Below are 248,445 nucleotides of genomic sequence, written 5' to 3' on the forward strand. Positions count from 1 at the left end.
CGGTCAAATGCAATTTGTAGCGATGCCGACGGGTGGCGTTTGCCGTCGATGTGTGGTATTTTGTAAGCGGTTCCATAGCCACCAACACTTGTCAGGAAATTTGAACCGTCACAGCAACGGGAGGGCCACGATGCAGCCTGTTTTGGGGTGTTCCTTTCCTCCATAGCTTTATTAATTTATACGCGTTGGTGCGCGAAATGATTTAGGAAACATAAAAAATATGAAGGAAGCACGAGAAAATCGGATTGCGTTGGAAGTCCTAATGTTGGATGGACGAACAAAATATCCATCCTGCCGTTGATTGAATTATGAATATTTAATACCATTTTTACATTTTGACAACTGGCTTCTTGATTTTACGTACAAAATCTATTAAATTTAAAAAGATAATTATTATGGGACTGGACGCTATCAAGGTTTATAAGGCTGTGGGCAAAAAGTAAGGACAATTTTGGTTTTGAACTTATTTGTGATTCCGATAGGGACAAGTGTTTTTATTTCTATGTTGGCATCACTATCATCAACATATGTGTCAAATTATACCTCACAGTACTAATTAGTGTTTGCGATATGGGTCCTTTTGTAAACAGTTAACATTGAATTTTTCGATTTCATAATGTCAGTAAAAATTGAATCATCGATCATCGAATTGGATATCATCGATTGGCACCCCGAGATCTTACCGACTTTGTTGGAATATTTTGAGTGATAATTTGGCCCTGTTCCAGTGTACGATGATTTAGCCAATAAAATACCTGTTTGCAGTCTATTCAAATGTGAAGAAGTTTTGTTTCTTCGAAGGGGAAAGTCTTCTAAAATCGCTAGTATGAGGCATCTCAAGCTAGTATATCGCCTCGGCATCTCAAGCTTTGCGATCGAATCACTACTCTCTCCAGCAAATACCGACGACACTCAAAATTTGTCATTCATAATTCCATTATGTAAATGTATTCGTTACAACGATCAGCATCCTCCATTTGCATCGACAAAAACTACGCTTCGAGTGGTGGCCGATTTTTATGTGTTTGCGTGGTGCCCTCCACGGCGAAAGAAAAAATCGCCACCAACGACGGCAACGACCAAAAAATATTGCCACTCGGTGACACTTATCAAATTATTCGCCGTTTTTCATCCTTCCCGTACCCGTACCGCGTACCGAGATCGGGTCCGGGTCCGTGTTGTTTTCCGGGGCTTTATTCGCCATCGGTTGATCGGTGTCCCGCCAGCTGTGTGGGTCGCCGGCAAAGCGTGTTCGTCCTTGGCACGTTGGCCGGAAAATGCACCAGAAAGCGTGAATGGTGCTGGCGGACGGAGCTGGAACTTTCAATTTACGGCGGCGCCTCAGTTTCAACGGCAACATAAGCCACGCAAACCGGGACCAGATGACACCGGCGGGTTTTGGAGGGAGGCGGTGTTTGTGGGTCTCGCTGGCACCAACAGTTGGAAACTCCGGGTGGTGCAATCAAACCACGAGCTCTGCTGCAATGTCCCAGGGATGTGCAACGATCCGCCGAGATAGCCGGGATTGGAACGTTGCTGGAAGCTCGTTAATGTTAAGGAGAGCATAACTGGTTGGTAGCTGACAAGATGCGCTACCACAACGATTGGATAATGGCCAACAGATACTGTTAATAAATGCTTAGGACTGTTAACTATTGATAGTAAGATTCATGAATAAAAATTCCATACTATTTATTACATAAGCGATCATTGCTAAATCTGTAAATTAATGTAAACGACTTTATTGTGACTTTTGCTATGGTGGATTCGCTCGAGCAATTCTCATTCACTTCTACAAACCTATCCACTCGGCGACCGACTCCTGGCGACCGCCGCCGAAAAACCGAAAACTATGGTCGCGTTGGTTTCACTCCAGCAGCCGCCGCAGTTGGAAATTCACGAAATGATGCTAAATTTGTTAGGATCACCGGTACCGTTCCCTCGCCCCGTCTACTACGGGGCCACCACCATCTTCAGCAATCAGACCATCAGACCGATGGCGACGTAGAGGCGCGAAGGTGACCAAAGCGTTGGCCCAAAGTTCTGGCCGAGCTCCCGAGGTCCTGGAGTGCAGTGTGCCACTGTGCCACCATCAGGGGAATCATTCGCAAAACCCGTGGAATCCGCATTCCCAAAACCAAACCTAGTGAGAGGACTGGACTGGGGTTTTTTTCCAGGTTGTGGCCGCTACGCTCGGGAAAGCACCAACGACTCCGCTCAAACACGAACAAGTAATGAACAAACATTTACCCAACATGATAGCACCGGTGGAAAGTCGTGGATGGAAATCGTTCGACGAACCCGATAGCCGTCGTCCTGGCGCATTCCAGAAATTGTGGCACTTTCGGGCATCGATTTCCAACCGGTAACATAAAGTAAAACATCGGACAGTAGTTTAGCACAGTGCCGGCACCATTTTTACCTGAGCGTGCGGAACCTTCTATCGGGTGATTTGTTATCAAACGAAGTGAAGGCACTTTTTTTTCCTTGAGCGATTTTTACAACAAATTGTCAGGAATGATCTTTAAGGGGAACGTCTTACAAATTACTTTATTTTCATTACTATAAATAAATTTGAATATTGCTCTTCCATTTTAAAATGCAACACAGTGTATGTTTAAATAGGACACGTACCGATGAAATCGACCCATTGCTGTGCCAGGTTAGCTACAGGGCTGGCCATTTTTTCGAAGCCTTTAGACTACAACAAGAACGCATCAATGCTGCAGGAAGAGGTGATTAAAAAACGGACGATTGATTGCCCGAAATGGTGGTCACCTGTTTTTGCTATGCTTCTAACTCATACGGCCATGTTGACATGGTGACTACAGTTCAATTGATTCGCTGTTTACTTGCTGCTGGTCGCTGGTTTGGCTCTGGTCAAAAAGCCGCGGACGATCATCGCAAACGGTACAGAGCCACCACACATGGCATCGTCACAACCACTTGTGTGTCATTGTGGCGAGGATTACAGGAGCATTAACATTGTACGACAAGCGCCAGCGCCGGTGACAGCGTCCGTTTTTAGGCGTCATGCTGCAAACAACACTCCCGGCAAGTGGCGTGTAATCGAATTTAATTAAGCGGAAAATATGCGCTATTTATGTTTAGCAAATTTGCAAACAACACTCACTGCGCCACCACCGCCGCCGCGGTGCTGGCCGCAAAACGCACTAAGGAGCAACAAAAAATATGACCCGGCCCGAGCCACCGGTTTTGGGTCGGTTTTAATTAACAGCACAACACCCAGCATCGCTACTAATGAGGTTGGATTTGTAGGAAAAATTAGAGCATCGGAACAATTTAGCGAATCCGATAATTGCACTTTGTGTGACATTGGTGGCGCTTGGTTTGATTGAGCATTATTTGCATTTTCACCGGCGCGGCGAATGCATTAGTTGGACTTAATTTGGTACATGACAGTGTTTGCGAAGTTGTTGCGATCGCGGACATTCAATTAGTGTGCACAACAATGAATAACGATTTATTTCCCGACTATTTTCCGAACACTCTAGGACCTTAAGTTCCAAATTGAAACATTTAATATTAATTCGGACCATAAAAAAAATATTTTCCTTTTTTATTTGAATAACATTTCTATGCACAAATCATCTCATCTGATATACGATCCCAAAGTAGGATACCTCAATTCGAACTATGACAGAGTATTAACTTTAGTATTTGTGAAAGACCTGACTGCATCGCTCTGCCTTATGGACCCTTTGATTGACAGACATTGAAGAAATTAAAAAATGTCCTTCACAGTTTAAGGCCAAAGAGAGAACCAACCCTCTCAAGCATTCAAGTCCAAAGCAGACCCACGAGACTAGGTCCAATGCTGAGTACGATCGCAGCGTTGCATACGTTGTAGTCAAACATCAAGAACATTGTCGAAACGAAAAAATGTGTGGATTTTATGCTCTTTTAGTATTTTCGTAATTGTCGAACTGTTGATCAAACCATAGTACAGATGATCGATCTATAATTAATGAATTAACGAACCTCTGATTAGTAAATGACAGCATAATGCTATGATTGATTGGCGAACGAACTGCTGTAGTTGGCGAATCAGCATCCTGGAGGCTTTTCTCACTATGGATAAACAACCTTCGGTTAAAATTCATGTTCTCCCATTCTGCAGAGCCTAATAAGACCAATATTAGAGAAACCAAACATATACTTATAAGGTTTATGAATATCTGTGCGATCAATGCTATACAGGGTTTTTTATCAACACAAAAAACTCAAGAAAAGTTAAGTTAAGTCAGATGAGCGCCTCAGGATCTACGGCCACAGTCGATTCTGATAAGACAATTTTCAATGGCTTTTTTGCATATTTCGGGACCAAAACTTGGCGAATGTTATTTTTCGAATTCTGCAAAGTTGCAGGCTTGTCAGCATAAACAGGTAGCCGCCAAGTGAAAAGTGTTCCCTCATTTGTAGTAGTAATTCATGTTCTAAAATGACAAACATTCAACTAAAAAATCGACAACCAAAAGGATGACTACGAAATGGATAATCCTGTGTTTCCTTAGCACCACAGAAAGCGGATGCACCAAAGTCATGGCGAAGACGAATCCGTTACCGTTAAAATGCAATAAATTCCGGTACGTGAAGTCGATCGATAGCAGTTCGCACGGTAATTAGCTTCACCCGGCAGGCGCAGCCCCAAACGGATCAGCCGCGAGCTCCGAATCCGAATAGTTTGCTGCTCCAGACTTCATTACACTCGAGCGGCTTATCAGGTGCCGAGCGGAGCGATGCAATAATGTTTTCTTTGCTCACCCCGAAATCCTGGGCAAGAAATTTGAAAGTTTCTTGAAGCACTTTCTCGTTGAGGAAAAGTTTCGACATCAGCAATCAAGCATTGCACTTAAACTTTGCTGCAAAGCGCGGCGCTAGGTGATGGCAATAAAAACCGTACACTAAATCCAGGCGAAAAATTCCCGATGGAAGAGGTTGCGCCCTCCGGTGCGCGAACTCAAAACTTATCGCCGGAAAGAGCAGGGAACGGAACGTAAGAACGCTTGAACTTCTTTCGCTTCCTGTGGCCTGTGTGGGGCCCGGGCAAACCCCCTGGTCGTAAGGTGAAGTGATTCAAAATTCAATTTGCATAAACATTCGATTGCTCGCCTGCGCGCAGCAGCAGCTGAAGGACCGCCTCGCCGAACGAGAAGCGAAAAATTGGCAAATTTTGACTTTATTCTGGCGACTTAAGAAACACCGAATCCGGTAGCTGCCAAACCGGCCGAACTGGCCACAACCCGGAGCCGCGCCACTCCCACTCCCTCCCGCCGATCGACAAGAGCAACTTAATCAACCGTTGTCAGAATGTTGATCTCGTTAGTCCGACGCGCTTCGCGTTTGCGCCAAGCCCGGACAACTGGACTCGGTGGGATCGCCGACGGGTGGAGGGCAGAAAGCGGAACGATCGCTTCGGCTCGATCACCCAGCGGGTGTCGTTCCGGTCCGACGAGCGAAGCGGTCCGCCGAACCGAAGGCATATATTATCCAATTTTGGGAACAAACATAAAATCATTTGAAAGATAAAACAAACGATTGCACCGCGCCACGATGCTATCGCCGCGTGTTCTGTGCGGCCCAGCAACTTGGGGCTCCGACTTCTCGAAGAACCCGAACCCGACAGTGGGGAAGCAAAAATAAAAATAATCAAACAAACGCGGCCAGCTTCTCCCAAACCATGCTGGTACCCAAAACGGACTCGGTCCGGACTTTCTGGTCCGTCTTGACTTCGCTTCGTCTGGGCTTTTTCGTTGGCTTGGAAGACAAACTTTTGGACCGCCCGGTCCAGATAGACCTGTTTTGCTTACCTTCGTGTTCTAGCGCACCGTAGTTGTGGCCAGAAGAAGAATTTCCAGAAACTCGGCACCGCATCATCCTGGGAAGCTAATTCTGTACCATCCCATCCCGAGCTCCCCGAGCTGGCGAGACGCAAGGTCACGGTGGAGAAGGTGCCGTGCTCAACATGGCTTGTTAGAGGTGATTTGTGAAAGGCAAGAGTGGAACATCATCGCGCCTTCGAGGACCTACGGCCCAAACCATAGGAGTCGGCGGCAACCTACCGTGGCCGATACCAGAGTTGTGGCTGGGAAGAAGCAGAAACACCGACAAGCGGCATGCGGCCGGCTCGATAAGCTTACGACTGTTTTGACTGCTCGTCGATGCTATAAAGTCCGAGCCCCCCGTTACTTGACACGGCCCCGGGTTTGGGACGAGAATTCAAATGAGACATTCTTGGACAAATCCCCAGATATGACAGTTTTGTCGATGGCGACAGTGGCGACACGCAAGTTTCACGCGAAGTCTGATGGATTAAGAAATCTGGTTTTGGGTGAGGCCCTTGGGAGCCGGCCACAGAATGTTACTCTATCAGGCGACCGAACGGAAAGTTCAAAGTCGAGTAGTGTCACTTTCGAACACCATTAAACACCGGATCGTACGGTAGCTCGATGTGGTCTCTGCGGTCGGCTCGCCTCTCGTTCGTGTTGGCCAACTTCCGCGGCCTCATTGGGGAAGATAAATCATGCTCAATTTAAAAACGACAATCACAACCGGCTTTCGGTGCCGCGGAACGGGTTCAGTGGTCCGTGGCTTCCACACGCCCCAACACAATCGCGTCAGAACCGCTTGCCGCTAATTATAGCGCCACAAGTGGAAAGGGACCGGGGCCAAGACTTCTAGCCTGCGCACCCGACCGCGTTCGGATTCCATCTGCTGCTGCTCCCTCTGACGAGCATTCCTGAGACGAATGACCACAGAGGAGAAAAAAATCCGGGGTTAACAGAAACGCGCCAAGAATGGCCACAGTGAAATGGGAAGTTGTTGTGTGTGGCCGCGAAGAGGCGAAAAATTGTCTGGGAAATTCTCTCGCCAATCAAGCACAATTATTATCATTTTTGGTCAATTGCTCCGTTGGTGTGGCCTCTTCTGCTGCATCATCGTCATTTAGTTTTCGGGGTCGGCCGGGGTGGTCCCGGTGGTCCGCAGGTGGTTTCTAAATCTTGAGAACGGCAACGGCAAACGGTGCGGGGGATTCGTACTTCCAACGGAGCCAACGGATGTGAAGCCACAATCACGTTGTTAGTGGCAAATTATGCACCAAATTGGACCCAATCGGGGATGGAAGCAATTTCATCAGCGATTAGCAACCTCCGGGTCGGATTGCGGCGGTGCACGGAGCGCAATAGACTCGGCAGCATGTACCGAACGGCTCGGACTTCAGGATTGCTTCCGCCGCCTGTGAGATCCCACATTATTCATTCGCTATAATGAAATAATACTGTTTTTATCGAACACACTGCTCAGCTAGATTAATGCGAATGACTCACCTTCCGATGAAATTGCAACTAATTCCTGACTTAATAATGCCACCACTTCAACGACACCACGAAGACGTTCATTTGTTCTGGCAAACAGCAAGTAATGCCTGAACGATGTGGACCCCCTATTTTCTGGCCACGAGTCGTTCATTACCGTAGATCAAATTTGTTCATATCTATGTCCCACTCCAGAAATCCCGCATATTTGGCCCATCCAGGTCGGGGAAAACCGTGAGGACCCTTCATCGAAGGCATTAATCCTTATCGACGAGACGGAGACCTAGGACTTGACGAAGACCAGGACAGCCCACTGCCGACAACGTTTTTCGATGTTTAATTGACTAACGCCACCCGGGCCAGGATTACTGTCCCGGTTCCTTTGAAGCCGAGGGGCGCCAATGGACCCACGACGGTAGCCGTGACGCTGTCAGCGGCTCAGATAATCACGAAATAATGAAGCCGTTTAACGAACTTCGCCACCGTCGACGCGCTCGTGGCTCATCGGCCTATGGTAACCCCGCCTGGGTAGGTCTGCCCCGTATTCGCACAAGCGTGTCACAATGATGTAGCAGTTTTATCTTCCACGCCCTCAACCGAAACAGCAAAGCCGGGCCGCGGGAGAGAGCAAATCACCCCCCCCCCAACGGTAGCAAATGTCAAATATTGACATCGACCGAGCCGCTCGTTGAAGGATGGTGTAAAAATCCATTTTTGGTCCTTCTTTGCCTTGCCAGGATTTGCCAAATCCGGAACGCTCGGGATGAAGTTTACATCAGCCTCCCGCAAAGTGTGCCGTCTGCTCGTTAGTGGGATTTGTTTAGCACCAAAAGACGTTCGCAAAAGACGAACTCGTGCATATTTTTTTCGTAGTCTCTAGTGTATTCTGTCAGAAGGATGGTGGCCAATGCTGGTGCTCGACAGCGTTGCGTCAAGGACATGAAAAATCATCTTACTGGGGAGGCAGCAAACTTTGTCCCGATAGTGTCCCGCGCCTGAAGTATGATCTCGGTTTCGGCGACTCGTTCGTGATCCGCACCTCAATGGGAAGGAATAACCCAGACTAGCCAGACCAGACCGCTCATAATCCGGGATGATTGGTTCTTGGCGATGTGTCCCCAGCGGGCGGAAATTGAATTTATTGATTTGCTACCGGACATGTCCGGTATATCTAGAAAGGCATCCTATTCAAATGATAGTCCGAAACACTCACTGCGTGATACAGACTCCTCTCCAAGATCTCCACCACTCTACATCTTCTGCAGTCGGCGAAACTCCAAGCCAGCACGAGGCGGACCCTTGGACCTTTGCAACGTAATGTCCTGCCGTGTGAGTAAGATAGTGTTCCTGATTCCATAGTTCAGTACCTGATTCTTGTAATGCTTGCCTGGAAGTCAAGCAATCGCCCATTCCGTTACGGATCGTAGGACCACGGTACCGGTTAGAATCGATCGACCGGCCCCCAGCAACGACCACCACGTGTACGTGCCTCGAAACACTAAATTTTCAAACACGCCCAACCGTTCTAAACAGCAACGACAACGGGTTTTTTCTCCATTCGCGCGGGGAAACTATCTGGGAAATATCTGGGATTTTTTGCCCGTGGCCACTGCACGTGCACGAGCGGTGCGCTTAAATTATAGGATGCTGTCTTACTAAAAATACAGTGCCACCAAGCGAATAAGTAACGGCACGATGCCAGTACAGATATTTCACCCCGAGGCGTGCCACAGTTTCCAAATGAATTGAGACATTCGTGCAAACGTGGCTTTCCGATCCCCACAAAGAGGAAGATGCCATCGTCGTAACTATAAAAATTACCTTTCTGAAACCGTGTGTGGCTCGACTAATTCTCGACTCCAGCAAGAGTATTAAACAAATATGTGTCCCGGTATCTGGCGCAACTTTAAACGAAACACGCCACTTATCGCGCCCCGGGGTCAGCCCGGAATGCATGTACACGGCGGCGCGCGTATCAGGAATTTATAAACTGCCTCCCTCGGACACTCGCTTACGAAAGCTAATTAAGGATTGTTCAACACCGGGCTTGGGGTCCGATAAAAGCACGAACTCTTCTACGGTCAGGCGATGGGCGTGAAAAAACAAAACCATCGTCTAAGAAGTCCGACCGTAAATGGTCCGACCGCTGCAACAGAGTTGCATATTTTAAAGCTCGATCTCTGTTCCGTTCACACCGCAGCAAAGCATGTGGACATGGGGGACACATGGAAACTAGTGGCCGCGATGCCCGGTCAACCGGTCAACCGAGGATCCTTGGCCTTATAGGCGGACCGCAGCAGGCCTATCTTATCACGAAAGCTGTTTCGTGACGCGTTCGTGCATGGGACCGGGATTTGCTGCTACCGGAGTTCCCGCGAGCCACCGAGCGCTAATGCTTATGTCATGCTGTTGGCGACGGTAGGGGAGAAACGGAGAATGCTTATCCTCATTTCCTCATTTATTGCCTCATTTCCAACGATAAATAAATATTGTTGAATGGTAAAATACTATTATCAACTTGGACTTTTACCTAGAAGCAATGATTAGAATTATTATAATTATTTACAGGGCGAAGAATTATTTCAAGAACTTTCGCAATAATACCATATTCTCAATCATTTTCATCTGTGATTTTTGTTGCGGCTTGAATTCTAATGGCGTCATACGTTTAATCAATCTGATCCGCTTAATTCAACATGGAGGACAAAATTTAGAATACCCCAATCCACTAATGAAAGCTCCTGGTTATCATAAAACGTATTTCAACCTGCAATTTTGTGTGTAAAATTAAATAAATCAAATATTGAGCGCCCGTTTTAATCCAGTCTCCCCTTTCCAGGGCATGGAAGGAAAACCTGTGCAAAAGTCTGGCAATACTTTTACCCCGAGTGGGCCACGGAGACAGATACGGGAGTAGAGAGAAGGAAAAAAACGGAAGCAAAAGCTGTATCGTTGTGCAGTGACAGCGAACGAACGAAGCACCATCAAGAATGGGAGCAGCGAAAAAAGTATCTACGGAGAACGCCATGTAGACATTTTCGCAACCCATGCGCAACGGAAGCGACGACGGTTCGTTCCGTGCACGGATCATTGGTGGTTGCCGTCGCAACTCCTGCCCGAGGCCGACCGAAGCGACCCAGTGCATTAAAGATGAGCTATCGGCAATCTGCAACCGACCGGGGCCTGTGCAGGAGACCGTAAGCGAGCAAATAAAGTTATGCCCGGTACACACCCGCAGTACAGGTAGGTAAGTCACGATGCAAACTGCATCGAAATGCATCAACAGTGATGGTCGTAGTTATAGGTGCAGTGTGTGCCTCAGGATTCCTTATCACAGATCTAGAGCCAGCACGAGCCGACCGCGATAGACGCAGTTCAAAATGTTCGAGTCGATTCCCTGGAATGGCGCAACATTAACCGATGGCCCCCCCTCGCTGTAAATGGTGTTTGCTCAGGATATTGAACCTCTTGACACCTGCGACTTGGCACTCTACTTCGTGACGCAGCGCAAACTATATTGTTTGGCATGCCATTTGCCCGCTGCGGACGGCTAGACGGCCTGTTTCGCGACTAAATGCTACAAAAAAAATCCAGCGAATAAAGCGACATCACCGTGCATGCGCAGCATAGAGGTGTTTGGCTCGTAATTAGCTGGTAATTTTCTTTTATCTCTACGTTCCCGTGCTGTGCACGCCAGCCAGACCAGACGACGCGCGACAGAGCGTTTGGAAAATGGGAAAACCCCGTGCGAAACCCCGTATCAAGCAGGTCTCCGCCACGAATCCGGAAGGAGCGGCTGCAATGACGAGGCGGACTTAGCTTTTGGAGCTTTTAGTCACGCTCGACTGACAAGTGGGCTCGGTCGTCACCACGTAAAAGCCACGCTTAGATGTTCCGACCCCGGCCAGCACCGTCGCCACCCCTTCCGGCCTAACCCAAGGGTAAGTAAGCGTCAAAGGGTCAACCACATGCACCCGGCCAGCAGGTGAGGCCGGAAATGCAATTACCTTTTGCCGTTTTCCACGGTGGCGCGAAAAAAATGGAAGCGAAATGAAACGGGAACAGTCTGATCTGATAGAAACGGGATGTCAAAACGAAATGGGATTTTGTGATTTTGATATTCGCAAAAGGACAAGAGTTTTAGATGTTTTGTTAATTGTGGCCATCATTCTTATGGTATTTAATTCTGCATCATGAGGATTGGTACGTAAAATCGAATCTCTAAAATGTGCAACGAAACTTCACTTACCGTTGGGTATCTGGCAATGTATGAACTTATTATGTTTTGTGGCTTCAAGAAATCTAGAAATGCATTATAAGTATGACGAAACTATAAGAAGAAACTATAAGAATAAATTGTCTTACTTCAGTAAAAGTATGACGTAGTCTATAATTCTTCAATTCAAGGAAACAAAGCGCACTATCAACTTCAATATTTACATTTTAACTGTGTTGTCAACGCAAAACTTGTAGCTGATGGCGTTCCTATAGAAACCATTTTATCGATGCCATGTAGACGTATTGTTTAAAATAATGAGCCACGGATATTTTTCTAAACACTTTTATAACCGCGATTTCCAATTATAGATTCCTTAACATTTTACAAAATCTATGCAAACAAATTAGCTTTGCGATTAAATGTGTTGAATTTCAATCTTCCATACAAACGAAATCCGAATTTTATCCACTCAAAAATTCGAAAGCTAATTGTGGGAAGTTCTTTAAAGTTAACTAGTTATAAAAATGACAGGATAAAATTACTCAATGCCACGTGGCATAACATATAATTTAAGTATATTTAAATCGAAACATTTTCATTTCAATAATTTTGATACCTTAGACCAGAGGTCTTAATGTGAAATATCTCTGTACTCTTATGTAATCAGGCAATTTATGTCGAATAAAGTTCCAATTTAAAAAAAGATCCGTATCATCGTTTATCGGGTACGTAATAGAGTTTATCGGGTACGGGTAAAGTAGTTGCCGTTGAAGATAGAATCGACCGATCGAAGATCTGATCGAATAAAACCATATTTGAACTTTGTAAAACCGCTCAAATAAACCAAAAACCAAGATCATTTGGTACCTGGTGGGTTTTTTGTTAGCGACGTGGTGTAATCTCCTATACTCATTGGAAAACCAGCTGACAATAACCCTTTCAACGCTACCGACTGTGAATCGATCTATCAAAAAGAGAACATCTACGAATGTCATAAAAGAATACAATCATTTTACCATACACTATTCTACACTGTAACAACAACGTTGATGGCAGAAAAACTTGGACGAAAATGAAAAAAATGCCAGAAAATTCAACAACAGAAACCAGTTTCATAAGATAGTAAAAATAACGTATTGATCACCATTACTTTCAACAAATTAACAATCATTTCATATCCCCAAAGAAGGATGACCGATCCTTTCTCTACTACCCATACGCCATAAGAAGACTTCCTCCAGATTTAATCAAAAATCAAAGGAACTCAACCATTTTTCAGGACCTTATGCCTAGGGACCGTGAGATAACGTCAGATACTTTAAACAAATTATCGAAGGCTTATTGATTTTTCTTAACATTTGCTGAAACCCGTTCTTGCATTTAATTTATCTCTGGCATTCCTGCCCTGGCCGTTCTGCATCGACTCCTGCGTGCATTTTATCGTCGTTTATCTAAAAACTTGAGCACACACCTAGCACCAACTGTGGACTCTGTTTATCATGCAATTAACACTTCCGAAACCGTTCGTTCCCTGAAGTGTACAAATCCGCTTCGCCCGAAGTGAGCAGTGGGATGGCTATCGTTACTTTCGGCAAAACCGGGGGTGCTTATCGGGTGTTATCATCGTAAAATCTATGCTTCGACATCGAAACCACAAACACACATCACCGGAACCTGGCTGTGAGACCGACAGAGAGAGTGAGGGAGTGAAATAGTTCGAGAAAAGATAGCTCGCATAGTTCACACCAACGCGGCGTCCGCGTCCGAGAGGAGAGCTTCTTGCACCCCGAGAAAAGGATGGCGAAGAATGTCCGAAGGAACGTCAGACACGGGCAGACAGTTGGCAAACGTACGGGAGCTGGTGCCAGGATGGAGCACGGTACGGAACGGCTGGTAAATATTTGCCTTTACATGATGTGCTCTGCTACTTCCGAGAACTACCCCGGTCCGACCCAGAGCTCCGCTGGACAGTGGACACAATTCCGATAAAAGCTTCACGTGCCAGTTTCAGGGACGAACATGGGACCGTAAGGATCGGCGGCCGGCTGAAGATGATCCATCGTGTACGGTTCACTGGTGCAGATCAACTTTTCTCCACAAACACCGCACCCACCGAGGCAGGACAAAGTTCTGCCGGAGCGGAGCGACCACATTCGCCTACCGTGTGGGGTCAGTGGAATGTCCAACGGCCAGCCATCCTTCGCTCGGGCGCCGCCGCTGGATTAGGCCGTACTTACACCCGTTCATCGCTCATCGCGCGTTTGCTCGTCAATTCTCGCCAGTGGTCGAGTTAAATGGATTGGAAATGGGTTCTGCAGTTCATCCCGGACTACAGCCCGTCTTGTGGTTCCGGATGTCCCGTAGCTACGAATCAGGCGATTTGGTATGGGCCCGGGGATCGGTGCGATGGGATGATGAGAGTTGTCACTGGATGAGTGATGGGTATTGCCGTCCTCACATGCTTCCGCCAGAACCATGCTCTGGACTGAGTTGGGTTACGAAACTCTATTTTGACAGCCTAGTTTTTCGACAGTACTTTGTAAGCGTTATTGTCGCCCACTCGACACCACCATCACTTGGACATTGCGGGTCCATCGGGAGCTGCAGTCTATTTGAATGCCACGCCAATGGTTCTTCTATTGAGCGGCCGCCCTTACGTGCTTGACGTTAATGGATTGCGATAAACGAGGGACACACATCGGCGGCAGGCACTGGGCAGACCCTTCAATGACCACCACGAGGAATAGGCATCAATTAAAAGTTGTTGACATTCGTCGGAATTTCGGGCGAGCGCCCTCGATAGTCGCTGTAACTTACCGATGATGAGGGTTCTACGGCTCCAACTTTGCCATCGAGCGTGAGATTATACTTGAGGGTAACCTACTTTCGAACATCCGATGAATTAAATAATAGGAACTACTACTGAAGAGCTTTAGTGCGGTCTCGGAGGCCCATCCGGGTTTTGGTGTTGTAGAAATTATTAGGACTCAATTCCTATTAGGTTATTAGGAATTATTAGGTTTCCTCAATTCCCTATATCCAATACGTGATCATACACATTTCATCAATCCATCGACTGTCAAGAACTCGGATTTATTGGATGGTAAATAAACTTCACTATCGCTAATAGCTTTACGATCTGTGAACGATATGTTTACCGATCGGATACAAAAATGCATTCAATAAGCCCTCCGATAAACTTTCGATAATATGCCCGGTAAATGGCCAGAGTGGCTTTTCTTCAGAAGCAAGGTTATGGAGATACTGCAGGGTTCCATAAAACCGAGCGATAAGACATTATCGCTCAGTCGCTGGGATGGATAGCACCGAAAATAAAAGGCTGTTGAAAGGCAGAGTCGAAGGCAGGTGAGAGGTGCGTGATGTAATAAACGTAAAGTAAGTCACTTCGGCCCTCGTAAAGCGCACCGACCCGACATGCATCGACAAACATGACCACGTGTCCGGTTTCCGGTGCCGTGGGGAACGTGCCGTGCTGACTCATTTCTAAATATGCATTCCAACAACGATCACCCCTTCCTGACCTAATGATTCTAATCGCACCAGATCTCGGGGTGTGCACGCTATATCACACCTATCGCTGATCTCCCCGGCCATTGGACTCAATGGCTCACTGAGGAGAGGCTTTTCACCGTTTCGATATTTGTTTGGATCGAGGTGAGGTTTCTGACGACTCTCGATGATGGATCTTATCTATGGATCGCCTGAGCTTGCATTAATTGTTTCCAAACGCTCATACCGACTTACATGCGGATTATGAGAAAAAACATTAAAATAATAGTGCCTAACAGGGCCTAATAGTACTTCCGGTTGATTAAAGTCTGTTGGCGTGCTGGAGATGGCGGTGGAATGATTAAAAGATATCATTTTTAGTTATAACTGACATCCATTACAGACAGCAGTCAACATGAATCATCTGCTTTCGGCGGCATCATCAATCCTGCAGCTCCATTTTTTAGGTTTTTGAAAAAGTTGTCAAACCGAGCGTGACATTCAGAGGGGTCCATTCAAATTTGGGGTCCCAAGCAGCGAGCAGAGGAGCACAGTTGACAAACGTGGGCAACCTGCAGCAAGTCCCACGAGCTCACTTACAGCAACATGTGCGATTTGTCCCAGGAGCCCTCCTGGGATGGGCACAGGTCTGTCTGTCTGGCATGTGGCCCTCGATGCGACGTTTGGCGACGTAACTCGATACATTGTTTGATCGACTTCCATCACTTCCATGTCATTCGATCTGTTTGGCACGAGCCCGCGTGCAATTTGGTGCATCTGGTCGAAGCCTGGCGGGCGAACCTGACTTCTGTGCGCTCCGCAGCGAAAGTAAACACTAACGCATCATATTTATGGCGGAAAAAACACACTTCCGGCCATCCAGAAAAGGATCTTCCATTTCAGGGCGCATGTTGAACATGGTTTTCGACATGAGCATGAGCAGCATGTTGCTGGCCGATTTGTAATGAGATCCAACTGGCACCGAGACACTTGCGAAAAAAACGCTTTACGCAGCGCAGTAAGATTTACAATCTTTGAAAATTAAAATTAAATCTTTGTGAATTAAAAATTAAATCTAAAATCTTTGATGAATCAATGTTTGAAAGGATTCATTTATTTTTACCGAATTAGATTTTTTTCACATACTTACTATAAATTACAAAGCTTTGCTATTTGCCCGATCAAACACTTAACGCATTCGTTGATGGCTAAAATGATATGGTGACGTTAATACTACTACCGTAAAAGTGTAACTCATCTTCGGTGCTGTCCGTTTCGTTCTAGAAAGGGGTTAACACGTTAACCAACGTCTAGCCAAAGGGTCCTCGGACATTTAAAGGACTGTCATCAGCAAACTCGATCATGGAGGCCACACCCTGACTGATATCAAACTCGTGTCTGATGCTGAGCCATGCGGCGACACTTTAGAAAACAACTTCAAGAGACAACAACCACTCGGAACTCCAGAATCCGGCTTTCCGCCACAAGATAGGGACAGGCACATTTCATCCGATTAGAGCACCCAAACCGTACGAGTTGGGAATAAGAGTCACAGCAGCTACACTTCTGTTGGAAAATTCATCGGAAGTTGGACCCGGCGGGAATTATTCAACAGCGGTTTGTTCTGCGAAACGTGTTTTGTAAATCAATTAAACCAACTTCCGTGCTCTTCAAACCAGATTGTTCTCGGATGCCCGGTGGTCCTTCGGGTGCCAACTTTGGCCGTGTTTTGCACTGTTTACAAGTGAACCATTCAGGACCCCGGGGGCCCACCGGAAGTTGAGGTTTATTTACCCTTACGATAATCGAAACTGAAGAGGGGTTGAGTTGGATCATCCGTTTTTTTTCTGTGAATGAAAGGACGAGTCAACACAATTCTTCAATTTCCACGCGGAACTCGCCTTGAGGCGATCTCTGGAACCGTGTGGCTTAGGGTATTCGTTTTTCCAATCTTCATGGAACCTCTCGTGGAATTCTTTCTTTGCGGTTGGATATTGAGAGCTACGATTGTTTATCGAGGGATTGATATCGCCATGATTGCTCCAAACTTCAAGCGTTCTGAGGATGATGCTGACCAATTAGGAGAGTAACATTCAATTAATCAACCATTTTATTTTACAAGTGACAAGTAAAGCAAACAACAAACATGGTTTTATTTTACAGTGGTCTCCACATTAGTCCACTTTCCTCTGTCATTAGAATTACAAAGGACAGTGTTCAAAGCACGCGCTCTGACTACGCACTTACATATTGTTTGATGTTGTGCATGCTTCACAGGAAACGGAAAGCCCTGGAAAGTAGGTCGCCGAAGTCAAGGCAACGTTTCGCGTCACTTCTCAGAGGTCTCCCAGCATCAACGAGCCGGGACGTAACACAAAGAATACAGATGTTTTGATGTTTTTCAAAATCAAATCCATTCAACCGCGACATTTGCATATATTCCGTCCTGCACCACGACACGTACGATGCACTCTTTGTGGTCGATTGCACCAACCTATGACGTCGTGACGTCGGTCACACCAACCGACCGTAAGTCACAGGACATGTGAAGCGAAGAAAAACATGTCCTCTGAAAAACGGAGATCGTCTCTCCAGCCGCGCCAAAAAGGATTCCCTGCGCCAGATGATGATGCGCCACACACGGAGCTGAAATGATTTACATTTGATGCTCTCTGTTTGCTTGGCCTGTCTCCTGCAGTGCTACTTGGCCTTATTTTTCCAAGCCCTTGCTCCAGCAGCGTTGCCTCGCAGCTTTTCAGTGCTACTTGCAGATCTCCATTGCTTCTATTTGTCTGGAGCGTGGCATCGGCGTAGAAGTTCAACATTTTAACCTCAGGCTCAGGCTCAGGAGGCACACACCCACGCGGTGTGGGGGAACTCTTGAGCTGTAGGGTTTTATTTACTGTTCTCATCTTACGAACCGCCATCGCGGGCAAACCGGATGCCGGATTGTGGCCCAGTTTTTGTGCTTTTTTGCTACCCAGGCGTAGCGCTTAAAGGATAGGGCTTTAATCTTTACACCATCTTAAAAAGCATTAAAAGCAAAGAGACAGAAGAGTGACGCCGATGCGATAAAGTCTACTAAAATGGCAGAGCCGCAGAGCTGTCTGTCTGAGTTAGGGTGATACGAATCTTTGGTGGTGGATTACTAAAAGCGTTCCTGATTTTCTTTGTTAAGAAATTTGGCGTAATTAACAGATTTTATAATCTTCAACGGATGTTTTATGAATGTTCAATAGACGACAGTTCGGCCACTAGAAGTACATTAAGCAATAATAATAAATAAATAGAATTCAAATAAACAGGTCCGAAACTAGGACTTTAAGCCAATCTATAAATATTACACTACTTTTTCTTCTACATTAGGTTCAAGAAGCTGCACCTTGCGTGATAGTACATAAATAAATATATGTCGGAATATAAATATGAATCGGTAGATAATATAGAGAATATATTAATCATGTTGGAAATTTTAAAAATTAAACCCTACCCTTAAAGTTTGGCGAATCGGAAGGGAAACATGTTATTTTTTACAATTTTACAATTAAAACTACAATGACGCAAAACAAGTTACCTTAAAAGTTACATAGTGCCTTCAGCCCAATTCTGCGAAAGCTTCAAACATTAAGTTTTGCTTCCATTCCGTAAATTTAAACTCAAAATGGGAAAAAAAATATTGCATGTTAGAAAAAAATCAACTATAGAAAATGTCCGCGAATGCAATCTATTAAAAGTCCTTCATAAAAAAACCTTCAGCAACGTACATTTCATACTTATTCGATCGAGCTCTAGTAAATTTCAAACTAATGTCAATTAACGCATATTTTATCCTCGGGTTTTCGTATAATTCCCAAACTGTCTAGGCTCCGGAGTACGCTAATGTCGGTACTAAATGCAATTAACATTTTTAGCACTCACGCATTTGTCCAGATGGTTCGGGCATAAAATTTCAATAAAAAAGGCCCTCCATATCCTGCTGTAGCGCAGTGTCGTGACTACGCAGCTGCACTTAGAACCCTCATCGAGGTCTTACTTTCGTTCACCTCACACACCATCCAGCCCGTTAGCCCTACATTATTACGACTCTCACTTTCGGTCGTGACGTGCACAGTTCTCTGTCTCCCAGAAGGCACTGTCACCTTGTGTTTGCTTTGGTGGTGCCCTCATTTTTCTTCACCTTTTACCGCTTTTCCCGAACAAATTAAGAACCGAAAATACCGTGGTGCAGCGCCGGGTGTCAGAGATAGTCGGTACCTCAACCGCAGGGCGGCCGGTCTCGGCACTACGCGAACGTTTAACAAATATTTAAAATTTTAATGAACCGTCTAAAAACAACCGGCGCCTTCGCGTTGGAGGGCGCTTTTTTTGACGTACGTTTTTTTTCTTGGTCCACTTCCGATCCCTCGATTCTCTCTGCTCCGGTGGTCGCGGTTGAAACAAAAACTAACGCACACGAAGAGGAGCTTTTTCCTGCTTGGGTCGTGGCTCAGGACATTGACGGTCTCACGTTGGAAAGTGAACCAAAAAAAAATCGTTGCAATGAGTGAGTGGTTCGCGGTCATAAAAAGACGGAGGAGTGAAGTGAAAATGAGACATACCATAAGATGTCGCCTGGGCCTATCGTCTTACTGGGCAAACACTTCACAGCAGCACGTTCCGTTTCATTTAGCCGACGGTGGCAGCCGAAACTCTGGCAGCTTTTCGGGGGTTATTTCAATCAAGCGCGCCATCACCAGCCACTCGCGTTCCCGGGGACCACGCAGGAAGTCACGGAGGGCGTTAATGTAATCCATCACTACCTTCGTGGGGTGGTTGGGCGTCGAAAACACCAGATGCCAGCGACTCCCAAAGAATCTTCATGAAGTTCCCCAACTTCGCCCACGGCTAAGCATATTGTCTTTCTCCGCAGACCGCAGCCGGTGGCGTCGCGGGTTTTCACCGACACTGCGGGTTTATCAATCATCAAATTCATGTTTATGCTGAGCGTGCGGTAGGTAAGTAACTGTTAAGCCACACCTGGGAAAAAGTGAAAGCCGCGACGCTGGGGTAGCATGATAGCCATTAATTAAGATAACAGATTAGAGATCAGACCGAAAGTGAGCAAAGAAACAGAGGCACCACTCGCGGAACACCACCCCAAAAATCGGGCCACCATCGGGCGCGGGAAAATCATAATCGTCCTGCGGTTTTTAGGGCCAAAGACATACAAATTGTCAATATAGCGCCGCAGCTGCTTTGCTGGCGCCGGAAAATCATGCTTTGTTCCCCGTAATGGCTGGCCATTTGTTATGCGGTTGCGTAAATATGTCGCCCGGGCGTTGTACAAAAAAAAGGCGAAAAAAGCTTTTAGCAAAATATGATCGTTGCGGCTCGAGAAGTGCGACTCGTCCATCGGCCGGAGTAGCTTTCGAGCAGATGATCTTCGCCCGGTAGTGGGCTGGGAGCTGGGAACGACAATTTCCGTATAACATCCGTTTCTGACGGGGCCATGGTTTGCGATTTATTAATGGCCGTTAGCGTGTGGCCGTTTTTCTGGTATGCTCCAGGGCAGCGTGCATTAACTTCGAACGGGGACACAAGAACAGAGTCAGAAGCACCCACAACGGACATAACGGATTGGTTTTATGGTTTACCATTTTTTCGAGCCATTAGGGCTGTGATGTTACAGAAAACAATACGCTAATCATTGGTATGATAGCGTCAATCAATATTGCGGAAACGATTTTTCACGTTTATCGTTAAACAAGGGAAGCACGCAATGCCTAGCCGCGAGAACTGTGCCGGTAATGGCGTAGATTTATTTGAAGTTTGCCATTGGGAAAGGTATTTACAATGTTTTGATAAATCGGCAAATGATTTGAAGTAGAACAGGGTACTGTTATTTTTCCTTAAAAGTTCGCATACAATCAAGCTTCGAATAATTTCGCAATAATGTTTGATTGTATTATTAAAAGTACTTCAACAGATGCTTAAAAATTTATCATATTTCACTGAATTCTTTTGTTAGCCTATTCGCCGTCTTTCGCATAAGAATCTATTGATCGATGCAGTATAGAAAGAGATTTATGGACGAATCCGATGTTTGTAGAACTACTACTGCGGCCTATAACTAAGAGATGCAATAAACTTATGCCAACGTTTTCCCAGCTTTCAAACATGCTACAAAGTCTTCAAGGTCAGTAAGATCTCGGAGTGTCAATCGACGAATGTGGAGCACTAATTATTTGATTTTATTGACGTGTTAATGTCAATGTTGATGGTCGTCCATCAGTTAATGTTGGTGGTCGTCCTGACCGTGCCTTGCCTTCAACGCTTTCCCGAACCTCTTTGAACATTTTGTACCACTCATAAACTCCTGTTTTCTATAGAGTCATTCGATAGAGTTTTAGTCATATAGCACTGTATCTATTTTTGTTCGAAGCTTAGATACAAAATCTATTTCAATTGCAATGCACTAAAATTCAGACCTCAGAGTTTGGTCTGCTATCCACCAATTGGCTTGGTCTATAATCAATGGGTTTCGATTTATTAGCGCATAGTTATGCATCCACAGCATAATTGCCGCAGCCTTCGTGTCTCTCCAGGTGCTTATGTTGCCAACGGCTTGCGCGAAACGATAAACTATTCATCGGTCAAGTTCGAGCGAGGTCAACGTACTTGCCGGCGGAAGGCGGCAACTGTCCATCGAATATTTAACCGCCGTGTCAGATTCACCGTGGCCATTTCCATACCTGTCCCCGACCGACCGACCAACCGAACCGTTTCGCTATTCAACTTCCGGTTCCTATTTTTACCGCTCATTACCGCGGTTGGACCCGCCGCGACCCGCCTGGCAAGCAAACACCGTGACAGACCCGGACGATTCTAGAGCACCCCGCGAAGCGTTAACTTATTGTGGCGCCATTTACGATAGCTACGGTTCCAGGGTTCGGGCTTTCGGTTTGATGTTTCGGTCGGGCTGGAAAAGTTTTTCTTTGAAATACCACAGCGCCGGAAGCGTCGCCGGCGAGAAGCGTTTGTCAAATCAAAGATGGACAGTTTTACAACCACGCTGTGTGGGGGCCATTGGGCTGGGTCGACGACAAAAGCAATTTCCGCCTCAAAACAGCACAGCAACTACGTCCGAGTCTGCACGATTCCGATTCCGAAGAACTGGCAAATTATTCTTCCCGGGCAACCCAACCCGGTGGGAAAAGGCAGCTTCCGTCATCGGCGGAAGAGATTTTCATCGCATCTCATTTGCGGAAGTGTACACTGGATGATGAAATTTGTCAAAACCAGGCATGTTAGTGCGCCGGAGCTCTACGACCCCAAGTTTTCAAAAGGACTAGTTGCTGGTGCTCAAGTTTATACTCGTTATCAAGATGACACTTCATACTTCATAAAATATTTTAACTGTTTTTTGTTTGTTTCATTCGTTTGTGAGTTACAGGGTGTTAACAATGGAGGTCAACAAAGAGAAAATTCGGCACATTTTGCAATTTTTCTTCGATAAATTCAAGCTAGGCCGCTCAAATTGTGCATGGTGTTCATGGTGCCGATACAGAGAGCTAATTACGTGCAATTTTGGTTTCGTCCCGCAGTATCAGTTATTTTTTATGGTAAAGATGCATCTAGCACAGACAGACCCGTCGCCCCGAAAATCAAAGTTGATGGGCATATCAGTACTCGTGGCATCGCACAGGAGTTAAAGTTTAACCGTCAGACAGTTTTAAGCCATTTGCGCAACGTTGGATTCAGAAAGAAGCTCGATATTTGGGTGCGACACCAATTAACCCAAAAAAGATGGATCCAATTTCAATCTGCGAAGGTTTGGCCAAACGAAACGACTGGGTATATGGTGGATCTTGAAAGGAATCGTTTATTATGAGTTGCTTCCGTGTGGCCAAACACTAAATTGAGATCTCTACTGTCATTTACTGCACCGTTCGAAGCTAGCGAGTAGACCAGAAACGGCCAGAATTGGCCAACGGAAGAGGTTTTGTGTTCCACGAGGACTACAAATTGTGACGCACGTCTTTAGTAACTCGCCAGAAATTTCAAAGGTTTGGTTGGAAAGTTTTAATGCATCCGCCGTATAGTCCGGACCTTGCACCAAGCGATTGACACCGTTTTCGCACATTACAAAATTCCTGAGTGATGAAAAACTGAGATCAAAAAAGGATTATGAAAATGGATTGCTCGAGTTTTTCGCCAATAACGACTAAACGTTCTACAAAAGAGTAATTATGAAGGCAATTATGTATTTTAAAAAAGGCGACAAATTTATCAATAAAAGGGTGCCTATTTGACGTAGATCGGACTATTGGAAACCTGTTAAGTTTAGTGTTGAATTTCACCCAAAAATAATGAATTACTATTTTTACAAAGTATTTTAACATTACTATTAAATAACATAATAGTCAAACATAAGCCGGAGAATTCTGCTTCACCTCATTAATCGCGAATCATTTTATCAAGATGCTTCCTCTTCCATGTTCCACTGCCAGCATCGCATAAAAACATCGCATAAAAACATCGCCAAGCCGGCCGGCATCCGAACGCCGCCCGAAGCCGGCGCCGTTCGGGTTCACTTCGGCTTCGCTCAAAAAAAAAAACAAGAAAATCAGAGAGAGAGGAGAGAAAAATAGAAAGAAAGGAGAGATTTTCGTAGGTTGAATCGGGTCGTGTTCGGGAGGGATCGGCTCCTCGTCAGGTTCTTCGTTAGGTTCGAAGGCTCAAAGTTAGGTTCAAAAATCTGCTGGATTCATACAAACAGAAATAGCTAGAAGAAAAATTTAAAAAAATTCCAACTTTGCCGGGATCGGACGCGATTTTGTGCGCGTGCGCTGCGTGACGTCGAAACTCTACGTGTTTTCCGGCAACCCGGTTGGAAAATAGAACGGTTTGCACATTCGTTATTTCAAAAATTCAAGCGTGCGGATGGGTTGTGTTTCGTCCGGTTCCGCTCGCCCGAAGCACGTGTACGAGTCCGAGGAAGTACGAGACGATATTTAGTAAACATTCTTGACGGGACACTATTGCAAATCAAACACTATTGGCTTCCGGGGAAGGATATTTCGCAGAATCAACATTTTCGTCTTTGTTGAGAAACAGTTTTTCGATTTTCGAGCGTTCATCTTGCGTGGTGCGTGCATGTTGTTTTCTTCGTGCTCTTATGCTGTGTTATGCTCCGATGGTTAATTTGCCAATTTGTGGTTCGCGAATCGTCACGATAATAGTGCGTGCACCGGTTTGACGGAGTTGCAGAGCATCTCGGCGGAGATAAAATTAGTGTTTTGAAACGGAGTGGCAACGTGTGCGCCGCTAACCGGCATTCCGTGTGCGAGTTCAAGTGGATGTACCGCGCTTTTTGCGTAACAATTTACAATTGTGCCTGCTCTACTTAAATCCTGTACCGAAAAGCCCAGAAAAGTATGCAAAGGTAACGACACGCTTCCAAGAAACCGTGCTCAACATTCGCCTTCGAGGGCCAACATTTTACCCAATAATTCACCGAGAGCAATTGGTGGTTCGCGTGGAAAGGTGTGCGGTGTGTGCTGCATAACTTCCGTCCACAACAAAGCCCCGCAGCCCACGAAGAGGAACCTCGAAGACGAGAAGGCTCCAACCAACACACAGAGCCTACCGGTCCGCAGTTCACAGTCCGTCCGTATTTACATCTTCCCTTTTGCGGTTGCATCTTGGCGCGGTCTCGTTATTGGCGAAGATCATCGAGAGAAGTGAAGTGATGAAGTGTTAAGTGCGCGGTGCGTGAAGGTGGAAATAAAACCGAGAGAAAAGTCTTGAAGAAACGTGGCCACGGCGGCGGAGTGCGGATGAGATGCGTACGCGGTAACGCGTGACGAAAGGAAAATAAGAGAGAGTGAAAGAAAATAGCGCGCGGAGCTCGACCGGAGAAGAAAAAAACATAACAGTGTGTGGAGTGTAACGGTGTGACGTGTAAGAAGAGGCAGGAAAAAAACGCACGAATCGAAAGAGTTGAAGATCCGGCCGTCAGAATGACGAATTTATGTGTTTACGTTGGATTACTGCTGTCCCTGGTGGTGGCGTCCGGTCTGGCGCATCTAAATCTGTTCCTCAACGTGGTCGAGACGCAGCGATTACTCGGTAAGTTTTCCACCAGCCCCGAGAAGGGGATGGTTGGGTGGGGCCGGGAAAAACAAACTCTCTTCTCTGGCACGCGTCTCCAGGTCTCCCACAGGACTTTCAGGGGTCTGGAATTTGAAGGAATTTATTTTCCCCGTTCGCGGCCGACCGGCCGGTGGAAAGTTGTACCATTTTCGACCGCACCGCACCGAGGGAAATGATTTAAAGAAAACACAATCGGGAGGGAGCTGGTAATGTTCTAATTGTTGAAAGAATGCGCACGGCGACTGCACTGTGGGCGCCGTCTTGGTGGAAAACCGGCTCGACTTTAAACTTTGAAAACAAAACTCTCGGGAAACTGTTGTTGCGCCTGCCCGTCCCGTTGGGGACTCCACCGGCACAACGTGCTGACAGGTCCACGCGGTCCGCGGGACCGGTTTGACGTTTCCAGGTCGCGTGTGCAGTGATTTTACTAGACTCGAAAGCAACAATGTTTTAAAGCGGAACATGAAAATGGTTTCAATTCCCCGGCCAGAGCCAAGAAGCAGGCCGCGTGACCTGGCACGAGGGAACACTTTTAGTCGATGTCGTAGCAAGTCCTCTCTACAGGTTGGGAATATTATTTTCCACATTTCATGTGAAGTGATGCAATTTTCGAATAAGCCCACCTCACAGCCTTGGATTTCTTCTAGTCACAGTCCGACGCCACGCGGGCGATCCTTTCCTAAACGACTTGTCATCGATCAATTTGCAGATCTCCTTTCCCACAGAACCAGACAGCAGCTCAAAACCAGCACAAAAGGAGCACCGGAACAAAACATCCCGCTCCGTAGTAGCAACATCATTAGCCTGGAAAGCACTCCGGTGTGTCATGCTGACGGCACATTTACTCGAATGCTAATCATCGTCCGGCGAGAACCGGCGACGCCTCGCTGATTAGAAACCCACCCCCGAACAGTAGCGCCTTTTTGTGGCCCAATTTTGATCCTTGCACTACTGTGCGCGCGGCGCTCATCAAGTCCTCCGGAACTAATGAATCCTCTGCGCTCCACTTCACGGAATCCGGGTCCCTGTTTTTGGGCGACATATTTTCGTTTCGACTCCTTTCAATAATTTGCTTCGTCCCTGAGGCCATTGTTGGTTTTTTCTGTTGTCTCGCTTCTACCACCGGGCTTGATCAGGCTTCTTCTGGGCCACCAGATTTTGGGCTCTGGGTGTCAGGCTGGTCCTAAAAAAAAGGTGACATTAAACCCCGTAACCGCCCCCGGTTGTAAGCCGATTCCAGACGTTCATTGCGCGCACGGACTTTGGGTTCTTTTATCGCCCACAGGCCTCTCAATCAGTTGGAAAGCCTCGTTTCCTGGACTTCCATATAGGACGACCGAGGACGGATGGAAAATCCCCCGAAGTTGCACAGTTGCTTGAGCGTGTTGAAAAGGAATACCCACAAAAAGAGGCCTTATTTTCCGTCTCGCGCTTACCTGTGGCGCGGATATCTGGCGGGTTCTGCGCCGGGTTGAACCTGCGACGGAACCCCGATCCCTTTTGTGCTACGTGTTATAAATCAATTAAAGGACTTTTCATCGGTCTCGGTAGGATCCCCTCCGTCCCTGCCGAGGGCCGTCCTCCCGGTTACCTGAATTTGTCTTGCTCGGGTTTCAGTGTGTTCCTTTAGCTCCTCTCTACACCTAGGCAGGTAGACCAAATCAAAGCTGTTGGGAGTTCAGCAGAGGGACTTCTCGTGGCAGGTACCGAGGAGCGTTGGAAACTTTCGCCGCACACGAGAGCCAGATATTGACAGGTTAAATATTTACTGTCTTTCCTACGTCGTGCCCAGAGCGCATATGACGATATTCACTTCTCCGGTGCCTGAGGCGTCCGGATCATTATCACCGCGTCACCGATAGCCCTTCCTCATGTGTCAGTGTGTGGGTCTCTGTGAATGGTGGACCCCTTTTTGATACGAAAAGGATCCTTAGCGTTCGTGCGGTAGTGGTGAGTGATGGTCATACCTTTTCTGGACAGCAGGTAACCAAACACACAGTTCCCCGTGATCATCGGCACATTGGGTTTTGTTATTTTTTGCAGCATCCTGTGGGTCCGGTTGGTCCCCTCTGACTTGTGACGCGGGCACAAATCCGTTGAAAATCTGTTTAGTGAAAACATGCCAAAACCAAACTCATAATCATCAACATCCTCTCTATTCGGTACTTTCTTCGTCCCGTGGGAGGCGGGCCTGTCTGGTCCAGGGCATGGGTCAGTACAGCTACCGATGTTCCATTTCTCGGCAGCGCTCATGATTCGCTTTTCGGATAGTTTTGGTCAAACTGTGTCCGGCTTAACTCTTCGCTTTTTTTTTGGGTTTGTTGTAACTTTTGGTCCCGAAAAGTTTATCTTTCGGGGAAGGAAAGAATCCCTATTGTGGTGGACGGCGGAACTCCACAGATTCTAGCTCGCGCATGTAGAGAGCAAATATTTTGATTTGACACGTAAAAAGTTGGCCGGAGTTGGTCTTACCTTTTCCCGTTGGGGCTTGTCCACCAGCGGAGTTGCGGGGATTGTATGTTTGCTTTCTGGTGGCTCGGTCAAATCCCTTTTTATCGCATTCCTCGGGTTTCGATTGGTTTGGTTAGTGTGGTTTAGCCCATCAGAATGGATAATCCTCGCTGTTTTATTGGGCAATCGGGCGATCTGACATCAGGGAAGTAGAAAGTATTTAATGTCCTGCCTGTAAGAGACACAGAGTTGAGGCAACACGTCGAAACAAATGGGCATTCTTTTCAATGATTTCTTATTTAGTGTTGTTAGTACGGCCAGAGTATTACTATTGTTAAGCATCAACTTATAGTTTTGCGTTCAAGTTGATGCTCTGTCAGGGTTCGAACTGACGTATTTCGCCCAGAAACCGATTAATCAGAGCAGCGGGACAGATGATCTACGGACGAGCCCTCATTCTTTTCAATTGTTCTTATCTGATAATACAAGTTGAATATGGTCATTCCGACACCCGAATCACAAGACACTTCTCATGAGGTGTCTGTCCAAATCAAATAACTTCACACCGACTCCAATCGTCGCCGGCATAAAAAAGTTCCAGAATTTGAAAAAAGTCAATGAAGGAAGAACAGTACAAGCCCATTGGCGGCCCTATCAGCATCGAGCTTCCCCAATCGCGCACGCCGGTTCCGAAGAAAGATTTACGTTTCTCGAGAGAAATCTTATCGCAACCCAGAGTCTCAGAGTTCAGTTCCCTTGTTCGTGTTTTTTGTTCTTTTGATTTCTTTTTACAGTAGCACAAACGACTACTGCACGGTGTCTCCGCTATCTCCGTGATTTAACTGCGCGTGTCGAAGGTCTTGGTCCCAAATCCTCCAACGGGACCCGCCACCAGGGGACACAGGCTTCGATTGATGGTTCCATTTTTCATTAATTGCCCCCATCGCGCGGTGGTGCCCTTCAGGAGGCCCCCTTTCCTGGTCATCCCAGAAAAATGTCCGCAGCTATGTGCGGCATGAATTTTAATTTGCGCTCCGCATTTCTCGCGTTTGGTCATTTCACCGAAAAACTCGCCCACCCCGAAATACTTGGAAAGCCTAAAATAACATTACACGCCGCCGGGGCAGCAAAGAGCGGCGGCCATTTTCGCCGAATTAGGATGGCGCGCCAGAAGGACATTTTTCCGACCACGCAAAAGGCGGTGCTGGAATGAGACGCTTGGAGAGGACCCCGAGAGCCGTAAAATTAAAACACACTGGCTGCCCACTTTCCGTGGTCCCCATGTCGTCCTACAGGACGGATCCGTTTTAAGATTGCTTTTTTGATGACCCGCGGGAGCGCGGTGAGTGATGTCCGACAACGTCTTCGAATTCTTGTGGGGGGGGGTTCTAGGCCGCTGGCCAGTGGTGGTGAGAATTGGTTTCCGGTTTTTCTGCTCATTTCCACAGTCCCGCTTTCCATAAATTGACAATGCGCAATGTCTGGTTCCCCCCTATATAGTTGGAGACGCACCTCGCGTTCTCCTCGAACACGTTTTCTTTATCGCGACAATTTATTCGATTCTTCGGGGACCCCGGGCTACAACCGGGCTGTGTTGTCCAGCGTTTCCTTTCGCGCGCTCTGGTTTTAATTCCCTCCCTGGCCAGACACATACACCACGCGTCCGGCAACGGAAGAGACATGATTGAAGCAACATTAAGAATTCAATTCGAGACCGATCGATCGCCAGAAGGTCACCACCGGCCAGCAGCGACATGAATCGCAGCAGCGAGCGGGTGCAATGCGCGACGAGAATGCGCAATTTATGGCGCACAATGTTGTGGTGTATCCACACAGAGCGGTTCCTGTCTTTTCCTGGTCTCCGTCTGGTACCTGGTTTGTCTGGTGTCGCGACCGAAAATGGTAAAAACTTGACAGGAACCCCAGTAAGTGGTGGTGAAAATGAGCAGCTTTTTGTGGGCTTTTGTGGGAGAATATTTATTGGCCACACTCTATTGCCCCATTAAAAACCCATGCGGGCATCCGGGGACGACTCCCTTTTACAGTAGCTAGTTTCTTATCGAGCTAGTTTTGTCGCAAGCGTTTAATATTCTTGCAACATAGTAACGAACACGGGAGTCTTCTGGAAACCACCCTATTGTCTTCCCCAGAGGCCACCCCGCGCAGTGCTGCGTTGTGTCCGCCTGACAGGTTGTGCGAAAAACAAGAAAATTCCCGATTCACAATCATCGGTTAGAGTTTCCACCAATCCCTGGAGAATCAAAAGGCAATGCAATGCCCCGTACCATTGAGCAGTGGATTCAGCTGTCGTACCGGGAAGTCTATTCTTTCCAGCAAAATAATCGACATGAAGAGAACTTCGGGGAAACAATAACGTTGTGCCTCATCACAATCTTGAGAAGGAGGTCCATTGTGCTGAAGGTGTCATAGCTCAACACCATCTCCGCATCGCTATGATCAGCAGGTGCTAGTGACTCGTCACTGTACCAGAAAAAACTGGTGATGAGCCCAGGCAGGTCTGGACGTGCTGGGCCACGTGTTGTGGAAGGCCATTAACAGCCGCGATCAGCTCCCTCCAGCTGGCTCCGTCCGTCATCTTCGTTTCTGCGGTAGCTGATTAAGTCGTTCCCGATTTCGTCGCGGCTAAAGACTTTCCTCGAAGCGACCAAAAAGTGGCGTGTAATACAAATAACCGTAAATTCTTGTCTTACGACGCGGACAATACCGACTACCCGAGAATGCGTGGTGTTCCGGGCTTATCGTAACAAATGTGTGACAGTTTATTCCATAGTCCTCCCACCGAACCCGTTCTCTGTCCCATCCAGCAGCAATTGCGGTTACAATGGGCGGCCTCCCAACTGTCTGAAAATCCATTTCCAATACATCACGTTTCTGGGGAGGGAAGTGTTATAGCGTATCATCATCCAAGCCCCCTTTCGGGTTGTTCGAATGATGTAACGACCTCCGAGAAGAGAGGCGAGAGGGTGTCTACCGGCCCCGCGGGTCCAGATCGCCCGCCTCCCGCTGCCATCTTGAAGCTATTATAACCTCAAAAATATTGCCCAAAAATCGAAACTCCCTCCGCTTTTGGGGCCTGAAGAGAACCTGAGTAAAGAGTTAACCGTTTTGTTTATTCTGGTCCGATATCATCCGGCCAGACTGAGAGAAATGAGCAACGGGCCGGCCGTATGTCATAACCGTTTATTGTGCCCCTCTCCTGTTGACCACCCTTCCTTTCTCGGCGATGAAGTCCTATGGTGTGCGCGCCGTAGACTTCTAGGAGCGGGTTAGTGCGCCCGTCCGCCCCACTCGAAGAAGGGAAGATCCTCTCGTCCACATATCAAACTGTTTATGACTCCATTTCCCGTTCCACACGACTGCCTGCCCTGGTGGGGCGGGAACCCCCAGGGGAGGTGGCCAGATGTGGCGAAAGGCGATGCAGGGGGGCGCTGGGCGGATGAAATGATGTGCCAATAAAACCGAAAAATATTTCCTCTGTGTGACTCTCTGCGTGGACGATACGGCAGGAGAGAGGGGACCTCAGGGCATAGTACCATCACTTGGTTAACACATGGGCGAAAAAGTTCTGGGTCTAAGGGAAAACGCATTGTTTTTAAATTGGCTTTATTCAGCAACGTGATCTCCTTTAAGATTTAATCAATCATTCCAACGCCGCTCCAACATTTCCATATCACTTTTTTAGGTCGATTTATCTTTTGCCACGAAATAGGCCTCAGCTTCATCCCTTGGGACGAGGTTGAGTAATTGCTCTCCACTCTGATGACGAACGTTCACATTTCACTCAAATCGATTTTGTGGAATTTTTTAATGTTTTCTTTTATCACCACCTCATTTGGACTGGACGTCCACTGCGTTCTGCATCATCGGTGCCTCTATCAGACCACGTTTGAAGTCAGCAAACCAACGTTTTATTGTTGTTTCTGATGGAGCAGAGTCCTTAACATCTTCCTTATCATCGCAAAACTTATGAGTAGACATTTTAATTATGACATCAACGGGCAATAAGACCTAGCCCCTTTTATGTGTTAGGCTCACGACTTTTCAACCCACGTGTTAGAGCGTTAGGGGCACGCACGGTAGCTAAGCGAACAATTCGTGCGGGAGACGTGGCAGCCCTGGCACCATTTTAATTATTGTTTTCTCAAGTGGTTTATGAAGTTCGATCAGTTTCACGCCACATTATGACTTCCTTCGCCTACGGGCCGCGACAGGGCCAGATGCATTCCCCGAGTGCGCTAATGGGGCGGTTGGTGGTGTCAAATAGTTGCCTTGCCTGGGGTGTGAAGTCTGTGTTGTAAGTCCACCCGCGTCTTGTTGGACAAACACGAAGGCCCCGGTGGCTGGCCGCTGCAAAACCCGCATCTTTGGGGAAAGGCTACCTCTGAGGGAGATCTTCACCGATACGCCGCATCTTCTCCGTTTTCCGTATTTAGTATGTATCGAACGCAAACACGCATCGAACGATCCACGTGAAGAAAATGGCTTTCTTTGGGGTCGATAACACAAACCAGAGAGAGAGAGAGAGACCCCACGGGGATGTAGTTGGAGGCGAACACAGACGTTGTCGAGTACATTTGTCCAGTTTTCACGGGCCTCTAGGGGAAGCCACCACCAACCGACCAGTGGACACTGCAACCGGCAGCTTCTGGAATCTCCGCCACCACCGGCAGCCAGTTCCTTCGGACACATTCTGGTGTCTTCTTTCTATTCCCAGCCGAGCCGTTTCCCTTTCGGTTAGTTATGGGGAGCATAGGCGCGCGATATGTTTTCTTTACGGTTCGATGCAGAAACGTGTGCCGGAACACATTCTCACGTTTCCCGACCGGCCGACCGACCGACTGCTGGTGAATTGTTGTTTGTTGATACATCAAACTGTTATTTTTTACATCTCCCGTGTCTCCTATGGTGGTCCTCTCTCGTATTGTGAACACCGCAAGAGTTCGTTCGAGAAGCTCACTCTCGAACGTGTAGGGGTTTAATTTTAGACCCTTTAATGTTGGACAATATATTCTCAACACTTTACCCGCACCTGGCTCGGTGTTTTATAACGAAAAAAGGTTTATGAGAATCGGTATCATCGTGGAATAATAATGAGATTTTATTGTTCAAAACCCTCACTGTCGGAATGTGAATTCTCTGGCATATTGTTGGGATCCTCCAGCGGGTGATTGCCCCCCTTTTTTGGGTAGATTTAAACAACATCATAATTCAAAAAGAAATATCGCCGATTATTAGCTACTTTCATCTCTCTTGGGGTGCATTCGAAGGGGCTAAAAAGTCATTCATCGAGCTGCCGCGAAAAAGATATATTGGACCGACCGGGGAAGAGCTGCGCCCCATAATCGGACCCATTATTCCGTTTTTTCGGTATTGTTCCGCCCCAAGAATGGGTTTTCAGAGATGCTGGCATCAACACACTATTGTTTCTGGGCTCCCTGACTCCTCGACTCGGTGGCTCGCTGGCCACAACGCGACCCCTAACCTCTGAAACCCTCACCGGGACGGATATCGCGGGATGTTTCGACCACGAAGAAAAAACATTCCTCGAATATCTGAGATCAGCAGCAGCGCGACCGGGTCCGGGTCAAAACCTTCCGTTCCGAGTCGCCTCGAAATGCCGTGCGATGTGGTGTAAATCATCGCTCGTGCTGGATCCCCACATAAACCTTTTCGTGACCTTTTTTTTATATGCTACACATTTTGGGTTGGTTGGCCAGCAGCAGGGTGATACGGTTTTGGCTCTATCCAATTCCTCGGAGCGATGAAGTCGGAAGCCTTCAGCAGAGCGCTTGTTCGACGATCAGCACAGTAAACACTCTCGTGGAGGAATTTGGGCTCGTTTTTCCACATTTAAATCTGGACTCATTTTCATTTGCTCCGCGCTTCTCTATCCGGCGGACATCTCGCTGACGTGCGTTCGTGAGACAGGTTTCCAAGGAAAACGAGAACCCCGAAGATCTGTTTCGCCCGGGTGGATGCCTCCGTTCGAATGGACATAAAAATTTAATAACACAAAGTCATAAATTAAAATTTTATTGCTTTTAATTGTTTTGTGTTTGCGTGCTCTCTGGGGGCAAAGAGGCAGGAGATGAAGCGGGAGCGAACAGAGGGTTCTTAGAGGACGAAGGAAACCCAACCAGAAAACCCCGTGCCTTGAACCGCTCTGGCATTGCGCTACGATGCTGCGTCTCTTGTTTTCGCTTTCGGTCGGTCACTGAGAGCAAAGTTTTATGCATTTTTATGGTCCAGAGCAGATGGAAAACTAACGTCATTGTTATTCTACTCCCAAAAGGTTCTACTCCTCCGTTTCCCTAGGTCAACCGTCGATCGCCACCACCAGCAGCAGCAAATGCATTCCCGTCGCCATGTTGGGTCCAAGTCTCTTCCGCAAGTCTACGGGGCCGGTTTTCGCTGCTATAGATTTATGTAGGGACGCTATGCTATGTAAACAAAACGCTAAACCCTCGCTTCGCCAGTCTGCTGCGCAATCGTTTTATTTTCTTTAATTTGGACCCGTTTTTATCGTGGTGTTTGCTTTTCGCTTCAACGGGATCCCTCCCGAGGGAGAGAGCATCCGGCGTGGAGGACCCCGGTGGACTCATTGGACTCGTTTCCGATCGTCGTCCGGGCGTTGAGAGTTGTAAAACTTTCAAAATTTTATACACTTCAGCCAATTTATTGGCCACCAGAGCAGAGGCAGGCTGGTTACGCACCATAAATTTTACTACAAACGATCGCTCAAGACGGCCCATTATGACGGGGCATACGATCGGCTTTATTTTAAATGTCGGGTGGTTAGTGGTGCATTGACTTTGGATGCATTTGCAGTGTGGGTGGTGCATTGTTTGGTGCAGTTTGTGAACCATTTCGAAATTATCGTTGCGTGGAGAGAATGGTTAACGAGAAGATGGTGTCGTAAAAGTTGAGGATTTTACGATCTTGGTTCCATTCGAACTAATGGATCTTTTGTGACCCCTTTTGTTTTTACGTTAGAACTGAACGTGAACATGGGGTTCCTTTATGTGCACCCATAAGCATGTTTGCAACGTAAGAGAAATGTAAATTATAAATGTTCAATATATGACTTGAATTCAAATATGGACGATCGAATGATCGAATGATCAAAATTTACAAACAATGCCATACAAATACTTTTTTGAAAAAGAGTTGTCGTGAGTTGATGTAAAATAGAATTAAAATTTTGGTTATTTAATATCGTTTCTAAAAATAATTTCAAAAGTCAGATAAAAAGTTTCAATATGCAATAGGTTTGTTAGCATAATGTTTTAAGTAACACAAATTGAAACCATTTTGATCAGCTTAGAAAATTAAAATAGAATTATTGTAGCCCGTTTTTAGCGAGACTGTTCTTTAATTTAAAACACCCTTCATTTATAGATGGTGCTCGCTGCAACTAAAATGAGATAAAACAGGCGACAAAACTTACACCATTAATCATTATAATCTAATTTTAATTTGCGCGGCCCGTCCCACATTCTCGGTTCGCTGCTGTTGTGTCTATGCTGAAGAATCCCTTCTGATGGTGCTGCGGTGCCCTAATTTCATACCACGAGGACCATAAAACCACCAACTTTGTCGTTTGGAATTGTCAAAAACTAAATTTTTGTATCATGTTCGCGGAATGAGTTTCCAAGCTTATTTCGACGCCATTTTGCTGTGCAACGTGCAACGGCGAATAGATTCAATTATGGAAACATACGGTGGAGCACATGACTTTTAAAACGGAAGTTCTGTAAAGAAGACGACCAGAAGCTGGCCCAAGAATTGCTTTGAAGATTGCATTTTGCGTTGCGCAGCGAACGCGGAAAGTAGTAATCAGTCTACAATTTGTGCTGATTGAACCATTCCCAAATTATTGTCCAATTTCCCTTCCGGTTGCCACGCGAGCAGACGCATTATTTCCTCTTTATGCGCGCGACCCAAGGCACCCTATCATCCTTTTTTTGGTGGTGTCTCTTCTCCCCTAAGATTCAGAAGACCGGAAACCGGCAGATGATAACCTGCTATTTTGTGCATCGCCGAGCTACCGTCTGCACTCCTTTAAAGCGTCAATCAAAGGGGCGTTTCAGTTTCAGCGTGGTTTTTTTTTACTTCACTCCTACTTTGGCGCGACATCGATGACGAAGAAAGTTGCTGCAGACTTCACGAACTCCCCACATCGAACTACGAATCCCTCATGGCGGAAACCCACAGGACGCGAAACGTCAATCCTCTACGCGGGCGACCTGGAGAGCCAGAACGTCTCCAGTCGCATGAATCCGATTCCGAACCCGGGCCCGGAAGATCCAAATCGCTTTACACTCCTAGGAGGGAGGAAGTTTGGTGACCGAGCGCTTCCTTTGCGTGTGTCGCAAGGATTCGGTTACCGGCCGCGCGCATGAAAAGAACCGGAAACACCTCACCCGAGGCATCGCGGGAGCTGCCGGATGAGACACGAATATTGTTGATTCAATTATTCGCCAGTTTTCCCCATTGGCGGAATTCTCCAGATGGCTCCCCGCCACACCATCGACCGGCAGACGACATCTCCGAGGAATTGTGCCTCTGATGAGAGTGTGGATCGCTCGTGTGAAGTCTGATTGAAAATGCCTGACGTGCTTCGGAAGCCAGGGGCCAGCAGGGATTGGATACTTCCGCTACTAGGTGCGGGAATGCTCCAGAGGGATCCCTGCAGCGCGGAGCGGAGTTAAACTGTATTCAAGGAACACGGATCGTAGAAGGGTGCAGTTTGATGCAAATATTGCAAAATTTCATCACAACTTTGTTCCGCACTCTGCGTTTGCTCCTAGCGAGCTTTCGAGACCGGTCCTGGAGGATGCTGCATTCTAATACGATGCTTCCCTAGGATATTAAAAATAGAAAACTCCATGGTGAGTGTGTAGCGTCACACAAACGTCATCCATCAGCTTTCTCTTGTGATCGACAACACCTAGGAAAGAAGGAACGTAATCTAATTTGTAGACCACTTTAGGCGTTGAGATCTTTTCGCTTGAAATGTTCCGGCTCCGTTTAAAGTTCACGTTCATGCTAACGATTGTTATGTTTGTGAACAACCATTTGCTTTAACTTTTCACTCGCGCGAACCGCAAGTTTTGTGAGTAATGACCAACTCCCAGCAGCGCAGATGATGGCAGCTGTCAAAAATGTTTTAGAGTTCTTCGGACGTAGGGCTTCCAATTTATCAACTATTACTGCCGTCTCGAAACATCAAACAGAGGCAATGAAGCAACTGATGGCAATTAACCGACGCCGGGGGTGACGCAGTAATGGGTGGCGATAAAGGCAATATTTTTGCACCCGTGTGACACCGACCTGAGAGAAGTTGCGATGGAATTCGTCGACATTTAAACTTCTGGGCAACCAGCCCAGCCAGTGAAGCCAGTCTATGGAGTGTCGGAGAGACATTTTGTGGCGGACATTAGAAATGCGGTTGATACTACACCAGGGTGTTGAATCCCGGTGGGACTAGTATTCTACTCCCAGTGAGGTCGACTCGCTCGCACCTGCGAACATCTCGCGCTCAGAGTCTCATCGTTACATCATTCGCCGTCGCCACTAGACGTTTCTCGCCTTCCTCAGCACCCACGACATCAACCCGCTGAAGCTGGGCGGCGGTGGAAATTCGATACAGTAGACTGCGTGTTGTGACCTACAATCCATCGGCCCGCCCGGACAGAGAAAGAGCGCTCTCGTTTTCCTCTTTCACAAGCAAAACAATCATCACTCAGCGCCACTTTATGAGCGGGGCTGATTCCATTTGATGTTCCTCCATGGCTGGTCTGCGGCGCGGCGCGACGGATGACGTCTCGTGCCCTGTCCGCAAATTGGTTTTAATTAGGCCGACAAATTTGTCATAAATCCACCGTGTGTTGGCTCCTCGCTCTCGCTAACGGGTTAATGTGGTTTCGTCCCACGACTCTGGTCTTTGGAGGGTGTTTATGGCCAAATAAATCAAATTCTAAAACACCATTCATTACTGTTGCACTGCTGCATCGGTTTGGAGCTACAAATTTTTTTTTCTTTTCCTTCGTTCCAGGTACGTTACACATTATGGTCGCTGAATGGTTCATGGTTGAAACTTGGAGAGATCCCACGCACATGCGGGAGCAGAACAAGTAGCTCTGGTTATGGTAATTCATTTAGCGGCGATTATTTTAAATTATTTCTGCACACGGCGGGAACTAGAGTATCCGGCTCTTAACTCGATCAAGCTCGGGGCGAACCATTCCCGGTCCGGGCTGAAGTGCTGCACACGGATCACGTAATGATTCACCAGCCACCGAGATTGGCCCCCGGAGTTGCTGCTTGGGTGCGTTTTTACTGCGTTCGAGAGCGCAACCAATTCATTAACATAATCAGCTTTGCTGCGCCCGTCGTAGAGTGCGGCCCCTGTGCTGAAGCTGTTGTGGCGCCGTTTGGCGTTATTATTGGAGAAATAAAACAGATTTTGCTGCATCGCGCGAGTACCGCAACAGAGGATTATCGCGACCGAGCGCGCGGTCTCGTTGGCGTTGCGCGTGGAGCACTGCTGCTGAAGTTAATTAGCAGTGCCAACCGCAGCCACTGATATATAGGGTGGTGCATCCAGTGTTTGGAGTCCGAAGATATCGAAACACAAAATATCGATTGGAGCTGTCGCTGTATGGTACGTAGTGTCGTCCAAGTTTTCAACTTCAATTTCGCCCAAGTCTCCGAGTTAAGGCGATTCCTTTTCATTTTCGAAGAAAAATGGGCCGATGATTCCGCAAGACCAAAATCCGTACCAAACAGTCACTCCTTGTGGTGGGTGCATTGGCTTCTCTTGTACGACGTGTGGGTTTTCTGAACCTAAGATACGATCGTTCTGCTTATTAACATAACCGCCTAGGTGGAAACGAGGTTATCGAATTTCGTACAGTTTGTGTTGAAGATTTTTTTTATATTTCTCTATTTTCTGCAAGCTTGTAGCGTCCCATTTCGTAAATTTCAAAGTTTTTACTAAATGTTTGCAATTTTCAGAAGGAAGTTTGATTTTTTTAATAGTCAAGTAATTGGTAGTTTCCAATCCAAACACTAGATGGATCACCCTATATTGGTTCTGGGCAAAACAAAAACCCTACATATCCGATCATGCGAACCAGTCTTGGGATTGCCTTGCACGCACGCGTCAAGTGTTGCGCTTTTGCATACAGCACCCTGCACAACCGATTGACCTGACTGGTAACTGGTTTCCGCCGGCACACAACTGCCCCTGTGGCTCCCACCGATGGTATTGAAGGCATCCTTCAGGTGCGTCGAATAAAATAAAAACAAGATTTTATTAAACGTTAGTTAGAAGCGTGCATAGTAGATCCGTTCCCCGAACTCCCCAGGGTTCGATTTCCATTTTTATCACAACCAAACAACAGCGAAACAGGTTCCGAGTCGTCAACGAGCGATCCGACGTTTAGAGCTTGCCACAGGTCGGCGCCCGGCCGATTGTCACCGAGAAGCTATTTGTTGGCGACAACAACGCACGCTTTTGCTGTGGCTGGTGGCGTTTGTGGCCACGGTGTCCTGTTGCGCGGATTCTACAGTCATTCGACACAGGAAAAGCTCAATAAAAATGGCCCCTACTACATTAGCCAACCCGGGCGGGGGGAATAGCTGAACGCGAGCAGCTGAAGCGCAGTTGTGTTGGCACAACCAATCCTTGGGGTAGTTCTGCACACGTGTGAAGCCGGTGCTACCGTGGGTCGTCCGTTCGTTCGTTAGCTGCACATGCCGCGCCGTTCCAGCCAATAAGTGGACGACGGGCTGGTAACGTGATGCTACCATTTTTATTGCATGATCACATATTTATTCCTCCGTGCAACCTGCGCAGCCGGGCCACAGGACCCCCCGAAGTCCTGTTTCTGAAATAGGGAAATGGGAAAATCTCTTCAACTCTTTTTTTGCCAGGTCCGCGCACCGTCGGCCTGGCAAGGTTCGAAACACGGTCCAGCTGTTGCAGGGAAAAAAACAAGAAGAGTTTCCACTGCTGCCGCATATTGTTTCGACCCCGGGCGGGGCGAGCTGGAGCTGGCGACTAACAATTGCAGCACACAAAACTCATACACATGCACGCGACGGAAGAAAAATCAAAACACAAGCCGTCAGGGGTCGGAACACAACACCTCCAGTGCTGGGGAGTTTCGCCGTTATTGGCGCTGCCGTCGTGCAGGATTCACTTAGTGTGGATAACGTTTTTCAGGGAGGTGTGCTGCAATACCTGGCTGGCGTGAGGTGGTTGTGAACCCAGCCCACCCAGTAAGGGTCTGTGTGTGTTTGTGGATGCCGTGGAAAGTGGTAAACTCAACACTTCTTCTTCGCGCGGCATCCAATGACTTGACCGCTGCTGCTGACGGTGGCTTCCAGAGGTTGCAGGTTAAAGTTTCTCGACGGTAGTGCCATAACAAACAACGTACCCCCCCCAGTGAGGGGGGTCTCTCGGGAGTAGCTCAAGGGACCGAATGCCTCCTATGGCCAGCGTGTTTACCACTTCATCCTGCTGTGTTTCCGGCACAAATCCAGAAACCCCAGCATTTAACACCGACAGTGAATCGGGTGCTGAGATTGGATTAATTCCACAATGAAACGGAGACAAGTCTAGGATCAGTTGAAGTTGATCAGACAAATGAACGTCGGCGATCTGCATCAATTTTTATACCATATCCAAAAATACAAAAGTGTACTTTTCTCAAACAAATCAAATGTTTGTTACATTGAAATGAAATAAATTCTATTTTATTCAAAGTATGGGCCATCCCTTGATTTACATTTCTAATATCTCTCTGCTAAATCGTGGTTCAAATGAATCATTTATTGTCGGTAGGGATCTGCATTAACGGTTTCACCGGTTTTAGGAGCTTGTGGTACACCACACCTTACTGGTTCCATCAGACTTTTGCTGAATCGATCTTTTTGTCTTTTCGCTGAATCGATCTGGTTATGCAGTCGAAGTTGATGATTTTCTCGTAAAGACTCGGGATTTTTTTTCTTTTTAGGGTTCTTAAAATGAATCCACTTTCCATTACCAACCATGATCTGATGGAGAAATGACTTCCTTTTGTATCTGGCGAGCAGAATTTTACATTTGGTTTTTCGGTTTTCCTGCTGTTTTTGTTTAGTTCATTGGCATCCTCCAGGGCATCTTCAAACGTAGGATATGGCGTATTGGGCGTAACATTTAGCTGTTCGACGAATTGTTGTTGAAAAAAGTTTTGTAGTCCAGAGTCCTCGAACTTTTTTGGAGTCCTCCCACACTTTTTGCTTGTTCATTCAAAATCACTATGTTTAAATTTTTTAAACCACCTAAAGCTCTGGGATCTTCCAAAAACAAGCTTCGAAAAGCATTTGATGCGATTCTGTAGCAGTTTTCTTCGCCAGGCAGCAGAAAAGCAATGATTGATCCCCGCAATAGGTTATTTTCAGGCACAAAAGTCGACATGTCTCTAACCTCCTCTTCAAAGGTAAATTGCAAATCAAATTTAATTTTTTTTCGGCATGAAATCATTTGCCTGATGTCAAAATAAGATAATGTTGCCAAAAAAGCATAATTAAGAAAACCAAATGGACAGATAGAGCCATCAGTTTAAGAGTATATTTTTATAGTTTTTGACCTGGCATTAACTTTTGTTTAGTTGCGTTCACACATGGTTCTGGTTTAAGAACACTTGTCTCGAATAGTGATCGCAGCGCTGGTCCACACAAACCCGAGTGCGATTCCCGCCAGTCCACTTCACGTGCCATAGCAGCGGTCAGCTTTAAGCGTTCCTGTTTCTGGCCTACTTTTTGGCCGCCAGAGGACCTTCTTCAAGAAGAACACACAAAAGCAGTCCGCAGGATTATGGAAGGAAACGTTGAACGACGACCCCCCGTCCGTCGACGGACAAAAGAATTAAATGCTCTCCGAACTGTTAAAGGCTGGGAGTGGTCGAATGTCTCCACCGTTAATTTTCGGGCACCGTTTGCCGAGAGAAGGCCAAAGGTCTTTCGGTTTGGCATCGCCTGTTGTGGGGGGACACATCGTAAGTTATGGTTCCGTGGGGGGAGGTCTACGAGAAGCGCTCGGATCACGTGGAGTGTGGTTCTCGATTTTTTTCCTCATCACCTGAGTGGAACCGATTTTCAAGGAGTGGTTGTTAACCACCGTGATGATTGTCGACAACGACCGGCGAAAGAGTTGGCGAATCTCCCGTGCCTTCTGTGGGTGCTCGTAAAAATTCTCGGCCCATCTCCGCATGTTCCCGCTCTTCTTCGGCTTGCTTGTGGCCGAAGGCCATCATATCCTTTCGACGATCGATCGTTCGTTCGTTCGTTCGGTGAACCCGGGAGGGGACCGTTACGGTGTGTCCACCCCCCGCATCCTCACCACACCCCACCCATTACGCGCGGGAAGAGGTTCATTTCGTTTGCGCGATGCACTCCTTCCGGCGATTGCACACGCCACGATCCTGGCCGCTGCCGCCTGCCTGCCGGCGGCCATCGTTGGTGCGTAATTAGCTGGTGATTATTTTGTGTGTTTTACAAAACACACACCCACCGTCGTCGTCGGTCGTCATCGGCATCGGCGGTGGCTCGTTATGGCCAATTGGCAAACCTTCGTGAATCGTGAAAAAAAAAATCCCCAATGAGCCACGGAAATGGTTGGGCCCCTAATGGGAAGGACCGCGAGGGTACGGTTCTTTGGCCGCCGTGCTCTTCGAAGCATTTATGTTTTATTGGTTCCACCCGTTTCTTCGTTCCGTTGGACTCAATTTCCTTTTTCAATGAGGTTTAAGGGCAAAAACCAAGACCCAAGGAAATTAGTTTGGTTAAATTGCAAACGCCCGGAACGACGCAGCAGCGCATACCACCGCAGCTTCGCACACTCTTGTTGGTCTCGCTGTCGTTGCCGAAAAGGTAGGCAACTCATAATTTTCAAGCCTCGTTTTGGTTATTTCCACCTTGTCAAACATAATGATTTGCCGTCGCCACCGTGTTGTGGATGAGAAAGGCAGGACGAAGAAGTGCAAAGCAAACATTATGCTTCAAGGAATTTTTGAAGAGGTTTGCACCACGCCATGTTGGAACTATTAGACTACAGAATTTTTGGCTCCTGTTCTGATTTTTTCTTTTTCTTTTTGATCGACACGAAGCGTGTTATATCTGACCCCCTAACCGTATCTGGTGAGTGAAGATGACAATTCGATTTTTCTAATTTGATTTGTGTCCTAAGACTCCTTCGAAATGGATGTTTTCCGAGATATTTTCTGTTGTAATTCTAACCTAAGTGAAAAGCTTGTCACTCCCAAACTGTAACCATGATGTTATAATTCCAATCTCTTTCTTTTATCAATGTCCTTCTCGGCTTTATTTTATCAATACCCTTCAGCTGACCTTGGATTCGAGTAAAAAAAGTGAACGCATTCCGCGCTTCATACATTACATAGGTAATACACAACTTCAAACAAACTATTTGTTCGTGAAACACTACAAAAATCGCCAAATAATCCTTGTGAAGTCGAGGTCTCGGGTCGGTACATTCCGGGCTTACTTGACTCCTGGTTAAATGCTTTGATCTTTTTGTGATCAGTGCATAATTTGGAGCCAATTCCTAACTTACACATCTCATAATGGCCTCAACTTAGCCTTCAAAGTTTGGTCAATTAAGAAGTGACAAAAGAAGTTTACCAAACATATCAGGGAAATCAATAAAAATAAATCCACATACTTTTTTGGCTATTTTTTGTTTCAAACAAGTTTCATCCTTGACGTTCCCAAATCTGCTTAATTCCTATTGCCGTAAATAGGATTCGTGAAAATTGATTAATTAGAGCACAGCAGAACGGGCAACATGCATGGCACAACTCTCGAACCGATCGAAAGATCAATCAAATTTGGCACCTTCTCCGGTACCTTCTCCGTAGCGACGGCCGGCATATTTTCCTGACTCTCAATACAATGATTTGTTGTTGTGCCGCCAGCAAACGAGGATACGTTTCGTTTTTTGGAACATTTGTTAACACATGACGTGGCGCGCCAGGATTTTTGGGCAAAACCGTGTTTTCGCTTTTGGGCACATTTTTCAATTTATGTAAGTGCCAAACACCGCGCGCGGCGGGACATACTGACGAGCCCCCGAGGACTGTCGAGCGTAATCGATGCGAATAGAGAGCGTGCCCCTCAATACCGGTAGATGTGCCTTGGGGCGCGATCAACTCCACGAGTCCCTTTTATGGCGGTCCCCATTCGGTTGATGCCTTTCCAGTTTTGTTCAGGCAAATGCTTGTACTTGTACGATGAGTTATTTGTAAAACTGGATCCTTGGCCGGGGACTTCGTGAGATCGCCTGAGGCGGCACTATGGCTCCTCCATTCATGCGTCGAAAGATTGTGGCCTCGTAATTTGACACGACCCACAGGTACCTCTCGCGTTGTTGCACTGCAGCTCTCCAGTAAATCCTTATCGCGCGACGGGTGAAGCTCTGGCCACGGTGTCGCCATCGGACATATGGCGTGTCGCGCTTCCACTTTTAGTTTATTGGTAAAAAAGTAGGCCCTCGGTTTGCCGGGCGAGATGAGTCCGATCCTTTTTGGCCGGTGACCACGGATTTGTGGCAGCAGAGACCCCCCGACTGGACGATGGGTTCGTTGGGTCCGCTTTGGTCCCCTTTCATCCGGCGACGACGACCCGTAAAGTCGGCCGCCGTATGTCGTCACCAGTTTGGCTCCAGTTCCACAGTTTTTTTCCCTTATTTTCGTGGTGTTTTCCTTGTTTGCGCTGGGCTTTCTCTCTCCAAGGACGGAGCGGGCGCTAGTGCGTGTCAACCAGTGCTGCGTGCCTTCGCAGGATATCCGGACGCCGACAGGCAGGCTCTCCTGGTGGGCTATGTTACTATGTCGCGCCTCCAGCGCTTATCCTTCGACCGTTCGGAGCCCTGTTTTTACTCGTCGGGCGGAGGTCAGGCGCCTATACGCGCGCCGGACTGTCGTCGGTTCGGTCGTAACCGTTTATCTTTCGTTCCGCCAGCGACCCGCTTTCTGGAACCCAGCAGCTTTACTCGAGCAAGGATAAAAAAGGACTTCTTTTTTTTTGGTTACCGGTTAAAGCAGCGTCCCTTCGATTGATTCATTTGAAAGCACTTTGGTCCAGTGCCGCCTTTTTTTTCGAGTACTGCGACGCGCGTGACGCAAACAAACGAAGCGCGCCGCATCTGCCGAAAGCGAAGAAAAACAGGAAGTCGAAAGGACATTTTTCGAATCCTTTTGCGCAATACGTCAATGTGATGCGAGATACGATTTGCGTAGTGCACTGCTGCTACTGCTGCGGGTCATCGACGACGGTGAACGTCATTCGTTCCTTTTTTTATTTGTATCCTCTTCTACAATGCACAATAGAAGGACCCGGGGATCTTTGCGAACTGCAGCGACTCTAAGGAAGACGAACAAACGTTGAATTGCACAGACCCTTCCACATGCATTATACTATACGTATATTGTGGTGGTTAGTCTGCGGCTTGTGTCCTTTGACTACTTACTTATTCGCTACTGCCGTCATCCGCTCTCGGGCCCATTCGGCGGATAGCGATCGGTTGGAAATTTGTTTCGCGGTTTAGAAAACCCCGTCCGTGTCGTGCTTCTTTAATGTCGTATACCTTCACTTTTATTGCACAGACTCGACGCTGTACGCTTTTTCAGAAGCAAAGTTCAATGTTTTGCCAGATGGAAATTTAATCTCCTTACTCCGATTGGGTGGGTTGGTTCGATATTCTATTTTTATGTTTGCCCACTTGTTTGTTGCTGATGAAAAATTTCTGCTTCAACTTCCGGCCTATTTTTAGACAGAAGTTGTTTGTAATTTCCAAGTCTGCTTTTAAGTGAAGGTCCTGTCGATAGTAATTAGCCAGTTGATCGACCGTGAAGACGTTCCTCATCCTACTAAAAGAGGAAATTTAAAATCATGTAGACTTGACAACATTCCTAGTTTCAAAATGATGATCACTGTTACGTTCTTGGTCAATCGATCATTTCCCTTTTTTAAATAAACATTCTGGAATCAACAAAAATCCTTTTGGATGAAATGTTTTCAGATACCTTATTGAACATGTATTATTTTGATGCAGTCAATAATGTCAAAGTTGATTGAAGTTGACTACAATGAACTGTTAATTTGTGTAATGTTAATGTAAAGGACATACAAAGGCCAGTTCTTCAGTACTAAAACCATTACTTTTGTTTACCAATTTCAAAGACATAGAACGCTTTCCTATGCGCTCTACTTTTGAACTACAAACAAATAAAAACGATCCAAACGGTAATTTGGAAGCCTCGTTTTACATAACACGACGAATCTCCCAAGGCCATGGTCCTTCCCACCCACGGACGGGGTGAAGAAATGTGCAGCGCGCCCACGCAGTGATAAATCCATCAACAGCAATGCCATTACGTGCCAGTAATCTCATCAGTTCACTCCGCCTCGGAGGCTCTCGAAGGTTTTGACGAAGGGCCAGGACAGGCCGGCCTAGACAGGGGCCAAGCTGTGGAATGCACATTCCAAGCCGAGCCTGCGATTTAATGTGGTTTTATAGTGCTGGTTGCCTGCTTTGGCCTTCCTCTACGTTCCCTTCTCCAGAGCGCAATACCCTTATCTTTCACCAGAACCCATTCATCATGAACGAGGGCGGCGCAGCCAAGGATGCGAGGGCCTGGCGTTAATCTTTCAACTCGCACGTCTCGTAAGAGTGACGCCCGCCACCTTGTAACGGCGCGAGACCCCCGTTTTTTTTCAACGGCGGATCCTTTGGCGCTAAAAATGTGACGGCCCTCAGGCGACGATTCACTTGGAAGTACTTTTACGGCTTTTCGAAGGGCCTGCCAAAGCCAGTGTTTCTATTCCCGTTAGACGACGACGACGACGGCGATGAGTTGTTATCTCATCGAGTGACGAAAGATAGAGGCCCATTTTCTCCAGCTTCTTCTCCGAAAGCACCATCGAAAATAAACACAAAAAATGTAGTCAGCCAATATCCCGCAACAGAAATAACATGCCTCTGTAACCGTCGTAGTTTGGGGCCGCAACTTGTGTTGGGCGAACGAAGTAGACACCCGGGGAGCGTTGTCGCCCAAACGGCCGAAATGGAAATGTCTTGTTCCGAAAGGCTTAGAATTGAGTACACTTAAAAATTGGGTCTACTTGGGGACTTCTCAGGCACGCGGAAGCTTTTTCCGGTTGCTTATCATTTTCTTCACCAGATTCCGGGGGACGTCGAGGTGTAAGCCTTTCCGAGAGGAGCTGGTTTTGTGGGACCCACACTTCACACTTATCACAACTTCGGTTGAACAGATTCGGTGCTCCTCAAAAGATCGAAGGAACAGTAACTCCTTACGCCGAGATTAATGCAAACCGAAATCGCTTAATTCTAAAACTAGTTTAATAAATTACTTGAACAATACGCAACCTTCGTATAGATATAAATAAGTAAAAACTAATGAACCGCTTCAAACCACTTTAAAGTGCCACACCGGAGTACGACGTGAAGAGCGGTTCTAGTTTTGAGTTTCGTTTAAAAGAACGGCCAAAATAATTCACCTCACTCGTTCGTACCACAGTCAACCATAATTTGTAGTCTCCCTCGGTCGAAAATAACTCTCCTGTACCACTTTTGCTCTAACACTCTCGTTCTGTGTGCAAAAGTCCGCACAGCGCAGAGTTCGTCCTCCGCCAAAATAGTGCATCCCGCCAGTCAGGGGACCGGAAAACTTCTCTCCGGTCGGTGTGGGGATCTCCCCAACTAAACGGTCCAACTTTTCCACTTTGGTGCATATTTATTTCGGCAATTTTAGGGAAATTATTCTCGCCACCGACGTCACCCAGAGTGTCGCTTATTTTTCTGTATTATTTTATAGTTTGCCCTTTCTCCAACAGAGGCTTCTTGGTCTTGCGCGGAAGGCCTACGGTTGGGTCAAATGTGATATATGTTTATGATAATTGCATTTTTTACCCATCCGCCGCCGCACCGTCCGATAAAAGAGGCGCTAGATCGTTTCCTCCACCACAAAAAAACCGTCTGCTTTCGATTCAATTTCACGATGGAAACAAGTTCTTCAACGCCTAGTTCCTAACTCAAGTGGGAAAGAATTTTCCTTTCCAAGGGGCCATCTGTTCCGCTTCTCGGAAGGATGCGACACACTGCCTTGGGTGCCCTGAACGGGGAAAAAACCGCTGGGAAACTGTGGGTGCGCTGACTGGCGCCGTTTATCGGCGTCGAAATAAATGGCAGCCACTTGACACGCAGCGCGCAACGCCACTACTCACGTTCCCGTTGCGTTCTCTGGCTTGCTGCGGGACTGAACCCGATTTCGGCGTCAAATGCACTTTTGCCGTGTGCGTTTTTTTGAAGGAATGTTCGTTTGAAGTTGTTCTCTCGCTGTTTGGATCCATTTAGGCGACCCCGGAGCAATCATCATCATCGCGTCATCATGATGCCGCATAATAACTTCCCGCCGCGACCCCGGCATCGTTATTTGCTGCGACACTTTAGGAGTTAGTTCGGTCGTGGTGGTCTGTGGTTGCCTTAAATCTCGTGATCCCCCGCTCGGTACGACCCGGCGGGAAGAGGCGGCAGAGAGTCAAGTGGCTCGCGCTCTGTTTCGTTTGTTGAGCTTCTCGAATCTAATATGTCATACATTTCAATGGTACCAATTGAGGAACGACAGACGGTTCCAGTTCCTTTTCTTCAGCGCGCTCCATTCGCTCACGAGGCTAACGCAGAGGCAATTATGAGGGACTCTCTCTGGCGCCTATTGCGTAAGACATGAACGATAGTCGAATGGAAGATGGACTTGAAGCGGATGGAGTGATTCCGTTAACTTCATCGTTATGAATATTGCTTGAGGAAGCGGTTAAAAAATTTACTAAATTAACGCAACGTGAGAACGTGAGAACAACGTCATACAATTGCCTTTCAACTTTCAATCCCATAACAGAGTCGTAGCTTCCCAAATTTCTTTGTCTAAATTAATGTACTGCCGTAGGTTGGGACAACTGTAAGCGGCGCGATGCGTCGCTGACGATTAGGCTATTCGACCCCAGTCACACATTAAGGTCAGCACGGGAAGATCTTCATTGTGGATGTTTCCGCTGTTACTTCAATTCATATCGATCTCCAAACGCGTTGCATGTCTGTCAGGACTTTGCCAATATACTAGGGTGGTCAATAAGTTCGTATAGTCGGTAACAGAGAGCGCTGCTACGAGCCTCATTTTTTATTATATTGCTACAGTCTTCATAAAGGCATGTTAAGTTTCATTTCAATCGGTCACTTAATTTTTTTTTACAAGCCATTTAGTATCGACGCGTCACAGTATTTTTTACGACGGCGGAAATCAAGTATCGTGCAATGATTGAATTTTTTATTTTTGAAAAGTTTAAAAGCAAAGCAAAATTAGGCACGAATGTTGAAAGTATATAAGTGCTCTTCATACAAACTTATTGAACAGCCTAGTAGCTAATTGCACAATGTCAATGGTTCTTTTGGCAACCGAAAGAGACCAGCCAATAAAGCATTCTGAAACTTTCCACTAACACGTCCTATTTAAAAAGCATTTTTTTCGTGCTGAGATAAAAAGTTCTCTGTATAATCTCTACTTTTCTCCGCTACCTTGTATAGAGCCTTTTTTGTCTCCCTGTTACAGCACTGGGTCGCACTTTTCTTGATTGTCCGAGAAAACTCGTAGGCACGTTTTGCGCTGCTTCCGCTACCAGCTCCTTTTATTTGGAGAAACCCCGCCACCGTCGCGGCGAAGAAGGACACCCACCCGTCGGCGCTTGTTCGCGGTCCGTTTTCGCCTTTCGAGAATCGTAAATCAAATGGACACGGAAACGAAGCGGCTAGTGACGAAAGCTGCGAGGCGTCGCTCGTAGAAGAAGTTGTGCAATTTTTTCGCAGCATTCGCTCCCCCGGATGGCCGTGCGCGAAATGCACAGTCTGCAATCAAATAATGGGGGGACTCGGGGGTGGGACAAAAAGTATCCTTTTGCCTCTCTTTGGTCCAGCTGGTGGAGTAAAGTTTTCTGCTCCTGGCGGTGGCGGTGGCAAAGGCGTGCAGCGAAAGTGTCATTCCGTATAATTAGAACGTGGTGACAGCAGAGGATGAGCAGCATGGCCGAGGTGTCCTTATTCATTCGCAGCAGCAGCAGACGCTATGGTCAGTTGCGATAAAATGGTTAACTTATAGCACGAGTCCTCATCAGAGAAGCCGGAACTCTGAGAAAAAATCCAGAGACCAGAACTTTTTTCGTATGCTGCTGCCCGGTAAAAAAGTTGCAGTTTCTAGATCTTTGGACAAAAAATTCCACAGGACATGCTACCTGAAATGAAGAATAATTCAAGCAACTGCGAAAAGTGTTCAGTCCAAGCTGTGTCCTGTCTAGCCACACTGTGGATGTAAGAACAAGAGGGACAAGCATTTCAAATGAGCAGTAAAGTTTCCATCGTGATTACGCACATAGTGTCGGTGTTCCTGGTCGGCTCCGCTGAACATTATCCGCGCGAGAACACGCGGTGCAGGCGAAATGAAGAATAATTCTTCGGGATCTCCGAATTGCAACATGAAACCGGAATGGGGACCGAGGGCGACGGAGGATCATCCCCTTATCCGCGCCAAGCATCACTAGGCACGTTTGGGAGGCTGCTGGAGCACTAACGAAGGGCGATACCACACCGTGCGCTCGTCACATATTACCGGCCAAATGAGGCTCCATTGGCACGATATTTTTTTCGGTTCCTACCAAAGCGCCAAATAGTTCCCCGAGGGAGGAGGAAGAAGTACGAAGGGCAGTATGTGCAGTGTTGTAGCCGCGCTATACAAACTGTCGTCAGGACAGGCACGAAATGTCGTTGCTTAACGAGAGTGCTCTTCGTGCGAGCTGCCGCCTCCGTTGGGCTTCTTTGGCTGGCTGGCTGTGGCCGAATACAACAATTGATGCAAAGCAGAAAGGAAACTATCATCCGTCGTACGGTCGGGGGGCGGTTGGGTGGTTGCTCCTCCGTGGAGACCCGAGATTCACGCGCTCTTCTCTTGAAGCGGTTTCTGTGTCCGGTACTGGTTCTTCCTGGTGACGACAGTGTCGCACCTATATCAGCGGCAGACAATCTTCTGCCTTCTGTTGTTTTTCGCTGGACGCTGGTGGGTTGGTCGTGTTGTGGGATTTTCTTCTTACTCTTCAGACGTTCTTAACCGCGGCATGTTATCTTTGGGTTATTCTCTCTCTGAATTGGTATTATAATTTTGGCTCAACGTAAACCTACTTAACTTATTGTTTATTATCTTATTCCTAGGAATTGAAGAACTGGCATAAAATTACTTTTATTTAACATTATGACAACGATCATGGTACTTAAGTGTCTTCTACCTCTTGTAGGTTTTATTGTTTAAACCACATTCAACCACTAATGTTATCGAAATTTTATTTGTTTAATCCATTTTCATGGTTTTGATTTGATGGTTTATCTTGATTTTTAAATCTTATTTTCTTTCAATTTGAATAATTGTTTTAATTTGTGGTTATATTTGTCGCGTAGAGCTTCTTTATTATTTTCTGTATTGCATCACTTGTTTGAACATAGTTTAATTAATTTTTATGTTCTTCTAGTTTTATTGTTTTTGAGTATCTTTAGTGTTTTGTGTTTTTGATTTTTTTATAGGTGATAGTTTTTCACTTTACATTCTGAGTACCTCTAGGGGGGGAATCTTTCGCGTGACGAACCGTTGTTTTCTTTTGCTACGGCTTCCGACTTTCACGAAAGGTTCGTGTGCCTTTTGCATTGTGTTTTTTTGCTTTTCATTTTCTGTTTGTAATTTTTTGTTTTACCTTGCGGGCCCACCAAACCTTTCGCAAATGCTTGCATACGTACTGTAAACAGCTCATGTTTATGCGTCTTGTTTGTACTTTTCGGTATACACACATCGCGGGAGTCCGTGGCAAGGTTTTTACAGAGAATCCCGCCAAATTCGTGGACATAAATATCCAAACAGTTCGTCGTTATGCACTTTTTGTATTGTGCAAGTTTTGTTGCTGCTGGTGCAGCTGCAGCACACACGGGTGTGGCCTCTTTTTACGCCTCTCTGTCGTGCTTCTTCCGTCCTGGGAGCGTAGCAAGACGCAGATTTAAGAAGAAGCTTCTTGTGGTTCCATGGAACCACGTGAGAGATGCAGCCAATGATGTGTATCGGTTGCGCGAAGGCATGGCAAAATGTCGTGCACCGTCGTCCTGGAGGAAGGAAGAGAGCTCCCAGGTGGGGTTTAGTGTCCTTTCGAGGAACCGCGCTACAAAGCACACGGCGCAACCGAATCGATAAGGCACCGAAAAATACCAAATGCGCTCCGCCCGCTGCACTCTGGGTTGTGTTGTGCATTTTTGGTATTAAGTTTCGGCCATGTTGCGATTTTATCCAAACTTTCGAAAGCAGGGGCGACAACTGAGACAACTTCGGTAAACAACACACCACGAGATCGTGACTCTCTGGACTTGAGGTGGCCGTTGGCATAAAAGAACCCCAATTTAACTCTGTAACCCTTGCGGCTGTAGTTCACGGATTCCCCAATGAATTTCGCAAATATTCCGAGGCCGAACTGTGAATTCTTCCCCTTTTAAACGGTTGGCGAAGCGGAAGCTCTCAACGTGTCTGGGGCACGTTTTCTACTGGCGTGTCAGGATCATCGGACAACCCTTTCCCATATGTTTACTGACCAATATTGGATTTCCAGAAACAATCCGCAAAAATCCACTCACAATCCGTGGTGCGAGGATCAAGTTGTACCAACCAATCCATCAGAGGAGGACTGGTGGCTCAGTGATAAGCGCTGTTCGTGATGTCTGGGAATGGCCACCTATCGAACAGCACCACCCAGAAGAGCGACCACGTGTCTGTCGCACACGGAAACCGCCAGTGATAGTGTACAAATAAACGAATGGCATTCAGCAGGATGCGCTCACTGGGGACGTCCGGCCGGGTGGTTTGTAGTGGCTAGACACAACCCTGAAGAGGCCTTGACAGGTCTCTCCTTCCCCCTTTCTGTCCGATATGCGATATCGATGGTGAAACTCGAAACTCCCAGGCACACCCAGACACACGACCAACGAGAGAGACAGGAGCCGGAGCCACACACTGAGCCGATGATTATTGGGTCGATTGTTGTCAGTGGCACACGACGCCACCGCCGTGTCCTTCTTGCTTTGGCCCCGTGTGTGCCCCCGAGTTCTAAGACAATTGGGAACTACACGTTGTTGTTGTCGTTGTTGTTCCAGGAATTTCCAAAGGCGAAGGCGCAAAGGGTTAATGCGTTTTTCTGGGTCCACCGTGGAGAGGGTTTCGAGTTTCCCGTTGGTCTCTCCTCGAATCATATCGATTTCCAATGTAGTGAAGGTGACTGGCCGCATGTGGAGGCCTTCTCGAAAGCATGCCTGTAACATTCTCCTCTTTTCTCTCTCATTCTAGGTACGTACACTGATGAGGGTATAATTGGCTTCAATGTTTGTTGAAGTATATGGAAAATACTATTTTTGGTAAGATCTTTAGATTAAAATTGTTATCACCCGATAGACGTCTGTTCCAAACCGTGGCAGTTCAACCATTTAAAATTCTTTTCGGTCAACAGGTGACCGGTGCGTATCCTCGAAAGAGGCATCCTTTTTCCATCCTTTCGGTAGTGAGTTTTCATTTCGAGCCTTGCGTGTTGCGTCCAATGAATAATCATTTCCCATTGGCTTTGGTTGGTGGTTGATGTGTGATGTCAGTTTTGACATGTCTACGTCTGTAACGAAATTTACATATCCTCCCTCTCTTACCCTGAAGGCTGAAGATGGGATTTCCCATCTGCGCCCCAAGGTGACACACATCCTCATCCTAATCCTCACTTTATCACTTCATCTCCTCCGGACACCCTTGGATGCCTTGTGTTCTAATCCCAAAAGTGGATTGTAGACCCCTTCCTTCTTATCACACGGTACGCGAACTTGAATCAGAAGCCGTGTTACGTCCCCCGTGGTATCATCTGGTATTCATTATTTTGCTGTCAACGCGTCCTGAAGTTATGCCACTCGAGCGGCGAGCGCGCTGCGTTCATTTACATAGCTCCGGTGGAGTGGAGATCGTATGCAAATGCATCTGTGTTGTTCCAACTGGGTACGTGGAGCCCCTAGGCGCGCAGCACTAGCACCTGGCCGGTCTCGCCTCACTGGAAACCTCACACGTGACAGTCAACACATCTTCTGTAGGCCACAATTTATGCTTCCTGGTTGTTCCGCGGAACGCGCGCGCGTGCCAGTCTCATTTCTCCGAAAACCCTCGAAGGACACTGTGTTCCAATCGCGGAGCATATCCTTCCGGAAACTGTGCTGTGTCGCCCGGGTGTCAAATAATCCCCGATCCGGTCGGTAGGGGTACCATTTTGGGCATTTCGGTCTCGTCTTCGATTGCATGCCACAGGCAATTTCGACCTGAAAATTCGTAAGACGCTAACTTCCGGCAGTCGTCGTCACTGCTGCTCTCCCTCTCGGACTCTTTCTCCTGCAAAGCCGAACCGGAACGGATTTTCATGAAGCATAAATAAAATAAACACAGCCAAACAAACAAACAAACGAACGAACGGCGGCAGACAGAGCATCCTCGGGATGTGACGACCGATGATGGGCCAAACGCCAAGTTTTCTTTGCTCTCTCTCTTCCGGAGGAAGATGACAATTTGTTGTACCGTGACCTTCGCCTTAAGGGCAAAGTTGCTCCTCTACCAAGAAGGCCACGGTTTCGTCCTTGCGCGAAAGACGAAACCGAGGACGAATGTTGTTTGGGTGGTGAGGCTGTCGTTTCTCTTGTCCCAGAATTAGTTTTCTAAAATTTGTTTAAACACGTTCTTGAGGGGAAGGACGCGAGTGTCTAGTGCGTTGCTCGATGCTGCTCCTGGATGCCGTTCCTAGTCGGTAAGACAAACATTCATTGCGCTGTGCTAATTGCATCCCGCCAAGGACCAAACCAACGGACAATCCCCGCCGAGTGCGAAAGAATATTATTTTGGAGACTTTGATGTTTTGAGAAAACAACCCCCCTTTTCCTTGCCAGCTGTGGGCTGCTGTGGTCAAGAACCGGAACCGTGCCGAACATGAATGAGACACCGTCCTTCGGAACCTCATAAATACAATTTAAGCTGTTCCGGATTTCCTCCACCGGTGGTTCGCTTAAGCAGGATATAAATTTTCAGCCCAACAACTGTTTTAAATCTCGCTCCCAGCCAGCCAGCCAAGCTGGCTGCCAGTTCCTTTAACCTTTCTGTGTCTCCGGCGGTGGTTCACTTCTTCGTTGGAGCGAAAGAAGCGAAAGGTCCTAGCGTTAAACAGGAATGCTCATAAATCCATTATCCTAGCGGGAAGCCAGCGACTTCGGAGCGAACTTTTTCACAGCCCAACAGACGGGGCCGCCGGAATAGATCGAGCAAAAGCAGACCCGAAAATGTGTCCCGGAGTCTGTCCGGGGGACGGGTTGTTGCAGTAATTCATAAATCACTCGGTAACCGGTCGAGCAGAAACTCAAACGCTTCCAGTGTAAACCCTTTTTCTCGAGGAACCAGAAGCAGGAGTCTTCGGAGCGTGAGAGACCTCCTTACTTCTTTCTTTGTTGGCATCTCGACGAGCGCGAGACCCTTGTGCGGGAGTCTAATCGGATTTCTTATTGGATTTTGGGGACTCACCTCTTCGCCAATTGTCGCTTTTGGGCAACCACACAGTAAAATATTAACCTAGCGCGCTTCCTGTCAAGTGTGCTCTAGTCTTTTACGCGAACGGAGCAAGGACATGCAGCGTGATTCGATTAAAACCCACTATTTGGTCTGTTCTGTTTGTGGTCTGTAAGCAGGAATCCAATTCCTTACGTTACTTGAAGGAACAGGTACAAATTAGGTATCTTGTCTATGGGGTCTGTGACATTTTTCAGTAAGTCATCGTTAGGTCTACATTTTAAAGAAGAACTGTACCGCTAACTGTGTTGTGCTCTACAAGCAAAAAAAGCGCATGAAGCACTTCAGGGAACGAGGCGAGTATTCCAATCACGTCTGAAAGGCTTTCGATCGACTGACTCGTTCTTGAAGCGTGTGTCAATGTCCCCAGGTCCGATGCCGGTAACTCCTGCTCGCTAGAAGCACCTTAACCAACACAAGCCACACAAAGACTGCAATGCAATAGCTTCTTCCAGTGCTTCATGGCTGGGTGGGCTCTCTAGGTGGCACAGAAAGTGTCTTTGCCAAAAACCAGCACCAGCAGAAGGGAGACCTCGGTCCTCCCATACGGGCGTAATCGGTCCAGAAAAGGCGATAAAAAGAAATACGATACCCGCAAGGACCAAGGCAGGAGGCGAGAGCATCATCGTCGCCGCAGCTCTGGCCCCGAGAGAGAGAGAGAGCGAGGTGGTGGACACACATTGGCCAACATATCGGCTTTCATGTGCCTGATGGCTCGATAGGCTCTACTGGTCTGGCTGGAAACACCCCACCGGGTTCCACAATATCACGACTCTTGTCTCCCGATTGAACGTCCAGATATCACGTAATACGACACACAAATAGCGTCTCGTCGTCGTCGTCGCCCCACCGGGCACCACTTTAAGCCGATCATATCCGACACCTTGGCATATTTTTTTTGTGTTTTTGCACCGCGCCTGTATACGAAAAGAGGCCCCAGACCGGATCCTGAGACGGGCTGGGTCGGATAGGTGTTGCAGTTGACGCGCCGAGCCTTCGGTAGGAGATTTTAGGCATTTTGCGGCAGTCGCCAGCCAGTCAGCCGTACGACCTTCCCCCGGACGAGTGTGCATCGTCGTTCGTTATGCTCCAAATCTCATTCCTTATTCAATCTTGCCGCACGCTGGTGGTGCTCCCGCCGGGGGGCTACTGTTCTGCCTGCTCGCCACCGCATGAGGTTTAATGTTGTTTTTTGCTCCTTGCATCTCCGGGGCGTGCATCGGCGTTCAAGTGTATCGATTGAGACAGCTCTTCTCTGCCACACGTTCTGCTTTGATGCTACTGGTGTTTTATTTTCCCAACAGCAGCCCCCGAAGAATGGGCCTCCTCTCTGGTATCGGGGCAGTTTTTGCCCAGGGAAGTGGCCACGACGCTGCTGCTGCCGATCATCGTGGCTGGCAACCTCTGCAGAGCTGCAGCAGCAGCAGCAGCTGCGTGATCGATTGTGCCGCGTCCCATGCACCGGCGTGTGGTCCTGTGGATTTCTGGCTGCACCTTCGGTGCTCAGAATTTTAATTAAAAAGCAGTTTGCAGTTATGGAAAGCGACTTCCACTTCCTTCCAAAAGTGTGCGAAAGAGAACTAATCTTTGGAAAGGTAGAGCGCAATTCATTTAACCCCGGGTCAACATCTTCCCCGAGCGTCCGGCCAGGCGGACGCAACACAATAAGGTGTGATTGGAAGAAATTGGCCGGCGGTCTCTTTGGAAATGTGTCATTCCATTAAAGAGTTAGCGAGGATCCGTTAGTTTTCTGTTGGGCGACAGCTTAAAGTCTCCAGAGGTGATCGAATATTAATAATGCGATAATTGTTTTTAACAAATTTCGTACAACCTCAAGGCTTTGGCCAGGACCAAGTTGAAAGAGAGGTTTGTGCGAATGTTTATTTGACTACTATTTTGTTGCATTTTTCTCAAACAAAAAATTATCATTTTCCTAGTAGAGTTCGCTTTCAATGTGGAAATACATACATAAGGTTATTTTTGTGCAGATCCGTTTTTACAATGCGAGAGTTTCAAGGCGGCCAAAAGTTTGGGAAGTGGTATTTTTAATGTTTGCCCTTAATGCATTCAACTTCCTTCCGTGGTCCGGTCAAGACCCTTTGGCCGGGTTTGGCTCCGTATCCTTACAACAATACGGCCTCGGAAGGAGATCGTTCCGCCACTCGTTTGCATAATCCCCACATATGGTATCTGGGCCTTGGGTTTCTTGGTTTTCCTTCCCAAGTGTTTTGACCCAAAGTGATTCACTGCCTTTTAAAAGTCTCGTCTTATAGGCAACACACCATCGCACCCCCCGACATCATTGTGTGGGGTGGATGATGATTGCTTATATGTTAATTTCGTCAATTATTAGAATAAACAAAATTCCGCCCAATGCTGCTGTGCAATTCGTTAGCGTGACTTTTGATGGTGTCCCCCCTCCCGTGTTTCGTGTTCCATTTGTAGACGTTGTCGGGTTTGCATTCGAGTCAGTGCATTGGTTCTCGACGGCAGCACACAACATTGACACAACGCCGGCGCGGCACAACAGGGCTAAACAAATCTACATTTCTCCGTATGCAGCGTGAATATATTTCGGACGGGCTTCTGATTTGATTTTCATGGACCCAAATCAGCAGACTAACGACCCGAAGCGGATTTTCGAAGCGACAAACGGAATTTAATGTTTCTGAATTGATGGGATTGACACACTCTGGGGTGGGTGTCGAATTTAAATTTGCGTCTCTTACCTTGGTGGGGCTTTCCAGCCGCCGCCGATGTTGCCATGGCTGGTCCCCCCGGCCTTCGGGAATTTGGAATATTCCAAGGAACCAAAGCGAAGCGAAGGGCACCAAATTACATCAAGACTTTTCGTCGCAACAGCCTCCACCACATACTTGACACGATTAATTATCTAGATTTGCAAGTCAAGTAGAATTGAATTTTTAATTACGCTGTATCTGTGCCATTTTTGGTTTCGTTAGAGTGGCTCAAAACATAGCTTCAAAATTTAAACTCATTTGTGTCGCTCAAATTAAACTAACGATAGGGTTGTAAAAGCAACCAACTAAAACGTGAGCTTGAAATTTGTGAATATATTGATGACATATGATGTACAAGAAAAGAGATAACTAAGATTATCAAATGTAGATGCAAATGCTTTCTCAAGCATTAAGGTGATGATACAAGATGAGATAGATTTATTAATTTTAAGTCATAACCTTGTCACTTCATTTTCAATTGCTGTCGGAATGCTAACAGCGTGTTAGTCAATAGAAAATAATTATTGAAAACCATTCACATTTTGAACAACATTTCGTGGCTCACAATTATTGTTGAGGTAGCGAAGTTATGCCTAGTAGTGAATTTACATTCATTATGTATGCATTTCTATTTTGTTATTCTTCTCGCAAGATTGTTCAGCACATTTTCTCTTCCGATAGGACGATGGGTCTCGAGCGATAGGGCATGCATACATTGCCATATAAGTGCACGCAGCAGCATAATTGTTGTCTGGAAAATGGATACCTGACTGCTGAACATGAACCTATAAAGATGATCCAAAACGATCAACAACCAATATTGCGCAAATCGGGGGAACGAATGATTAGCTGGCTTCCGGAAACTGTAAAGATAACTGTCTTCAAGATGCACTTCATCTTCCTGCACTTGGTTTTTGAATAAATAATTCAAACCGGGTCTGTTGTTTTACGCGCGCGGCGTCATCCACGAAGTCGGTCGCGCAAACGCTGCGTTGCGTTTCGCTGTGTGAGAAGAAAACCGAAGACACGATGCGCGATAAATTATTATGCTACTTTCTTCAAGGCCACTGCTATCCGGATCCGTCGTTCCGTATTTTCTCTCTCTCCACTGAATGTTATCGTTTCATCTGATTGAAAAGCAGCATCTTCTGTTTTCGGTTCGCCACGGCCGCAGCCAGCCCCGCCATAGAAAAGATGCCGAGAACAATGGGGTGGTGGTCCACCCTGGCAATCTCAAGGCGGAGGCGATAAGCAAACCAGGCAGATGAGAGGTGGTCAGTGAAAAAGGCGAATAAAATGTGGAATGTGCTCAATAAGCGACGTTATTGTGTGGCGAAGAATTGCGCGCGCATAAACAACGCTTTCTTTTAATGCTTATCGCGTGGTTATGTTTCGCTCACTTTGTAGGGCGGGGAACGGAAGTGGCCACCTCACAATGGAGTAAATCAAAAATCAAAGATTCTACGCAACTTACACAACAATAGCCCGCTGGCCGCAGCGCAATAATACGAAACGAGCGCGAAGAGAGAGCGGCCATCGATCCATCATCATTCATCGTGCTGTGCAACTGCATCAACTGCACTGTGTGCAGCTGCATCGCTCCAAGGTGCACTTCGGTGCAATTTCTGGGTCCCTGGCGGATGGGGGCAGCCGCCACTGCCTTTGGCTCCATTATTTTGTAACGGATGCTCTCGGCCCTCGGATGGAGGGCGCGCGCGCACTATTCAAACAAGTGATTAGCATTGGTTGATTTTCAAAGCGATTTTCTGCGGTGCTGCTGCTGCTGTTGTGGCGCAATCACCGAAGGTTCGCCCCAAGATGACTGATGGATGGGTGGTAAGAAAACTAACACACCCAGCCAGCCAGCCAGCCAGCAAGTGGAAAGAAAAAACACAAGGGTAATGATTACGGCCGTCTCTCCGGACGAAGATATGATGAGTGCCCCGCTGGCGCGTCGTGCGCCGCTCGAAGTCTCCGAGCCGCCGAGGGTCCTCCGCTCGTCCCTCTAATAGGTGGTTAAGCCTCTCGCGCGTCGTGGAGTCTCCTGAGCTGAGCTTCAAGACACGCGGCGGCTACAACAAACCTGCACCCCGAGCAAGCCAGCGAAAAGCCGAAGCTGCCCGTTTTGTGGAAGATGACTCGCAAGAAGGTTCCGTTAACCTCTCTTCTTTGCCGTGAACCAACCGAGGATTCTGCTCACACCGACAGACAGCAGCAACAGCAGCAGCAGCAGCAGGGCCCTCTCGAGTGATGTTTGTCGATGAGCCGTGGAAAAGATAATGATATAATTGCATGCTTAAATGGGCTTCAAATTGAAAATGCATCGAATCAATGCAAATAAATGCACGGGGGGAATCCCTGTGGAACCACTGGAGCGGTCGGGTCAAGACCGGGACACCACACGCAAGGCAAGGCATTATTCGTGAGACGACCGTCAACATCTCTCCCCATTTGCTGTCCGCGGGGCAGAACAGTTAGTTCCGACGGTGACGACGGAACTCTTGGTAAGGGATGCAGGAACAAAGCGATCAGTCTTCAGCCACTATGTTATTTTGTATATTTTTAAAAATCTTCTAACCAAAAGTAATACAAAAATCCTGTATTCTACTTTTATTTTTCAACGTCCTCAACACTTTACGCCGGGTTACAAAAAGATTTAACTGTTGTAAAAAAGCGGCGATTCTAATACCCATGCTATTTAAATGTTTAATAACTCCGCTATTTGTCAGTCGATTTTGTCAAATGAACAGGGTTTATTTTTTGGCAATTTTTCTTGTATTTGACAACATTTCGGTAATAGACAATGTAATAGCAGCAATGGCTTTCAGTTCTTCAATGGTCTTCGATTGGCTGGCATAAACCTTACTCTTCTAATAGCCCCACAGATAGTAGCCAGAAGAACTTCGAAATTAATAAGCACGCACAGTTTTCACTGTTGAATGATTATTTTCAATGCAGAGAGCAACGATTTCAGTCAGTTTTTTGGCGGAAATTGATTTATGCCTGAGACGGCAGAGACTAACGTTTCAAAATTTGGCTTTTTTGTAAAAATCGACTGAATTCGGGAAGAGTCGGTAATAAAAACAAAAAAAACGGTGTATGCAATCGATTCTGTTCCACTTACCTATTCCCCATTAAATTATGATCAAGTCAACAATAATTTTACACTGTTTAAACGTTAGGCTGGGCACTAAACTGTGAGTTGCTACGAGGCATTGAAGTCTCACACTTCTAGTGAATCTTCGAAATATTGAAAATGTTACTACAGTCCCCTATCGGGGACAGCCTATCTCCCCTATGGTCTCGGACCGGAGACACAACAAGACCGATGACCGGTGCACCCGGAGGATGCGGATCCAGCTCCTCCGAAGACAGAGAGAGAGAAAGAGCACAACCCCATCATTGTCGTTGGCCACAGCTTGTTAGTCGAGCGCGGCGAGCGGCGCTCTGCTCGCGACGAGATGCTTTGTGAGTAATTGCGCACTAATCATCGGGTCTTGGACGACGGAGAGGGGTCGACCGCCGAACCTTCCATCCTACCGTACACCGTTTCCTACGGAAGATGATGGTTGCTGTTGCCATGAAGGTTCTTTTTCGCCCAAGATGCAGATCTCTGGAGGAGGCTTGAGTTGCATCGCACTTGACTGTCCCGTCGCATCCTGCTTTGCTTGCGCACCGTGTTTCCTGTTGCCATTTTTTTACTCCCTACATCGACCCATGATGTCCTCGGTGGTGGTCTCCAAGGCCATTAAATCATTTTGGTTGGCCTTTGGAAAAGAAAAAGGTGCCTTGAAGATACCGTGTGCTGCAGGTCAGGTGATTGCCGTGAAGGTAAAAGAGAGACCCCAAAGAAACAGAAATCCGTTAAAATCGTAAAATTTTGATTAATAAGCGCTTTTTGGAGGGAGAACGTTTCGTGTCGTGACGTTGACAGCGGAAGAGATCTGCAGTCGCGTTATGATGTTTATGACCTCCCGACAGGTCACGTAGATTATATTTACCTTCACATAACCATTTCGCTCCCCATTCTGTGGCAAAACGATACGCCTTAACGTTTATGGCACAAATACCGTGAACCATTTTGGGCCATTTTAAAGCACACCATAGACTACTGCCCTTTTCAGTCCCTACGCTTCGGAACCTGTCCATGGCCTTTCGACACTGACAAGAAGGAATAACATCGTTTTCCGTAAGCTCCTGTCCCCATGCACACTTCAGCCAGCAATGCTTAAGATGCACGAAGCACTCAACGACCTATTCAGCAAAACGACGACGGTGGAGTCTTTTGCATCGGATGTGTCCTTCTTGCTCGTCCTGGTCGCTTCTAGCCCCGACAGCGTCTGACAGCAGCGAGATGTCTAGTCCAAGTGGAGTGCTCCAGACGAGCGGCCGTTATTTTTGTGCCCTCAGAGATATCCCCGTAGAGCTGCGCTTCTGAGATGTGCGCCACCACATTATGGGTGATTAAAATTAGATTACGAAAGTTTGCCCCACCATCTCTCCGGTGTCGGCTTTTGACCCGCACGCTTCCTGGCTCACCTGGCCCCCCGGGGGAAGATTAAGATGCAATGAGAATAGAGCCCCGTGTGTCGTGTGCTCCTGTGACCGTAATAGTAATTATTTGCTAAACTTTTTGGCCACCAACTGACTGGACGCATCGTCAATCTCACCTACCGTGTACGGAACGATACGAAGAGTCGACACTGGCGGCACCGCCAACTACCGTGGAGCTGATGGCATGATACGTCATCCAATTATACGGCCCCGGCACAAGTGCGAAACGTCCTTTGTCTCGAGACTTAATTACTGCTGCTGCGGCTGTGGTCCCCACGACCTAACCCTACTTTCGACCCCCAGAGTACGAGGTGTGCGTCAAGTGTTTGCTGAGTTCTCACATAATGCCTAGGTCAGACCCGCTAGGTTTGGCCTTTGAAGGAAGACCGGACGTGTTGTTGTGTCTAGGCGCGCCACCGGATCGGATCTGCGTTCATTATGCGCTTTTGCTAGCCCCAGCCAGGATCGGATGCGGCGGGACAGCGAATGATAAGCGAATTTTTGTTCCATCTTTCATGCGTTCCCATGTTGAAAGAAGCAAAATTTGCCCTCGTCCTGCGAGAGCTGACACGAGAGTGGAACGTGGCAGACGATTCCAGGATAATGTCAGCTAGCATTGCTGTCGCTTGACACTGGCTGCTAACTCGGAGGCCCTTACTCCACAATTCCTGGCCGTCGTTGCCGGGGATCAATAATAGCAACACTTCACGTTGAGAGAAAGGGGTCTACTCGGTGCGTAGGGTCCTGCTGCCATGTGACATCGCATTAACCGTTCACTCTCGAAATCTCTCGACACTGACACTACCAGTGTACCGAGTGCGCGCGTCCTCTTAGTTGGAGATCCTTATCCAGACACCATCCTCCCGGCCCGGCTAGTCCACTGGATGTAATTTGAGGACCCTTCAACGTTCCCTACACTCACACGGGGCAGAACCCAAATGATGCGTCACACCAGCTGGGCTACATCATGTCCCTTTGTCGACGTGCGCCTTCCTAGAAAATCTGCAAATCAGGGTTTTGTCGTGTCACACTCTCGGCCCACTAGCGACTTGTTGTTAATCGGAGAACGTTACTCAAAGTTCCATGGAGAGCTTGTCTACGATTGGTGGAGGTTCCCAGGAATTGAAAACCGATTTCTCCAGTGCACCCCCAGAGTGACGTTTGTTCAATAACGTTACTTTGTAGCGAAACTGACTACGAAAGTAAACTGGAGGAACATTTATCTACCGTCGAAAACCTACGCGACTTAGTTGGCCGGCCGTCATCGAGCGTTGATGGTGGTCATAATTTACGCCCCAAAGACCTTACGCAAATCCCACGCAAATCGCCATCTGCAAAAAGGGTACACCGTCCGCGACCGACCACGCGGTGTAAGGCCTATTAAAACTGTCGCTTATACTCTGGTCTGGCGTCTGCGGAGTCTCTTCTTTGTGGCAGCGATTTATCTGCACTTCATGGGACTTATTAATCATTGTCCACTCACATGGTACACACGACCCCCACAGATGGCCCCTAGAAATGGAGGACCATATTGAGCTTGGACTCACAACATATTGTGTTGTAGTTAACACAAATCCCCGCTCTCTTTTTGATGTGCACCCCAGCAGGGGACTCTAACCGGAGAACATCCCTGATCTGAGTGGGTTGGATGCAATTTACGCTGACCAAACACAAAATCTCGAACCTAAACGCCACTCTGAGAAACTGAACTGCAGCAGTAGGGGTCTTAATTGAAACAAGTCCCCCCAAGTTCAGCTGCCCAGAGTGGGTTGATGTCTTCCTGAGATTGAGACTGACAGTTTACCGCAGTCCCCGGGACAGCTAATGGAAACAGACGTCAGGCCTTAAAGTTCGATTATAAAGATGGTTTGGGCTGGATAACCTTCGATTGGTGGAAGCGCCGCCCTTTATTCCGTGTGGGCTTAGGCAGGTGATGATCCGCCCCCCGAGGATTGTTTGACACTTCGAAGAATCAATTAAACTGCGGCCGTGGAACCCTTCGGCGCACTGATTTTAATGCTTCACAAAACAAGAGACAAGATTTTGATGGCTGTACCTAAAAAGTTTGACGTTGTCTGACCTTAGGGAAATTCGGGGATTACTTATGAGGGATTTCTGGATGCACCACGATCTTTTTCGGCTAGTTGATCTCTGATCTCCCTCTCGGCGGGGCACACTCAGTCTCTGACCTCTCTTTGGTCGTGAAGGGAAGAAGAAAACCCCCGGCAATCAAACTGCGTTGGTCCGAAAATCGATTCCCCGGGAAGGCGGCGGGAACGATCATCGCTCCACTACTGGACGCGGACCTGGACGTGGACGATCGATCGACCCCCACGAGATATCGCGGGGCGCGTTGTGCTAACGAGGGTCAACCGTAATCGATTTTACGACCTCCATTATTTATCCAGACTTTCCGACAGCGCGCGCTCCGAGTCTCTAGGTCCCCGTTCCCCCTTCCATCTGACGATCGTGCCCCGAGCGGATGCTGATTGATCAGGATGGATGGTTCCGAAGGGCATAACCAAATTTTGATGAACACAACGCTCTCACTGTGCGCCCCAAGATGGCAAGAAGCCATGCGGGAATAAGATTGCCTGCTGCGCCACGCACTGTGGAACCCGAGAAGAACAAATTACTCTCCGGTGTGTCTGGTGCGTAGTTCGATTGCTACCGACTTTCGGACCTTTTGGTTTGTGTAACGACAGGTAATGATTTTTTTGTGGTCCGCACGTTTCTCTCGTTTCGCTTCAACTTTATGAGGCTCAAAGTTTCAATTCTTCTGGATTCTGGCGGCGGCCCCAACTCTCTAAACGAAAGGTAAACGCGCGCTGATGGACACGCCGACCGTACCCAGAGCCAGTTTTTGGGGGTCCTACAAAGAGCGATCCATCGACCGGTTAACAAGCTGTCAAAATGTTATGCCTTTTGTTAAATGCTGTTTCTTGCGACGGCGGCGGGTCGCAACAAGGGCGAAAGTATGAAACGAGAAATGTAGGGAAAAAAAACAACCCGCCACCCATCAGTCTCTATGTCTCTCTCTCTGGCCCATGCTGGGGAGCCCTCAGAAGTTTTGAGGATGCCGCAGGAGAACCCACCCGTTGTTGTGGGGGGTATCCAGAAACTTGTTGAAATAAAATATGAACTTGAAAGCGATTGATGCGTGTGGTGCAAAGGCGAGGGAACTAAATTGTTGAAGAGTGGTTCTTGCCCTCCAGATTGTTGTGTTTCTGCGTGTGTGTTTGTGTGTCCGACGAAGATTTACGCGATGTGTGTTTCTCATTCCTCGCCTTCACCGTGTTTCGGACGCACTTCACTCGACGGGATCCTCTCGAGGATCGGCGTGGCGTGGAGTTCTCGGCCGTGTCAAATATTAGCCACGAGGAGATATTTCCCTACCACTCGGGTTTCTAATTGGACGTGTCCAGCAAAGCGCGCCGCGCGAGGCTATTTGCATTTCGAATCACAATTTGTGCTTGCCTTACACTCGAAATCGTTTCACCCAGAGGCGCACGGGGAGTTCCGAAGAAAAGCGGAACATAAATAGATGGGAAACAAATTTCGGAATGTATGTGGTGTACGTACTCTCTTGACTGCTACTTCTGATGTGGTGGGGTCCATCAGACGACGCAGAGCATTAGAGCATTAGCATCGCGATGAACGGGAACAACAACAGTCCGCCAAAGGCCAATTAGCCCTCTCTCGATCGGAGCATATTTTTCTCTTTTTTGGGGCCACTGAGGGGTCTGCTAAACCGGTGCGCTCGATTTGAAATTAACCGGCAATGAATGTGTGTTGCAGACATTTTTTCGTTTAGGAACACACCTTCAGGTCTATCACATCAAATCATCAATCGATCACAATTTTTTGTTCAAACAATGCACTTCATCAAACTCAAGTTGGTGCAGGCAGCGCAGGAACATAGCAGGAATCGATGCATAATCATGGGCAGTCGATGAAAATGGCCACCCAAAAAAGTGGTTAGAAAAAAATGATCAATGATTTTTCAGCTCGCGAGAAAAACGAGAAAGAAAAAAACATTATTGTGCAAAATAAAAAGGAAAAACTTGAGCGCGCAAATTTTCATTTGACCGTGCGCGCCCGACGATCGCCAGTCAACAATGAAAATAGTTATGCAAAACTTTGTTCGACCTCTCATTGGAGGGCAGCAAAAATCAGGGACTGACTAAAATATAATATTGCTTCGCGCTCGATCATCGTTGTTGTTCGCTGCGTTGGGCTTAATGGCCAGCAGCATAAATCAAGCGCGCAAAACATGCTCCCAAGTCTCGCCCCGTTTGTGTGGAACAATCGAAGCCACTTTTCTCTATTGTACGAACATACACCAAGCGTATCGCGGTCTTCATTGGCGTTTTGAGTTCGGTTTTTTTGTTTTTGCTACACTTCACTGTTCCTCTAATTGGTGCGAATGGTGGTGAGACCAACGAGACGGGGCGTTTGCTGGTATTTATTGTTTCCTCTTCATTAGTGATAAATTTTTGCGAGCTGCAGGCAAAGCACAGCAGCAGCACACCAATGCACTAATAAAACACTTCAATCTCCTGTGCGAACAACTACTAACTCTCTGGCTGGCGATGTGATTGAGAGTTCGAATTTTGAATGCAATCGAACACATAATTATTGGAGGCTTCTCTGCGCCGCGGCAAACATCATCGCATCGCTGCTGATGAAGTGGATAATTACGAGACTGCGAACGGGGTTTTGTGTTTCACTGTTTTGTTACCTCTACAAAGTATCCAAAGAATTGTTTCATTTCAAGTACGCATGCTAACAAAAAATCAATAACATCCTAGTGTAGCTTCAGTTGTGATCTGAAGTTGAAGAATCTCGCCGTCGATCTGCATCCACGTTAGTGTCTTTTAAAGGCCAACTAATTCGCCCCAGCAGCAGATGACGGGATTTAGTTCCTCTCAATTGAAGGTGCGAATGGGGCAAGTTATTTGTGCGTGTTTCATGCGGCGATTTGATGACTTAATTGCCCGCCCCATTGGTGTGTGCGTTCCTGAGGCGAAACGTGTCCTGATAGCCTCATCTGGCACCACCTCTCATTACCGACCGACCGACCGGTCGGGGAGAACCATTCCTGCCGAACGCGTGTGGGGATAACACTAATTTCCCGCACCTTGGACGAGCAAATCGAGCCCCACATCTCAGCAGATCCCGTCCAGTGACGGTCCCGTCACCGTCGTATTTAGTTTGCTTAACTATATATTCGCCTCTGGACGTCGCCTCCTCGCTCTTTTGGGTGGTGGTCGGCGCCTCGAGACATTTACCTAGCACGCGAGAGAACCGTAGGCATGTTTCTGGCATATTGATCTAATTAACTCAAGGACCAAAAGGCCAGAGCAGGTTTCAACGCGTCCAGGAGCGCGTTTGACCAGTAGTGAGTGTCTCAATTGGATCCCTGGGTAAATGTACATCATCAAGACGGCCGCGCGCTGCTGTGGGCAGACAAAGTTAATTACTGGCCCGGTCGCCACACCATGGCGGCCGGCCGGACACAACAATTTGAGTCCGTTTCTTCCGGTCCGAGTGAAATTGATTGATTAGGTTAAAGGCTGGTGGTTACACCTCGGCCGGCGCTGGGCTAAACTGCGTTTGGTTTCTCCCCTCACAGAGAGCTGCTCCTGGCGCGCTTCATAGACATTCTCGTGAGTTATTGGCAATTGCTCAAAACTTGTTCCAAATACTGTGGCCCGAGAATTCCCTGGAAGGAAGTGGCTCAGTAAATTAAATTACATCTCAATGGGCTATCACGAATCATATGGAATTATGGCATTCAAAAGATACATTTGGTTTCGATTACTGCTTCCCCAATCCCAACACGCAGTCAGTTCTCATACCGATACGGACAAGAAGAGTCACGTCACGTCTGCCCAGAAAGTTTGACTGGTTCTAGCCAAGTGCAGAAATCAGTTCTATCTTTTACCCTTTTTTTATATCGGACATTCATTACTAGTATTGAAGCAACGTCTGTTTTGAACATCACTTCTTGGCCAAGTCCGTAGAATGATGGGCATCCATTTGTCGATCGTAGAGTAAATAAACAATCGAGAATGAAAAACCCCGAAATGAATGAGGAGTTCCAATGACGATGGCGACCAGCAGAAGAGAGGAGGTTTGCTTCATAAGTTTTCAAATTCCCCGCGATCCGTTGGACGTCGGACTCGAGTCCTGTTGCGCTTCTTCGGCAAACACTTTTCTTGAGAGTCACCTACCTCCACACCACCTCCTTTTACGTCAGCTGTGACAGCTGGTGGGCGCTTGTAGTGCAACGCCCTTGGCCACGATTCCTTCCTCCTAGTCCAAAGTCCAGCTCTCTGGCCGAGTACGGCAAGTTGCGGCGTAATCGAAGTATTATGGAAATTTGTTTCATTTATGACACTTGAGCCTCGTACAAGTTGCTGTTGCCTGGGGGTGTAACAGGTTCATGTCTCTGACCTCTAGCGCATTGCACATTCTTTCCCCAGTTCTTGACTCCACGCAATGTCCAAACTCGTAGCGATGCGTAGTGTCTGTATGATCATCTCCTCACTACTCCTCGTCACGATGGGCAGCGAGATATGATCGTGACTGGCGCGGTTCGGCACGATCTTCAAAAATATTTCGTAGAGTGCGCCTTTCAAGTGTGCCCGTGCCCTTTCCAATGTGAGTTTCTCTCGGGCTAATGCTGGTAGAGAACGCAGTTATCTGAGCCGAGACTTCTCTCGCCCAGAGCGCAGCCCCAGAAAATATCTTTCTAAGCGCGTGGGCTTCGGTGAAGAAATTAAATCGATAGCAACGGTCCGTCGGGCTGTCAAAACACTTGTCCCGACCTAAATTGGCTGTACGCACAAGCACAGGCCAGCAGCGCCCACAAGTGTGTATTTGGATAGTTTTCGACTTTCGAACACGCCGCCACCATCAGGAGAGGCCAACATGGTGCAGGAGAGCTTGCGTTGAAAAGTGAACCAGATTTGTTGTTTGGTGCGAATGGATTAATTGGCTGGCGTACGATTTCAACATCCTTCTCCGCGGGAGATAACGTGCGCTAGTCTCGGGGAGGATGGCAGCATAAATTACGAGTACATATACATCCCTCTCGGTACATCCCTCTCGGTTCTTGGTGCCCAGCCTCCGGTAATTGACGGCGTTGGGCTCGGATTACGCTGCGTTTGAGTTGGGTACGAGACGAATTATGTGTACACATCAGCAACACGGACGGCGCGGCTGGCCAACGTGGACTTCTGGTAATAGTTTCCAGATGTCTTTAAGATCCCAAATGTGGCTGTTGGCTGTGTTGTTGTGCCAGTGGGTCCTATTGCCCAGAAAACCATGAACATGCTGTGCAGTGGCCTAGCTGTTTGGCTTCACCAAAGCGCCACAGCAGGACTCCAAAGTAAGATTCTTTTTCATGGTTCTAATCGTGGTGGTTGACCCAAATTGAGCTCGTGGGAATGTTTGGGTAACGTCCAACCAAACAGAGTTTCACTTTTTGGGTCAGTATGCTGATTGACTTATGGACCTCTCGAGCTGAGACTCAAATGTTTATCTATTGGAAGGCTAAGCTTTTGAAATAAAGATACTGGGCGTAGCAGAATCGAACCAATTTAGAAACATCTTTGCAACACGTCATTAACCTACAGCCTGAGTCTGATGCACGATTTGACAGATTAATTAAACCTTGGACAAATAAAGGCATTCACGAAAAAACATAAATTGGACTCCCTTATGTTATGGCTACAAGCCTTTTTCGGTTCGCGGGACTCTTCCGTGTGTCGGGCGAAATGATAAATGAAATACGTGAACCGAGAGAATATCACTCGTCTTTTGGGGGTTTTGTTTTTTGATCCTATGTCTGCTGCCGCCAACGCGCAGACATTGATCTCATTCGAATAGCGTTGGCCGTTGGTTCTGCTGACGAAAAAAAAACGGACCAAAAATAAAATCCGTGCGGAACGTGTCAAGATGTTCGCAGAACCCCCAGCCCCAGCCAATTGACCAGAAGGAAGGCAAAATTCACCCCAAGATGGTAATTGATTTACACTGGCCAGGGATTTTGACTCAAACCCCTCGTGATCCGATCTGTCTGTGGGCTTTGAGTTCTTCTTTGATCTCTCCATGCTGAATGCAAATTAAAAAGATTTTCCTTTTCCTTATTCTCTTCTGCTTATTGGTTGTGTTTGAAGTTTTTCAGAGCACACAGAGGTTTGATTTTAGCCAGAATTTACGCGAAAAAGTGATTCATAAAAAGAAAAAATAATCATCTATTTAACTCTTCCGTTATTTACAATAAGAAATTATACGATTCCACTTCGACTTCTACTATCAAACTAAATATTATGTTTTCCTTTTCTGTTTGATTCTCTAAAAAGTTTTCGAGTGACCCTTGTGACATATTTAAATTTCCGAGAAGGATATTAAAAGTAAAAAGAAAGCATTGGTCACACACAGCAAGGAATAAGTGATTCATTTCTTATCTTGTCGTGCCTGTCGTCCTCCGTCTTTTTTCCAAACCGACCTGCTCTCCATTTTTCGCTCTGTTACCTTCCGTAATCAGTGCCCAAGGATCTGGTCAGCGCCTGAAAGCAGCAACCCTAGGACCCCCTTGATCCGGAGAGACGGAGACATATGCGTTCGAAGAATCGAATCTGATCGGGAATCAGCTCGCTTGGGCCCGGCAAACCTCCCGCTGTGTGTCGTCCTGCTGACCGCTCGCTGGCCAGGCCTCGCACGACTTTGACCAAAAACTCGTGAAACCTTCGATGTTCCTAATCTCTCTTTTGTAAGGTTTGCCCTGGCTGCTGGTGGGTACTATATCTCTGCAGCATAAAAAAAACATATCCTCTAAGCAGCGAGCAGCTCGATAACTACCATCACCTCCCGGGGATGTTCCTACGTAATGAAGTTCCGTAGACGTGATCGAGGCGACCTGAGACGACTTTAGTCCGGGCTCTCCGGGAAACCCGCCTGATTATCGGCTCAATCGGTCGGCCAGCGTCCAGACCCGGAGCTTCTCGTCCGCCGATGGTGTGGACGTGCCGACCCGAGACCTTTTCCCAGTGCGCGCCTTTACGTCTCTGCTACCACCTCTGCGTGTCTTTGAATAAATGATGAATCCGCATGAGGTCTTCGGTCAGCGCAGCCCCGCTAGTCCCCCTCTAGTACCAGGCTCTCTCCTTGCCCGAAGTAAACGAAGAAGTAAACTAGAATCTACAAAAGAACCTCTCCCGGCGGTGGTGGGCCCCAGCACCAGTCAACAAAAAAATAATGATTAATTCGAAGATCGAACTAAGTGATTCCTTTCCGGGCCGCACCGGTCCCTCGCGCCGGTGGTGTTGGTTATGCGCGCAACATTAAATTGGTTCGTGTTTTGATCTAAACGATTCGATAAACGGAACACGTCCCGCCAAGTTTCATTTTTCATGTTTTATTTTGCAGACTCTCTCTCGAATCGGTTTTGGTGGCCCTCTGGCGTTTTTTATTTGTTCACCCGCAAAGAGTGTTGTTGCGCGAAGCGGCGGTTGTTGTTGGACCCGAACAAATCATGCTGCCGAACGACGGGATTTTTAATCGAAATTGACTCGCTTTCTACGGCTTCGGAACGAGTTTATTATGCTGGGTGCGATCGGGGATGGTGATCGTGAGAGAAGAGGAAGAGCCGCTCGGGGGATGATAATGATGTTTATTTGTTTTGTCTTATCCGTGTATCCGTCTTATCCTTTGATAAGGTGCTTCCTCCAGCCAGCCAGCCAGCCAGGTCGACTGTTGCGGTCCCGTAGTGACAAAATTAATTTCAAATCCGGAGGCAAATGTGTTCAACATGGCACAAAATTAAACGACAAGACATCGCCTCACAACAGAAAATGTAGAAGCTCCCCAAACCATTAATCGAAAAATAGGTTATTTTTGCTATGATTAATGTCGTTCGTCACCCCTATTCCCGAGGCCCCACGGTTAAGTGAAAGCTGATTGTTATTTAATCAACCCGTTTTTGTTGAATAATCGCCCGATTATTCAAATTTTCACAATCTTTTACAATAAATTTTAAAAGAAACGGAAATGGATGCCTTCAAAATGATAATGAATACAGAAACGGAACACGGAAATAGGAAAATGAAGGAAAATGAAGGAAAATGAGGGAAAATCGTATACATAAAATACAGGAAAAGTTAACATTTGAATATATTTATTTTGTTTTGGTTTTTCGTAACGCTTGCCGACTGACTTCTGACGCGCGCATCACAGCTTCTTGTTTGAAGTTAATGATCCCGGTGTGTATGTGTTCGTTCGTCCGTTTATCTTATAATTACAAGGAATTAATTAGCCAACCAGTCAACGGTTCCTTCCCTCTCGCTCTCGACGGAATGCATAATTATATGATTTTCATTTTTATGTAATTTTCCAAAGAACGAGAGGGCGCGCGACGGCGCACACGACCATGCCTTCCGAGTTTTTACACGCCTGGCTGACGGCCAGTGCGTGTGGTTGTGGACCTGTTTATTAATGTATGTGCTTTTTGTCCGTCCGGTGGAGGGCGTGTTCCGATCGTTTATGGGGCTCGACTAATTTAATTAACGCCCGTTGCGATCGCGCGCGCGGCCCGCGAGCATATTTAAAATAATATCGCGGCCCGTACGATCGCGATAAAATCCGGCCAACCGGAAACGGGGATCCAAACTAGGAATGTTGTGTCTCCAGGGGAGCCGGTTACGGCTCTGTGCACCTATTTTTTTATCACACTAATCTAATAGAGGGATCACCACGCACCGGTGGACGATGTTGAAGTTTTAGGACTTCGATCATTAATAACTCACGCCCGAAGGGAGAGATACTAAGGGCCGCCATGTGAAACGTTGTGCCCCGGGGAGAGGAGGTCCTTAATTACTTGGCTGCCGAATCCTGTGTCGGCTCACCCGTTGACGCGCTTCCTGATGTTTGTTTAGCGAAACTTGTTCGACGGCAGCAGTCGATTTTCATTATTTCATGAGCATCATCATCAGTCCTAGTTTGCCCGATTTTAATGTACCCGGAACGCAAACATCCTTTTCCGCGCTCTGGTTCTCATATCTCCTGCGGTGTATGCACGCCATAGAAACAGGCTAGGCTTATAGGCTAGGCTTGTGAATCATTCCTGTTCGCCGTGACGATAATATGTTTAGAAGATAATTATGGTGCACTTGTTGGGGTTCGCTCGTATGTTGCGTTTATTAAAAGCAACATGCACTCCACGAGCGAAGAGGGGCCACTCGACCGACGATGGGTAAAGTGGAACACACCGCATCTCCTGTTGCCAAAGTTTATTAAGCTTTTAATGTGTGTGCCTAGCCATCTCGTTCGTGCAACCTATGGAAGCGGTTCCAATTCCACACCACGTGGCCCCGGAGCACGGCGCGCGCGATGTCAGGACATTCCAACGGAGGCAATCGATTCCAAACTCATTTAGAGCTCTTCAGAGGAGAGCCACCCGCCGATTGCGAAGTGCTCAGAGAAGGACGACAGACGATCCGTTTCGGGACCGGAAAGAAGCTGGATGCGCTGGGGCTTCCCATTTCGCACCCCGGAGTCGGATTCGTTGAACTAGAAAATAAGTGGCGGCAGAGAGCACCACCGGAAGCCAGAAAAGCCCCTTCAGGGGCGAACCTCTTGTAAAATGAAATTAATTTCTAGTACGCAAAACCCGTCCCGTCGTCCGCCCCATGATTTGGAGAGATGTCCCAGGCGGGGGGAGGATTCGCCGGCGACACCGGACGAGAAAGAGAGTCCTCCACGTTAACTACGTCGGCCGGCCGGCCGGCGGGGGTCTCTCTCCAAAGTTCCATAACTTAGTTATACAATGAAAGTGGTCTCTTCCCGCCGTCCGCCCGTCCTGCGGGAGGGATGCTGCGTTTCCGGCAGGCCACCAAATCGCCCACTCCAAATTTGAGGCGCTCCACAAGGAGCCAGCCAGTCCTTTTCCGATATTCGGCGACAGGACGCGCCTGTCGTCGTCCGTTCGATTCGCCATCAACGCCGTCGGTCGTCCGCCGGTCGGCCCTGCATGAGTTGGTTGTCCATTTAGTTTTCGATGAGTCCCCGATTTACGCCATTTAACATCATTATGGTGCAACATCAGACCGGTGCCCCGGTGCCAGAGCGCGCCATGGCGCAGTGGGAGAGAACTTGTCCGGTTTTTGTCGGAATGATCTCGAATGTGGTTCGGGCGGACGGACTTTCGGTCTCGGCAGAAACGGAGTTTTGTGGGTTGTGAAGTCTAACTAGAAACAAATCGGACACATAACATGCTTCAGCACTTCGAAGCGAAGCGTTCACTGTCAACCGGCGTTTCTGAAAGGGGCCTTTGGAGCTCCGTAGCCGTAACGCGCTTGGGCAGGCGATAATTTTTGTACAATTGTAGTGCTATTGATGTTGAATATTATTTAAGTGTGTATAAAATTGATCTTATTAAAGTAATACAGTAGTAAAATATTATGTATATTCTTTTAAGTACTTCTACCCAATTATGGGGCGTTTCAGTAACGACACATTTTTTTCATTTGGTTATAATAAGAAAACGGATTAACATTTTTCAATGCTTGAACTTTTATTTGAAAGGTAACATTTTTACATGGAAAACAATTTTGTTCAAATGTTCTCCACGATAGTTGTCAATAGTTGCTGGTTTGTTCGCATAACATAAATATCGATTGTGACAGACGCTGTATGGCACGTAGTGCTGTCCGAAGAACCAATCAACCAACGCACCAAACAGTCACTCGTTTTGGGTGCATTGGCTTTTCTTGCACGTTATGTGGATTTTCCGAACCACAATACTGCTTGGAAATAATTTTTTCATATGTCCCAATTTTCTGCAACCAAAATTACATTTTTACACAAATGTCATGAATGAACCTTTTAAAGAAATGTTCAACCATTGAAAAATATTCAGCCGTTTTTTATAACCAAATGGAAAAATTTATCGTTACTGAAACACCCTGTACTAACGAATAGACAGAGTTAGCAAGAAGTAGTTATGATGCCGGTCTTCTACAAATGTTTCACTACTTTCCGGAAAGGTTTCCCATGCTGATGACGCCTATCGAAAGGGGTTTCCATGGATCGCAATTCCATGAAAGTATAGTCTCCAGATTCGCAGCTCAGTGCACGGTCCCGAAACCCGCTACCTAGTGCTGCATATCCGACAAATCAATTTACGGTGCCCCGTCGCCATTCAGTTTTGTTGTTGCCGTATGTTGAATGCGGCTCTGCATTCGCTGCACAAAAGTGACATTTTGGGGAATTGAATGAAAGAATAAAATACCCTCTAGAGTAGGTGGTGGTTGCCGGTTTCGACTAGAAAGCGCGAGTCACATCTGGGAGTAGATTCGCGCAACAAACCGAGCTTTCGATCGCAGACGAGGCTACAGCTGGTTTCGGATGCAGCTGTCAGACCCCCTTTTTTGCTGCCGAACTGCAAATCGAAATGGGAACGGGAAACATCGCTACACCTTATTGATGAAGTCACTAGCCTATCCGTAATGTTTATTTCAAACAACTCTCAAAAAGTGCATTTCACTCATTTTCTTTTTCTGTCTCATTCCAGGTGAGTTTCCGCCTTCGTAGTGTTCCGTTCGACGTGTCTAGTCTGAAGCCCGTTCTTCGAGTCCCCATAAAAACCTCCAAAGGTCTATGACCGGACGGGGATCGTCCTGGCACGACGGTTGGTTAATTAGATTACACCTCATTAACGCGACACCCCGACAAATATTTTCTTCATGCCTCGTATCAAATTACCTGTGTCTTACGGCGTGACTCGGTTCTCATTTCGGGATACTTATGAGGACCCCCAGGATAATCACGGTGCAGGCGACAAGCTGCTTATCGGAGTTGGCACCTACAATTTTTCATAAGTCCGTGTCTGGTTTGGAACCTCTCCGTTAGCGAGAATCCCGATTGTGGGAACAAGAAACTGTATCCGGGAACTTATCCTGCCCTCTCTCAGTAAATGAACGGTTCTTGCGGGTTTGGTGTTGCGTTCACTAGCGAGCACTTTAACCTTATCCTAAGGCTTCCTTCATGTCTGCCTCAGTGACTCTTCAATCCTTCAACCGTTTTGTATAAAATTTGAAAGTGTTTTCAGCACGCGAAACAACACTTCCGAAGACACTCCTATCCGTGTCAATGGGTCTTCTCCAATAGGTCTTCAGAAAGTAGTTGGAATACTTGCCAAAAGTTTAATGATACCAATTTCTCTCGCCGACCCTATCGTTGATCCCCCTGACGGATCGACCAAAAAGGCTTAAACTCGTCAAGTACACGCTAACCAGAAGCCCTTGAGTAACGACAACAGACACATACGCCTTCGGTGGGAGGAACATTTGGGGCAATTTGTTTTCAAATTGGAATAAGTGGCGTTGGAACTTTCCCCTGCATCGTCTAATTACTGTTCGAAGTCGAGGCACGGCACAGCACGGTACTACCAACTGATGTGTAAGGCACGTATAGACCCCATTATTGTTGGAGGTTGAGGAGAAACAATCGAACTCCGCATCTGCTAAGGAGCTGTCTTGCTGTGTGCGCTATCGCTCCATGTACGGCTTCATTTGGGGTTCGCCGGTGATTCCGGCGAAAGAAGAGCTCCTAGGAAAGGACTACGGGGCGGCGGACCGGAGTTAAACAAATGGTTCCTTGATGGCCTTCCCGACCTCGCTCTGTTATTAGCGGGAGCGATTTATACACACATCTGCGTCCTGTGGCGCGTGCGTTGCCTACTTCCGGAGCAAACGCCTGCAGTCCTGCGGATGACGGCGGGCACGGAGTGTTGCGTAAGACGCGCGGTGGTGTGCTATACAGTTAATCAAGAAGCCGTATCTTGTGCTCGCCTCTGTGCTGGTGGGGGTCTTTGGCCCAAACCGGCGGAAGAAAGTCAAACAAACAGCCGGTCGCATCGTCGAGCAAACAAACAAACAAAAGAAATTCATTACGAATTTTCCCATTTCTTCTCGACGCTCGGAGTGTGGGTCTTGCGAGCAACAACGCAATGTGGAAGGCAAAGAGGGACCAAAACTTCCGTTTTACCGGAAACACTCGCACGCACCACAATGGTTCAGTTGCACATCGTCTTTACGACAGGATCGGTCGCTAGCATATTTTGGCTGAGAAGCCGTACCACAGCACATACGACACCGATAAGAAGTCGACACGCATTTCGCGTTATGTCCCGCGACTCGTTTGCTGTCATCCTAGAGCCTCACGATTCCGACGGCGATCATCTTCCGGCGATGATTTATTGGGTGTCTTCGCCGCGATGATGCTGCGGCCTTATTGCCCGTCGCTCGCTTGCTGTCTACGACAAATGCGAGGTAGTCGAGGCCAATTGAAATTCCATCCTGCGCGGTTTCTCGCCTTTGAGGACGACCTGGCACTCGATACCACCGAGTGATGTAAAAGTGACATCGGGGCGGTCCCCAACGAGCAACAGGCTGGCTTAACACAGAGAGTGATGGAAAGCCGTTTGTTTTCGTAAGCATGTAAATTAATCATTTCGTTCTCACACGGGCGCCAGAGTGTGGTTGGTGGAGCCAAAAAGTAACTACAGCAAAGGACGATGTTCAATGTTTGCCTGCTTAAAAGGTTTTACAACAGTTTTTCACAAAAGCCTTAGGCACCTTTCCTATAATTTGTTTTCCAACAATAAAGCGAGAATCCAATATTGAATGGTAACATCAAATATTGTAATACCAATATTGAGTAATATTGAATCTGTCACCTACTTTAATATTTCAATATCTGGACAAAGCAGCTACCCGAATAATGTTTCGAATAAGTTTGATAATTTTCTCTACAGTCTTTAGCTAGAGAAGTTGCAATTTCATATTAGACGAAGTAAAGGGGAAATTCCTTCCTTTTTCTTAATTTAAACTTGAAACTTAACTGCTGGAACCTAAACGCTTGATGTGTACACGATGTGATGTGTAACGCTTGAAGAGTACAGAGCTATTTAATAAGCCTGAAGTACCAAAATGTATGAAATGAAAAATTTTCGAGTTAAATCTATTTAAATTATATGTTTCCCCACGTAGCATTGAGCATTGATTTTGCTTCTATTAAATAATCAAAATAAAATTCTTGTTGCCCTCAACTTTAAAATAAATGGTTCTCATTAATGACGGGCGCCACAGTTAGATATTTGATGTGAAAAAAAAGATTTAAATAGTTCCCTAAGTAATATTTATTGGACCCATCGAAGAAGCGTCTGGCAAAAAATCCCCACGGAAAACCCTCGGTGTGACAATTCATGTGAAAAATCATTTCGTAGCATAAAATAGCATAAAAAGCAAAGTGCAGGTCCCGATCCCCGATCAGCCCTCTTTTCGCTGTGGTTTTCATCGCACGGCACTACTTTCACTTCACTAAGTGGTGCGTGCGCGCGTGCGTTTGTTTACAGACGGTCGCGTCACGTGTGTCACGTGGCGCGAGGTCATAAAATACGCACCAAACAACCCACCTCGTTATATGCTGCAACCTCTCCAATACACCGACGAACGCACCCCAACCCACTCCGTGCGATGCGAAATTAATCGCCGAATGTAGTGTTGGCCACGCCAGGACCTTTCTGCTTCGCACGCCACCACCAATTGTGCAAACAAAACGGAGGCGCTTTTTGGTGCGCCCCGGGCGCTTCTTAATTGCACCGAGCATTATTTGGCGGACGAGGGTTTTTATGTTGCGGATGAGGTCGTAATTTATAAATCTGTCATTTTTTCACGGAGCCAACGCGTATTGTTCCCCCTTTCCCTGTTTACGATTTTGCCTCTGTTACGGGTGTGATGGGAACTAAGGGTAATGTTCGAACGGATCAAAGCAAGAACCCACCCCTATTACACTTCGATCATCAGTGTTGAAGGGATGTTGATTTTGGCAACGGCCAAAATAATCGAAATTCTAAGATGGCCTTAAGACGCTACGTTCTCTCGATTAAACAGGACTCTCGCCAAACGCGGCAACCCAATCAGAAGTATGAAAACAACAACGTAATCACACTATGTCATTTATGCTAATGAAGCAAATGATAACATTGGCCGCTGCTGCTGCCGAAAGGGATGGCTACAGGCCGGTGTGAATCCTTTGGGTAAATACCATCCCAAGGCAAACAGTAGTTATAATCGCACACACGATCTTCGATCGCATTGCTTCGATTGGTGTCGGCTTTTAGTGATTATGCATACAGTTCAACCTCTCCTTCTCTCACTCATGTTCCTTATTTAAAATGAAGTTCGTATTTCTGCTTCTTTATAACCTTCAACAAACTATCAACCCTGGACTGGACTGGACGGTTGGAAAAAAAATGACGCAGAATCCTAACAATTATGTTTGCGAACAGCGCGCTCCACAAAATCGAATCGCGTGGCGCGCGAGGGTCGCCGAAATGGGCTCGTAAATTGTACAAATAAACCTGTTCCAGTGTATAAAGTGTGCATATTTATTTCCCAGCACGAGGTGGCTGTAAAATTTGCTCTCTGGCGCAACGAACAACAACCGCACCACACCGCGACCAACCAACAAAAAAAAACTCTTGGGGACACCTTCCTTCGGGCTGTTGTGACCATCTCGAGTGACCACGAATCGTAAAGTCATTAACGTGGCGTCGAACCGTAACCGGCTGGGTCTTCTGTCCCCAACGGGGTGTCGTCCCGTGTGCCTTCTGCAACTCTTTTACGAGCCCCCAGCCCTATCGTGCCGACAAGAAGCGGCCTGGCCTCTGACTCCTCCCGCGGGTTGTGTGTTTGTTTTGATTTGGTATTTCTTCACGAATCTTCAAAATAATAATGACATTTGTGTTCAATGGTAGCGGGCGCAGCTCTCTATAAAATGTCAATCGCCGATGCGTCCGAGCGGATCTTCAGGAGCGAACGACCAGTGGAACCGCGTCGGACCTGTTTGGTTTTATTCCGTTAAAACCGTCTCACAAAAGTCGTAAAACCGTCTCTCGAACCATGGCACATTAGGACCATGATTTACAGTACACCGGATCCGGCCGTGATCCGGAATGTGAAGAAGAGGTATGGATTTTGGGACGCTGTCCCGGTGAAAGGACCTATGGCGTAGCCGCCTCCCGGTTGATGTATCTCTCGTTTTTATTTTCTGTTTCGATCTGTTGTAAAAATTCTTCGCAACAGGTTTATGGGGCGTGCACCATAAACCCATCGTCGTGTTAAGAGAAAAGGGTTTTTTTTGGGGGTAGCATACAGTTGACAGACAGAGGCTGGTTATCTTTGGCTAGAAGTAGAGCGCCAACCACCGTGAGATGGACCTACTGTGCGCTGGTGATGCCACGACAATTATCCACAATCGGGGCGCAACCCTAGCGTAGCAAGTCAGCATGATTTTAATTGTTGTGGATCATCCGAGGAGCATCTTACGAAATAAGTTGCAAAATTATGCCTGTTTACGATTAATACACGTGAAGAAACATAGTTTCTAATCTAAACGTATGATATTTTTATTTTAATATTCGAAAATCGGACGTTTTCACATGTTTGTTACATTGAAATGGATTTGGGTCCTGTACGTTTGGTCGTTTTTCGATCAATGCATGGTTCAAATTGATCATTTGTTGTCAGTAGCGATCTGAATAACCGGTTTCATCCGGTTTTAGAAGCTTGTTGTATACCACACCGTTTTGGTCCCACCAAAAAGTCTTTTTTCGGAGTTCTTCGACGGTCTTTGGTTAAAAAAGTCAAAAAGACGTTTAAGTCAAAATCGTTATTTTTACATTTTTTAAACCGCTTTAAATTCCAAAAACAAGCCTCAACGAGCATTTGTGGCGATTCTATGTAGCAGTTTTCTTCAGCGGATTGGTGAAAAACAATGATCCCAGCAAAACGTTATTTTCAGGCACAAACCTCGTCAAAGATAAGTAAATTGATGTTTTTTTACATGAAATCATTTGCTTGATGTAAAAATAAGATAATGTTGTCGAAACAGCATAATTAGGAAGACCAAATTAACAGCTAAGAGCCAATGTTTACACAATCCGATTTTCGACTTTTAGACCTCGGTATTCATATTATCGTATTTTCACCATAATTAAAGCTAAGAATGTCGTGACCGAAAAGGCAGTTGTAGCAAATTGGCGTAGAGCACCAATACAAAATGACCGCCTCGTTATTTTTAGTTTATTTTCCCATTTCTGCCTTACCCCAAACACTTGACGCAGCTGCAGACGATGCATAACGATGCAGCATTCAGCAGAGAAATGCTTATTAAATTTTAAAAGTAGATGTTTTTGGCTCCCATGAGCCAACTTGTGTGTGGCTATAAAATCAGGAACTCTCTCAATTGAGGTACCCGGCCCGGCATAACTCTTCGTGCAAGCGGCGGCCCTTCAGATTCGAACGATGATGATGCGGGTCACGCAACCGGAACTGTGTCCGCTTATGAGATTTTTCTGCTCAATGACTTCTGCTGCTGCTGTGTCGTCCATTTACCCGGGTCGAGTTGCTCTTGGGGAGCGCAAACACACCACACGGTAACTTTTATGTTAGTTGTTATTGCGTCCCGCTAGCAGAGAGTGTCCACAGGCCTCTGCTGCTGTCTCGGCTGTGTCTGTTGTATACTATTTGATTATGAGATTTTTAAAGTGGGTCCCAAAAGGACCTTCACTTCTGAGTTTTGTTCCCGGTCTCTGTGCCTATCTTTAAAATCTCACTAGACGGAACTACAGTACTTGCTGGGGAGGTAGCCATCTGGAACGTGGCTGTGCATTGTCAGCGTTTTGGTGATGCTGTTCCGGAGGCGCTATTCGGAGTAGGACCCCAGACTTCGAGAGTCTCTCGACGCCTGGCTGCCGCCCAACCACACCGAGAGGCAATATGCGGTGTCTCCGGGCATCATAAATAACCACACTGCACTTAATAACTTTGCTTATTGTATAGGTATTAGGGTGCGCTCTGGTCTACGGTCTGTCGCTCTCTGTCGGGTCCCCAAGAATATCTTTCATTTCTGCAGGGCCCGCGCGCTACCTCTAACTTTTGTGATAGGAAATTCAAAAATGGACCAGACACTACTTCCTCTCTATCCGTCGCCGTAGCAGCCTTGACACCTCCCTCGGTGTAGGCACGGGCGGGAAAACCACAAACGACCATAGGGCGACCAACCGCAGACTCTACAGCACCACGCGCAACACCCACTTGCCTAGAGGGTGATGTGTCCTGTGGAGCCAAACTCGCAGCTTTTATGGGAGCCCTAGCTGGCAAAATGGAGACACAATCGACACAATTCGCCCGGCCCATCGGATGGTTGGGTTATGGATGGTAACAGCCGAGCCGACCGGGCAGACCACTTTCGCTCCTCATCCTACGCTCCCCGGTCTTGTGGTTGGCGATTATTTGAAGCCATTACTCGGCGCTGCTGCTCCCGGTGTCGCACTATATGGAAGGAAGGATTCGCTGCAATTGTCAGCCAAATGTTGAAATTGGTTTGGTTGGTACTCTTTGAATGCGCCTTCCTCGGGTGGCGTTCGCCGGAACACGAGGTTCGAAAGTCAGACGGACGACTACAATTTATTCCACTTTTCGGAGAACACTTTTCCGCTGAGCCACTGAAGGGAAGCGCGAAAGCGCCATAAAAAACCGTGAAAGTGTTATAAATATTTGAAAAAGACTTGATTGCAGCAGCGGTTTGATAGAGAGCTTTAGAGTATCTGCATTCTAAACGATGGACAATTTTTTCCGGGAAACCCAGTGCCGTCGTCCCAATCGCTAAAAAATCCGGAAAAAGCGGGCCGCATTTTTCATGATCAGCACACCCATTCTCGAGCCTCGTCCGAGAGGGCACGATGAAAGATCTTCCGGTCGTGATATGAAACTCTCTCGGCTGAGCCTGGGCGGCCCGTTTGGCAAAAGGAAAGTAAAGAAAACTAATTTGAAATAAATCACGACTTCAGTAGAGTTTTGGTCGTTCGCTGGTTACTTCCAGGGGTCACATAGAGGATCCCGGATCCGCGACGTTAATAGCATTTGTTTGCTCAATTTTGCTCAGTAGATCCTTTTCGTGGCCACAAGAGGAATGTCCAACTCCAACTAACATCCTCTTTTGCGTTCTGACGTTTCAGTTACTCAGAAAAAAACCTTCATTACTGTCGCTGTTAATTGAATGCATGATTGGAATTAAAATACAAGGAAAAGGGCAGTTTTTTTTTATCAGAAAATAATTTAAAATTGGAGACTCCAATAATTTATTAGTATTTAAGTAGTATTTAGGTTTATTTGATTTAAGTTGATCGTTGATCTTGAATTAGTTAAATTTATCTTTTAAAATGTTTATAAATTGGATAAAAAAATTTAGTGGTAATTTCGCTAACCAAACCATCCTTGATATAGCATCACAAATTGAATTACACAAGCGCTTGAATCCAAAATAAAAACACTGCAAACCATAAGTAACACTGGCCAAATGGTACAAAAACATAAATTCAAACACCAAACGTGGACAAGTTTCATTGCGGGGTTTGTGATCTAAATCTTTGCAAAAAATTGAATAAAAATCCCCAAAAGTCTCGCCTTTGCCAAAACGACGCTACCTACTGGAAAAAACGAACGTACACTAAATTTTAAATGGCGATATAAAATATGAGACACAAGTTCCCAAGGGGGCCCCCGTATTTACGACCTGAACTTCAAGACCAGCTGGGATGCAACCCGAAGTGCAACCCAATTCCTGGGCACCGCCAACCAAAAGACACGGAAGGTGTCTCCGAGCTCTCCTCTTCGGTCGTCTTTCACGCTTCCGGCGGCCAGCAAATTGTGGCCCACTGGCTGGCTGGCTGGCTGGCTGGCTGGCTGGCTGGCTGGCTGGCTGGTGGTGCTCTGGTGGCCAATTGCCCACAACAACTAGTAGCGCACGAACCGCACTCTCGAAGGAGTTCTCTTTCCACAAGTCGTCCCAAAAAACGGACACTCCTACGAAGGTGGGTTGGAGTTTGTGGGATCGGGTCGGACAATATTTATGACTACCACCACCACCAACGACGATGATGATGACGACGACGACGCGGCCGCCGCCGCCGGAGATTGTGCTGGACAACGGACAGCAGCGGTCGCAGCCGCCACAACCCAAGAAAGTCCAAGAAAAGGCACTCGTTAAGAGAAGGGAGGGCACACAAAAAGTGCGATGTCTGGCACAAAACCAAACCGGGAGGAGATGATTGAATAGCGCGCGGTCAGAAGCCCAAGACGCGCCAACGAAGCAAACGGCTGCTGGCTGCTGCTCTGGTGCCGTACGGCCCGAGCAGCGTCTTCTTCGCAGTTTCTCGTCCGGAGAAGGGTCTAAAAACGCAAAAGTAAACGAATCAAGGTCCAGCTTTGCATTGTGGAGAACGCCGGAGCAACAGCACTCTGGGTCAGACCGTCAGACCTTGGACTTCACCGGACTGGGCCGTAGGGAAAGGGTCTACTCGCTCTAGGGAAGAAATATTGGCCATATAAATTCATCATAAATATATCAAAAGTAATCGCGCGCGCAAGAGAACGGAGGACTCAGAGTCGTGTGCGAGGCAGGCAGGAAACGCAACGACAGGAGCAGGAAATAAGAATAATAATTTTTCGACCTCGGCCACCATAACAGAGAGCGGCTCTGGCGGCGTGGTATATGAGATCAAGAAGGGGGAGGCACAGAGCAAAGAATCAGAGTGTTACGACACGTCAAGGATGCAGATGGTTGCCCGCGAATGCATATTTCGAAGGAGGTGTCCGATATGCCAAAAACAGCCGAAATGAGGCAAACCCTCATACTTAGTTTGAGACCTTTAGCGTTCTGTGTGTTCATTGCGGAATTAAACGCTGCGTCCGTACCGGTTGCGAAGGAGAGCATAAGATTGAAAATTTCGAGGCCGCCAGTCCCAAAATAGGAATTACAATAATCTCCTCGAACAATGAATTAATAGAAGGGCAGAGCGATAGTAGTTGAATGGCTCTCTAGGATCTAATAACCTGAGCGCAACGAAACTCAACCTCACACAGCTGGACCCGCCCGATGCTCTCGGTGTCAAATGTCGTAATACAATGCTGGATCTTGTGCGCACAGTATGGCAAAGGCTTCGCAGGAGAAGGTTTCGGTTTTCATAACGGTGTTCCCGTTCACGCCACGAAAGTTACGGGTTCGATCGTGTGTCCATTTCTAAACATTTCACGCTCTCGTACGCTCTCGTGAGTCCATAAATGGCACTGTTTATTAAACTAATTTCAAGCACTAAATTGTTTTGCCCGACATTGGGTGGGCTCCACTGTGTTACTTTGGCCAAAAGGTGTAAATTTTGTGATTAGATGTACATTTTACAGGTTTCCAACAAACGAAAGAGCTTACAATAAAGTGATAATTCGTATGGTAATAGTTTTTGCACAGTGTCTTTTGGTACTGTTTTAGAGACTTTGTTCAACCGTTTGCCGAAATCTTTCTCAACATTTACTTATCTAATCGATTTTCTATGTTTTTGCCTCACGATAGCCCAATATTTGTTAACCAGATGAGGTCGTGAGATACATCTTTGAAAGATTATAATAATTCACCGCAATATTGATGGTTTTTTTTGTACAATTATCGTGTTTCATAAATTGTTGCTTTTTTTATGCATTCCGCATAGTATCCATCTTTTTTTTGCGATCTACGGCAGCACTTTCGGTGTCAAAACGATCACGGACCTTGCCGTGCTACAAGACTGCGTAAAATTCAAGGAAGCTGATTAAAATCTTCTTCGACATTTATTTTGTCGCTTATTTGCACGCAGCCAAATTTGGCTGGCATTATTGTGCCATACAGCTTTTGTGCGCGGGTTTTTTCCTTTTTGACGTTATTATTTAACGCTTTCCAATGTTATGCCATCGCCTGTGCGTTTTTCGTCTTTTTTATTCATGGAGATCAGGCATCGACGACGTTTTCGATGGCAAGTCGTGTATTTTGCCCAATCATCCTGAGCGCTATCTTTGGCTTTGAGTTAGCCGTCAAGCGATCGAGGAAATGTTTAAGAATAACAACGTAGTATCGGACGAGGAATTATGTTTGATTCCATAATTTACTAATGAAAAATGAACGACTTTCGTGCATTTTTTTTTCGCTTCGACTACTTTAGAAAAAAAAAACATGTGTTCCTTTGTACATTTTTGTGATGTTTTGCAATCGTTGAGGTTTTATTATAAGCATTTTGTACTAGAAATATTCTATTAGCATAGTCCATTTACTTTGTTTATCTTTTGCTGTGTCCATCCCTTTTCATAAAACCATTTGGGCATTTTTGAGATACTTACGATCATGGACATGTTTCAACGTTTGAGACGAGATACAAACATGTCGAAGTCCATCGCAATTCAATCGAAAGTCCAAAAAAGGAAAGGAATTTGGGGAAAAGTTGATCGAGGCTGAAACTTAAAAATAGCCACCAGATGACGGGGTGTCCCTCCCCGACTTGGGGTGGCTCCAAAGAGTTACCAAAAGAAAGGAAGCTGCACCACCAGCCAGAATACTTCGACGTCGTCAGCACCAGAAGGTCTTGAGCGCACCGCGGTCGGAGCGGCCGGAGAATTAACTTCGCTTCCGCTAATTACAGCACAGCATAAATCGACCATAATCCGTACCTAACGAGCCGTAACGACCCCGAGCCGCCGTGGTTCCCGCAACCCGCACGCCGCGAATTTTGGGCCCGAAGACGAGGGCTGTGTGTGCCCTCCCCCCCGCCACGCCTTCCTGCTGCTGTTGGTCCGCGGACGTCCGCAGAAGTCAGCGCCGATGATGATGAACAAGCAATGATTTCCGATAATTTCCCTCTTTTTTTTTGCTCCTATGGCCCGAAGTCTTCGATTGGTTTCAGCGGCCTCAGCCCACCCGCAAGCTTTCCACCCTCTTTCTGTCTGTCTGCCGAGCCTAGCCTAGCTGAGAGGAGGCTTCCCGAGTCTAGGCACCCAATCATGTGTAATTACTATCATTTTCGCCCGATTCATGAGTTCTCGCTCGGAACTTCTCGTGGGCTTCCTTTCTTTTCTCTAGTCGCTAGTCCACACGGCACTACGCTACTGTCTGAGCGACGAGCTCCAGTTGCGGCCCGGCCCTACGCCTGCGTGTGGTTAGCCTACTGGCCGTCGTCGTTGACTGGTGGTTGTTGTGCAATCGTTCGTCATTTTCACTGTGGATGAACCACAAACAAACAACGGAATAACGCGCGCGAAGAGGGAAACACGCGGGGAACAAAACAAGCAACAAGGAATTATCCGTAATCATATCATTAGACAGAATTATTCAAAACAAGTTTAAACTTCAACGACTTCGCCCCCCGGATGAAGGGGCGCGCCACCCGGTGGAGAGAGCCCCGGTTGTGGAGGTTGATTCTTCAACTCGCTCGCTGTGTTGTTGGCGAACAGTTGCTGTTCCCGTACGTGGGCGCCCCAGTATCTCCCAACCCAGATTTGCTGCTCCTCGTCTAGAAATATGGTACTCCAGGAAGTGAGCTCGCTTCACGCTACTTCAAGTGGTCCCCCAGATCCGGCTTTCGTCGGATGTGCTGCAGAGGTCGCAAAAGTTCCTAGGCTGCGGCCGGCCCTTCCGTAGGCAAAAAGTTCTGGTCCTACAAGTCGAGAATTGCTATTGCTGCGTAATCACGATGATTGGGCAGAAGTCGGCCCAGACGAGGTAGAGGATTGTCGAAGTTGGAGAATCGCCCAAATACCGTTGTTTGTACATCGACTTGTGGCGAAGACTAATTAGTTACGTTTTCGACGAAAGGTCTGCTCAGGTCTTTACTCTGCAAACATATTGATTTGGGGGTAGCTTTTGAATCGAAGAAATGGTGCTGGTGTCGTAAGAAAGAATAAGTCATAAATTGGCCCGCGATTCGCGAGAAATGGTTATGCTCAATCAACCTAATCTGTATGCCGCGTATATCAGAGATGAAACCGAATCCTGTTCCGCGGCACCACACATTTTGGCATTTAAAGTCTCCATGTCGTGCGAGGTTTCCGAGAAAGCCGTATGGGGGGCCAAGGTGTCAAGGATACGCCGATACGCCATTTCACGAAACCAGTCGGCGGTTATCGATTGCTGGTGATCATCGTCACCACCGCGTCGTGTAGGCTTGGCACTTGGCGGGGAGCAACAGGAAATTGAGACACCCGCTGCAATCCATTACATCTTGATTAAGCTCTGGATCTCCGTGTGGTTGGTTGTTGTCCCTAGCAAAGCCTACCGTAACTCAATCTTCTGCTTCATAGCTCATCGTCACCACCGGGTCGTTGGTCCTCCGGTTGAGGTGAGCCTATTATAAATTCCGCTGCGATCGTTTGCGCGCGATGTTCGTCATTCGACGTAACGACTTTTGCGGCTCGCTCCCGCGTCGCACAGATATCGAATGATCGCTTCGTAAAGATGATGGCTTTGTCCGGCGGATCTGATCTCACCTGGTGGTGGTGGGCCTTTTTCTTGCAATGAAGATGGGCATTTTTGGAGGAACCGCTTTTGGTTGCCAGATCCACAGAGGGTGATACGACTGCGAGCGCGTGTGTGCTTTCCAAAGTGATTTCTGCGCGAGAAGATTTGTTAACGAAAATTTATCGCCTCCGAACGTAAAATTAATTGACACGCTTCCATCTCCAAATCGCGCACCGGACGACGAGGGCATAGGAGAGTGGATGGGCGGTGGAGCTCTCCTACGGTTTCGGATTTATTTTGTTGCTTTCAGTTCCCCCCACAGGGCTCTCTGGGATTTCCCTTTGGACGGTTCCTCGAGTAGGGTTTTGGGCGGCAGGCCTATTTGGGGTGCCTGCCGAGCATCATCGTGGCTCTAGTGTCCAATTTCCTGTGGCAGCGAAACCTAGACAAACCCGCCTTTTTGAAATATGGGATCAAACTTTTACGATATGGTGTGTTTCCGTTTGCCTTCGAAGGCCGTTAATTAGGGACGGTGCTGATCCTATAACAAGGCAACTCCGGAGGTTCGTTCATATGATTCGATTCGGACGTTTTTAAAGTTTTGAAGTATTGTGGGTATACGTTACAATAGTGTTCATGTTAATCTAAAAGAAACTATGCAGTCTTCTCTTTTTCAAATTGAATATCAATCAAGCTTTGCATATTTCAACGATACAGTTGAAAATCCTAGACTCTATTGCTTTACATACGTAAAGTAAACCCAAAACGAAGTCCGACCTAAGAAGAAACAACTTGGCAAAATCCCTTGACAGAGCGTAAGCAAATATAGCAAATCAGGTCCAAGCCAAAGAGGACCAATAAATATTGTAAAAAAATCACAACATCTTCTTCGATATTTTGATGCATTAACCAGCATAACCATCCCGAACACAACCCCCCATGCTCATCTGCAACACTTTTCCATAACACAAAAAAACGGAATCGATCGAAACCACGAAAACCGCCGGTGGGTGGTGGATAGCGTTCTCCGTGGTGGAAATTGGACTATCACAGCTCCAGCATCATCCACTGGGCGATTCGTGTCGATGCCAGCAGCAGCGTGCGGTTTTGCTATGATACACACCAGGAGCAGGAGCAACATCGGACGGAAGGCATGGCGGTGCCGAGGGAACCTCGTTAGGGAGTCAAGAAATAGCGATCAAAATATTGACTTTTATTGCCGTGGTCTCCCTTGCCTCTCCATCGACTGGAGGCTGCTAGACAGAGCTTCCGAGCGTGACTTGGGCGCAGCATCATCACACAAACGCGCTCAGTGGAAATTGATGGACCTCAGGACCCCGACGAGACCCCCTTGGTTTGCTGATGGCCGGTTTCTGATGTTTCTCATTACCATACCGCCGATGGGTGTGGCAAAAAGGGAGCAGCTACCAAATTGATTTCTGGACCGCAAAACCAACACACGATGATGATGATGCTCTCTCTGAAGACCGATGCGGTGTGACCGAATAATCAGCCAGTCAGAAGAGGTCGTCTTATGAGTGCCGTGTCGGTTCCGAATCTCTGGATGGCTGAGAGCTGCTATGTTAAACGGCAATCTTTTGATGCGCCCCGAGACCTTTTGAGGGTCGCCCGACGCGCCGTACGCACATTTCCCACTGAGGGAACTGGCTCTGATGAATGCATATTGTGGTGGCGCACACTTTTGCAATAAATCTCTTGGTTTGTGAGCCACCGGAAGCCCTCGCTCACACTACTGCCTCGGGGCGTCCAGTGTGAGGTCCTGTTTTGCCGAGCGTCTCGAGGGGAACAAGTCGCGGCGCACTGATTTCGAAACATTAAATTGGCAGCCGACGGATCCTCGAACGGATGAATCCTCGAGCGGATGAAATATCAATTTAAACACCCGTTCTAGACCCCCGGAAGAGGGTGAATGCACGTGCCAGTATTTGCACTGCACCCAATGTCACCCTTTCTGGTAGCGAAGGTCCCGCGGTGTGGTGGTTGATTCGTGGAATTAATCCAACGAACCTCTTCCCCGTCTGCTAGATGGCAAACGCCGCACGCCGGAACTCCAGGGAGTTGGACGCAAAACAAAAAACGCAATAACTACAATCACGTGTCGGTCGGTGCGCCTCGACAAGAAGTCCTTCTGATTGCCGCGAGAAGTCCTCCTGATCTGGGCGTTGTGCTTTTCGCAAACGCACAAACAGAACGCCTCCGGATCAGCTCCGTTTGCGCTCGTTTGATTTGATTTAGAGAACCGATGTCGCGGGCACAATGTTCGGGTTCGGCGCCTGAATACCGCGAGCCAGAGTCTGAAGCGCTGTCATTCGAACCCTGTGACAGCCTTCTAATATGATCCAACAATTTGGCGGGCAGGGTACGGTACCAATAAAATATACGGTTGTCAATCATTTAAGCGGGGTTTCTGCGTTTGTTTTATCCCCCACACGTCATAAATATTTTTTCCCATCAGAGAAAAAGCGGGCGGCCATCACATAGCCCCATCGATTGATTGTCTCGTTAAGAAAATATTAAATTTTGCACCATCAATAACCATCCACACCGGCTGGTGATGTGAGTGACACTGTCAATTACTCCCCAGTTGATTCCGGTGACGGTCGTGCGGTATTCTAATTGAATTAAGACACACTCCAATCGAATGGTGCGATTCCCTGGGCTCTTTTCCGGTTGTCTGTCCGACACTTTTTTGTTCAGGTTTTCCACTGCACTGCAGGTGGAGGTCCTGATAGTCCAGAAAGCACCTGCACTCGCTCGTTCTGGACTCAGCAACCCGAGTTCGATTCTCGTCGGCGGAGAATGCGGTCCCATAAAAACTGGGCTGATTTGGTTGCGAAAACGTCAAACAGCTGACTGGAACAATTGATTGAATAAACAATTGATGTTCATATAACACCCATCGACAGCGGGAGGGCCGGCGGTCCCCAGTATGTTTATAATGATTTGTCACGGTATCGGTATTTTGCCGTGCTGCAATTTTATTAAATCCACTCCCTCTCGCCAACCAATTCCTTCTTGCACCGAGACCCGATCCGTAAATAAATTCGCAATCGCAACGCCATTCGCAATCGCAACAAGAGGGCCGCCACACTCCTAAAGGCGATCAGGCGTCAGTTTGAGAAACGGTCTCCGTTGGGAGCACGGCGACCACAAGTCGCGGCCCCGGAAGTTATGGAATCCGTGGAAACCGAAAAAACGGTGTAATCGTAAATTGAAAAGTCATAAAACCCCCGTGGTCTGGCCCCGGCAACATATATACGGCCGGACACACCATATCCAGCAGATCATCGATCGTTAGTCGTGCGCGCCGGACGAGAACACGCGAGACGCGACCACCCGTCGAGTCCGCAGAAGAGCGCTGTGGGGGCCTTCGCTGCTGCCGTCTTAAGACAACCGGCCACACTCAGCAGGCGACCGCCGACAGAATCTCCCAGAACGTCCGAAGTTTCGGGGTGCGTAAATCGTGCGCGAAAGAGCGAGAACCGGAGCGGGAGTGTAACGTAGCCGATAACGAGATTTGTTAGGGGCTTGGCGGGGACGTCTGCCAACAACAACGCACACACCACCCCCCGTGGATGACCACAGTTCGGAAACCAAACACCGCCGGCATCTCGCAGCCCGGTGCGAAGTTGAGGAGAGAGTGCCTCGGGAATTCGAAAACATAAACAGATCGCTTCGCGGGCGCGCAAAACGTTCCTTTATGCTGCGAAGAGCAACAAGGAAGAAGGTCCTCTCGGCGTGGTGTGGTGGGGCTACGGACAGCCAGTCGCTGACCCGATGATCATATCAAGTCTATAACACTCTTCGATCGATAGGTTTTTGCATCACGCGCCGCCGCCCGTCAGACAGGGATGGCAACTCTCACGATGCTGTTGCTGCACTCCAATATTTATGCTTCATAAATTCAAATCTCAATCAAACGTTAAATAAATACTGCAACACCAAAAAATAAACAACGCCAAGTCCGAATTCCGTGCCCCCAGTGCGAGGTGAAGATGTTCTTTCGTCGTCGTGGAGCGAAGAAGACACTTGGCGAACATCATCCTCGCGCGCTCTCTGTGGTCGGTCGAACCTTCGTCGTGGAGGAGTTCTTTTTTCGGTGCTTCAATTTCCTGAGGACTGGCCGGCATATTGGATCCGATCGCCGACGAAGCAGAGAAGAGAGAGCAAGATTATCGGCGTAATCTTGTTGGACCTTTTTCGACTTGACGCGCTTCTCGGCTGTATTGAACCTTGTATTTCTTGGTTTTCTTTTTCGGGAATCATCACGCTTTCGCGGTAATGAATTTCAAGATGCTTAACTAGCATCATCCTCTCGACGCGGCGTTTCTTAAAGGATGGGTTAAGGTAAGCGTACCGTAAAAATGGTGTGTACTTGTTGGAGACACGTCCTCTTATGTTTTGTGGTCCGCGCATGGTTGGGTATGTCCCCCATTCAAAGGATTTCTTTAGCTGTCCTCCCCAGAGTGTGGATATTATGGGCTTTTAATTGAAAAACTAGTCTATTTGAGCTTATTCGTGGCCGTTCCTTTCTAATTCCTTTTCTATTTTCGTTGCTCTCTCTCTCGCTTTCAGGTAAGGATCATCCGGATCAAACCGTGCAGCTTTCGAGTTTCCAATAACTGGTTAAAACCGAGAGGCAATCAAACAAAAGGTCGAGACCGCTAGCTTGCCGTTTGTGTGTAGTTCAACTGTGTGAAGAGGCCACAAACATAAACAAGGAAAATAATTGATTTTTTAGGGATTGCAAAAAAAAAACCACGCGAAACCGCCGGTCCTGTGGCCGCGTGTGTCCGCGCACTCTCAACCCGATGCGGTTGGGAAATATCAATTTACAAAACCCAGCAATGTCAATCAAGAAAACCACCGCCCCACAAAATGCCCGGTTTGCGGTGGTGGACACCGCGAGCTACCGGGCACAGAGTCGTGTCCTGTCGTGTGATAATCCTGTCAAAAGAAAGACCACACACATGGGCACGAGCGAGAGAGAATGTGAAATTGCAATCATACCAATGTCCAGTCCGGGTGTGCAATAAAAATCCGTTCAGCATTTCACCACACAACAAATGACGGACTCAGCCTCCTAAATCCCAGCTTTAGTTCGTTCCTATGTTTTGGTACAGGCCGCGCAAACTAAACGCGTAACTTCTTCTGGTGACAGTGTGGTCGTGAGCTTTCCAGAAGTTCCAGGGTTCCATTCAGCACTTAAAATCAATGCCTCCGCCGTCCATTGAAGGCTGGGTGTCGTCCCGCGAGCTGCAGTGGGAAAAGTTTCCACATTCCCCAGTGAAAAAGCCGGTTGCTTCAAAGATTGTGTTTTGCTCATTGCTCGCCGGTTCCATTAAGCCAACCAGCGAATAATGTAGAACTCTGCAGATCCATAGACACTCTCACATCGGGTATCAGCGGAGAGCGATAAAACGGTTTGTTTTGGTCCATTCCCAGTCCAACAAAAGTGGTGTATGGAAGAGAGAGAAGCTTGATAAAATGGCCACGCTTCCGGCATGCTTTTCTAGTCCTGCGACATGATGGAATACGCGACACCGCACATATGGACCAGACTAGGTTAGGCGCTGCACCTGATCAGTTGATTAATGGTGCAACTTCGGTGAATAAACATTTCTCGCCACCCCGGTCTCCGTCCGTCACTTCCCGCCGAAAGACTGACGGATCCAGGATGCTCTTCGTAGTCTCCTCAGAGCGAGTTCTTCTTTCGCAGCCGCGCCGGAAGTAGCAACATCTACCTCCAGCATTTGACCAGACCCAGAGTCCCAGTATATGTGTGTCAAGAATCCATAAATCACTTCCCGGGGCTCTCGGGCGCTTCCTTTCGCCTAGCCTAGTCTGTGGTCAACGGTGTTGCGTGGTGTTGGTGTCCCTGCCCATGCCGTCGTCGTCGTCGTCGTTGTTTGATGGAGTTTTATCAACTCTGGCCGGAAGTTCGGTTCGCAATCGTCAACGTTTGCCCAACCCGAGCCGCGCAGATGGTCAGCCTCCAAGGGAGAGGCTCCACTGGTGGTTCCGACGCCAGCGCGTTGTGTCAGGAATTTAAATTAATGGCCCTGGCTGGCTGCATCCCGCGTCTCAGCGCCATTGTTCGTTCGAAGGAGGAAGCCGTTAACCTGTGCGGGATAATGATGCAGAAATCATCGACCGCCCGCGCACAGTGGTTCCATCGCCATCCTGGAGTCTGCTGCTGGACTTCCGATCGATGACGGTCGGTTGTGTATGAGTAAACTGAATTTTTCTATCAATCAACCGAAGCTCCCCTGCTGCTGGTGGTCACCTGGACGAATGCGAGCATTCTGTGGCCCACAGGACCCCGGAAACTTAAAGCTGTGCCCAGTCGATGGTCGTCGAGCTGATTGATCGTCTTTAAGGAGTAACATTAGCGTTGCTTCCAACGAGGGTGGACTTGGGACTTGGACTTGGGGATTCAACGTGAATTATAAGTATCGATTGATACTCCTTAATCTTCAACAATGGTCGGTCGACTGTGAGTGCTACAGATTTACTGGACATACCGCCTAAAACGTATGCCCATCAAAGCTACTCAAAACAAAGCCTGGATGCAAAATGGATCGTAAAGCTCTAGTCGAAACAATCCGGTGGTTCTTCTAATTGTATACCTTTGCCAGAAACGCATTCTTCGGCGTCGTCTGGAACTATTAACTACGATGCTGGCGCGCGCGAGTATCATCTTCTCTAGCGCTTGGTCCTTCTCAGAAGCATCGCAACGCTCTGTGTTTATCTTCCGCTGTTTTATCCTACGGCACGTGGAGGATCCGGAACGCTCTTTTTCGGCACAAGACGGTTGCCGACGACACGCCGTGCAGTAGTTAATTAAAAAAGCAGTAGCGTGTGTATCGTAAAAATAAACATTAGAATGCTACCGAGCAATGGACTGGGCGGCGTGAAACGAGTGATATAAAAATTCCTTCCAACCGTTACGCCCGGTGCTGGTATGCATTCACCGATCTCTAGGAGTCCCGTTTTAAATTCCTCCCTCGGTAGATTCACTGGCTGCTGCATCGTCTTGCGTCTTGGTGGCGTGTCACCTTACACGGTCAAAAAGTCGTCACTGCGGGATGGCACCAAAAATCGTCTTTGCCACCCCGCGATCGACGGTGACATGTACTCGATGTGCCGTTCGTTCGTTCGATCAATCGCCTAACTAACTCTGAAAAGATCGCGGCTAATGCTCGCCGAAAATCAGTTGGGCTGCAGGCAGGTCACAGCACAGATTCACAGTGTTTTCGGGGATTCATTTTATTGTATACGCCCTGAATCTATAAGTTCAGGAGTTCTGAACTCCTCTAGTTCACAAGGCATAAAAACAAACTCTTGGGTTGTGCACTGGACTTAGAAAATCCTGCCATCGCGAGATCCCTCCATACAGAAGGAACACGGGCTAATTTATTGCCCCTGGAGACGACTGACGGCAGTGCATCGTTTTCTACGTTCTGTTGGCTTGTCGGCGGCCGGGTTCTGCAAACGAATATCGCGCGCGCCCTCTCCAACCGAACCGAAGCCAGGCTCGTTCCCAAGTCATTAAATTAATCGGATTACGTGTGGGCCAGACCCCCGTCGCAAGACGTGATTCTAGTCGAGCAGATTTTAGTGCCCGTTATTCGCCGGCTGAGCTGACCATAAATCTCTGACCTGCTCTCCGATCAGTTTGTGGAGGTTTGTGGGCTATTTTTTATTCATTTAGAAACGGAAGGTCCCACCTTCTGTGTGTTTTCCGATGCTTTAGTTAGGTCAGGGCAGCGCATAATCTGCTGTTGAAATTGGGGACTAGGACCATTCGCCGCGGGTATAAAGATGTTATTTTACTGGATTATGTTCCGCCCTAGGATCTCGTGCTCTCTAATCGGGATCCTGTTTCTCTCTCTTTCCAACGATCACTGACCATCAATCAGTTGCGCTGCTGCATATTGATTTGCTTGCGGTTGTGATTTTGTAGAAACCCGTCTAACAAGACGGCGGGGCATATCGGCCTATCGCGGAACGCGGGGACATCAACCGTTTGGTGCGAATCGAAAATGGCATTATCACATTGCGGTGGAGGACTCAGAAAAAGTCATTGATGACACTATTGAAATGATAAATCAGAATACTTAATACCAGTTGTCAGCAGCACACATGATACGGACTCGTCAGATTCGTTTGATGATTTTATGAGATGAATAGATAAAATTGATTGCGTTCATTAATGCGTGACTGTGTGATGAAATCTCAATTGGATTCAGTAGCTATCCACACAGTGGTAAGGATGTAATTAGATGATCCAATTGCAGTGCTACTGATGAAACTACAGCCCAAAATATAAATTTTATAATTGTTAGATCTTAGTTTTTCCCATTGTAGCTCACCGTATCACTTCCATATGCTCCATGGGGGTTCGATCACGATCCAACTATTTAAATGTTGAATAACTCCGCTATTTCCACTCCGCTCCGCTCCGCAGCTGGATGAAATTGTAACGCTTAACTTTTACCGAAATGTTGTCAAAATGAAAAAAAGCCCAAAAAAGGGGCGCTTTTTGTATGTCTAATGGAGGTGGTCATTTGATCGATATTGTATTCTGGGTGAATTATTAATAAACGGTATTTTATCCCTAATAAATCTTTGTCAAAATCGACTGACAAATAACGGACTTATTCAACATTTAAATAGTTGGATCGTGATGGATGCATTCTGTACAAACAAACCACTGTTTCAATAGTGTTCAAATATTATCCTTAAACTCAAATCTTGTTCGACATAAAGTATTGGTCAATCCCCCTGCAAAAAATGGACATCAGGTTTACGATGCACATCACGCGTTGTGTTGTGACGCGTTTGGAATAAACGTGGAACTTTATTTAATTTCTACGTCACGCGCCTCTCTCGTCACCCATCGCGCGTTTTGCGATATTTTGGGCGCTGCTGCAAGTTTATTGTGTCATTGTTGTTGAACCTTATTGTGCTAATGACGCACGAACTAGCAATTCTAAAAATGGACCGAATGGGACCGAATGTGACAAATTTCAACCGGGACGCCAAGTGGCCCGAATATGAATGCATCGTCTATATTGACCTTCGTCCTATATTTACCCAGCTCTCAGTTATCAACGGCTATTTTGCTAATGATTTTGACTCCAATAAAACAATAGCAAAATTACACGTGTGCCGAAACTACTTCTGGGGAACACACTGGTCATCACTGTAAAAAGGATGTTTGGGGTGGTAAAACATCCAACCAACCACCGACACTCAGTAGGGTGTTTTAATTGGGGATCGGCAGAGCGAACGTTGCGAATCATTGACTTTAATCTCGGGCCCCCGGTCCGTCGTGTTCCGCTTGGCGCCGGGTGTAGATTGCAGTAATCGATTCTGCAATTCTGCTTCATCCTCGCGCCCCGCCATCATCGGCAAAGGGTGGCCGCGGGTGGTGTGGGCGCGTTAAAGCGTTTGTCGCTTCCGGTGATGGAGCTGAATTTCATTAATACGTGAAATGAATTATTTGTCATTAATTTCGTTTATTTTTAACGCGTTCTGGACGGACGGTGCGGTGCGGTTGCAATGCGCGCGCGGATTTCGATCCGCGCTGATTGCTTCTCAATTATGTTTGTAAATACGGTTTGTGGTGGAGCTTTAAAACGAAAAATCGGAGCATTGGAAAAAGGCTGTTTGGCTCATTTTATTGGTAGCATCTGTGGACAGATATTTTTGAAATTCTGTTGACGGCCAAAAAATGAACAAAAATCAGAAATTGGGCAAAATGATACTTCATTGAAATATTACAATATTGCAAGCAAATCTTGACTTCTAACCCTTGGAAACGTGTGTTAGTGCTCAAGCATTTAAATGGAAGAGTTCGCAGAGGGTTCCGCTGTACCTTTGCCCATCCTGCTGTTGGTGTCCCAGAAGGGATATAACACCTTCTCCACTCGTCGGTGACACGCGTGTTGCTTGCGTGTATTTTAAGTGCGTGTTCAATTCAACACCATCGACGGATATCCGGCCTGTGATTTATGCGACGACCGCGAACCTCTCGAGAGCAGGACCTCAAGGGGCAGCATATAAACCGGTCATGTCAAGCAGTTGTTACGACCACCACCAACACTCTCAAAATCGCTTCACCCCAAGAGGCATTAAAATACCTATTGTTGTGGGGATACTTTACAGCAGTAATCCTACCAAATGTGATGTCTGTCACAATTCTCAACACAGTCCGAGTTGGAGTCAACTCTTTTGCGCGACTTGGCTCGGCGAACTTTTCCTTCTAATGATCCATGTTTTATGGGTGGCTGGCATATTCTCACTTTCAATGCGTTCTCTAACCAAATCATCGTCGAGCCGCGAAGTGTATGTGTGGTCATTAATCCAGAGGCCTCTCTTTAGAGGCGCACATTAAATTTGACACTTTGTCACACGCCACATCCTTCATCATCGTGCGCCCGCGTGTACACTCGAGAGAACCAACCACTTCACCAGAGTACGCCTGGCGAAGTGGTTCACCGAACACCAACGGGGGTCCTGCTGTAAGGAACTCTCTTACGGCGACGGCCTGCAAAAACCGTGTGTCCCCTTTGTGACATGCGTTCCTCGTGTTCCTGGAGCATGTGCCCGGAAGTGCAACAATACACACCGAGAATGCATTCAACCGAAGGTCTGCAGTAGTGTGCAGCCGAGGGAGCTTCCTTTTTTCCTTTCATTCCTCACTCTGTCAAAAGAGGGTCACAAGGAGCAAATGGCCGCGCGTTGATTGAATGCCGCAAATCACAAACTACACGAACAGGGAGTCCTCCCGGGGAGATCGATTTGTGAATGTGTCCCGGTGGCATGCGGGTACCGGCACTCGGTTCTGACGGACGCCATGTTGACGTCACGAGGTGGTGAAGCCGTGCTGTGACCCTGAAAACGCCTTCAGGAAGCCCTGCGACGACGACACCTATTTGTTTCGGTATAAACTCTCCGCCCAGTTCCGAACACATAATGGCGCCCCGGGAATGGAAATGCCTGATATTTTATCGGAGTTTCCTTCACCCTAAGACCCTCCAGAAATCCAGAGCAGTTGTCCTTGTTTTTTCTTCGGTATGTTATTTACCGTTATGCTCGGCGCCGAGTTTTCGCCCCTGGTGGGACACCCGGCCCAAAGGCGAGGTGTGAGGTTGCGATGTAATTACATTTTTCCATGATCAAATGCTCAATGAAATTGTATTTAGGTGAGGACCCGTGCGCCCCGTTTGGCATTCTCTCGTCCGTCCCTCCGTATGCGTCCGTGTGAAGTTTGCCAAAAGGACGAAAAAGAGGACGATCGGCCAACCATGAAATTGAACAACCGGCGTGCGCCGACCACAGGCGCCGGGGGGACGAAAGGACAACGGCGGAGATGGGCTGTTCAACAATTTGCCATCGGACCCACGATCGCCACCCGAGCCTGATGTTGAGCTGCTGCTGCTGGTGGGTGTGATTTGTAATCGAATTCATCAAGAATTCCGCCGTTGTGAATATGTTGCGAGGGTCTCTCTGCTCACGCTCTCAACGAGGGCCCCGATGTTGTAAGCACCCGGCCCATGGACGTGATTTTAACGTTCGTATTAAGCTTCAAGGGATTTCATTTTTAACTCACACTCCTGACGCCGGGCCTGGGCATTTTACGATGATTACCCACCGATGGTGTGTAATCCATTGTTTGCCGTTTTAATTACGCAAAACAAATCAATATTTGTGCGCATATCAAATCAAGGCAGAAAAGCTCACCGATTTAAAGCAATCAGGAAACCGCTTCTTCCATGCGCGTGGGGTGATACTATTTTTTATACTCCTTGTAGTAAGATCGGGCATACCACAGTAGCTAGCTAAACAAAGGTGTTAAGATCGAAATTATGGCAATTAAGTGGCATTTCAATTAATTATCATCGTACACAACCATTTTGTTATTCAATAATGCAGAATTACAAATTACACAACATAATCGATGTTGTTGACTCAATTTTGATTAGCAAAAATAAAATGTTTTGTTTCGCCAGTCAAGTTTAATCTCCAACAGTTCAAACAGTTTTCACGAGTTACACGTGAGAAACCTTATTTGATCAGCAGAAAAACCCGACGAAAATCAATTTCTTCGAGTCCTGTAGTGTGAACACAGCAGGGTCACCAATGCCAATTAGTTTCTACTTCGGGCAACAATTTTTGAAACGCAACGAGATTCGATTCAATTTCCGAGCCTAAAATGGCGCCGTTTGCTTTCGAGGTTTGATGCTGCCGCCTCCAGCAGCAGCAGCAGCATCGATAAAAAGCGATTATTTGGCGCCCGTGTCAAGAAGAGAAATGCCGCCCCCGATGATGGTCGATGGTTTTTCCGCCGAAGACGGACATTTTTCGACGCGCTCGGAAAACACCACGTGACCTCACGGGCCTCAGGCACACAATTCAACGATTTTAATGAAGGAAAGGCAAAATAAGTGGGCCGCAGCAACCAACCATTATCCTACGCTCTGATTCTTCGTCCTGATGGCCGTCTGATGAAGTGTGGTGTGTCTGACGAAGTTCATTTAATAAAGAAACTTTACGCGTGTTGTGTTATGCTTTTCTTCCCGACGATTTTCTCAGAGGGGGCTTTGATGGAGGCGACCATCGTGGGGGCGGGGCAGGCACTTTTCCAAGTCAAAATAGATCATGTTCCGTGACAACACTAAGTCCCAAAGCGCATTACTAGCCACGTTCCGTCGGCCGGCCGGCCGGCCTGGCGGCAGCGTCCGAACGACAATCGACATCGGCACTTGACTGGTGCCGGCCGCCGTCGGTGCCCTTTTCAGGTACTTCAGAGCAAATTTTCACGAGTCTTGCCATGCCGTTTCCATGGTTTTTCTTTGGGCCAACATTTCGGAACATTATCCTGAGGCAAGGAAACTTCTTCTCGCTTCTTACATCTCTCGTGATCAGTGTCAACTCAAAGATGCTACGTCTGAAGACATGTACTACGTGGGTTTGAGATTGGTGATTCTGAAGCATAAAGCTGGTAAAAATGTCATCCTTAACAAAGACCATACGGCTGCTAATGTTATGCTGTATGTTCATTCTCCAAAACGTTCAGTTTTTGAATATGATTGTTAAATACTGGTTTTTGGATTTATGGCCTGTTATAACAATAACTTGTATGATACATCCTTGAAATCGTGTAAGACTATTGTAGAGTCCGTAGTTTGCATATTGTAACAAAACTTAATTCGCTATCATCTGTTTTTTCGAACAGTCTGATGCCTAATTCCGTCTAGTTAATGCCATGGTCGAAAAGGTATCATCCCGTAAATGTAATTTTTTTTCATAAAATTAATTTACGAACTGAACACATGAAGAACACATTCAGCAGAATCCGTGGTTTCCCAGAGAACCTACTAATTACAGTACGTAACTGCCTAATTCTAAGAATTTGAAAGACATAATACAAAAGTGTTTAGTAATGGTAGTGTCGTATATAAGTATGAAAAAAATATTTTATTTGGAAGGAACCTTAACGCGGTAGCATTAAAGCACATTGACCCAGTTATGAAAAATTATTTTCAAATAAAAATATTGGTGGCCAATTCCGCTCGCTTTATTGCCCCCTATAGCATATTGGCGCATGAATGGCGTCTTCATCGAGACAGAGTCGCGTGTGTCAAGTCGTCCCAGCATAATTTCGGCACAATAATAAGCTTAAAATATTTCCCCATCATAAAACCATCATCTGCTTACTGCTCATTCGCTTCCTTGAGAGTGATGTAAACGTCGGGCCAAACGTCACCGTCGTGACACGTTTGAGCAAATATTTCGCGACACTCCATCACCGACGACGTCGCCTCGGTCGCCAATTTTCACGGGTTGGGCCCGAGTGCCAGCACACGTACAAGATGTCGTGTGTACACCACGACACCGTACACGCCTCCTGTCAATTTCGATGAAAGATGATTGTGGCTCGCACTCATTTTCGCTTTGCATTTTCCCACCACCGCTGGGAGAGGGCGCAAAAGGAATTTGTCACTCAGCAATGAGGCTAAGTGAAATGTGTAACATTTAATTAACATCGGTTCTAAACTCGACAAAAAACTGAGAGCTATTTATGTGCTCTGTGAGGCGGAGACGGCACGGCGACCTCTCGCCGTGACGCTTCGACAGTTCCGTGTGTCCCCTTTTTTCGGGGCGACTGCTGTCTGTTCTAATTTAATTATTATTAGCAAAGCAAGATGGGTACAAAGGTGAACGATGTGATGGTGGGGTGTTGCCGCGCGAGCATCTTCGAGATGCAGCGTGTCGAAGGAAGCCCTAAACAAAAATGGGAAGACAAATTGGTCCCCGTCAAACGCCGTGCCAGAGGAGAGTGCAACGAGCAGCGGGAGTCTAACGAGATGGGAGGACAGATTTTCCGATTGACTGCCGGACGGCAACATCCCCTCCTGAGCAAGCATCATTGCCTGTGAATCATCGGGTGCATGTGTGGGTTTTGGTCGCCATCGCAGAATGATGGAGCACAAGGATAGGACACCCGGCGCTTAATTAGAGCTGCGCCTTTCTTGTTTCCCTAACAGAATCCCCACTACTTTCGATAGTATTCGCTCCTCGCTCCTTAGGTGCGCTTATCATATCAGGAATCTGCATCTTGTTGTTGGTCTGCTCACCACTCGCCCCAGGCCAAGCATCTGAGTCGTAAGCAAGGTGGGCAATAAAAACCCGAGACATAATTATTCACGAAGCTAATAGTTGACAAATTGTTGAATAGTTTTGCGTTTAGAAATAGAGAACCAGGTCCAACGTGCTGTGAAGAAAACGGATGTTGCTGCGAATACCGAAATTATGAGCTGATCCGCACTGGACCATTAGAAGGCATGTCACGTAATCACTTACAATTAGCCACAAAGAACCCTTTTTTTAGTATTCCGGGTGCGTGCGTGGAATATTGGTGACATTTTTGCACATTCGGTTAATAGCATCTTCATCATATCTAATTTCTGATTTGTAATATTTTGTTAGCTTAATTAGGATTATTATAGATCAAAAGTAAAATTTGTTGATATTAAAGACTCTTTAGCCTACCTTTTTGTTTCCGTGCGTCTTCAACCAATTCCGAGCAACCTGGTTCAAATAAAAAAATATGAAGTTGTTTAATTCTCTATACTACTAAGTATATGTGAAATGATGATGGTAAAGCATAAATGATAAGGCATAAAAATACGTTACTTGTTTTATCTCAGCGTGTCTATGTCGATCCGAGACAGATTTGCTCCCGTTTGCCGGAACCACACGAAATCACGACACCCGATTTCGATTCCAATTTGATCTTCGTTAACGGTTCGCACGGTGCAGCACACGAAGAATTCCCAGACAACAGTGCAGAAGTTTTCCGAATGTTCTCATTTCCGTAGTCACTTCGTCGAAAGGCTGTTAAAAGTTCGCTCTTCGCTTGTGTGCATCATAATAAGAACCGAGGGGAGCATTTACATTCTTTCCGCAAAAACCGCAACGACCTTGTTACTTCTTTTTCCCTGGTCGCGATTCCCAAGACTTGCGGTTGTGTGTCTGGCATGGCACTGGCGTGTCTTCGCGGGACCCCCATCACACGGAGGCGATGTCGGATAAACGACTCAATGTAAAGGACGTCCTTTCCGATGTCCGAAAAGACTGGCTTCTTCTCATTATGCCAACCAACAGACCGGAGACGTCCTCTGTTCGATCGATTTGAGTGGCAACTTCGACGCTGTTTTACGGTTACACAGGAAAAAAGCGAAATACTGCATGCATATTTGCTTTAATGATACAAAAAGACGTCGAATGATTCTTCACCACTTTGTCTCTCTCTTTCTCTCTCTCTGTTTCGGATAAGTGAAAAACTCATAATCTGGGCCGACGACTTCCTGTGTTCGTCCTCTGCCTTAGAAGTCCTATATCCGTTTTTGCGTCCCACAAATGAAATTAATTAAACGGAGAAATTAATTGAAAAGATGTTCCGCGGCCACCATCCGTTCGACTTCGCTTCGTCCGGGAAAGTCGGCCGTTATTGGACACCGTCAGTCGGACGGGCCATTACAACGAGGCTTTTTCCTTCGATAAAGAATCCTTATTCTGCTTCCGGTAGAATCAAATTCAGTTTGGAATGGGATCTTATCGTTAGTGCACAGTGCCTTAAAAACATGCCACCGTGGTGCATATTGAGATGGCCAATCATTTCTTAGCTGCTTCTGTGACGCGCGCGTGCCTATCACGTGCAGCCTCGTAGGTCTGCGGACCTCTAGAATGGTCCTCTGGATTCGCTTTGCTTAAAGAAATTGGACATTAAATGGCGTTTCGGTTGGCGAATGATGGTCCATTTTGTGTTCGTGCTTTGCTGATGCTTCTTGATTCGCCGTTTTCCGTTAGGATAACTTTTCCCACATGCCTGCCGCCCGTGTACTCGCTCGGACCCGATTATGTGAGTGGAATAAATTTTCTGCCGACTGGGACAATTCCGCCCATATCGCGTTCCACTCGGTGATGCCCGATCTCGACTCGGCCATGATTTGAGGAAATTAAGCAATTAATTCTAATTAAAGCAACGAAACGCTCGTGGATGCCTTTCGTCTTGAAGCGAGGATACGAATCTCCGAGGACGACCTTCGGGGTCTCAAGACGCGCCGAGTGCTTTTTCGCAACTTGACGCGCGATGCTTCAATTTCATGGGTCCTGTTTGCTCTGTAGCGCCACGAAATGAAATTGAGGCGACACTTTAGCTCACAAAAACCACCAACGAAATGGACCACTCGGGGCATGTCCGTGGAGCCCACTCCGGTTAGCAGCAGCGCGACTTCGGCAGTTTTTTCCTCCTCAAACTATGGCCCAAAACTGTCTTCGAGCGGCTAGCTTTTGTCCACAAGGCAAAATTCGAGACGCGCTTCCCTTTGCTGTAATTAATCATTCCGAGCGAGAGTCGCGCTTGCGGTCACACGACGGTTTTTCTTACACAACTTTTCGACCCGACTTGGAATTAAGAAGGACGTGAAAATCTTGGCCCTGGAGACTGCTAGTGTTATCGCGAGTATAGTCCGGTTCACAGTGTGACTGTCTGCCGCCGGAGCAGTCTGTGAAATATTCTGCTGGCCCTCAAACACTGGGGAAGGGAAGATAGTTTCGGCCGGCGAGTGAAAAGTTTTTAAATTATAAATTAGCATAAAGCCACAATTCTTCACCCGGCCTGCTGTCCGCGCAGAAGATTTGTACCATTCCGCCTCATCTCCCATCAATCAGCAGATCGCTTCGAGAGAAGTTTCCGCCAATTCGGAAGATGGCAAGTTCTGTTCGCCTCGAGGAAAATATAAAAGAATACTAATAGGAAGAAATGGAAAGTGCTAAAAAGAATCGCAAAAGAGAGAAATTATCGTGGAGAAATGCTAATGGAAAAGCAAAGAATAACTATCATCTTGTTCTTTCGAACCAAAACTTTTCTCCGTCACCTTGTCACTCGGTCCTTTTAAGATGACTGAACTTCGGAGACAACCACCCGGAGCTTTGGAATCTAGCCTTTGCGCACGACAAACGTTAATCAGAACCTCAAAAATATTACCTTTTATTAGCATATAATTCACTGGAGACCTTAATCATTTAAATAGTTTCCGGTGCGCTATATCAAAGGTGGTGTCCCCGTGGTGATTGAAGCACATTTTCCAAAAAACCCTCGAAGAGCACCGTTTTGCGCCATTTCATGTCATCGGTGCCGGATCGGTTCCTGCTACGTTTGGACGAAAGAATAGAACAATTAGTTCCCTCGGAGGAGAGCTGTCAGAAAACGTGTCACCTCACCGGGTTGGCCGCTTCTTAAATCGGATTTTCGTGTCCCGGAGTTCTCTGAGCTTCCTGTTTTCTATTGTCCATTTTCACGCTCCTTCGTCTTGCTTTTTGTTGTTGCTGCACCTTTGACCCTCGTCTCTCGCCCATTTTCTGAAGTTTCTCGTTTCCCTTTTTCTGAGGAGTTTCCATAAGTCTATTCTCGTTTTTATTCGCTCACTCTCCTTTTCCCCATTTTCTATTCAATCAGTTTTGTTGTTCAGCAATTAGTTTTTGTTGGCGAGGCCGCTGGTGCTCTCTGCGCATTGTTAAAAACTTATTAGAACGTCCCAATTGATGCGACACCGCAGCCCAACGACGGGGCTGCGAACCTTTTTTCATTTTCGGTTTTATATTTAAAGTTCCTTTTTTCAGTTATTCGCCCGAAGAGATTCGATTTCAAGTCTCTCTACCGACAGAAAAACGAACCGTCTCAACTAAAGCTGCAAAAAACTGTGAAGAGGAACAAAACACTGTCTTCTGCCGCCTTTGGGCGGAACTTGAAACAATGCCATTGACACGCAAAACCTAACGTACTTCACACCTTTTTTTCCCAAAACTTCTGTTTCTGCTCGAGCCAAAAGGAAGCCGAAATTACAATTGTAATCTGGCGAAGCAAGAGCATAAACAACTCGTTAGGGGAAGACACGTTCCCATTTTGCAAGTAAAACGGTTCCGTTCCGGTAGATTATCAGCCTGGGAAGCCGCGAACCACCGCCAGGCGAAAAATAGAGCGAGAGCTGCGTGTGTTGATGGTCAGCACCATAGACCCCCTTTTTCCAATTTGGGGGTCCTGATCGTTTGCAACTGGGCAGGTTTTTGAAAGAAGAAAGTGCATTTGCAAAACTGCAAATTGAATTCCCACACCTGAAAAATCACAAAGCACGCCACCATCTTCGCGCCTTATCGCGTGCGGCGGAGTGACCAACATCGTTCCTTCGCTAAGGACGATGTGAAGTATTTGGTACCACATCCGGTATTGTTCTGCAAACCAACCACAACCTGTGCTTAGTGCGGCTTTGTTATTTCTTATCCCTTTTGCAGGTGTTCATTTCATATTACTTTATCTGTGAACACGAACCTTTCTCGTTTTTTTGCCGCTTAGATTCGATGTTTAATTGAATTTTCATCCTTTTATTCAAAGCACATTCGAGTGAGTTGGCCGGGCAGGTACTTTACCTTAGACGATTACAAAAGCTACGTCGCTTAAACCTGTTTCAATGAAAGCATAAAAAAATTTACCTCAAATCGATAACTCCAACCGTGGGCAAAAGAAACTTGATCCTGCACACCATTCGTGATCGCCGAGATTCTTATTGAGATTTGTACCAATACATTATTTGTTCGAGCGATTCAAGTTCATCCTCATTTATTTGTGTGCGAGAGAGAATTCGATTACACCTAGTCGAAATAGAATTCTGGGAAAATCCGAAAAGCTTCTCACAGTGCAACTCCATTATTGCTATTTCTAATCTATTTATCTTCATTTTAGACTGCCTATACAATCCTGCACCCAATCCTGAGTCGTAGGTCTCAAACTGTTTCTAAATTTAATTAACATTAAAAAAGACACCAAATATCAACTGACGACAGATGCAAAGTTCCGTACCAGCACAGAACCCTTATCAAACGAAATAGAACTATTTTGATTGAGTTACTATAATGTTTATGGGCGTTCACACTAACTTCTCCCTGTTACGCGGCGTCGTTGCTATTTTCAACGGATAAACTACCCACAAATTTACACTCAAATAGAAGGGTGAAAACCGGGACCCCTTACCCTAACCTACCTGGCCAGAACCACCGACTGTTTTGTAGTTTTTGGAATCCATGCCACGCGTTGTTTACTCTTTTTCTGCATTTTAATCTCCACATTAGCGACCATGCACACGTACAACATGTTTTTCGATGGACGGTTGGTGGGTCTTTCTATTTGTGTGTGACCCTTTCGAATTCGGTGCCACCAACAAACCTTTCTTCACGCGACCAACCGACCCATCTGTCAATCTTTAGGCCCCTAACGGTTCTTCAGCGTGGCGAGAGGTGTCACCTTTTTCACCCCTCACAGCTTTATTAGAGCAACAACCTCACACCGGTTAACCCTCGCCGGGAGAGACCGGTGCATCGAATTGGGTGAAGAGATTTAGCACCAACACCAACAGCATCCATCCTTTCCCCCTCTGTCCTTTCGGGTTGTGTTATTTATGAAACTTAATCGGATTATCTCTCAATTTTCTGGCCGATTGTGTTCCTAATATCTCCACGTACCAGGCCAGCAATACCTTTTTTTTCCTTGGAGATTTTTCGGCTGATTAGTTTCAAAAGCTCACCTCGTCTGAAGATTTATTCTATTAATGAATAATATTTTTGAAGATTTAATATCAATTGAGGGATATACAGACATCACGCAAGAAAGCATTAGCGCCTTCAATGAGATGAAAACAATTTGCTGTCCCCGTTTGGTAATCTTTCGACACTGTGGCTCTCTTTTCAAGATTGAAATTATTTGCCCGCGAATTGAATTAGACGGAAATTTATTAGCAAAGATCACCACGTTGGCGGATCCCAGGGGTATCAGCCAACGTCCCAGTTGGAAGGCGCCCCAAAGTCTGCATAAATCGCGGTGAAGTGACAACACTTTGCCCTCCAAGCATATGACGAAGAAGCATGGATCATTAAGTGTCGCTCTTCCCTCCCACACGAAAGGATAAACATCGGAGCCAGTCGGTTCCAGTTCCGACAGAGCCCACCCGTTAGACAGTGATTTATCTACATTCCGGTTTTGTGCGGCGTGGAAAAAGTCGCGCATCCGCCATTTACACACACCGCGGAGCACAAATTTTCAATGGCTTGATGGGAAAAATTACGCATAGAAAATAGTAGAGCCCGTTAGCACTGAGTTGGCCAACAATGGTCTCTTTTTGTTGACCAGGTGAAGTTAAAAAAGCACGCGAAAGCATTCTTTAATATCATTGCAAAGGTGAACCACAATTTGATTTGGCAACAGTTGACACAAATCCCATTAGTTTGATAATAGTTGTTTAAAAACTTACTATAAAATAGCAGCTATTAAAGATGTTAGTACAAAATCCGTGGCAATATCGATCGCTGAAAGTTAGGCTAATCTTCACCTAAGATTGTAGTTGCTCTCCTGAAACGCACAACACAGTGGTATAGTCAGTAAAGGTGTAAAGATATTGTTCTCACACAATTTATATGGCTTAATGTAAATGGCCAACAAAAAAGTGACTAGACAGCACAAGAAAAGGAAGATAAATTTGCGACATCAACCTATAAAACAGCAATTAAGGATGTGAAATTAGTCAACAGCAGCCAGCCAGCCTGTGCATGTCTGCAAAATAATTTTAAACCGAATTCCCTCTCAATCAATTACGCCACACCCCGATGAAGAAACGCCCATTAACGCCTAGCTTAGCAATAGCAAGTGTATTTCCAATCTGGGCAGCAGCAGTTCAAGCTCGCACCACCAGAGGCAATTTTCAGCGCTGCATTCAGCGGAACAGCGGGAGAGTTATGACATACTGCGAAGATAGGTAGCGGTTTATCAGTGGAGTTTATTTTTACCCTTTTTGTTTTTTTTCACATTTTGATTTATGCTTCTAGCAACTTCTACCAATTTCACGCGTAACGCTTTGCGAAGGTCGCGCTATGAGCGGAATAAATTGTTCCATTAAACCATTAAATGCATTTTTCTTTATCCACCAAGCTGCTTGTAGAGCAAAGGCACGTAATCATCATATTCCGCCTGGTACAAGTTCCCGGCAACCGGGTTACCCAGCTTGTACTTCTCAGCAAACTTCCGAATGGCGAATCCGCCGCGATTTTCGCCGCTAGTTTCAGGCAGCCGGAGTTCGTCGAACGTTAGCTTGCCGTTCTGTTTGTACACCAAAAACACGTATCGATGAAGTCCAGTGCCGGGCGGCGGCCCCGATCCAATATACGCCGAAAGGGTTTCCCCCTTGGCAATGTCATTGCCAGGAATATTGCCGACCAGCCAATGGTGCCATTCGCGGAACTTTGGTTCCTTGCGGCTCGGGGCATCCGGATCGGTCATACAGAGTGTGTATAGCGCGTTGGCCTCCGCATTCCACTCAACCTTCGGAATGTCCTTAACCTGCGTCGGTGTCAGAACATTGCCCTCTTCGACGACGGCTCCGCTGGGGTAGGAGACTTTGGCCACTGCGGCCGGAGCCACCGGAATTACATCGGGAACCACTTCATGCTTCTCCATGTTTTTCACAATGGCAGAGCTGAATAAACGGATTGAGGTTGCGAGCAGAGGGCGTGCGAGTACGACTGAGCGCGACTGAAGCCACATTGTTTTGTGCGACGTTTGCAAAATGGGGCTCGACTCAACGCCTAGCTTAGCTGCAGTCGAATTAAAGAAAGAACCCAACTGCGCAACTACTACCCGTTGTTGTGGCGGTTGCAGTTTAAGGGGATTAAAATTTATTTTATAGCAGCTTACTGTCGCATTAACGCGCGGCATCATCCTCCTCTCACAGAAACATGGACCCTCAGCACACCGCGTTTTATAATGCCCGGGTGATAATTGCGCCCATACTATCATCCCCGCGAACAAGTTTCGGAAGTAACCACACGGCACAGGCTCCCGGGAGACCATCCTTTTTCCTTCTTCTTCTTTTTGGGTCATTTGTGGGATACGAAAAGTTGTGTGCTACTTCCGCTTCCTGCTATGCGCCGTTGTTAGATCGTGTCGGGATCACACCTTGGAGCGCTGCTCTGGACAAGGTCGTTTGGTGCGGTACCACAGGACACAGCCAGACGACGTAGTGAGTGAGTGTATCTTTACCCGTAATGAAGTAACTGGTCGCAAAAAGAGTCGACTCTCGCTTAATGCGCCAGTATGTAAACACATTTAACCATAATCCTGAGTTATGGCCACCGTAATAGAGCGACGCCATGAATATTTATTTCTCGCGATTCCCGGACGATCCGTGGCCCGCTGCTCGGTGTTTTGGTGCCACAGTAACGGCATCGTGGAATTAGAGCTCATTTTTTAAGCTCTTTCTGCTCTTACCTATTGCTTTCGGTGTTTTAATCAGAAGAAAAAAGAAAAAAACTATGAGCGACTCCTCTGTTCCCGCAATAGATAGTTGAGCCGGGACTCTTCAATATTAATTCTGTTTCGGGAATGTGGGACTCCACAATATTCATAATATTCAACTTAATTGCTACAAACGCCTTCACTACTCACCGTGATTCACCATCCTGCGCCCGGACGATCGACTAACACTGCACTGACACAAATTCACACCGTTCCCTAAGACTCTGCCGTCGTAAGGCCTTCTGCTGACCACGTGGCCGAGCTGCGTACTGTTCCGGCAATCTATTGATTCTCGGTCAATGCACGGGCACCATTCACTACACTTGTTCACTCCATCGTACTGCACCACTCGCCACTAACCACTGTCCCCGTCGGCAATGAATCGTCGTGTGATCCGAATGCGTAGCAAATCTCTATCTACCACCGAAACGTAAGACTACTTCGATCGTTATCCTAAGATTGGCTCTTTTCGCGACATTGTTATGTTGACGGACGCTTGGCTCGACGGGGATATTCACACTGGACTCTTCTGCGTCACACTGTTTTCCGGATGCGATCGTAGCTCTAAATATGTACGCTCAATGGAGTGCCAGTTGTCATCAAGCTCGCATTATCGTCTTTGCTGAGTTTCGACCTGTGGTGGACTGTCGTGAACAAGTGTGGGTTTAACTCAAATCTAACACTATCTGAATAGAATAGGCGCTAACTACACGTCTCCCCGGCCGTGTTCGGACGCAGCAGTGCAGAATGCTTCAGAGTTGATCGACCTCTGCAAGCTGGGAAGTGATCGGTGCTGATCGGTGGTTTCAATCAACAATCGCTGGCATGGGTCACTGTTGACACTCCGCTCGTGAGCTTTCGGCATCTGTTGCCATCCCGCTCCAACATCTCGTTCTTGTGATTAACTCTTTAGGAGTTCCAATATCCGTCCTACCTGCACCTACAGCGCTGCTTCCGATCAACAGGCCCCACAGCCCGATAATCAATGACAATTGTTTTACCGTTTTTAGCCCACATATAAATTGTTCTTGATATATGAAATTTAATAAAACTTCTCAGCACAATTAACACAATTATCACATTTTTCCACGTTCGTTGTATCTTACTGACTTTATCGTGTTGTTCTTCTGATCGTTCTACCCTATCGCAGGTCTGCCAGCTGAAATCTACTACGTCCGCGAGGGGCAAGTGAACGAGTATGCGCTCCATTTCACCGTCCCGGTGCCGGCGGACGTCGAGGAGATATCTTTCACCTGGCAAAGCCTCGCCAAGAAGGCGCTCCCGTACCGGATCAAGATCGTGTCGCCCGATTCGATTGCGCTGCCGAAACCGTCGATGAACATTTCCTGGCAGGGCGAGGTGCCGGAGCACATCGAAACGTTCGCCATTTGGCTGCGGTGCAGTGGCCGCGAGTCGGCTGAGCTGGACGTGACCATCACCGTCGAGGTGACGCTCGATCGGCTGACCGGCAACGTGACGGAGCTGCTGTTTCGGCGGAAGAAAATTTGTCTCATGAGGTAAGCGCCGGCCAGGGTGAATGCCCGCCCCATTCGATATCTGTGACTAACGAGATTGTGTTTGGTCCGTTTCAGCGAACATCCGGACGTCAACCAGCCGGATCCGTACCTGCTAGAGAATGCCTCGAACGGCCAGAACGGGCTGATCACACTGATCATCGGTGGCATCCTGGCGATCGTCTTCGTGGCCATCATCATCATGATCGCGTACTGTGCACGGGGATCGTTCAACCGGAAGCCCCACCACGCGCAGCCGATCCGGACGTCGAGCTTTCAGCGCCTACAAACCCATGCACCTTCGGCCCCATCCTCGATCGTGTCGCCACCGTCGATCGCACCGACGATAGCGACCCTCTCGCGTACCCGCATCTACGCCAACGCGGAACCGGAAGAACTGCAGCGCCGCATCTCCGAGCTGACCGTGCAACGGTGCCGTGTACGACTGTCCAGCCTGCTGCAGGAAGGAACGTTCGGGCGCGTTTACCGTGGAAGCTACAACGACAGCCAGGAGGTGCTGGTAAAGACGGTTGGGCCACACGCTTCGCAGATTCAGGTGTCGCTGCTGCTGCACGAGGGTATGAGCCTTTACGGAGCCCAGCACCCGGGCATTCTCTCCGTGCTGGGAGTCTCGATCGATGACCATACCGCCCCGTTTCTACTCTACCTGGCCCCGGAGAATACGCGCAACTTGAAGATCTTCCTGCAGGAACCGGTAGCCCGCACGCTGACCACGATCCAGATCGTCAAAATTCAGCTACAGCTGGCGCAAGCGCTCGGCCATCTCCACAGTCACGGCGTCATCCACAAGGACATTGCGGCACGGAACTGCGTGTAAGTGTTGCCCCCCTCCTAATGTATTGCCGCCTAGCATTTGCTAACGCAACTTCTGTGTCACATCGACAGGATTGACGACCAACTGCGGGTGCGTTTGGCTGACAACTCACTGTCGCGGGATCTATTCCCCGGCGACTACTACTGCCTCGGTGACAGCGAGAACCGTCCGATCAAGTGGCTCGCGCTGGAATCGATCCAGTACAAGCAGTTCAGCGAAGCATCGGACACGTGGGCCTTCGGTGTGCTAATGTGGGAACTGTGCACCCTCGCCCGACAACCGTATGCCGAGGTATTTATTGTTTTAACTGTTAAAGCCGTTTTGAGCTTTGTGAAATAATCCGTCCATGTCTGCTTGATAGGTGGACCCGTTCGAGATGGAACACTACCTACGCGATGGTTACCGGTTATCGCAGCCCATCAACTGTCCAGATGAGCTGTAAGTATCTGGAGCGATTGTTGCGCGCTCTCCGAGAATTGGACCTTACGTTTCCCGGTTGTCCGTTTTCTTTCAGGTTCGCAATAATGGCCTACTGCTGGACGATGCTCCCGATGGAGCGTCCGTCGTTTGAACAGCTACAGATCTGCCTGCAGGACTTCTATGCGCAGCTGACGCGCTACGTCTAGGGATTGCCGAGTCCCGGTCAACGGTTCTACATGTTTCCTACGCCCCGGGCACTATCGTTAAGCTTTAGATTTAGAGTAAAAAACCGGCCGCAACAACCGAACGCCGCCGCCACCGCCACCCTCCTTCAGTCGCTCGCCCGATCGACCGTCCCATCCGGTCCATCGCCGACAACAGAGAGCAACACGACGCCGCCACACAACAACCAGACGCATCGAGACGGTGGGTCCAGCCGAACTTGCTTGACCCTACCGATGCGGTGGGGAGCGACTACGCCTTCGTGACAGATCGCCGTCCCACCACCGCCGCCGCCGCCGCCGCCGGCACTGGTGGAAAGCTGGGTAGGTGTTCGTGCCGATTCTGGTGGCCATACGCTCGGCAAAAAAGGGAAAAAGGTCGCCACAGATGGCTCACGGAAAGGAACGCTCCGCCGTGATCGCGTCGGCTTCCGGACACTAGATAGAGTCGGTGGTGTTAGTTCCGGGTTGCGCAAAGCAGGTGCCAGTAGTGCGCCGATGAAAGACAATATCGCCGCGATGGAGGAAAACCCATACGTTATTCCCTGTGGTGCTCGATGAGCTGCGAAGGCACTTGGATTATTGTGATCGCCGATGTTTCGTCATAGAAATGTAGTCGCCGAGTGAAAACAAGGTCGTGCCAAAAAGGACAAGAAATTGAAACATGAATTAACATGAAGAGAAACAACCGGAACTTCCCGGAACTTCTTTAGTGCTCGTGTTTAGCGTGTAATCGTAGTATGTAAGGACGAATGCATTTGTTAGTTTGTTGGTTTGTTACACGATGGTGGTAGATTTTTAACCCTTTTTTTAATGAAACGAATTGAACAAGCCGAAAAGTGTTGGCATGATTACAATGAATCGAAGCGGTCATGGCGCCAGTTTAGTCTAATCATGCATTCTAATCATCTCTTCTGACGCGCAAAGGAACAGACCCTTTGCCGTAAGAATTCATATCCATTCCGTGCATTCGAGAAACCAGCAGAGCCCAGACATTGAAGCTGAATAGATTTGATAGAGCTACATTTTTTGTTTCAATCAAACCCTCTGCCCTTTTGTACATAAAAGCAAATTTGCATAATAATGGATTGAAATAACTAACATGAAAACGATTTGCTATGGAGGAAATATCATTTTTCCGCCAAGGTACTAAAGAAGGTTTACTATTTATTTATAGTCGCGACCAGCACCCGCAACGGTTAACAAAAAAAAACCTACGGCACAGAAACGGCGCCTGGATTGAGTTCCGTGTCCAAGTATTCGAACACCAAGCACGAATTATGTCATGTATGGAGTAGACCAGTGCTGTGCGATCAATTCGTCGGTGCAATTCAATCTAAACACCAAAAAAAAATAAAAAAAGACAAAGATCGGATGATCGTTGTTTCCGATTTCTGTTTGGATCATGCTACTAATGTACACATAATGGCGTAACGGGCGCCTTGTCTTGCACTCAGTGAAGAAGCTGTAGACAAGCGTTTCCATTACACTACCAGGAGAATGTATTGCCTTCGCCGGTCTTTAGTTTTGTTTTTTGAATGAGTTGCTAATTATCTCCTGGCGTATCGTATAATCATTATCAGAACTGTCTAGCATCTACTCGTGGATTAATAAAGGAAATACTGCTGTAAAATGTATACTATAGTTATGAGCACACGCTACCCTCCGGTTCCGAAAACCAAAAGACTTTAAATCACTTTTGTTAAGAAGGTAAGATACAAATATATGAAGAAGTTTGAGAGCAAATAGTTTTGCAGAATGACGCTGGGCTTTCATGGACATCGTATTCCAGTTATATCACAGGCCGAATTGCGCCTGAAACCTAATTTAAATTGGCTCACCGACATTGAACTTCAGATGCTAGTGCTAAACTACAAACGAGCGTTCCGGAGGGCCTTCCTACGCGTTCCTCGTCCCATTAACTTAGAATGAGGAATCGTGATGATACTGTACTCCACGCATGCCGGCCGAATGGAGTACATGCGTACATGCCGAATGGAGTACAAGGCGAGTTTTTACAGGTTATGGCCCACGAGACCATGGGACGATACCCTAACTGCTCACCTTTGTGTTCGCCTCGGTGTTCCTCTTGGTGCTCGTGCGTGAAACATTTTCCCTCTCCTAAAAAAATGAAAAAGGTAAGTAGTAAAAGTAACAAGTTGAATCAAGTTTGTCAAATGACTAGTTTATTGGAGAAAAGAATCAATTAGTGAAACATCGTGCACAAGTAGGTGCTGCCATCGATCTCTTCCATTCAAAAGCAGCACCGAGATCAACGGCTGATGTTAGATTGTTCATGTTATTTGGGGTTGCACCAAAAGAAGGGCGAGACATGATCTGGGAGAGTTTGGTTGGCGGCGTCGCACTTATTCTTGATCCGCATCTTCGTTGCTCTGTGTGGACCCGTATGTCGGTAGGTAAATAGTGGTAAGTTGTCGCAGAGCACCTTGACTGGAAGGATGTTAGGCGGTGCTCGTCAGAACGTAATAGACTACAGGCGGAGTGTGAAGGACTGATTGGGACTACTCATCGAGCTGTAGGGAAGCAACAAAGAGCGATGGGGAAGTAGTAAGGACTGGTGAGTGAGTTGCAAATATTAATGCAGGATTAGGAAGGACGAGGGGGTTCGTAGGAAGGACTGGAGGGCGCGTAGCAAGGACTGGCGGGTGCATAGGAAGGACTGGTTGGTGAGTAAGAAGGACTGGCGGGTGCATAAAAAGGACTGGTTGGAAACTGGGACGGGACTGGTAGGAAAGTAGTAAGGACTGTTGTATCCTCGCTCCATTCGATAATTAAGCACTAACCCGAACAATTGGCGGCACACGAGAGACGTAAATCAGAAATTTCCAAATATTATATCCAAATAGGTTAGCTATTAATTAGTTATAAGATAGTCTTAAGTACTTTTGGCAACCGGGCATTGTCGCCCATTGTCAGTATGATTTAAATAAATTACAAATTACAAATTACAAATTAAAAAATATTTTCCATTACCTGTAAAAGTGTAAAGCCAGAACGTAACAACTCCGTAACGTAACAATTGTACAAGTGCTCCCGCTCCGGTGTCCTCCGTCTGTTCGGTTTCATTTCCGTGCTCGTTCATTGCTCGACTTAGCTGCGGCATTTCGAGAGAATTATCCATATTTGTGTTTTCAACTTAGCGATCTTATCTTCGCTTTCACTTACTTTTCACCAAGCGTCTTTTCTTCGTTTTTAGCGATTTTTCGAGCGTTTGAAAAGATCTGCGTTTGGGCGTTTAGAGTGAAGCGATGAAACGAGTCGCAATGAACCAAAACGTTACATTTCATCAAGGAAGACACGATGCTCGACTGCAAATCTTTCAAACTGATCAAGCAGGCCATTCTAATTAGATTAGAATAGCTGAAAGACGATAGCTAGTGCTCTCTTATCGCCCATTGTCACATCTTCGATAACGTCTATACCTAATTTTTCTAAAATAACAGCACGTCCCGTTTTTAATACCGAATCTTCTATACCGAATTTTAATAGCTGAAAGACGTATCGGTTCAAGAAGGCGTCTGCATATTTCAACAACTCCTCATTGCGAGTCATAATAACTATATTACTATAACTATATAACTATCTATCAATCCATCATCCTGAACTATGCGCTATTTTTGCACTACGAGCTACTGTACGCGGCTTACTTACTTAAACTTAAACTAGATAATAATAATAATTCTTCATGTCACTCATTACGGAAGGATAACGGTGCCGGTCATTTAGAACGCTTTGCGACTCCGTTCTCCAAAGTCCGTTTCTTTCGCACCGATTAATTTATACTTCTGGTTGGGAGCGATAAAACAGTATCGATGAAACGATGGATTCTTTCGTTGCTTCTGCGGGATTACGGTACTGGATTTAGTGAGGCCATAAAATCTTTCAAAATGATTTCACTTTATTTGGAGACCCTTGCTAAGGCTGGATTTCGACTAACAATGACTAACTAACTAACGACGCAATGTGACTGGAATTTTCTATGTCTTTTAATTTAAACAATTATGTTATTACACGAAAAATGAAACTTGGGAAAATTAAAATTAAAATTAAAAAAATGAAAATACACCGATTTGTAAAAGCCAAATAAAAGCCAGCTAACGCTGACTCTGATCGAAGTATGTTTGCCCGGAAAGGGAGCGATATTAGCCGAGAGATTAATGCGATGATGTTGCTTAGTACCGTATTTTTCCGTGTATAACGCGCACCCGTGTATAACGCGCACCCATATTTTAAGAGAAAAAAATTGGAAAAAAAGTTTTATATCATATATATTTCAGATATCCAACAAATACCCAATGATGATGCTGTACGAGGGGCGTTCAAAAAGATCTGACAATTTTGTATTTACGGGGGCCACGTATATCCGATTTTCGATTTTTTGTGGCGGTAGGTTGCTACACATGTCAGTGACTGATGGTAAAAAATTTGGCTATTTTGAGTAATCGGCCCATTCCTTTCATGGCCTCCTTCAGTTTCCGGAATAAGAAGAAGGCACAGGGGGCTAGATCTAGAGAATACGGTAACTTTGGCATCATCCGTTTGTTGTTTTGGTAAAAAAATCGAGCAGAATCCACGTTGTGCTAGCAGGAGTGCGACAGCCAATTTTGGGTTTCGCACAAATCCGGGCGTTAATGACGGATTGCTTCAAGCAAATTGTGCATAACTATCAGGAAATATTCGTTAATGACTGTTCTATCTTTTGCCAACAACTCATGATGCACCACGACCCTGCAATCGAAGAAAACTGTTAGCTAAACTATTTACATTCGACCAACCATGGCTTTTCGACGTCCACATCTTCTAGGCCCTCTGAAAACAGTTTGAACCATTGATAAGCGCTGCTTTTGATCTTAATAGCATCACCATAAGCTACAGTCAACATTTAAATTTCGTCCGAGCTTTTAATTTCGTTTTCTACAGAAAATTTGATACAAATTCTTTGTCATCAATTTTTCGGAATAAACAAAAATCGCCGATGGGCCAAGACACGCGCACAGTAAACCAGCTGTTAAAAATTTACTAACTACTCAAAAAGGCCGAAAGTTTCACCATAAGTGAGTGGCATAAAAAGCAACCTCACACCGAAAAAAAAAATTTGAAAATCGAACATTTGTAACCCGAGTAAATACAAAATTGTCAGAAGTTGTTGAACGCACCTCGTATTATTCTAAATATTCTAAAGTAGACTAAAAATAAAATGCGTATACATTGCAAAAGACATACTAGTAGTTTATATTTCGTAATAATCATCAAACTTAGATTCACTGCTGTCTGACAAATTGATATTCTCTAATTGCTCTTCAATGTACTCCTCATTGTCACTCTCTGAAGAGTCCTCATAAATTGCGATACCTTCAGATCCATCCATAGCGTTGCTGATGGCACATTTTTTAAATGATTTCACAACAACTTCTGTTGTAACTCCCTGCTATGACCTCAAAACGGTATTGTATGGATAATTATATTCCTAACAAATGTTTCATTTCATAATTTATTCAATAATACCATAAAATATGTACCTAAAAGGGCATATTTGTATGTTTAGAGGAGACAACATTTCTACTCCCCTTGTATAACGCGCACCCAGATTTTGGAGCTCAAAAAATTGGGGAAAAGGTGCGCGTTATACACGGAAAAATACGGTAATTGCAGAAAAATCCAATGAGTAAATTTCCTAAATGACCACGTAACCCTACCGGCGACTGAATCAGCTGACAGCTGTCAAGTTGACCGAACTCACCGCCAACGATAAATAATAACAGAAACTCGTCGTTCGTTCTGGGCTACGTGTTTGATAAGCTTTAGATTGCTGATTGAAGCAGATTTCATTTTTAATGCAACGAATTCAACCGTGCTTGTTTAGTTTTGTGTTCTTTCCGATCGAGGGTTGTAGAATGCGCTTTCTAGATTCCTTGCGCCGATTCTAGATTAGATGCTTACCCGAAGATTGACAATGAGTTCAGCGTCCGCACGGTCAGCGGCGCGGCATGTAAGTTTAAACGATAAAGAAAAGGTCAATTAACCTCGCTATACAGTGTTTTCATGATTCTTTTTTTCAGTAACGCTCGTCAGTTCGATTGTGATTGTGGTGCTGGTGATAGGCGAAATAAATGCCTACCTTTCTCCTAACGTAATGACACGCGGGCATAAGCTTAAAATTAATTTAGATTTTACCATACCGAGGATATCGTGTGAATGTAAGTTATGTTCTAGTGGCCATGGCGTTGTTTGTTCAATGTTTTTGGAATCTTCCGAAGATGTATCACTGGATGCGCAAGATTCAACGGGAGAGCAGCATCTGCACATCGAACATAACATCTACAAACGAAGACTGGATCTGCAAGGCAATCAGATCGAAGAACCAAAGAAAGAGGACATTCAAGCGTCGACGAAGCGCATATCGAGTACAGAGGCACCGGCCATTTAACTTTCAAACAATTAGTGGAAAGTTATAAATATGAAAAAAAAACCTAACTGAAGAAGAGCGAGTGGTTGAAAATCGTGAAAAAAGTCGCAGAAAAACATTGCTTGAAAGAGAACGAAAAAGAAAAGAGGTACGTAGAATTGTTTATTTGCTCGTTACAATTTAATCATATCTTACTTTCGTATCTTTCTTTATCGTATTAGATGGTAGAACCTATCGCATTACCTACGGTATGCGTTATCTCCGATTTATCCGAACTTTCGTCTCCGGCCACGTCAATCGCCTCGTCTCCTGAATCCACGAACTCAGAGTTTGAGTTTGACTCAGACTCGCAATATCCGCCACCGCAGCAACAACAGCACCAGGACCACGGTGTGCCACCAACGATGGTGGCCACGATGGCACCTCCACCAACACCACCTCCACCGCAACGACAGCATCTGCACTTCCCGATAACCAGCGTGGTGCAGTTAACGTCATTTGAGCGGGAGGCGAGAATAGACAGAGTGGAAATTTCAAATATTATAGCAAATTATTTATTAAGGAATAGGGCGAAAGAACATAATGTTAGTTTTAATAATAAGTTTTCCAACATGATACGTCAGAAAAAAGGAGGTGCCAAAATGGTTAGGGTAATAATGCGGGATTTATTTACAGGCGATTTTGTAAGGGAATGTGTGTGGGAGCGTCCCCAAAATGGGAAAAATGTGTGCCTTAGTAATTACAGTAACCTCTGGTGGGCCATACATGATGCTATCTGCATATCTTTTAGATATGCAGATTCATTTGAAGAGTTCAAAAAACAATGGAAAACAATCACAACCAGTTGGTACGATACCGATTAAGTTAAGTTTATTCTCTTATGTTATATATTTTAAGTTTAGTCCAAGTTTTAGTTTAAGTTTAGTTATTTTAAGTTTAATTTAGTTTAGTTAAGTAGTCTTCGTTTAGTTAAGTTTAGTTTAGTTAAGTTTTTTAAGTTAAGTTAGTTTAGTTAAGTTAAGTTTAGTTAAGTAGTTTAGTTAAGTAGTCTTAGTTAAGTTATTCGAGTCTTCAAATTCTTGAACTTTTCATAGATGAGCTCACAATCTTTTCATTGAGTCAAGAATTTTCATAGATGAGCTCACAATCTTTTCACCGCTCCCTTGCGCACGGTCGAATGAACCGCTTCGTATCGAACTATTTCGATGCGCACAGTTTTCATACGATCGGCGTCGAGTTCCTCAACAAAGACTTACAAGTGGACCGCTGCAAGTGAGTACGGTGATTATGATGATGACGATCGGCACTTTGTGAAGCTTCGGTAGCGTGCGTAGGCACGCCCAAACCTTGTCTGTCAGAGGATTGCGTGTGGTGCCAGGCAGATGGATCTCTCGCTGGTCCCACAGTCCACGAGAGATCTTTCGATTGTTGACGGTGAGTCAATGTGCGGGGGGAGTAAACATTTCTCGTAGCCTAATTTGACACGATCCAAGATGTCAGCCCGATTCGAGCGGCAGGAGATCGCGAGTAAGAAGTAAACAAGAAAGTTGCAAGGGCGCGACAGTGTTCGACACAAAGACCCCTGAGCTGTGGGGACGTGTTCGTGGGAGAGAAGGCCACCGGTCAGCCGCCAGAAGGAACGGCCAGCTGGCGCCTCTCTCCGGCCGGCCAGCAACACTCACTTTGCCCAATCAGTATGCAGGCCTGAATTGAACAACGCTAAACAACAACTGGTCTAAACTTGTTAAACCAATGTACCAAACAAAAACTGGCTTTCGATTCGTTACCAAAATGCCCGTTGAATTAAGCAAAAGTTGAGAAGATAATTAATTGATAGACAAACGACGATTTATTTCAATGTAATAGAATGTTATAGTGCTGCAGGCATCAGTTTCGGATATTTCAGTTCTAATCTAATAGCTTCGGTGCTATTTTTTTCAATTTGCCATTACTGATTGAAATTAATCAATGGTACTTAATATCAAGGTCCGGCATGATGCGACGCAGCTGCTCGATATTTTCAGGAAATATAAGGGCGCAGTGCGAAATCGTCAGCTTCTGAAGCAATGGAAGATGTAAAGGAATGGTCATCAACCATGCCTTGGTTATCTGTACACAAAAATCCGTATATTAAATAAGTTATGTGATTCACCAACGTTTCATGATGGGTAGTTTTGTCTACGAGAATGTACTTACTTTATGACAACCTTTCAAGTGCAGGGAAGTGATTCTAGATTCTTTATACATCAGCACGAAACACTGGTCAGTAATGCAAGAATAAGCTACGTGCAAAACACTTAGCCGCCGTAACGCCGGGCTTAGTGCACGAAAGGGCGCAAACCGTCCCAATTGCCCGTCCTCGACAGTAGCGAAACATCCCACCAGATGAAGCTCCTGAAAGTGGGTGAATATTCAAACCAATTAAATGTCAATATGTCCCAGTTGAGTAAATGTGAAAATGTTACCTGTAGCTTTGGAAATTCTTTGAGTAAAGGCAGCCAAGCACATGTGTCATGCTGTTTCCAGCTCAGCTGAATCATCGTTACTTCCGGACATTGTAGAGCAAGGGCTTGCAAGATAGGTGATATTGCATACTTTTCACATCGTAAGTACACTTTTCGGAGCATTATTAATCCTTTGAAAAACATGTTGATGGTTTCTTGATCATTTCCCTGTTGCCTGTCAACGTCCAAACGGACCGCTTCCAGCAGTCGTAATTGAGTTGTTTTATCACGGAAGCGAGGAATTGGCCAAACAAACCCTCCACTCTTTCCGTGCCAGACAAGGTCGTCTTCCAAGTCTTTTGTTCCGAAGTGCGGGTTTCGTGACATCACTAAGTTCTTAATGTTAAACAGTATCAAAGGTCTATAACCATATGCATCGATGCGGGGAAAACAATCACTCGTATCCAGGAACAAGTTGGCTAGTCTCTTCAGTACAGCGTGTAGGTCGAAACACATGAGTAACCACGCATGAGGGCACGCCGTTATCGAAATGTCTCGAAGATTTTCAAAGTGCTTCAAGATTGTGTACATTTTTTCGCCCGTTAAGCCAATCGTAACTAATTGAAATGAGTTTACCACATTCATTTGCTCGCGAGCCATGCTTTTCAATATAGTGCACACGTTTGGCCAATCTTCATGTCGAATGTTGCTGAAACGGACGTTTGTATATTGCCGTTGAATGTTTTTTATAACGTCCTGGAGGACTTCCAAGCCGAAGCGCTCAATTTTGCTAAAATCGAGACACAAACACATCGTATCTCGCCCCTTTCGACTACTGAATACAATGTTAAACCATTTGGGGCTAACCAGCGAAGTCTGTTTCAAATCGGAAAATTCCAAATATTGAAATATGTTCTCCAATACCTGCAACAGTGTAAAGCATAACAGAATGTAATGTGCAATTTATACAATCGACAATTTCTTACTTCGTGAGGCAAATCCAAGATGGATGCTTGTTCCGGCCGGTGGTTTTTTTCTGTGATATTGTTGTCCATCGTTACCTGAAATAAAACACGAGTTCCTATGCTGTAGAATAGCGTTCGATCAAATTTCCTAGTTCTTTATCAGTATGGGAAGTTTAAAGAATGACAAAATTAAGTATTGAGAGAAACGGCGATACTTACACAATTGAAGTCACTGATTGATGAGCAATGAAAACTGAATTAATCATCGGTTCGAGTTCGTTCGTAGGAACGCCTACTAGGATCAACACAACGCATCCGACAGTTATTAAGGAGGGAAACCATGCCGTCTATTTTATCCGTTGCAATAAACGCAGAACAGCATAGAAAAACATTTATCTTTCGCCGAAAACCTGCTCAGATGTTAAAATCCTTATTTGCAAATAAATATGATGTTCTTTTTCGAAAATTGGCTGAACTAAAATTCATCCTCTGTCCCGTGCATCTATCAACCTTGGGCGATTCTGACGTTTGAGTCATCAAATCAAAATACGCTCTTGAGTGATCTGGATAAGGCTCGTAAAAGTAAAACATAATTTCAGTATCAACATATTCTCTGAATAATGGTTTTGCAAAAAGGTTTGATTTGATTTTGTTCTTCTTTCGCTTTCGCCTCCTGTCTCAAGTTTAGAATAATCGGCTATGCTTAACCGCGTGATCTACATCCTCGTCATCCAGCTGTCCATGAAGCTGAGTGCTAGTGATCCGTACCCGGGGATGCCCGTGTCGAACATACCAATGTACAGCGATGGGATTTATTTTGAAGAACTGAAAACGATGAAGGTTCAGGCGAGCACTTGGACCCTCCGTGCTGAATACGACATCTTACAATTTGTCGCAGAGTTAGCAACAGCCAACCGAACCGTCTTCCCGTTATTAGAAGCGTGTGCCAAAATGCAAAGCGGTAGTGCCGGTAATTGCGAGGGTATCGGCGACATTCGGGAGCTAAACAATGAATTGAATGAATTTAGCACGTTGTTGAACAGCTTCTGCGAAGAAACGGCCGACAAACCACCAGCGAACCGGCGGCGGGCCCGTCGGGGCATTCTTCGCTCATGGTTTGGGCTTATGGACGATACCGATCGAGAGCACATTCACGATAACTTCACCCGTGTTAATCAACAGCTGGCGATCGAGTCGTCGACACTAAAGCTGTTCTACAACACAACGAACCAGGCGCTAGCGGCATTGTCCGGAAATATCTTTAAAATTGATCCCAAACGCCCCCAAACGATTGACTTCACGCGCGAAGGCCAACTGCTGCTGATGGACATTCTGCTCAACAAAATCATCGCCAAAAAGAATCTCTTTATGCAACTGCTTCAGAGCACCACTTCCGACAGGTTAAGCGACAGCATCATCACCCCGAACCGATTGCTGGATGAGCTGCAAAAAGTACAGAAGTTTCTGCCGACCGGCTTTCGCTTTCCAGTGGAGATGAATTTGCGTGAAGTGCTTAAGTTGTATGCGCTGTCAAAGGTCGCCGCGTACGTGGAGGGCTGCCGACTTGTGGTGCACATCCTCATTCCGCTCTGCAACCGCTCGATGTACCGAACGTTCAAGGGAACACCGATCCCTTCGATCGATAGCAACCAACAACTTCTGTCCATGATCGTGCTCGACCAGGACGTGTTGGCAATCGACGAAGCGACATCTACTGGCATCCTTCTGTCTTTCGAAGAATACAAAAATTGCCAGCATCTAAACGATTTCGCTTTCTGCAACGTACACCGTGTGGTACGGAATTTGAGTACCGCTGAAGAGTGTTTAGCTGCCACTTACTTCAATCGCACACACCATGGTTCGAACTGTCGGGTGTCACGGATACAGATTAATCATCAGTTGTGGCTGCAGCTGGCGAATCCCAATGACTGGATTTATGTGACAAACTACACGGAAATCACCATACACTACAGCGCTGACCGCGTAAACGCAATGACCCTGCACGGTGTTGGCATGCTGCGGCTACTGCGTATGTGCCATGTGCAATCGCAGGACGTTTGGTTACAGTATGTCCCACAGCTTGGCGGTAACAAAATCAGAGCCACGAAAGATTCTACCGTATTTGTTCGCCCAGTGACGATCACACGCGAGCAATCGCTAGCAATCGGTAGCAGCACGGGTGATAGCAGTCGTATCATACCAGTTGGCCATAAAGCAGAAACTCATTTGCTTGACTCGTCCGTTTTGGCCGGTGTTTACCGGGAACCGGCAACCATATCACCGTGGGTAATCTGCGGTATCGTGTTTGGCGCGTCGGCCGTGCTGTTGCTTGTGGGGCATGCGTTTGCCGACAAGTGTCAGTGGTTTGCAGGATTTCCAAATAGAATGTTCCGCAGGGAAGTAATTTCAGCCAATACTACGCATAGCCACGTAGACAGACAGACCACGCATTGCACGCAAAATACCTTATTACAGCCAACCATCACAGACTCTGCTCAGCGATGATTAGCAGTATTGAGGACTACAAAATGTAGCATATAAGCCTTTAGAACGTCCATATGTGATGAAGATTCATATAGATTCGGGATTTCGGGAAAGACCATATATTGTGAACAACTCGTGTGCTTTGAAACAAATTCCTTCTGAGTTTGTAAAGATTAGAATTATATCTACTATACAATTCGTCCTTTTTGGGACATTTTTAACTATTTCATGTACATTGATCTGTGCACAAAGAACCAAAAATGTCTCAAAAACAGTAACTATTGGAAGAGAAAGATCGCCACGTATTTTAGTTAATTCTAATAAGAGTTATAAAATAATTTGGAAAAATTAACCTCTGTTAAGATCTCAATAAAAAACCCTTCCATATTATAAATTGTAGTTTACATTTGTAGATTGAACATTATAATTGTGCCTCAAAATATTATATTGTACTCACGTATTGTCAACATTACATTTGAAGCTTACAACAACTACGAGTGAACTGCAATTCGAGTACGCATGGTTTTCCCAGTCAGAATCAAAGCAAGCTCAGAATTAGAATCCTTGCTGTAGCACGCGTGCAGACAGTAAAAATCAGTCCGACGATGCTGCGCCACTTGAATACAATTGGGAGAAGATTCTCATCCTCACTAACACCAGCCGCCGGACAGGAAAGCAACGAAGCTAGTTTGCTTCCGGATGTGTTATCTAAACGCCTGGCCACCGCAATTGGCAAGCAGATTAATGAAGAGCACACACTTAGCTACACTTACCGTTCTATGTCATACTATTTTGCCACCTCAAACGTCGGTCTACTGGGATTGGCAGGTGAGACTTCCCAAGTTACCCAGAATGATCCTTCCCAGAATGCTCTTTTCTGTCTCCATTCACTACATTACCTAGCATTCTATCGCAAATGGGCCTCCGAAGAACTTCTGCATGGTGAACGATTGGCCGATTTTTTGGTCCTACGAAATTCGGATGTGGTACTGGCGGGAATCTCCAAGCCGTTGCAACGACGTTGGGCTGATGACATTGGATGTACGATACGGCAGACGATCGCCTTCGAAACTAAAACTGCCATTTCGTTGTCCCAACTTTATCGCGTTGCCCAATTCGAGCAGGATGTGGTCTTAATGGATCTTCTCACGGTTCACTTTATGCGCGAACAATGTTCCGCTCTGCGCACCCTTCACCTGTTGGAGGCCCAATGGCACCAGTTGCGAACCGTTCCTGGTGGGATTTACTTTTTCGACAAAATTGCAAAAAGCATGTCCATCGACGGGGCTGGCGATCAATAAAACAGCATACCAGGTGAATTGAAGAAAAATTTGGCCACTTTATTGCACGTCCACTCTGCTTGTGGCACATTACACATGAAAATTTTCCACCGACGTGAGCGTTGTTTCGATCAGAAGATTGAAATCTAGTTCGTTCAGGTTGGCCTTCGCTGTGAGCAGATCGAAAAAGTTGTCCAACGGTTGCTGAAGCTTCCTCGCAGCTCCAAGTCCTTGGCTGAGATCTGTGTGCAACATTCGTTGAAGGTACATGACAACACGATTCAAGAGAAACAGATTTCCTATGTTAACGTGGGTCTCAAAACTGAGTAATCAACGTGAAATGAATGGAAATACTACTTGCGGTATGTATAGGGATAAGCAAAAGTATTACAAAAAATGAATACGAAAATAAGCAACAAAAACATGCACAGCACTATGCCGAAAGTGCATAGTAGTCTAGAAAAGGAGTCGAAAAATTTGAATGTACCACGCTAGACACGTGGGGAATCGAAATTCCAGCATCATTAGTAGGACCAGGCAAACGATCACGCACGCAAGCACGCTATACGCCAGCGTTAGCAATAGTGTCTTGCGTAAGGAACACGTCGATACGCCATTCCGAATCCTCCAGCCATTACGTTGGTTAGTACGCCTGGTTCTCCAACCCTTTGCTGGCGAATCCCGACAAAGTTGCACCAAAAAGGACGACGTCGAAGAGGTGCAACGGTACAGTCGGGTGTCTGTGGTAAGTTGTTTACCTTCCACATCACCTGGGGGGTGATCTACGTTCATCCCCAGGCCCGATTCCAAGTCGACGAGCGACGAAGGCGATGCAAGTCGCAATGCATTTAAACTGGCGTAGGTTCGCAGATTGCGCGAACGCGGAGAGTTCTCTGACGACGAGTGTCCGCCTGGCGGCACGGATTGCTGTGATGGCGATGATGAAGCGGATGAGAGGGTCCGAGCAACAAGATGTTGTGAAAGGAAGCGACTGTTCGGTGTGGAACTCCACGAACTGCCACTGAGCAGCCAAAGCAACGGCTGACAGCAGCAGCTGAGCAATGGAAGGCAAACTGAAAGGCGGAAATGGGCAACGAAATGAAAACTCTAATGAGGAAAATAAATGCCACTAAAACACACACCATTACTTACACCAGATCGACATACAGAACATGCAAACGAAAAACGGAACGGAAAACCACAGCTCCGGGGATACCTTTCGGTTGGTAGTCACGCTTTTTGTTGTGCGTTGAGCCCCGCGGGTGCACGGAGTTTCCGGAGAGGATGTTCATCGCATGTTCGCGACCACGCAGCATCGCGCTGACCGGATGGTTCCAGCTGTTCAGCAACCGGCGGGCACGCGAACGCGGCAACAGCATTAGCAGGCCCAGCTTCCGGCGAATGCCGTCCGGTGTGTCCTCGATGTCAGCGAAAATCACCTTCACGACATCGATCTGCAGCTCAAAAACGTGGTGATCGACGTACTGCATGAACGCATCGTAGGCAAGAGCGCGGTACCCAAGGTACGAAAAGAACGAGCAAAACCCTAGCGGCAGCGGAAAGGCCAGTGTTTCCACTGCCAGACAGTAGCGCTCCAGCATGGCAAAGAGCCGCACCAGAAGCGCTCGATCGAGTTGATCGATCAGCGCGAAACCACGTTCGGTTCCTTCGACCGAGAGATCGAGACCGGTCGTTCGACATACCAGCACACACAAGGCGCGTGCCTGTTCCAGCTGTGCGGCCACGTAACGAGTCGCGACGGCGTGTACGTGCGAGGTCGATGGGTTGCTGTCGTAGAATGCGTTCTTAAGCCAACGGAAACCGGTCACCTCCTTAACGCTGTGCTTCACCAGGTGCATGCTCAGCTCGCGCAGATTCACGTTTAGCACCAGCTCCTGTTTGTTGGCGGTGCAGGCCTCCGATTCGACGAACGGGAGCAAGTCGTTCGGCAGTGCACGACGGCTGGCCGCGGCGCTGGCAAAAAAATCCGAACCAATGTTGGCGATCGGATTCGCCGGTGACATGGGAGTGGTGCAACGGGACAACGCTTCCGGTTGGTAGCAGGCAAGCGAGTACATGAGCTTCTCGCGAACCTGCTCCTGTTGGAAGCGGGCTCGCTCCTTGCTGTTGTTGTCGTTCAGTCGATCCCACAGCAGCGTCCAGATGTCCTTGCGGAAGGGCGAAAGCCTTTGCTGCGGCGAAAGCAGCATCATTGTCGTGTTGTAGAGAGTTTCGTGCGAAAGGCCCACGTTCAGGCGGCCCACTTTCGCTTCGATCGGTTTCGCAGTACTGCAGGAAGTCAGCGGCAGGAGCCGAAAGAGGGCGAGTTGATCCTGCGTTAGACCTTTCTTGGCCGACGCATACGCACCGGCGATAAGTGCCTCCTTCAGTAACGGCACCGTATCCAGGTGCAATGGTCGCTCCATCACGATGCTCAGTATCTAACCGGAAAAGAATGGTCAGCAGACTGTGGTGGAATCAAACTCGGCGCGCTGCTTACCTCAGAAAAGATCTCTATAATATCACCGTTGGAATGGGCTAAAAAGTAATGCACGATTGCGAGGCGATTATCGATCGACGTGTCGTTCCGAAACGCATCGATCAGGTGCGCCTTCGGGATAGTGATCGAGATCAGATCCAGCGTGGCCGAGTCGTAGCAGATGTTGTTCGTCGTGAAGCACGGCACCAGCTGCGTGATGGGTGCGCGTGTAAATGGTGCACTGACAATGTGACACGATGGTTCGTGCGAAAGTCCCACATCGAGCAGATGCATGAACAGGTCGGCCTGGAACACCAGCACATGGTGATCGCCGTGCAGCGTGAACGTTGGCTTCATCAGTTTCGCCTTCTCCCAGGGAATGCCGGGAATGACGCAGTGTATGACACACCCGTGATGCAGGATGGTTACCGAGTATGCAAAGTGTACGTCGAAGATGGCCTGTGACATGCCCGGCTGGCCAGCACCCGACGTTGCATCCTCTTCCTGCGGTTTTATCGGCTGATAGAGATAATAATGGCAGACAAACAGCATGCCCGACTCATCGCTAACGATCACAAGGTTCAACGAGGAGTCGTGAATGCGCAGCGGTACGGTGTCGTCCTCGTAGATGTCCTCGCTGCTGGAGGCCGGTATTTTAGGCAGATTCAGCGGAATGTTTAGTACGGTTTCCGTCGGCAGGTCATCGTGAAACTGATACGCGGACAGCGTCGGTTGCATTCGCCGCGACTCGGCATCACCCTCGCCAGACGCAGTGCCCATTTCGTCCAGTTCCTTCTCGAAGATGGTTCTGGTGCTTGGCTTCAGGTGAATGTAGTAGAGCGCCTGAACGGTAGGATCCCACTGGGCCCAGATGAAGCGCTTTGTGATGGTTTCACTCTTCAAACTGCCCCGATCCAACTCCCACGCCCGTGGGTTTCTGTAGTCAATACGAGTTCCGCCAAGAGTGTTGCCGCCAGCAGACGCATCATCGTCGCTTTCAACCGATTTCAGCGAAACCGTGTACAGAAGCACGTGCTCGTGGTGGACCAGCAGAAGAAATTTGTCCTGATAGTTCTTCTCAAAGGTGGACAGTTTGCGCCACAGAAATGTGGTCATCACCTGCCGATTGCCGTCGGTTTCCAGCAGAAGCTGAGGTTGAACGTTGTCTACTTTTGGTCGTACTTCCACGAGATATGCTCGGTACACATCCGCATTCCGTCCGGATTCGTCCAGCTTCAGCTCTTTCAACACGTACAGCAGCAGCGTCCGAGTGAGGTTTACCGACGCCTGTATGACGTTCTCCCGGGCCGCGAACGTATACAGCACATCGAACGTTTTATTTTTGGCCATATAAACACCGATGTTGGTGCGCTGCTGCGGGTGCTGCTCCCGTGGCTCGTCGCGGTTTCGCTTGCCGTCGAACGAAACCCAACTGGCCAACAACGAACTGTCCTGTTCCTTGCCCAAGATTCGCCACTCGACAGCAACATCTGCAAGTCATGAGCCGATGAAACACGGTGGTCACCTGAAACAGTGTCTCCGCCTCGTCCCCTTCGAATACCTCGATTTCCACCAAGAGCGAGTAGACCGCAAAAATTGGCTGCTAAATTTTCCTGCTTCAACATTGTGCCTACGTTACGTGCTGACTGTTCTGATGTGAAGCGACGGCTTGGGCGAATTCCGACACACAACCACACACTGCAGGAAGCAGGAAAAGCTCGTTCTTAAACACTAACCACAAATATTTGCTCACTTCTAGAACATATTAGGACGTAATGGCAATGGGCTGGAATCGGAATCCACTCTCCTTTCGAGAGAAAACGACAACCACACAGAAGCAGGTCTCAAATCAATAATCTTTTCTGACAACGATGCTGGAATTTCAACGCTGATAAGTACCTGACAAAAGCGAACCGAACCTTCCGGTTTGCCGAGTCTGCGTCGTGTTATCGAAGAGCCGTCACGTTGCTTCGTCTGCTAGCTACTTATCTCTCTCATTTCTCCTGCCTCGTTCTCGCGCTTTCTCTCTCTTGCGCCTTATCAGTTGTCCAGAGCAACGGTGACTTACTTCGGGGACGCTGTTTATTTCTCTGCCAAAAGCGCATGCCCAATGGCCATTGTCGGCAGTAAACAACGGGACGTGTTCTGGATCATGATCAGGACTTTTTAAATTAGTGGCAAGTAGCGGTTGTATTTGCAAATTGTATCCTTCCTATAGGGTCGCAGACGAGATAAGATTTGAATAGTCATGAGCAACGCAATGGGTATTGGAATATTTTTGCCGTGGTAGCCACAATGCAACTCCTTTTAATTATTTTCTTTAATACCCGGCATGTCAATGTGAATATCCATTGCGATTTGACCACCTTTCAGCATCTTACAATCAAGACCAGTGTTTTTCAGGCATAGTGCTAAAGCACTAAAGTAGCTCAGGGATTGATGTTAAAGGGCTAGAGAGATAGTAATTGCTTGGATACGAGTTGCGTGATGCGAACAATACTAAAAGTGGTTTATAGCTAGTTACAGGACGAACATCACCAGTTTAGCAGTGCTCTCAATATCGTGTATTCGTTTAAATTGTTCTCTCATTAGGCTGTTTATGCATCGAGAATATCGTCAAGACGATAATATCTGCGTTACTCAACGGCAACGGAAGTGGGAGCGGGATTAATTTCCCTGCCATATTACTGCCGGTGGAAATGTAGACCACGTAGCCGCTTCCGTTCTGCTAAGCGTTTCTTTGCCACCGACACGTGGTGCATAATTTCACGTTTGGTGCTTTCCGCTGCCTCCCGATTCATTCGACTGAGGGTTGTCTCCAGGTCGTCGAAAAACTCAGCATTGTCCGTCCGAAATGTAATTTCTTGGGTGAGCTTCTCGGCTAGGGCGTTCAGTCTATCGTACAGTACCGTCCTTAAACTGACCACCGAGCTATCCGCTAGCGATTGCATCTCTTTCAGCACGTCCTCTTCGTCTGTATGGTGCAATGGGAGAACTGACAAGTAACTACGGAAGGTGTGTCAAACTTTAAGTTACTTACCATCGGTACCTTCGGAAGCGAGATCTGAAATGTACGCTATTGTCTGCTGCAGAAGATCGACCGCCGTTTGGTCGGAAAGACTGGCGTGACGCAGATTATAAATGAGCGATTGAACGTGCACCAACCGTACCGTCGTTTTCCAAATGTTAAACGAATTCAGCGTAATCGAGGTGTATTGATCGTCTATGCTACCGGTAATTCTACTGCTTGGATCCATTATTTCGCACAGAAATAGGGTACAAATGCCGAGTTGTTGTTACCCACTGAATAATATTGACGATTTCATATCACATTCTACTCATGAAACAGAAAGCAACTGATTTGTCCAGCAAATACATGATCTGACGTTTGGCTTTGACAGAATATGTTGTTTGAAAACAAACACATTCCCTTCCCCTCATTATTCGGAAAGCTTTCCCCACGGATTTTTCTACTGCTGTCACTGAAACGATCAATTTTCCCTAGACAATAAACAATCGTTTGCTGTTTGTTCCGCAGCAGCCAAATCTTACCATTTTCTACAGAATCTGTTTGCAGTCGTAAGCGGTGTGATATCAGCGCAAAAGGAATGCATACATTCAATATTGGAGCATTTCATACTTTTAAATAAAAAGATATATTTATTGAAAATCTTACTATTCACATCTTATGGAACCTTGCTAACCAATAGATGATCTCAGTCGCTTTTTGTCTTCGATCATACAACGTTTTGTACCATTTGCAATTATCATACAACTCGGCAGAAGACTTGAGAGCAACCGTTTTCACACACTTCTTGCAGCAACGATAAAATCAGCATCATTGGCGTGACAGACGGATTGCGCTTTCGCCAACAGTAATTCATTATCTATACGTAAATATAGTTATATACAGAGTAACGGAAGAACAAAACTGAACAGGAGTTGACCAACACACATCCATTCATGGTGATGAGTTTCTCATCATAAATCGATGTACTTCTGCTATTTGTCTACGGTTTAACAAAAAGTTGGGCCTGGAGTGGCCTTTTTTCCAGTAAAGCGCCGAAAGCTTTCCACGAGGCATCCTCCATTCGTAAGAAACGGTTCAAAACCGAAACTTTAACCATTAAGCATAATGTGCGATTTTGTTGAATGTTGTGGACTCGATTCCAGTGTTGTCGATGTTTGTTGTTAGAGTCGATTCAGCATCGTATTGGCTTGTAGCTTAGCGTTGTGCTAAGCTGACACGATTAACAATTACCATGTCAGCAGAAGATCTTCAACGTACGGTGCGTAGAGCAACATGAAAAGGGACACGCCGTAGGAAGGTTGAAACTTGATCATTTTCGAGTCTCAAGAAGGGATTATTTCCAGAGTAACGGGAGTCGACACAACAGAGGACGAGGATTGGCGCCCAGGAGGGATGGTTGGATGACGGAATTGACCCCTTTAGAACTGTATATTCCCACTTGTGGCGCCGTCCTCTCTAATCACCACGCGCGAGATAATTTAGCGGTTGAAAAGAATATTCTTGTAAAATGTTCTTTATAACGATTGGTTTAAATGATTGGAAAAAATAGAGCAAAAAACTGGATCGTTCATGGTCGCGGCGTTGTTTTTTCTACGTTTTCACATTTTTCCCAACGCAAGGATAACGCACACACTCGTTTTAAAATGGTTCATACAATCAGGTTAAGCAGCTGATGATTTCGCAAATAATGGTTTGCCTAATTCGTCCGTTTAAGAGATCTGCAGTCCTCGGAAATGCTATCCAACTGTGTTAAGTCAGTCTGGTAATGCCAATCTCTAAAACACCAACGGCACGCACAACAAACACTCGTTTTCACTCGCTACACTACGACCAAAACCACTTTCTTATCTCGTCAAAACTGTCACTGCGTTCGCATTTGCTCTTTCCCTCAAATTCAGGTGACGTTGACGTAAAGAACGGATGTTTATGGTGAAATACCTTACAGCATAATGGTTTGTGCGATGTTGGGTATGATCAGTGATGAAGGTAAGGATTGCCCGCTGAAGAGCAATCCATCCGATCCACTTATCAGACTGCTGCAATTAGATGAAGCCTTATTTCTTCGATGACCGCTCGGTTTTGAATATTTGGTGATGTTTCAAACGTGTGATGTAAGCTGCTACCCGGAACACAACTCTGTAGCGTTCGCTGAGCATTCGAAGGAGCCAATTTATCGCCCAAAAAGATGCCTCGATTGTGAAATTCGTGTTACGGTTCTACCCGCAGATGGCGAAAGTGAGGCGAAGGACAACACACCGGTTGCTGCAAGACCACTTCATTCAGCAGGAAGTTCTTGAGACAATCTTTGTCGTCTCTCGGCATCACCTACTCTCGCACCACTTCACTGGCCATACAATGTTCCTAAATAAATCCCATCGCTGCACTTTTAGAACGCATCACACACTTGCCCACACACAAACACACTACACGACGCAGCACACGATTGCATCGGGTTGTGGTCATGCGGATTGCATAAATAACGCCTTGACCACAACTCCAGAAATCGGAACGTTCACATGCTGTACTGCTGCATCCAGGCACGAAGGGGAGGCGGCAATATTGAAAGGTGGTAGGAATTCGTCATCATCCTCTGTCGAAAGCTGAATCCATCCTTGTCGAAAGGTGAAAAATTCTAAAACAAATCTTTCACCTTCCAGTTGCTGCTACACTTGCCACTACTTTGCAACCCCTTTGTTCGCCAGGTGAAACCTCGGATCGAGCAAAGATGGTGTGAACCCTCGCGTTAAGTCACATAGCATCTTTTCATCCTTCCACGGTGCAGAAACTTCATCGACCACAAGGACAAGCTCGCAGGGTCGCACGATTTAAGGAAGCGAAACCGATGAGCGTTGCAAGAGGGGCAGGTTTGGCACAGTAAAGCGACGTCCGCTTGGAGCCATGGGACGGACAAATGAAAAATTGTATCGTGCACTGTGCATTGTTCCTCTGCAGAGGAGGGCCAGCAACTCGGAGGAAGAAGTTTCGGTGATAGCGAAAAGACCGTGCACGGTTCATGGCGCGCATCTTATCGATCCTTAGAAATTTCCCAGCACATTCATACTCGTCTTGCAGTCGATCACTTTTCGCACACCGTTCTCTCTTGTAGTGGAAATTCCGGTGGTTTTGTTTGTAAATGCACTTTTCATGTCGGTACTCGCAGCAGCAGCACCAGCAGCAGCTTCTCCGGCAATAGCAGAAACACCCCCATCAGCCTCGTCCGTTGTCGCTGTTGTCGGCGGAATTGGTGCAGAAATGACGCTAATTTCTAACGACTGTAACCACTCGGTGCATTTCTCGTCGCTGGCAAAGGCGAACATATGGCTGACCGTTTCCACCGGAATATTGGGCCGATAACTAAATGTATACATACACACATACATAAGCAGAATCGTTGAATGAATTAATTCCGCAACGGATTGCAGTTAGAAGTGGGTGATAATCAAATCATCAAAGTAAAATAGTTTGTCAAAGAAGCACGGAAATGGGGAAAAAGAAGGAAGTTTGGGAGAAAATGATTCGTTGCTGATGTCGAGGGGTGTCTGCCTTCACAGGAACCTAAACTGTAACATATTTTAAAAAACCGATGCCCCTTCGTGTACCATGGACCGGAGCAGACATCTGAAGCGCAGCGGAAACCTCCAGGAATAAGTAGCTCCGAAAAACCAGCTGAAAAAACCCTCGCCCCACGGTAAGAAGTGGCGTTTCGTATACGTACGCTTTGACAATGGATTTGAGTGCTAATTTTCGTTCACGCTCGATGAACCAATCGATCAAATAACCCGCCATCAATGGTGCTTTTCGATAGAGCTTGAAGAAATTGCTATAATTACTCAGCGCCCAAGCGGTCCGAAGTTCAAGAGCGAAACGTACGGTGTCGCTCTCCTTGTCGGTGGCCGTTAACGACTTAAGGATAGTGGTCAAATCTGTGGAAGACATAAAAAAAGGGTGATAAAACATAGTTCCAAGCAATACTCAACATCATACCTACCAAGAGTGTTTTTGGTGAAAATGTAGTACAGGATACGGTACGCCGTGAACTCGAGATGGTTTTCGCCGCCAACATCAGCGTACAACATTTTCAATTGCGTCTGGCATTGGTTGAATTCCTCGTGATCTCCCTTTTCCATAGCGATACGTGCATGAGTTTCATATACCTGTACAGTGAACGCATCTCGAATTCCTTGTACCTGTTTCGCCAAGCATGGCAAAAAACGAAACACTCTAGTTTACTACACCGAAGGAGTCGATTTGCAACCACGAGCCCTCTGCACACTTACCGTTAAATCCTGCCTAATGGACTTGAGCTGATCGCAAGCATAGAAATAATCCTGCTTTTCGACCCACTTCCTCTTGACGTTCTGCAGTGAGTGTCGCAGTACCTCGACCGGCCGTACTTCGGAAGGAGACGGAGCCTTCGTGAGTCGCAAGAAGCTCTTTTCCAAATCGCGACAGGTACCGACAATATGCAGATCGAACAGATCCACCTCATCGTCGTTATCTCGATCGGCTGCGTCGTCGATGAAGAAGCGAGCTGGCGTGGGCATGGCCATCTTTTTCTTCCTATTGAACGGTGAAACAATGTTGGAGGCGACGACCGGGGGCGTTGCCGGGACTTTTTTGCCACCTCCTCCATTGAATCGTGCGGCCCGTTTTTTCAATTGCTCCAGATCACCCTCGACTGCACCACCAATTTGGCCGTGCTCGGAGTAAAATCCTTGAGCCTTCTGATTACGCCCATTCTGATTTTTGTTATTTTGCTGGTGGTGTTTCTGATTCTTTTGGTGATTGTTTTGCTTCTGATGCTGCTTGGCTGTTCCTTTGCCACCATTACCATATGATTTATTAGCTTGCCGGATGATGTTTTCGCTGCTGCTACTGCTGCTGTTCGACGAGCGCCGGTTCTTGCGGCGTGACGAGCGCGATTCGTTACTAGACGAGCGACTTCGCCGATTGCGGCTTCCAGTGCTGCTATAACGAGCCGGCGACCGGGAGCGGGAACGAGAAGTGTGAGACTTTTTTCCACCGGAACCAGCACCGGGCTTAACACCCAGGCGAGTGCCGAGCGACTGCGAAATCCCTGTACAACTATTACCCTTCTTCATCCCACTATTGAACTGCTGTTGCGGTTGTGCACCCTTGGTACCTAAAGGGCTTTGGTATTGCCCTACTCCACCAACCATCGCTACTCCTGGTGCCGCTTTGTTTGCCTTGCCACCCACTCCGAAGCCAAGGCTTCCTCCAAGAGTGTTGCCACCAAGATTCGGAAGCAGGACCTGGTTGGCGCGCTCACTGTGCACGCTTGGCACTGGCTCGTTATCCCAGTCCTTGGTCCAGAGTTCGCCTTTGTTAGCCGCGGCCGTAATTCGACCCTTCAGACAGATGTCGATCTGATCCTTATCGAAATCAGTCTTGCACTTAGCGTAACAGCGAGACACAAAATCATTCAAACTCTGTGGCCAATCGTCGGTCGGATTGTGAAACGGATCAGGCTTCTTCGGTATGGTGCTAGGTGGCGTCGGAGGCTGTGGTTGAGGTATCAATCCAACGCCAACCGAGACCTGCGGGAGTGGTGGCGGTGGCTTGCTGAGATCCAGTTGTGTTGCCCCAAAACCACCACCGGTTTTGCCAGATCCAGTATTGGGTGGCAACGAACCGGCCGGCATCAACGGGGGAATGTTGGCCGTTATCAATGAACCGGCATTCCCATTCCTAAACATGCCGTTTTTACCGCCTCCCGATTGGTTCTGGTTCATGCTGTTGTTTTTGTTCTTCTTGCGCTTCTTTTTGCCACCGGAACCATTTTGAGTCTGGAATGCAGCCATCATCTGCTGATGCTGTTGCTGCTGAAGGTGCTGCTGTTGCTGCTGCGCGTGGATCTGACTGGCTTGCATCAGGGGATTGCTAGCCACGAGTGGGCTGACGCGCTGCGGGTGCTTGTTAATGTTGAAACGTATCGGGCCAAACTGGCTCGGTGCCTGTTTGAATCCCATCCCATCACTGTTTGCCTGCCCCTGCTGCTGCTGCTGTTGTTGAGGAGAACTGAAAAACTTGTTGCCCGACATACCGCCGGGAGACCCTAGATCGGAATTACCGTCCGAAACACTCGACATAGAAGAACTCGCGAACCCGGGGGTTGTATTGTTCATGTTGCCTCCTGCATTGCTACCACTACCACTATTTGCGCTTCCGAAACCCGCGTTATACTGCATCTGCTGGTACAGTGCGTAGTATTGTGCGTATTGCTGCTGCTGCTGTTGCTGACTCAGACCATATCCGTGAGCTCCGGAATAGGACCCACCAGACTGCTGTTGCTGCTGTTGGACGGCTTGAGCAGCAGCTATCCACGCCGCTGACTGGCTTAACGATTGCTCTTGTGAATTCATAACGCTACTTACGGCTGTCTCACCTATACGCATCGCAACGCCGAGCATATGCTCGATGTAATGTTGTAACTTGTGTTTGATTTTCACAGTATGGTAAGCTTTATTTTCCACGTCTGGCCAACAATGGCGAAGGGGAGAGAAAAAATAGAAAGTGAAAATTAAAGATGGCCGCCAGGTACAGGTTTGCGTGTGCCATTTTTTCAATCACATATTTTGGCCATTCCTTTAAGAAAAACGAAACCACCGCATACTCACTTGAATTTCTTACAATTGAAGTTGCTTTTTTTGATATGGTGGAACAATTTTTAGCAAAAAATAACTCACTTAAACAGAATAAACTTGCTCCGAAGTATGACTTCCATGCTGCGAACAATATTTCGACTGCGATGACGAAATCGATCAGTTTCACGCCAAGGTTGCTATACGCTCAAGGTATGGTAAGCGATAAGTGAAAACGATAAGTTCAAACCAATAGGATAATTCAAATAAAAAATTATTGGAATTAAACGAGGATGTTGTTTTTGTTTCTACCTTTCGTTTGAGTTTAGTTTTAGTTAAACCAACATTATATTATAAACAGTTTACCAAAAGAGCATGCCATTGCTGTTTATTCTTATAATGGAACCAAGTAATAAAATTTATTTTCAAATAAACGAACCAAAATCCTAACGCAAAATTTTCCCCGAATAGGGTCAAAATATTATAATTAAAAATTTGCGTTTAACAGATAATCCTCAAATTATCCTGAGACGGCTTTCGGCTGTACAAAAGACTACCTAACAGGGTATTAAAAGATTATTTTAGTGCAACGTGATGACTCTTTTGATCGACCGCGTTCACCGCACGCAGCCACGCACGTGCTGCATTTGTTGAAAATGTATTTAATAAATAATTGCCCCATCGCGTAATTCAATAAGGATGTCACAATTGAAAAACTAATCGTTGTGAGGGCTGCGTAAAAAATATGCACGTGCGTCTTCAGCGTCACAGAACGAGGCAAGAAGCGAGGATCACAAAAATTAAAGGGGTTCTCCTGTTGCGGTCCAGATCTAGCGTTTTACACGGCAGCACGTTGATTGTCATTTATGTTTGCTCGGGGGCACATTTATAACGGGATCACACGAAAGTTCAAGGCATTCGGGGGCATTAGTATGCAGACAACAAGCATTTTGGCGTACCTATCCACTAACCTAACCTGTCCGCGATGGATTTGTTATCAAAACTACATACCCGACATAACAGTAGTTTTTTTTTCATTCATCCTTCCCCCGATCATCGCATAATGCCGGAAGTGGAAACATCACACGAAGAGCTCCAACGAGTAAATTGTAGATTTCGGGTGCGTTTTGCATACCGCCAATTTCGGAACCATTTCGTTCGGTGCCGAGGAAACCATATGATCAAGGTTGCGACCGGTCTGCTGTTATCGATTTGCGGTCGCGAATCAAATGGTCGAATGATTTTGGGGCCTAACGACGACCGGAACTGTGCCAACACAGTTCTGATGCAGTGCAAATTTATATTTCTATTTTCTTTCGCGAGTGTTTGACAAAACACAAGGCTACAGGAACTTTTTTATTTCTTTCTTTTATGGCTTGTAGGCATTTCTCCAAGTTTGCGAGATCTTGATCTTGGTTGAGTTTGCTCAATATGGGACAATATGTACTGAAACTACTACTGAGCAACAATGCCGTTTTCGACTCTCAGTGGAACACAAACCGAAGCAACTAGGACGTTGGAGTGTTAGGATTGGTTCAAACATCACCGTGGATTTCGAGAATGAATATGTACACATTTTTATGTAGTTTAATTTTGTTTTGCCCGATCTGGTTAATTTGTTGCAAAATTACCATCAAACCCCCGCGTACAACCTGTTCGCAATAGTGTTTATTTGTTTTTTTTTGTGTTCGCTAACCATCCGTGTTTAATTGTTCGGAGCGAGCGTGTGCCACTACTTCCGACGACAATACCAGTTCAGCTTATGCGCGTGCCAGAGGTGCTAAAACGCGTTCTCACTACACCGCCGCCACCGATTCGCGCGCGCGCCACCGATCGTGTCGGCGAAGAATGATCTTGAGACGGCGTGATGCCGCAGCCCCGTTCGCGATCGCCGTTCTCCGGGGGTGGGGGGGGGAGGGCCCGCGCCTGGCACGACATATAAGAGCGCGTGGCGGTGGGTGCAAGCGTTTAGTTTTAACCCGATCGCTTCGAACGCAGCGCTACGAGCGAGACCCAGAGCGTGTGCAGGCCTCTCTGTACCTCCAGGAGAATTCTAGAGCCCAGAAGCAGCCGTCTTGCTCGAAGCAAAGTTTCCTAGAAGCGACTACGGGGAAGTGTTGCTGGCATTCTCAAATTGTGAGTGAATTTAAAAAGGTGCCACCGGAAGCTCGATCACCGCACATCCGCAACATGCCAGCCAACGGAGTGTGCAATGTCGGGTTGTTGGAGGTGAACAAGGAGACGGCCACCTACGCCAGCGGATCGGATAGTGCCGGCGTGTCGGAGGACGAGGACATCCAACTGTTTGTGAACGGGGCCCACGGTGTGACCGGAGGGAGAAAGCCGGAGTGGCGCACCAAGCCGTCGCAGGACGAGGACGAGGTCACGGGCAAGCGGTACGCCAGCCTGCCGAACCGGGAGCAGCACCAGCAGTTTCTGACCTCGTTCCTCACCGAGGTGCTCAATTCGGCCGTCTTCAATGGGACGGACCGCGCGAACAAAGTGTTGAACTGGGTCGATCCGGAGGAGCTGAGCAGAACCCTCGATCTGGCGCTCAAGGACGAACCGGATACGCACGAGCGGTTGCTGGATCTGACGCGTGCCACCATCCGGCACTCGGTCAAGACCGGACATCCGTACTTCATGAATCAACTGTTTTCGTCCGTCGATCCGTACGGATTTGCCGGTCAGGTGCTCACCGATGCCCTCAATCCGAGCGTCTACACGTTCGAGGTTTCGCCCGTGTTCGTGCTGATGGAGGAGGTGGTCCTGCGAGAGATGCGCACCATCGTGGGCTACCCGGGTGGCGTGGGGGACGGAATCTTCGCTCCCGGCGGTTCGATGGCCAACGGGTACGCCATTAGTTGCGCGCGCCACAAATTCATGCCCGACATTAAGGTAAGTAAGCGGCTTCCGATCGGCCCTAACCTTACCTGATAATTACAACGTCTGGTGCTGGCCAGAGTACTTTCATTCTGAAGCTGAAGCCCTGTTTTAAGTGCATTTCGAAGTCCCACGCGCGCGCGGGCATTACGGTGATTGGATTGCACGCGTGGTTGGAAAGGAATTCGAACAAGGCAAAGCACAATCACTAAGAATTCGGTAGAAAATGGCAGTCCCCGGCGGTAAATAACTTTCACAAAATGTGTAACACGTGTAACGCGACCAAAAAGTGCACAAAGGTTTCAGGAAGGCTTACCGACGGCGCACGTGTGCATTCGGTGTCGCCTAATTTTGAACGGTTCTCATACATCGAAAGCCTGGCTGCACTGTGTCGGGAACGAGTGCCCGGCTCCGGAAACGTTCGATTTTGTGCAAATCGGACATCTGTTGTGTATGTGTGTAGTAGACCGGGGTAGAGATGATTATGTACCCGCACGCCACGGACACATACTAAAAACGGGGAACGGAATTGAATTAGATCGGTTGCCGATTTATATTTAATCTTCGTTCTACCCTTGCGGAAGTGTTTGCGCAAAAAGCGGGAGAAGCAAAAGTGAAGGGAAGGTGGACGACTGGGAACTTAAAATCGGGCTCACAAGGATACTTTTACGGGCCGCCCGATTTTGCTTGAATAAAAATACCCCAATTGCATATTGTGTGGCGTGAAAAAAACCCGTAATTATACTCGTAAAACCGAGCTCCTAAACGATGGAGCGATCGGTGGCATCGGTGCCGCCGCCTCGCTGAAGGAGGCTCACCACGGCCCAATGAACCGTTAAAGGAAGTGTTACTTCCTCCGGGCGGGCGCCAGCGTTTAAGCCAGCGTGTCGGCGGCAGAATGGCGCATTGCCCGCGCTCAGCATGATGATGGCTTTGGCCCTGAACATGACACGGTGGGCACGCGTGAATGTGCTCAAACAACCACAACCCCTCGGTCTCCCGGTCGGTGCGGTAGCCGGTGGCCCCGGCAGAGATACAACCGAAAACGAGTTGTGAATCACGAATCACAATGCTACTGCAACGGCTTCAAGAGCGCCCGGGCCGATGGATTCGCGCCACTGATCGCCGTTTTGCTGTGCTGTAGTTTTGCGCGCCTGAAATCGCTTAAATTAAAAATTACAGAGAGTAAACACAAAAAACAGATGATCGATTTCGCTTGTGGCACTCTTCCAGCTTCGAACAAGCTTCGTCCGGAAGTGACTCTCCATACCGATCGCAGTTCCTTTCCTAGATGAGATAAAGAATAGCGGTTAGCGTGATCAAAGGTGGCGAATGAATATTCAATTTCTCTTCTATCTTACGTTCAGCCCTAGGAAGTAGCAGCAAAGATCAATAATCGAACTGAGCACTACACTTTGATAGTAGGAACTAGAACCCGATGCGCCTCAAGTTCCAGATTTTTTCAATGAATGAAACAGCACCTGTGTGAAGCCCTGTGAGTGTTTCTCGGCTTCCTGGTAGAAAACTGAAGGAAATTCCCTCGCCAGATGCTTCCTACTAATGATAACAAGATTCCATTCACTTGCCTCTGGGAATACCTTCACTCGGTGTTGCCCACCACACCGCCCCGGACCGCCACTTGGTGAAACAAGGGAACTACATAGTGGAAACATGTCTTTCCATTCTTCTAGACTTAATGACTACCGCTGCTACGACGGGAAGCCTACGGCAATCACTATTAGCAGACAATTAGTTCCGTAGCAGCGATTGAGTCATCCGCGTATTGGTCAGATCAGAACAGCGATCGGCGGCATGATCATCGTAAGAATCACGAGATAAAGCTGGCCCGATCCGCGGCACTGGTGAACACGTGGTGCTGTGCTGGACCGTTCGATGCATTAATGGTGGGAAATCTGTCATCGTACGTAAGCGCTGCGAGATTGCGAGGCAGCCGAGGTGCCGCCTGAAATTTGATTGATTGTTTAGAGATCCCAGCATCCCCGGATTGTGCAATCAATTTCACCCTAAGGTTATCACGATCTGCGCCGTCTGGGCTATCAGCTACGCTGGAGAATGGATTTGTAAATATTCATAGCCGCTTGCACCTGTCGTAGACTTCCGATGCAATGTGCATTCTTTCAATCACTGTCGATTCCTTGATTGGAGGTCGATGAGCAGCTCGAGACAAAGTAGAATAAAATGCCCCGAGAAAATGAAGGAGTAGGAAAATCGCCCTCTTTAATGACCTACCTATTTCTACTCCGATTCGCAGACCAAAGGCTTGCATGCACTTCCTCGTCTAGTGATCTTCACGTCAGAGGATGCACATTATTCAATCAAGAAGCTCGCCTCGTTCATGGGCATCGGGTCGGACAATGTGTACGCCATCAAAACGGACGCGGTTGGCAAAATGCGTACGGAACATTTGGGTAACTATCGCGCCTCTACAGCTTTGAAATCACCGAAAAATTAACACCAGCCTCTCGTTCTCGTTATGCTACACCGGAAAACAGAAAGTGAAATCTTGCGCGCCAAAGCGGAAGGGGCTTTGCCTTTCATGGTGTCGGCCACGGCGGGGACTACCGTAATTGGAGCATTCGACCCGCTGGACCAGATTGCTGATCTGTGCGCGAAGCACAATCTCTGGATGCACGTCGATGCGGCCTGGGGAGGTGGTGCGCTAATGTCCAAGAAGTACCGCACGCTTCTGAAAGGCATCGACAGGTAAGTTGAACCTCACACGCTGGTCACTTCCGGCATGCGCAGCCGGGGATTGAAGCCTTCCCGCCAACCAACATTAATTGTTGCTTGCCTTATGTTGTTTGGCAAGTTTGCGGATCTCTGTTTTACCAGGGGCAGGGAGCAAGAACTCTAGGAACAGGTTTTCGGTATATATTTTTGTTGGCCGAGAATACGAGCGACCCAGTAAATTCTCACGCCGATCACCGTACGATCACCTCAGTTCAATGACTGCAATATTTCCGTGTTTTACGAAAATAACTGAAGGCCGTAAAAGTATAAAAAGACTAGCCGCCGGGTGTCCTTGCTCCGGGGATGGTGCTGAGTTTTCATCGAAACTTTTTAAATTCTAATTCACGTGACTCTTCGTGGTTGCGCGATCATCGCGTTAAAACTTAATGCCGTTCCGATTTCCAACGACGGGGACCATAAAAGTTTCTTTGGCCTTTAGCCGCGCAACATGCGGTAGCTAACCTTTGGGCCATTTAATCGCAGTTAATGATTGCTGATTGCACATGGTGTGTGCATTTTATCGTTCTATCATCACCCACAATTAGCGGAGTATCATTATCTTGTTTCTCTCCTTGCAATTCCTCCCGACGCATTCAACGGGGCGATAGAAATCGCTTACACGAAGGTAGAGAGGGCAAGATGAAGATTTTGTGTCTAATGTGCTCCGACGACATTTCGTTACCTTGTACTTCTTTAGTGCACCGAACGGCGACATAAACGATTGGCTGAGGCTGCAGCTACATCGGAAATAATTGCTCAAGTTGTAGGTTTTCTGCATGTGACAACAATTATCGGCGTGTCCTTGCGTCTCGATCATTAGGACGAGAACGCACCTTCCGTGACCGTGCAACCTGGAGTGGTGGACAAATGAAAGGAACTATCGTAGCGAACGGTAGCTTTTGTGCAGGTAGAGCAGTAAGCAGTTCTATTCTAGCTTTGGCCAACCTCCTGATGCAAAAAAAACTGAACCATGGTAGACATCAGGCCAATCGGTTCCGGTCCCGATTTGAACAAGAAGTAATTTTCCACTGAATTGGAAATAATTCGCATCGTCACACATGATGGCTCGCGCCGTGACATTGGCCTAGCGATCTAGGCGTGCGCGAGGCCTGCACTAAAATAAAGGTTTATGCACTAAACATGAAAGTGACTGTGTCTCCTTCCCCAAGCGGCGTAATGTAAGCCCAATGTCAATGGCGGCGGTGAAAATGGCAAAATCCTTGATATGTTTGCACTTTGCCGGTATAAGAAGCAAAGAGCGCAGAAAACCAACTGAGCGTGACCAGGCATTGGTAAGAAAGACATCATACACAAAACTGTAGGAGCTCGATTGTTATGAAAACCATAAAAAATTTGACCAGGAGAACGGTCATATGTTCCGCATAAATTTTCCCTCAACAAACCAACCGCGAACTAACCACCTTTTCGTTTTCGTCATCCATGCCTAGGTCCGATTCGGTCACGTGGAATCCACACAAGTTGCTGGCTGCTCCGCAGCAATGCTCAACGCTGCTAACTCGCCATGCGAATCTGCTGTCCGAGTGTCATTCGACGAACGCGGCGTATCTCTTCCAAAAAGATAAGTTCTACGACACGCGATACGATACTGGCGACAAGCACATCCAGTGCGGCCGGCGGGCCGATGTGCTCAAGTTTTGGTTCATGTGGCGCGCCAAGGGAACGAGTGGTTTCGAGCAGCACATCGATAAGGTGTTTGAGAACGCAGAATACTTTACCAATAGTATTAAGGCGCGGCCGGGCTTCGAGATGGTGATCGAAGATCCTGAGTGCACCAACGTTTGCTTCTGGTACATACCGCCAAGCATGCGAGATGTCCCGCGCGATTCGGCCGATTTCCGAGAACGGCTGCACAGGGTCGCTCCGAAGGTAAAGGAGCGGATGATGAAGGAAGGCTCGATGATGATCACCTACCAGCCGATCCACGACAAGCCGAACTTCTTCCGGCTCGTGCTGCAGAACTCTTCACTGGACAAGTCGGACATGAACTACATTATCGATGAAATCGAACGATTGGGAAAGGATTTGTAAAAATGGCTCGGCGTTGTTGCATGTTGCTTAAATTATTTTCTTGCCCTATCGCGTACAGCTGTATTTATTTAAAGCATTCGTTACTAGCTGTTAGGGAGATGAAAAGATTCAATTTTATAAAAAGAGGAATGATAAAAGTGATTTAAATTTGAACTATTTGAGGGAAGAATAGTTAGAGGCTTGAATTCATGATCTGTGAGAAATGGATGAGTGGCCAATCGAAAGTAGTGTATGGGACGAAAATGTTTTGTGCACAAGCAGGATAATATTACTTATATGTATAATGAGCATGTATAAATACATTTTGATGATCTGGTACGGGTATTTTGCAATCAACTCAATCTGAAGATGACATCTTTGATAGAGCGCAAACCGAACCGGGGAAGTGTTTTTTACAATAAACTTTATATTTGGCATACAAAATGACATGAAACTGGATTACAAACAACTATCAAACGTGTATATCAATAGTATACCTATCAACTAGGTGTTGAGAGGCGTTTTACGATTTAACACTCGGTTACGCTCCACTTCTTCATGGTGGTGTATCACATACCGTTTTTTGAATTCCTATTAACATACTATTGGCATTGGAAGGAGCCAACAGGTCATTCTCGAGCCAAAGTAATTTGCTCGCATCTGATTGAAGCTGGTGTTATGCAGAGCCATTGCAATTCCAGAACTCACAACTCACGCATCTGAGACATGTACTCTAGGGTCGTCTATAATTTGCTCAAAACTGTGCGCCACAATTTGTGCAACGTCGATTGCGCATGGCCAGGCAACACAGAATGCCTACCGGGAAGAAGAAAATTGCACAAAATATACCCAAGCAAGAATAGTCGTCCTCTAGCATTCCGATCCGGCAAGCAGGGCATCCGTTTACGACGATAATTTGCTGTGTGATCTGTGGCACCGGGACTGGCTGGGTAACTTGAGGGACAACTTGAACGGTAACTTTGTTAGCATCCATTGTCCCGTAGTAAGGCATCGCGCCATGTATTGGAGCCACCACCGGCGTAGCGATAGTTGCCTGCACATACTCCTGTCGCGGATATGAACCTGATGTAGCCGGTGCCGAAGGTGTTATAATGGTCACAGGAACAGCACCTGAGAGTGAAAGATAAGTGGCTCTTACAAGTAGCCGCAGGAACAGTCTACTCCGGAATGCGAAATACATACCATTGTTTCCCGACATCATCACCTGGTCGTAGGTGGGTGGATTATTTGGAAATTGTTGCGAAGCCATTTTCCGGAGCTTCAGAATAATGCCTCAGAAAGATGGATGTTGTTGCAGAACAGAAAAGGAATGTTGCTGTGAGTAATAGTAAATTAAAACAATAGCAAAAAATATGACACCGAAACGTCATCGCTTATCAATCTGTTTAGTACAATCCAATATTAACTTTTTCAATCTTTTGCATTTAAAGATCTTCATTTAAACTATAAGCTGCACCAAAATGTTGTTGTACATCGTTATTCGTAATTGCTCCATAGCGAATGAGAAAATAATTATCATAATTAGAGACCAAATATTATATTTACCTCCCGACCAAGAGAACTGTATGCAATTTCAGCGTCGCATGCAAGCCGAAGTTTAATTTTAGTCACGGCTGTCACTTGTACTAATTTGTGCTGTTCTAAATTGAGTTGTCACTGTTGACATAATCAAGTTGTCTGTGAAAAGAAAAAAAGTTCGTGAAAAATTGCCACCGTAGTGTTTCGTGTGAAATACTACGAAATTTGTCTCGCTACCGAAGGAACTGATAGCAAACCTTTCGTAGCTACTAAGTGCTGTACTGTTTGACGACTAAAATAGCTGTAAAGCAAGTTCAAAAAACCTGTAGGCGGTGTCTGAGCGGACTCGTTGTGGTCACTCCCTCATTTCACGAAGCCAGCTGGTTCCAACATTTGGCTCAGATTTCCAATTCATCGTGGCCGTCGAGAACGACCAAATTTATTACGTGTGTATGAGGGTGCGTTAACGAAGCAACGTTTATAGTACAATCCGTGTGAGTTGTGATCAAACCTACGTGCAAACGAGCTGGTTGCTGCCCATTGGAGAGGATGTTTCCGGTTACCGTGTATTGTCCGCTATGACTGGAAACGACCGGATTACGTTATTTTCACTACTACTTAGTAGTGAGAATTATTAGGGATCTGCTAATTCGTTTTCCAGGAGTTCGTTGGACAATTCAATTAGGTTTGTGAGGAGCCAAAGAACGGTTAACCGGTAGCCAGGATTTCATACTACATGGTTGCCTTCTCGATTCGGTGGGAAGGATAGGATCACTTAACCATCTGAAAGAGAAACTATGCAAACTGCGGCCACGGCAGTTAACAGCAACAACATAAACAGCAGTGGCACCAACGCAACACTGACCGTTACTAGCGGTGCAAGCAATACTAGAAGTGGAGTGCATACGAAAACGAAAGAGATGTTTATTTTAAGGGCATTGGAAAAAATCCTCAGCGACAAAGACATCAAACGGTCGCACCATCTTCAGCTGAAACGTGCCTGCGATGTGGCACTTGGTAAGTGTTTGAACTGCAGCTATCATCGCACTACGTAGCCAGGGTGTTGGATGCTTGACTTTTATACCATTTTTTAGTTCATTGATATGGATCATGAATTTACAGCAGCAGCATATTTTTAAACCTCGTAGTGATAGGTTTGTTATTTCCTAGGCGCAAAATGTCTACAAGAAAAGATTACCTAAATTATGCGCAAGATTTCATGATTCTAGCTAATGTTGATGCTCCACTGCTGATGCTTATGCCTGCCCCGGCGTGTTAAGTAGGATAAATGATACAGTTAACGAAAACTTCGTGCAGTCAAGCAAATACGGTTAAGGTCGTTCGTTGTTTTTTCTATCAATTTTATTTAGAGCACGTTCCTCGTGAGCGTTCAATCGACGAAAGAAAGCATGCTACGGCTGAGACTGAAAAAATGAATGCAAACGTGTAAAGTGAGAAAAAATCAATAACACACTTAAGCAGCACCAGTTTGCACTCGAAGCGATGATTTGTGATAGGTCGCGTAATGAATGTTTTTACAAAATGTCTTTTTTAAATAAACTCGGCATTTTAGTCAAAGGTAAAGATTTTAAATAATTGCACCGTTATTAAAAATGGCTTCAAAGAAACGAAACGTTCGAAATCAGAACAAGCTCCTGCGCTAGACTGCTATATGACTGCGTGCTATGCTTTTATCACAATCTGAATACGAACTCTGCCCTTATTTCAATATACACTTCTTCTTATAGATCTTTTTGACAATTTTTTATCATACTTTACGGGCGATTACTAATGTTTGCTGTTTCAAAATCACTGTCACAAAAAATCATGCAATGTTGCAAATGAGACGAGTAACTCCGAAATGCACTGTGCACTTTGATTACCGGATGACACCTAAAGATCTTAGATGCACTTCAAAGCACTCTGAATTGCTCCCCTCCGGGCAAACGTGGAACACCTTGCACATTTCTCGACTCAGTGACAAAAGGAGCTGAAAAATATGCCGTTGATTTACAGGAAAGGGAAGGCAGAGAAAAACTGATACATTTTTCCACTGATAACAGCTACCTGTTCGTTGGGAGCACACGCATGAGAACGGTTCACGGATTGTGCAACCGTTACCATACGAGCAGAAAACGACGGAGTAAATGGTGATGGCTCACAGATACAAGCAAGCGGCAAGTGCGGGCAGAAAATGGTCGTAATTTAGTCATCATTCGTCACTGATAGCGTAGCCTACTACGCGGTGGAACGTTGATTGTTCCTCTTTTCACCTGGATAAGGTGTTGTGTTCGGCACCCTTCAGGCGGCTGCTAGATGGACGAAGTTTTTCTGGCCGTTTTCAAACGAATCGAAGACCACTGGGGTTTTGGTTTAAAAGGTTGCTGGCGGTTTCACATCCAAATAAGCTGACGACTATTGCTTCAATATGTCACAATTCTTATCGCGTTTTTTCATACTTTGCAGAGGATATTAAAGAGGAGCTCAACAGGCAGGCCATACGGAACCGAATGGCGAAGCACCGGTACCATCAGCGGCACTACCGCTGCCGAAAAATGACTCCGGCAATATTATTAACGCGGAAAAGTACTTCCTGCCCTTCGAATTGGCTTGCCAGAGTCGAACGCCTCGCATCGTTGTGACGGCACTCGATTGTCTACAGAAGCTTATCGCCTACGGTCATCTGACGGGCAACATTCCCGATTCATCAAACCCGGGCAAATTCCTCATCGATCGGATCGTTACGACGATCTGCAATTGTTTTATGGGCCCTCAGACGGACGAGGGTGTTCAGTTGCAGATCATCAAGGCGTTACTGACTGTTGTAACATCGCAGCATGTCGAGGTGCACGAGGGAACGGTTCTGCAGGGTGTGCGAACTTGCTACGACATCTATTTGTCGAGCAAAAACCTCATCAACCAGACGACGGCCCGCGCCACACTTACACAGATGTTGAATGTCATTTTCACGCGAATGGAAAATCAAGCATTCGAAACTGTAGGAGCAGCAACGGCGATGGCAGTGACTAGTCCCAATGGTGCCGGAGGTGCTCCAGCAACTCCATCGAGCAGTAGTACTACCGCAGAGGAATCTCCCTCGCCACCGAAGCCGGAAGTGATGGTGGCCGAAGAAAAACATCCGGATTATGATGAGATTCGCGCGATTGTGGAAGAGATTATCGACAACGTTATCGAGCAAGCGCAAGCTCAAGCCGCTAGTAATGTTTCTCAAGTCGTCGGCCAGGATCCGGTGGGCTATAATGAAGCCATTGAAACGACCAGTATCGGTGGAATTTCAATTGGTGGAATTACGGACACAACATCGATCGCACGCGTTCCTTCGCAAGAGAGCATGGAAGTAACAAGTGAAAACGATAGCATCGTAACGGCAAAATTTACCCACATTCTGCAAAAGGATGCATTTCTCGTGTTCCGTGCCCTGTGCAAACTTTCCATGAAACCGCTTCCCGACGGTCATCCCGATCCGAAGTCGCACGAGCTGCGCTCGAAGATCCTCTCCCTGCATCTACTGCTGTCGATCCTCCAGAACGCTGGCCCCGTGTTTCGGTCAAACGAGATGTTCATCATGGCCATTAAACAGTACCTATGCGTGGCACTGTCGAAGAATGGTGGCAGCGCCGTACCGGAAGTGTTCGAGCTTTCGCTTTCAATCTTCGTGGCACTGCTGTCGAACTTTAAGACCCATCTCAAAAAGCAGATCGAAGTGTTCTTCAAGGAAATCTTTCTCAACATCCTCGAGGCGCCCAGCTCTTCGTTCGAGCACAAGTGGATGGTTATTCAAGCACTGACCCGCATCTGCGCCGATGCTCAGAGCGTAGTGGACATTTACGTCAACTATGATTGTGATTTTTCTGCCGCAAACCTGTTCGAGCGGCTTGTGAACGATCTGTCCAAAATTGGGCAAGGGCGGCAGGCACTGGAGTTAGGAACCTCCGTAAATCAAGAAAAATCCATGCGTATCCGTGGACTGGAGTGTTTGGTGTCGATACTCAAATGTATGGTAGAGTGGAGCAAAGACCTGTACGTGAATCCCAATTCGCAAACTTCGCTCGGTGATCCTCCGACAACGACGACTGCGGCACCGATGACGGTAGTAAAGGGTCAAAGTATGAGTGTGAGTAGGACGCTGGACGATACTCAAAAAGATGCCGCTGGTTGCGTTAGTCCATCAACGGAGATGAAGTCGCATGGAGGTTCGAGTGTTAGCATCAACTCCCTGGAAAGTACCAACACTTCTGGCGGTGGGGGCGGAACCGGTGGCGGAGGTGGTGGCAATCGGGAAGTGCTTGATCTACCAGGCGAGCTAGAGGAGCGCAAGCAGCGCAAAGAAGTCATGGAAATGGGGATCGAAATGTTCAACCGAAAGCCGAAGAAAGGTATTGGCTTTCTGCAGGAACGGGGACTACTCGGGATGAGCGTAGAAGATGTGGCCCACTGGTTACACGAGGATGAGCGACTCGACAAGACACAGATTGGCGACTATCTCGGTGAGAATGACGAACGGAGTAAGGCGGTTATGTGTGCATACATAGATGCGATGAACTTTGCCGAGTTGGACATCGTGGCCGCGCTGCGCCACTTTCTAGAGGAATTTCGGTTGCCGGGAGAGGCGCAGAAGATCGATCGTTTGATGGAAAAGTTCGCCTCCCGGTACTGCGATTGCAACCCAAATAATCCTCTCTTTGCGAGCGCCGACACCGTATACGTGCTGGCATTTTCGGTAATCATGCTGACGACCGATCTGCACTCGCCGCAGGTGAAACACAAGATGACGAAGGAACAGTACATAAGCATGAACCGTGGCATCAGCGATAACAAGGATCTACCGGAGGAGTATTTATCGCAGATCTACGATGAGATTGCTGGGCACGAAATTAAGATGAAGAACACGGTCGCAAGCAAACCTTCCGGAAAGCAGATTATTGTGAATGAAAAGAAGCGTAAGCTGTTGTGGAACCTGGAGATGGAATCACTTTCGACCACCGCGAAAAATCTAATGGAGTCGGTTTCGCATGTGAAGGCTTCGTTCACGTCGGCCAAGCATCTCGAGCATGTTCGTCCCATGTTCAAAATGGCGTGGACGTCTTTCTTGGCAGCATTTTCCGTGGGTCTGCAAGATTGTGACGACCCAGAGATCGCCAGCCTGTGCCTGGACGGTATTCGATGCGCCGTGCGCATTGCGTGCATCTTTCACATGAGTCTCGAGCGGGACGCGTACGTACAGGCGTTGGCACGCTTCACGCTGCTGACCGCCAATTCGCCCATCAACGAAATGAAGGCGAAAAATATCGACACCATCAAGACGCTCATCATGGTGGCACATACCGACGGGAACTACCTTGGGTCAAGTTGGCTCGACATCGTAAAGTGCATTTCGCATCTCGAGCTAGCGCAATTGATTGGGACAGGCGTGCGACCTGAGTTTCTTTCCGGTCCCGCTTCCCACCGTGACACACTGGATCCGTCGGCCAAGGAGCACATCGGCGAAACGAGCTCCCAGAGCATCGTCGTTGCGGTCGATCGTATCTTTACCGGTTCGATACGACTAGACGGAGACGCGATTGTCGACTTTGTGAAAGCGCTCTGCCAGGTGTCCCTGGACGAGTTGACGCGCCCGCAGCCCCGTATGTTCTCGCTGCAGAAGATTGTTGAAATTTCGTACTACAACATGGGCCGTATCCGGTTACAGTGGTCACGCATCTGGCAAATTCTAGGTGAGCACTTTAATGCCGTCGGTTGTAACACGAACGAGGAGATAGCCTTCTTCGCACTCGATTCCCTGCGCCAGCTGTCGATGAAGTTTATCGAGAAGGGCGAGTTTACGAACTTCCGCTTCCAGAAGGACTTCTTGCGCCCGTTCGAACACATCATGAAGAAGAATAATTCGCCGGCGATTCGTGATATGGTGGTGCGGTGCGTCGCCCAGATGGTCAACTCGCAGGCCCACAACATCAAGTCGGGCTGGAAGAACATTTTTTCCGTGTTTCACCTGGCGGCGGGTGATCATGATGAGGCGATCGTCGAACTGGCGTTCCTCACCACGGGCAAGATCATTACAGAGTTGTACCGGACGCAGTTCCACATCATGATCGACTCATTCCAGGATGCCGTCAAGTGCCTGTCGGAGTTTGCGTGCAACGCGCGCTTTCCCGACACGAGCATGGAAGCGATCCGGTTGGTACGCACGTGTGCGCTGTGCGTTAACGATGCGCCCAATCTGTTTGCGGAGCACGCCGGCATGGAGAATGACGTATCCGTGTCAGAGGAGGATCGAGTTTGGGTGCGCGGCTGGTTCCCGATGCTGTTCTCGCTGTCGTGCGTTGTCAATCGGTGTAAGCTGGACGTACGAACTCGGGGGCTTACTGTGCTGTTTGAGATTGTTAAAACCCACGGCGACGCTTACCGACCCAACTGGTGGCGCGACCTGTTCAACGTGCTGTTCCGCATCTTCGACAACATGAAGCTGCCCGAGCATCAAACGGAAAAAGCGGAATGGATGACGACAACGTGCAATCACGCCCTGTACGCCATCATCGATGTTTTCACCCAGTACTTTGATGTCCTCGGGCCGATGCTGTTGGCCGATCTGTACTGCCAACTGCACTGGTGCGTGCAGCAGAACAACGAACAGTTGGCTCGGTCGGGCACCAACTGTCTGGAAAATTTGGTCATCTCGAATGGGCTAAAGTTCGGCGAGGATACGTGGGATAAAACGTGCCAGTGTATGTTAGACATTTTCAACAGTACGCTACCGAACGAGCTGCTGACGTGGAAACCAGATCCATTGCCACAGCCATCGATTGCTGCTGCGTCAACCGGAACGACCGGAGCCCGGCACGAAAATGGAGATCTTCCACGGCACGGTATTCTGAAGCGCAGTGGCTCACAGCACACGATGCATGGTCCGGGCGGTGATCATTCGGGATCTGGACCAAACGAACCGCCATCCGGTGGCGGTGGGATCACGAGCACGTCGGTGCTGTTCTCTAACTTGCTAATCAAGTGTGTCGTGCAGCTTGAGCTGATCCAAACGATCGACAACATCGTTTTCTTTCCGGCGACCTCGCGGAAAGAAGACGCCGAAACGTTGGCACTGGCCACGGCCGAACTCACGTCAGCGTCCGTTCCAACACACCACAACCATTACAACGGCAATGGTCACACCACAAACTACCGCCACTCATTATCGAGCGTTGAGTTGGAGTGCCAGCGAGAGGAGCAGGGAATGTACAGCTATCTAAACACCCCGCACCTGTTGCAACTGGTTGACTGTTTGCTGCAGAGCCATCGATTTGCGAAGCAGTTCAACTCAAACAACGACCAGCGGACGGTGCTGTGGAAGGCGGGCTTCAAGGGTTCGCTGAGGCCGAATTTGTTGAAACAGGAAACTCAGTCTCTTGCGTGCGTCCTGCGGATACTGTTCAAAATGTACTGTGATGAAAACCGACGGCGCGACTGGGAAGACATCGAGCAGCAACTGATCGCGGTGTGTACCGAGGCGCTGGATTACTTTCTTTCGTTGGCCAGTGAGCCGCATCGCGATGCGTGGACCTCGCTGTTACTGCTGGTGATGACACGTCTACTGAAGATGCCGGACGCAAGGGTAAGGATCGGAGATACGTTGCCATCGGGAAAGACATTTTTTTACACATTCTTTCGTTCCCCTGCACAGTTTGCCGCTCACATTGCCAGTTACTATGTGTTTCTGTGCGATTTAACCTGCGTCGACCTGAAACCGGAACTGCGAACCGTACTTCGGCGCGTTTTTCTGCGCATCAGTCCGGTGTTTGGAATCTCGAGTGCCACTCAAGGCGGTTCTGCTGCGGCTGCTGCTTCCGCTGGTACCACGGGTTCCCTTACAGCCACCTAGTATCGGCGCAACGATTCACTATCCCAGCAACCCCCTAGTGCTATGCCACCGGCAGCAATGGCGATGTACCGGTATGCTAACAGTTCTCATCCGTCGGTGATGCACTCATGCCAGTGTCACTGGCGAACATTGGCAATGGGACAACATCAGCGGCCCGCTAACGCCTCTCATCGTTGCTGCACCATTTCGACCGAACGACAGCAAAACGGTGTAAACCTGCAACATGGACCGACCGCGGTTAGTAGAACACATACGTCGCGAGGTGTTGCATACACTACCTCTAGCACTAGCAATAATAGTAACGACGAGCGCGCCAACCTCTCGCGTCAATCTTCGCCCATCGTTGGCGCCTACTGTGATGGAACTACCATTTTCCCCGCGGGCAGAAGTAGTGCTGGTGTTGAGCGTGGAGGTCGACTGTTGTGGAAGAAGAACCGGAAGTCGTAGTTTGAGCGGCAGAGAACGCCGTCATTATGGAGGCTTTTTAGTCCCTTGCGGGTAGGCCGGCGTAGGACCTGGCGTTAGATTTCTTCCTCGGGCATTTCATACTGTCCCTTCGGAGGCCTTTTCGGGGTTTAAAAATTCAACCATTTTATCGAAACTGGCAAACCGCCAGGATTTGTGTACCTTCTTTGTCCACTACTGTTTACACCATTAAATGGTTCCTTTTCGCACCATTCCGTGTCTATAGCCCTCTATTTCGCGTAAGATTAGGTTGTCCTTGTTTTATCCATGTCTGACCCGACGAGATATCATTGAAAAGAGTTTGAAGGATGAAAATTATACTCTGTAAATAGCGCAATAGCGAGAGTAATAATTCAACACATTTACTGTGTACAGACGCGTGTTGCTTCGAAGAAACTCAATCCCATCCTCTAGCGTAAAACTGTGCCAATGGCGCAGGATCTTGCGTGTGGTTGTACGAAAACACACATGGCTATGGCTCCACGTGTATGATAAAAATAACATTGTTGCGAGAATTCCACACATCGGTCGGTAGTCATCAAATAAAAAAAACAAACTAGCAAAATTAAACCAAAATGTATGGAATAAAACACGGTTTAGAGAGAATCACGTCAGGCACAGGACCAACCCCTTTTGAACGGGCGCTGGGGTTTCGGACGACGACTATGTGGCAATATTAACCTTAGATTCAACGGAGCATGAGCTCTCCCGTGTACACGATGCCAGCGACTGGCGAAAAACCTTCAAGTGCGTAGAAATGCAAATCAAAAACTAACAGTAAATAAACATTTAGGTGAAAAGATTGTTTCGCAACACCTTTGTGTTACTATTGCCACGTTTGTAGCATTGTAGCACACCTAAAATGGCACGGTTGTGTTGGTTGCTTAGTTACGAAGAGACGCGAAAATAGAGGATGATACGTAGAACTCGTGCGTATGTGGCCGATCTCAGCACGAGACGAAAAGGGAGACATGGTGATAAATTAATAATTTGTTATCTAACGTAATTACTACTGGCAGAGAATATACAGTATATATAAATGAATCATTCGCAAACGATTAAAAAAAATCAAACAATTCCAAGTAGAAGCGCAGCTTGGTTGCTTCCAGCTAAGGTATTCTTTCAAATTGAACAACAAATGCCACGCGGTTTTATGAAACTAGCAAACAACGCGTGGACCGGAACCAATCGCCACGATCTTTATTTTTTACATTTTTCAGTTATGGGATGATACAATGAAACGTTCTATGAGCACGCTGCCAACACCACTCGAGGGAAGGATTTTCTAAAAGCATACTTTCAGGATAGCAAACGAAAGCTGGCAAGGCACCGATCGTATCGAACCCCGATTCACTTGTCCTTTGAAGGTGGACCAGTAGCCTTGAGAACCTTGGCAATGTCTTCGTACGCTTCCCGCAAACAATCGACAAACTCACGCCCGTTCCGATGCGGTTTGTAGCTTGAGACGACACTTCCCAGATACCCGTCTTGAATGTTGTACCCAATCCCGTAACCATCGCGTACCACTGGTCCAAATCCTCCGGCCAGCAGAGCTGGTGACGAGAGCGTGCTGGTCGACAGTATGTTATGGTTGATTGCAGCGTAAGCCGGATCTTCGTACAGGGCCGGCACCGGGAGGCCATTTTGCTGGGCCGTATGCCGCAGCCCAAACAGATGACGATCGAAACCCTGACCCATCGCTGCCTCCTTCGTGAGTTGCCCGTGAACTGTCGAGCAGCGGTTCAGGATTTCTCGTAGCTCAGCCGCAGTCTTCCGCTCTCCCGTTTTCCGTTCGACCTCCAAGCAAAACTCCTTCGTTGCCGCCGTACACGGCCGCATCGTTTCCGTTCGGCCGTGCCGGAACGCAGCCGTACTGCACGATTCGTACGTTCCGACGAACTTGCCGTGCTGCTTGTAGAATGCAAGCTGAAAGCCCAGCTGCATTACCGAGTCGGGGCTGATGCGCTGCTGCTTGCAGAAACCCTTGTTCATGCCCTCATACTTCATAAAGTTCATGTCCAGCGAATCGATGACCGCGTTATGATTGTTTTCCGCTACTCTTAGGGCATTCCGAACCGTTTCGTCAACGGTGAACTCGATCGGAAATACTCCATCCTGGGTGCCTTGAGTCGGACCTCGCTTCTGACCAGGATGCACAAACGGGGCTTTGGTCGTTTCCTTAAAAATCTCTTGAAAGTAACGCAAGACCGCGACACCGTCACCCCACGAGTGCTCGAAGTTGATACCGGCCGTACCGTCCTTGGCTACGATCAGCGAAAATGATTTATCGAACCACCGGTTGGTGCCATCGCCAAAGAGAAAGTCCCTTATCGCCGGTATTGGGTTCACTGGATCGGTCGACGATTCGTCCAGACATAGACAGAACAAGGCGGAATCGACGAGCTCGAGAGATTTGGCGTTTCCGGTCAACTGCGCCAAGTGGTTTCTGGCCTTCGCCCAAGTGTCTCTATTTTCAGTGGTCAGCAATCCGAGAGGATCCGCAGCCAGCGATCGTTGGTCGTTGAGAACCCGTTCGAGGCGAGTCACTAGTGTGGCCGGTTGTTCGATATTTCCTAAGTGACAAAATCAGGATTAAACGACGGGAAGAGGATAGCGACAGTGGAAGATCGCGCCGCTTACCTGCCTCATCAAGCACGTCTACGGCATACATATTTCCTCTACGCAGGACGAGTACATGACGGGAAGTTTCGTTGCGATAGATACGGTCCTTGCCCTGCTCCGGTATCCGCGTTCCACCGAACAGTCCCTGATATTGGCTCATATCGAGCGGGAAAGCTTTGAACGTGTACGCCACATAGGTGGACAGGAACGAGGGAATCATCGACGTAACGGTACGGAATGTGGCCGTATCACTTTTGGCCGGGTTCAAGTGGAACACTTCCGGCTCAAGATAGCGGGCCCGTAGAGAGCGCATAAAACGCAAGGAACTAACGAGCAAATTAGTCGTCCGCAGTAGCTGCTCGTTGTACTCAGGCCGCGGATCCGGATTCATCATCAGAAGTGGGTTATAATTGAGCGGTAGTGGGGCGCGGTCGCGCAGATACATGTCGAACCACGGTTCCGAGATGTAACTGGTGTGTTTGTTTTGGGCATCAAATTCCTTCAGTAGTGTCTGCAGCTTGGGACCGTCCTCTTCTTTGAATTGCTCGACGGCCTTTTGGGTGCGTTCGAACGCATCATCGGCCAGCAACGGTTGCTGAGCGGCCAGATATCGTTCGCAGGTTTTCGGGAGCAACGGAATAGGTAACCGGGGCAACGAGGGCTGAAAGTGCAGCATGGGTATCTTCGATCGCTGCAGATACTGATACTCATCACCGCTGGTCGATCGTACGGCTGAGGTAGAGCTGTTTCGTGTGACCATATTCCCCACTGGCGACCAGTGAACTTTCGGAATTCGCAACATTTTTTTGCACAATTTTTACCTAGGGAATGGCTGTTGGGGCAAAAGCACAAGGCACCGATGGAAGACTAAATTAGCGCACTGTGACAGTGAATTAAATCGATTGTGAATACTGCCGTTTGGAGGGCTCAAAGTTCAACCGCAGGTTCGTTTCTCCCCAAAAGAGAGAGTGAGTGGGCTCCACCGAAAAGAACTCGAAGTTTGTCTTACAGTCGTCGTACGAATAATCTTATCAGACGTGGTAAGACACAAGCAGATTAGGAAGGTTGTGCATCGCGGACGAATGAAATGGGCCCTCCAATTTCGATAACAATTTGTACGATCAGCCCCTACTGTTTTGCCACCAAAGCAAAATAAGCTGCTGTCCAGCTGATTGAAATATAAACAACAAACGCACACAATGTGACATACATGGAACATTAGGGGGGATTCGTAGTGAAAATGTATGAGCAAGATTACTAAATAACATCATCAAATTCTTTTATATGTTCTTCGTTTTTCTTAAGTTATCAATTTAAAGCCGTGTCAGTAAATGGTAGGAACATAATGGGGCATTTAAGCTTGGTTCAAAATCAAGAAATCTATTGCCGATTGGCATCACTTCCGCAGGTGATGAGAGAGTGACGTTTGAGTTGTCAACATCGCTACGCCCCAAGTTGTGAATCACTTTGCATTCATCGTTTCGGCTTCCGTCGGCATTTTTGGATAAAATTCGTGTAGACGGACCAGAGTCCGCGAATTTTATCGGTTTTTACGGTAGTGCTTTCACTTTACTTGTTTTTGCACAAATAAATCCTTCGTGGTGAGTCGCCGAAATAAGTTAGCACCCGTTCTTTGGATTCCCCAAGGGTGTGCGTTACCGTAGCTAAAGTCCGGTCCTTGGTTTGCGTGATTCACCAACTCGTTGGAAGAAATAATCGTACTACTGAACGCAGGACGTCATGACCGAGAGACACACGTTTGGGGGAACCGTTAGCCCGATCACTTGCCATGCCTGGAACAAGGATCGGACGCGTAAGTGTGATGCCCCTGAGGATCCTTCTCATCGATCGTTGATCTTATGGCGTTTCCCTAACTTATGTTTTCTAGAAATTGCCATCTCACCGAACAACCACGAGGTGCATATCTACAAACGCGACGGCGCCGAATGGAAACTATGGACGGTGCTGAATCAGCACGATCTGCGTGTTATGGGTATCGATTGGGCACCGAATACGAATCGCATCGTGACCTGTGCCGTAGATCGGAACGCATACGTCTGGACGCAGGGTGACGATGGCAAATGGAAGCCGACCCTTGTATTGTTGCGCATCAACCGTGCAGCCACCTGCGTGCGCTGGTCGCCGCTGGAGAACAAGTTTGCGGTCGGTTCCGGAGCCCGGCTGATCTCGGTGTGCTACTTCGAGTCCGAGAACGATTGGTGGGTTTCGAAGCACATCAAAAAACCGATCCGCTCGACGGTTACCTCGCTAGACTGGCATCCAAACAACGTGCTGCTTGTGGCCGGCTCCACTGACTACAAGGTACGCGTGTTCTCGGCATTTATCAAGGACATCGAGCAGCACCCGGAACCGACCGCATGGGGACCGAAGAAGCCGCTCGGTCAGATTCTGGCTGAGTTTAAGAACTCGAGCAGCGGTGGCGGCTGGGTGCACAGTGTGAGTTTTTCCGCCGATGGCAATCGGATTTGCTGGGTCGGACACGACAGCGCCATCAACGTCGCTACTGCCAACGGTGGCGGGGCCGTGGTGAAACAGAAAACCGAATTTCTCCCGTTTCTGTGCTGTGAATGGATTTCGCCCCAATCGATACTTGTGGCGGGCCACAGCTGCGTCCCGTTGATCTATACCGTGAGCGACGCAAAGATTGTGCTAGCTGCCAAACTGGACCAGTCGACAAAGAAGGAACAGGGCGGTATCTCAGCGATGCGTATCTTCCAATCACTGGATCGTAACCTGCGCACGGAAAACTCTGACACCAGTCTGGAATCGATTCACCAGAACGCCATCAGCTGCGTTTGCCTGTACAGTGGCGAGAAGGGAAACGTACAGAAGATCAGCACGTCGGGACTGGATGGTCAGTTGGTCATTTGGGACATCGACACGCTGACCAGATCCATGCAGGGATTGAAGCTTTAAAAAGATAGCTCTCCACTCCCTTCCGGGGTCTTGCGAGGGTTCTACTTTACTCTGCCCGGGAACGTGGACTGCACGCATTTGATTCTATTTCTCACGCAATAGTCTGCGCGCGCGCAATGTTATTGGAAATAAACAATTCATTCCTCAAACCTAACAACGTGTGTTGCTTCGGACACCTCTCGCAAACAGGCCCCCGCGAAGGAAGGGACCTCCTAGCTTGCAGGTGGTGCCGGCAACAGAAAAAGAAGGGTCTCTGCCCGAGGCAATGGTCTCGATCACCGACTCTCTATTACCTCTCTGGTTAGTTTGCTTCTCGCTTTCGGAAGCCTATTCCAGGGAGGGGAGAGTGGATCTCTTGACCTTTCTATCGGGGGGGCAGAGAACCCAGGTTGAGGACCAACTGTTTCTAGTCTAGGAGCGGAAAAAGTGAAACACCAAGTCCGTTCGGTTCTAGTCGCAAATTGATTCTGGTTTATTGTAATTAATCGAGCAGCTTATATACTAATTCGAAGTGCATGGGTCTTATGGAAATTGGAACATTTGGTCACTGCTGCGTCAGCATCGCGAACGCTTCCACGATTGCCGGTCTCGTTCACTCGTTTTAATGCACCGGTTGCTGTTTACAGTTTTTTCTACGCTCGGTTCTCAGTGCGTTCCGACGATCGGGTTTGGAAATGTTTTTGATGCGAGCCCTACCTTTCGACGCCTAGACGTTGGGCCTATCCAAGCAAATTTTTATTTGGGCCATCAACTGTCCGGTGTCGATCGGTTCACAATGTTTCTCTCTTTTCCCCGATCGGTCGCACGTTGTACGTTTCGCAATATTTCGTTCTTTCGCGGGAGGCCGCGCGTTACTTAATTGGTAATGTTTTTTGTTTGGTCGCGCCCGTTCTGCTCGTGCAGCAACAACGTGTAGTTTTTGATCAACTTTCGTTCGCGGAATCCTAGTAAGCAGGTTGTTATCAGAGATTTTGAGCAATAGCAAGTGTATTTCCAATCTGGGCAGCAGCAGTTCAAGCTCGCACCACCAGAGGCAATTTTCAGCGCTGCATTCAGCGGAACAGCGGGAGAGTTATGACATACTGCGAAGATAGGTAGCGGTTTATCAGTGGAGTTTATTTTTACCCTTTTTGTTTTTTTTCACATTTTGATTTATGCTTCTAGCAACTTCTACCAATTTCACGCGTAACGCTTTGCGAAGGTCGCGCTATGAGCGGAATAAATTGTTCCATTAAACCATTAAATGCATTTTTCTTTATCCACCAAGCTGCTTGTAGAGCAAAGGCACGTAATCATCATATTCCGCCTGGTACAAGTTCCCGGCAACCGGGTTACCCAGCTTGTACTTCTCAGCAAACTTCCGAATGGCGAATCCGCCGCGATTTTCGCCGCTAGTTTCAGGCAGCCGGAGTTCGTCGAACGTTAGCTTGCCGTTCTGTTTGTACACCAAAAACACGTATCGATGAAGTCCAGTGCCGGGCGGCGGCCCCGATCCAATATACGCCGAAAGGGTTTCCCCCTTGGCAATGTCATTGCCAGGAATATTGCCGACCAGCCAATGGTGCCATTCGCGGAACTTTGGTTCCTTGCGGCTCGGGGCATCCGGATCGGTCATACAGAGTGTGTATAGCGCGTTGGCCTCCGCATTCCACTCAACCTTCGGAATGTCCTTAACCTGCGTCGGTGTCAGAACATTGCCCTCTTCGACGACGGCTCCGCTGGGGTAGGAGACTTTGGCCACTGCGGCCGGAGCCACCGGAATTACATCGGGAACCACTTCATGCTTCTCCATGTTTTTCACAATGGCAGAGCTGAATAAACGGATTGAGGTTGCGAGCAGAGGGCGTGCGAGTACGACTGAGCGCGACTGAAGCCACATTGTTTTGTGCGACGTTTGCAAAATGGGGCTCGACTAATCGCCGCGAACCGAAAGTGCTCGAAATTTGTTGCTCTGCCGGCCGGATAACAAGGAGCAAAGTCCAATTTACGAATAAACAAAATTATATTTTCAATTTGTTCGGATAATCTGTTTAACGGCTCGTTTGCTCATTCGTTAGTAATACAACGAATAAGAATGTTGGAAAATAGAACAAAGAAAACGAAACTGTTTTCGTTTTCTGTGACAAAACATAGACGTAGGATAAAATTATGTTGTTTTTTTTTCAATTTTCGATACTTTTATTTTACATGGAATAAAATAGATAGAAAAAAACAAAGTGCATATAAAAAGGTCGATAAAAGCAGATATGTTTCAAATAAAAGATAACTTTAAGAACATGCAAGACGAACGTTACCATTCTATTTGCCTTCGTAAGTATCTGATTCTGTAGCGGCGCCTTGTTGGCCGTATTTCAACTAGTTTTGATAATTTAACGAATATTTAAAACTCTGGAAACCAATTGGAATATGGAAGATGCTTTTTAATACTGCTACGATACGTGTATACTGTTTCAAGATTTACGAATCTCTCCGTGTTGCAAAACAGACCTGGCACTTGTGTGGTTGCTGTCTCCTCAATTGAACTGACCTCTAAAGTTTGGCAATTGTCCTTCTTGTGATTTGTTTACGGTCGAACAATGTTAAAAATCTAAATTTCGATTCAGAGTTTCTTACATTCGATCAATTTCATGATAACTTATTAAGCTTATAACGTGCATGAAAAGGAGTTACTGTTCGTCCATGTCCTTTGCGCCGTGCTTCAGGATTCTGGTGAATTCGATATAGTCAAACAAGCCGTTCTTGATCGGTGCTTCGCGGAACATTTCGTCCACGTCATCGTCGGAGAATCGGTCACCCATAGTGGTCAGCAGCTCGCGCAGTCTGTCCTCGTGCATGACGCCACTGTTCTCCTCGTCGAAACAACCGAATGCGTTCTTGATTACCTCCTCGGGATCCGTTCCCTGCAGACGCTCGCCGAAAAGGGTAAGAAACATCGTAAAGTTGATCGGTCCCGGTGCCTCATTCATCATGCCGTCCAGGAATTCTTCCGTCGGGTTTTTGCCCAGCGAAGCTAGCATATCGTGCAGGTCGTCCTTTTCGATGAACCCGTCCCGGTTTTGATCAATCATGTTAAACGCTTCTTTGAATTCGGCGATCTGTGCCTTATCGAACATGGCGAACACATTAGAGGTGGCGCGTTGGGCACGCTTCTTCGTCGTGCTGCGACGTCCGGCAGTCTTGCGCGACGACATCCTTTCGCTGGTTACAGAGTTTTCGGTACACAAACAAAACTATTCGAGACTTTAGAGACGACTGTGCAGCTGATGATGATCCGAATTGCAGTCCGAAACTTGATGTGGTAAGAGAAGGGAACGTGGTAGACTTAAAATTATTTCTGGAATAGTTGGAGGCTCTCAATGAAATGCATCAGAATCTTTTCACTGCGAGTGCACATTAAAACATTTAAAAACACACAGTTCAGCAGCCATAATTCCTTACAATACCTGTAAATGTACAGCTGCGGTTTGCCAAGGACTTTACAAACCCAACAGAAAAAGCTACCCCCTCTTTGTCTTTTGTCCAGAGCTACCGATACCCTCATTTCCAGATGACTGTGATGGTGGAAATGGATGAGTCACTTACGCAAGGTGAACTTCGTCCGAGACAATTCCATAAACGGCTACCTACCTCGTTGGCGAAGACAAAATGATGTCTAGACCGATAATATTTGCCCACTGACCCACGTGCAATGGAAAAATTAAACAAGATTTACTTACATTGCGCGTAGCAAGACGTAAAACGTAAAACCAGATGTTCTAACAACAACACTCGCCACTGACTGGAAACATTCGCAGCAGGCAAAAACTACAGTTTTATCACTCTGTCATCGAGCTGGGTAAAATGACGTTTGCAAACCATACGAAATCGAACAGTTTAGAAAGTGGCTAGTTTAGCTGTTTATAGTAAAACCAAGTTAAAATTCCGTTTGCGTACGTTCTCTGCAACTAAAATGCATGGTTTGTGGCGCACCGTAGTGCAATATTTTATTCAAATTAATGATGAACAATCAGTTTCTCATTGTCTTTTTGAGTCACCCTGTTTTTATGAAAAGTGCGCGCTTAAATTCCCGCACTGACAGTTGTTTGTTTTGGTTTGTTCAAAGTGTTTTGGAGTTTGGCGTTGGTGGCTAACTAAACGGAAAGAGAAAATGTTATTTCCGCAAGATACCAACTTTTCTAACCCTCCCACGGGGGCCAATTTCGAGCGGCTAAAGGTGCCGTACGTGAATCGATCGGAAAAGTTCCACTTTCGAGCAAAAAAAGACTTCAGTAAGCAGTTTGCATTTATTTACGCGTCTCGCTTGGACGAAATGCTGGCGCTCGTTTCGGAACGTGTGGTGAAGAAATGGGGCAACGAAATCCCTATCAAGCGATTGACTGATCTGCGGGAAGGATGTCCGCAAAAGTGTGTCATTATTGGAACACTTTTCAAGCATCAGGTAGGAAAATCTAGCACAAACCATTCCGTATGATGTACAATATTCGTCACTTTATTTGATAGGAACTGAAACCCAGCGTATTGCGTGAAATTTCGGAAGAAAATCAGCTAGCACCGCAGCCACCAAGGTCACATTACGCCGACGACAAGGACATTCTCGTCCTGGAGGATGCCCTTCAGCGCATCAGGTTGGTTGGGAAGATCGACGTACACTCGGTTGTTACGGGAGTCGTCTGCGCTTTATTAGGTGAGTCTTCCACGAAACTTTGTATGTGCTACAAGACTTGTCTATGAAAGGTCGCCGCCCATGTAAAAGTTCGTTGTTAATGTAGTATTTATAATATTCTTCTGCTCGAAAATACCGAAATCGATCGTTCGTTCGATGTTCAAGGACAAGACAGTAAGTGAAACAATCATTCATCTCAATGTTTCTCATTTGAGTGGATAACACAAATGATTTGGTTGCACCATCACGTCCAACAGCTCAAGTTCCTTTCAACAACATTCCACCACAGGAACGGTCTTTGCATATAATCACATAACACATAAATTGCACATATGACATGCTACAAGTAGTAGGATACATTACACATTTCCAACCATAAAAATTGAAAAGAAATCTGCTGTTCGTTATGTTCATAATGCTTTTTATTCGGAGCTCCTTGTTTACAAAACACGCTTGTGTTCGTAGTTTTCACGCACATCTGCCTGGGACGCTCATGTAGTTTCGAAGAACACTAATTCTATTTCTTTCCTACGTGAACCAACATCAGGGTACGAGGAATCGGATGGACGATTTTTCGTCGAAGACTTCATCTTCTATGAAGGCGGACCCCAAAAGCAACTAAAATCTTTGGAAAGCTCTCCGTTGTTGGTACTAGTATCTGGATTGAATCAGGTAAGCATTAAACAGTTTCGTCCTTACGTACGTGGACAATTAACATTTTTTTATATTTTTACAATTTCCCTACTACTAAGACTGCCGCAAACGATTGTTCGCTTTCGTTGGAATTATTCCAGCAATGGATTTTCGGTAATTTGGAGGGTTTCGGGCAGGTCCATGATTGGGAAGCCGCTAGTGTTGTGCGAATCGTGATTGCCGGTAATTCGGTCAAAGCCAATCTGAAACACAAAAACCATCTTCACACGAAGGCCACGAACGAAGCGGCGGAGCTCGTAGCGGCGGTCAAAGCAGTTGATACCTTGGTCTACAACCTGGCACAATCCGTTCCAGTAGATCTAATGCCGGGCGAGTTCGATCCAGCCAATCATATGATACCGCAACAACCGATGCATCATTGTCTATTCCCACGGTCAGTTGAATATTCGAGCTTCCGCGGCGTACCGAATCCGTACGCGTTCGAGTTGGCAGACCGATTCGTCGTCGGTACATCCGGTCAGAACGTACAGGATATAATGCGTTATTCGAAAATTGAGTGTCCGCTGGAAGCTTTAAGGGCATCGCTTCAATGGAGTCACATATTCCCCACGGCTCCGGACACGCTGCCATGCTATCCGTACAGTCAGAAAGATCCATTCATCTTGAACGAATGTCCGCATGTGTACTTTGCGGGTAACACGGGAGACTTCCTCACAGAAGAGTGGAACGGATCGGATGGGAAACACAAAACTCGATTGGTTTGTGTCCCATCATTTTCGGAGCATCAGAGTGTTGCCGTTGTGAATATTCGTACGTTGGAATGCAGGAAGGTGAGCTTCAAGGTAGAAAACTTTGGTGACGAAGAAGAATGAATTACTGAAATCAAGATCGGTGGATCAGTGATCCCATTCCTCCTTGTTATACCATCAAACAATTACAGTTCAAATAAAATTCGTTTGTGGTTAAGCAAACAAATTCTCAAATAACTTTTGTCTAATAACGTACAGACATACTTATAACTTTAAACTTTTTCTTTGCCTTTATTCTCAAATGCACAACGATGGCTGACGGTTCTCGGTAGCGGGAAAATGGTTTTGTTCTTTTGCAAGATGATATTTTTTTGAAAAGCAGAAAATGTCTCTACAAACATTCAGATACACGGTATGGAGAGTTAGAGTAAGACTGGTAAATCGGTAAATGGGGTCTGAAAACCTTTCGCTCGGATAAGAAAATAAAAAGAATGCGTGGATACGATCATCTACGATCTACTACGATTTTAACGATGGAGCGTATGTACATTGCGCTGTAACACTATCTCTGCAGGTTTAGTTAACGTTATTTTCTCGTCAGTAGTGTTGTTTGCGTTTTTGCTCCAATACTATTCATACACGCCAATTACAGTATACCGTTGATTTTGCTTTCTGTTAACAGCGACAGGTTGTTTTTGTGTTTGCAACTTGTATAACAAAGCGTTATGTACATGTCGTTGAAGAGCAATTCTTCTTCCGTGTCCACGGCTCTTGAGGATCCTTGGTATGTCCTTTTCTCATCCTTACGTTAGTGGAAGGAAAAAAAACTGCTATGGCAAGGACCTTTTTAAAGCACAGTGCATACATGTGCTTTAGGTTTGATTCTTTTTAATAACTTTTTACAACTCTGTTTTTCGATCTTATATGCGTAATCGCAACTTGTAGAGTGAAAGAAATTTGGCACAAATACGCACTATATAGTTCCAAGACTTTGCATTTTGCTCATTTATGGCCATCGTGTTGTGTCAAAACATTTTCAAACGAAACTATTGTTAAGCTTCAAAAAGCTTCCGGACTCACGGGATTATTACAGTTAACGTAGTAACTTTCTTAAAAATAATCAACTCGTCTTTCGGTAACTGTCGTCCCACTTGCGTCGAAACGTGCTGCTTGCACATTTTCTATTTCTTTACACTCCTCCATTCTCTAATCACAATCAGCATTGATACTGTAGCCTTGGTGTAGATAATTACTGTCTTTCCGCCAACGCGGCTTTGCGCTTTGGCCAGCGTGCTCAGCATAGCCATTTCAGCTGGATAGCTTTTTACATAGTATTTTAGTTTTTTCACAAGTAGATTTCAAGTGTTATCTGTTTAGTTTATCATAATTTGGCATTTAGTTGTCGTTTTGATTTGTTTGTACTTATTGTTCGCTAACATTAAGTTAGTGGTTTTTCGATTTTTGCCTATTTACATTCGTCGATGGACAGTTTGCGTTGCTTTGAAGTAGTGATGTAACCATGTATTTAATGTTGAACGACTGAAATAGCTTAGCTCTCCATGGTGTTTGATAAAACTAGTATAAACTTTCAATTAATAACATTAGTTGTGATCAAAACTAGTAGAGCAGTAGATAAAATTTGAATGAGTAAACTAAACATATGAACACAGTTACAAATTATAGCTAGCTTAAACTAAATTGAAACTATGCGAATGTTTTCTTTTACAGAATCTTCAAACAGTGGTGAACATTAACTATAGGTTTTCCATACCCAATCCAAACCGGGCTAGCAGTGCCGCTAGTTCTTTAAGTTTAATTATTTTTTCGCACAGCATTGTTATGTTTCGTAATTTTTCTACGCCTTACTAATTAACATTCTTCGCTAGACCTACAAATGATACAAAGTTTGAAACTTACTAACAGACGAAACAGTTGTCGCTTGCTCCACCGTTTTTGGGAGTGTCGGATCTTTCGAATGTGGTGAGGACGGTACCAAACCTGAGCTGCGGCGGATCATCAATATATGGGCAATCCGTGTCTGTTATGTTTTTTTTCTGTGCTTCATTCTATCAGCCAAACTTGATTTGTAGACCGAGTTTCGTGTTTCGCCATTGCTTATTACTTCGTTTTGATTTGTTTTTATTTAACATGTAAAGCTTTCTACGAGGCTGTTTATACAGCGTATATATAGTATGTTAGAACTGGAAAACACAAGCTTTGTGCAACAAGACTGGGTGCCGCTTTCTTGGGGTACTTTGGCCAAAGCTGTAAACATAACAAACAGCCGGCAAAGTTGTGCTGATGGTAACTTCAATGCCCGCGTGGAAAAGGAACGATTTCTGTTGACAAAAGACGATGTTGACATAAGACGGAAAGGACTGGGTCATACTTTATGTTGCTTCATCATCACACTCATGGATGTTACTTAGCACAATTATAACGAAGGAAAACAGAAGTAGAGGATACAAAACAATCGATTGAAAAGAGAGAAATGAACCCGTATGCACCTCAATAAACTTTATGCCTAGTGCATAAGATGAGAGACGGACAAAACAACAGTCCCGTTAAGGAGTCAGCTCTGTGGACGCTCTAAAGCCGGATAACTGCGCCGTGTAGACCAACGGCCATTGTGTTGGCGTTAATGGTACGGTGGCTCTGGATGACGGTGGTGGAAATAATAATTGCATTAAAAAGATCCATTAAAACACATCATTCCCGATCTCCCCGAGGGGATGCAGCAGATGGAGTTCCTTCTGGGCACGACATGTCGTTCTCCGGTCACTGCTGTTTGAAGTGCCGTTTCTGTGACTGTGTATGTGTTATGTGTATGCTACCACTGCACAGTGACTGCTTGCTAGTGGTTATTGCTTTAGATGGGCGACGAAAAACGACCAACTGGCTGGACATCGGGTTGATGTTTTTCGTTCATTGACCGCTCGCCCGTCCGGTTACGGGGAGTGAAAATGGTCCACACACTACGGACTACATCTGGTCCTGTTCCGGTTTTGCTCCCACGGGGTACAAGAAACACGTGTTTGAGTATTGCAAAAAAAAAACAAGCTTCCATGTGGGTGACGATAAGTGTTGGTTTATTTTTATGTTAAAATGGCTGCGTGTTGTAAACTTTACTACATAGGGAACAAGAATTTAATCGCACTGATCGAGAGTGTGTAAAAAGGAGGACTCGAAGAAGAAAAGAGAGAGTTCTTCAGACAATACCAGCAACTTCTGGTCGCGACAAGCTGTGACAGGTTCACCGTTTTTCTCAAGTGTTGCTGGTGTTTTGTGTGGGTTTTGGAGTGCGCTTGATATTAGAAATGGCTAGATAATGGGCTAGATACCGCGTTGTGTCTCTAAGTGCGTCACTGCACCCATAATAATCTGTATCCATAAAACCGTAAGACGGTTCTCAATTTAGAACGCCGAACCACATGCCAAATCCACAAACACTTCAATCCATGGCTTAAAATATCCCTCTCAGCAACATATAATTAGGCCACCATCGTTGAGTGAACTTACTTTTTCCATTCCACAAGCTGCCAATATTTTAGAACCATAATCCATCGCAAAATTGACAACGAGTCGTTGCTTGCGTAAACAACTGCCCTGCCCTGGGGAGCCCTTTTCCACGAAGCGGGTTCCCCGTCGTCGAATTTGATTAACATAAACATCTTTTTGGGGCACGGCAATACGTCGCACAAATGTGGACTGCCATAGGCGCTCTCACCGTGATCGCCTTACATCAACGGGGAACCAATAACTTCGTGCGAGAGTGGATGAAAAGTCCCGAAGCCTCCGAGCCACTAGCAAACTTTCAATCCGCTTCGAGCATTACTAAGAACCCGCTTGTCGCATTCGAGTGTTGCGGCAAACATTTGGCTCACTGTTGTTGACGTGATTACACTTCTCACGACCCACCGCACAATGTTGGCACAATGAGAATCTTTTCCCCTTTGGGTGGCTGTTAATAACATGTTACCAAAAGATTTGTAAAATAGTGAAGTGTAGGCAAGAGGTTTGATGAGAAGGTAACATTTTTTTACGGTAAATAGCGATGTTTTCGATTGTTTACTAAAAGCTTATCGAACAGTGTGATCCACTCTTTTGTTCCCCTACAACATGCGAGATACATTCGATGGACTTTTGAAAGTTAGTTACTAAATGTGATGGAGTATTCCGCGACGCTGGCGAGCTTCGATTCCCGATTCCGGTGTGATGGGAAGGTTCAACATCCCTACCGTAAAAATACATTGTTACAGTAAGCATCCGAGATCTTAACTTTGTTTCTGTTGCAGGCCAAGACCGCTCGGGTGGTTGTAAATGCCGGATCATAAGAAGAATTACTTATCACGGCAGAGGGCCAAAAAAGGGAATGTCATGATATTTATATTTAAAAACTAAAAATATCTGAACAAACTGAAAAAGATGAGATTTTTTTATGCATGTCCTGGTGATTGCAGAAGTTTAGCTCAGTCATATTCGTTTGTTTGATGTATCATAGCGTAGCGTAAAATCAACAACATACAACAATAATAAAATATTTTGGACACAGTATTTCATTCTGAGGTATATTTTTTAACAAGTTCAAATGGTACTCACATTGAAGCATAATAGAAAAAATATACAAACAATTGAAAGCTATAAATAAATTGTGTCGAAGATGGAACTCAACAGTGAAGATTTTTGGCCAACTCTTTCTTCGAAAATGATCCATTGTAATGGGGGAAAAGACAACCGGCTCCACACACGCGAAGGGCAACCGATTTCTGCTTTCTTCTGCCGTCCATAGTTTAGGCCAAAGGGGAAAGAAAAGCCCTATGCAAAGGACGCTGGATGGTGCGCCCTGAAAATGGAAGATAACACACGAGAGGACGAGTCCACAGCGTTGAAGTGACGAAAAATCCGATAAATCGAAGGCAAAACAGGGTGTTAAAAGACGGGTGGTGCGCGGTGCGAGGTGAACCGTAATAAAAGGATGATATTTTATCATCGTCAAGTGTAAAGATGGAAGGGTGGTCGCAGAGGGATCGAAAAGTTGCCCGAAGGACAACACGACTAAAATTATAACCAATACCTTTTCTGTTTGACGTTTTTTCCGGCTTTCCTTAGGGTTTCTGGGAGAAGGCCCAGTCTCGATGCTGTGTCTCCGAGGGATCCAGGCGGCCGTAGTCCGTAGTCCAGCCATCACGACGCTAGTGGTAAGTGCTGCTGGTCTCATGCGTTGTCCAGAGAGATTCTTTTTATGTTACCAAAATACAGTGCGCTGTTTTTTGAACGAACGACTTTACACCCCCGCGGGCTTAGCATTCCATTTCTTCGCCCACGTTCGAGCTGTGCGTAAATCTGCGTGTAATGTTATTATAAACGGTTTGGTAGCGGTTCTGTAACACGCAACCCTGTTCACGCCCGCACTTCCTTCTTTCGGAGAAGGTTCTCTTTCTTTCTCTCACTTTCTTGCCGATCGACCCCAAAAGAGTGTAAAGGGACTCGGGGCCGGTTTTGTTGTCTCACGCAACCCCCGGAGGCCGCCTCTTGGGCGAGTGTGAAGAATAGGCTTGATAGAATTATGTACCTAAGGACGTATTTATCTTCCTGGCACCGTCAACAGGCAACTCACCCAGGATACCGTGGCACGCGTTCACAGAACGCACGTGTGCGTCCCGGGCCGTGCCTGTGTCCTTCGTACGGCTGGCGAGCGGTTGGTGAGACTTTATTGGGCAAATTGAGAATCATTTCGCGCGAAGAGGCAACATAATTGAGCCAAGAATGATTGGCTGAGTGTTTCCTCTTGGTTGCAGCAGGATCCGCAAGAATGACGGATCGTAAAAGGCAAGTTAACGATGAGCCATAAATTACCTTCCCATTCTTTGCCCTGGCATTTGTGACGGTTGGGGGGCGTGCGTTCTCGTTTTGTCTATTTCACTGTGTGGATCGCGAGAATGGTGAAATGGAGAAGGAAGACCAACAGGTTGAAGAGCTTTTCGCTAGCACCGTAAACGTATGGTCGATTATATTGCGTGCTCGATGATTGCACTGAACCGATTTTTATTGAATCTAATTAAATAATGTTACAACACCCATTCTTTTATGGAATGCTCTTTCCTGTGTGAATGTTTGAGGTGATAAACGATGAAAGCGATGAACGTTGCATTTGAAAATAAGTTTCCAATCTGTGCCATAAAAAACTCAACAACATTTTAATAAACTCAGCTCAGTCTTTAAGACCATGGTTATGCGGCAGACCACGGCTCTTAGTTCAAAAGATTGCTTAAAAAGTAAAATGAGTTGTGAAAGTCCAAGAAATTTTTTGAACAAATTATCGATCGTTAGTAGCTAGTCATAAGCAGTATCGCGCACAAATATTGATTTATTATGTGTACACTCAAGTTTTAAGTATTTTTATAGGCTTTAATAGTTTCTGTAGGCAGTTGGTTTTTATATAGGTGATCTCTTGCTTGTCGTAGTACAAAATTCCTAGGTGATCCCACCAAATGCACTTTTCCTGCATTCTTTTTTCTGTAGACCTTTAGTAGATTTCTGTAGTAGTCTGTTTAGATCCACACTGAAACTGAACACATCTGAAACTAGCACCATTTGAAGGGGAAGGATTCAAACTTCAGTCCTGATATCCATCACATCCCAGTTTCCAGTTCCTGATATCCATCTCAGTATCGAGCTACTGGGCCATTTTTCTCCAGAAACTAGCGAATGGAGGCGCCTGGTACGTGGACGCCTTTGTGGTGTATGAAAATTTTGATTGATTTGATCAGCTTCGGGCCAAAGAGCCGGAGAAGACCCTGTCGATGGATGGTGCTGATTGTAAAATTATTCTTTGCCCGATCAAAGCTATAATTCCGTCTCAACTCAGCACAACTGGCCGGATACCACGAGTGATAACGATCCTATAACTTGGCTCCATGCGAAATTCGTGCACATTCCAGGACCTGCCATTGACCGATAAGAACCGCGGCAGGACATTGGCTTGACGGCAAAACTTTTCAGCCGGTTTTAAATCGTTTTACATCCCCGACAAACGCACTTCATGATGAAGAAAATGGAAGCCATCCATTCCAATGGTTCTTGCTTCTTCGCGGACGCTTTTATTCCTTAAGACGAAACGCATACATCTTATCGGCCGAGGGTTCAAGGTCACTCGGGGAGGTAGAGGGCAGCCAGTATCGTTTTTGGGCGAAATTCTTTAAAAATGCCCAATTTCTTGCCGTACAACATGATGGACTGCAGCGATGGAAAGTTGAGCCAAGAAGGTCCCGAAGATGGGCGAGAATGACAACAAGAATGGATGGTACGTAGGGTGACGCGATGGAGAGAAAAATTCGATAAATTTATTATCTGGCGCCTTTGACGAAGATACGTCCGTCGGATGGGTGGACGATAACGAGGAATCTACACCTGACGAGAGCGCATACGAGAGGAAAAAATCGAAGACAAGATTTCACGCAACCGGTGGATCCGGGAGCGTTGGGCCAATGTATCATTTGAAAAGACATCGGCATAATCGTTGGCCATCTCTATCATACTTTACGCTTCCAATGTCCTTGGAGCGCAGGCTAGAAACCTCGCTCATACTGCGAGGTGCGGATGCTGAAACTCCTTTATTCGTTTAACGGTGGCCCGTGCGTGATACGCAACGGACGCAGCTGCTTCATGTTCTGAAGGGTCATGTTTCTCTTTTCGGATGCCGATCGGATCGGATCGGTGGGGCTGCAAAGCCCACGGTAGATGGCAGTAATTGGATTTAAAGCTTGCGAAGAATATAGAAATTGGACAAAAATGGCGCAACAAAAGCGTAAACTTATCAGCCACTTCTCATGAGGGTCGCGACCTGAAGAAGTGGAACTTCGTGGAACTTTCGATAGAATGCTTAGTAGGAAGAATCAGTTTATAGGTTGATCATTGTTTCTCAAGAAGAAAAACAGACAGACTTTCATGAATTTATTGTAAAAATGATAAACTTTTGTAATCAAATCAGCAGACTTTACAGGTAAATCAAAGTGTAGAAAATCCTGCTGTACTTGTGAAAGCGGCCTATTCAGGTCATAGCAATGGGAAAGTAAACTGTACTAAAGTTATGACCTCTGCAATAGTTTGTTAAAAATCACCGTCAATTGCAGCATCAGGATAAATCGATCGCCCTGCATAGATGTAAATCTGTAGACAACCTCAGCGAAGTGGAGAGAAGCAACCCCGGAGAAGAATTCTCCCAACCTTCGCCCACCACCGTCATTCCCACGGCAGCCTTATATTGGTTCTCCTCCGCAAAAATATGCCGCCAGGATGCCCCACTGGGGACGATACATGTCTGAGATGCTAATGCGAGCGGAGTGATTGATGCTGATGTGTCGAGCACCCCGCCGAGAACGGTGTCCGGAGGGCAAGTCTTCGTTTCCAGCCGATTGGAGCCGTGTCGCCAGCCACGTCAGGATCGATAACCCAAATCGCCAGAACGGCGCTTGGCACAAAAATCGTTCCGCTGGCCGTTGTAGTGGCTTTGTGTCAATCCGATTATACCACCGCTGCCGGCATCGTGGGCTCAAACCAAAAGGGAATTCTATTTATGCCTGGCCTCTTGACGCACTTTTTATGGGTTACTTCCGCAAGAGCTGTTGGTCAAATGTGCCATTCGGACTTGTTTTCGAGGTCCTTGTGGATACCTCGGTTGGGAACTTTAATGGTAAACTACAAGTTGCATAAATTTGTCTTCAAATGGAGAATTTTGGAATGAACAGATATGGCAAAACAGTAAAATGTGGCTTTGAACAAACCAACCAGTTTCGCTATCTAGATATGCAAATCGATGAATATTTTGGCCCTGAAACCGGATCACGGATTAGAATCCCATGTTTGGAGTGGATTAGAACATTCCAGCATTCTTCTGCTTCTGTCAGCCCCCGTTAACTTCAGTGTGACAGAATGAAAAGAATTTGCCATCCCCCGTTGTTATTACGGTGGAGCGGGAAGATCACTATCCTTGGTCCGAATCCAGCCAGGCCGACAAGCCAGGCTGGAACGCGTGGGCAAAGCATGCGACAGTAATAAATCTACGGATACAAAACTGGGGCCTTCACACGAGTGTCCTTGTTGCGGTTTTTTTCTGGTCCAATCTCATCAGCCACGCTTTACTGTCCGAAATAAGAGGCCAAGGCCAACCGCGGAATGCTTGGTGGACCAAAGACTCCATCGGTCAGCGGAACCAGGCAGGATCGTAGAACACTACGTCAAGATTCCAGGTGCGTTGTGGATTCACCAGAAAAGTGGAAACGTGCAGCAAAGACAAGTCAAGAGATTTGAACACCGCACCGGTGGTTTCGGGATCGGGTGTAACGGAAGGAAAGTATAACAAATACGAAACGGGAAACATAAATTCAAATAAACAGAAACCCAAGATGGCACGCGGGGGCTTTAGTGAATGAAGGTAAAAGGTGGGAAGTCCGTTTCCGTTGGGCCTCTCCTGAGCACCGAGAAAGAAAAAAACAGCTCGAGAATGAAAGATAAAAACAATAGCGAATAAACTTGGCCACAGAATCACGTCCTGGAACCGGTGGGCGAGACGGGTGGTGAAAAATGAAGACTGAATAGAAAACGGTCGGCAAAACAATGGCCTTTTTGCTGGAGAGAGGGATTTAGCAAATCATTAGTTTTATACGAACATTCCACATAGCACCAGGCTCCAGGAACGGAAACGTGGTACTTTCGGTACTACGTAGAACCAATCCTATACACTGGCCGCTGGCACATTAATTTACATTAACTATTCAGCGTGGCCAAAATGGACGAGCATTGAGCATCCCGACCAACGTGAGAACCAACCACCAACCGAAAGACAAAAAATGAGACGCCGAATTCAGAATCACCGAAAAGATGGTGACATGGTCTGTTCTTAACCACAATGCTGAATTTTGCAACAAAAACCGAGATGAGGAATGGAGCTGAATTTAGACAACAAAAGCGTTGTGGGGCCCGTTGCAAAAGAACTTCAACTAATGCTTGCTTCAGAAACCAGCGCTAGACTCGACACGGACAAATCGGTGAAGGAGGGTCGTAGAAGTTACATCATCTGAAATGGATCCTCGTAGAAGCTGTTCTCAATATCTATACTACTGGCACTATTGTTATTGAAATGGTGGGTATTAAGGTGATTGTTGTTTATGCTACCGTGATGGTGATGGTGGCCATTCGGGGCGCCCGTCACAATGGCCACGTCAAGGGTACTGTTGGTGCCGTTGGTGTTGGTGCTATTGCTGTTGCCGTTGCTACTGACGTGGCCAGTACTTCCGCCATCGCCCAGATGGTGGTGACCGTGGTGATGCGGAAGTGGGGCGTGGTGCGTCGTGTCGTGGCAGTCAAGTACCGAGGACGCGGACGCGATGATATCGAGCGTGGTCGAAATCTGATCCACGTCCGTCGCGTGACACGGACCGCCAACTTCCGGCGACTTACTGACATTGCTCTGTAGGGCCGCAGCAGTCTCCGGGAGCGGGATCGCGTTGTGCAGCAGGAGACCTGGCGTGCCTGGCGCAAGAGCGGCGGCGGCCTCACCCTCCCCACGCATCACTATGATGACATCGGTCAGCGCGGTTATGTAGTTTTTGGCCAGCGTGAGAGTTTCGATCTTCGACAGCCGACGCTCCTTCTTGACGTGCGGTATAACCTCCCGTAAGGACTGCCGTGGCGTGCATCGATCAGCCGGGTATCGAATTATCGTCGTAGACGCGGACGGAGACATGAGACGGACAAGAGATGAAAGGTATACAGAATACTCGATGCTGTCTTAAGAGGGGTTTCAAGAATTTTCTCGCGGAATCGTGGCATCGTTTGATGACACCAGAAACTCACCTGAAACGCATCGTTCAGACTGTGCATTCGCATCCGTTCGCGTTCGTTCGACTCCAGTCGCCGGGCGTTCCGCTCTTTGGCGTTCAGTGCGCCCTTGCGGCGACGGGCCGCACTACTGCTGCTGTTTCCGTTTCCGTTCGCTCCGGGAGCCGAACGGCCACCGTTACTGCCCCGGCTCCCGGTGCGACTACTGCCGCAGCTCGTGTCATCGCTCTGGGAGCTCGAATCCGTCATGTCCGGATCGATTGTTGCTTCCTGTATTGTGTGATTGCCAAATAGAGAAGTGGCAAGAATATATTAACTCAAGCTATAAGCGATTGTTTTATATGTTCGTAACGTTATAAAGTTGCTCGGTCGATAACGGTTTATGCAAAATAGGAGGACGTGGCTCACGAATTTATTATGCTTGAACAATTGTTCTATATTAAAGTTGTTTGCCATTTTTTCAGCACTCATATTCTCCATTTTGTGAGTAATTTAAAAATTTTACTAAAATGTTAGTTATATGTTCGATTTTCAGCTTGTTCTGGAATTAAATTGATCATTCAAAATGAAAAAATGTGCATCAACATGGATTATGGTTTTACAATCCGCAGGAAAGCGTGCATCCTTCTTGGCGGGTTCTTTCCAGGCCACATAAAAGCATTCGTTACTAAAAAAAACCCGACTAGCGGACGATGCCCCTAGTGTGCCGTAAACGAATGGCTTTTTCCATCTATAAGAACGAACACAGCCTTGTGCATCGTAAACGATTGGCCGGTCACCGAAAAACCAACCGATCATAAAACGAACACCGGCAACGTACGGCTCTGCAGCAGAACCCGATGTTTTTTTCATTCGATTTCACCGTCCGAAAACGTGGACAGATGCAATATTCGTGAACCGGATTCCAGGCACGATTATCATTATGACAGAGTAAACAAACCGTTTAATATGCCGAACACCGGCCAGGACCAGGGCTACGTCACAGAATCGCACGAACCGGGGCAAGGTGTCACACCGTGTACCACGCTTAATTTCAATCGGCGGTGAGGATATCGGAAAAAAGCCGAAGCGGATTACGAACTGCCCGAAACCGGACGGGCGCATGTTCCGGGTGCGGGTCGCAAAATCGGTTGCGCTCTCGGTGCGCGATATCGATTTCAGTAATTAGAGTCGTAAAAAACTTTGTGGACTATCAGCTTATTTTTATCGTGAAATAAAACTGTTCGTCAGGGTTGGCCAGACAGGGCGTAGAATCGTGGAGTAGAAAGTAGATTGAGGATCGTGTGAACTTGCGACGGACAGCAAGTAGGAGTGAGAGTTGTGGAAAATGTAGAGGGCTTTCTCTTCGAAACGTGTAACCAGGTTGGTCCGTTGAACGGAAATTAATTTGGCGCACGTTTGAGCCAAGGGAAAATAAGTATGAATATTCTAGAAATATTTATACTAGAGTAACAGGCAGGGATGCCGATGATTTGGAAACGCCGGAATTATTGTCGAATAAGGTAGTAAAATAGTATTATGTCAAGCACCTAAAATAAACCAAGACTTCAGGTCGTTTCCCGTCGAAAGAGCAAATGGAGGTTAAGTTCTGATGATAATGGGAAAATACGTTGTGATAAACCTTCCAGCGAAATTGTATAAAATATGGAATCAAGTAAGGGATGAAATGTCCAAGAAAATACTGCTTTTACTTTCACTTTACTTTTTAAAACTCATAAAGCTTTGTTTTATGGAGATAAAACTTATTCGGGCAACTTACCATTTGCATCCGTCTCGTGGCCCGCTTCGGTCGCGAGGTACTCCGCAACATAATGCCATCGGTGTGCTCGGACAGGGATTCGGTCTGTAGCAGCACTTTCGACTGCCCTTTATCCTGCAAATCGTCCGCCAGCAGAAGATGGTGGTGATGATGATGATGATCCGGGTGCAAATGATGATCGTGTTGGCCATGCTGATGGTGTTGATGAAGCTGTTGATTGTGGGAATGCTGAGTGGTGTTGATGACGCCGCTACCATTGATGATGCCGTTCGTCGAACCGTTCGAGGCAAGCTCGTAGAAACCACTGGTATCGGAGGACTCGGCGATTTCGGCCGCCGCCAGCTGAACGCCGTGTTTGTCGTCGGAAAGATCGGAGCGCATCTCGGCAGGTTTTATAGAACGGTGTTGGAGTGATATCTGAGCTTTTATTGTTTCGTCGGTGATGTTCTTTGGCTTTCTTTCCGGATCTCTTGAACTTCTTGTAGCTCACAAATGCGATAAAATTATGGCCATCCGCAGACACTTCTGTTGCTTAGTTGATGCCTTTCGCGCAATCAACTAATGCGCGCACCCTTTCAACCTGTCAACGAGAACGGCAAACAACACATAAATTTAAGAATATGAAATAGCCACGGGTCGAAAGGCGGAAGGCGAAACATAGAAAAGAACTCAGCGTAAAAGATAAAGTATTACAAATCGCTCTAAGCTACATGTCCTTCTATGTTCACGTTTAGTAGTTTTTAGTATGCCTACCAGCAAACGGTAGAAAGTACAAGGAAAAGCAGGATTAAAAGTGCCATAAAAACTGGGAAGGCAGATGCTACAGGAAAAGCCCTCCGAGGAAACGTGACTAGCACGCTTCGCGGCAGGACAGAGATTATAAAACACTTCCGGACCAATTTAGTCCGCAATCTATTTTTATTTCATGATTAATTTGAAGACATGGCACTTTACGCGATGGGAAACCCGCACCGGACGGTTCAAGTAACGAAGGTACGCCCGGAGAGGAGCGTGGGATCAACAATTCCAAGGTTTCCGCCCAAAGGTACTGCGGAGAAACGAGTAACGGCTTCTACCGAGAACATTTCATCATAAGCATGCCGCAGGGATTCCGGCGGGTCTCGCGTAGAAAAACGTTCTGCTACCGATTGTTCGCTGTTCTGACCATCTTAATAATCTCACCAGGCTATAGGAAAAGAACAGGGATACAGATTATCATCCGGAAAGCGAGGGTCGAGCCGTTCAGTGGGCGAGTTGTGCAGAGAATCCCTCGTGCAAAGTAGGAAGGATCCGTCCGAAGGGATGCATAAAACCACAGACCTCAACGAGCAGCCAGCGGCCTTGTTCTTGCCAATCTGAGCACCATTCTTGCCTGCGGAATTAACGAGTTGCACTTCCTGGACTTGGGCGAGGTAAACGACCATGGCGATGACGATGACAGGATAATGAATCTTCATTCTGATTAGCGTTCCCCCACAATTCCTAATCCGTTGCCATAAAAGAGGACTGAGAAAAGTCCTGAGTTAAGATAATGCTCTAAATTAGGTACGTAAAATGACCGTCACATTTTGGGGAAACACAATTTAGTTTGGAATGTTTTTATGAGAAAGAATCTTTGCATATAAATGAACATAAACCACCCAATCGACACTTTTGCATACTAGCTACGGAACTGAAATATTGTAAAACTTCATTTAACATTTTAATTTCACGCAAGTGTTTGCCACGCGACTAGGCAAAGAAACGGATAAACCAAATTAAACCAGCATTTGCTTTCCATTTAAACGTAGGCAAATGATGCTGGTTACATCGTACGATAGATAGATTGCTCACCCAGAGCTGTTTCGTTATCATGTCTCGCTGTAGGGCCCCACGCACCTCTAATATAAAAGTCTCACGCAGTTGACTCACAGGTGATAATTAATTTATCAGTGGTTCACCTGAATGCTCCCAACGTAATTTGTTCGGAATTGTTGATTTGCCATAGTTCGACCATTGTCAGCAGTTTCGAGAAACGGGTCCTCCCCGACTGTGTTTCTGCTAGGGCACTTGACGAACTGGCCCGTCGAGCGGGTCGGGTTAAAGAAAACTTATTTGTTCATCGAAAATTTGGCACTGTTAGCGCCGTCGCACGTAGCACGCTGAAAAGGGTCGAACGGACAGCACGGTCACCCGGCTGCCACTAATTAAGGACATACGTGTAATTAAATTAGACCCCTAGAAGTATCGCCCCCTTCAGACGCCTCTGCGGTTCAGGATTCGTTTCGCGCCTTGCTTGGTTCTATTTAGAGTTTCATCAAAAATTTATCACTTACGGGAATACGAGGAACCGGCGTGGCGGATTGCTTTTTTGTCGTTCGTCGGAATGTCGAGGCAGCTTAGCAGTAACTGTGTCTGGGGAACGCTCCTCGTGTGTTCGATAACTCACCAGCGCAACCCCTGCCGGACGACGTCCCATCATTGATGGAAACAATATCAAGTCGAACCGAAAACAATTGGCCGTTCGCCTACGGGACGACGGCAACAAACAAACTCGTGGGGGGATGGCCAGCTGATGAAAACAAATTGAATCATATCCCGCTGAGATTATATTCTTCTAATTTAGCCAATCCACGAGCAGGCCGCCAACCTGCAAAGGGACGATTGTTGGTTCCTTCGGGGGATTCTCTTTCGAGAAAAGTACGTTCAGTGTACGATGCTGACCATGGGTTGATGTTTCTTCGCCGAGCGGCGTCGTTCATTGTCGTCGTAAAAGCGACGATATTGAAACGATGAGACGAGAGAAAAAAAACATTCATCATCGATGAAGACCCACGCTAATGGGAACTGGAAGGTCAATACACATGAAGTATGAAATTTAATCAAGAAATTAATCATAATTCTTGGCAGCAAGGAGTCGGCACTGCGGAACCACCTCCTGCGTACGATGGAACGGTCCAAAGCAAAACGCAACGCTCTCAAGGATGGGGTTAGTTGAAAATTATGTTTATTGTTAAGGAAAAAAGAATACAATTAACAATATTAATATACTATGCTTTTAAGTAACCTAAAAGTGAAAGCCTGTTGCAAATTTGTTCTTTTATCATTTAATTCGAGTTTCAGTTTACGAGTTCAATTCGCACATTCGAGTGTTCATCCTACAGGAAACGTAAATCACCAAGGAGGAAGAAAGCCGTACTGCCGTTCCTTCAATTCTCCTTAGATGTTCGATACGGTGGCGTCGCGTAGTACTTTCTATCTTTGCGTGGTCGACGCAAGATTGGTGTTTCCTGGTATCGCGCCTTATCAACCATCGACGGCTGCTGACCGACGTTGCGCTGCGTGTTGGGCGCGGGCGGTATATTCTCTACGTCGGTATTCGATCCCGTTTGCAATGTGATGAACTGGCTCCAGTAGTCCGTGGCGATGCTGAGCATCGTCTGCACAATGCTGAACTGTACAATCGTTTCCGCGAACGTATCTTGCATGCCAAGATCAGGGCGCGAGTAGCCGCAGATGGTGGGCCCGAAAACGCGTGACAAATTGTCCACCGGCATCATGGTGGCCGCCGACTGAGCCACTCGCTGAAAGTGCAACATCAGGAAGGCAAGGGTGTCCCGGTTCGCGGTCGGCATGCGCTCTATGATCTGGCACATCTGCTCCCGGACGCGCTCCTTGTTCGGGCTCGGATTGTTGGCAACGATGCGCGAAAACTCGGGCAGCAGTGATGCCGGAATGAGCGGTTCACGCAGCGTACGCAAAAAGTCCTTAATGCAACCGCACAGCACATGAATGTCGAGTTGCCCGAGCGCAGGAATGGATTTGCCTCGTAGAAACTTTTCCTTTAGCGTTCGTACATCTCGCTCTGCACCGGACATCCGGTAAAGGCCGACCTCGGCAAGGCCACGATTTTCGATCTCGCTCACACAGTGCACGATCAGTGCGGGAATGCGAGGGCTCGACGAAGGGCAGTAGTCTTCAAGGAGCGACAGGGCCCCGGGAGCCTGCGGCGTCGCTCCTGCTGCGGTGGCCGCGACCGTTCCACGGCGGGCGGATCCTTTCGCTTGCTGCGGAGCACACGGAAATGATATCTTGTCGCGGCAATAGCTGTGGAAGTTTGCCTTACACCCACGGCATCGTAAGCCGTTGCTGCCGAAACGGATCCGCTCTTGGCATTGATTGCAAGTGTCCGAAGTGAGGAAGGTCTTACCGCACAGATCGTGCTGCCGTTGGATGATCGCTTTCGTCGGGGTTTGCTTCAGATCAACGGTCGGTGCAACATTAATGACAGTGGCCGCTGTCGAGCTCGGCGACGGACAGCTGGATAGTGGAACCGCAAGGTGCTGCTGCTGCTGTTGCGGTGCCGTTGTGCGGAATGTAGATTCAGCGAGGATGGGCCCACCGTCAATGCCTGTCGGCACGCTAACCTTGGCGTGGGCAATGATTTCTCCCTCTACTCCAACCCGACCGTAGTCTTTCGTAGTTGCTGCCGAATTTATTTCTACCCGTTTCACTTCTGGTGGCTGGGGACTCTTAAAGCTGTTGTTGTTGTTCGTGTACGAAGGTCGGTGCTTCTTCCAGGTCTTTCGCTTTGCCTGCACCTTCAAAGGCTCAAGTAAATCGTCTTCCGACTGTGTAAGCGACAGATCGCACATAAACGATCCGCTTGAGTTGAAATTGTTTTCCATTTCGCGGTCCAGGTGGCTGTGGCCATGGCGAGATTTGCGGCTAGGTTCCGCCGCATACTGTGCCAGCCGGACGCGGGTCTCGTCGCGCAGGGTTTGCTCATTGCGCACGATATCAAACACGGCCATCATCTTGTGTTCCATCGTATCGCACTCTTTTTCCGCCAGTCGACGGGCTTTCGACTCCGTTTCAAGCAGCTTACGGGCATGGAATAGTTTCGACTCCAGGTTCGATATGCTGCGCAGCGCATTGTCCTGCTCCCGCTGCAGGCGTTGGGTTTCTTCGGTCAATTTCAACCACTGCGTCCGGCATTCGTCCTGCAGCTGGACGAAGCGCAGAAACTCTATTTCGGCCGCCCCGTCACGCAGTACATCGCACGAACGCCGCAGCTCGTCAAATTGGGCCACCAACGATAATTCCATCACAAAATACCATCCAGGTTCACTTTCCGTTACAGCACAAATCAACGCGTCCTCGCGTCGGACGACAACTTTCGAATGCGAGCCGCCGACCAACCGTTGGCCTCGGTGCTTCGGCGGCTGTCAAGCAGCTGTCAGTTGCGAACGATCAACTGTCAACGGCGGCGGGCGGCTGCTTAAGATCTGTTGGCCGTTTTATTCAAAATATCTTTGTTTTGTTACACGTAGACATCTTAAAAGAAATTATGTTTCACTCTAAAAGTAATATTTTTTAATTTATTTTTTCCTTTCTTCTCGTACATAGATTACGATTACGAGATTACTCATTACGATTTGTATTTTGGGTAACAGTGTAGTTGTGAAAAAATAAAAGGTAATCGAGTAAGTAAGCACACTAGTTTGCAAAATACAACTTTTTTCTAGATCATTGAGATGGTAATTCATTTGAATCATCTAACTTTCGATTATTATTTGCTACGATTGTTGATTAAATTGATTTAAAGTCGTCGGTGGCATTTTTAATTTGATTTACTTGCCTTTAATGCCCAAGCGCAACATTAATAATTATTCTCTTCAAACGCTGTAAATGCTCAATATGAGAAACATGAATAAAATGAAGTTTTTGTTAAATACTATTAAAAAACAGCGTCAAGCACCGGTGAAAACGTATCCTCTGTTAGAGCCCCTATGCTTAACGTACAAGTTTTCAATCATCTCCCGGTTGGTTTTGATTGTCCCCGGAATGTTCTTCCGACGTGCACAATCAGCGTTGCGATGCAATGAAAATTAATAGTACAATTATAATTTCCCACCGAAAGCCAACCTAACCAGTCCACTAAGTGGCCGATCCGTCATGAGAGACAGTTGGCTTCATTAGGCACAATTAATCGTACCACGAAAAACGTGCCTTTGATTCGCCTTTCGTGGGATGCGAACTTCGGTCATCTGCGGACCTTCGGTCAGAAGGGGCGCCTTCGACTTCGGGAAAGACAGAGCATATTTATTTTGGGAAACTTTCGCCTATCTTTCGCCAAGGATGGCCTTTACGGGCAGGGTAGGGAATGCTGGTGTTTCAGGGAAAAATGATCCTTATTTTTCAACCGCACATTCTGGAAGGAGCATCTAGATTCTAGAACACCGTGGAACGGCAGTTAAAAATGATTTGTTTGTCTCCGTCGTACCACAGGAATGGTACCTGTGGATTTTTTTTGTGTTTTCATCAGTACCATGGGTTTAGTTGAAACTCGGAAACTGAGGGTTAGGAAGTTAGCGAAAATTTGTGGATTTACCCGCTCGAGCTATCCTGTTCCTTTACACACCGTGAGATCAACACGAACTGAAAATAGATGTACCATGTGCAAACATCTCTTTTTATTCTCGTCACACCTGAGAGGTGAACGAAGAATAAAATTCTCGAGCTTCCATGAGGCGCCCTCGCTATCAACCGACCTAAACCGGAGAGGCTCGAATTGATAGTACTTTACTCCAACCCACTCACAATTTGTTTGATTTGATTACGCTCTTAACATTTGGGATCCGCTGCTCGCTGGGTAGTAAATTGGGCTCTGGTATTATTATCAGCAGGTACGCGCTCAACCGACACCGGCCGGATTGATGCGTGGAAATTTCATGGCACAAAATCAATTTTCCATTCGGTGGGGCAATTTCGGGCAGCTATTTCGCGTGGAAAAGCACTTCTTTGCCGTATCAAAAGATGAACAGCCACGTTAAAAAAAGAGCGAATAATCAAACCATTTCGTCGATTCAATTTCACCTTCGCGCCTGGAGGATTAAAGGGAGATATTCCATAAACGTGTGCACAATAAAAATAGAGACAGAACTGTTCTCGCCTCTCATCGGCACTGTTGCGCTGTGATGAACGAAAAAAAAAAGAAAATGAGTTAGACAGAATGCCAATTTTATGGCCAGCTTTGTAAAACATTACCCATTCATCTCAAGCCCTTGACGACGTTCTAAACACGTGTGGTCAGCAACAGAAAATAGCTTCACCCTCAGAGAACCACATCTGTTGGCACTTACCGATTACGAAGCAGTGCCGGCCATTACGGTGGACCGAGGCCATCGTATTACCCTTGCCAAAAAGCGCCCAGGATATGTTGCCCACTCCGGTGCAGCGCGAATGTGCGTCAAACCTACGCGGGTAGCAGACTCCGGTTTCTGGCGTCGGAACGAAGCAGGATCAGCTATGCGACCGAGCAGCCGAATCTCTGAAGAGATTTCGAGGTACATTTACAAGATATCATTGCATTGGCCAAGCCTACAGCACTGGCGCAGGTTTTACAAATAATAATCCATTAGAATACCCCGTACATAACGGCTGTCTGCCCTTGCCCTATAGTGTCCATTATCATCGTTGCCGGTCCGTGAAAGGATAACCAATAAAGCGAGTCGTTAATACAAAAACTTTGAAACCATGTACAGCCGCTCTCGGTAATAATGTCGCCTTCCCGTTGGCTCTGGAAGCTTTTTTACTCAGATCCGGTAGCCGGCGTGGATGATTAATTTAACTGTAAGCTGATGGAGGTATGCTGCCGTACATTTTCCTGTAGAGAGGCGTAAATTACATTTGATTTACAGTGTAACAACATAAAAGTGTGATCCAAACAGTTTTAAATCCAATAATTCGATCGTTATCATATTTCAACAGAAACTCATCGCGCAGTTTAGTTATGGCCAATAGCATTATAACTACTTTCAAAATGTATAAACGAACCATGCCTAACCCCATGTCCACGGGATGCTGCATCGTTCGTTCGTTATTGTTCTTTGCCTGGACTACACCATCAACAGGGCTACATTGTTCTGGTTCTCGTTTTGCGGTCACCAGCAACCGTGCTTTGCAATTTAGCCTCGCGTGATTTTTTTCTTAATTCTGGTCTACGGCTTGCGTTGGCGTGGGAAGCTGCCGAGGACGAAACATCCGGGACATCGTCCGTTCGCCGTTCGCGTCGGATAACCACGATGACGGTCCGCGCGAATGCGGTCCTGACCGACCGGCAACCGGATCCGGTCGTGGCATAAATCATGCCACGAACGCCACATAAACGTGAGCCCATGTCCAAAGGTCAACCGGGATCGTGGCTTTTCGCAGCGCGAAGTCGAGATCCAGGACCGGGGAACGCTATTCCCCGGCCCCGGCCCGCGGGAAAGAGTTCAAGGGCGTCGGATTAGGGTAACTTCTACCAGCAGGACTAGCACCGGGAGCATGGTCGGGACCATCACCGGGAACGTGCTAAATAATGTCCATCGAAACTTTCGGGCTACCAAGTAATTTGCCAAGTGGACAACGGCGGTGCAGATAATCAGCGTGCCACGCTTTACTCTCTGATTAGCTGGTCGCGAGTCGTGAATAATCCTACTCCGGGACCTACGAAACCTGCTCCCATAAACGCTGGCCGGGATCTCATCATCCGTGTTGTGGCGTGAGAATGGGCGCAACATCCTATCGGTCGCCTTGTTAACGAAACGGCGTGCGAACGAAAAATATTATGTTAATCGCCGTCCTTGTCCTGTGTGCAGCTGGCTGCATATTCATCGCCATGTGCGCCCGTCTTTAGATTGTTTTCAAAAATTCTACACCATCCCCGGCGGGACGCCAAAGAGAACCATTTAGATGCCATCGGTAGTGCATCGGACCAATTTGGAGAGACGTCCACTGATTGCCACCACATATTGGCCGGTTGATCAGTGCTTCCGTTATTATCATTATGCCAATGGAAGAGATGTTGAACACTCTGAACGATAAGGTTTAAGTCCGTGACGAAATCGCCCGTCGCCGAGCGCACGTTACTCAAGATTTCCAGTTGTTTCGCTGACCACCGACATCGGTCTCGAGGCTTGTGATTTTCCTTGTCTGATTTTCTGGTTCCGGCACGGCAGACGTCTTCAAAAGGGAGTGAAGCGAAAAACAAGCTACCTCGGCTTCCGTGTCCCGTTCGGTGTTATGCCTCGGGTCACGAAGACGAAAAAATAAACACAGCCAACGACGGCGTCAGACCTGGCGCATAAAATGAATTAATTTGAATGAATTTTTCACACTTCCTTATTTCTCCAACGCTGGCTGGCCACCCTCCGGGTGGGGGGTGGCCAAAGCTTGTTTGTTGTGCTGGTGCCGGCGATAGCAGGCAAAAATGTTAGGCAAAATTGGAACACCGAACTACATGCGGCCTGATTTATTCTGCTTTCCGGCGAAGGCTCATCGTTTTTTTCCCCTGTCTATGGCGACAATTTTCAACTGTCTGCTCAATCTTAAAGCGAAGCAGCTGGCGAAGAGAAAGGAAGTCTGCATCTACCTCAGGGCAATCAAGGTCAGAAGGTTGTTTAAAGTTGCCAAATGCACGATTCGTAGCAACGATGCATTAAATGAAATTACTATTCTACAGCAAGACCGGGATTGCACTGAGACAATAGCACAAAATGGTGGAACGTCCAAGTAGATGGAAAAACACAACACACAATCGTCGACAGTTGTATTTAGTGTACAATGAGTTCAAAATATTATTTGGCGCAGTTTCTTTGAAGACAAAATTTGAACCCCGGTTCCAAATGTTTGACCAAAGTTAAGGGTGGCTGTGGAAGGCAACAGCATTCCGTGTTCAGAATTAAAGGGGAATTTAGGAACAAATGGACAAGTTTTGTGAATTTTGCTATTTTCTAAAAACAGTTTTTAAAACAACCAGCAGTTCATAAGTTTCAGTCCCACTGATAAATTTACGAGTTATTGTGAGTGTGATAAGAGTGACACTATTTTTGTTATGTTCAAAACAATACATCAGAAACAACAATACCGTTCAAGCGAAGCAATGGCTTGAAAAGTGTTATAAAGACACAATAAGGATAAGGTAACACAAGAAAACAATGGAAAAAAATTACAAAATCGTTTTGAATGCTCGAAAAGTAAAGTGAGTTAGCTGACATGACTTCAAGTTGGACTTCGGATGAATTGGACTTGGCCCTGGACTTTTTAGCCCATGTAGTGTTTGTGGTTTATTTTCGTAAAAAAATTTAACTATTTAACTAAATAATTGACGTCATGCATAAAGCAACATGAAGCATTTCGTAGAGAAGTGGTCTGTTAAGTGACACTGCACAAGCATCAACGTAATTGAACAAATGGTATAGCTGCATATTGCGCCAGGCCAGCCAAAAATTGCGCCAGGAACAAAAATGTTATCGCTTTCGATTGTATTTCACCATCCCCTTGTGTGCCGTTCGTTGCTTAAAATATCGCCAGCGATATGTTGCGTGTGCCAAACATTGTTCGAAAAAATGTTATAAAACCTTCCTTCGTCGTCCGCACGAAATTCAAAATGATTTGTTGTCAAACACGCGCGCCCTGACGCGTGCGGACCTAGCATTCTGTAACGGGTTCTGCTGTGGTGTCTCTGTCGCGCGTAATATTCAAATCCGCGGAAGCCGTAGTTTGAACCAATCTGCAGATCAAGGCAGAACTCTTCGCACCAGGAACGTTCGTCTGTTTCGCTGGAACACTGGAATGCCTTTCCGGGGTTCGTTTTGGAACACGTGACTGTGTTCACCTCTGATGAATTTCATTTGTTTTGTGGGACCCTTTCGTTACAGCGATCTTGGCGATTTTGATAAAAAAAAGTAGCTCTGGCGTCGCAGCGATGCCAAATATCAAATGCCAAACACGACGTCACGGCACACAAGGGACGCGGTATGCGGAGAAAATAAACGCAATCGTTTGAATCGTGGTCACGGCATTTTCATGAAGTGTATTTTTGTGTCAACGGAGGCCTATGAAGATGGCAAGCATTTTTCAGTCAACGAACCCAACGAGCAAACGACCAAGTGAAGAGCAGAAAAGTTTCGCTTGTCCCTGAAGCGATTTCAAGGTTCGGGCTCGTATGGAGAGCAGACAAAAGTAGGGTTTCCTTCGCTCAATAGAAGATTCAGTTGACAGAACAAGAACAACGGCACGCACTGGGAACGAAACCGGAAGGTGTGCGGTTTAAATTAAAACAAAATGAATCCGTAGCAGTACGGTAAAAATTCTAAACAAAAGCCATCGCCGGATGGGTTTTGGTAAATTACGGCTCGACACAGATGCTTTAGCAGTTAAGAAGTTTTCTTTTCTTGTGAGAATGAGGATATACTCATTGTGTAAACGACGTTGTTGATCAATCGACGGGGGCGAAAATAGGTTCAATTAGTAACAGTATTCAAGTTGTGTGGTACCTAGAAATTACTACTTTCAAGTTAGTTAGATTTTAGACAAACGATTTTACGGAATACGTGGATGACAAAATTAACTTTAGTCAATCTAAAATCAATCAAAAATATTTCATAAGACCTGTAAATGATAATTTTGCTGTTTTTATGAATCATTTCTTCTTCTTCTTCTTTGGCACTACAACCGCTGTGCGGTCTTGGCCTGCACCAGAGACAATGTTAATGTCAATTATCCCTGGTGCTATCCGTAACAGTTCGTTTTTACGGGCGGGGTTGTTGGTCCCGCGCCAACCCCCCTTCTGTCAGCGCCGGTATCGGGAATCGAAACCATGGCCGGTTGAGCGACAACCGATCCCGGGATTCGAACCCTGGCCAGCTGCGCTGACAGCGAAGAGCGTTACCGACTACTCTATCAGCGGGGGCAACCATTTACAATGAATTGCATTTTTTATGAATTTACAATGAACCATTTTTTATGAATCATTGACATAAATGAAAAATTTTAACCAAACATATTTGGAACGAGCTTTCAATGGTTGGGTGGTCTGGACAACGATATTAACAGCCCAAAACCTTGAAGGGAGCCCTTCAGCCTCTTGTGATTAGGATTAGATGGATTGAAAAAGGTTTGTGAAGGAGACATTCACTATAGGCTTATCAACTCGTTTTGGTGTTTATTTCTTGCGCCCAAGAGCTTTAGTATGACGAATACGACCATTGTTTTCATCACCCTTGACTATTTAACAAATTACTGATTCACTTTAGTCAATTTGGTAATAGTTTTGCAATATCACTTGTTGTTTCACCACTAAAACTCATATTGATAACCATTCGACGTTCTTCATTGGTTAGTTGGCGATAGTTCGAGGTTTTTGCCATCTTACAAGTTGAGATACAGCATAATATCTTGTGAATTCTTCACCGTGCGTTTCTCAGCCTTACTTTTACATTTTAAATATGAAAACATATAATAAACCAAGTTAATATTATTCATAAATAACTAAATATACTCTAGTAACTTTATTACCGAGTAAAACGAAAGAAATTTAAAGCTTAAAATCTGAAAGTGTGAAAAAACTGTAAGTTTTAAATTCACCTATGACCACAAAAACCCATATCAGTCTACTAAATGAAATCACAATGTTATTTAATCGTTATAATATTGTTCTTAGAACCTCGTGATTTAAAAAGACGATATACTCTTTCTTTCACACATTATTCAAGTGTTCAGTAGCCAAACTTCTTTTCGCTTTCCAGTGTAAGTTCAATAAGAAACAGTAATAAAGTTGTGTGGCAACCTGGGAATTACTACTTCTGATATTCCAATACTTCCAATAATTCTGTTGGAAGCTATGTTCATCTTTTTTCGAACATTTCATTCGAACAGAGCCGTAAACTTAAAGCACCAACTTAAAGTTTTGCACTCAATTCGATGAAAATGCACTTTTTTCGATGAAAAAAAAAATGTTTTGCACTCAATTCAAAATGAAATGAGACCTACTTAGCAAACGAAAAAAAAATCACCTTTAAAACCAAATCAAACCCGTCAGGCTCCGGTTCTTAATGTCCACGACACACCGAGAGCGATGAGCTGTAAATTTGGACTTCAACTTTTATGGCACAGGCCGGCAGTCGGCCGAGGAGACGAGGCGCCAGAACGTGTAACGTGTGTCCCCGCATGTGGCACGCCGGAGGTTGCAGTGCATTGTAAACTTTTGATTACATTTGAGATTAGCAATAAAGCTGGCGGAAGCCAGCGATTCGGGCCCTGTCCGGAAGCCTGTCAGAAGTAATTAAGCTCGCAAACGATCGTCAACGACCCGGCGGTCGGAAACGAAGGGCCCCTTCCCCATTGCCGATGCACATCCGCTGGCCACATTCCGGCTGACCGTAATTAGAGGCTGTAAATCTTTAAACATTTGACATCCTCCACCGGCGATGTCCGGCCGTGCCAGTCCGGGCCGTTGCTCTGGTGAAACCGAAGCCCAACGGCCATTGCGATCGGATCCGTTCGGCGTCCGGCGGCCGAATAAATCCGAACCACCCGGAAGGGCACTCGAGGGAAGGATCAATTTCCGTTAAGCGCCGATGAAGCGAACCGTGTGCCCCACTTGTGTACCACTTTCTGTCGATTGCTGCTGCTAGTTGTTGTTCTCGGCCAGACAAATCGGTTTGACGAAACCGGCTCAACCGGCACCACCCCTTCATCCCTCCAGCTCGAGCGCCACAAGGGGTGAGCAGCCTGGGTAGAATCGGAGCCAAGTCTCGGCTCGACAAAACTGAAGCGTAAATATTGACTTTACATCACATCGATGGCCGCAAATCGCTATCGACCCGTCACGGCCGAAGGAAACTTTTCGTGCGAATTCCCCGAGCTATTTGGCAAATATTTTAATTTGTCTCGACGACCGGATCGCCCGAGGGCCGGGTTGACAGAAAGAAGAATAGCCCGCGGAGGGGAGAAAGAAATGACCAAGTTGATTGCTCCGGAGTTCGGGAGTAACTTTATAGCCTCCAGTGCCTTACGGTAACGTCCCACACCTCCGGTTCCGGTGACATCCCTGGGGGGTGGTGGATTCATCCCCTCCGTTCTGCGTATCATTTCTCGTTCTCCTCCCGAGGGCGAACAAAACAAAACTAGTGCTCCAAAACGAGCCAGAAAAGGGCAGCGACGTTCGGCCTTAAGACGCCCTTCTTGCTGGCAGTCTGCGTTAGAATGCTCTGTCCTCGTCCTTGGCCCACCCTGGTACACTGTTGCCAACGTCGGCACTTTTGTACCGTGAACCGTGCCCAGTTCAGCAGCCCAGCAGCGTTCCAGACAAGTTACTGGAGGTCGACGCAAGTGAACATTAAAATAAAGTTAAAGTTTTACTGGTCCGCAAACTCTTTCGCTCACCCGGCCCGGCCCGGACTTCGTACCCGCAGAGTGTGGAGACGGAAATGAAGTGTTACCATTCGCACGGAAGTGCGCACACAGAAAGTGAATAAAGTCTTTCCGGTCCGCCCTGGCGTCCGTCCGGGTAGTGCGCGAATTTTAACGTAAACGTAGCTCATTACGGGCTCGGGCTCGAGGATTAGCCCGTTTTGCTTCTAGCAGGTCCACTGCAAAGAACAAATCTGTCGGCAGGACCTGCGAGAGACAAGAAAGGGCCGGCGGTGGATGATTCTTAATTTGGAGCACATAGATTATGGCGCTTTGCCCTGCCCTGGGTCCTTGCGAGGATGCTAATTACAAACAGGGAGCGAAGGAGCCAACCGTGCCAAAATAAACAGTATCATTGTACTGGTCTTTCGGGTGAACTTTTCGCTGCTTCCGAATTGCTGCCCTTTGCTGCTTATGTGTGTAGGTGTAATGTTTTGAACGTTTTTTTTTGCCACAACTTTAATCGTACAACAGTCGAACAATAGGTCTTTCGAGCCTGCAACGGTTCTTGTTTTCTTATTATCCCTTTCAGAATGTTTTGATATTTTGATATTTTCGAATGAACCACCAGGCGCCTCCATCGACAAAATGTTCTTTCAACATTGACCGAGCTGGCGAAATGTTTTTAATTTTTATTTACAGTCGGTGCAAAAGATAAGATACGATAAATACTACGCGAAAAGGGAGACCACCAAGAAAACCAGCGTAGATTACTGTATCGGAATAGAGCAGCTACCGGAACGATTGAAGCCGCCAAATAAACCAAAGCCTTAAAGTGTCGAGACCCGAGGCCTGGTCGATGTTTGGTTGGCCGCGAAGTTTAATCAAACCAGTTTTAATGATGTCAAAAAATCGTTTGGGCATTTAATTAACTCTCACGATTAAAGCTTCAATCACAGAACATTCACTTAGTTCTCTGGATCAGCTCCGGCCATATTTCTTGCCCGTGCCACTGTGACAACAGGGCTCCGTGTTTCCGGGTTCCGTGTCCTTCGGTGTGCCTATTAACGATTCCGTACACCAAACGCTGCCATTGGAGACCTGGTGATGCGTCGAGCCCAGCCGGCGAACGATTTGCTGTACGTTCCACGGTCTTCGGCTCTCTCTCTCTCTCTACTTTCACTGCATATCCTTTTCCTGCCTCCGGAAACGGCTACGGAAAGAAAAGTTTGCTTGCCCGTGACTTGTCACAGGGCATGAAAGATTAAAGACTATCCTCCGCCTATTAGCCCATTTACCTACTGGGCAGGGGCCGTAACCTCGGCCGTAGAAGTTTGTCACCGCCGTTCGCCGTCGGAAGTGTGGTGCCCACAGAACGCGGCCCCCATAATGATCGCCCTCTTCGCCCACGCTTTTCCGGCTCATCGCATCGCGGTGGGTCAGCGCGCAAAATGACGCCAGTGAACGATTAAATAAAAATCAACTTAATTCGATATTGCTTCCGAAAGCGATGGCCGGACGAAATTTGGCCGGCCACCGGTGGTGGTGGTTGGGCGGTGGGACGAGGCGATAATCTCTTAATTCTGGCATCCGGCAACGGCTTCCGTGGGGCATGCGGCGGGAGCTGGTGGCGGGGTAGTCGGCAACGCCAATGGCTTGCAACTTTGCAAATAATATCACCCAGTCCAGCCGAGCCAGGAGACGAAAATTCGATGACGTTGATTTCAACAATATTTACAGCTTTTGGCACAGGATTCGGGTTTTCTGGCGAAGGTGGAACCTCCTTATTTGTCCACTTCCGTTCTTCAAAGTAACGTATTTAGGTGTACTCTGTATTGGTGTCTCCTTGGAGGAAACACATCCTATTTTCGGAATGAACAACATTATTACATCCACGACCCATTTTGACTTATTAAAATATCTGTTAAAACATCCAAGCAGAAGTATCCTTTTTAGTTATAAACACAGAACGGCTTAAAAGTTTTCGATGCTTGAACATTTATTTGAAAGGTTGGTTCATCAAATTTTTGTATAAAATACAATTTTGGTTTCAGAAAATTGGGAAATATGAAAAACTTATTTCCAAAGTGTTGGGTCTTCAACTCAAACGGTACGATATTTGGAAAGTTAATTTAATAGGAGCTCATTCCAACTCGGTACATATGTTAATAATCAGAATTGGCGTTGTTGGGGTTCACAAAACGTTGAGCAAGAGAAGCTAATGCACCCAAAACAAACGACTGTTTCAAAAATCTGGCGGCACCATCGGCCGCCGTATGAACGAATGAGGAGGCGAACGCTACCGAACGCTACCGAACAATGTTGGTTGATTGGTTCTTTGGTGAAATTGAAGCTGAGAACATGGACTACATGTGTTTTCAACATAACTGCGCTATCTGCCATACAGAGACAGCCACAATCGATATCCTGCGATCTATCTTCGGAAATCGAATAATCAGCAGAAATGCTGTTGTGCATTGACCTTCAAGAAGCGGCGATTTGACACCATTGGATCATTTTTGGGCTGCGGTGAAACATAAATGTTAAACGAACAAACCAGCAAATATTGACGACATCAAGACTGAAATTCACATTGCCATCGCCGAGATTGGACCACAGACAGTTGAAAATGTACTCAAAAATAGGTCGATCGAACAGGCTACTACCAAGCCAGCCGTACGAATATTTTCCCAAACTTGTTTTTCACTAAAACAATTAAGAATCAACCTTTCAAATAAATGTTCAAGCATCAAAAAATATTAAAGCGTATCACCAAATGAAAAAAGACGCTGAAACGGCCCACCCTGTATAACAATTTTTCGTTACTTCTTAACTTTAATATGTTCCTGATTTAAACATCACTGATTAGAGGATTTTTGCTTCCATGTCGTCTTAGTAACTGTTTCATTCATATTACTGTTTTATTCGTGTATTTCTTAATGTACTGGTTACCAGCTTCTGCGTTCGTTTCGCCAATTGCGATTAACTACGCTACGCTTTGTTTTTAGTCCTGTAAGATGCTGATCAGGTTACGTTGCCCGTTGACTGCGTTTTTGTAATAATTAAATACATTTGAAAAACCTTTATTTTATGCCGAAACATAGTGCATTATAATAGGGTGTGACTGCCGGTAATTTGTTTCTATTTGTCCTTGCCACATGTATTTAGTGTGTTGCGCTGCATCATCGATTGCCTTGATGATTACATCGAGTTTTTGAAACTTGATCATTCTCACATTCGTTGTGGAAAACTCAAATGTTCAACGCCATTATCCGCCAGTACTTCCTTGTCCTGCTGTCCTGCTGCTGGTGATCCACCTTGACCCCGCTCGGCTGCACGCCCGGAAACCATTTATTACTACTTGGCGACCGACCGATTCTGCACACGACACGCAACGGGCGGCAGATCGAAGCATCTTCGCCGTGGCCTTATTTCCGGATTAAGAACTCGCCGGCGGGTCGCCTATGTATACGCACTGTCGACGTCATCGCGTGTCGCGTTGCGGAAAAATTATCACCATAATCACACCACCCACCAACGGTCGTCGATATTTTGATCACCGCGTTACCAGCGTGGCGGTGAAGGTGGCACCTAATGGCGGTGGCAACAAGGACGCGCTGGGTGAGGAAGGCGTCGGTAGCAACAGAATCTCCCTCCACACGTCCAGGGTGGAACGTCTTAATGAAACGTAATTCACGTATCCGGGACTCGAAGGGTTCTGCCACTTTCTGCGTATCCATCTTTATGTTTATGCTGCCCGCCCGGCGAGGCTCCATTTTCTTCCGCCACGTCCGCCGTCTCAGGAGCAGCGTTCGGTTACATGTCTGAGTGGCAGGCGGGATTCGGTTGGTGGAAAATTGATAAAGTCAACAGCAATCTGCTGTTTATACACGTTACTTCGACGCTAACCTGACGGGACCGGGGAGCAAGGCCGAGCATCCATTAGGGCCAGCGCATCGGGAGTCGGCAGGAAGCCGGTGCCGGTGTGCGTCGATATGCGTATGTTTCAGCGCGGGCTTCAGCCCTGCCAGTGGTTGAGGAAACTAGTAGTCGTCGAAGCGGGGCGAGCTAAATGAACACTTTAGCCCATGATGGTGCCTTCGCTACTGTGACGGCGACGGCTGCTGGCTGCCATGGTGGCGACACTTCGACGGCCTGCTGAGATTTATTTTCGTTCATCATCAGGTTAAATCGCAAGTCTTCGCCGTCGCCTTCCTGACGCTGGCGACGGAAGAGAAAAAAAGCTGAAGGCGACCGGCGACCGAGCAAGACCCAGGCCCTCGGCGGCTCAGCTTGTTTCCAGGCTTCTTGCCGCCCGCAGCATAATCGATCGAAGTAGTCGCCCAGAATCCGGCGCCACCACCGTCGTCGAGAACTGTTCGACGTCGCTGTCACTTAATTTACCGTATCGAAGCCCACGGTGGTGCAGCCGTGTTGGCGGACAGCTCATCTTTTTCTCGGACCCGGGCCCTAATGGCGGCCCTCTCTAATGTATGCAAATTGTTCAACACTCACCAGAAGGCGACAATCCAATCAACTGGTATCAATCTTATTTCACCCATCGGGGTCTGCCTGTTCGGCCGCTCGGGCGCAGTTCTTTCCGAAACTTTTCCCCGATATTTGACGAATCGTCGATACAGGCTCATCAAGTGCTACAATAGTATCAATAAGTTACAACTAAGTCTCCACTATATACAGTGTGAAGAATGCCATCTTTTCGGCAATGGTTTTCCTCGAAAATAAATGATTTGATCACTTTTAAGTCTATCAATTGTGCGTTAGTGAGATTTCGTCAAGATAGTGGTGCTTGCCAGAAATCGATTCAGGAACCAAACGATTTGACAAAATATTGCGATGAAATTTATGTTTATGTAGCTTTGCACTACTTGTTCGTAGCCTCGATAATTCAGGGCGCTGCTACCAGCAACAAGCACATTTTACAAGCCATTTGGTATCGACTTGTCATAGTATTTTTTACAACGGAAAAAATTTAGTATCGTGCAGTGATTTAATTTTTATTTTTAGAAGGTTTAAAAGCAAAGGAAAACTATGAACGAAAGTTGAATGTGTATAAGGACTCTTCACTATCAATTAGTACCTTTGAAGAGGGTTTTCTAAGTTTAAACGTGGTCGTACTAGCCGAGAAGACGATCCATGTCAAAAAAGGTTTAAAGTAGAAAAACATCCTCTTTCATCAGAGCAATGAACCCTGTCACCCGAGCATTTTGAAAATAACAAAAATCCCTGAATTCGAATTGTTGGAGTATCCGCCGTATTCACCAGATTTGACCCTTAACCACTTCCATCTGAATGATGACGTCATAAAAACCATGGAAGCGTATTATGAAGTCCTTCCAGTTTCACACTTTAGGGATGGAGCTTATGAAATGGAATATTATTGAAATAATTGTATTCAGGGAGTCGTACTGAATAAGAAAGTGTATCTCAAACCGTAAATTTTTTTTCTCATTGAGGCTACGAACTTATTGAACAACCTAATACATAACACTTTCGCAATAAGCGCGACGGATAGAACATAACCAACAGCCATAAACGAAGGAAAACTTCAAAACGAAGTGGTCACGAATTCGATCCATCCAAATGTTGCAATTTTCACAACGAAACTCACGAAAACTCATTTTTGTTAAAGTGCTGGAAATTGTGTTCAAGACAAACCACTTCATAGTCAATTTTACACTCGGAGCTAAAGCTAATGCTCGCCTTCAATGAAAATAAAGCGTCTCTAACAGAGAAAATAAAAATACTTGAATCAGTTTTTTCGTAATATTTTCTAAATAGCCGCACTTTTTCAACGTGTGTTGCGCGTTAATATCCCAATCCCGTCTGCACAAAAACATTCGAACCGGCTCGAAGTCGGGTTACACAACGGTTTAATTAAATTCCTTTTTGCCGTCATCACGCTGGGCAGGGTTTCCCTTCGTAGCAACCGGAAAATGCGAAGAGTTAAAAGTCGCACAGTTATGGAAAATCTTTGCCCAGACACCTACCTGTAGCGTTTCAGCCACCCAAAATCTCAATCAGAACCTCCGATTTAATGCATAATTAATACAAATCAAGGGCACCGGCTTGGGCGCACCAAAAAGTGAACTTTTCCCCTTCGGTTTGCGAGCAAGGTGCGAACGGAATTCGATTGGAGCACCACGTGGAGACATTTTCAAACACCGCAGCGCAGCGCAAGTACTAAAAAACTGAACCACGGGTCAAACTTTGGCTTTTCACGTCTTCATTATCGTCGGTTTTTTTTTCAAAACAGCCTCTAAATATCGAAGTCGATGGGAATGGCCACCGAAAATGAGGGTTATGAAAACATACCAACAAACCTACCGCAACGTGTAACGTGGGCAGTACGTCACCGTTTAGTTTGGAATGATTTGGAGTTTTCTTTCCCGTTTTATGCTTGGGCTTAGCAGCGAATGGCTTTGTAAGCCCATGTGGTCTCCACGATTCGCCATGAAAAATCGGCCGACCGTGAAAAATGTTAAAGTTGATGTTTCGTGACAGGTTTTGGTATTCCTTTTCAGTGTTTTGCATTTTCCATTCAACATTTAACCAGTTGGAAAGGCCGTCAAGTTTCTTGTTGTCTCTTGTTTCACCATCACACTTTTATGTACAAAAGCTTTATGTAATGAATAAATATTGAAATTAATGTTATAGCTACCAGGAAAAAAAAAACCAAACCGTTTCTTATCGTTTTGCTGCGTTTTACGCAGCGAACATGGTGCCGCCAGCCCTCGGAACACAGATTTCATGTTCCGAAACTCACCGCACCGCGGTTCGTGTTTCGGATTAAATTGTGTTTTACCATTAATCATGCTGCGCAAAGAATGAGAACGAGCCCCTGAGCGATGCAAATGGTAGTCGACCACTCGCCATCCCGTCGGCTGGCGCCCACCGGAAGTGTCATTTTGCTCCACCGATGCCCGGGGGTCAACGAACGCCACCGAAACGAAGGGGGGAGCGGAGGTGATGGTAATGCATTCATTCGCCCAGCTGGAAGACGGATGGCGGATGTTGACCAAATCTGTCGTTGCCTCCGCTTCACGCTGTCACGATCACATGCTTGACGCAGGCCAGAACGACACGCACACGAACGACATCGCTATGACGAGTGGATTTTTATCGATGGTTAAGTTCATCGTCAAAAAAGAAGGAAAATCTCCAAATCGTTGCCCTGGGCTTGAACTGCGCCATTTCTTGAACTATTAGGGGCTAGCCGGCGATGTCGCGGTCGGCCTTTTGGCCATAAGGGATGTAATTTATCTTCGCGGTTGAGGTTTTATAATGTCCGTTTTCTTTTGGCCTTTTGGTTTATTTGTGTTTATGTTAAGGAATTGTATGAGACAGAATTATAGGATTTAAGTGTTCGGAATTAAATGTAAAGTTTGGAATTAGTATTTTTTAAATTTAAATTTTATAGGAACTAAGATTTTATCGACGAATGATCTTGAACATATTAAAAATGCCTTTTTTCGCTAAAAATCGAATTTCAGTTGAAATTCCTATTTGACGAACCCATTTCAACCTTGTGAGTGGCAGGAACATAATGATGGAAATTCAAGAACGCTAACAGCCGGTACAATTGAAATCCAAAATCGGATTAAAGGCGCCCCTTCAGAACTTTGCCTTCCTGCGGGACCGTACTGCGAAAATCCTTGCAGCATGATAAACGGTCAGAACACTGTTCGTAACAGCAGAGACCGATGTGAGGGTACCGCTCAGCTAGCCGTAGAACCCAGCCCGACTCCGAACGTTGCTTCGGAATTTTACGTTTCGATCCCGAACCCAAAACGGACACGGAACCGGACAATCGGTTGAGTCGAACGTTTTTCTAGGATTGAACTGGACGACGAGCAGGAGAAGAAACCACTTGTTGAATGTCAACCGAGTGGACGACCGACGATCACTGGGCACTAGCATGTGCCGGAATGCCACGCAAGCCGAAGGTCGTCCGAATCCCCAACCCAGCAACAGGTGGCCAATGAAGTTGAGCAGGATTTTAGCCGCATAACCCTCGTCGTGTGGTTCCACTCTGTGGCGGCATGATTTCATGGCAATGGAAATAAAAAATAATAACGCAAACGGACGGAAATAGAGTAGAAAATCCCGCATAATTGTTCGATTGGAGTGCCGGTGGCAAAACTCTGCTTCCGCCTTTCCATCCAGCATCCGTTGTGGAAACGGAGGGCCAATTCGAACTCAATAAAAATAATCTGTTCAAAGCTCGTATGATGGGAGAAAATCTTACTCTCTGCGTGCCCAAGAATGTGTCACTCGGCCGGGGTATTGTCTGCGTCCGTGGTAGAGCTTGTAAGGAATCTGGCAGAACATAATGGAAGAATTAAGATTACTTAGACCGCCATACAACGATGCCGAAGCCGATTGTGTATGGCCATGTGCCATACGCTGAGCATGTCTTCAGAATACTTCAATTGAGCACGTACGCTTCAAGAATGGTGAGAATGGAACGTCGTATTGAGGCGATTTTGCGGTTGTTATGAGAAGTTAAAACTATCTAAGGCTCACGCAGATTATACCTTAGGTTTTGCTGACGATATTTTGAGCATCGTCAACACATTTTCTGCACACAGATTTTTATTCTTAATTTTTAGTCATCATCATTAGTAAACAAAATCGTTCGTCAATTTTATTAGTTGATTGTCGCCACTTAAACCACGATTTTTCATTAATTTTTTTTATGGCTGTACTGTAGCAAATGGAACTGAAACATTGAATTTGGGATTTATATGTAAGGGAAGTGACCCGATCTTAAAGATACTAGAACGCAATGGTTCTATGTAGCCAAAAACAAATTTTTTATAAGACGGTAGTAAAATATGGTTGTTTGCTGACGACAACAATTTATTGCAGATTGGTGGCAGATCCGTTATCGTGAAACAATTCGCATTTCATTAAGTTCTTCAATTGAAAATCAAAGCTCTGTAAGTTTTGTCCCAAATCGTCTCAAGCATTTAAGATCCAATAACGCCAGAGATACTTTCTTTACGACCCCACTGGTCTGTTGAGTCCTTTAGTCCCAAATCGGTTCTGGTAGGATTGATGACCGTTGATGGCCGCGCAGTCGCCTACAGGCACTCGAACCGAATCTACTGAAGTGCATTTCTGCCTCGCTTCGAAGTGAACAATTTCACGCCTCGAAGCAAGTGTTAGAGGGCGAGTTAAATGACGAACTCTCTGTCGAATGCTTTCGCTGGCCCGGGGCTAACGCAAGACACGTTGTAACCGGTCAAAAAAGTGGCCCGATAAATTTAGTGCCACTTAAGTAGACAGCGCACTTTGAAATGGTCCTGCAATCCATTTTCGTCTCCACTTTCAGCAACAGAATTGAGTTTAATCGAAATTTCTCAGCAAGACTCGAGGTCGACCACATCCGATTGCCGCGGATCGCCGCGCTCCTTCCCGGGGCCAATCTGTTGAAGGACTCTCTCCAGAACGTTCCATTCGACTGGAAGGAATCTACTTACTAGCTTTAGAAAAACCCATTATAATGCCACGGTATAGAAAGTGTATTCCTTATCGTGGCGAATTGATTCGGAAGTGCCGGATTGCGGGATTTTGGGACAAATAGCGAACGTGGACGCAAGGCGAAGCTATGAACAGAGATTATCTACATGCCAGTGGAGTCGTAGAACCGATGCTTCACGCGATGAGAAGGAATTGCGTTGCCTGGAGTGTGGTGACAATTTTTTTTGATCCACAACCAGAGAGTAACTCCCAAGAAAGAATAAGACCATTAGTGTGTGGCCGCCAAGGCATCTGTCTGTCCTTGCGTCGTGGGTGCGTCGAGCAGAATCTTGGGGGCGTTATTGACGCCTTGGAACAGAGGATAAAAAAACTCTCAAATAAGAGCAACACCCACGGTGTCCCCTGGCACATGGTAGCCAGAAAAAAGGACCAAGAGGATGGCAGCGCGAACGAGGGCTGTAAATGGATTGGAAAATATGTTATTATTTTTATTATTATTTGATTATCGTCTCAGTTGCAGGCGGATCACTCTGCGCCAGGACGGTGGCGAAGGTCCTGGAAGAGTGCAGCTGGCACGAACACGCCACTGTAAGGCTGATTCTTGTAAGGCTGACACCGCCAACAATAACGCCGAGCGTCTTCGCCGTTTGTGGAGTATGTGGGCCGAGGAAATATTTCTCTCGGTCGAGCTCGGCGTGGTCCTGATAACTTCTGGAAGTGCGAATGAAAAATGGGAAATGCGTCCAGCGAAGACAGCCATTTTGTGACCCATTCCGCCAAGGAGTCACCCTGGCGAGAGAGTGGCTTCCACTGCTACGGCAGGCGTTAAAAAGAATCCTTCAGATCGGACGTCATGGTGGCACAATGGGGCCACTTTGTCAGCCCTGGGTTTTTCTTTCCAGCCCGAGGGTCCCACTGTTTAAGTTCTTGTCCATTGTCGACGGGGTGAAGTGTGCCAAGCGAAGCCATTACGGTATTATTTACGTCGGAGCGGACACGGCGGACAATTATTAGCTGATAATACGCGGTCTCATGTCGCGTCGGTCCATTGATGACACCGTGGGAGCATAATGTGGTATAATGGACAAAGTTATTAAAATTTCAAGATCCGAAAATTCTCGCTTTCATTTCTACAAAATCGACAAAATCATCGAACCACCATATTTACTAGAATTTGTTAATTGTCTGTTTTCTCGTCGCTATTTTTCATCTATCTTTAATTTGCCTTTTTTCCACTGCCATTTGCCACTCGTAGATGAAATTAAATTGGGTTTCTAAAGAAGCAACTAGCATGGTAATACCTTTCCCACGACCCATCATCACGCCGCGTAATTCTCCATCCCGGGCGTCCTTTTCACGACTTCAAAACCCTATCCTCTCCACCTTCGTAGCTCATTACGTTCGTAGGACCGTTGGCTGAACATTTTAGCACCTCTTAGACCTGCTCCCCGTTCCTCCAAAAGTCAACAGCCCGGTAGAGTTGGGGAGTTACTTAAACCCACAAAAGGATCGCCCATCACCCAGAAGTCATGGGAACCCACTCGAGCTCCTCTGGACTGGAGAACGCACTCGAAAAGGTGTTAATTATATCTGCCAAACCGACCGCAACCGAGTGGTGCCCGGTCGACAAAGGGGGCCAGTTTCGCGAAGAATCGACCGGTTGGACCTGGTGAGGCGACTCTTCGGGATTCTGATGATGAAGCTGTTGCCGAACCTCGAGCGGCTCGAGAAGTAGTGTTTGTGTTTGACCCAAAAGAGCAATCTCTGAACGAGCGTAGGTACGACCGGGCTAGTCTAGTGGGCCAGAGCCGAACCCGAAACCTGAAACCCGTCGACAGGTACCTCACAGGACAGGAATGTCTCACATGTGTGCCCCGTCCCGGGTCGTGGAAGCACCTTAGCCCTGGCAACGATACTCACGACGATGACCGTCGACCGGTACCGCAGATTGGACCGTGGAGGATCGTGAAATAGGATCCGACGCCGAGCGAACGAAATCATCACCATCGCCACCGTAGGACAAAGGTTGCAGAAGATGAAAAAGTACGACCAAATAAACGAAGGGACAGCCCCATTCACTCCACCGTTGGCACCGTTCTGGGTGGAGAATAAATCATTTTCACGCCAACTGAACCGTTGCCCAAATTAGGGTTCTTCGCACGGGGCGCTCTGAAAAATCCCCCCCAAAACCCGGCAAGGATAACAATGTTCCTGAGGTGCAACAGGAGACGTTTTTCCCAACAACCGGTGCGGTGAGAATAAAGGGTACGGTCGGGAGTAAAATAATCCATACAACTAGCGGGCGCCGCTAACAGAATCCTCTTCGAAGGCCTAAGGACAGGGTGTTCTTCTATTCTATTGGAGTAGACCGTGGCCGAATCAACTTACGGCTGGTTGGAGTTTTCATAACCCGTGCCGGTCTGTCCAATCGAATGCCCAACACGGCCCACGGTACTACCAGGACGCGGCAGGTTGATTTGGAAATTCCTCTCTCGAATTGCCTCTTACGCTTGAGCGGCGCTTTCTTTGCATGCTGCCAATAAGACTACGCTAGTCAATCATCAGGTGTATAGAAAGGCGTTTCCAAAGGTCGTGATTGCAGATGAAGCTCGTACGGTTCGATTACTCCAGACACGATGTGTGGATGTGGAGTGGTCGACATCCGAGGTCAGGCTGATGAGATCCGTTTGGCCATCTGGTCATAAATAGCCTATTCTGATAGCTTTTATGAGTGATTAAAGTCACTAAATGGATGTGCGTCATGTGGAAAAATCAGATTAAATTAGTTTCAGTTTTCGTGTAAGATTCTTTACCCTTATTTCGTTGTTTGGTATTTACTCCCCACTTAGTGTTTAATATGAAATAAAAAGTAAGTACCTTTACGTACTTATAACACTAGTGATAGAAATAGTGAAAGATATTAAAAATTATTGAAAAAGTTTCATTATCATTTTTATTTGGGGATAAAAAAATATTGAATATTTTTCGAGGCTTGAACTTTTATTTGAAAGGTTAATTTATTTCGTTTATGCATAAAATTCTATTTTGGGTTTAGGTAATTGGAAAATATGAAAAATTTATTTATAAAGTACAGTACAGTATAAAGCACATTTTATTGAAACTTATTAGATTTCGCAATCGAACGCCTTTAATTCAGAACGAAAGTTTTGACGGACTGATCATAATACCATTTTATCAGTATTTTTGCCGAAATTTTTGAGAAAGAATTTTAACACTTGTGTCAACGAAACTCAACGTGATCTTTGCAGTTTTTTTCAATTAATTTTAATATATTGCAAATTAAATCTCTGAATTGAACACATCAGTTCATCCTGCTTAGTATCCCTTAAGAAGGACATGTTTTGAATCGGTCGATTACTACCAATTTCATTAAGGAAAGTCAACACCGCAAAACCTTACGAACCAGAATTTGACTACAGAAAACAAAACAATTGACGGTTTGTATACAACATTAAGTAATAGCCTCATCCAATTTTTCCTACCAATGCTGATGATTGAAACAGACATGAAAATTGATTTCAATGCTCTTTAGTGATTCTCGTTTAAGGGTTCCCGTAATGCTTTTTTTAGAAGAACGGACCGGGCCGTATTTATTTCCCGTAATGCTTACCGTTCCCAAATAGTGACTTCCTTCCTCAACACGTCCAATCGATCAACTGCGGAGCGATGGATGAAATGTCAGACGATACGTGCTCAACAGCACTACCCTTGGAGGACGTAACATTTGCCGATCATCGCAAAACATTGCGATCTCCGGTCTTCTGGTTGCCCTTCCACCATGAATCGGCAGTTCCCTCCGTACAGAAGGTCCTTCCCAGGACCCTCTCGCTCCCGGTGCTGTTGACAACTCCGGTTGTTGCCGTTTCGTTGTTCAAGACAAACGCCTCAGAACGTAACGTGTCATGATGGGCGGCATAAATCAATTACGCCCCGGAAGAATCTCGTTTCGCGAGATGTCGAACATGAGCTGTTAAGTCATCCTGAGTGATAAGAACATCAAGCACCAGGCACAGACAGTAGACAGGCAGGCCAAGAAAAGAATGTGTACATTAACCGTACAAGTACGAGCAAGGACCAAGACAGCCCCGTGAAACTCCCCTGGATCAGGCCCGGATCAGGCCCGGATGTGGCATATTTCCTAAATCGACAATCGACTCCGAGGTTGGTGTGATGTGATTTCGGTAAATACTTGTACCGACCCCTTCCCGCCCAGCCCAGCACACGTGCTTCGGGCGGGACTGGCGTTTGCCTACGCGCTGGTGTTGCGTAACATGATGTCGTCGACGGTAATATCGTCGCCGGAGGCTCACTCAATCGCTTGACGGAGACGCACCGGGGCACAGAAAAATGCGTCTCATCACCGTCACCATCACGCGTCGGTCGGAGTTGTCTAAGGGACCGAATGTGACGGAATCAGTGTCTGCCAAAGTTGCTGGCTGCTGAGCCTCCGTTCTGGCGTAAGCTCCGCGAGATCCGTGCCGTGCCGTGGGGCATTCCAAGAACGACGTCAAGAAAAATGCCTTCGAAAAGCATTCCACCGGCGACGGAGACGGAGAAGGGCGATGGCGCTGGAGGGCCTTGGTATGATGTATGTTTTGTGCGAAAATCGTATCAACATGATTCGATATTTCCCGTTCTAAGTAGGTCCGTCCGTGGCGGGGAGAACCGGGTCGCGCCGAAGAACGGAGGTTCACCATCGATTTTGGGGCTGATTTAGGTGGGCGATAAAGCTGTTGAGGTTCACCGGGCCTAATGATGGGTGAACAGCAACCGACGATGATATCGGTTCGCTGTTCAGAGCCGGGCCAACCGCGAAGACCGACGAAAGTGTTTCTTGATGTCACGGCGAATCACGTGCGTCAATATTGATGGCTGGAAGACTCATTAAGGAAAGCGCGAACAATATTCACAAACTATCGAGTTAGTTGAGCAAATTGGTGAAGCTAGTTTATAATGACAGGGCCTTGCTGCGGAGCGTTACGTTAAATGATAAGTTATCGACACGCTAACCGAATTCCTCAACTTCAAGAACTCCGATCGAGCTGCGCAACGACGGAAAGCCCAGCACGAAGATATCAGTTTGCTAATGTGTTACCAACGGGCGTGAGTACATATAGCTAGTGATACTGCACCATCATCATCATCATCATCATCACGATAATCACCTCATCTTTGTTAGAATCTATGTCCGCAGTGTTCTGCTGCCGTCGGAGAACGCATCCTCACTGCTTCCTGTTGGAAGACGTTGAACCAGGGCAACCCACCCTGGGCGGTGGATAACGGTCGCCCCAAAGACATCCAACTTTAGCACAAATATGAACGTATGCTCTCCCTATGCTATCGTCTGTCTCTCCGCCCAGTGGGGTTGGCGACCGAAAGTGGAGGCATTTGACTACTCGTCTCCGTGTCGGCCAGCGGCAACTATCGCCGTGACTTCGGCGTTGACGGAGTAATGATACAAATTTGAAAATATGACTCAATTTATCTTATTCCTCTTCGTACCGTCGGCTGCCAAGACCGCCTCGGAGTCGGCGAGTCGGGCTTGCCTGGGACGCTCTCGCCCAGATTACATGTATTATATTTCGAGCCAAATAATGCCCTGTGCGTCTCGTTCGCCACCAAGAGTTCCTGCCCTGCCCAGTTCCCTCTGGGTGCTCTAGGGGCGAAAAGCAAAAAGTTTCCCCCGTAAGTGGCACTGCCAGGCCAGGCTCTCGGCGCCTCGGCGAAAGTGTATTTATATTTGATTTTCTTTTATTCCGCTGCTTTCTCACCTGCGTTCACTCACTAGCCTGGTGTTCCTGTGCTCACACAACGCTCCGAAAACTTTCTCACCCACCGATCATGGTTCAACAAGTTTTATTTACTTTTTTATGTCACTGCCCTTTGTCACCTGCTCTTGAACCCCGTTTTTTTTTATTTTGCCCCATGTCACAGGACTCTTGAGAGTCGAAAAAGGCCAAGTGCTGGTAGGTGGGTGAGCAAGATGGAGAGAATAAACCAAACATTCTTGTTCGGTGCAATCCGACACCTCCAACGCCGCACAGGATCGAGCGGCGTTGCTGCTGGAAGTGTCGTCCTTCGGTGACTTCCAAAGGACATGCAGGAGCGTTGAAGCGTTTGCTTTGCTTCCGGTTCCCGTCCCTGATGCCTTCGAGCATCGGAAATGGAGTTCGCACGGAATTGGGTGCGGCACGAGTGGGGTTCGGGGTTCGGGGTGGTGGTGCACCAAAGCCAGGGTCCGTCCGACCTTTAGCATCAGATCGTAAAACGTTAAAGTAATGTGTAAAGTGCGAAGTCGGGAAGTGGATCGTTGATAAAAGGAACAAACTCGTGCGCCCTGGTAACACGATACACGTGGCAGAACTAGTAGATTCTACTCGTTTGGCCCCGATATGCGAGATGAAACACCCTGCGAGTGAGCAATGAACAGTAAAACGAACCCGGAGAGCCAGAACTGTTTGAGGTGTCTGCGGCTTCGTAGAAGAAATTATATGAAATTATTCGAAAGCTTTCTTGGCACATAAGTATTGATATGTCCTTGATTTTTTAAATATTAAATAATAAACAGTAACACTACGACCGATGGAGACATTTAACCTCAAGCTTGCTTTAAAATAACGTTTGTTTTATATAAATTTACCATTCCCATCCCATTTTAATAGATTGGGCCATGGAAGCTGAAGAGCTGAGAACTGTGAGATAATGTTTAAAGACTTCACCGATTTTATCCGTTGCGATTACGTAATGAATAGTTCTTAGACACAACAATACGCAAATCTTACCGTGTCAAAACAGATTCTTTAAAGAAGCACAGTTACATGTCTCTAAAAACAAGCGGAAAAATCTTTAATCAACATGGCTTGATGAATTTAAAATATCTTTTTTAGTCTCGAACTGCATCCCTTTTCATATCGAGTATGAAATCGAACTGCATTTACAATGAAGAATATCGACATTTAATAGCATTTTCGTTTGCTGCGAACAATATACTATTCCTTTTTCTATATAGCTTTGACTTTTCTAACAAATTTTACGAAATCCACGAGCGTGCATTAATTAAACAGCAGGTTGTCTGATAAACAATTTCTAATAACCATTACTTTGAACAAAATATGTTTCCAACTGATGTAAAATTTGCGTACAGTTTTATATCAGACATCTCTGCCAACTAATCAATTTATTATCGAAATCGAAACAATTAGTTAGTACTGCCACAGAATTGGAGTGTGCAATAACCATTACATTAAAAGGAGTTGTATTTACTAGTTCTATGCGTTGAGAATCGGACAATTAAATAGCTGTACCTGTTGATTGAGACTTCCCAATTTTGCTGTTAATTAATCATTTCCTTGTTTTGACGCCTGAAATTACGCCTGAAAATGACGTTTTGCGGGGATTATTATTTTTCTGCTACCTCTTAAAAAAACTGCTTCAGAATCAAACCAAATTGTCGGGCGTTGTTTTTTTGGAAGATCACAGTGCGTTCGGAGATTTAAATTTTTTGGCGATTGGCAATTTTGACTTAACAAAAAAAGCGTCGAAGGACTCCAAAAAACGGACTTTCTGATGGGACGGAAAGGTGTGATGCTTCACAAGCTCCTAAAACCTGATAAAAACGTCAATTCAGATCGCTACTGACAACAAATGATTAATTTGAACCACGCATTCGAGAAACAACCAAAATACAGTTTCTAGTATACCCAATGGCGACGCCTGGTGGGGTACAATGGCCAAAAAACCTGGCGTCTCCATGTCCCCCCTTGCAAAACTGTTTCAGGATACTATTAAATCACTTGGATGGGAGCTGCTATTCTCCCCGCTGTATTCACTAGACTTGACCCGTTCCGATTATCATTCTTTTTCATCGATGGGACACGTATTGGCTCAACAGCACTTCGTTATTTTACGAGGAAGTCGAGATTGGATGACTAATTAGCTTACTTAAAAAGACGATAAATTCTTTCGTCTGGGAATTCATGATAGAGAGATAGAAGGAATGTATAGCTAGCGATGGCACATACTTTGAATAAAATAGAAATTTGCATTATACTTTTATAAACATTTTTTTTTGTTAAAAACAGCCCGATTCTCAACGCACAGAACAAGTATCACACAGGAAAAAAGCATCCTTCGGTAAAGAAGAAAACTATATTTCATCGAATTATAGATCCTTTAAATATTCAATATTTTAAAGCATTGTATCCCACCGAGTAATTGATCGCAATTGATACGAATGATAGAGAAAAATGGTAGTGTCAATAAAAATAGAAGATACATAAACACCTATCTCGGTGACCCGGTCCACTTAATCCTATAAACAAAACAACCCACATTTTTCCTACGAATTCCCACCACGGTCGATGGAAACCAAAACAGATGTTGGCCACTGATTGTTATCGTCCTGGCGCTACAGTAATCCCGCGATCTTAACTGCACGCCGATGGAAAGCAAAAAGCAGACAAACAACGGAACGAAAGTGCCACGAAACCGCCGAGGAAAACAATCAGGGAAATCAATTTTCTCATCCTCACGCCTCCATGTGAGCGAGACGCGGCACAATAGGGACAGAGCCCGGTCTCGTTCTGACAAACCGACCCCACTAGTCCGGCGGATGACCGAGTTCATGTTCTTGGGATTTTTCTTTTGCTTTTTTGCTTTCGAAAGGTTTTTTGTTTGTGGCCAAGTGCCTTTGCTTTGCTTTGGTGACTTCAAAATGGGAGTTGCCTGTTAAAGTCATTAAGCGAATGCATTAAGCCTGTTAAAGTTGCACGCTGGCCGTGAGGCTCAGAAGTTTGTTTCGGAAGAAAAAGTTTCGACGTAGTAGAAAGCAGTACAAACAATAAAAGAATGCTCCGACTTGCTGTTCTCTGAGTTTGACAATCGATGAGTCAAATTTAAATACACATCATTTTGACCATCAACACCCTACCCGTTCGACAACATGTTGCCAGAAAGCATTGGTAAGCACAAACCGCAATAATAATTAGCAGAACGCAGCCCCGACATAATGCGATCCTTTTTGCTCGTGCCAATGCTAATGAGAACTCGTCAAGAATACGGCCGAGTGCTCGCGGGTGACATTTTTGCCAACAGAGCAGAGACAAAAAGGAACCGAGAAGAAAAAACGAAACCTGTCGAAAAGCGAAACTCACTTTCACTGAAACCGACAACTCAGCCACACTTAATTAACTTTTCCAGTTCTGGCAGAATAACAAATGAATAAATGAACGAACTCCACGAGTCCTTTCCTGAAGACAGGACAGGACGACACGGACTTCACTCGGTCGGTTTTCGCCCACAGTTTCACGCCCTCTTCACGCATTCACGCGATGTCCTTTAGCCTTTCGATTTCACGCCCCTGGTTCGAGGAATTTCACTTAGTTCTCGGTCTAAGTCACCGTGTGTCCGGACGATCAGAACTGCGGACCGTCGCAGCGCGAGGATGTTCTCCTGCGCTAGGTGATTCCGGTCGTCCGGTCGGTTGCAAAAAGGGCGAAATAAGATAAACAGCACGCCAAACCGGATGACGTGGGGATGACATTGGCAAAACGAAAAAAGAAACCCCAAATAGAGGACTTCTTAAATGGTTAAGCATGACTAGGGCAAACGGCGAATACTAATTACGTCTGTCTAGGGCGGTTCGCACATTTTGATGACGTGCGTCCCGGATGTCCGCCGATGACAAATCGCTTGCGTTTGCATCATTATTGCATTATTTGAAGGCATGGGAACAAGGAACAAGAGAAGAGACATTAGCATGAATTAATATGAACATAAAAAATTAAATTACAATGTAAGACAGTGAAAGGTATGTGGCAAAGGCATCAAGAACTTAAACAATACTTAAGTAAAAAATCAGAGGGAAAATTTGTAATCTATTGTTTTATTTCGCAAGCAACTCACAAACATCGCCAGTCTGTAAGATCGAAGGACCCGTTAAGTCCTTCGCATACACCAATTAAGCGTCGGCGGTCAGTCACTTCCCAAAAATAATTACTTCTTCCCTGGACGCGCGATAGTATCTTCCTTCAAACATCATAACTCTCATGGACAAGGTACACAAGCGCATTCCGGGCACGGACCATCCTCCGGTGGCGCTCTCGACACCGCTTCTTGGGGTTCAAACAAACATCGCGACAGGACAAGAACTTATAATAAAGTACAGCAAAACCAACGGAACGGATCAACGGGCACGGCGCCGGGGGTTCTGCATTTTGATGGGAAGCACGTGCCGGTCCGGATGGATGGATAAATTTTCACCACGACCACCGTCCGCTGCGAACGATCGAGAATAAAATCTATGGAAGGCACTGGTGAAGTGCAGGTGGCAGCGCGGTGGCCAACTGCAGAAGAAATTCCATCTCCGGCCGCCGCCACGGTTAGGGGCCGCGGTTTCGCACCTTCGAGCGGTGCGCTGGCTGCAGCCGGAATAAGCTTGAGAATTAATTATTATTTATACAGGCAGGTCCTGCAAGGCTCCGCTCCGGCTCCGCTTCGGACCACGGTGGAGAGGACGGCTTCTGAGGTGGTGACCCAGCTTGGACTTGCACTTGGGAGAGGCAGCTGAGGGTGGGTCAAATCAAAAGAAAGCACCGGGAACGTCGCTAGGGCAGAGAAGGCCAGAAGGCCAGAAGGCAGAAGAACTAAATTAAATTTAAGCTACAGCTGCTACAACTTCTCCGTGTGATCGGTTTGCGGTCTGTGGGTGCGCCAATGGCACGTGGAACCGCCAGCCCGGGAAGGGCCCACTGTAATGCTTCGAGGGAGACCACCTCTTATCTTGTTTATCGGATAGTTCTGGTCCTAAGCAAATTGCTTTCTGTTAAATTGCATTCCCACGGGTGGCTGATATCGCACCTGCTGCTTCCCTGGCCGTAGCTGGCTCGCTCCGGTTTCTTTTGGCAGGCAGTAAACAAATGACGTAGAACCAAAAACTTGAGCACAACCTTGCTTGAGTGGTTCAGTATCCACTATCCACACAACCAACAATCCGTGTGGGAAATTGGTTAAAACTTAAGCATCCCGTGGCCAGAAAGCCAGCAGTACAGAGGTGGCCATCACAAAACCATATCCTACCTTTTTTTTGCCACAGCAGTCACACCACATTCGCTTTCCAGTGCCCGGGTCTTCCCGGGACACCTCACGGAAGCCTGTGTCTTGGGTCTTCCGTTCTGCACCACACTCCGGAGGAAATTATCTAATTAGCAGTTTAATTTATTAATGGAAAACTCTCACTTCGCACGCCGGCGTCGTGTCACACACCGAGGCCACTTCTTGGGCCCGAAGAATGGGTGCCCCTTGCGAGGATGCACTTCGGCCACACGCTCTGTCTACGGGGTTTTGCCAAGAAGCAACCGGCCAAACCTAACACAAGTACGCACACCACAAGAACACGTTACTGGGGCCAACCGTCAAGAGGCCAAGAAGTGCAAGCGGATCGACCCAAAGTCCGGATGTTCGCCCGGAAGCCGCTGGAGTCGAACACGGCACGGTACGGCAAAACTTAAGCCAGATAGTTCTTAAACACGTCACACTTGAGAACTTTGCCCCAACTTCAACCGCAACTTGTTGGGCACGTCCCAAAGGACGCTACGCGCAACAGGTCCTGGTGGGTCGCAACACCAAGAGTTCCGGGTGAGAACCTTGGTCCCGGGACGACGACTGGTTTGGTTTCGATTCGCAGAGTTCAGGTTCTGTCACGGCCCCGTTCAACGGAAACGGTCGCGGGCAGACCGCGCAGAGCTGGCGAGACGGCGATGTGCAACAGGCAACTGTTGGACGTAAACTGAACCCGATCCGTGCCGGAAGCAACACGTAGCCGTCGGTCCGCGTAGCGCGCTATGTTTACCGTGCACTACAGTCCGACGGCAGAACTGGCCGATTCTGGAGCGTTCTCCGTCACGGGGGCGGGCGGTGGGTTGTTGTTTCTGGCTTCCTTCCTGTCTGGCTGTGTTGGTGTTGGGTCGGCGGCGGCGGCGACGGTCGCAACAGGTTTTCTCCGCCGAGATCCGAGTGCGTCAATGCGCCCGATCCGATCCGAAGTGCGCCCGAACCGCCACAGGACTCGTTGAGGGGGGACGTAATCCGGGAACTGTTGGGGGTAGCTCTCGAAAAGGGTCGATTCTTGGGCTCGAATCTAACCGTTTTTGGCTGTTACTCGGTAGCGCACTGTAACTGGGGCGGGCGAGCGAGACAAACGAGCGTGTTCCGGTCTGGCCACGAGCGACAGGGACCACCAGTTGCTCCACATCGGCTCGGTTTCCTTCTCCGTCTGTCTGGGGCAGTAACTTGCTGGCGGGCTGTTTTGAATGGAACGCGAACTGGGGTGCCGGGAGCTTGGCCGTAGTGTGGCCACGAGTTCCGGAGCGACCCCAACCGGAGCCGGATCTAATCGACGGTGCGTTTTTTGTCCAATTGTTTTGCCATTTCTCGATTCACTCGAAAAGCGCTCGTTACTGCTGCGGGACACTTGGCGGTCATTGACGCCGCCGCCGCCGCCGGTCGAGTATTCGGAGTACGTCAGGATGCACGGAACGCAGACGTTGCCCCGAAAACCCCAAAAAAAAAAAATCGCGGCCAGTACGACCATGAAGGAAGCTGCCATTTTGCTTCTCTGTTTGTGCGGCTGTCAACTGATTTCGCATCGGCACCATCGGCATCGGTTTTTTATGGACGCCGTCGGGCCGTCAGGATGCGGCTTCCGGCTACGCCGACAAAGGATTATTGGTTATCTGTCTGGTCTGTGTGCCACACGATTTATGGTTCATCATTCTGCGCTGCGCTGATAGTGATGTATTAAACCGATCGCCGTTATTCCGTTATCGACCGATAACATCGATCGAAGGAAGGACCAAACGTGACAGAGATTTCATCAATTCATCTTTCACATTGTTTATGGCACACTATTTTGTAATAGAACCCAGTACGGTGCATTGGATTGGATTGTACTGGATGGATTCTAATGATGTTTGGCCTTTTCAAATTCATAATCGTTTAGTGGGTTTATTCTTTCGTGGTACCCGAACGTGGTGCAGGAATCCCACGCCCGGTGCGGACTTAACACATCGCACGTAACCCGTACGGCGTACGTAAGCCACCAAGCGCCTCCTTCTGAGTGGGGTTCTGAGCGGGTGCAGAGCGACTACGTTCTGCTCCACGCTTCTCGGCGATCCGACGGCCACCTATAGCGGAGGAGGTCACTCGGTCGTCAACCGCCAACGCAACAGGCGCGCAACAGACCACGTTCTGTGACCACGCCACGCCGCGAAGGAAGTCTCGCCGCGAGGACACTCTCGTTCGCTACTTCCCCTGCCCGAACCGAATGCCGGCCGAGCCGAGCGGCGCACGAAGGTCCTGGAGCGGTGGATGCATGAGTTCGTCATCTAGTCGGTGCCGTCAGTGCTCAGACCAGCGCCGGTCGGTTTGGGAGTCACAGGATTCGACCGTCGGAAGCGCACTTCGAACGGCCACGAAGTACCGCGCGTAGAACGCGTTCGTTCTGCCCGCCGATAAGGCTGTGGGTCGAGGACGCCGCGGGTAACCGTCGCGGTAATGATAATGTGACACGAGAATGTAATAAAATCTAATCGAACTTTTACCACCCTTGCCGGATCCGCCACCGTCGTCGTTCTCGCTGGACGCGCCGCGGCGGGCGTCTATGGTTCTTTGCAGCATATGCCCCCCCATGTGGTGGGAGCAGGATGGATGCCCTAGCGGCGTTGTTGCTGCACTACTTCCGCGGCACATCCTGTGGCTCCGGAGTGCGCGAGAGGCGCTGGCAAACGAACGGGATTTATGCAAATGCACAGCATGGGCAGCAGGTGTCCATGTTGAATGGAACTTATCGATGCACTAAACGAATTGCTTGCTCCCATCTACATTGCTGGGCCGTACCGTGGGGCCATGAATGTCCAGTCCGTAACGTTAATGATTTTTTTTTGTATGTGCGTGGGTCAGAGTGTCGAAGTATGAAGGCGGACCGAGTCTCGTGCGGAACAATGGTCGTTACTCATGTGCGTAACAATTGGTACACAACGGAAAAGCGATTTTAAATGTACGATTGTAGCGACGATTTGTAACAAATTGTATACATACTATTTCCGTTTGATAATTTATTTGTAGCCTCAAGACTCTTTCACTCTTTTAGTCTCTTTTATATATATCAAGAATACAAGTTCCACGCAGCCTTGTTGAGGAACTAATGCATATTTTTCCGCCTTTTACAGAAAACAAAATTAATTGTTTTCAAAAATGGAATGAATTATAATTTATTCTAGAAAAAGAGCAGCACAAATTATCTAATTCTCAATAACAATACACCACAAAATGTTGTATTTTATTGACATTGTTTTGATAAAATCAAATTACCAAACCTGCGTGCTTCAATTTGAGCCATTTTAATATTACTAATAGTTTTGCAATGACACTTATTTGTAAGAGTTTTTGATTTATGGTGGTTCCTAGTAGCAAAAGAAATACATCGAACTTTCTCTTCGTTTTGGAACCTATATTTTGTTTCTTTTCAATAGTTATTAGTTAGGTGATGGTGAAGAAATATGATCGAAATTCTGAACTAATAACACTCTGATTCAGAATAATCAAAAGAAAGTAGCAGAAGCTCTTCGATCTTGCAGACCGTTGCTCATTTCATAATACAATCCTTGAAGAGTTGAAGAATGGTTTTGTATACATTCAACAATTACATTATTTTTTATACATTCATTTATAAAATAGCGTAAAAAATAAATTATTTAGCTAATTATATATTCATTTAGATTTAGGGTCTATGAAATTCGCCATGTTGGCAGTGACAGGGCTTACAGCGCTCCGCATTATAATGTTTTGTTTTTAAACTGATGCAGACTTCAACCGTAAATAATAGTTACAGATTCTAGATTCAGAATAAAAGAATTAATTACCACAACAGGGTATTAGTATAAATTACCAGAGCGATTCAATTAAAATTACGGTAGAAGCACAAGCACACAAATCAATCCATTGCCAGTATCACGTGCCCTAGGACATTCAAAGGGTTACCCTCAAAATACCCGTTAGACTTATCTTTTTATCATTCTATCCATTTATTGGCCGACACTGTCCTGTGGCCCATGCTCGTGGCGTTCAAAAAATTGAAAAAAAACGCAACCATCGAACGGAAGTTGAAAGAACCTTTACCGGGGCGCGTGTGCCCCCGAAAAGTCCTCTCTGTTTTGGGCGCCGGGGACGCGCGCACAGCAGCTGCCCGGAACAGTAAAACAACATTAAAATTAGAAACGTTTGCTCAGCGGGAGCCGTCCCGTGTCTTACTGCGCCATAGAGACGGGACCGTCCCCCGGAACGCATTCTAGATACCTGAGGGACCGGATGAGGTTGCCGAAGCGTCATGCCGAGCGTCATCATCAGGAATGACGAAGGTTGCTCGGCGCGCACAAGGACCTCTGGCACATCGGAATGGGGTGCCGAGGGCACGAACAACAGGCACTCACTTACATATTGACAACCTGTTGCGTCTGGTCTGGAGACGGAAGTGGGTCGACGAGGGCGACGGGGCGACTGTCGGAATGAAACGAGACTGGGATTTGTCAGACTGGGTCACGCGAGTGTCACGTCCCGGTGGTTTGAATCTGGGTTGAAAAGGATCAGGTACGGGAATCAAATCGCTTTTTTTGTTGTTCCTATTCACTGATATGCTTTCTGTTGGTTTATTCTTCTTTATTTATCGATGTACAGAATTCATCTGCTTATAAAGATATTGAGCATTTTCTTTGATTGTATTTCGTGTCTGTTGTGACTTGAATACTGCGTGCTTCAACTCAATTAATCATTGTTTAATTTTGTATATTAATTTTGAAAAACGAATATTTTAAAACCTCACTGTAAAGTAATAGAACGTTTAAAGAGGATAAATTTTCCAAAACGATTTCTGAACTCGAATGTCAAAAAGTGTTAAATTTTTTTTAATCCCCCTTCAATCATTAAATCCTTTTTTAAACTCTAAGCTTATTGAGTGAGTCGAAATGTGTATACGACATGTCTGATCCTTGAATACGCAAATAAGTGAAATCCCAAAAGTAGATTAATTTGGAATCCTCAAAGGGCAAAAAATGGCGATTACCGATGGCGATTTGAAATCCTACAAGTTATTGAAGTCTGAGTAATGTTCGTATGATAAAATAATACAACTACTGGTAATATATTCTCAATCACGTTATGAAGCAAACGGTTTGTTCCTTCCTCTACCGAAGCAACTACGCTGCAAGCGAACCGACCACGATGCTAATGACGTGTAACATTAGAAACGATAATTTGGCTATGATGTTGCCAAATGTGAGTTCCCATTTTGCATGTGTAGTGCATGTTTTAGCTGTGTGTTCGCTAATCGCTCTATGCTGCTGTACCATTAAATACCTGAATCTAATTACGTTAGCCCAACCATTTCAGTGCAAATTTATTTTTAAACCTTTCCCATCATGAAATCTCGTCTTTACCGTACGACAAGCTTATGTTACATCGACGATAAACGCGGAATGGACAGAATGGATGTGCATCATTCCCTAATGTGGCGATTAGCATGATGTTAAGTGACCGTACAGTGAGAGAAGGTTCAGTGGTTTAGTGTAACCTATGCTAACCTGACACTAACGTGCTTCGTCTCATATTCCGTTTCTAATTTGGCGTCAGAGGTAATGAGGTCCCTTGAAGGTTTCTTGGTGAACTCGGATTCTAGAAGATAATAGACTAGATTTAATTAAACCAACCAGTAAACGATATCAGATGTTGAAGAACGATATAGTAGCTAAAGAAATTAAATTATTGCTTGTTGGAAACTGGTAAAAGGAACGAGAATCTATAGTACAACACATTTAAACATGGACCATTTTAAGTTCATAACCTATGGAAGAAATGGTGCCATGTGACATCGATTTCAAAGTAATGCAAACGAGGGTGATGATTAAAAGTTTAACCATCCCATACGGCAAGGGTAGGTACACTCGATCGAACTGGGTGTATGGAGCGCGAAACCCGGACCGTGGTAGTGGCCAAAATGCAAATAAGCCGGATGGGTTTCGTACCCCTTCTTATTTGTAGGCAAACCCCATTTGCGCCCATAGGGGATGGCCACCCGCTGAAGACACCTCGGTTCAATGGACTCGAGCCCACCCTCCGGTGGGGAGAGTTGAAATGTAAATTCGTCTAACGAGCAGCTTAGAGTATCTGACAATTCTTTCTCATGTCACGGATTAGATTACTGTGCGGGAAACAAAATGAAACAATCTGTAAAGTTTAACGTATGCCATCACCATCGAAATGCATACGAAAGTACCACCATGGTTCAATCCCATGATCTGGTCATCGGCGTGAGAGTATGGTATCCCTCATCGCCCCTTTTCAAAATGTAGCCCTAAAATGAAAAATGACTCGAAATAACTAAAACATTAGAAATTAAAAACATCAGAAACTATACATACTTCAAGAAGGATAAATATTGGAAAGAAAGTAAACAAATATACCTAAAATAGTACACCAAAACCTATATAGTTAAAATAGTAATAATAGAGTTTAGAAATCGACCACAGACTAATAATATATCAATCAGGATCAAAAAAGACTATCCTCCAGTCGGAGTTGAACTATGCGTAATTTTATGAAAAATCAAAACCGATGAAACATTGCTGCGGCCCACAAAAAATGAAGCCAACCGAACATACGAGCCACCTCGAACGGGGCCAGTTCACCGGGGTGGTGGTATCTGTTTAGTAATAAATTAATGCTAACCGTGTGCAACTGGCGATAGGGTCCGCCGATGATTGCTGATAACAAGGGTGCTAGACAAGCAAAGTCCTCTGTTGCTTGTCTTGTACGATGCACGCTCCGCAAGATGGCGAAGTGGTTCAGATAATTTTCCTTTTATCTAGCACTGGCTTCGATTGCGATTTTTCACGTTATTGCGTCTGACAGGCGTTGGGGTATATCCATCGATCGAACGTGGAAGCCACCCTTCCGAACCGTCAACGGATTGTCGCTTATCGCTGCGTTTACGTCATTGCTGATAAACGGAGTAAAGAGCGTTTTTTTGTGGGGACAAACAGTATCGACAGCTATCGATCGATACGGGTAGAACCTTTCACTTTGGGAGAACCGGGAAATCATGTTTCATTTGGCGAAGTATCTGAGAGGGAAAAGAAACACGGGTTTACTAAGCAATTGCTGGCGATCAATTTATAAAATAACGATCGAATGCTCTCACTTTTCTATGCTTGCAAACAAAAATTGTATTCCTTTTTTCTTATGCTCAAATGGTTTGCGATTTAGTGATTATTTACGTTTGCTGACAGCGTTGATTAGTCATGCAGTTTTTAATTAAATAATGTCGTTCAAGAGGCTCTGTACACCGAACCGATTTATCGATTTCAATCCATATCGTGTGATTTTTACCTTTAAAGCATATAACGTGAACCCACGAAATAAAGCTGTGTCCTATACTCGATTTTATATTCTTACAGAGAGTAACTAAAATAAAATAGAAAACAATCAAACAACTTTAAGATTATTATATAAAAACCCACAAACTCATTCTTCTTCCATAATATCGACGTTTATTCGATTGGCTTTATGCTTATCTCCAAAGTTATGTTTATTTATTAAAGGTCAATCGAAAGTTCTATCAAACTGTACATTGCGAGCAAATCAGAGTAATTTTTAAATTAAATTTTTTAAATTCTGATCGTTTGAATAGTTCCTTCCAAATAGTTACTACTTATTTTGCTACGCAATTGTCTGTGGCAACAATAAGGAAATCTGTACTATTATAACGAACTCATTTCTCATATAGCGTTCTGCAACACACAATCAAGGGCTAGGGCAACGCATTGGCCATAATGTGTCTGTTGTGTGGGTTTTGATCGAAAGAAAAATAAAGTTTGGCAAAAGAGCATACCAAAAGATAACCAGTTACACGGCTTCGGAAAATTAAATTGATCCTGAACTATAAATTGCCTCCACCGATATTTTCGAATAAGGTTAGTAGAAAAACGGAGCACTTGTGTAGAAATTGCACTAAAAGACCGTCCGAAGCACACCCACTCCGAATGGAATCAAATGCCAACGGAGCGACTATTGCTAGAGACAAAAACCTCTGTCCTGGTCTGCAAGAATTGCAAATCACACTCGCCACGCTTTGGATCTCGGGAGTGAAAAAATCTCTGAAATGCATATACACGGTCGTTGCACCCTCTCACAGGATTAAATCTTTCTCCAGGACATTCGTACGCTAATTTGATGCTAAGTAATTTCATCACAATTTTGGAGATGGTTTTGTGGTGTACGACTGGAAATGGCGGACGCATGTACATAAGGCGAAGTAAAAATAATCAAATGGAAATAGAGGAATAGAAAATTTACATACCTGTATACTAACCATGTTAAGACTGATACGAGTCGTTGTTATCCTGGAACCCCGAAAGTGTAAACGTTCCGAAAACGCTCACGAATGGTACGCTGAAAGGATACACGAAACAAATACCTCTTCAGTTAATCCCGGAAGAAACCCAATCAAACAAATTGGACCACTTTGCCAAAGCCTACAAGAACCTTCACACAAGCTCGTGCAATTAATAACTCTTCATTACGGCACGTTAATTAATTCTAATGAAGCACTGTAAAACGTGACTGCAGAAACGGGATAACTTACATGCACCGTGTAACGCTGCCACATGTTGCACAATCGTAACCGGGTGTACCAAGAATGCACACCAAGCTTATGCTGCCATGCGTTCGCATAATGTTCTACCTTTATTGGGCCGGTACGCTGCAAACGGACACGGTGTTAAATGGCAGCAAGCCGTCTCCTCTGCACCGCACTGATTATCCTCCGGCGGGTAGACGAACACAAAACAATGGCATCCTTGCGCTACGTGCAAATAACACAGGTGAGCATGTGAAAGTTACACGTTACCGCTTTGCATCACGCATCGTCCCGCCGGATGCCGCCAGGAGCCATCACAAAACCTTCGGGCAACCGCAGCGCATAACGAATGAGGGGTTGTAAATAACGCGAGCCATGAGCCGGCTACGAATGCCGCCGCATGCAATACACATCATGCCATTCGTCGCTGGCCCCAATTCCGGAAGCACCAAGGGCTGGATCTGGATGGAAGACGTAGATTAAAAGCACAAATCACTTAATAAAATGCACATCCAATTGCGCAATTCCCCCTGGTACGAGGCTTTATTTATAAATCCATCATACGGACAGTGGCGCCAATCACAGGCAGGGATGTGGCAGGCAGGGACCGGCAGCACCTCCGGAGAAGCTTATTTTTGTGAGAGACAGGAAATTTATGCATTCGGTGCGGTGCCCGATTCCGTGGTACCGTTTTATTGGAGGGAAGTTGTCGTTTGTCACGTTCTCGATATCGGTTCCGATTGCCAGCCCAAGGATCAATCAAGGATGCTGGCTTATTGCTGGGAACAATCGCGCCTAATTACACGCTGGAATCAGTGTTTGGTATTTACGAAGTTTCCGAGAATGTTTGCTTTTTGTTAAATGGCCGCAAGACATGACTTGTTCAACGGTTTACGTCATCCATAACCGTAGCGTCGGCTAATTACTTCTCCAACACTAAAGTGCGAGTGCGTTAATTGTTTAAAACGATGAGAAGAAAATGATGAGCTTCCGAAGATGTTGGTAATAACATGTTACAAGTTTCAATAATTTAATCTATATATATAAAAGAAAGTCGCCTAAAGGTTACACAATTCATAACTCAAGAACGACTGAACCGATCTGGCTGAAAATTGGTGTGGAGGTAGCTTAGAACCCAAGGAAGGCTTTAGGATACTTTTTATATTCCGACCGTGTCACAATAAATCTGCACAATGATTTTTCTTCGTACTGAAACGAGACAGACAGAGTGCGTAACAGCAAACAATTGTTGGCTTCTCTTTCTCGCTAAAGCAGCGTTCCCTCACCCCAAGCAAGCGCGGCAGACAAAGCGCGCAACAGCAAATAACTATTGGCCTCTCTTTCTCGCTAATGCAGCGTCTCCTCCTCCCAAGCAAAAATAAGCCCCCCCACCCCTCTCTCACGACCGCGTGTTTTCATTCCCTTCTCGAGAAAGGCCAGACAGAGAGCGTCACTACGAGCAAAGGTTGAGCGAGTTTACAGCGAGTCTCTCTCTTTCGTATGTTCTCGCGAGTCTCTTTCGTGCGATTACTTTGACGATTTGACAGTCTCTCTCGCACATTCTCGAACATTTGGAAATTTTTTATTGTTACTTAGCTGTCGTTTTTATAACTGTCAAAATGTATTGAAGTAACCCGCGAACACAGCGTAGTATCGTGATATACCCGACAGTGAATAACAAGTGCCTCATACATTTCCTTAACAATGCCGCGACCAAGACGGTCGAATCTTTCCCGACAAAGCCGTAATGCAAAAACTATGCGAAGTGTTGCGAACGAAATGACTGAAGAACAAAAAGAAATTGCTCGCGAAAGGACTCGGTTGGCAAACAGAAATCGGCGAGCGAAAAATAGAAACGCACAAGTAGATAATTTTCGACAAGATGCCGATTTGAATATTCGCTCAGTTTTTGTTGCAGAAGAAGAAGCTGATTTGTATCGGGCAGCGTTTCGATACAATTGCATCGCTAAGTACAGCGAGCATAAGAGCGTTCGCATTGGGCCAATGAACGTTCATTGTGATAAGTGTGATGCGTTGAAATTTTCCGGAGAAACGGCCGGATTGTGCTGCCTCAGCGGAAAAGTTAAATTGCCTTCACTGACTCCGCCACCAGAACCAATGGAATCATTGCTTCGTGGCGAAACTCCCGAATCACGTCATTTTCTGGAAAACATTCAAAATTACAATGGCTGTTTCCAAATGACGTCATTTGGGGCAAAGATTATCAATGAACGAGGATTTAATCCGACATTCAAGGTATTTATTTATTTTTTTTTACTAACACACAGTATAGTGGAAGAATAACTTATTATAGTTATTCCTACGTATTATGTTTCTTCTTCTTCTTATTGGGCAACAAACGCTGAGCGCTCTTAGCAAGAACCAGAGACAATGTTAATCTCTGATTGTTTCTGTAAGGGTTTGCTTTTACGGACGAGGTTGTTGGTCCCGCGCCAACTCCCTCTGGCACGCCAAAGCTAATCATAATAAAAAATATTTACTACATAAAATCCAAAACCTGCTTACTAATTGCCTTTGGGGCGGAACAAAGTTCGCCGGGCCTGCTAGTTTAATTTAAATAAAAAAAGTAACCGTGCGTTTTTCGAAACGGTTTCGATTTCCGAATAACGCCTGAAGGTATGCAACCAAGTTTGAATTCGTCGTTCGTATCACAAGTTTGCTCTCATATTGCAGTCCTGTAACGAAACATTTTCCGGTGACATCATTTGGGGGAAAAAATGTAATTCTCTTGAGTAAAATCGAAAACGTGTACAACGTGTTTTAAAAGACGCGCAAACAGCGGACCTGTGACAAGCGAATGGCACCGGGCTGGGCGTGCTAAAAGAAAATTAGTGCAACGATCGGTTAGGCGCCAACGAGCCAGACACCGGGAAAAGTGATTTAATTTATCGTCCTATTGCGTCCCTCTCCAAACACCTCCCCCGCAGTAAGGGCACGTGCCCCGATGCTGTCCTTCTCCATCCCGGCTCAACTTGACCGAGATAGGGCTCAATAATGTTCACCGCCAGAGCTTGCGGAGTGTGTCCCCGTCGATGCGCGGTTCAGTGAGCAAACACTTGCAGGGCTCAGTACACACATACACCCGCACTCTGAAGGACTCTGTACCGTTACCGTCATCGCCGTTCACCGCCGGTTCCTTCATCACGGAACTATGCAGCGGGGCAAACCTGAAACTATAATAAATCAGCTTAAAAATTTGCCATCCAGTGTCCGGTCCACTCCGGTATAAGAGGGTCCCTCCTGCACCCCACTAATCTCAATATCAATGCTGCAGTGTCTTTTGTGTGTTTTCTCCGAGCCGACAAGTGCAACGCATTGAGCAACACAAGAGCAAAAAAAAGTCGTGGCTTCTCGACCCCAATAATGTGACACGCAAAAGTAATACCATGCTCAGCGATAATGCGGCCGACGCGGTTTGGGGAACGGTCTGCACCCCGAAAAATCGGGACCGAAGGAAGTGAGTAACGTCGGGCGGCGAACGTCACGCAAAGCTAATAATCGTCATTATTTGCCTAACGGTTTTTATTCGAAAACTTTGCCATACGCCCACCAGTAAGCCCGCCCGAACGTAGACATTCTCCTTCTGGCCTGGTGGCCGAACCACACTTGCGAGATGGGAAAATGATGGACAAAAGTTTTCCCATTCACTATGAATGGGATTTCCACGTGTGGCCGGCTAAGCGGCTAAGTCGGCTCATGTGTCTCATCGTTGGTTGTCACACCGAAGGCACTTTTGACACCGCCAGCCCGAGGCCAACTACATCCGACATCCGATGGTGTCCTGTGACTAGAATACTAGGAAAACCCCTTTTTGCGGTTACAAATGGAAGGCGCAATGTATCGAACTGTCATCGATTGGCCAACAGTTCGAATTAAACAAAAAATTGGAGAACATCCGAATGGAGAGCGATAGTAGTATTAAGCGGTAAGCAAGCAGAAAACACTTCCAACGTATTATTCAAATTATGCCATTTATTGCACCTACTCCAATCTATGCGGTTGTGGATCTGAGACCAACTTTGTGCACTTTAACGCAACTCCCAAAAACAGACTAAAGTGTCGAAAGTGTTTTAAAGTGTCATTATTGTAGGTTCACAATCTAACAGTATGGTCTTAAACCAAACCTGAGACACGCTTCTTTGCGGTATTCTTTCAATAATTACGCTTCATGTTTTTACAAGTTCATTCAAAAGTTCCACCATGTTACTGTATCAATTACAAACTCCAGTTTCATTTTCTTGTCCGAGTGAGTTATGTTTTCTACTTACTTTTCCACGGGAATAGTTTCGAAGAAGAATGAACCACGCTTGAACATTTGATTTTTCTTATGACATACGAGGCTGTTCAAAAAGTTCTAAGACATTTGAATTTCCGCGGGCTAAGTATGTTCGAGGTGTTGCTACACATGTCAGTGACTTTGAGTGAAAAGTTCGGGAATTTCGAACAATTAGTCAATTTTTGACAGCTATTTTGCTTGGACAAGATTTAGCTCATCGTCGATATTTGTCTCTTCCAAAAAATGAATGGCAAAGAATATTTATCAAATTTTGTGTGGAAAACGAAATTAAGAGCTCGGCTGCAATCAAAATGTTGACTGTGACTAGTTTTGCCCAAAGCAGCGTTTATCATTGGTTCAAAATGTTTACAGAGTGCTGAGAAGATGTGAACGACGAAGAGCCAAGTTCAGTCAAATTTTGAATTCAAAACAATTTGGAAAAAAATTTTGAAAGTTAAGGTTTTTATTTAGCAGATAAAGACGGCATCACACATGAGTCAAATCTTGTCCAAGCAAAACAGCTGTCCTAAATTGATTAATTACTCGAAATCGCTAAACTTTTCACCATAAGTCACTGACATGTCCGCAGAAATTCAAATGTCTTAAAACTTTGTGAACAGCCCTCGTATGACATGCTTTTGTGTAGACTACTTATTCCTTGATTTGCAAAGCTGTTGGATTGCATTGTCAAGCATCTCTTATAACCCTAGCCTCGCCTAAGTCTCACCCGAGATTTAGATTCCAGTGTGTTCTACTGAATCATGCAACTCGTTCTAAAAGACTCCGTCAATACTTGCGGTGCTCAGTTTTTCCCATGCGATAGGGAAGCAACTTGTTTATCCTCAACCTGCCGGGACGGATAGATGGTTGCGTCTAAGCTCAACGTCGCGCCCCGGAAAGGGATACGCTCCCAAACATCTTTCCCACAAGTTAACCGAATGCTTAGGCACGCAGCAACCATGCTCACGTGTGCGGCGTTTGCGGTCCTGTGACGACCGTGCATCGCCCGCGGGAAGGCTGGGAAGGAAACGAAACCGAGCATGGTTAAGATAAACAAATAAAGATATTGATTACATCAATAAACACCTCACGATCGTTGACGAACCCCGTCCGACACACGGTCGCAGATTCGGAATGTGCCGTACGGGACCCAGGGTGGGGGGCGGTGGGAAAGGATTGAGCGAAACCTTGAAGCGGACAGTTTAAACACGACGTGCGGAACCGGACCTGGAACGACACACAGCGAAACTCTCACGCTCACGCTCTAATCCCCGCGTGGGTGCCAGGATGGGGCACAGCACAAAGGGTCTGCGATATCGTGTGTCTATTTGTACGATAATATGTTTACACCGTTCCGGAGGTTCGGGTCAGATTCTGCGAAGATTGGCGACGTAAGTTAGCCAGCATTCCGTGCCCGGTTCGCTTCGGTTCCGATTTTGTTTTGAATCCTTCGGCGAAGCATCCGTCCTCCGGTGTGTGCGAATGAATGCGGTGCCGTGATCCTGCCGCCGAGACGAGATCGAACACTGATTGAGCTGCCTATTACCTTTCCAGAGTAAGTGTATTAATAGACCATAAATAACAGATGAATCTCCATTTTAATAAGCCACCCAACACCACCCAGAAAATAGCCGAAACTTGGCATTTATTATGAAAACTCATTCCTTCCTGTTTCGCTAATTAATTTTGCTTACACATTTTCAAATGTTGTAGTTATGTTGTTATATTTAATGATAGATTTAGTTCACATCGTCAACAGGACTGTCTTAAAAATGTTATGTTCGAAGTTTGTAGGCTAGCCCTTACTTTTCAGAAACTCCCATACCTACCGTATTAAGAGGTACATAAAAATTAGTTTCAAACAGTTAAAAAATTGCTTTTTTATTGTATTTTACAAAAATCAAATCCAAACTAAAAGAAAATACACGGAGTCTGCAAACGAACATCGGTCTGAATGTTCAACAGCGTGTTGTACAGGGACACATCATCAAATCAAGAATCGTGACCGGAACCGTGGATCAACAAGTGCTCCGGATGCTCCATCTGGATGGCACGAACGTGGTGGAATAGGGCCAGTTAAGTACTTTATCAATAAGGCCACCATTCTTGGGCCGGACCGAAGGGACTGAGGTTTTTTATGCGTCTCTTATTTCCTGTTTCATTTCTGCTTTATTAATCCTACACCCGAGACACCTGCACAGGGCCTCTGATGAATCGGCACCGGAGTTAAATTTCAGAACCCGTAGCCCTGGAAGGACCTGGGCGAAGTAAAAAGTATAAAAAACACTTGTGCAACCAATCGTGCGGTAAATATTGACGCCAAGTGCTACGTGGCCGTAAACTGTGTCTCTGGTCCTACGTTACCAGCCGGCCGTGGACCGGTGGCGTTGTGTAGCGATCATTTCACGCTCGATAAAGCCGCGATATAGATACTTATGATTGCGTGCCTTATCCGATCCGGACTGGTGCGTAATCATTTCAAGGATTATTTTTTAGCATCAGCCTCGCTGGACGGTGCTCCGGAGAGTGGCGCAAATGAAAATCTATTTCCAGCTCCAGCTCTCCGAACGCCGTGCGTTCAAGTGTTGCGTCCTGATGGGATGGCCATTCGAACGGCTTGTCCGGCACAAAAGGAATCGCGTTGGTAACGCGAACGCTACGCGACGATTCCCTTTTTGATGGCACCCAATTGCTGTCCTGAGTTACAATGATGGCATCTAATGTCTGGGTACGTGGTATCGTTGACAAATTATCCTTATTTTCTGCAAACAGAAAAAAAACTACGTCCCAGTTCCGCAGCCGGGGTTTCCCAAACAACAAACATTTTCCCCAAGGTGACACAAAATTGACAAACCATGAAATAGTGCTCGCCCTCATATGACGTCGTCGAGACCGTAAGCCACACGCCACATCATCTATTTTCTGTTCAATTTTCCAACTGTCACAATGTCGCCGGCTCGCCGGCATGTTAAACACACGGTAAGCTAACCTTAAAATTTGTCCATTGTCCGGGGACGTGGACTTCTCCAGGGCGACCTCGGCGCGTCAGCGACGTCCCTTTTTATCGCCAAGCTATAATTTATTATGATTACAGTTTGAATGTTTCGAATTAATCTTGCTCGCCGTACGCCTTCCCGAACGCCCGGCGTTGCCCCTAAAGCCACACCCGAAGGAGCACTGGACCTGGGAGTTTGAGGACTGGCCACGACATCCTGCCCCACAACAGGATGTGCATTTTTGTGCGTGTTGGCGTTGCGTATGATGGAAGAGTCTGGCCAAGGGCGAGACGCGGAACCCAATCTTAAGGACGTCCATTCTCCCTCGAGCCTGCTGAAGACGAAGAATAAATAGTATAAATCAGAGGAGATGCTGTGAAAAATGCGTGAAAAATAAGTGTAAACAGCAAGATTTACATACCCCAAGATCGACGCGTCCTTCCAGGTGTTGAACCCACCTTTTTCCATTTTCGATGCTTTACTTTGTGTCCTTTCGAGACGATAAAGGCTCCCGAAGTGTGATAAAATTGCCCATCTTGCAGCAGACAATTCCTGCAACACGGAGGTTCACGATTTTCCACCAAACTTCACCCATTTCATTTATGTCGCTGGAAGCTCTCTTGTTTACGATGATTGGAGCGACTGTGGGGCTCAGAATAATATCATTCCTGTCACGTTTTCACACCCTGTCAATATCCTGCCAATGCTGTCGCTGGTGATAACGGCGAGGCAATGCAAACGTAATTTGGTTCAGTGCTGCAGATAACAACCCGGTCTCACAACCCGAGCCGGATAGTCGAAAGGTGGTAGCGAATGTTCTAAATTAAACTGACGTTAGCGGTGGCTGCAATCGGTTCTTGGAACAAAATGGGAATATTTAGTTGGTCAAATCAATATCCCGCCTAAAGTATTCGACTGTTTAGATGAGCAGTATGAACAGTTAATGTGAGCAGTTTGAACGTGATTAAAAAGCATATTGTTTAGCCCTCGCAAGTAAATCCGCCGAAATATCTGCTGCATCTTGCAGGGAAGAACCTTTATCCTTAACCTTACCTTTATCGAAGAAAAACTGTAACATGTATCGAATTTTATCTTTGTTGACTTCTATTGTTAACATTCTAAAACCCACATACGAATGGAGCAAAAAAAACAATGGAGTCATTTTTTCAAGTGTAAAATATCAGATTTAAAACGAACCTAAACTTGAAACTGTACGACCGATACTTCACGAGATATCCATCACTAAAGGCATCTATCGTATAATCATAAAATCCTTTATAATTCGGGTTGTTTTCGAACCATTCTGTAGGCTAGAATTTTTAGGAAAGAGAAACGATTTTTTGGGTCGTCTGGCCGGGTCGGCGAAGCGTAGCGGAATTTCTGAGTGGATTTGTTTGATAAAAAAAAGACCACCCGCTGGGAGCGTTTTGAGGAAACCGCCCAAGAAACTAGAATGGCCAAGAAGTGGCGAAACGTGCGAAAACCTCTGCTCGAGAAGAAAAGCGCGAGTTTCGTTTTCCCAAACGTTTTCCCTGAACCTTCCGATGGAAACTGATTTTCTTTCGTGCATTGCTACGAGTCTTACCCCCATTCCTTCCCCATTTCTTTCGGTGGCCAATTTCTTTTTAACGATTTTTGACGTTTTAACAGAAAGTATTTGGAATTTATTTTCACGGTCACAGGATACAGATCTAAGGGTCTTAAGGAGTAACACTACAATGAACAGGTCGATCACACAGCTGACCCCCACCAGACAGCGGCCTGTAAAGGTGATCTCCTTCTTGAAGATCCACGCGACGACCTCGTCCTCGATCACATCCGCTACTCCCTCCACCAGCTATCAGGGACGATGGCGATGGCAATCAGAGACACCACCTTGCCCCACGTGATGTCCACCTTCAAGAGGCCGCGGGCGATCGAGCTCAACAGCACCGGAACCGTTTCCAGCGTTTTCAGCTCGCCGCGCCGAAAACGTGTCAGCTGCCGTGTGATTCCGGTGTAGATCTGCGTGTACATCCGCTCCAACTCCTCGCCCACATGTAGGAAGAAAGTGCAGAAGAACGATGAGTGACACACACATTGGGTGACGGGAACAGGGTGCGGATCCGGTGGAGGCCCAACTTCAGGTTGAACACGCCGGACCGCTTCAGCGGATGTACTTGCCGCACAGGCACTTGCCCTGCGTAATGGTATCCTGCGAGGAGAGCGCCAGCTGCCGGTCACTGTGAGGTTGTCGTTGTTGACGGATAACCGTCCCGGTACGAGTCACTCACTCCTGTTCCATTATTCGTCGTCGGGTGTTCGTCGGGCTTTGAGGAATCCCGTGTGTAACATCGTGCCCGATGCTCCTTGTCCACAGGTGAGAGAAAGAAAAAACCAAATAAGAAAAAAAAAATGTTGGTCATTAGGTTGGTCGAAAATTTGGTTGTGTTTTTCCATATGAGCTGCTGATCAAGAATCATCAATATATCCGTAGTTAGTAGTTGTTCCCATGGATGCCTGTCTCCCTTTTTGTGTAAAGATGCCGAGATTCCATTCAAACAACACTATCTATGCAGACCATAAAGTTTCTAGTGAAAATTATAAAAATATACAAATAGAGAATGGTATGAAAAATAAATGCTAGGTAATTAATTCACAAGTGTAGCCTTCCTTCATGAGGAAACCATTTCGTCCGGGTCACGACGGCGATCCTTTGCACTATCAATACGCATACCTTGAGCATAATCATCAATTTCAATACTTTTAGACATCAATATTTTTCAATCAATCCCAATATAGTTTGACATATGAAATCCAATTTGTTAACATCTGCAAATCAAACCTTTAGCTGCCAATCAGGGTGACTTTTCTTCTGCTCTCTTTTTCTTTCACGATAATCTTCTCAGTCATTTAGACCTACGAGAACCGTCACCCCCAGTGCCCGTTTGCCTTGTTGGTTCAGTTTGATTCCTTTTTCACATTTCACTTATGGGATTTACACAAATCATACGATCTGATCCGCGCCAAAACTAAGTTACGTTATATTTCTTTTCAATAATGTTTCCATATTAAATTGTTATTTCTTATAACATTTTTTCGTCTTTATTAAATCTATCTGAAGCAAGGAGTTCCACGAATTTTTGGAAAATTGGAAAAAAATGAATTCTCTGTCATGTCCATTAATTCCATTTACAAAAATTAACTGTAAGCTGTGGTAAAATTAACGATAAAATCTAGCGATCCTTAGAAACCTTTTATTGTGGGATAGGCGAATCTACTTTTCTAAATTCTATGATACTTTTCCGATCAGGGAAGAAATTTTACGTTTTGAAATATTTAAATTTGTCAAAATCTTTAACCTTATATCAGTGGCTGAATGAATTCTACTGTGACTTTTCGAAAGACTTGCGACTGCCATTTTTTCTGAATATTCAGTGATCGATAAACAATTTGCCAGACAATTAACAAACGTATGCGATTTTTTAAAGTCAAGTGGCCCTCAGCAAGTCCTTACTGCGCAAAAGCCTTCTGAAGGGAAATTTTGGTTAAGATGAGCTCATTCATCAAATTAACCATTCATCCCAAACGCTCATACCGAAATACACACATTGATTATCGAACCAAAGCCAAACTCTTCGCATCTTCCGATGCGTTCATAAAAATATGCAATGTTTGTGACTTGCGCATCCTGTGCGTCTTCACCTGCCATTTTTGCTCACTTTTCCGATCGAACTACGTCTAATAACGTTTCGTAACCAACCGTGGGGCTCAAGTTTCCCATTATTAAACCCGGTGGTGGTCCCGCAGCGTGATCCCGGCTGCGGCTTCCCTGGAACGTCAATCGTCTTGTCCAACGCCGGCGACATCTTGACAACAAAATGCTCGCGATCGATGCTGCTTGTACTGCACTCGAAAGTACTACGTCTTATGCTGTTGGCCTTCCGGACGGTGTCTCTTGTTTTTGTGCTCTATTCTTGCCATTGTTTGCGCGCAAAAAAACGGCCAGAAAGACAGATTTCTCGCTGCCAAAGAAAGAAAGGGGTGTACTCTCGGGTTGGCTGTTCCCTGCTTCCACTTCCAATACGCCGTCGCCCGTCCATTACGTAATTGAGGTATTAAATGAACGCGAGTGCTATTGACGTTTTCATTATTGTCGTTATAAAGTATCATTGTTTCCACACAGACGATCTGTTTGACTCGTAATACATTGGAGAAAGTAGCGAAATGAAAACTGCTAATGGCAAGAACATTGGTCTGACAGGCTACGGCTCCGAGCCTAACCTGTGTGTATCGGAAGCAAACGCAATAATAATTTAATAACGGTAATCGGGCAGTAAGTATTATAAAACTAATTTTGTGTAACGTAATGTGTAATGCTAACACACGAAATGTCTCCGAGAATCTTGGCTCCATTAAGAGTTGTCCGACAACAACGCGCAGAGTGGGACTCTTAATGCAACAAACAGACAGGAGTTCTAAGTGTGAAGGTTTGTTTTGTGACCGCCATCAACGCGGCACCCGGAGCCCGAACCGGAGACGGCCGCGCGATGTTTTCTCTCAATCATTAACAAAGTCATTTCGGTTTAATTGATTTATACTAATGGCATTCAGAATTGGACCAATGTCACCGGCGCCGGCGATCGAATAGCGAAATCGGGCCGAGCACCGAAAACTACGAAAGTCGATCCGGAGCCGGACCCACGTCTCGGGGTGCGGTACGTCACGCCGAAAAAATTAATCCAATTAAGCAACGTGGAAGGCCTTCGTAAAGCGAGCGAAGGACATAAAGTCCCGGCGGGTAATAAACGGAAATGATCGCCCCCAACGATTTATGGGGTTAAGGACTTGATGGCTTGTAATCCGGCGGTTGTTTTGTGTTCCCTTTTTTCTTAGGGGGCACCTCTGGAACGGCCTAAAGTGGACAGCATGCAACATCACTTTTCCGGTTTTTCTGGAAGTGATGAAGTACTGAGAGTACCCGTGTAGTATCGGGACGCCGCCGGCTCTAACCAGATGGGCGGATTAGGTCTCTCCTTCACCCCGGGGAAATTTGGCTTCGCAGTATCCGTAGCATCAAGGCCGCAGGATTGGGCTTGCCTAGTGGTGAACTTGTCCGGCCCACGCATTATGCGGAACCAGGATGCGAAGAATCCACGATTAACTATTATTAGTATCTGGAGCAAAACTAAAAGTAGACCGCCGTCCAGCGTGAATTTTGGCGAGAGTTTCACAGAAACCGAGTAGAAACCGTTTAATTTATTTTCCAAAAGACCAAACACTGCTTGAGGGCACTCGGGTTTATAGTGAAATGCGACCAGCTAATACTCTCATTATTCCCTGTAATTCAATGCAACTGTTTTTAGTAAGTCGAAGATTCTACCATATTTTGGAAATGCACTCGTTTCAACAAAAATGTTTCACATGATTGAAATATTTATTTTTCATATCTTAATAATCGAATCCGAAAACATATAAGAAACTGAACGAAGTGCAAATTAGTCAGCACCCTGACGAACCCTGACAATTCTATCTACTTGAGTGAAAAACTTTAGTTTGGTGCTTCATACGATTCTGTCTGTTCGAATGATAGTTAATAAGTCAATAGTCAATTCCAGAGAAAAGGTAAACATCTACACACCATACATTCCAAAAACTGTCGATTAGATAGAGTTTGAAGAATTGTTTAAAGTACAACCAAAAATTGAACATCTTCTTCGGTTACTTATCCGGCAATGTTTGGAAAAGCCAATTTAGGTAGTTGTTGGCCTCAAAATTTGCTAAAGGGGTTCTAATTAACATATTTGAAAAAGGTTCCCCAAAATCGATTTAAAACCCTTGTCTACCTTAAGCTGACGTGTTTCATGTTCACTTTCAGCGATGAAAGTCACCATAATTCTTCGAACTCTATCGGTAAGGCGAAGACCTCCCTGTCGAGCTGACATAATCTCACCTAATCGCATTCCACTCTTTACAATTCATCTCCTTCGCCAACATAGCAAGAATAGCTCCAACCGCTCCATCCGATGCTGATCTTAACTTCCACCCTTAACTTTTATCGATTCCCCTGCAACGAGGTGTTTTTTATTGTTCGACACCCAATTCCCGCCCAACCGTTTCAATATTTCCCAGCCAAAACCCTTCAGCATTACGAAACGAAAACAATAATATTCAACTTACCCTTCTATTGCGATGCAACCTGCTTCCAATCACCATCGTCGTCGTGCGCAAAGTTGTAACCGCTGCGAGCGAAACCTATATTTTGTTCGATAAGCTTGTGCCAATATTTTGCTGCTCCACCGTCGACTCAGCAGACCCCGAACGGCACACACCAAGAATAACTTCTTTCGTGGTTCTTCCGACCACTCGGCGATGCATCCGGCGTGTCTAATGCTTCGATTGCAGCGTTTTGTTTTGTACTATCTGGTTTTGCTATACTTCTAGACAGCATCACAACGGGTTTGTTTAAGACGATAGCGCCAGCTCGTTTATCGATGTTGACTTTGGGATGCTGCATTGGCCACACCACACGAGGAAATTGCTCCAGGCGCTCTGGGGCGCTTGTGTTCTTGGGCTGGCTTGGGTGAGTTCGATTCGAGAAACCCTGCGAAAGCAACACCGTATGTCGGAGGTTAGGGGGAAGCAATACAAATGTAGCAAACAATTTGTCGCCAGCAAGACTGCGTTCCGGACCGCTCGTGAAGTTGACAATCGAAACCGCTTTTAAGTGAACGAAAGTCTAAGTACTATTCGCTAGTCGCTGAAAACCCACGCGATTTTGCAACAGCCGCATGGAAAGTTCTTTGGAAAGATAGTTCACAAATGTTGGCGAAAGATAGATTTGATAAACGTTTTCTAAATTATAATTTTTGAGTATCAATGCGTAGTAATTTCTAGTAATTCCTTTCTGGACCTCTGCTTCTGGAAGTTTTTTTTCTTACGATCATCTCATTATCCGACACTTTATAACACTCCATACAGTAACTCCATTGAGGATCTTTACGTATGTGAAAAACCATCGCAACGTTGCCTCACATTTTAAACTGCGCTGGCTGTTATGGAATGTTAGTTACCAATCGTTATTATTTACATAGACGTACAATTTGTCCAACATTCCACTAATTAATTACCGCATGTGCGATAAGTCTATAATGTTCCCGTTAATTAATAAACATATATGTTGCCTTTATCAATGGTCATGCAGAGAATGTCCTTGATGGAGGCAGATTCTTATATAATTAATCAGTTCGTTAGAAAACTGAGTAAATTGGAATTTGAGTACAAAATCAATTACCTAAATATTTTCTAAAAACTGGTAAAAATTAGGGAACTATGTCGAACGTCTATCGACACCGGCAGAGATCAACACAAACGAAGCCGAGTAAGTGGTTCCAAAAGAACTGGCCCGAATTTGTCGACATATTTTAGCATACGAATTGTTGTGCAGCCGTCATGTAGACGCAAAATTTAATCACGCTTCAAGCGTGCACGCCATCAAAATCTTGATGAAACAATTTTCGTACTTAACGAACCGAATACTCCACGGCCGCTGTTGGTCAGCGCAGTGGCCATCGATGGCGACACCGCGCTTGGCACAGTGTCGGGCGGCCCAACAGCACCGGGAACCGGCGCCCATAACCTCAATTTCCCAGCACTTTACACCCAATTGTCACTATCCATGTCAGTGGAAAGTGTGGCGCTTGATGCCCGGTGGCGCCTGGCTGGCGATTCATTATCTCCGATGATGCTGAATTATAATTTGTAACCATTTTGCCTCGCCTATAAAAATAATATGGAAAGTGTTGGCCTTTCGCTCGCGCCAACAGCGTCGTGTCTGCGTCCTCCTCCAACGACCCGTTGCCCTGCTTCCAGCCACGGGGCACAAGTGTCAGGACACGCGCATGATGATGGTGATCCTTGCCGCAGGAGACAGTGGGAGCGAGAAGGGTCCATACGATGATTCCACACGGCTGGGTGCGCTCAGTGAAAGTGTGAAAACCATCCCAACCGTCTCGGCCATATTCTTCGCTCCGCCGTAGTAGATAGCAGTTAGAAAAAGCCCTCAGACACTTTGTACCGATTTTGAAGTTTTCATGCTCCTCACTACGGTAGGGAGCTTCGGTCGCCATACTGGAGACGTTCAGCACTAATCAACCCTGATTCTTGCGCCGAGATGGACATCTCAAATGCAATCCCATTCTGCTCTGCCAGATGGCTAGATAACAGTCCGTGACTAATCCGGACGGATTCGTCCCAGTTTTGCCCGGTTTATCGGTCAACCGTTACCTCGTTTTCTTATCAACCCGTACAGGAAGCGAACAATCCGACGCCAGCGAATTCGAGAAGTGGGTTTTTCTCGTAGGTAGGCCAGTAAGTTTCTGATCGACTGCTGTTCTATGTCTTTAGTCTAGTTGGATAAAGTTTTGAAAATATTTTCAGAACCTCAAATGTCACTTGTAGAAAACCTGATATCTTGGGAATCCGCGTTAGTCACTGTAGAGTGTGACTTCACAAACAATAAATTACTATCGTTAACCTGAAAGTAAATAATAAATATTACTAATTTTATTATAATTAATTTATCCATATAATTATAGAAATATCCATATAATGGACACCTCAAATAATAAGAAAAAATATATGTTTATGTGTTTAATCTACATTCTAATCCTATTATCCTAATGCTGCTTTGTTTCATTTTCCAGTTCCTAAAATGCGCCTCATTGTTAAGACACCAAAGCCCGGCAGGGCAGTTGTGAAAACTCGAAGTAACTTACACCGCATCCCTTTAATAACACGAAATGCTTAACCACTTGTTGCGTGCCACCAATCAGTGTTGACCAAGTTGCTCTTTTGTTGCTGACGGCAAATTACAAAAAAAAAACACGGATTGGAAAAGCATTTTCATCCAAACAAAACCATTGACGTTCTCTCTTTTTTCCTATTCGGTGACGCCCTTTCAATTCCAACAACACGGAGAGCTTTTCAACGCTTGCTGTGTTATTTAGTGTTGTTTTCTCACTCGCCTACTTTGTACCGACCCGACCGGACGGACTACCAACGACGGCAGGACTGGGGCTGCCAGCAACACCGGCCAAACTGCCAGAGACCAGGCCAAGTGTCGCACATGTTGATCGGAATGGATTAAGTTATCGACTTCTGACTGCTGCTGAAGCTGAAGGGCTAGTTAGAAAGTTAATTCCCATTTTCCGATTACTTTGTGTCGGCAGCTTAACGTAATCAATTGCCTTTTAGTGTTTGACATCTCCCTGTAAACTGGACTGGGCCGAAATGCTTTTGGCAGGCATTACCTTGAGATGTTTGAAAATAAACTTTCAACACATTTCAGTAAGAAATGGTGGGATTTTTTGTGCAACCTTTAGATAACTTTAGATACTGTCACATACTTTCTTCTCCTACCTTTTTGGACCCACAATTTTTTTCATAGAGATACCCCACCGATGGAACGACGGTACCGTGGAATGAAGGAACGTAAATAGAAAATCTCCAATCTTGCTCGTTTGGCAGATTAGTGCCTGGGGAGCTAATTTCTATCGGCGAACAAGCGTGAAATGTGGACACACTGCCACATTTCTGGAGCTCGACGGATTATCTATCCTGTTGATAAAAATCTACGGTTCAGTCGAGAAACTGGCTGGCTTGTGAAATTTGAAATTAATGGATTAATCACTCCTTAAAATAGTTCCAATTTGTAGGGAGTTTGGATTTGGATTTCTCCAGTTGGCATCTTTTGCGTAGCGCGACTTGTTACGTTGTGTTTTCTTCCTTTTTGACGGCAAAAGAAGAGTCGAGCCACGAGCCCTGGTGGCAACTTAGTTAGGAAGCTGTTTGAACCGGAGGCACTTGTCAGTTCGAATCCAGACTTCGCCGCTGTGTCCTTTCTTCAAAATACTCCATTGTTATGTATTAAAGTGTACAAGAACGAATGGAGACAGCCAATTGCGTCTATGTTTCCTCTTGGAATATGTTGACTTATGTAACATCACAAAGTCTTTCAGCACAAAACAGAAAAAACTTGCTAATGATACTATGACATCTTTCTTTAATCTGACAAACTTTACATGACTCAATGCTACGTGGCATAACATAAAATTTACCGGTTTAAGCGTTGAAAATCTGAGTTTTAAAAAGATGGCTGTACCTGCCGATTAGGACTTCTCAGTTTTGCTGTTCTTTCTTCATTGCCTTGTTTTGGCACCAGGTAAATGATTTCAGGTCGAAAAAAATTAGTTCGGTTTGCAATGCATCTTAAGCAAAGCATCTTAATGCAAAGGGTTAGACCATGTAACTTTTGTGCCTGAAAAACGCGTTTTGCAGGAATTATCATTTTTCTGCTACCTCTTGAAGAAAAATGATTCAGAATAGTATTAAATGATTGCCGGGACATGTTTTTGGAAGATCGCAGTGCTTTCAGAGGTTTAAAAAAATCAAAACGGCGATTTTGACTTAACAAGCAAAGATCGTCGGAGGATTCCAAAAAACGAATTTTCTGATGGGACAGAAAGCTGTGATGTGATGAAGCTGTGACAAGATCCTAAAACAAATTGAAAACTAGACAACAAACGATCAATTTGAACCATGCATTGATCGAAAAATGATCAAAATGCCGTTTCTCTTGTCCGAAATGGAGACGCCAGGTGGGGCACAATGATCACTAAACCTGGCGTCTCCATGATATACAAAGCAAAACTGTTTCAGGATACTATCAAATCACATGAATGGAAGCTGCTACCCCTCACTGCTGTACTCACCAGAATTGGCTCTTTCCGAATATAATTCTTTTTCATCGATCGGACACGTATTGGCTGAGCAGCACTTCGTTATGTTACGAGGAAGTCGAAATTGGATGACTAATTAGCTTACTTAAAAGACGAAGATTTCTTTCGTCTGTGAATTAATGATTTAGCAGAGAGATAGGAGAAATGTATAGCTAGCGATGGCACATACTTTGAATAAAATAGAAATTTGAATTATACTTTTATAAACTTATTTGTTTTGTAAAAACCGTCCCATTCTCAACACATAGACCTCAACACAACGCATAAATGGAAATATATCAAAGGTATAGATGCAATTCCGGTCAAACATGGTGTATCACAGTTGTTGGATATGTTGAATATTCTATCAAACCAGAAACATCAATACTGTTTAGAAACAAATTAGGTTCGATAAGTGTTCAAAAGTGGCCAACTTAGCTTTTGTTTCACTTCATATTTTCAAAAGGTTAGTAGGGTTCAATTCTTCATTTTTTTACTAACATTAGCAATTCATATTATTAATTTTTTTATTAGAAATCTGTATCAGCCAATGCTTATCTTATAGCTGTATGAAACGTACCACATCCTCTGCAAAAGTATTCTAACTGACTATTGAGCCAACACTATTCACTTTATGTTCCCCTTTTCGGACTAACAATTGTTGAAAACTTCAATATCATGTTTCGGATATTCAAGTTTATATTTTTCAGTTTGGAAAAAAGGAATTCGTCGAATAAACAGCTTCTTTATTAATAAGGCATTTAAAAGAATATAAATAGTAACCAACAAAATCGCCACCGAAACGGTAATTAGACATGTTTATAAATAGTAAAATTGCCTTTTCAAACACAGACCCACTTTGGGGATAAAAACATCGGATGGCGTGCGCGCGCGCCCCAATCAGGTTAAGACTCTTTGCTGCAAAACCCAAACAAACATGCCACCCAACCGTGAACCAGTAAATCGTCTATTGTTTGACGTCATTCAAAATCTTCGCTTCCAGCTCAGCCACCCAGAAACCGCCAAGGACCCATACCGCGTGGGGTTACGGTCGTTGAGTCCCAGCGCCTGCGGAAGAAAGGACACCGATCTGACGATCTCCATTTTCATCGAACACACGCGTCAACGCACATATGTCGTCGTACTTTTATTTTCGCCGCCAACGTCTCTCGGGGCCGACGTTGTTTTCGAAGTAGTCCCGAGGAATAAAATCTCGACAGCCCTTCTGGTGTGCCCGCCTTACGTGCTGGCAACATGCGTGGCGTGGCGATGCTTGAAATCTTATTATGAACTTTTCAATACAATTTCGTGCCATCGCAAGATTCGATTTTTTCGCTCTCCCTTTCCCTCTCTCTCTTTCTCTCTCTGCCTGTTACGTTATTTTGTTGCCAACAGTGTGTGGCCTAGAGTCGGGATCCTGCGGCGCCATCTATCGATGAATATGATTTCACCATCACGCCAACATCGCCGGATGATTAAAGTGAACTGCATCCGAACTAAAAAACGCTTACCGGAGGTTTCCCGCCAGTAATGGATAGAGTTTTGCCTTTTTTCTATTCAAAGTTCCTTTTTTCTTGGCCGCACTTGGCCGTCCGCTACACGAGCACGGTTGCATTATCATTATTATTGGTGCTCGTTTCCGGTAGCTGCTGCTCGTAACCGAATGCCGCCAACGCTGAGCTGTGAGTTCCCAAAGGCTCCCCTTTCACCGAAGGGGGAGCCGCCCGGTAGTTGACTGCATCGAGAGCATCTTCAAAAACTGTGGAGAGCAGACGAGAGTGATGGTAATAAAATCAGAAAACCACATAAAAAGAAACATAACTACCTCGGCAGTGAACTGGTCCGTCGCGGACGAAATTAGAAACTTCATAAATCTGCACATGAAACGAGAACTTTCGGCTTGCGATTAACCAAGGATCCCGGGGACAAGGATGATAGGTACAAATTGATTCCTTAGGGGCACGTACAGAAACAGACTTTCTTTTCTTGTTCGTACCACGCCGTTATTAGTCCGTCACGTTGGAGAGGTTTAATATTTGATACTCAATCATCGGATGACAATGGTCTTGGGAACAATTTTAGGGCTATTCGTCCTAGGCTGAGGTCGAATGGCAAAGAAATAAAAAATAATTTGAAATGTGAAAAATTGTGTTCGGCTTTTATTCATGCTTCAAGGGTTAGGAGGAAAACTAACATTAGCTCTGTAAACCTTCAAAATAATATAAACATGTGAGCAAATAATTATCATAGAGTTACTATAGTATACTAATAATACTAGTATATACTATATAGTAGTATATAATATATTCATAGTATGAATAAAATGCAATTTTATTGGCTTCAACGAATGTTAAAAAACATATTATTATTGGTATTTGGTACCATAAAAAAAGATAACGTGTTTCTTATCGCGTCTTTTACACACTTTAAGTGTGTAAATTTGTTTTATTTAATTTTTATTATTTTTTGTTTATTTATTTAATTTTTAATTTATATTTTTAAAACAGTTAACGGGCAACTTAGCCTAATTGACAATAAAAACTTAACCTAGCACTTAGAACTAAAACTAATCAAACTGCCAAAACGCGAAAACGAAGCAGGTAACCGATATATAAGGAAGACACAGGCGACAGTAACAAGGACGAAACATTTACCATGAAGACATGAAAGCAAAACCATCACGACACTGATCGAGAGACATATTAAAGTCAAGGAGCGAGTAAACTTCAAGAGCCTTTACTGTAGAACTTTTATATCGAATTTTTAAAATGTGTCCAACATTTACCTGATTTACAAGAGAAAAGCAATTGATCTACTAGATTTCGCAGTCCGTTCCTCTCAACTTAAAAAACATCGATCCATTGAAACTGAAAGCGCCCTTAAACAAACCCAACCCAAATCTGTTTCCCATGGACGAACGTTCAACTATAGGAGATCTTCGTACAAAAACCGTACAAAAATCATTTTACATGTACTACATTTGTCCACAAACTTGTCAATTGGTTCTACCATCTACGGGTGCACTTTATGTGCAAATATTCAGTTCAGAACATTCTCCTCAGACGTAAATGTTTGATTTTTGTTTCTGAGTTTTTAACAGAGGCTGTAGGAGAATTTTTGATAACTAGTTGCAAATTTAAAACTGATTTCCATTTAAAGTTAAAACTTAGATTTGTTGGCGACGCACTCAATCAGCAAAAAGTGAAACTTTGATTTTCAACCATTCCTACTACCTTTTGTGCGTTCGGATGGCTATCAAACCGAAATTAGCTGATGATTCTGCGTAAATAGGTGAAAATGCTATGGAAAGGACCCGGTTCTGTGAATGGAAAACATTCGCTGAAGCAACCCCCCACCGGATATGCTCATCCCGGACAGTGACTGAAGCTCACAGTCACCGGACAGGGTCAACCGACCGTGACTTTGGAAGCCCTTGCCCGAGAGCCGGACCAATCCTGGACCAGTTTGTCATCAATCATCCAACTCTACTCTTCGTCAACCCCCGTCAGTGCCCGTACCAATCCTACGGGTACCAATCCTAGCCCTGGACACTGGGCCGGCTAATTAGTGACCCAACAATGGAGTTTCAATTTCACAATAATCGACTTAGCAGGGATTCGATTTCTCTGTTCTGTTTGCTGCCGCTCACTCTCCGGCGCCGTCTACTTGAAACAGGTCCTCTGCCCAACAACAGCGCCAATTCAAACAGCGGGCCATTGAAACCGTTAAATTATCCGCGCCCGGTCGGTGGATGTCACGAAGGGCATGCGGAATTTCGGGAAGCCCATTTCAGGGTGCTAATCATACCGTACGCGTGAAGCTAAAAGGTTAAAACGGCCGGGAGCAAACAACTTCCAGCACACGGTCACAAGCCGACAAAGGCGCAAGGATTCGTCGCGAAATGATTGTCGACTAGCGGCGGTTGACGGCGGCAGACCTTATGTTCAAACAACGCGCAGCATAATTATCAATTTTCTTCGCCCCTTTATGCTTCCAATGACTTTGAACCGCGGGGCGATGGTTTCTAAGGGGAGGACAGTCACTGAATAGCCACCATCAATGTCGCCACCGGGACGGTCTCGTATTTGTGAATTAATTGTTGCCTTACAAAAGGCGTCACCAGTCTCGGTTGGTGGTCGATTATTGGTCAACTGGCAGTGTGGGGGATTCGGGGAGGAAACCGTTTCCAGCCGGCAACGGAAAGCGAAATTCGACCAAAGATTACAAGGCATTATAGACACAGCACTGTGGCTCGTGAGATTGTGCAACCCTATGATCTGTTTGTTACCGCAATTAATCATAGTTTTGCCACGCTAACTAACTTCCAGCCACACGTTTCGGTTAATGGCGGTACTGATCCGCCAGCCAATCTGTGTGTTTGCGTGCTTTACGATTTAATTTTCACTGAAACCTAACGATCGCCATGAGCGATTCCGAAGCCGGTATTATTTTATGCCCAGCACAG

The 248,445-nt window shown here is 46.4% G+C and overlaps 16 protein-coding genes, 1 long non-coding RNA gene and 1 pseudogene across 19 annotated transcripts; 7 read left to right on the forward strand and 11 right to left on the reverse strand.

Annotated features, from left to right (window-relative positions):
- Positions 1–25,052: 25,052 nt before the first annotated feature.
- LOC131211664 (tyrosine-protein kinase Dnt) lies at positions 25,053–115,054 on the forward strand. Of its 2 annotated transcripts, none has more exons than XM_058205238.1 (6): positions 25,053–25,176; positions 113,230–113,596; positions 113,651–114,427; positions 114,500–114,719; positions 114,790–114,866; positions 114,943–115,054. In XM_058205238.1, exons 1-6 carry the CDS (start codon positions 25,068–25,070, stop codon positions 115,052–115,054), a joined length of 1,662 nt encoding a protein of 553 aa, XP_058061221.1. In that variant the 5' UTR covers positions 25,053–25,067. The 2 variants fall into 2 exon arrangements, with proteins under 2 accessions (XP_058061221.1, XP_058061222.1); XM_058205239.1 differs by having other exon boundaries at positions 113,672–114,427.
- On the reverse strand, positions 110,518–111,356 carry LOC131211666 (protein D2-like). Its single transcript, XM_058205240.1, has one exon. The coding sequence runs from the start codon at positions 111,327–111,329 to the stop codon at positions 110,706–110,708; it is 624 nt and encodes a 207-aa protein (XP_058061223.1). The 5' UTR covers positions 111,330–111,356; the 3' UTR covers positions 110,518–110,705.
- Positions 115,055–120,936: 5,882 nt separating the features above from the next.
- LOC131211832 (uncharacterized) lies at positions 120,937–123,483 on the forward strand. The gene is made up of 4 exons (XR_009156917.1): positions 120,937–121,079; positions 121,150–121,287; positions 121,348–121,644; positions 121,718–123,483. It is a non-coding gene; the product is annotated as an uncharacterized LOC131211832 (long non-coding RNA).
- A 1,962-nt stretch (positions 123,484–125,445) lies between these two features.
- On the forward strand, positions 125,446–127,644 carry LOC131211831 (uncharacterized). Its single transcript, XM_058205462.1, has 2 exons — positions 125,446–125,487; positions 125,589–127,644. Exon 2 carries the CDS (start codon positions 125,605–125,607, stop codon positions 127,408–127,410), a length of 1,806 nt encoding a protein of 601 aa, XP_058061445.1. The 5' UTR covers positions 125,446–125,487; positions 125,589–125,604; the 3' UTR covers positions 127,411–127,644.
- A 1,087-nt stretch (positions 127,645–128,731) lies between these two features.
- On the reverse strand, positions 128,732–133,003 carry LOC131211830 (protein pigeon). The gene is made up of 4 exons (XM_058205461.1): positions 132,710–133,003; positions 131,170–132,638; positions 129,886–131,110; positions 128,732–128,911 (listed from the first exon to the last, which is right to left on the reverse strand). Exons 1-4 carry the CDS (start codon positions 132,771–132,773, stop codon positions 128,760–128,762), a joined length of 2,910 nt encoding a protein of 969 aa, XP_058061444.1. The 5' UTR covers positions 132,774–133,003; the 3' UTR covers positions 128,732–128,759.
- A 733-nt stretch (positions 133,004–133,736) lies between these two features.
- Positions 133,737–134,505, reverse strand: LOC131210978 (uncharacterized). Its single transcript, XM_058204313.1, has 2 exons — positions 134,189–134,505; positions 133,737–134,122 (listed from the first exon to the last, which is right to left on the reverse strand). The coding sequence occupies exons 1-2, from the start codon at positions 134,403–134,405 to the stop codon at positions 133,833–133,835; spliced, it is 507 nt and encodes a 168-aa protein (XP_058060296.1). The 5' UTR covers positions 134,406–134,505; the 3' UTR covers positions 133,737–133,832.
- A 291-nt stretch (positions 134,506–134,796) lies between these two features.
- LOC131211815 (leukocyte receptor cluster member 8 homolog) lies at positions 134,797–140,927 on the reverse strand. The gene is made up of 5 exons (XM_058205445.1): positions 140,818–140,927; positions 138,457–140,675; positions 138,168–138,366; positions 137,895–138,102; positions 134,797–137,533 (listed from the first exon to the last, which is right to left on the reverse strand). Exons 2-5 carry the CDS (start codon positions 140,608–140,610, stop codon positions 137,215–137,217), a joined length of 2,880 nt encoding a protein of 959 aa, XP_058061428.1. The 5' UTR covers positions 140,611–140,675; positions 140,818–140,927; the 3' UTR covers positions 134,797–137,214.
- A 1,873-nt stretch (positions 140,928–142,800) lies between these two features.
- LOC131212028 (cysteine sulfinic acid decarboxylase) lies at positions 142,801–148,797 on the forward strand. Its single transcript, XM_058205747.1, has 4 exons — positions 142,801–143,679; positions 145,937–146,093; positions 146,178–146,388; positions 147,864–148,797. Exons 1-4 carry the CDS (start codon positions 142,972–142,974, stop codon positions 148,462–148,464), a joined length of 1,677 nt encoding a protein of 558 aa, XP_058061730.1. The 5' UTR covers positions 142,801–142,971; the 3' UTR covers positions 148,465–148,797.
- LOC131212029 (uncharacterized) lies at positions 148,792–149,805 on the reverse strand. The gene is made up of 2 exons (XM_058205748.1): positions 149,647–149,805; positions 148,792–149,574 (listed from the first exon to the last, which is right to left on the reverse strand). The coding sequence occupies exons 1-2, from the start codon at positions 149,711–149,713 to the stop codon at positions 149,198–149,200; spliced, it is 444 nt and encodes a 147-aa protein (XP_058061731.1). The 5' UTR covers positions 149,714–149,805; the 3' UTR covers positions 148,792–149,197.
- A 974-nt stretch (positions 149,806–150,779) lies between these two features.
- On the forward strand, positions 150,780–159,364 carry LOC131207751 (brefeldin A-inhibited guanine nucleotide-exchange protein 2). The gene is given in 4 exon segments (XM_058200377.1): positions 150,780–150,999; positions 152,449–152,466; positions 152,469–157,606; positions 157,676–159,364. Coding segments are annotated over 4 exon segments (5,574 nt in total). The 3' UTR covers positions 157,874–159,364.
- Positions 159,365–159,533: 169 nt separating this feature from the next.
- Positions 159,534–162,034, reverse strand: LOC131208636 (carnitine O-palmitoyltransferase 2, mitochondrial). The gene is made up of 2 exons (XM_058201442.1): positions 160,979–162,034; positions 159,534–160,911 (listed from the first exon to the last, which is right to left on the reverse strand). The coding sequence occupies exons 1-2, from the start codon at positions 161,760–161,762 to the stop codon at positions 159,689–159,691; spliced, it is 2,007 nt and encodes a 668-aa protein (XP_058057425.1). The 5' UTR covers positions 161,763–162,034; the 3' UTR covers positions 159,534–159,688.
- Positions 162,035–162,415: 381 nt separating this feature from the next.
- LOC131208661 (actin-related protein 2/3 complex subunit 1A-A) lies at positions 162,416–164,038 on the forward strand. The gene is made up of 2 exons (XM_058201472.1): positions 162,416–162,773; positions 162,849–164,038. Exons 1-2 carry the CDS (start codon positions 162,701–162,703, stop codon positions 163,895–163,897), a joined length of 1,122 nt encoding a protein of 373 aa, XP_058057455.1. The 5' UTR covers positions 162,416–162,700; the 3' UTR covers positions 163,898–164,038.
- Positions 164,039–164,964: 926 nt separating this feature from the next.
- LOC131212660 (protein D2-like) lies at positions 164,965–165,837 on the reverse strand. The gene has a single exon (XM_058206602.1). The coding sequence runs from the start codon at positions 165,774–165,776 to the stop codon at positions 165,153–165,155; it is 624 nt and encodes a 207-aa protein (XP_058062585.1). The 5' UTR covers positions 165,777–165,837; the 3' UTR covers positions 164,965–165,152.
- Positions 165,838–166,060: 223 nt separating this feature from the next.
- LOC131208897 (myosin regulatory light chain sqh) lies at positions 166,061–167,702 on the reverse strand. 2 transcript variants are annotated; one of them, XM_058201829.1, is made up of 2 exons: positions 167,614–167,702; positions 166,061–167,186 (listed from the first exon to the last, which is right to left on the reverse strand). In XM_058201829.1, exon 2 carries the CDS (start codon positions 167,086–167,088, stop codon positions 166,564–166,566), a length of 525 nt encoding a protein of 174 aa, XP_058057812.1. In that variant the 5' UTR covers positions 167,089–167,186; positions 167,614–167,702; the 3' UTR covers positions 166,061–166,563. The 2 variants fall into 2 exon arrangements, with proteins under 2 accessions (XP_058057812.1, XP_058057814.1); XM_058201831.1 differs by lacking the exon at positions 167,614–167,702 and adding an exon at positions 167,341–167,466.
- A 323-nt stretch (positions 167,703–168,025) lies between these two features.
- LOC131210126 (DNA polymerase delta subunit 2) lies at positions 168,026–170,133 on the forward strand. The gene is made up of 4 exons (XM_058203328.1): positions 168,026–168,335; positions 168,398–168,581; positions 169,108–169,232; positions 169,313–170,133. The coding sequence occupies exons 1-4, from the start codon at positions 168,045–168,047 to the stop codon at positions 170,084–170,086; spliced, it is 1,374 nt and encodes a 457-aa protein (XP_058059311.1). The 5' UTR covers positions 168,026–168,044; the 3' UTR covers positions 170,087–170,133.
- A 9,896-nt stretch (positions 170,134–180,029) lies between these two features.
- LOC131211060 (protein dimmed) lies at positions 180,030–182,942 on the reverse strand. The gene is made up of 3 exons (XM_058204409.1): positions 182,562–182,942; positions 180,818–181,072; positions 180,030–180,644 (listed from the first exon to the last, which is right to left on the reverse strand). The coding sequence occupies exons 1-3, from the start codon at positions 182,940–182,942 to the stop codon at positions 180,030–180,032; spliced, it is 1,251 nt and encodes a 416-aa protein (XP_058060392.1).
- Positions 182,943–185,749: 2,807 nt separating this feature from the next.
- On the reverse strand, positions 185,750–187,648 carry LOC131210408 (rac GTPase-activating protein 1). Its single transcript, XM_058203650.1, has one exon. The coding sequence runs from the start codon at positions 187,646–187,648 to the stop codon at positions 185,750–185,752; it is 1,899 nt and encodes a 632-aa protein (XP_058059633.1).
- Positions 187,649–233,584: 45,936 nt separating this feature from the next.
- LOC131207752 (uncharacterized) lies at positions 233,585–235,507 on the reverse strand (annotated as a pseudogene).
- Between the last annotated feature and the right edge of the window lie 12,938 nt (positions 235,508–248,445).

The sequence above is a fragment of the Anopheles bellator genome, chromosome 2 (assembly GCF_943735745.2).
Source record: "Anopheles bellator chromosome 2, idAnoBellAS_SP24_06.2, whole genome shotgun sequence".
In the NCBI taxonomy this organism is placed as follows: Eukaryota; Metazoa; Arthropoda; class Insecta; order Diptera; family Culicidae; genus Anopheles; species Anopheles bellator.

Coding starts and splice junctions, on each gene's coding strand:
- LOC131211664 (XM_058205238.1), top strand. CDS start 25,068: ATGACGAATTTATGTGTTTACGTTGGATTACTGCTGTCCCTGGTGGTG. Junction 25,177..113,229: donor CGAGACGCAGCGATTACTCG/GTAAGTTTTCCA, acceptor ACCCTATCGCAG/GTCTGCCAGCTGAAATCTAC. Junction 114,867..114,942: donor ATCAACTGTCCAGATGAGCT/GTAAGTATCTGG, acceptor GTTTTCTTTCAG/GTTCGCAATAATGGCCTACT.
- LOC131211666 (XM_058205240.1), bottom strand. CDS start 111,329: ATGTGGCTTCAGTCGCGCTCAGTCGTACTCGCACGCCCTCTGCTCGCA.
- LOC131211831 (XM_058205462.1), top strand. CDS start 125,605: ATGCTTAACCGCGTGATCTACATCCTCGTCATCCAGCTGTCCATGAAG.
- LOC131211830 (XM_058205461.1), bottom strand. CDS start 132,773: ATGTTGAAGCAGGAAAATTTAGCAGCCAATTTTTGCGGTCTACTCGCT. Junction 131,111..131,169: donor TTATAGAGATCTTTTCTGAG/GTAAGCAGCGCG, acceptor TTTTCCGGTTAG/ATACTGAGCATCGTGATGGA. Junction 128,912..129,885: donor GCGTGACTACCAACCGAAAG/GTATCCCCGGAG, acceptor TGTTGCACACAG/ATCTCAGCCAAGGACTTGGA.
- LOC131210978 (XM_058204313.1), bottom strand. CDS start 134,405: ATGGATCCAAGCAGTAGAATTACCGGTAGCATAGACGATCAATACACC. Junction 134,123..134,188: donor CGCTTCCGAAGGTACCGATG/GTAAGTAACTTA, acceptor TGCACCATACAG/ACGAAGAGGACGTGCTGAAA.
- LOC131211815 (XM_058205445.1), bottom strand. CDS start 140,610: ATGCTCGGCGTTGCGATGCGTATAGGTGAGACAGCCGTAAGTAGCGTT. Junction 138,103..138,167: donor TTTCACCAAAAACACTCTTG/GTAGGTATGATG, acceptor TGTCTTCCACAG/ATTTGACCACTATCCTTAAG. Junction 137,534..137,894: donor CTCAAATCCATTGTCAAAGC/GTACGTATACGA, acceptor GTATACATTTAG/TTATCGGCCCAATATTCCGG.
- LOC131212028 (XM_058205747.1), top strand. CDS start 142,972: ATGCCAGCCAACGGAGTGTGCAATGTCGGGTTGTTGGAGGTGAACAAG. Junction 146,094..146,177: donor AATGCGTACGGAACATTTGG/GTAACTATCGCG, acceptor ACCGGAAAACAG/AAAGTGAAATCTTGCGCGCC. Junction 146,389..147,863: donor CTTCTGAAAGGCATCGACAG/GTAAGTTGAACC, acceptor ATCCATGCCTAG/GTCCGATTCGGTCACGTGGA.
- LOC131212029 (XM_058205748.1), bottom strand. CDS start 149,713: ATGGCTTCGCAACAATTTCCAAATAATCCACCCACCTACGACCAGGTG. Junction 149,575..149,646: donor GATGATGTCGGGAAACAATG/GTATGTATTTCG, acceptor TTTCACTCTCAG/GTGCTGTTCCTGTGACCATT.
- LOC131208636 (XM_058201442.1), bottom strand. CDS start 161,762: ATGTTGCGAATTCCGAAAGTTCACTGGTCGCCAGTGGGGAATATGGTC. Junction 160,912..160,978: donor AGACGTGCTTGATGAGGCAG/GTAAGCGGCGCG, acceptor TTTGTCACTTAG/GAAATATCGAACAACCGGCC.
- LOC131208661 (XM_058201472.1), top strand. CDS start 162,701: ATGACCGAGAGACACACGTTTGGGGGAACCGTTAGCCCGATCACTTGC. Junction 162,774..162,848: donor CTGGAACAAGGATCGGACGC/GTAAGTGTGATG, acceptor TATGTTTTCTAG/AAATTGCCATCTCACCGAAC.
- LOC131212660 (XM_058206602.1), bottom strand. CDS start 165,776: ATGTGGCTTCAGTCGCGCTCAGTCGTACTCGCACGCCCTCTGCTCGCA.
- LOC131208897 (XM_058201829.1), bottom strand. CDS start 167,088: ATGTCGTCGCGCAAGACTGCCGGACGTCGCAGCACGACGAAGAAGCGT.
- LOC131210126 (XM_058203328.1), top strand. CDS start 168,045: ATGTTATTTCCGCAAGATACCAACTTTTCTAACCCTCCCACGGGGGCC. Junction 168,582..169,107: donor AGTCGTCTGCGCTTTATTAG/GTGAGTCTTCCA, acceptor AACCAACATCAG/GGTACGAGGAATCGGATGGA. Junction 169,233..169,312: donor TAGTATCTGGATTGAATCAG/GTAAGCATTAAA, acceptor CCTACTACTAAG/ACTGCCGCAAACGATTGTTC.
- LOC131211060 (XM_058204409.1), bottom strand. CDS start 182,942: ATGCGCTCCGATCTTTCCGACGACAAACACGGCGTTCAGCTGGCGGCG. Junction 181,073..182,561: donor CCACGAGACGGATGCAAATG/GTAAGTTGCCCG, acceptor CACACAATACAG/GAAGCAACAATCGATCCGGA. Junction 180,645..180,817: donor GTCTGAACGATGCGTTTCAG/GTGAGTTTCTGG, acceptor ACGCCACGGCAG/TCCTTACGGGAGGTTATACC.
- LOC131210408 (XM_058203650.1), bottom strand. CDS start 187,648: ATGGAATTATCGTTGGTGGCCCAATTTGACGAGCTGCGGCGTTCGTGC.